Source organism: Geotrypetes seraphini, chromosome 3 (genome assembly GCF_902459505.1).
Source record: "Geotrypetes seraphini chromosome 3, aGeoSer1.1, whole genome shotgun sequence".
Lineage (NCBI taxonomy): Eukaryota > Metazoa > Chordata > Amphibia > Gymnophiona > Dermophiidae > Geotrypetes > Geotrypetes seraphini.
The window spans coordinates 380,082,595-380,342,812 of NC_047086.1; the positions used below are offsets into that span (position 1 = coordinate 380,082,595).

The 260,218-nt window shown below is 43.4% G+C and overlaps 2 protein-coding genes across 6 annotated transcripts; one reads left to right on the top strand and one right to left on the bottom strand.

Annotated features, from left to right (window-relative positions):
- Positions 1–18,038: 18,038 nt before the first annotated feature.
- LOC117357335 (lutropin-choriogonadotropic hormone receptor-like) lies at positions 18,039–92,824 on the top strand. Of its 2 annotated transcripts, XM_033937751.1 has the most exons (11): positions 18,039–18,457; positions 29,073–29,144; positions 36,519–36,590; positions 44,718–44,792; positions 56,383–56,457; positions 61,306–61,380; positions 61,478–61,555; positions 65,815–65,883; positions 70,413–70,487; positions 85,608–85,793; positions 90,342–92,824. In XM_033937751.1, the coding sequence occupies exons 1-11, from the start codon at positions 18,270–18,272 to the stop codon at positions 91,513–91,515; spliced, it is 2,139 nt and encodes a 712-aa protein (XP_033793642.1). In that variant the 5' UTR covers positions 18,039–18,269; the 3' UTR covers positions 91,516–92,824. The 2 variants fall into 2 exon arrangements, with proteins under 2 accessions (XP_033793642.1, XP_033793643.1); XM_033937752.1 differs by lacking the exon at positions 56,383–56,457.
- GTF2A1L (general transcription factor IIA subunit 1 like) lies at positions 56,386–231,446 on the bottom strand. Of its 4 annotated transcripts, none has more exons than XM_033937756.1 (10): positions 231,234–231,258; positions 228,642–228,743; positions 225,345–225,531; positions 213,483–213,600; positions 199,466–199,521; positions 190,027–190,117; positions 162,472–163,040; positions 152,853–153,095; positions 134,443–134,532; positions 56,386–56,479 (listed from the first exon to the last, which is right to left on the bottom strand). In XM_033937756.1, the coding sequence occupies exons 3-10, from the start codon at positions 225,525–225,527 to the stop codon at positions 56,447–56,449; spliced, it is 1,383 nt and encodes a 460-aa protein (XP_033793647.1). In that variant the 5' UTR covers positions 225,528–225,531; positions 228,642–228,743; positions 231,234–231,258; the 3' UTR covers positions 56,386–56,446. The 4 variants fall into 4 exon arrangements, with proteins under 4 accessions (XP_033793647.1, XP_033793646.1, XP_033793644.1 ...); XM_033937755.1 differs by lacking the exon at positions 56,386–56,479 and adding an exon at positions 102,252–102,411; XM_033937753.1 differs by lacking the exon at positions 56,386–56,479 and adding an exon at positions 104,860–106,218 and having other exon boundaries at positions 231,234–231,256.
- Between the last annotated feature and the right edge of the window lie 28,772 nt (positions 231,447–260,218).

Here is a 260,218-nt window from a genome sequence, read left to right on the forward strand (position 1 = left end):
AATCACGCTGAGAGGCACCTAGTTTGGAGGCGCCCATTAAATAGGGCAGCTCTAGGCACAGGTATAAGTTAGGCGCCCTTGCGAGCGCTTAAGCACGCTTAAGAGCAGTAATTCGGTAAGAGGGCGCCTAATACGTAGCCACGCCCACGCCTAACATGCATAGCGCCTATTTTTTTGAAGGCCATCTAAATTTTTAGAGGTGCCTTGTTACAGAATCGCCTAAGTTTCATTCAGTGCTGATTAAAAAGTTTAATTGAGCTTGTTATTCAATTTAAATCTAGTTGGGCGCCTCTGAAATAGGTGCCTAACTTTAAGTGCTGGTTGCAGAATGTGGGCCTTAATCCCCCCATTACCCCAGGTACATTAGATAGATTGAGCCCACTTGAACAGACAGGGAAAATGCTTGAGTCCCTGAATAAATGCAGGCCATATACTGGTAGGACATTACTTCTAAAACCAGGATCTATGCAGGGCCCAGGACAACCATAGCCTTTTCAAGAGACTTATCCTCCCCCACATTCTTCATTGCTTTCAGATGGCTGGGGAAGGGTAGAGTAAATCTGGATGTCGGGACACTAGGAAAGACTAAAGGCAGTCCTCGGGTTAAGAACGAGTTATGTTTTTAAACTTGTTCTAAAACGGGGAGTCAAGACATTTTTTTAGATATATTAGTGATAGGAAGAAGTGCAAAAGGGACATTGTGAGACTCAAAGGTGAAGGGGAGAAATAGGAAGAAGCTGATATAGAAAAGGCCGAATTGCTTAACAAATATTTCTGTTCTGTGTTCACGACTGAAGCACCGGAAGCGGGACCACAGAAGACAAACACAAATAGGGATGGGGGATTGGTAGACCCTGATTGATTTTCAGAGGGTTATGTTCATGAGGTGCTAACTAAAATAAAGGTAGACAAAGCAATGGGCCGGATGGTGTACATCCGAGGGTGCTGAAGGAACTTAGGGAAGTTCTGGTGGCTCCGCTGACTGACCTTTTCAATGAGTCTCTAGAGTTGGGAGTGGTACCGGAGGACTGGAGAAGGATGGATGTGGTCCCTCTCCACAAAAGTGGAAGTAAGGAAGAAGTAGGGAATTACAGGCCAGTAAGTCTGACTTCTATGGTAATCAAATTAATGGTAACGCTTTTAAAACAGAGAATGGTGAAGTTTCTGGAATCCTGTAGATTACAGGACGGGAGGAAACCTGGATTCACTAGAGGTAGGTCTTGTCAGACAAATCTGATCAATTTCTTTGACTGGATGACTAGAGAACTAGAGAGAGGATGTGCGCTAGATGTGGTGCATTTAGATTTTAGCAAAGCCTTTGACAGTGTTCCACACAGATGTCTAATAAATAAACTGAGTGCCCTCAGGATGGGTCCCAAAGTGATGGGCTGGGTCAAGAACTGGTTGAGTGGAAAGGGACAGAAGGTAGTGATCAATAGAGGTCACTCTGAGGAAAGGGATGTTACCAGTGGTGTTCCTCAAAGTTCTGTTCTTGGGCCTGTTCTTTTTAACATTGTTATAAACGATATTGCTGCAGGGCTGTTGGGTAAGATTTGCCTCTTTGTGGATGATACCAAAATTTGCAATAGAGTATCCACCCAGGATGGTGTGAATAACATGAAGAAAGACCTGGTGAAGCTTGATGAATGATCTGAAATTTGGCAACTAAAATTTAATGTTAAGAAATGCAAGGTCATGCATTTGGGCTGCAGTTTAAGGGGTGAAGAACTTATGTGCACGGCAGAAGAGTGGGACATGGGTGTGATTGTATGTGATGATCTTAAGGTGGCCAAACAGGTTGAAAAGGTGACAGTGAAAGCTAGAAGGATGCTGTCAGCCCAGGCCATCCTTACAGATGCTAGGTTGCCTAGGGAGAGGTATGGCCAGTAGGAAAAAGGAGGTATTGATGCCCCTGTATAAGACTCTAGTGAGACCTCATTTAGAATATTATGAACGATTCTGGAGGCCGCACCTTGAAAAAAATATAAAAAGGATGGAGTCGGTCCAGAGGAAGGCTACTAAAATGGTATGTGGTCTTCATCATAAGGCGTATGGGGACAGACTTAAAGATCTCAATCTGTATACTTTGGAGGAAAGGCGGGAGAGGTGAGATATGATAGAGATGTTTAAATCAAAAACTTCAAAAATATATATATTACTCACCAGAGATGAGCTAAACACCCCAGATAAACATTTCATCAAAAAGTGGAGAAAAAGATGTTTAAATGCCTATGTGGCTTAAATGGGCATGAGTCAAGTCTCTTTCATTTGAAAGGAAGCTCTGAATTGAGAAGGCATAGGATGAACTTAATAGGCTCAGGAGTAATCTAAGGAAATATTTTTTACAAAAAGGGTGGTAGATGTGTGGAACAGTCTCCCGGTAGAGGTGGTGGAGACAGAGACTGTCTGATTTCAAGAAAGCCTGGGATAGTAATGTGGAATCTCTTAGAGAGAGGAAGAGATAATGGTTACTGCGGATGGGCAGACTGGATGGGCCATTTGGCCTTTATCTGCTATCATGTTTCTATGTTTCTAAAAGCGAGGGAACTGTATGGAGTGTAATCCCGGCCTCTGTAAGCTTGAGGAATAGCTCTCTACGTGATGTAAATGTGCATGAGTCGAGTCTCTCTCATTTGAAAGAAAGCTCTGGAATGAGAAGGCGTAAGATGAAGTTAAGAGGTGAAAGGCTCTGGAGTAATCTAAGGAAATACTTTTTTACAGAAAGAGTGGTAGATGCGTGGAACAGTCTCCCGGTAGAGGTGGTGGAGACAGAAACTGTCTGATTTCAAGTCTGTGATAGTTACGTGGGATCTCTTAGAGAAAGGAAGAGATAATTGTTACTGCGGATGGGCAGACTGGATGGACCATTTGGCCTTTATGTGCCATCATGTTTCTATGTTTTTATAATCATAAAGCTCTATGACCTCACAATGCAGTTGTAAAAGCCTTAGCCAATAGGGAGAGGAGGAGATAATGGATGCTGTGGATGGGGCGACTGGATGGGCCATTTGGCCTTTATCTGCCGTCATGTTTCTGTGTTCTTATGTCAGATTTGTATGTAACTCAGAACTTGTAGATTTTCAGATTCTTGCTGCTTACCTCTGCTCCCAGCTGACTGTCCCTAACCTCTAAGGTACAGTATGCACAACTGCATACTGTTCTTAATGTGGCCATGCATCATTGATGAATCTGTTGCAGGAGAAGTGTAGGAGTCTATGCCACTGGAAATATTGCTCAGTGAAATCAAATGAAGTCGCAACTGTGTTCTTAAGTATGAGTCGTACTTAAGAGGGGCGTCTGTAACTCAGGGACTGCTTGTACTTGTTAACAGAGCTTGCTTCAGTTAAGAAGCAAGATCCTGTTGTAGCAGATACTTAGGAAAAGACCACATACCACATAATAATGTATATGGGGAAATATGGGAGCAGGAAGGGATGAAAGCTTATGCAAATTAGGCATGTGCCCGGGGCCTAAGTTTAGGAGGATCCCTGTCAGATCCCTGCAATATGAAATATGGGTATTGAGTTTTAGAGTGATGATGTTAGTGCTGGTTTCTGAACCGTTGATGTTTTTAACTATTGTGAGTGTTTTATTGTGAGCCGCTCTTACCGGCGTGTTCCGTGATCCCTGATCTGTAGGTTCGTGGCCAGCAAAAGTGCGCATGCGCGCTAGAAGACACCAGGACTCCTCCTCCCGAGCACCAGCCACGCTGACCGGCTTCAGCCCCGCGGGCCTCTCATGGAGTCCATCTTCCTGCCCAGCATGGATGGTGGCGGCGGCAGCGATGCCCGGGAGCGGGCCAGTACCAGGACAACTTGAGGCAGCTGTAGGATTGAGGCACGCACGGCAGCTGTTGGTGGCAGCAGTGGCAGCGATGCCGGGAGCGGGCCAGTACCAGGCGATTGAGGCGCGCACGTCGGCTTTCGGCATGTGCAGGCTGCGGCGTCTTGAGGCGGCTGTCGGCGTGTGCAGTCAGTTGAGCTGTGAGAGGCATTTGCATTTAATGGAGGTGACAGACATGCAAATTTACCCCATGCATATTCATTAGGGCTATCCTGAAAACCTGACTGGCTGGTGGTTCTCCAGGACAGGGTTGGGGACCACTGAGTTAGGGCATATACTTGCAGAGTGGACAGGAATAACTACTGTGTTTCCCCAAAAATAAGACAGTGTCATATTAATTTTGGGTCCAAAAAATGCACTAGGGCTTATTTTTGGGGATGTCTTATTTTTTTTCATGTACAGCAATCATTCCCCCCCATGTGCAGCATCATTCCTATCACCCATCCACTCGTGAAGCAGAACCCCACCGACCCTCCCACCGTGAGACTGACATACTTCCGTTCTGAGGCCTTCTAAAGCAGCAGGGGTGGGAGTTGCTTAATCGACAAGTCTGATTTTTTTTTTTTTAGCAAATCAGGCAGCACTAGTGTCAGGGATGGAGTCAATGAGTGTCAGGAACATTCGGGGGGGGCTTCGGGGGTCGATCTTAACTAGGGCTTATTTTTGGGGTAGGGCTTAAATTAGGAACATCTTTAAAAAATCATGCTAGGGCTTATTTTCGGGATAGGTCTTATTTTCAGGGAAACAGGGTAGATAGAATGGAGAAATGAATTGATCTTTTTCCACCATCATCTGCTATATTATTCAGCATCTCGATTCCCCTTTCCTGTGCAAATGAATTCTGTGGATCCAATCAGATATCCAGACCCTTTAGATTCTGTCTCCTAGTTGATCAAGTGCCCAACAGGAGTCAGGAGAGATACAATGCAAAGATGACAAGCATCTGTGCACTTTAAAACAATTACGATAGAAATTACGGTTGAGAAGCATAAAGTACAGTTAAAATCATTTTCAGTGAAGCTGAATTGCTGGTTTGATGACCCATCAAGAGAGATTAGGTCATTCTGATTTCAAATCTGAAGAATCCAAGCATCATAGCATTGTGCCATTATGAAACATTTTCTGTGATTACCGTGAAAGAATAACACCTAGGGTTCTGCACAAAGTAAAATTGAATAAATACAGTGTGACAGGACAAGATGTTAATTTTTAAAGCACATGGACATCTTTAAATAGCACATAAAAGTCCATCTGCCCAAAACATCCAAATTGTTTTATGCTGCAGTATATCCAAATAGCAAGGAGACTCTTGTGGGCGTGTTTTGTGGGGGACTAGGGAGAACTCCAAATTAGGACATCCAGCAGCGATAATCAAATGAGAAGAAACTCCCATGCCTGCACAAAAAAGTGCTCTGAATGAGCAGCAGTTAACCACTGGAGGGGTTATGGCATGTCCTTTCCCCAGTGGTTGCAAAGTGAACCCACTTCTACTAACAATAATAATAATCATTTCTATCATAGGCAGCAGAACACTTTTTTGTTTTGGGGGTCCAAAAGCTCCACCCCAGAACCCAGATCTCACACAAACTTCACCCCTGACCCCACCCCATAATAATAGTACTAACTGTAATACCATTTTTCCATTCATTTTTCATACATACACACAATATAATCTTATTAACAACACACAATGGTTAACCACAAAATTAAACTATGCAAAGCACACTGTGTGCTTCTCAACATTCATTCCTACCAGAACACCTGGCCTTGGTCACACATGCAGAATATAGATAACCCCTATGCAAATACAGGACCACAAACTAAAAATACGAATACAAACAAACGAAAACCTAAAATACCAGACTCTACATGCAGTACAACACCAAAGAAATTAATTTCTTCCTGAAAGGTGCAAAATATAGAAAGCAGATATAAATTCTCAAAACTGGCACATTTCAATCACTAAGGGCTCCTTTTACTAAGGTGCGCTAGGGCTTTAACGCACGGAATAGCGCGCGCTACATTGCCGCGCACACTAGACCTTAATGCCAGCATTGAGCTGGCATTGGTTCTAGAAGCATAGCGTGCGGTGTAGCGCACGGTAATTTCCTGCGTGCGCTAAACACACTAGTGACCTTAGTAAAAGGAGCCCTAAATTGAAAATAAAGTCATATTCCCTACCTTTGTTGTCTGTGGATTTTATTTTTCTAACCATCTTTTCCCAGTCTCTGGTTATACTTCCTTCTGTCTGTGTTCTTAACTGTGTTTCCAGGGCTGTTTTTCTCTCCTTCTTTACTTTCTGCCCTACATCCATCTTTGTCATTCACTTTTAACATTCAATTTTCTTCCATTTTTCTGCTTTCTTCTCAAAATCTATCTACTTTTCCATGTCATCCTTCCCTTCCCTTCCCATCTACCCATATGTACCATCTCCACTATCTTTCTTCTCCCCTATTCCCATCTATCCATAAGAATAGCATTTCTTCTATTTCTCTTCCCTGCCACACCCATTACTGTGCACCATCTCTTCCTTCTCTCTACCCTTCCCCTCCGTCCATGTGTACCATCTCTTCCCTCTCTCTCCCCCCCTCCCTCCCTTGGTCTAACATCTCTGTCTTCCCCCTGCCCCCTCCTATAGTCTAAATCCAAAAACATATAACTGACCATGTAAATATAGACAAGCCTTTGAAGGGTGATCAAGAAATATTTTATAAAATTACTCAGAGATATTAAACTCTGAAAGGAAGGCTACAAGACCTCCCTTGGGTAAAGAGTTTACCTTCCAGTCATTGTTATTCTATGAAAATGTTTTTTGATCACAACCTGGAAAGGTTAAAAAGTTCAACTGTTTCAAAAGTTCAAAATAAGGTTTGTTCTTGTTGTTAATATCATGCAAACATCATTGCATACTTGATGAAAAAGTCCACTTAGCTGTTAAACAGGAGTGAGGGGGACCCTACGTAGCCCCGTTTCGTTCCCTCCTATAGCCTGGCATTTTTCTCCTCTCTTTCCCACGGCCTGGCATCTCTCTCTTCTCTCATGCTCTGGCATCTCTCTCTCCTTTCCTCCCCCTTCCCATGGCCTAACATCTCTCTCCTTTTCTTTCCCCCTTCTCGCAGTCTGGCATATTTCTCCCCCTTCCATTCCCTGATCTGGAATCTCACTCCTTCCCCTTCCAGTGATCCTTCCTTCCATTACCCTTCTCTGGAATCTGACATCTCTCTCTTCCTTGAGTCATCTCTCCTCTCTCCCATTGTAACATTTCTCCCTCCCTAATTTCAGTCCCCTGCAGTCCATCTCCCATCCCTTCCTCTTTTCTAGTCCCATCCCAATCCAATATTTCTCCCTCTCTTATCCCCTAGCTTCTAACCTGTACAGCATCTTTTATCTCTCCCTACCAGCCCCATGCCCATTTTTCCTTCTATGAACCCTCTCCAACACCATGCTGCATCTCTTCCTCCTTCCCTCCACTACCACTGTTCAACATAGAAAGCAAAGAATCAAAGATAACCATTGATGTATTATTTATTAATTTATTTTATTAGGATTTATTTATTGCCTTTTTGAAGGTGTACATCAAGAAAAAGTCAAACATAAGCAACAGACAATTACAGCAGAAAAAATATTCAAATTACAATACAAAAATTGTACATGCCTCTAAATTTGATCTTATCGCACCTCCATGATTTACATTTTAGTTGCCGATTGACCTTAGAATCGAATTTAAGGTATTATGTACAATGTTCAGGCTGCTGCAGAATAATTGCCCAACTGTGTTGCGCTCAGGTCTACAATTCTATCAACTATCATGTACGTTACGTTCTATGGACGGGATGAGCTTGATAGTGTCACCCTTAAGCTTTGCAAAGTTATCTGTAACCCGCAAAACAATATTTTCTGCGAAGGGTCCAGTTTGCTGGAATGTTCTTCCAATAAACCTAGGACAGGCCCCTACATTGATTCAGTTTAGGAAGGGTTTGAAAACAGCATTATTTCCACGTCGAATTGTGAGGTGATATATTTGTCTGTGGTAGAGCTTATTGAATATCTTTCTGTGAAGGTTACATGATCTGCTTTTCCTTTCATGTATTTTTTATGTTTTAATTTAAGTGTTTTTGTGTGGTTTTTGATATGAGAGGTTGTGTTTTGTGATGGTCTGTCAATGTATGCTTTGTATTTATATTTTTTGACTATGTATGTAAAGGTGAGCTGGTTAATATAATGTATCTAGATTTTCTGAAAGCTTTTAACAAAGTTCCTCGAGAGGCTCCTGAGAAAATTAAAGAGTCATGGGATAGTTGGCAAAGTTCAATTGTGGATTAGGAATTGATTATCAGATAGAAAAAAGAGGGTATGATTAAATGGTCATTTTTCTCAATGAAGGAGAGTAAACAGTAGAGTGCCGCAGGGATCTGTACTGGGACCGGTACTATTAAACTTATTTATAAACGATCTGGAAATTGGAACGACGAGTGAGGTGATTAAATTTGAAGATGACACTAAACTGTTCAAAGTTCTTAAAACGCATGCAGATTGTGAAACATTGCAGGCAGACCTTAGGAAATTGGAAGACTGGCATCCAAGTGGCAGATGAAATTTAATGTGGACAAATGCAAACTGATACATATTGGGAAGAATAACCCACATCACAGTTACCGGATGCTAGAGTCCACCTTGGGGGTTAGTGGCCAAGAAAGGGATCTGGGTGTCATTGTAGACAATACAATGAAACCTCCTGCTTAATGTGCGGCGGCAGCCAAAAAATCAAACAAGATGTTAGGAATTATTAAAAAATGGATGGTTAACAAGACTAAAGATATTATTTTTTTTTTTTTGTAAACTCATTTTTATTGAGCAAAAAGTCTACAGCACAACAAACAGTACAGAAATCAGTACAAAAATTGTTGCCAGGAATGAAAGTAAGAAGAATGTCAAAGAATATAGGCAGTACAATTAGTACAAATATGTCGAGTGACGGGAGCTGTTTAAATCATAACCTAAAATTCGTAGCATAGCATTCCTGGCTCTAGAAAACCTGCACAATACTAAAGAGAATTCAGAGAGGCCAACAGTGGCACAATGTGCTAACAAGAGAAAAGGCGAAGGCACTATACACCAAAATGCTCAAAGGTTATATGATAAGTAAGGGTTCAAAGCACCCCAAATTGCGGTGAAAAGAACCCGTATCGACATTCCCCAGACATCCCAACATTCTACACCACACCCACCCGCAGTCAAAACCACATATACACAAATCCCCAACAACCCCTCACTCACACATACACTCACACAGCATACACCCAGGCAGTCAGAGAGAAGAATGGAGGCAATGCACAAAGCGAGGAAAAAGAGTAAGAGAATGGGAGGATAAGAAGAACAATAATCCTACGAATAAGAAGGATATTAAAATAAGAAGAATAAGAGGAAAAATAAAAGGTGGAACGTAGGTATTTGAGCAGGCAGAGCACAAGCGGGGCAGAAGCAAAGCCAGCCAGCCAGGGATGAAGGAAAAGATGCAAGAAGATCAGCACCATCAAGACGAACGCTCCTGGCAAGATGTCAGAAAACTATCCCATAGAGCACAATAGACCTTCCAGTGATCCTGAGTACGAGAGGAATAGGTTTGAAGCTCATAAAGACCCAGGACCTTCATGCGAGCCAGCCAGAGCGGGTAAGTAGGGGCCTCAATAGACGCCCAATGTTGCAGAATAAGCTGCTTCCCCAGCATAATCGCATGAAGGACAAATTTCTGAGAAGAGGTGCTGAGCTGCTGTTGAGACAAGTCCTGTACATCACCCAACAGCAATGCAGACGGGTTCCAAAGCAAGGTACAACAAAGAGTTGTGTCAAGACTAGCATGAACGGAGTCCCAGAAGGAGAGAGTAGGGCAGAGAAAGAAAGAATGTAGGTAGGTTCCCGAAGAGAGATGGCATTTAACACAAAGATCACCTGGCCAAAGCTTCATGACAAAACCTTTGGATATAGAAATATAGGCACGATGTAATATCTTAAATTGGGTCTCTCTTAACGGTACATTTTTGAGAAAAAGGTATATATTCTGAAAGAAGGTCTGTAAATCCTGAAGAGGAACCAACAAGCCCAAATCCCGGGACCATTCATCCGCTACGGGTTGAAGGCAATGCTCCCCTTGAAAATCCCGACCCTCTTTATACCAAGTAGCAATCCTGTTCTTATGAGGAGGTGTAAGTAAGGCCCTCTCGTCGATAGCACCGCAAGACCAAGAGTTCGAAGGGACAGCAGAAAGAGATGAATAATAATGCTTAATTTGAATATAAAGGTAAGCCTGTGTGGTGGGGAGCCCCCAGTGGGTGCACATAAGGGAAAAAGAAGGAAATCGGCCGCCCCCCAAATGCAACAAATCAAGTATGGTGGATTCTCGTTCAAGGCGGTCCCTCAAGCCTGGCAGACCCCGAAGTCCGGTTACAAACCCCGGATTACCCATTAAGGACAAAAAAGGAGATGGATGAGGCACCCTATGCTGTAGACGTCTCCACCAAATCCACGCTTTGCGAAAGGCGAGGAGAAATTCCAAGGTAGGGTAGTGTAAAGAGACTGACGAACCCGGACTCCCATGGACAAACGATATAAAAGATATAGGGGAGCAGCAAGAAGCTAAAAGGCCCGGCGGGGAATATCTACGATGTGAAGTCAAATGTTCATGAATCCACCGGAATAGGGACGCAACATTATAAAGACGGATGTCCGGTAGGCCAAGTCCCCCCTGCTCCTTGCTCCGAGTTAGTTTGGGGAAACCTATACGAGCCCGCCTGTCCTGCCAGATAAACCTACGAATAATGAAGTTATAGTGACGTTCATCCTCTCGACTAATCCAAAAGGGTACGGTTTGAAGAGCGTATAGAAGTTTAGGAAAGAGAACCATCTTGACCAGTGCCACCCGGCCCATCAGATGACAGAGGGACTTGATCCGTCCAATAGCTGCCGAGATATTAGATTCATAGAGTTTGCCCGGGTTCCTATATAAAAGGATCCCCAAATATTTCAATTTCCCGGGCGCAATGCCAATCCCTAGGCGTTCGAACCATTTGTCACCCAGAGAGTCATTGAGAAGGAGAGCTTCAGTTTTATCATAGTTAATTTTTAATCCAGTAAAGGAACCAAAGGAATTAATAATATGCATCAGATGAGGAAGATGAACATAAAGTAACATATCATCTGCGAACATACTAATACGGAACTCAGACCCCCCCACACTCAGGCCCTGCAGAGTCGTATCCTGACGGATGCGGATAGCTAGGGGTTCGAGAGAAAGAAGGAAAAGCAGAGGCGATAAGAGGCAACCCTGCCGGGTGCCACGGCCGAGAGGGAAAGGATCAAAAATTCCTCCGTTAATCAATAGCTGCGATTTAGGTGAAGAATATAGAGCAGATACCCAATGCACAAAATCTCCAGATATGCCATATTTTGCAAGCACCCAGAAAAGATGACGCCAAGATACCATATCAAATGCCTTCTCCACGTCAAGGCTGGTGATCAAGGCCCTGTCCGAAGCTTGGTAAGGCAATTGTAGTACTGCAAGGACTTTTAGCAGGTTCATTGAAGCGTGCCTTCCAGGAACAAATCCTACCTGGTCCTCATGGATCAGTTCCGGGAGCAGTACATTTAAACGCGATGCCAAAATCCCAGCCAGGAGCTTGACGTCCTGATTCAGAAGCGAAATCGGCCGATAGGAGCCCAACTGGTCCATGGGTCTCCCCGGTTTCGGCAAAATGATCACATGGGCGTTGTTATGTGTGTTTCCCGGAGGTGTTTCCGAACGCAGGCCCGTAAAATAGTCCTGAAGGGCGCATAAAGCGGCAGGTGGCAAGAGCTTATAAAATTCTGGTCCAAAACCGTCCGGGCCCGGAGTTTTGGCTAGTTTAAGACGTCGAATGGCCGTTTGCAATTTCTCTCCACTGATCGGCCGATTAAGGAGAAGATTTTGAGATTCAGATATGCTAGGCATACACAAATCAGAAAAGAATGTATCCCGGGCCTGATCATCAGGGGGCTGCTTCGCATAAAGCTGTTGGTAAAACTGGAGAAATTGGCTCGTGATCTCTCGCTGCTGGGTATGCAATTTGCCCGCCCGATCTTTTATTTGCGTGATAACATGACGAGTACGAGGGGGTCGGATCAGGTTTGCGAGTAACCTACCAGTTTTATTACCCCATGCATGCAATTTGTATTTGTAAAAGTAAATACTGCGAGAAGCCCTCTGAGAAAGAATGATGTTTAACCACTTGAAATCGGTCCCTCAGCTCCCGTGTGAGACTCGAGATATGAGAACGCCGCAGATCTTGCAACTCGGCAGTCAATTTCAATAAGTCCCCATCTCGCTTTTTCTTAACAGCCGCAGAGTAAGCAAGCACGTGGCCCCTCATAACGGCCTTAGCGGCCTCCCAATATAAAACCGAACTGACATCCCCCACACCATTAGTGGCAAGGAAGTCCTCCCATCTGCGCTCCAAATAGGATTTGAAATTGGGATCAGAATACAGATGGGGAGACATCCGCCAAATCCTGCCAGGAGAGGCCGAAGAAAACTGAAAAGTAGTTCCCAAAAGTGCATGATCCGATACCAGTGGAGCGGCCATAACAGCCCGAGACAACTTCGGAAACAGTCCAGCAGAGATGAGTATATAATCAATTCTAGTATATACATTGTGAGGGTGGGAGAAAAAAGAAAAATCGCTATCATCCGGATTCAGGGTCCGCCAAGCATCCAACAGTCCCAATTCCCAAAGAAGGAAGGGAATGCCCCTGTCATAGTGGCCCTTAGTAGCAGATTTAGCAGGCTTGCGATCCACAAGGGGCTCCGCCACCACATTAAAATCACCCCCGAGAATCATTTGATGAGAGGAATAGGGTGCCAAGAGTCCCACCAAGGAGGAGAAAAAGTCATGAGAGTAAATGTTTGGGGCATAGATAGTACCCAAAACTAAAGGACAGCCCCACAATTCTCCAATCAGAAATAAATATCTGCCCTCGGGGTCTTTAAGCTCCTTGTGAATAGTAAAGGGGATTTTTTTTATGAATCAAGATTGCCACCCCTCTCTTCCTGGTAGAGTAAGCAGAGAAACCCACCTGTCAAGTTTCAAGTTCAAGTTTAAGTTTCAAGTTTATTAGTTGGCTTGTTCAATCGCTTAATCGGATTTCTAAGCGATGTACAGTAAAATATACTTTCATAGGGAAACAAAAACATTACATACACTTAATTAATTATAATATAAACAAAAGGAAAGAGGGGATGAAATACATTTTTTATAGTAAAGAAAGAACATACAGGGGAAATACAAAAGGAAGTTGGAAAAACAAGAAAAAGCAAAATAATTCACTAAAATAGCACTATAAAATAAAATTTAATTAATTTGCAAATGCATCTTTAAACAGAAAGGTTTTAACTCGCTTTTAAATTTCCCAAACACCTTCTCCTCCCGTAAAAACATGGGAAGCGCATTCCAAATCTGGGGTGCTGTACATGAGAAGATAAACTGTCTTCTTGTACTAATAATTTTTAGCGAAGGAATTGATAAAAGGTTCCGTTCACTAGATCGTAAGATTCTTTTAACTGAATAGGGGATGAGTAGCCTAAATAAAAATGCTGGAGTCTTATTTTCTAATGTTTTAAAAATAATTGTACATAATTTATGAGTAATTTATGAGTAATCCCACCCAGTCCCTCCGAAGTTTGAGATGTTCAGTTGGGGACAGGTGAGTTTCCTGAAGGAGTGCTATGTCACAGCGCTCTTTTTTCAAATAAGTCAAAATTTTTGTACGTTTCACCGGGGAATGGAACCCATCCACATTCAGAGAGTTAACAGAAAGACTAGCCATAGGAAAGAAAAGCAAGATCAGACAGCAGAGAAAAGAAGCCCAAAAACCACCAAGTACCGGGTGGGAGGCGTCCCAGCCAATTCCCCCCAACCCAGTCCCGGCGAGAAGTAGGTATCCACCCAATAGCCACAGCAACCAAACCAGAATCAAGTCCTCGCATTTCTGCCACCCATAAAGAACACAGCCATCCAATCCACACCCATACAGACACAAACTCACATCCCACCCCAGTCCCCCATAGTTCCCCCTCCCTCCCCCCCCCCACCCCCACCCCAGACTATGTAGTCTACCCCTGCACAACATTACAGCATAGAAAACACCAGCTCCGGGCCGCCTCAAAGCAACCAATGATCAGCACAAAACAAAAAACCCTTCATAGAATCAAAGAAACACTGCATACAGTTTAAACCTGGAGCTTGCACGGCGTATAAGCCACCGCGAACAGTTTATAAAAGAAATGCAGTTAGGGAGACAACAATGCCCAGTACAAAAAGCAAGGCCCAATGGTGAGTCTGAACGTAGACATCAACATAAACCAGAGCAATAAAAACTCAAGAGGGCTAACAGCAAGATAAATGAACAGAAAAGAAAAGGTGCGCCCCTCAGAGAAAGCACCCTCTAAACATCAGTCACAGTTAACAGGCATGGGTCGTTGCACCTGCATCCGCAGAGGTGTAGCAAATAGAGGCACGCAGAGGTGGAGTAAGGTGCCTCTAGAAAGTAAAGTAAAAGAAAAAATAACATGGGCATCCCCATTACTCCTCGGGCCCCGACCCAAGGCTACAAGAGACCCCTGTCAGGGTCACAAAAGAATACCAAAAACTTGCAAAGGCCTCCTATAATCCTGAACTGTATATATATTCCAAAGTCAATAGTCCTGATAACACAATCAGTCAGCTACCCTGGAAGGTTCCATGCCAGAAGGGAGCTTTTGAATAAATTGCTCCATTGCCTGCGGAGTTTCCAGGAAGGTAACCTTGTTGTTATGAAAAACACGTGCGCGTGCAGGATACTGAAGAGTGACTCTAATATTGCGCTTGTAAAGCTCATTACAATAGGGAGCCATAGCCCTGCGCTGGTATGAGACTTGAGGCGAAAAGTCCTGAAACATGAGAATCTTCTGTCCCTCAAATTGCACTGCTGCCCCTCTTCGGTACAAAGAGAGGATTCTTTCCTTAGCTGCAAAATTAAGAAATCGCGCAATGACAGGGCGCGGGCGTTGGTCATCTTCCTTGCGTGTGCCCACTCGGTGAGCTCTCTCAAGCAGCACTGGGGTCAAAGGTGGTTGCATATCGAAGACAGTGGGCAGCCATGCTTCCAATCGGGTACGGAGGTCCACATCACGTACCGAAGCAGGAATTCCAATAAAACGCAGATTGTTTCTGCGGCCGCGGTTTTCCTGATCCTCCGCTCGATCTTTCAAAGCGGTGATGGAAGTTTCCAGCGAGCGCAGCCTCTCTTCAAAGTTGTCGGTACGCACCTCCTGCTGTGCGATACGCTCTTCCGCTCGCTGCAGTCGATTAGATTGAGAGTCCAGGCTTTCCCTCATTTCTTCCATGAAGGATTGAATTTTTGTAAGTTTGTCATCCATCACAAGCGTAAGGGATCGAGTGAGCTCCTACACAGCGGCCTCCTGCAAGGTGAACATGGGCACCTCGTGTTTCTCCGCCATCTTGGGTGCCGGCAAGGTAAGTTTGGCCTTAACTCCTCGCTGAGATTTAATTGGCATACCCCAAAGAAACGCCGCTGGAAAGATATTGCCGCCTGTGCCAGAATGTAGAAGGAGCTCCGGTGCCGAGCTGCAGGGCTTTATAGCAGGAAGTCGGGTGGTTAGCAAAGATTTAGGACGAAGCAGCCCGGAGCTGTGGAGAGGCACGTCCGATCAGGTCTCCAGCATCACGTGACCCCCCAAGACTAAAGATATTATAATGCCTCGGTATTGCTCCATGGTGTGACCTCACCTCGAGTATTGCGTTCAATTCTGGTCTCCTTATCTCAAGAAAGATATAGTGGCACTAGAAAAGGTTCAAAGAAGAGTGACCAAGATGATAAAGGGGATGGAACTCCTCTCATATGAGGAAAGACTAAAAAGGTTAGGGCTCTTCAGCTTGGAAAAGAGAAGGCTGAGGGGAGATATGATTGAAGTCTACAAAATCCTGAATGGAGTAGAACGGGTACAAGTGGATTAATTTTTCACACTGTCAGAAATTACAAAAACTAGGGGACACTCGATGAAACTGCAGGGAAATACTTTTAAAACCAATAGGAGGAAATATTTTTTCACTCAGAGAATAGTTAAGCTCTGAATGTGTTGCCAGAGCTTGTGGTAAAAGCGGACAGCGTAGCTAGTTTTAAGAAAGGTTTGGACAAATTCCTGGAGGAAAAGTCCATAGTCTGTTATTAAGACATGTGGGAAGCCTCTGTTTGCCCTGGATCGGTAGCATGGAATGTTGCTACTCTTTGGGTTTTGGCCAGGTACTAGTGTCCTGGATTGGCCACCATGAGAACGGGCTACTGGGCTTGATAGACCATTGATCTGACACAGTAAGGCTATTCTTATGTTCTTAAGTTTGGAACCCGCTTAGCGGGATATAAATATTTTAAATAAATAAATAAATATAATCCCAATATATTCTTTTGGTCAATCAATGATCTGAAACAATGTCAAAGCATAGCATTACAATTCTGCAAAATAAAATAACACCGGAAAGAGGGAATCTCGTTATCTGCCCCAATTCTCTTGAATAATTTACCACTGGAAATGGTCCCTTCATTAAAAATCCTAGGGGTTACTATTGAGAGAAAAAAATAGCATTTCATGATAATATTAGTACTGTTGTTAAATCATGCTTTTTTAAATTCCAGATGATTCGCTCAATTTCTAAATTTTTAGATCCCAAATCATTAAGCATCCTGGTCCACTCATTAGTCATAGCGAAATTAGACTACTGCAACAGCCTACTCACTGGAATCACTCAAAAAGAAATCAGACGCTTTCAAATAATTCAAAATGCCATCATTGAACTCATAACGAAAGCTAAAAAATTTGATTGTGCAACCCCTCTTTTACGTAAAGCTCATTACAAAATTTCACTAATAACATTTAAAACATTACAGACCAAATCCCCCCAATTTATTGATAAATATCTAATTCCTTACGAGCCATCCCACCTTCTCGGATCTCCAGACCGCAAACTACTTACTGTTCCCACACTGCGAATAATTGGCACAAAATGTCAAGACATCTTTTCTGTGGTTGCCCCTCAGCTGTGGAACACTCTCCCCACGTTTGTGAGGGAAGAAAATAACCTAGATCGCTTCAAAGGCATTAAGAGTCATCTGTTCAAAGATGCTTTTAATACCTAATCCTTTTTCATTCCTTCTATCCAAAGAAACAATAAGCAATGTCTACATTCCTTTTGTTCATTCCTTAATTGTTTTCTATCCTATTTTCAATTGTATTTCCTCCCCAGCTACCTTTCGTTTCTTGTTAGTCTTCTAGGTCAATCTTTATAATATTAAGTGCGCCATTAAGTTAAATTTGTTTTATCTCCTTTTTTTAAATATTTGCATTGTTTGTGGCGTTTTTTTATTTTTCTCCCTTTGCATTTTCATTGTAAACTCGCTTAGAAATATGATAAGCGACTGTATCAACTTTTAACAAAAACTTGGAACTTGAAAAACACTCTTTTCAGCTAGAGTGGCAAAATAACTCTCAGAATTTAGGAAGCTGGTTGGGCAGAGAATTTTTCAGCACTCCCTGGTGCAGTTAGCATGCCGCCCTTGCTCTGCAATATTTTGAAAACCCATAATTGTTTTTGCAGACAGTCACAGCCAATGCCATAAGTGCAGGTTTAATATAAACAGGTAGATATCTTGATGCACTTTCCCAGTTTAAAATCTTTTGCTGTTATATCACTGAATGTAACTCAATATTTCTAGCCCTCTTCGCTGTCACTTCTCTTCATAGTGGCTTGCAGCAGTGGTTCCCAATCCTGTCCTGGAGGACCCCCTAGGCCAGTCGGGGGTTTCAGGATAGCCCTAATGAATATGCATGAGAGAGATCTACATATAATGGAGGTGCCAGGCATGCAAATTTGCTGCATGCATATTCATTAAGGCTATCGTGAAAACCCTAATGAATATGCATGAGAGAGATTGACATATAATGGAGGTGCCAGGCATGCAAATCTGCTGCATGCATATTCATTAGGGCTACCCTGAAAACCCAACAGGCCTGGGGTGTCCTCCAGGACAGGGTTGGGAACCACTGGCTTACAATATGCCTCCTTCCAAAATGATGGACAAGCATAAAAAAACCTCTCCTCAACATGCATTATAATACAGAAAAATCATAACTCTGAGTTCCAACAGTGGAAGTCAATTGAAAGTATGTAAGCCCTTGCACAGAGTTAAAGGCAGGAGGAGCTCTTCCCAGGATTTCTACTCAACGCTGAGAACCAGTGTCACAGTGATCACTCTGCATGTGTGTGCTGCACCAACCATACCACCTCACAGCTAGCTAAGATAAGTACTGATCACTGGCACTAGCCTTCACCGTCGGCCCCACCATGGTGACTTTGAGCATCTTCTACCTGCTCCTTCACCTTGCCTGCACGATTCCTGGCGGGGGTCTTGTGCAAATGGACATAGTTGACCCCTGCAAGACTCTCTGTCACTGCACTGACTGGTCTCTGAGCTGCTCACGGCAGACAGCAGCATCTCAGCCACCTGGCAATACCACAGCGGGCGTCAGACTGTAAGTATAAAGCTGGTAGGTTACGGAGTCTCCTTCCCTTTAGGGAGTAATTTTGTGTGTTTTGTTTTTAAGAAAGCACCTCATCGTTTCCGTGCTCTAGTGATTGCTTTGCAAGGCTGACTCTCAGTAAATCAGTCTTAATTGATTAATTGGTCCCACGGTGGAAACATTTCAGCTCTTGTCCTATTGCTCTGGTGGCTACTGTTTCTGCCATTCCGATTTAAAGTTGTGGTTGAGAATGTTCTCTTGATTTCATGACAGTAGCAATCACTGCTTCTGCACATTTCAGAAACTAAGCACCAACTTTCTTTCTCCTCAGTAGGTCAGAGGGAAAATGCTGCTAGTTTCTTGTTATGTGGATTGAGTCAGGAGTAGTCCCCAAGTATGCTTCAAGATAGACGGGGTTATGGCTTAATTTCACACAGTTCATAACAGTTCAAACTGTGCCTGTTTCACCCATTTCTTTGAAAGTCCTTGTTGCAATGAAATCAGCTGGTGAAAAATCTCCACTTTGCTCCTGTACAATATTATACTTTTACTATGCAATACGCTGATGAAAATAACAATCCCTTTAATGCAAAGGTTTGTTTAGAGAATCCAGATTCCTGGGTTTTACAGTATGAAAAATGCTTATTGGCAAGAGTTAAATGTAATTTCAAATACAGCCTCTGAAATTACAGTCAAAGATTTTATGCTAAATGCAAGATGTTTTAATGTGTTAAAGTTAATTTCTTATAATCTGCCCGCAAGCCTGCAGTCTCTCAAAACAGTGCACATTCAGGTACAGTGGGTATTTAATTCAATATACCTATAAATGGTCCCATTTCAAATTACACTCCACAGAAAAGCAAACTAATGAAGGTCTATCTAAGTGTCTCAGAATACCACTAAAGGGATCATAATGGCTTTGACCCTTAATTTATGTGGTAATGGTTATCTTTCATTGGCACCCCCTCCCCCCACACACTCCTTACTACTCTATCATAAATAGCTTTATGTTACTCTTAAATAATTGATCTTATTTTTTATCAAAACTTTTCAGACTAATAAGTTAATTTGTTTTTTGTTTAAAACTTTTTTGTACTTTTTAAAGTTTTTTTAAATTTGTTTTTTGTGCCTTTTGTTTTCCTTAAAACTTTAAAAAGTACAAAAAAAGTTTTAAACAAAAACCAAATTAATTTATTAGTCTGAAAAGTTTTGATAAAAAATAAGATCAATTATTTAAGAGTAACATAAAACTATTTATGATAGAGTAGTAAGGAGTGGGGGGGAAGGGGGGTGTCAATGAAAGATAACCATTACCACATAAACTAAGGGTCAAAGCCATTATGATCCCTTTAGTGGTATTCTGAGACACTTAGATAGACTTTCGTTAGTTTGCTTTTCTGTGGAGCTTATTGATTTGGCAGATTAATTTTTCACTTAGTGTATTGATTGTTCAACCCATTTAAAATTAAACATGTCCAACTAGCTTAGCAAATGGGTTTTGTTCACCTACCTGTCCCATCACGAAAAGGTAGCCCTGGAATTTCAGTTTTGTTTGTAATCTGCTTTTGTTAAAAAGAATCATATTTTTGCTTGCTTGTAAAGATGTCAAGCGAGTTTAACCATGCAGAACATAAATTGCCATCTGAAATATCGCTGGGAGCTACTGCACTGATCATAAAAACAAACAGAAGATTGCTTTATTAAAGCCTGATTTTAAAATAGCATTCCATTAGAAAGCTAGAAATAGAATTGTTAAATCTCTTTTGTGGCCAAGCATGGTTTTATGAAGTATAATGGGTTAACGCTTGTCCACACTGAACCTATAAATGAGAACTCTATGCCTCAGTGGTTTTGGCACAGTCACACAGAGGCTTTCAGGTCTTGACTAGAAGTTCAGACCCGACCTAACTTAACTGTCTGATCCGTGGCCGAGTCTTTCCCGGTCATGCAAATGACTGCGATCGGAGGCCCGCCCCACAGTGACTGCACGGATCACAGCATAGCGATCCCAACACATGCGCAGACCATCTTCTTTGCCTGTAGATGGTCTGCGCTTGTGTTTGCTGTCCGTCAACAAAACTTTGCTTTTATTTTTTTGACTTTTTTTTATTTTTTTTTAACTTTTTTACTCACGAGCCCTTAGTCTTAACCCACGGGTTTAAAGCGGGGCTGCACTGCGGCGTGTTCTGGAACACAACAGAAGACGCCGTAGTGCAGCCCCGCTGTAAACCTGCGGGTTAAAACCATAGGCTCACACTGCGGGGAAGGGCGGCAGGGCAGAAGTCGGGGTAGCAAATGCAGGAGAATTCAGGGCAGCAAAAGCAGGAGAAGACGGGGCAGCAGAACAGGAGAAGTCAGGGCGGCAAAAGCAGGAGAAGTTGGGGAGGCAAAAGCAGGAGAATTCAGGGCAGCAAAAGCAGGAGAAGTCGGGGTGGCAAAAGCAGGAGAATTCAGGGCAGCAAAAGCAGGAGAAGTTGGGGTGGCAAAAGCAGGAGAAGTCGGGGCGGCAAAAGCAGGAGAAGTCGGGGCGGCAAAAGCAGGAGAATTCAGGGCAGCAAAAGCAGGAGAAGACGGGGCAGCAGAACAGGAGAAGTCGGGGCTGCAAAAGCAGGAGAAGTCGGGGCGGCAAAAGCAGGAGAAGTCGGGGCGGCAAAAGCAGGAGAATTCAGGGCAGCAAAAGCAGGAGAAGTTGGGGCGGCAAAAGCAGGAGAAGTTGGGGTGGCAAAAGCAGGAGAATTCAGGGCAGCAAAAGCAGGAGAAGTCGGGGCAGCAGAACAGGAGAAGTCGGGGCAGCAAAAGCAGGAGAAGTCGGGGCAGCAGAACAGGAGAAGTCGGGGCTGCAAAAGCAGGAGAAGTCGAGGCGGCAAAAGCAGGAGAAGTCGGGGCGGCAAAAGCAGGAGAATTCAGGGCAGCAAAAGCAGGAGAAGTCGGGGCGGCAAAAGCAGGAGAAGTTGGGGCGGCAAAAGCAGGAGAAGTTGGGGTGGCAAAAGCAGGAGAATTCAGGGCAGCAAAAGCAGGAGAAGTCGGGGCAGCAGAACAGGAGAAGTCGGGGCAGCAAAAGCAGGAGAAGTCAGGGCAGCAGAGCAGGAGAAGTGCAGTGTTTTTTCAGGGCGGCAGGGCTGGGATTTCAGGGCGGCAGAGAGCAGGAAAGGACGTGAGCGACTGGTCCCCAGGAGTCACTTCTTTTTTGAGTGGCCAGCCCAGTGAACCGAGGCCCTTCCTACTTTGTATGCTATTTCCCCTCATTTGCATGTGTGGATCAGAACGGGTGCGGGAGGAAGGTTTAGTGAATCGGGTCAGGGTCACAAAGTGGTCGGGACACGATCGGTGGACTTAGTGAATCTAGCCCTTAGAAGGTAATATCACGATCTCAGCTCATTTTCCAACCCATAAATGGTCCTGCATAGGAATTTCCTAGTTTGCTTACTCACAAATCACAGAGTAAGTTAGCATGAGGCATTACTAGATAGAAGGATGATGTTTAATATCTTGCCAAAACTGTAGAAAGTTATCCAGTTCGGTTTCATGAAGTTTCAAGTTTATTGGGATTTGTTGTCTACGCAATATCATATATTTCAATGCGTATAACAATTGTTTTTAAAATAGCAATTAACAAATTGGGGAGGACAAAACAAGATAATATAGACAAATTTTGGCATTCTATTACAAACTGGTACAAAAGGCAAAGGGGGTGAACTACAATTTTTAAGAAAAGAAAAAGAAACATTTAAGGAAAAACACATATGGTGGGGTCATATAAAAACAAGTATCCCAAGTGGTAGTAAATTATAAATGGAAACAAACTAGCCTACCACTATAACCATGAAGTGCATCACACTCTTCTACCACGGTCTCAGAACTGGAGCCTACGCATGGTATTTATATCACAAACTCGAGTGATCAGCGTAGCAATTTAGCTCCCTGCTCCAATCATTGACCGCTTAGGTTTTAAAACATATAAACTTTAATACTTTAATCTTAAAATATTTCCTGTAGAAAACTTTTTTTATATATATACTTTTAGTTCATTTTATTTTAATTCATTTTATAGAAAACCTCACTATCAGTGCAAATTTGCCCACATTGCATGCACTATTAAGGATTTGAAAAAATGACAAGCTACTTATCTTTAAACAGCGCTTGTCTCTGGATATCTTCTTTTCAGCAGTGCTCAAATAGTTGCACAAGCCAGTATTGCACAAGCCGACGCGGCCAGCGTTTCGCGGACTCACTGTTTGTCCGCTGCTTCAGGGCTAGCACTGCGGCATTCAATTAGCATTCAGTTCCAACGTCAAATTAACTCATTCTCATACCAATCATACGGAAGATCACTGAAAACGCATTTATTTGACAGATTTGTTTAAACATCCTTAAATGATTTCCTCTGCGCCTTCCGGCATGCTCCTACCTCCTGTTATATATAATTACGGTACACGCCTCTTTGTTTCCTCCTACTTCATATTCATGATGTAACTTCACTGCATTCATGCAGCCTCTCTTGTTGCAAACCGTCTTGAACTGAAAGGTATGACGGGATATAAATAAAGCTATTATTCTTCTTATTATTACTGTGACAACTGCAGAGATCAAGTCATTTCTGAGCAAGCCCATGGTAGTTCCAGACTGGCCATCTCACACCCAGTCCACAGAAATGGGTATAAAATGACAACCGAGGCCGCTGGTCATGTGAACAATCAGGACAGGAGGGAATATTATATTAAAGATTAGATGGTCAGCAGGGAGCTCATGAGTAGAGAATGACACGGTGACAAAATTCATCACCGTTCCCGTCCTCGCGGATAACCGCGGGAAATAATCCCATGTCATTTTCTAGTGTCCATTTCAACCTCAGTCCTTCTACACCATCAGTGGTTGTGGCCATTCATACTCTGATTCTTATGGGAGCCAAGGATAATGAAGCCATTGTGACATCACTGATGTGATTGGCTCTTAGGCACTGGTGGAATGAGGCATTATGACATCACAATATCTGCTCTGGATACCAGAGACTGTCATTCTGTAGTGTCTGTTTCAACCTCAGTCCTTCTACACCAGCATTCTTCAAAGCAAAGCTTTCAGGTCAGTGGTTGTGGCCATTCATACTCTGATTCTTCCCTCAAGTTTCAAGTTTATTAGGATTTTATATACCGCCTATCAAGATTATCTAAGCGGTTTTTTACAATCAGGTACTCAAGTATTTTCCCTCTCTGTCCCGGTGGGCTCACAATCTATCTAACGTACCTGGGGCTATGGAGGATTAAGTGACTTGCCCTGGGTCACAAGGAGCAGCGCTGGATTTGAACCCACAACCCCAGGGTGCTGAGGCTGTAGATCCAACCACTGTGCCACACACTCTCTCCTTAAAGAATGACATGAAGATGGTTTCCCACGGTTATCCACGGGGACGGGAACGGTGATAAATTTTGTCACCGTGTCATTCTCTACTCATGAGCCAAAACAGAAGCAAACAAAATATGATCTCTCTGCTGGATTTTGTTAAATAACACCAAGGGCTCCTTTTACGAAGGCGCGTTAGGGCCTTAACGGGCGGAATAGCGCGCGCTAAATTGCCACACGTGCCAGCCGCTGCCGCCTCCTTTTGAGCAGGCGGTAGATTTTCGGCTAGCTCGCGCTATAGTGCGCGCTAATCCGGGGCGTGTGCTAAAACGCTTAGCGCACCTCAGGGCTCCTTTTTTACGAAGGTGCGCTAAGTGTTTTAGCGCACGCACCAGGTAAGCGCGCAGCCGAAAATCTACCGCCTGCTCAAAAGGAGGCGGCAGCGGCTAGCGCGCACGGCAATTTAGCGTGCGCTATTCCACACGTTAAGGCCCTAATGCGCCTTCGTAAAAGGAGCCCTAAATGAATTATGGGGCTACGGATGTGATTCAGATTATTTAATTTCTACATATTCAACTGTGATTCGATGTAGGGAAGACTCACTTTAAGCAGTTTTTGAAGATAGCTTTAGATTGCATAGGTTGGTCACTAGTAGATTATAAACAAATAAAAATCTGCCCCTAAAATTGATAGGCTATGATATTTTTAATTAATTTAATGTGTCTAAAGTTTATCCAGAGCTGGCCACCACTGCTACTATTGTAGGGCTAGTGGGGGGGGGGGGGTTTCCCTAGTAAAGGGGATTTTCCCCCCACTCTGAATTAAAAATGTTTCTGCAATCAGTTGCTAATGATTAATTTTGGCATCCTTGTTGCTCTATGTTATTATTACTTATATTTTATGGACTCATTTTATCAAGGTACGCTACGGGGGTTAGCGCGTCGGACATTTCAGCACGCGCTAACCCCCGCGACAAGCCAAAATACTAACGCCTTATCAATGGAGGCATTAATGGCTAGCACGGCAGGTGGTTTAATACGCGGTATTCCGCACGTTAAACCCGCACCTTGATAAAAGGAACTCTATATTTTTGGACATTGGCTGATATTATGTGGCAATAGGTGATCTTATCTGTGTAGAGAGCAAAGCAATTTTATTGTTGATTTCAGTTATTGCAGAGTCTGAATTTGAAATTTTATATATCTCTATTTTAATTCCATTAACAATTTTACTACCGCTATTTTAAAACAAATATCTTGTATCATGACTCAGATAGAACAATGGACTATCAGTTTCAAATTGAAACTTAATACAGAAAAGACCAAACTCTTTCTGGCCAGTCCTAATGATAAAACAGCCAATTCAATGCTTCATCTTAATGGTCATGACTACCCGATTTCTAAATGGCACTATCATATGATACTGTATTATTTGGTACAGCAATGAGAGCTAAGAGCCAAATATCTTCTAAAAATAACAAACTTTTGCTTATTATGGCAGGGGTTGCCATACAACAAATTACGACAAATTGGAAAAACTGGGATAGGTTGAGCTATAATTTTTGGTGGAGTTCGTTGTGCCACATCTTTAAAATGGAACGAGTAATTGCCATACAGTGGGGGCATTTTAACAAGTTTAAGGATGTTTGGGAGCCATTAACAAAATATTGTACAGAATGAATATTGGTTTGGGTTTTTTTCCTCCCCTTTATTTATACATGTCCAGGGGGGGGGGAGGAGGGAGGGGGAGGCATATGTTATGTTTCCTGTCTGAAATTCAATTCATGGTAGAAGGTGGGGAATATTTGACGTATATTAGTTCTTGATGGAATATTAAGTGTTCTTAAAGTGTAAAGTGATTATATCTTAAGTTGCACTTATTGAAAGTTGTAAAAATGAATAAAAAATATTTAAAAAAAAAAAAATCTTGGGAGTCACATTAGACCACCATTTAACAATGATGGAACATACTGATTTGGTTATTAAAAAATGCTTTATTGCACTATGAAAGTTAAAGACCATAAAAAAATATTTTGAACCTTTATCATTTAGATTACTGGTGCAGGCATTAATTTTATTTATTCTGGATTATTATAATATTATTTACTTAGGGGACCCTAAGAAATTATTAAGGAAATTGAGGATAATCCAGAATACGGCTGTCCGATTGATTTTTGGTTTGAAGAAGAATGACCACATTAGTCCTAACTATCGTTTGCTGCACTGGCTGCCGTTGGGGGCACAAATATTATTTAAATATTCTTGTATCTGCTTTAAGCTGATCTTGGGGCTGTCTCCGACTTACCTTCTCTCACCCTTTGTGCTGTATAGTCCGACGAGGGAAACTAGAAGTTTACACTTATTCGCATACCCCAAAACTAATGGTTGTAGATACAAGACTTTTTTGGACAGGACCTAGCATTTCAAGCAGGCAAACAGCAGTCTTGGTTAGGTAAATGCATTTGTCAAGCTATGTCGTCTTACTGCTTTTTTCCGGAAAGCAATTAATACGACGCTGTTCGATAAATTCATCTCCTAACACAGGTCATTACTAAAAACTGTATTTTAAATCAATGTTTGTATTTTGTATCCTTTTATAAAATACTTTGCATTTCTATACCATTTCTGTATTTCGCTGATTGTCCAGCTTTCTTTAGTGTAAACCGCCTAGAAATCTTTTTGGTTATGGTGGTATAGAAGAATAAAGTTAAGTTATGTTATGTTACTCCAATACTGACAGATGCAGTGAAGTGCAGTCAGATCTTTACTTGCATATGTCAGAGTCTTAACACGCTGTTACATTACATTAGAGATTTCTATTTCGCCTTTACCTTGCGGTTCAAGGCGGATTACATAAGAATTGTTATGATAATAAGAAGTACATATTGTTACGATATTAAGAAGTACTTAAGGAATAGTTTGAACATTTTCTAGTTTGCTAAGGAGTAGTTGGTAATTGCAGGAGGTTTTTCAGATTGGTTGTGGGTTTTTTGTTTGGTTGTGTTATATTGGTTTTATGTATTTTTTTGAAGAGTAGGGTTTTTGGGGGGGTTTTTTTTTGAAGGTTTTGTAGTCTGCAGTCGAAGTCAGCAGATTGGTGAGTTGTCGGTCCAGTTTCGCTGCTCTGGTGGCCAGTAGGTTGTCATATATTTTTCTTCGTTTGACATTTTTGGTTGGCGGGTGTGTGAATATTGTGTGGGTTCTCCTGTGTCTGGTTGAGGTGGATTGGGTTAGACGATTGTTCCAGTAGGTAAGGCTGTCTCCGTTTATAGTTTTGAATAGTAGGCAGTGGAATTTGAAATGAATTCTGGCTTATATTGGGAGCCAGTGTGAGTCGTGGGAGCCTCTGTGATGTGGTCGTATTTTTTCACTTGCTAGATAGCATGCATCCAGGAAAAATGGGGAGTGTCCCCTGAAGAAAGCATATGCCGAAACTTGGATCCTTGTTAGGACAGTATATACAGTATTTTAAAGAATATTCATTGATTTTGAGGAAGGACATCGCTCTTGCCTTTTTCCTGGTTCTATTACTATCGTAAGGCAAGATCTTCTCTCTGCTTGTTTGGATAAATGTCACATCAGAACATAGATGTAAAGTTTATAGATAAAGTTAGCCACTACTTCAGAAATCGACAAGAAAGGATTTTATTGTAGACCCAGTTCTCCTTCCCCCATGGAATCATCATTCATGGCCTGACACCTATACTGGGATCAACAGATAAGATGGATCACCCAATTGTTACATATAATGTAAATTTAAAACAGAGGAGAAAAGACCTCAAAAAACCCCTGGAATATGAATCAAACAGACCATAGCCAATTGGGGTTGGTTTTCATCACTGGTCAAAAAACCCCTGTATAGATTTTTAATTTTTTAATTTTAATGTGATATTAATTTTAATTTTATCAAATATGTGCAATGTTTAAACTTTTTCTAAAAATTGTTATCAAAATCTCTCTTGTTAATAATTGAGCATGAAAAAACCAGCAGCTCTAAATAAGATTCAATATTGGAAAAACACCATTATCTTTGAATGTCAAGCACTTATCTTAGTGACACGACGGAGGTCCCATCCGTTTCGCTCCAACGGAGCTTCTTCGGGGGTAACAATAGAGCTTGTATGTTGCCGGTACAAAACAATTTTTCAAACTGCTCATATGTTCCGTAATGTAGATCGAAAATGCAGCTACATTACGTTGGAGCGAAACGGATGGGACCTCCGTCAGGTCACTAAGATAAGTGACGTCTGACGTCAGAGAAAGGGCGGGACCGCTGGAAGACGAAGCAGCGCAGACGCAGGGCTCACAGAAGGGCCGGGACCGCCAAGAGGAAGCAGCAGGACACCGGTAGGAGCTTCTACATGATGAGGGGGGGTCAGGAGGCTGTGGGGGTGCGAGCGGTCCTTCAGGGTGGGGGTGCGGGTGCGAGTGCGTGCGAGCGGTCCTTCGGGGTGGGGGTGCGAGCGGTCCTGCGGGGGGGGTTAATCGGATGTCGGGGGGGGGCATCAGGCTTTCAGGGTGGGGACAGGACTTCAAGGGGGAGAGGAGAGTCGGGGTGGCCAGAGGAGAGTCGGGGCGGGCGAAAGGAGAGTCGGGCGGTGACGGGAGAGTCAGGGCAGCATGCGCGGTATACGGGTGTGCGCGGTATATAAAAATTATTTTACGTATATGTCGGTTTCCCGCGCACTATACCCGTGTGCGCGTTTTACACGGGTGAGCATTATATACGTGCAAATACGGTAATTTAATTTTGAGGTGTCACGGCTTGGGGTGAAGATTCAGAGTATGAGGAGCCTTTCTGAGGTGAGAGATCAGGGAATCAGGAGTGTGGGGAACCCAGGAGGGCTATTAACTATTCCTCCATGTACTGGTCCCTGCAAACTTTAGTTGCCAAGTGGGTGTTTACGTTAGGTAATTAATTTGGGGCAATATTACTGTTTCTGTAACTATTATTAAGGGCTCTTTTTATTAAGGCGCGCTAGCGTTTTTAGCGCACGCACAAAATTACCGTGCGTTACACCGCACGGTACGCTTCTAGAATAACGCCAGCTCAATGCTGGCGTTAAGGTCTAGCGCGTGTGGCAATTTAGCGTGTGCTATTCCGCGCATTAAGGCCCTAACGTAAAGAAGCCCTTAATGTATGTGTGTTTTATTTTTAAAACCTAAAAGTACTGGATGCATAAGTGTCTTTGAATATAGATCGCTACAGTGAGGGAGAAAACCAAACTTGCATATCCTCTTATACAAATATAGGACATAGTATAATAATGACTTACCATCTTCTTTTCTAGAATATTTAACCACCCTCCTATAAAAGTTCTGCCATCATATGCTTTCAAAGGACTCACTGATGTCTCAGAAATGTAAGTTGGCGAAAGATTTCATTGATTTTCAGTAATTTATCACCAAAATGAGGTTATTGAAGTAAATGTTTAATTTTAATGCTGGGAGGAGATGCTTAGCTGTAGGTACTATTCTGGGACCTTTTCTTTAACAAAAAGCAGATTTTAACAATTTATGACTGTGGACAGATTAACATAGAAACATAGAGTATGACGGCAGAAAAGGGCCAATGGCCCAACAATTTTGCCCACTCAAGATCCCACAAAGATAAACCTGATTTAAAGGAATGTATTACATTGGGTTTCTTGTAAAATAAAGGATTAAGTGTAACCAGAAGTTATAGTTAAAGTAACCACAACTACTCTTCAAATATTTCTCATAATTTCGAAGTGGGGTCTCAGTTACATTTTAATCCCTATTTTCCATGGAACACAGAGATAGGATAAGCACCCCACCCTATAGGGGGCAGCAGCGACAGAATGGCAGAGGCCGTTGCCCGGGTGAGGGAAGGGAAAAAAGGGGAGGGGAAGGAGGAAACAGGGTCAGAGAATAGACAGGGTCAGAGGGCCAATTAGGGACAGGAGCACAGGCATGGGGGGCGGGGCGAGTGAGGGTGAGGCGACCCAAACTGAGGCAGAAGTTTCAGTTCGGCCTTCGGAGTAATGTACCTATCGATCGGCTCCGAGGTCCCTTCTCTTAATCACATAGTGTTTAACGTCCTGCTGCGTCTTGGCTGTAGCCCAGGGGTATCCAACCCGCAGCCCGAGGGCCACATGCAGCCCCGTGAAGTATTTTGTGCGGCCCCAGCCAGTGTTTTCCTCTGCTGCCCTTAGGTTTTTACCGTCTTGCCGGCTCACTCCTCTGTCTTGCTGCATCGTTTGTGCGGCCCCAGAAACATTTTTTGGGGCAAATGCGGCCCAGGGAAACCAAAAGGTTGGACACCCCTGCTGTAACCTTTGAATACCCCTTCAAGTGGCTAGTTAGCTCATGCCGGGGATACCCGGATCAGTTTAGAGTTAGGGGGTGCATGATAGGCATACTCGGATCAGTATAGAGTCCTCTCTTGGCAACTTGTCGTCTCCCTGCTGGCGATTGTTGGAAATTAGTCATTCTCATCAGGGATTGTTAGCTGCAAACTTCGTCTTGCTGAAATGCATAGGCAGTCTCATTACTTTCTCGGGTGATACAGGTCCCAAACAGTTTTCGCATCAAGCTCATCTTTTGTCTTGTTGGGGGGGGTGGGGCATATGCCACATTAGTTTGGTGTACAGCTGTGGTATCTAGGTCGGGAATGCTGTACTTAGGTCAGTGTACTTGCTCATTCCGAAGTAGACTGATTTCTGCATCATCACAAAACTGGGATCAGGAGGTTATAATTATTTCGTTTGACTTTCCCTTTCCAGAGTAGCCGGATTGCGGCCTCAAGCTGAAATTAGGACCCCTTTGTCTTTGTTCGCAACATTCTGATGAGTCACATGAGGGTCTTGAGCTAGGACCATTTTCTTCAGTTTGCCAGTTGCTGGGGACATCAATACAGACTCGATGGCAATTGCCAGGCAGGTGTGCTATACTTATTGATTACCTTTCTCGTTCCTGAAGGTAACTTGATTTTCCTGGATCAGGTTCGTTGTCTTGAACTACGACCATTTTCTTTGGTTTGCCAGTTGCTAGGGACATCAATCCAGAATCTGTGGCAGCGACATGGCCACTATAGCATCATTCACCACCTTTGATTAGTGACTGGTCGAGTCCTGGGTGCCAAATGGCAGATTTCATTCTAGGCAATTGTAGTCACCTGATCTTGAACCTGGCCATGGGGAGAGGCCCACATGACTGGGCGGCATTCAGGTTTTACCACAACTTTCACCAATTCTTCCCAGGTACAGTGTGATATACAGCGTGTGGTCCAACTAGGTAGACAGACGGTTGCCTGTGCTTTACCGGGGGGGGGGGGTGTGGCACAGCAGGTGCCTCCTTGCCTGGGCATAGGAGGCCTTGACCAGGTAGGGGTCTTGGAGGATAGGGGTTTAGGCGACTGGGGGGGCACTCATATGGGGGTGGTGTGGATATACTTCTAAGTACTTGTCTTCAAGGGCCACACTTGAGAGGTCAGGGAGGGCCGCAGCCGTATGCCCTGTGGGGAACCCGAGCTAAGCAAGATTTCGCTATCTCAGGTTGTGGCGGGAAAAATCATAGTGGGGTCATAGGCACATCATACTGATAAGAAAGAACACTACGTTACATTTGTTGATAGCAAAAGAAGTGGCAACAGAAGCAAGCGAGGTAAGCACTCAGAGGCTTTCTTGTCTCCCTGCTTGGACGGTGGGGAGGCTGTGTGGCATGACTTCAACAACCAACAGGTGAATGGCCCTTCCTTGAATGGGATGGGGAGAAGGCGGGGCAGCTTGAAGGCTCTCCCACAAGAACGACGGCAGCCCACAATACACAGATGAGTTGATGGTTATAAGAACTGAGATGCAGCAATTATGATGTGCTATGGTATATAAACTGTTCATGGTGAATGAATTTGATGATATGCATTAGTATCTAAAATCGTTCATGGTTAACGTTTTGGTACGTTGGTATTTGCTGTTTGTAGATGCTTGTATTAGGGCATTTACGGCACTAGAGCCAATGATAAACGTCACCACGTAATTTCTTCCTGCGGTTCAAAATGATAACAGCGGTGGAGTGGTGGGACTGAGGCTTTTGCATTTAATTAACCATTACCTTATAAGAAGATTTGGTATCTAGTCCTATTTCTTACCATTAATTCTTTTAAAACCTAGAGTTGTAAACTGACATGGAACTAGTCCCTAGATTCACTAAACTCACCGATCCGATCTGTTGGCAATCTGTGGCCGGGCGACCGATTCACTAAAGAGTCCCCATGCAAATTATCTGATCGGATGCATGCCCCAACATTTTCTGACAGTTCCTTCTTTAAAAATTATAAATACACGGCGAAATTCAATCTTTTCCGTCACAGCACCTCAAACCTGGAATTTACTTCCAATCAATATTCGAGAAGAATTAGATTTGGTTAGATTTAAAAGTAAGCTCAAATGCTTTCTTTTTAAAGATGCATTTGACAGCTGAGATAACCAGAAAGTATGACCTGACTAAAGTTTTTTATAGATCTCATTATATTTACTACTCTTGCCTCCCTTCGTTTTTCCTTCCTAATGTTGTTTACCATATATGTTTTCTTTAACCTTCTCAAAATTGTATTTCTTCCCCTTCTCCTTTCCCTTTGTTTCCCATGATTGTATTAAGTTTTTTTAATTGAATTGTCAGTCTCCCTCTATTAACTTATGTTTATTATTATACTAGGTACATCGCTTAGAATGTTAAATAAGTGATTAATCAAATATTGAATAAACTTGGAAAACTTGGGCATTTTTTTACTTGGATGGTTTTGTGGTTGAAAATGGGGTATAAAGTTGGATATTTTTGATGGCCTGGATATTTTGGTGACCAAGACGTCCAAGCAGATGATTTTTAAAAAATTAATTTTGGACATCTAACATTTCAGGTATTGAAAATGGGCATTTTTAGGCTTCTGACTTTGAATGTTTTGCAGGAAAATTCAGTCATACTTAGATGTCTATTCAAAAATGGTCCTCTATAAAGGGATTAGGTTCTTACCTTGATAATATCTTTTTCAGTAGTTAGGTATGGTATGCTGAACCATGGAATGCTTGATCCATTTTTGAGAGCATACTGCAGAAAGAAGTCACACAGTTTTTGAACACCTCCTCCTTCTCTCCGGTATCTTCTGCCCCATTCAGTTCATACCAAAGCATGCAAGAGCTCTAGAGTAAAAGACAGGAGAAGGAGGGACACAGGGAATGGCCCAAAACTAAGATTCTGATCTGCTCATATAACGGTATAACAGTCAATAATGAAAACTGTAATTTATAAATGACTGAACATTGAACAGTAAAACACATCCAATAAAAGCAACATCTTGAATATTAGTGGAGCTCCTTTATCTCTTGAGATTCTATTTACAAAATGACTCTGAACCCATAGTCCAACTGGCAGAGAAGTCTTAGCTATGAAGAGGACCATTAAACTTAAGGCAGAAACAGGCGAATCAAGGACCCAAGAAGGAGGGCCTCAGCACCCTGAGATTATGAGTTCAAGCCCCATGCTGCTCCTTGTGACCCTGGGCAAGTCACTCAATCCTCCATTGTCCCAGGTATGTTAGATAGAGTGTGAGCCTACTGGGCAGAGAAGGACAAATGACTGAATACCTGAATGTAAACCGCTTATACAATTATAGGCGGCATATAAATAACTAAAATAAATATCTACTGGAAAAGATATTATCAAGGTAAGAACCTAGAGGGTTGGTATGCTGAATCATAGGGATGTACCTAAGCAGTCCCCAAAGTCCCGAGTGGGATAGATAAGCCTGCTCTCAATACCGAGGATCCAAACAAGGAATCCTCCTGTGCTGCCACATCTACCCTATAGAATTTAGTGAGCATGTGAAGGGAAGACCATGTAGCAGATCTGCATATTTCCTCCAGAGGTCTTGCCCGTGATTCCACCCAAGAGGAAGCTACTCCTCTTGTCGAATACGCTTTCAGTGACACTGGTGGTTGTTTGCCACAGGCAATGTATGTAGAAGAGAGTGCTGCCCAAATCCACCTGGAAATGTTAGCCTTGGAAGCTGGTCTGCCTTACCTCAACTCTTTGGTGAGTACAAAGAGATGGTCCAATAGCCAAAACTCATTAGTAATTTCCATGTAACACAAAAGAACTCTGCGGACGTCCAGAACCTTTAATGCCTTGTCCTTCCTCTTGGAACCTGTAGGCTAGATTCTTCAGGCTAGCGGGGTCATCAAAAACAAGAGGGCCTTCAGAAAAACTGAAAGGAGACAGATTAAAGACGAATGCTAGGGAGTTCTTCTTCACTCAGAGGGTGGTGGACACCTGGAATGCGCTTCCAGGAGAGGTGATAGGACAGAGAACAATATTGAGTTTCAAAAAGGGATTGAATGACTTCCTGGAGAAAGGGATTACAGGGTATAGATAGAGGGTTACTATACAGCGTACTACAGGATTAGGGTATAAAGATTTTAGGCGGTGGAGAACTTACAGGTCATGGACCTGGGGGGCTGCTGCAGGAGCGGATTGCTGGGCATGATGACCCTGCAGAGGCAATGCTTATGTTCTTGGCTGATGTGAAATGCTAAAACAGCCTTTGGCAAAAAGGCAGAATAAGTAGGGGTTCAGGGACTGTGCAACAGTGAAGGCAAGGTGAGGATGTATTGTGCTAGGGTATATTGTACTGCAGGTAAATTGTGTGGGTACGCTGTGCGTGCTTGTATTATGCTTAATTGCTGCATTCAGCTGCGCTCAACGATACGACGCATATATGTTGTGCGTACTGTGATAACGTGGCGCGCGTTGAAGTGCTCGTATTGCAAGACAATGCTCACTAATCAATTTTATCAAACGTTTTGCTCGTCTTGCAAACCGTGTTACTCGCAATCCAAGGTTTTACTGTATAGTCAGATCTTAGGACTCTGTGTTTTGTTGAATCAGTGAAGTGGCCAATTGTTGGGGAAGGATGACACTAGTAGACGACCTTCCTCCTACTCAGTGTAGTGTAGTGTAGTGTGTCTGTCATGGAGTGTAGTGTAGTGTAGTGTAGTGTGTCTGTCATGGAGTGTAGTGTAGTGTAGTGTAGTGTGTCTGTGATGGGGTGTAGTGTAGTGTAGTGTAGTGTGTCTGTCATGGAGTGTAGTGTAGTGTAGTGTAGTGTGTCTGTCATGGAGTGTAGTGTAGTGTAGTGTAGTGTGTCTGTCATGGAGTGTAGTGTAGTGTAGTGTAGTGTGTCTGTCATGGAGTGTAGTGTAGTGTAGTGTAGTGTGTCTGTCATGGAGTGTAGTGTAGTGTAGTATGTCTGTCATGGAGTGTAGTGTAGTGTAGTGTGTCTGTCATGGAGTGTAGTGTAGTGTAGTGTGTCTGTCATGGAGTATAGTGTAGTGTAGTGTGTCTGTCATGGAGTGTAGTGTAGTGTAGTGTGTCTGTCATGGAGTGTAGTGTAGTGTAGTGTGTCTGTCATGGAGTATAGTGTAGTGTAGTGTGTCTGTCATGGAGTGTAGTGTAGTGTAGTGTGTCTGTCATGGAGTATAGTGTAGTGTAGTGTGTCTGTCATGGAGTGTAGTGTAGTGTAGTGTGTCTGTCGTGGAGTGTAGTGTAGTGTAGTGTGTCTGTCGTGGAGGGTGTTGGTTAATCAAAAGGAAGGATGGTGATGTCTTCTTCATAGCTATAAGAGGTTAAGCCTAATTTGTCTAGGCAGGTGCCTAGGGATGCAATGTAGAGACTGAAGAGTGTTGGGGATAATACCAGCCTTAGTTCTTTAATTTACATCCTTTGTTTTCTAATTAGAGATCCTCTATCTCAGGCTTTTTTGAATTCCATCACCATTTTCCTCTCCACCACCTCCCTCGGGAGGACATTCCAGGCATCTACCACCCTCTCCGTGAAGAAGAATTTCCTGGGATCTACCTTATCATTTTGTAACCCGTTCTGAGCTCTTCTGAGGAGGACGGGATATGAACCCAAACAAATGTGCACAGTTGAGCCTACTAGAAAAAGGTTTGTGGCACTAGTGTCTGTGATACAAAAGCACCAATGAACCCCAATTTTGTACCCTCAAAGAGCAGAAAAATAAGCACAGACACTCATAATGTATAAGCCTCCCAAGAGCAGAATCCCTGCTTCTTCCATGTTTGATCAGCTCAACGAGTACAGAGTTCTCAGTCGACGTGCTGTTTTTTACCGCAATGTTACGGTCCAAAGGATGTGTAGGAATTAGGCATCGCTTTGTCTTATACTGCAACAGAGAAGCAGATCTGTTTATCAACAAGAGAATCTCTCTCTCTCTTTTTTTTTTTTTTCTAAATCTTTATTAGTTTTCAATTATTAACAGGGTAATACAGTGAATTTAAACATAAACAAATCAAACAAAAGCACTTTAAATATCTTCTTTCAAGCTGTTGCAAACATCTCTCTTTTTTGACCAGTATCTCCCAAATATCAGCTTTCACAGAAGTTAGTATGTGACTTTTGTTAGCTATTCAGAACCCAAATTTATTTGGGTGAATAGCATCCTATAGTTTCCCCTTCTTTTACCAATATAGTTATATACCTGAACAAATGCTGGCATTTGGGAGATAGGAACAAGTAATAATCACATTATTATCAAATGTTTAATTAAATGTTAAACGTGTAAATCTCCTGTAAATGAGTTTTAGTCGGTTAGCAGGGCTTATTGAAGCTTGCTCTTACGGTACATCCCCGATTTCACTGTTCTTTAAGAGAATTAATAGAATGTCATTTCTGTAAACAATTCTTTCAATCTTTTCTTATAGAACCATACATAGTTATTCTCTGGAGAGAATTGAGGCTAATGCATTCGACAGCGTACCCGCCTTGACTTCAGTGTAAGTATAGAGTAAAACAACGATTGTTTCCATTACAGTAGTTTATACTTGAAGTATAAGTTAAAAAAAAAAAACAACAAGCTTACTCAGAATCACCAACGATGACACTCTAAATAATGCTGCATAACGCTCCACTGAAACTAGAATCAGAACTAAGAGCATAAGAATTGTCGCTGCTGGGTCAGACCACCGGTCCATCGTGCCCAGCAGTCCGCTCACGCGGCGGCCCTTAGGTCAAAGACCAGTGCCCTGAGTCTAGCCTTACCTGCGTACGTTCTGGTTCAGCAGGACCTTGTGTAACTTTGTCTTCAATCCTAGAGATTATATGCGACAAGAACCTTTCCTGGAAGGTACAAATTCAAACATTAACCAAGACAATATTCACAACACTGAGAAAACTGAGACAAATCTGGCATTGCCTCGCCAAAGAAAACCTTCAGATCTTGGTTCAATCATTGGTACTATCCCAACTAGATTATTGCAATGTCCTTTCTGTAGGATGTAAAGAAACTATACAGGGAAAAAAAAACTACAAATCATTCAAAATGTAGCAGCCAGACTTATTTTCTCAGGAACCAAATATGACGAAGTGACACCCCTGTACCTCGAACTACACTGGTTCCCCTTAGAGGCAAGGAGGGGCATAATCAAAAGGAACATCTAAATCCGTTTTCGTCTAAGTCGCAAGTCGTCCAAAGTAAAAAACAGCCTATGACACATTTTCGAAAAATACGTCCAAAAATCTTTTTGTTTCGAAAATCGTCTAACTATACATCCTGCCGATCTGATCGTCCAAGTCACTAAATTGTCCATCTTTATACCATATTTTCATCCAACTTTTCATACAAGTCAAAAACACCTAGAACAAGCCCTGTTGGATGTGGGAGGGGTCTGCAAAGTGATGGACTGAACACCCAGACATGGCACCTAAATAGTGGTCTACCTTACATGGCACTGCTGTGAACTTCACAAAAAGGGTACCATGTCTTCTCACTACAGCTCCCTTATAGGTCATGGTGAGCCCCCCCCCAAAACCACCTCCAAAATCCCCTATACCCACTTATCTATCGCCCTAATAGCCCTTATAGCTACAGGAGCCACTTATATGCCAGTAGAAAAGGGTTTGGGGGGTATATAGGGGAGTGCGCATGTTTCATTATCAATGCAGTGATTACAGGGGCTTATGGGCATGGGTCCTCCTATCCATGGGACCCTAACCCACCCCCAAGATGGCTTAAGCCGCCTCTTGCTGGACGACTAGGCTTTCCTATGCCAAGCTGCCAGGTGATGATGGTTTGGAGGCTGAATTTTAAAGGTGTGATTACAATTTTTATGAGGTTGGGGGGGTCGGTGATCACTGAGGTAGTGTGTTGGTGGTCTGTATTATGTGTTTGCAGTGCTTATCTGGTGACTTTAGGTGGGTTTTTGTGACTTAGACCATGTTTTAAATGGTCTAAGTCACAACGTCCAAGTTCCGTCGATCCTGGGCTGTATAACTTTCGGTTATACATGCTGTACAACTAAGTCTAAGCCAGTCCACGTCCCACCCAACTCCCACCCTCGACACTCCTCCTGAAATGCCCCATTTAGCTTTGGTCGTTCAGTGGCACTATGAAGGCCTAGGTCGTTTAGAAATACGTCCAAAACCCATTTTTATTATCGGCACTTGGACGTATTTTGACAATGTTCGTCCAAGTGCCGACTTAGGCCGGTTTTTGGGCGTTTTTCTCTTTCGATTATGAGCCCCAAGGTGTATTTTTAAACTATGCATACAGATCTTTTTAATTTTCCATGGGGAATTTTATTAAAATACTACCCAAAGACAAATATAACCTGATCAGCAACCATAAGAGAATAAGATTCCCAAACCCTAGAGGAATCAAATACAAAACTATTCACTCTACAACTTTCCCATACCGGACAGCAATATGGTGGAATCCTTTACTAGCACAATTAAGGAACACACCCTTCTACCAAAACTTTCGTAAAGGCATAAAAATCTATCTATTTGGAAAATACCTTACCCCTCCCCACCATACAATAGGCTATGACCATCAGCAACCAAACAAGAAACAAACCACCTCTCCTATCTTGATAGATGATCAAGCTCCCTACATACTGGAAAAGAGACACCCATACCAGAACCCAAAATATCAAGACTGCAACTCCAGAAATAGCCAATCTTCTCTTGACCTGCATTAGCACAAGATTTTTTACAAAGAGTCGCTATGTGCGGCTGTGTAGACAATCCTGCTGGAAGATAAATCTCGAGCTAATGCAGAACGAAATTTGTTTGCACAACGACAGATTAAATAATTTTCTCCTGAGGAAGCTGTTCTCAAGTGAAACGGGAAAGCTCCATTGAGTGGTTTAGATCAGAACTGGAATGTTTGTGGAGGTCTGATCTTCTGTCAGATAGCAAACCCTGATGCTTATATAAGGGGTTTGCTTCTATTCATCATTGGAACTGCCCAGTTAAAGCTAAATGTAACATTTACTTTCTACTTATGTATTGATTGTGAGGACATTATAGAGTAAAAAAAAGTGATGCGATCTCCAGAATTGTACACAATACTCTAAATGAAGTCTCACCAGAGTCTTATACAGGGGCATCAATACTGCCTTTTTCCTATTGGCCATGCCTCTCCCTATGCACCCTAGCATTCTTCTAGTTTTGCCATCACCTTTTCAACCTGTTTGACCACTTTTAGATCATCACATATTATAACACCCAAGTCCCACTCCTCTTTCATGCACAAAGGGTCCAGAGAAGAGTGACTAAGATGGTTAAGGGGCTGGAGGAGTTGCCGTACAGCAAAAGATTAGAGAAATTGGGCCTCTTCTCCCTCAAACAGAGGAGATTGAGAGGGGACATGATCGAAACATTCAAGGTACTGAAGGGAATAGACTTAGTAAATAAGGACAGGTTGTTCACCCTCTTCAAGGTAGGGAGAACGAGAGGGCACTCTCTAAAGTTGAAAGGGGATAGATTCCGTATGAATGTAAGGAAGTTCTTCTTCATCCAGAGAGTGGTGGAAAACTGGAACGCTCTTCCAGAGGCTGTTGTAGGGGAAAACACCCTCCAGGGATTCAAGACAAAGTTGAACAAGTTCGTGCTCAACTGGAAAGTACGCAGGTGAGGCTGGGCTCATTTAGAGCACTGGACTTTGAACTAGGAGCCGCTGCGTGAGCGGTTTGCTGGGCACGATGGACCACTGGTCTGACCTCGCAGTGGCAATTCTTATGCTCTTATGTAATATAATGCCCCTAACTGTAGGACTCTTTTCTGAGAAATATCTCAAAAGGAAATCACAGTTAACAACTCTCACATTGTTTTATCTGTTTGAATATCTGGATGTTCAATCTTCCTAGTCAAAACAGTATCACTTTCTAGATGGTCCCTATTCAAGTCCTACACTGTCTTCGTGTGATTTTCCAGGTCTTCTACATGATTTAGCCTGAGACTTAAATTCTATAATTATTTTCTCAAAAAAATAAGTTCTAATATAGAAACTCCCAAATCCATACAGTAATTTTAGCTGGCAGGGTCCTTTTACTAAAAAATGTTAAGATTTTACACTTGTACTTGAACAGAAAATATTAACACATAATGGTGACAGTGCTCTATAGGTCACCTAAGGTTAGGTGCCAGGATGATGCGCATAAAGCACAAATTCTATATTGGCAATTGTTCACGTAAACGCCATTATAAAATATTAGCATAAGTCTGCAATTACGTGCTTAACTTTAGGTGTGTGTAGGGTTACCAGATGTCCGGATGGCTTTTCAAAACCCAGCACTTGGTCTGGGTTTTGAAAAGCAGATTGCATTGGGAGGGGGATCCACGCATGCGCGTCCATATGATGTCATCGCATCCGCAGATGCGCAGATGCCCTCCCTCCCGACGAGCGGGCTAAGGGGTTGGGGTTAGGGGCGGGGCAAATCTATGGGTCCGGATTTTACGTACGTAAAATCTGGTAACCCTAGGTGTGCGTACTTACACTAGCTCAATGGATGTAAATCCTCAGGCCTAACTACTGTCAGGTGCATAACTTATAGTATTCTGTAAACTGTGCGCATAAATGCTAGGCACACTCCTTACCCGCCCACACCCTTCCCAAGTCCATATCCTTATGCAATTGTGTACTTCTGATTTTGTAAACTAAGGGCTAGATTCACTAAAGTCGGCAATGGTCACGAAACCTGTTTTCACAGCTTTAGCGACAATCACTTTTACTGACTCAACGCACAAAACGGCTCACTGCGTGTTTTTACCCTCGATCACCCATTTTCCTATCCAGCCATACAAATTAGCTAAAACCCCATGCAAAGTAGCCAAGGGATTCATGCACTAACATCGTTTGGCTATGGAAAAAAAAAACCCAAAACCAGGGGTTTTAGCTATCAGAAAAAAACAACAGGTCTGCCTGGTTTTACACATGCAAAATATCTCATAAAGAAAAAATGAAAAAAGTCCCCCACCCCCCCAAACAGGCACCACGACCCATCACAATGGCAGCAAAAATGTCAGGAGGGATGCCTACTTCCTCCTGCCTGGCCCAATACCCATGCGCAATGTCCCCACCTGGTCCTGGACCCCCCGCACCACTGATCCCCCCCCAACCATCCCTTACCCTTCCTCCCGAAGGAAAAAAAGGCAGGAGGGATGCCCACTCCCTCCTGCCACCGGATGATCTCCCAAACCCCACCCCCAAGGAGGGGCCTTAGGCGTCTGAGCCAATCAGAGTCTTAGGCTCATCCCTGTGCATCACATGGTGCACCGGGGAGGGGAAGGCCCATCATTTTCCACATGCGGGCCTTGAAGTTGGAGGGACCGTGCTTCTCTCCAGCTTTCAATGTCTACCAGAGTTGAAGTGAGGTTTGGAGGAGCATCCAGTGGCAGGAGAGAGTGGCATCGCTCTGTCCTTTTTGGGGGGGAGGAAAGGGGGAGGGGAGGGGATGGTTAGGGGGGTTCAGTGGCGTAAGGGAGGTCCAGGACTGGGTGGGGGCATAGCGTGGGGGTATTTGGCCAGGCAGGAGGAAGTAAGCAACCCTCCTGCCATTTTTTGCTGCCGTGGGGGGTTGTGGTGCCCGTGAGAGGGGGTCATTGGGAGGGCCATCAGCATGGAGGGCCTTTATTCTTTTTTTTTTTTTTTTTTAATGGGGCAGATTGCGAGTGTGTATCACACGCACAACAACTATGCCACTAAAAAAAAGAGAAGCCCTAACAGCAGTGACAGGAGGCTGCTTCCCCTGTCACTGCTGTTAGGACTCTGTGCCTGTGTCAATCGCTCAATGAGCGATTGATCTGTCGTGTTTGCATGCAATTGATTTGCACCTCTGTGCAAATGATTTGCATGCAAATTTGGTAGCACATCGATTGCTACTCCACCATCGGCCAACAGCGATCCAGTCAATAATACCAACAGACTTTAGTGCTTCTAGCCCCAAGGTCAGATACACATGTAACTGCACAATTGTGCCAAGTAACCCCAATAAAAGACAATTATTAGGTGTTAATGCCAATTAATTTAACAATTAAGTTATACATGTAACTGGTACTATTCTATAACCTGCACATGCAACTTTACATGCTATATGTCAAATTGTGCACGCAAGTTTATGGACTTAGGAAGAGTAAGTACAAGGGCTGTATGATAACTACTGGGGTGTGCTCAGTGTGTACCCTTCAGTTGCCTCACAGAAAAATTCTTTATACATTATGATTATTTGCAGTTAGTATGGATGCACTTACCGCATTCCACCCATAACCTGCCCGATTTCCACGGCCCAGTATAGCATGCAATTAATGTATGGATTGGTGTACACTAATAGTCATACCAGCAATGGCAAGAGTTACCACACTCCTGGGCTAACAGCTGTGACCAACCCAGCACCAGTGCTGGCTTGCTCCCAAGAGAATGCAGCATCAGGGACTTACATTGCCTTACCAGAAGAGCTGACCAGGTCAGTAGCCATAGTCAGGAGTTAGCTGGCTACTCCCTAGGCAGTGAAGCTGAACAAGTCAGGGACTGGTTACCTAGCCACACACAAAGTGCAGCTCAGGAAAGGTTTCCTGCTTTAAAAAAAGAAGCCTGTTACTTTAAGACAGTCCCTAAAAAAAGCAGTATGGAGAAAGCCAGGCTCTACAGCTTAGAGAGCCAGATCCCCTCCCCCACTCCAGGTGCAGCAGGCGTGGCTATCCCAAGCATAAAATGCAGAGCTTGGAACAGCAGTGGGAGGAGCAGGTGAAACAGCCACAGGAGAAGCAGTGGAAACAGCAAGAGAAGTTACTGGTGGAAGCTGGGGCCAAGGGAGCAGAGCAGTGCCATGCTGAGCCATGGATGGGCCAAGAAGTGGAAATGCTTGAGGAGGGCCTGGCTGTACCCCAAACTTCCAGGGAGCCACCAGGTTGGAAAGCTATGGACACCACCTGTGGGCCAGAGGAGGCCAGGCTGTTTCCTGAATTTATGGAGATGGGTCCCTGAGAGGTTTAAACCTTTGAATTGTATGGATTGTGGTTTTTTCCCCCTTTGCCTGTTTGTTTAAGCTGGGCTGGGAAGCAGAAGCTTCTATAGGAGGAAGCAAGAAACTGGTTTTTGGGGAGCTTTGTTTTTCTTCTTTTCCCCTATCAGTGTGTGGAGTTTTTCTTTCACTGCATTTCTTTTTTGGCTGTGAGGTGATTTTTTTTTTTTCCTACTGTGCTTAGGTTGGCAGTAACCTCAGCCAGATGTGGACTATTGGGAATGTGGATCTGAGGAGAAGTTTCAAGAGCCATAAAGGCAGACCAAGAAGATTGGCATTTATTTTGGGTTTTCTTGAATGCTAACGTGTAAAGTTTCTCTCGTTTGTGTAAGCCAGACCACACTCACCACCTCAGCAAGGAAAAAAGGGACAACTTCCTTGTTTGAAGTACTTACCAGCATAAAGCCATCACAGGGCCTGATTAAACCTCGGAGACCACCTGTAGCGCAAGCAATTGCAAACAACTACAACTCAGTGGTGAAGTTTACCATCTCTCCCTGTTTGGCCTTGTATGTTTCTCTGTAGAGTATACTGCATTGCTAGCCTTTAAAATATATTATTATTATTATTTTCATGAAAACTGTAATTTGGATTTCCTTTGTGTCTTACAATTGTCAGCCTGGCCATTTTGATTTAAGCCCAGTGAAAGGGCTAAATATAGACTATTTTTTCTTCTCACTGACTGTTTGGTGTGGTGGTGATTTTTGGCTACAGCCAGCATACCTTGTGGTCCTAGGCATGCGCCCAGGCCAGAGCTTACTCCTAACAGTTACCCTAGTTCCAGGGGAACCCGCCAGGGTCTGGGTCTAGCGCCCTCTGCTGTCCTGACCAGAGGCCTGGTGGGCGACACAGCACATAGTAATTTGCATGTGAACTGCTTAACGTATATTAGCAAAAGAGCCACTTTGTCTTTCTTCATACTCCTGATAAAAGGGAGCTTAGACTCCAGAGAAACTTTGGGCTTTTCCAAGGGAGAGGCTTGCTGTTGCCTTCAGCACAAATATAGCTCTAAAGCACACGCAGCCTCAACAGGGAAATGCTCATCATTCCAGAACTGCTAGCCAGCTGTAAAGACCCTATCTCATGATCTTTCAGATCCGATGTATCGGTATTCCACCTATGGGGGGGGGGGGGGAACTTGCAGCTATCTCATCAGATGCTATGGCTTCTACTGGAATACTTCCAAAGACAGTAATCAGTATTGATCCAGGAGAAATTGCCAGTTCTAGACATAGTCCTTTCTAAGTCTGGGAGGGCAGCATTAGTGGGACCCAGAGTTGTCTCCATCCACAAGGACATCTCTAAACTAAGCCATACCTCAAGGAAAATGCAAATGCACCCATGGCTCTAATCAGTGGCTGAAAGAAGTGCAGGGGAAAAGGTCTTCCATTTTCCAATTCAGCTAGTACAAGCAGAGAAATAAATTAAATGGTAAATGTTCATATGCAAGGAAAGCAAGGATCAATCAAAAAGAGTCCTCAGGAGCTGCCATTTGGAATCTCCACATTCTGTTATTTTTAAGAGGATAAATGAAATGAATTTGCAGATTATTTTAAATTTAACATTACAGTTAGATTCCTACAATTTTTATTCTCTTCACAGAATCATCCGGAACACATATAATCTGATGTACCTTGTACGTGGGACATTTGCAAATCTTCCAAAGTTACAAAGCTTGTAAGTTTCAAGTTTATTAAAATCTTATTATACTGCCAAATCAGACTTCAAGATGGTGTACATACCATATTAAAAATACATGTATTTTAAAAATACAGGGTATAACAAAGGAATATCATACAGAGACTTAAAAATACAAGACTGACAGACAAACTGGTAAAGAAGGGAGGCGGTAGAACTACATTATTTATAGAGAAAGAACAAGTGGAACGAACAAAAGGGAGCAGACATCACATGAATCGATCAGGTTCAAAGAGAAAGAGAGCGTCTTTAACAGGACGGTTAAATGTTAAAAGAGTCCTTGAATAGATAGAGGGGCATAATAAAAAAAAATTTAAAAAGCGTCTAAGTCCCCTTTTGGCCTAAGGCCTTAAACGTTTAAAGTAGAAGCAGGGAAAATGTCCATTATAAAAAAAAACATCCAAAAGGAGGTTGTTGGTTTTTTTTAATATAATGGCCTGCATCTACGTTCAGCTGTTTAAACGCTCAGACCACCACTATGTCTACACTTATACCATATCATCAACCTAAAAAAAGCCTAAGCAGCAAACGCCCAAAACAAGGGCGTTTAGGCGAAGGAGGTTACAGAATCCACCCTCCCCCCCCCCTACAACGATCCGGGCAGGAGGGAGCCCAAGCCCACCTGCCCGGTGACTCCCCAACCCCCGACTACAATCGGGGCAAGAGGGAGGCCAAACCCTCTTGCCCCGGTGACTCCCCAACCCCCGACTACGATCGGGGCAAGAGGGAGCCCAAGCCCTCTTGCCCCGGCGAATCCCCAACCCCTCTTTCTCCCCCCCCTGCCGATTATGATGGGGCCAGGAGGCCAAGCCCTCCTGGCCATGCGACCCCCCCCTACAAGATCGAGCAGGAGGGAGCCCAACCCCTCCTGCCCAAGCGAACCCCCCTACTTTCCACCCCCACTAAAATATGGGCAGGAGGGATCACAGGCCCTCCTGCCCTCGACGTACCCCCCTCCCATGATCGCACCCCCATGAACCTCTGATCAGCACCCCCACCTACCCACGAGACCCCTTCCGCTGACCCCTCAATCCTCCCCACCCCCATTCCCCCCGTACCTTTAAATTGTTGTCCGTCCGTCTGGCAGGCCAGCCATTCCTTGAATGGCTGGCTTTAGGGCCTGATGGGCCCAGGCGGCTCAAACCTCCCACCCACAGTTGGGGCCTGAGGTGCCTGGGCCAACTGGAATAGACCCAGTGGCCTTAGGCCCCTCCTGTGAGCGGGGTTTGAGCCTCAGGCCCCACCTGTAGGTGGAGTTTGAGCCACCTGGGCCAATCAGGCCCTAAGGCCAGCCATTCAAGGGATGGCTGGCCTACTGGATGGACGGGCTTGGCACCCATCCGTCCGGCCAACGATTTTAAGGTATGGGGGGATTGGGGGTGAGGAGGCTCGAGGGGTTGGCGGGTTGGTCTCAAAGGTCGGCAGGGGCGGCCGATCAGGGATTTTGGGGGGCGATCGTGGTAGGGGGTGCATCGAAGGCAGGAGGGTCTGGGATTCCTCCTGCCTGTATTTTAGTGGGGGTGGGGGGTTCACCTGGGCAGGAGGGGTTGGGCTCCCTCCTGCCCGATCTTGTAGGGGGGGGGCCGCATGGCCAGGAGGGCTTGACCTCCCTCCTGGCCCCATCGTAATTGGCGGGGGGGGGGTTTTGGGGAGTCACCGGGACAAGAGGGCTTGGGCTCCCTCTTGCCCCAATCGTAGTCGGGGGTTGGGGAGTCGCCGGGGCAGGAGGGCTTGGGCTCCCTCTTGCCCCAATCATAGTCATGGGGGAGGGCTGATCGCTGCAGGAGAGATGGCTCATCTCTCCTGCCACGATGGTGATCGCCCACCCCCCTCTGAACCGCAACAGTTCAGAGTGAGGATCACCGGCAGAGGAGGGTGGGCGATCACCATCACGGCAGGAGAGATGAGCCATCTTTCCTGCAGCGATAGTTTCAGTAGGTGGTAGGCAGGTTGCTGGGGCTGCTGAGCTACAGTGATCAGCTCAACGGCCCCTTTTTCGGCACTTATACTTGTTTTGACTTGGTCTAAGTCAAAACATATAAGTGCCGACTAGGCAACCTGCCTAAACTTTTGGTTATACCTGCTGTACGCCTAGGTGTAGGTCGGCCCACCTCCCGCCGTTTCCCCTCCTCTAAAAACGCCTCTGCGTTTAGAGGCAGGGGAAAGGCCTAAGCTGGTTTTAGACACGTCTAAAACCAGCTTTGATTATGTGTACTTGGACAATCAGGCTTTTTGATCGTCCAAGTACCCATTTAGGCCACTTTTTAGACGTGGTTTTTTTTTTTATTATGAGCCCCATAGGGTTTGAGTTTAGACTTGAAGTCTGAAATAGTCATGTCTTCTCTTAAATACTTTGGAGCGGCGTTCCACAAAGTGGGAGCAGTAATTTTAAAAAAATGTATGGTCACCTTTTTTTTTTTTTTTTTTAACTTTTCTAGAGTTGCAAACTTCAGATTTATTATTATAATTAAACCAAGATATTGCTATAAGATGGACATTCAATACCACATAGGCTCTATCTTTAGAGGCGATGGCCTGTTTGATAGCCTTGAAAGCTCATGTACATTATCTCTGGACAATAGATGTTTCAAATTTCTTGTAATTCATTTATTTACATATGAAAGCTTGCACAATGCATGAACATTTTAGTTCCATTAACATCTATTACACAGCTGACTAAAACTATAACGAGAAAATATATATAAATAGATGTTAATTTGGGGAAGGCACTACCTATTTATAACTTATCTCTGTGTAATATTAAAGAACAGATACTTCTTTAATATTATACAGAGATAAGTTATAAGTAGGTAGTGCCTTCCCAAATTAACATCTATTTATATATATTTTCTCATTATAGTTTTAGCAAGGGCTGTTGATTATTCTTGTTTAAAGATCCCTATATTGTAACTAAATGTATTGCATTGCCTATATACACTTCTCCCTCCGTATTTGCGGTTTCAATTATTCACGGTTTTCAGCTTCCTGGCTCCTCCCCCCAAATTACATCAGCTTGCATAAAGAAATCGCTGATTCCAAGCTGCTGGTTGTAGCTCATTCTGCCCTGGGAGTTAGTGCTATTATGGTATGGAAAGGTTATGAGTGTGTTTTGCCCAAGCTTGTGTTTCGTGTTTTGTAGTGTGGGGATTGTGTGTTGGTTTTACTGAGGTGATATCAAAACTTTAATCTGATGTTAGATTGTCATAATATCAGACAGAGATTTAGGGTTTGGTTCATAGACAACGTGGAAGACAAAGGCGCGCGCCGACAACTGAGCGCAAGACGGAGACATGCGCTGAAGAAAATTACTGTTTTTAGGGGCTCAGACGGGGGGTTTTGTTGGGGAGCACCCCCAGTTTACTTAATACAAATCGCGCCGGCGTTGTGGGGGGTTTGGGGGGTTGTAACCCCCCACATTTTACTGTAAACTTTACTTTTTCCCTAAAAACAGGGGAAAAGTGAAGTTTTCAGTAAAATGTGGGGGGTTACAACCCCCCAAACCCCCCACAACGCGGTGCGGTCTGTATTAAGTAAAGTGGGGGGTTCCCCCCATGCCCCCCCTGTCGGAGCCCTAAAAAAACAGTAATTTTCTTTGGCGCGCGCCTCCGCGCTGCGCTCAATTGTCTGCTCTCGCCTTTGTCCCGGCGCGCTTTTGACCTGACACCTTAGGGTTTAAATTATGAGCCACTGACTCTTGAGGGATCATTGAATACAGCTGAATTGTTTCCATAGATGTTTTGGTTGGGGGCAAGAGAGAGGTGTAAGAAAGAAGAGAGGCAGACTGGCTCCAGGTTTCTATGGAGGCATAGACAGAATTTATGAATACTTGCTTTCAATCTGCTTTAATTCAATTGATTATGAGACCTATATATACATATAGGGTTACCATACGTCTGGATTTCCACGGACATGTCCTCCGGTACTGTTAAATATGTATATTTGATTCTGCTTCATATAAGTCCTATTACTAGGTTTCAATTCACTGTTTTCAAATTCCTCATTGATTATATTTATGCTTGTATTTGGTAATTTTATTACTCAACAAAATTATAAGTTTTATGTTAAATTGTATCTTAGGTAAATCTCTTCATAAGGCAGATTAGATACTTACCTTAAGAACATAAGATTTGCCGCTGCTGGGTCAGACCAGTGGTCCATCATGCCCAGCAGGCAGCTCACACGGCGGCCCTTAGGTCAAAGACCAGTGCCTTACTTGAGTCTAGCCTTACCTATGTATGTTCTGTTCCAGTAGGAACTTATCCAACCTTTTCTTGAATCCCCGAAGGGTGTTTTTCCCTATAACAGCCTCTGGAAGAGCATTCCAGATTTCTACCACTCTTGGATGAAGAAGAACTTCCTTACGTTTGTACAGAGTTAATTCCCTTTTAACTTTAGCAAGTGCCCTCTCATTCTCTTCACCTTGGAGAGGGTGAACAATCTCTTTCTCTACGAAGTCAATTCCCTTCAATAATCTTGAATGTTTCGACCATGTCCCCTCTCAGTCTCCTCTTTTCAAGGGAGATGAGGCCCAGTTTCTCTAGCCTCTCATTGTACGGCAACTCCTCCAATCCCTTAACCATTTTTGTCGCTCTTCTCTGGACCCTTTCGAGTAGTACTATGTCCTTTTTCATGTACAGCGACCAGTGTTGGATGCAGTATTCCAGGTGGGGGTGTACCATGGCCTGGTACAACGGCATGATAACCTTTTCAGATCTGTTTGCAATCCCCTTCTTAATCATTCCTAGCATTCTGTTTGCCCTTGATAACCTTCTTTCTAGTACATAGGCACATCATTCTTGAACACGTGGGTTGTGTACCTCTGCTCACGAGATCTGGTATAGAGAACCCCAATTACATTTTTTTTTTTTTTGCTCTGCTTTCTCTAACTCTGGGTTGTCCTCCCATTCCTCAGTTTGAATCAAAGCAGATGGTCAGCCCCAGAGAAAAAGCATAACAGGGAATAGTACAAGTACTCCTCCATAATTCAATCTATTCTATCACTGCCTATAAGTTATCTTCCTTCCACCAGGTTTCAGAGCTTCCTATTATATCTATCTTTTCATTTAGTATAATATATTCTAACTCTCCCATCTTGTTTCTTAGACTTCTGCCATTTGCATAAAGACATTTCAAACAATGTTTGTTATTCCTATTTACAATTTGCTCAGCAGTTGACAGTGAAAATGTATAATCCTTAAAAACCTGTCTGCTCTGTATTTGAAGATATCTGGTCTACTGTGGTTTCTATTGAAACCTGGCTATTGTTCTGAACTACGGTACTTACATGTCGGCCTTCCCCCTAATTTCTAGTTGATCCGCTTGTTAAACATGTTAAATTCATCAAACATTTTTTTAAAAGAATCAGTATCATTCCCTCCCACCACTTCCCCCAAAGAGGTAACAGACCCTTCCCTCTCATCCCACCCCAGACCTACACTTACCTCTCATGCTCCAGTTTCCATAGTAGGTTAATGGCCGGGCAGAAGCGATCCCCAGATGCTCCTGTCCCATTGCCAGTCTGAGTTTAAAAGGGCAGCTTTGCTGCTAAGGGGTTTGGACTTGGGTTGACAAAGGGGAAGGAATGTTTGGGGATGTCTCCTGCCCTCTCCCAATAACCCATCAGAGAAATCCTCAGTTCTGGGAGAGGGGATTTGAGGAGTGTTTGGGGCCTCTTTGGGAGAATGTATGAGAGGACTCGTACTGATTGTGATTATGAGGAGGGGATTCAAGTATTTTTTTTCCACACGAGACTATGGTAACTGCATTATCAGATAATGTGGATACATTTATTGCTCTGTCCGCCAATGCATTTCCCATGCGGAGTCTGTTTCTGTAGTAACTGGAGCGCAGTTGCTGGATACATCCCAAACAATTACCACACAGGCTTTGTACTTACCACAGGTCAAATTATGTACTTAAGTGCAAAAACGTAGCACACTTTAGTAAACAGACACAGAAACATTGATTTAAAAAGACATCATCAGTTCAGCATATCACAAATGGAAGTCTGTTCTAAAATACAGGCGAGATGGAAACATCCAACATGAACAGAATGCCCAGATTATGAATGGAGAAAACAAGGGGCATAAGTGTCTGTGTGGCAGCATCAGACCATCCATACCATCCAGGCAAAACAGAGGGATAACCTAATGGTTAAAGCAGAAGGTTAAGACTCAGAGGTTCAAACCCAACTATTGTTGACTGTTTTGTTTTGCCTTTTTTTAAAAATTTATTTAAGACCTCCAGGAACAGAAAATTACCTCCTGTGTGTAAAGGTACACCACTTCACTAGCCTTTAGACTTGGCAGATATCTTATATTCAAATTCAGGAGGTATTTTTCTGTTCGGGGGGAGGGGGAGGGCTCACAAAAAGCTGAAGTGGGATTTCAGCCCTTGGAGGGCTCACAATTAAAAGTTAAAGAATAAAAAATGGGGGGATGAAATGGGATTTGAACCCAGATCCCTTGATTTTTAGTGTATTACTCTAACCCAGTGATTCCCAACCCTGTCCTGGAGGAACACCAGGCCAATCGGGTTTTCAGGCTAGCCCTAATGAATATGCATGAGAGAGATTTGCATATGATGGAAGTGATAGGCATGCAAATTTGCTTCATGCATATTCATTAGGGCTAGCCTGAAAACCCAATTGGTCTGGTGTTCCTCCAGGACAGGGTTGGGAACCACTGCTCTAACCATTAGGCTACTCCTTGGATTTGCTTGCTACTCTGTTAATGTCTGTGGTATCTGAAGTTGTCATAGAGCTCTGTCTTCCTTGCTGGTTTCATATTCAGGGAAGGGGAGGACAAGAGAAGATAAGAGAAGAAAGAAGATAGCAACCACAATGGGGGGGGGGGATTAAGATTCATGCCTTAATCCCTCTAGTGGGCAGCTGCTTAATCTGAGTATTTTTCTGAAACTTGCACTTTTTAGACACGGATGTTCCTTCCCCTTGTGACTGAAGCTAGATGTCCATATTTTGGTCCCTCCTTAGTCCCAGACCACACACCTCCTTGCCACATGGACATACTGCTGTTAGATGTCCACATCCTGGCTTTATATAATTGGGATTTGAATGTCCATGTAATATGAATATCTAAATGCCAGTTTTCAAACATTCAAAACAAAACAATAAAAAATGGCTAAAATAAACACTTCTCTGTGGGTAATTCATATACATTTTTTTTATTGCTGGGTGTTCTTGTCCTCTTTCTGGGTGTTGAGGGTTGGAAAATCATAATCCCACCGCTGTACCTATAACCTTTTCTTGGCAGAATGTACAGGGGTTTGCCAAGGCCTTCTGCAGCTCACAGACCCTGACCTTCCTTGGTGGTTCTCTAGCCAGGTAGTAGCCAGGCTTAGGCCCTCTTACTAAGCCGCAGTAGAGGAATTCTTTAAGCATTGGCACAGCATGGGAGTATGTAGCACTCCACGGCTTAGTAAAAGGGGGAGTTAGTTTCCTAGTTCTGACTATCTCGGGCTGTGTTGTTAGGGGGTATTATTTATTAAATTACAGTATTTTTATCCTGTTATAACAAACTATCTAATAAACAAACTTATTGGCTCCCCGTTGTATTTATTTTAAAAAGGGATCCATGTCATTAAACTCCAAAGGATGTTTTCCTAATGAGACTCATCTCATATCTTTGAGTTTGTTGTTCCCTCTTCCAGTGCAGGATTTAGTTTCCTATTTGGAGAAGAAATGAAAACACATGGAGTCATAAAAAGCCTAATTTGGAGACTCTTCTCCTTTGCTAATTTACGCAGTTCAAAGCTTAAAGCCTTTTCAGAACCTGGGAGTGAGGGATCTGTTTTGAAATCTCAGATGAAGCACAGTACTTCCTGCTTTCTGAACAACGCATCAAAGAAAAAGTACTGCTCAAAGGGAGTTGCAAGCCTGCCAGACAGACAGACAGCTTCAAAGCCTCAATTACCCATTCAGTGATCTGAACCTTTCTTATTTTGGATTACACAGTTTGGTCTGAGGTGAGACAAGGTCCTTCAGATTGGATTTTTCAGGCTTTATGTTCCTAGGCCCAGATTCAGTAAAGATAGCGATTCTTGGTCGATTTTAAAACAGCGATTGATTCACTATCTTTTTTGCATGCAAACTCCCAACTCCCCAAATCCTTGAACAGTGCCACCAGATAATTTAAGTGCCACCACTTTAAATGCGCCTGTCTAACTTTCAAAATCCTTCACGGCATCCTCCCTCCCTTCATCCCACTCTCCTGGAACTCCTTAAATCTTAATACCACCAGACCCACTCACAAACTAAAATTATCCTTTCCTTCATTAAAAGGCATTTCCCATGCAGGAAAACTAGGGACCTCCCTCCCCTTCAGATTCTCTGAGTTCTGGAACAACCTTACCTCTCCCCTCCAGATCCTGAGCTCTCTCCAACTCTTCCGCAAACATCTGAAAACCTGGCTGTTTTCAAAAATGTAATACTTACCCCATCATTGGCATCCTAAGCCCCCCAAATATCCTTCTCACTCTACCCTTTAACCTTCATTGGAGTTCCTTTCTCTCTCAACTCTTGTAAACCGTGCCGAGCTCTACGATTGTGGAAATGATGCGGTATATAAACCTAAGGTTTAATTTAGATATGTTCAAAAGTCCCCTCACCGCCATACTCTCTCCAACACACATCCGAACCCTGGCCATAAATCAGCTTAAGGTGGGCAGGGGTCAAGTACCACTGGTAAAACAGCTTGCATCCATTTCCCACTAGATTACTAGCAACGGATACTTTCAATAAAGACTGGAAAATCCTCCCCCATTCTCACAGAAATGATATAATTTAAATGTTTTTTATTTCATTTTGCTGGTATGGGTCCTTATATATGTTTTTTAATGCAACATTATCAAATTATTTATATGGCTTTACATGTGCTTATCGAGTTGATACAGTTTATCAGTTTTAGGTTGTTGCTTTTATGATTTTTATGCAATACTATATTTTTAGGTTGCTTCTTTTATATACAAATCTTAGCAATATTTTATTTTTATTCACTTATTTATGTAATTTCTCATTTTTAAATTGGTTTATAGACTCCTGAGGCAGGCCATCTGGCCAAAACACGTACATGTCAAGAGTCTTGACTACAATAAAAAATACTGAGAACCACCAGTCACCTTCTCTGTTTTCTTTGTGTCTCTACTTTGACAAGGTAGAATCTCCTGTTAGTGTGCATTAACATTAGTGTCACCATGTTTACATCTGTTACTATCAGTTATCATTTCTCTGTTGAATTTCACTAGGTATCAGCTAATGCTATTATCATTTAAGAACATAAGAATAGCCTTACTGGGTCAGACCAATGGTCCATCAAGCCCAGTAGGCCGTTCTCACGGTGGCCAATCCAGGTCACTAGTTACCTGGCCAAAACCCAAGGAGTAGCAATATTCCATGCTACCGATCCAAGGCAAGCAGTGGCTTCTCCCATGTCTTTCTCAATAACAGACAATGGACTTTTCCTCCAAGAACTTGTCCAAACCTTTCTTAAAACCAGCTACGCTGTCCACTCTTACCACATCCTCTGGCAACACGTTCCAGAGCTTAACTATTCTCTGAGCGAAAAAATATTTCCTCCTGTTGGTTTTAAAAGTATTTCCCTGTAACTTCATCGAGTGTCCCCTAGTCTTTGTAATTTTTTGACAGAGTGAAAAATCGATCCACTTGTACCCGTTCTACCCCACTCAGGATTTTGTAGACTTCAATCCTATCTCCCCTCAGCCGTCTCTTTTCCAAGCTGAAGAGCCCTAACCATTTTAGACTTTCCTCTTACGAGAGGAGTTCTAACCCCTTTACCATCTTGGTTGATCTTTTTTGAACCTTTTCTAGTGCCACATAGCGCCAGAACCTACCTCCCACATTTTCCTATCATTGGTACCTACATGTACCAGGACAGCTGGCTCTGCCCCAGCACTATCTAAAATCCTATCTATGAGGTCCGCCACCTTCGCACCAGACAGGCAAGTGAACAGGCGATCCTCATGCCCACCGGCCACCCAGCTATCCACATGCCTAATAATCAAATCACCAACTACAACCACTATCCTAACTTTTCCCTCCTGGACAGAAGCCCCTGGAGACACATCCTTGGTAAGAGAGGATATTGCATCCCCTGGTGGGCGGGTCCTAGCTACAGGATTATTTCCTACTTCACCAGGGTGATGCTCTCTTTCTAGGGGGCTAACAGACTGGAGATGGAACTTCTCTACAACATTTCTGTAGGTCTTCTCTATGTACTTCTCTGTCTCCCTGAGCTCCTTCAAGTCTGCTACTCTAGCCTCAAGAAAGAAAAATGGGGAGACTCGATGATCCACAGTGAAAACAATCCACCGATGAAAACAAAAACTGTGCATACAGATGTTCTGGAGATAATTTAACAAAAACAGTGGATACAGATGTTCTGGAGATAAATTATCTCCAGAACATCTGTATCCACAGTTTTTGTTTTCACTCTAGCCTCAAGGCAACGTACATGTTCTCTGAGAGCTAGGAGCTCTTTGCAGCGTGCACATACATGTGACACTCAATGCAAAAGACTGGATAGCAAACCTCTTGCTGCTGGACTACTGTCTGCATCTTGTTATTGAGCTAATTAATTAACTTTATTAAGCTACTAGGAATATATTAGACTAGTATAGAGAGCCTTAGGATTTTATTAAATGTTTGTTCTTTTAAGATCTAAAAGATATTTTGCTGAGCATTCTTCTCTTGTGGCTTCTTCTGGCACTTTCAAAACAAGAAATCTACATATTGAAATGAAGACAATCTCCTTTCAGAAGACACTTGTTTGAAGTAAATTCTCAAAGGACTGAAAAGTCCAAAATCTTCAGCAGCAAACATGTAGACAGGTACTGTATTTCATATGTGCTATAGCAGTAATTTCAAACTCATGGCCCAAGGGCCACATGTGGTCCGCCAGGTACTATTTTGAGGCCCTTGGTATGTTTATCATAATCACAAAAGTAAAATAAAAGTTTCTTGATCATATGTCTCTTTAGCTATAAATGATAATAATAATATTATCATAATAATAATATATAATCATATAATAAGATTTATAAACTATAAAGAGTTTTACCTCATGCAAAATTGTCATTTCTTTAATAAGACATTAACTATTTTTTCTGAGGCCTACCAAGTACTTACAAATCCAAAATGTGGCCCTGCAAAGGGTTTGAGTTGGAGGCCACTGTGCTTTAGGGAAAGCTTTCCACATAGAAATGAAGTGGTCTTGCTTTTCTTTTCTGGCATTTTCCAGTATAGATTAGGGAATTAGACCTATGCATGAATTTTTTTAAAATGAGAGATAACATTGCCCACCAGAACCTAAACAAAACTTTAGTGGAAGAGGCATCACATTTATGATAGCAAAGAGAATCAAGATGACTGGGAGATTTTTTTTTCCTATTACAACTTTTATCTATATTTACAGTGGTCAAAAGAGACTTGTCTTACATCCACCTGCTCTGCAGTTGAGATCTTTAAGTTGTATGATCCAGATGTAGCTTGATTTAACTAATTAGTAATTCGCTTTACTTTTTTTTCTTTCCACAGAACAATCCACAACTCAAAAAATCTGGTGCATATTGAGCAGGGAGCTTTTGAAAATCTTCCAAAGTTAACATTCTTGTAAGCACTGTGTTCTTTTTTCCTATAGATAAGAGAACATGGAGCAGTTTTAGCATGTTTACACAGCGCAAATATCTTCCCATTAGAGGGTGAGAGTAGCATAAAAAATAAAACAATAAAGCCTGTTCATGATAAAAGGGTCAATACAACAAAGCAGTTTTGACCTTGAAAGGTTAAATGGCAGCCAAAACCTTGGATTTCCCCATATATCTACCGTCATGAAAAGACATTGGAGGCCATTTTAGAACCCTTGGGTTCCATTTATACCTGTAAATGTCAGATTTACATACACAAACTGGACTATCTCTATAAGCAGAGGTTTTAGAAATGTGCTACTTGCATGTATATGCAGCAGCATACTGAGATTTACAGATGTATTCTAGATATGGTTTGGTCAGGTCTTAAAAGTTATAATTAAAAATTTGATATAAAATTTAATTTAAACAACTACACATGTATTTCATATTTATGAACAGCAATACATATATACCTTAGAAATTTCTCCATCAGCAGTTATATTCATATAAAATTAAGTATAATCCCCTGATAATTTCTAGTGTTGGCCTGAAGGGTGGAGGCATGGCTGAAAAAAAAATCTACTTGCCTCTCTGGCATTGATAACCACTTCCTTTTGGCCAAAATTTAAAGAGCTCAACTCCTTAATCAGCTTCCTGTGGATGATTAGGTTTACAAAATTTAGCATTTACCATGTATATGTGCATATCTACTCATATGTACCAAACAGAGACCCATCAAATGCGCACCGGACATTGGCGCGCCGACAATCACGCCCTGACATTTGTATGCAGGACAAATGTGCACTGCTGCTCTGACCACTATCAGGCCTTCCTGTTTGCACTCTGAGGGGGGGAGAACCCCCCCCACACACACACACACTTCATGTACAACTCCTCACACTCCTGTTGAGGGGGTCTGTGGGAGAACACCCCACAGTACACTTAAAATTCACACTCTCCTCCCTAAGCCCAGCTAATCGTGCTCTCATTTGGGGGATGCCGACGCGGTCTTAATTTTAACATTGCCGCACCCCCCCCCACCCAACTACACTTACAATTGCGCCCTGAAAATCCCACTCCCTTCATGCACACATATGTCGGTGTGTGCATTTGATGGAGCGGAATTGTCGGGGTGTAATTGTCCTGCATGCTACTGACGGTGTACTGTGCAAACATAGGTCCCCTTTTACAAAGCTACGGTAGCGATTCTCCTGCAGCAAATGCACCAAAGCCTGTAGGAATTTAATGGCCTTTGGACCATTTGGCACAGGAGAATCACTACTGTGGCTTTGTAAAAGGGGCCCATATATAGCACAACCTACAAGTACAAAACTCTTAGCGGATACTTCTGTTTTTTTTAACTTGTTTTATATCATGACATCTCTATTTTCTATGCTAACACGTTTATGTGCTTCTTTTCATGGCAATTTCCACTCTATAAACTTGCTTGCCCAATTAGGCAAAAAAAGTAGCCCCCTAGAGTTTTTGCCATTTTTCTCAGCTTTGAATTTCAACAAGAAATTTTATATACTTAGGGCCGGATTCTCAAAACCTACTGTGCCCTTAATGGTGATTGCTACCCTGGTTCCAGCCGGTTTAGCGTGCCAATATTTTACCAGCCAATTATCAGAACAGCTCACCGTGGTCTTAAAAACATAAGAATTGCCGCTGCTGGGTCAGACCAGTGGTCCATCATGCCCAGCAGTCCACTCACGTGGCGGCCCTCTGGTCAAAGACCAGCGCCCTAACTGAGACTAGCCCTACCAGCGTTCGTTCTTGTTCAGCAGGAACTTGTCTAACTTTGTCTTGAATCCCTGGAGGGTGTTTTCCAAGCTTCCTAGCAGTCTCCAGTCATTAATATTAAAATGATAGTAAAATAGGCTCATAAATATTTAAACAAGCACTCCGGGTGATTCTCAATCATCGCCGGGAGATTCTGTAACCTCGTTGTGCTACATATGGGGCAAAATTTTCTGGCAGGGTCTGAGCTGTCGTGGCCTTACTTTCTAGTCAGTGCCTGAGTGCTGATTGGCTCAAGCACTGACAGGAAGGTAAGACTTGACAGCTCAGACCCCGCCCCCTCCCCCCACACATATTTAAAAAATTAAAAAGATCCCTGACACTCCCTCACTTTAAATATAGTTTATAGTTTATTAAAATTTGATTAAATGCATGAATATAAAATTTCAAAGCGTTGTACAATAACATCTAAAATTGGAATAGACAACGAAAAATAAACATATGCCATACAGGACAAACTAACTTAAGGGGGAAGAGGGTAAAAAGAAAAGGATAAAAGGGAAAATTTACATTTCTTAAAAAAATAAAACAAAAGGATAAGATGGCAGGAGATATGCTCACTCCCTCCTGCTGTTGGGGTGCTGGGATGGGGGGGTTCGGGTCTGGGGGGGTGTCATGGGGGGCTGCTCAGAAGAGCTTACAAATTAATTTGGATATACATCTTAGGGTTTGGAAGATTCTGGTAGAAGGAATAATACATTGGTATCTGATAGTGAGTGGGAGTTAAGAGTTGAAAGCAGTTTCAAAAAAGTGGGGTTTTAGCTTAGGTTTAAATACTGCCAAGTTTCCAAGCTTATTTAAAAATTTGTTAAACTGCCTACACAAAGGGCTCCTTTTACTAAGCAGCACTAGTGATTTTAGTGCGTTCTTAGCACGCGCTGCAATGCCATGCGCGCCAGACGTTAACCCCTCCATTGAGCTGGCGTTAGTTTTTGGTGCATAGCGCGGAGTGAGCACGCAAGGCAATGTAGCACGCGCTAAAATCGCTAGCGCACCTTAGTGAAAGGAGCCCAAAGTTTCTAAGCAGCGTAAAATGGGGTTTAGACAAAAACACTTTTCTTAAAACTTAAATAACATTCAGACAAACAGATGGTTACAATAGATAAAGGCAGAACTACAATATAGTAGAGAAAAGTAACAAATAAAGTAAAGAACAGAAGGTAAGGGATTTAAAAAAAAGGAGAGAACCCATGTTAAAAAAATGAAAAAAAAAATCCATAGGGTGTTCTTAATAGGACAATTTTTTTTGATAATTTTGATTTAAAATGAGCCAAAGATGTTTCATCCCTTATATGCAGAGGCGCTGCGTTCCATAGGGCGGGTGAAGTAACAGAAAATATAGTTGTCCGCATTGTGTTAACATGGTTTAAAGAAGGAATACATAAGAGATGTTGTGATGCTGAACGGAGTGATCTGGAAGGGGTGTAAGGGATATGATAACCGTTTATGAACTCCAGACAATTAGAAGCACGGGTTTTGGAGGTTAGAAGGAGAATTTTATATGTGATTCTGTGATTGACAGGTAACCAGTGAGCTTTCATGAGTAATTACATTACATTACAGATTTCTATTCCGCCATTACCTTTCGGTTCAAAGCGGATTACAAAAAGAGTTATGGAAGAAGGGTTACAACGTTAGATCAGAGAAGGTTTCCAAGAGAGGGAAAAGTAGGATCTGGGGTTAGGGAGGGGATGGTAAGAGGGGGGTTAAGCTTTATCATGGTATTATGCTTTATTAAGGGATTTCTTGAAGAGTATAGTTTTTATTTCCTTTCTGAACATCTTGTAGTCTGGGGTTGTTGTCAATAGGTTGGAGACTTGGTTGTCTATCTTCGCTGCCTGAGTGGCCAGTAGTCCGTTGTATAGTTTTTTCCGTTTTACTTCTTTGATTGGGGGGTTAGTGAATGGGGTGTGTGTTTTTCTATGCCTGGTAGAGGTGGTTTGGATGAGGCGGTCGTTTAGGTAGGTTGGGCTGTCTCCATTTATAGTTTTAAATAGTATACAGTAGAATTTAAATTGTATTCTTTCCTGGATTGGAAGCCAATGAGAATTGATGAATGCCTCAGTAATGTGATCATATTTTTTCAATGAATAGACGAGTCTCAGAGCTGTATTCTGAATTGTCTGTAGTTGTTTAATCATTATTGCAGGGCAGGGCAGGTAGAGGATGTTGCAATAGTCTAGGATACTTAGGATTAGAGATTGTACTAGGTGCTGAAATTGTGTTTTTTTGAAGAATTTTCGGGCTTGTCTAAGGTTTCTCATAACTGCGAAAGATTTCTGTATTGTTTTGATAATTTGTGGTTGCATGTAATGAGGTCACATGATCGTATTTTTTTTGAATTATTAATCATTCTGATTGATGTGTTTTGAATTATCTGTAATCATTTTATTTCCTTTTGATTTATGCCTTTATAAAGTGTGTTGCAATAATCAAGACAGGCAGCCGGCACAGCAAGAAAGAAGGGACGGAGTCTGGAGTTGGCAGTGGAGGAGAAGGGTACAGATAAGAGGAACTTACCCGATGAACGGAGTTCACAGGGGGTGGGGGGAAGCATGGGGGAGATAAGGGAGGAGAGATATTGAGGGGCTACAGAGTGAATGCACTTGTAAGTCAGTAAGAGGAGTTTGAACTGTATTCGTAAACAGATGGGTAGCTATGAAGCAAACAAGGAGACTGCCTACATCTCTTTAAGAAGCTGGAGGTGAGACTTGGTGTAGTTCCCTGTGCTTTACTCTTCAGTTGAAAGATTGTGAAAGCTGGGGTGTGGAGTTTTAGAATTGTTCCACAAATCAGCACAAAAGGAAGATTCTAATATTGTAGAGAACGCAGAGGGGAGATCCACAGGTAGCAGGAACTAATCATAGTTTAGAGTTCAGTAAAGTCTGTCATGTTTAATTGTATTAATCATATGTTGCATATCTTTACATATTAATGCATTCTTGTTGCTGTCAGATATTTAATCTTATGTAGCTTCAGTTTTTACAGCATTCATCATGTGACAGAGTAATTTTTCTTTCATTTATTACAGGTCCATTTGCAACACTGGCATAAAAGACGTTACATTCATAACGAGAATATTTTCACTTGAACTGAAATTCACTCTGTAAGTAGCAGATTAATCTCTTCCTGGTCCATGACAGTTTCCTGGAGCATGCACAGTCCTTAATGTTAATGCTTGCTTTACTTCTTTCTCTCCTTAGGGAATTATGCGATAATTTACATATAACTACTTTACCAGCAAATGCTTTCCAAGGAATGAGCAAGGAAGCTTTGACACTGTAAGTAGAATCCCTCAAGCAATCAAGAACTGGTACCTCTACCCTTAGTGAACTGAACTTTTATTTTCTGTATCATCCAGCGGCAGCTTAATTAACAAGCTGATACTATCATCCAATATTTAAAAGCATTTATCCAAATTGCAACACCTACTACCTGGATAAGTACCACTAACCAAGGCTACCAATTGATTTTCAGTGACCATATCTGGATAATGCAGATGAAAATCATTGCAGACCACCCTGGCATTTTTCAGAAAGCACTGGAGTATGTTTGTTACCGGTCTGTAGCTTGCAGCTAGGTCTAGGTCTGCTCCTTTAGGGATAGGTGTAAGTTGGATTTCCCCAAATTCCTCTGAGAACTATCCTTGCTCTAGAGTAGAGTTAATCATCATGACTAACCAATTTAGCACTTATTCTGGCATTACTTGGTATGGGTGGGTTGGGCATTTTGGCATTTTTTTTTTCTGATAGTCTATTCACCAGAGGTCTTACTTCTGTTGTTGTGACCATATTGAATGCTTTCCACTGGTATATCGAATAAATTACTTTCAGGAATAGTATCTTCTAGTTGGTTGTCTATCTTATTAGTAAAGTATGATGCTAGTGAGTTGGGTGTCGGGGAGCTACGTTTGAGGCAATCATTGCTGTACAGTCTGTCACCTTTGTTAGAATTTTAAACTTCCCTAAGTCTGGTTTCTCTACCCCAATCATATCTGAGTAGTATTTTCATTTATTTTGTTTTATTTGTCTGTTATATGTATTTTGTTGCCTCCATCTGTCTAAGCATTTGATCTCCCAATTTCCTTCAAGCTCTTTCTAGCTTTTAGCATTCTCTTTTCAGGCTTCTCAATTCTGCTAAATACCACGGCTTCTTCTCACTTATGGATACTTTCCTTGCTACTAGTGGAGTTATTAATTCTGATGTGATCTCTATAGATTCTATCCATTTTTTTATGGTTTTGGTCCGGGTTTGTCATTTGTAAAGAGGGTCCCAGTTTTTCCAAGAACATTAGGGCATCAATTTTCTCTCTATATTTAATTGATTTTACCTTTTGATCTTGGATTGGTATGTGATGTTTTGCAATTTAAAATGAATCTACATATGTAGTGATCTGACGATTTTAGTTGAGCCCATTCAATACAGGACAATAGTTTGGGATCATTTACTATGACCATGTCTAGTGAATGGCCTCTTTCGTGAGTAGGTCTGGATGCAAGAAATGAACATCAAGGACTAAAAAACCTCTCTCACAAATTACCCCAGAGTATAAGCATCCCTCCCAGGGAGAGCTGAGGCATGGGACTTCAAACTCCTGGTATGCTTGTCCACACTTGAAGCAATCCAGAGAAAGGTGACAAAAATGGTAGGAGGTTTGCACCACCAAGGAGTGGTGTGGCAACTATGCCTTTTCAAATCTAGGAGCCTTCTGAACTCTACATGGAGTCTGCTTACATAGAGATAGGAGTCTCCCAATGCCTCCATCTATGCATCATTCAGAACACTGTGAACTGGAACAGTCACCACATCCCTGGATGAAGCATCATAATTGAGAATGGTCATCAACTCAGCCCTGGGCTTGCCCTGTATCACAAATTTGAATGGGATGGTCTATTCCATTTTCCTCAATAAACCTACAAAATAGAGGTTCTCTGGTGGGGATTTCTGTTTCTCCTGTGGTGCAGAGGTGTCTGAAGGGGCCTCTCTTCTAAGAAGACTTCAAGCACCTCCTCAGACATCCAAGAACAGTCTGACTCATATTCAGTGAAAACTCATCATGGGAAGTTCACACCTGCCTCAGTCTACTGAAATGTCCAGGCCCAGAGTAGGGTGCTGAAGTGCAGAGCCCATCCCGGACTATGTGCAGCTTCTGCCCCTAATTGGCTGGTGATGATAACTGTGTTGGACCATGCTGGCTCCAATGCAGAGAGAGATATCAGTATCGGTGACCACTCAACAAGCAGAGTAGGCAACCAAAGTGGATTGGAGCAAGTCCAGAGTTGGCACAAAAACTCTCAATGCCTTGATGTCTTGCTGTCTCAGGATGTGCCCCAGCTCCCCCTGTAAAGTTATACAAGTGCAGCTAGTTTCAATAATTAAAGATCACTTTTAATTTTTCAAGCAAGATCTTCAGAAGTGCCTCTCATGGGTTCTTAATCATTCTCCATAAGATAATATATACTCAAATCATGATCTGATTTACTAACTTCAACTGATATATATATATATATATATATCAGTTTTTTATTGTTATGTGATTTCACTTGAAAAACTATGAAAGATTTGTAAATGGCTTAGCTTATGTAGCTTTTTAAGTCAGGTGGGAACATGATTCTCTGACATATTTCGCTTTGCAGCTTTATCAAGGAAGTCCCCTAAAAAGAAATATTCAGCAAATATTCAGAAATAGTCAGCAAATATTCTCACCAAAAATTTAACCCAACCAAAATGTTGAATAATCTAAAAAACATTTACGGCTAAATTCATAATGATCACCCGCCCAACCCTCACTGACTTCATCATTAATTCTCCTTCGGATTTCTTCTATGCCATGAGCCGAAGTTTTCCAATGCTGGACCAAATGAGATTGTGCAACTTCATTCAAAATTTGAGATTTATGCTCATTCAACCTAATATGTACCAGTCTGTTTTCTTAGGCTTCCGCAGCTGGCATCATGATTGTTGCTGTTGTCCAGTGGGTAGGTAGAACCAACATTTCAGCTATCATGCTGTGGCTTTCTTCAGGGCACCCTGATGCCTATGACCAAGGAGAAGCAGTCTATGGCAAAAAAATTGAGCCATGCTGTTGTGGAGGGCTTGAGCGGTGGTGAGGAATATAATCTAATCTAAAGTATGAGTAAGGAAGGCTTTGAGGAAATGGGCAAGACAATTGGAGATGGTGGGCTGGGTGAGGCCTGCATTAACTGCTAGCACTGACTGGAAAGTGCTGGTGGTCATAAAGGTGAGGGAGACAGAGACCCTCCAGGTGTACTGGCACTGGATTGTTCTTGCAGGTCTTGGCCTGGAGGAAGGTTGTAGGAGGTCACAAGGTGCTGTATGGCAGCCCTATCAAACTGGTACCTAGTAAGGCATTCCTGGTCAGTGAGGTCCAGGAAGCAGGCCGGGGCCTAAGCAATCTTTGATATAGATATGTACTCTGGGGCCTTCCCTCCAAACTCTCATCCACCTCCAGCCAGGTGTCAACCACATAAGCATTCAGTGTATCTGTGCCTGTCATAGAGGTGTCCCACCACCACAGTCAACCCAGTGACCCCAGTAGCACCACAGTGAACTCCTCCACCTACTGCACACCCCATGAAACCCAGCACCAGCACACAGTCATGATACATACATCAGCTGCCACATACAATCACTCTTCCTCTACCAGCAAACAGTTCTGACACAGGCACTGCAGCAGCACAGTGACAAACTGGGTCTAGACAAACAGTACAGAACAGACTGGACAAACAGAGCAAAAAGCAAGTAGGGAGATATGAGAGGTGTGGGGATTTGAGGACAGTGAAGGTCTAGTGGGAGAAAGAAGCCTGGCTGATACAGAGGAAGGGCTGGGCATACCTGGGAGGGGGCTAATAGTTATGGGCAAGGACTTGAGGAGGTGAAACACAGAAGAGGCAAGGCAGGAACTGTGACGATGAAAAGGTTCAGACCTGGGCTAACAAACAAAGGTAACAAAGCACTTAGCAACTCTCCACTATTGCAAATTACCATTTCCAACTCTACAACTCAGCACATTCACAAATGGGTCCAATGAACGGTTAGGCCTTGCTCTGGACAATTTTAAAACAGGTCTAATTACTGATGTTTTTCTTTCTGTCTCTGGGAAGACATTTTACTCTCTGTTATCACCAAAAAACATCGATCAGACTGTTCATGTCATGCCCACGAACTGCTCCTTCCGGGTAGGGTTACCATATGGCTCCTGAAAAAGGACAGATTGAGACATCCAGGTTTTACTTCCATTGAAAACAATGGAAGTAAAAGCCAGATATCTCAATCCGTCCTTTATCTGGGAACATTTTGTTTTTGATGAATAATGGATTTGGATAGATTCTTTTTTTGTTGGATTATATACTTTAGATGTTTTTCTGTGAGGAATACGTATATTTGTCACTTCTGCCATTTTGGGGATTTTTTATTATTGTATTACTGTGTTTTGATTTTAACCCGTCTTGAACACTGTTTACAGAAAGAAAGGCAATAAATTAAAACAAAGAAATACATATGCATTTGTTTTTCACAGGAAACTACAGAGAAATGGATTTCAAGATATACAAAGTCACGCATTCAATGGGACGACATTGCATGAACTGTAAGTACTGTTTTATTTCCTTTAATTTTTTATGTGTGTATTAAATTCTAAAATTATTTTTGGTCTTGAATCTAAAAAAGTCTTCATTTTTTCCATTAAAAGAAACATTTATCTCATTATTCTATATTTCTTTGCAATCTCCCATGATATATGAGGGACTGCTGAAAAGTTAGAAGAGTATGATGTGGAGCCTGAAACTTTCAAGTTATTCCATACTTTTCATTTCATATCACTGAAAATAAACGTGTCAAGAAAAGTGTGGAATAACTTGTCAGTTTCATGGCTCCACATCATTCTCTTCTTGGTTGGGCTGAGAACATTTCAGTGGCCCGTGTAGCTCAGGAGGATTGCGAAGACATGCAGCGTGACATAAACACGCTTGAGAAATGGGCTGCGACATGGCAAATGAGGTTTAACATGCATAAGTGTAAGATGATGCATGTGGGTAACAAAAATATTATAAACGAATACAGGATGTCTGGTGCGGTACTTGGAGAGACCCCACCCCCAGGAAAGAGGCCTGGGAGTACTGGTCAACAAGTCGATGAAGCCGTCCGCGCAATGTGCGGCGGCTGCAAAAAGGGCAAACAGAATGTTAGGAATGATTAAAAAGGGGATCACGAGTAGATCGGAGAAGGTTATCATGCTGCTGTACCAGGACCCCACCTGGAATACTGTGTCCAGCACTGGTCGCCGTACATGAAGGATACGGTACTACTCAAGAGGGTCCAGAGAAGAGCGACTAAAATGGTTAAGGGGCTGGAAGAGTTGCCATATGGTGAGAGAATAGAGAAACTGGGCCTCTTCTCCCTTGAAAAGAGGAGGCTGAGAGGGGACATGATCGAAACATTTAAGATAATGAAGGGAATACACTTAGTAGATAGAGACAGGTTGTTCACCCTCTCCAAGCTAGAGAGAACGAGAGGGCACTCTCTAAAGTTAAAAGAGGATAGATTCCGTACAAACATAAGGAAGTTCTTCTTTACTCAGAGAGTGGTGGAAAACTGGAATGCTCTTCCGGAGGCTGTTATAGGGGAAGAGCTGTAGTTTGTTTAGTCTCTCCTCGTACGAGAGACCTTTGAGCCCCAAGATCCTCCTGGTGGCCTCGATTCTAACCACCGACTCGATTCTAAGCACATCTTTACGGTAATGTGGCCTCCAGAATTGTACACAGTATTCCAGATGAGGTCTCACCATGGTTCTGTACAATGGCATTATGACTTCAGGCTTCTTGCTGACAAAGCTTCTACTGATACATCCCATCATCTGCCTTGCTTTAGATGAAGCCTTCTCCACTTGATTGGCAGTCTTCATGTTTGCACTGATGATCACTCCCAGGTCTCGCTCCGCCGAAGTACTAGTTAAAGTTTCTCCATTCAAGGTGTAATTTCTGCACGGATTACCGCTCCTGAGGTGCATAACCTTACATTTCCCAGCGTTGAAGCCCAGCTGCCAGGTCGAGGACCATCTTTCTAATGTAAGCAGGTCCTGTGCCATACTATCCTGTAAATTACATTCACTTACTATATTGCATAGTTTAGCGTCGTCGGCGAACAATGTTATTTTACCCCGAAGCCCTGTGTCAGATCCCCTATAAATATGTTGAATAGAAGTGGGCCCAGGACTGAACCCTGCGGTACTCCGCTGGTCACCTCCGATGTTTTAGAGAGGGTACCGTTAACCATTACCCTTTGAAGTCTTCCACTTAGCCAATCATTGACCCAAGTAGTTAGTGTTTCTCCTAACCCCATTGATTTCATTTTGCTCAACAGCCTGCGGTGAGGGACGCTATCAAATGCTTTACTGAAATCCAGGTACACGATGTCCATAGACTCTCCCAAGTCTAGTTTCCTTGTCACCCAGTCAAAGAAGCTGATGAGATTGGATTGGCAGGACCTACCCTTGGTGAATCCATGTTGATTGGGATCCCGTAGATTCCCCTCATACAGGATCGTGTCCAATTTGCGATTAATTAAAGTTTCCATGAGTTTACACACTATTGATGTGAGACTCACCAGTCTGTAATTCGCAGCCTCTGCCCTGCAACCCTTTTTGTGCAGAGGAATGACGTTGGCTGTTTTCCAGTCCAAGGGTACTCTCCCTGTGCTTAGGGAGAGATTGAAGAGTGCGGCTAGCGGTATCGCCAGGACCTCGCACAACTCTTTGAGCACTCTTGGGTGCAGATTGTCTGGTCCCATGGCTTTATATACCTTTAGTCCTGACAGTTCGCTGTAAACTTCACCTGGTGTGAACTCAAAATTCCGAAACGGGTCGTCCGCACTTGACTTAGCCTCTAACTGAGGACCGTGTCCTGGTGCTTCGCAAGTGAAGACCGAGCAGAAGTATTTGTTCAGTAGTTCTGCTTTATCTGAATCTGCTTCCACGTAATTCTCATCCGGTTTGCTAAGGCGTACTATCCCGTGCTAAGGCGTACTATCCCTTGATATAAACAGCCCCTTTAAATCTTATAAAAGATAGCTGTTAAAAAAAAAAAAAAAAAAAAAAAAAGCTTACCACGGGCTAGTGAGATAAATGCTCTAATGCTCGTTCAGTTCCTATGAGTGTTGGAGCATTTACCTTGCTGGTCCGCAGTACGAAGCTCTTTTGCAGTTTAGTAAAACCCAGCATAAATAATCAAATAAAGTTCTAACCTTAATCAGAAAAAAATTCCAAACTTGAACAGCTAAATATTGAAAACTGGAAGCTAAAATTAGAAACATGATGGCAAATAAAGGCCAAATGGCACATCTACTCTGCCCATCCGCAGTAACCATTATCTCTTTCTCTCTCTGAGAGATCCCACGTGTCTATCCCAGGCCCTCTTGAATTGTCTCCACCATCTCTTCCGGGAGACTGTTCCATGCATCTACCACCCTTTCTGTACAAAAAGTATTTCCTTAGATTACGCTGGAGCCTAATCACCTTTTAACTTCATCCTATGCCCTCTCATTGCAGAGTTTCCTTTCAAATGAGACTCGACTCATGCGCATTTACATTACATAGGTATTTAAACATCTCTATCATATCTCCCCTCTCCCACCTTTCCTCTAAAGTATACAGATTGAGATCTTTAAGTCTGTCCCCATTCGCCTTATCACGAAGACCACATACCATTTTAGTAGCCTTCCTTTGGACCGACTCCATCCTTTTTATATCTTTTTGATGGTGCGGCCTCCAGAATTGTACACAATATTCTAAATTAGAAAAGGTACAAGAGCATAAAAATTAAAAGGGATGGGGTTTCTTCTCTATAAGGAAAGGCTAAGTGGCTAGGCTTGGAGAAGAGACAGCACAGGAGAGATATGAAAGAGGTCTATAAAATACTTAGTGGAGTGGAAAGGGTAGATATGAATCATTTGTTTTCTCTTTCCAAAAATACAAGGACTAGGAGGCATATGAGAAAGCTACTAATTAGCAGATTTAAAACACGGGAGCGGTATATCAAAATTTTAATAAACATAAACTATGAACTTTTTTCCTCCATAATCCATCATCCTATATATGTTACTGGCCATTGATCATATGCACGTTTATACCGAATCAATTATCCTATGTATATACACATGTAATACTAGATTTACTATTGCAGCTAAATACTCTATACACTATTTTTAACATGCCTCCTAAGGAGGTTGGCCATTTCAACTAAATATAATTCATTTACATGCATCGCTGAAAGTTCTAGTTTCCTCTCTGTCAAGTTCATCATTTCACTTGAAGTAGTTTGAGAAAAGGATAGGCTGTATCCCTTTCTTGATATTTCCAGTTTTCTTTTCTAGCTTTAATTCTTTCGGTACAGCATTCCACCACGCCGGGGCCATTACTGAGAACATTCTTGCCCTGGTGCTTTTGTATTTGATGTTTTTGAAGGAAGGTATGAGCGCAGAGTGTGTTATACTTGGTTCCAGATCTGCAGGGAGAGTGGGAACAGGCTGCGACTTTAGTAGGAATGTTATATTAGTATATAAATTGTTTTATGATATATTAATGATTTATATTAGATATGTATGAATATATAGATGTCAGGCCAATTGTAATATGCATTAGGTCCAGCATGAACTGAAATTATCCCCTCTTCTATGAAACCGTGCTAGCGGTTTTTAGCGCAGGGAGCCACGCTGGATGGCCCGCGCTGCTCCCGATGCTCATAGAGTTCCTATGAGCGTCGGGAGCAGTGCGGGCCATTCAGTGCGGTTCTTTGCACTAAAAAATGCTAGCGCGGTTTTGTAGAAGAGGGGATATAATATATTTCATTACAAATAAGTTACTGAATTTTGAATATCTAATGTAGGCTTTCTATTTTTATTTTAAAAAATTTTAAGACTCAAGATAAAAGGAAAACTGTTATAATGTCAACATATGTATAATAAAGAAAGGTTTTTATTATAACCATAAAGGCTCAAATCCTTGTTACTAAAATCCACTTCAGAGGTCTGCATACATATTTCTAAGAAAAATAATTGGGAAATTGAAAGAAAAGGAAAAGAAAACATGAAAATCTGGTCAATAAACCATATTGAATTTCACAGGTCTCTAAACAATAATATGCACCTGAAAAGAATTCATGATGATGCATTGAAGGGAGCTACAGGACCACACCATTTGTAAGTACAAAGGTGATCTATAAGCGTTTTCTATACTGTATTTTCAATGTCAATCACTTAATATTAGTGGTTAAAGCAGGATGTTCCTCTAAATCTGTTCACATAAATGTGGCATAAAATAGACTTTCTAACAATGTATGGTGCCATTTATAATGCTATACAGTATATAGACTACTCATACTCTGGGGATTCGCTGCCCACTTATCCCACCACCATCTTACCTGCTATAGCCATCGAGGAGCCACCAGCCTAATATGCAAACGTTTGCAGGTCCGTTCATGGGTTTTTGCCCACCATCAATCAGAGCTAATCACACAGAGGATATGCACACTGCACAGTGTTAAAACTGCAGTACAAGGGGCTAATAACTCCAAAAGAACACGGGCTAAGCCAGAGCTCAGCCGCTTTCCAACCATGCTTCTTGTTGACATCACCGGAAGTCCAAAGTATGTATTTCTATATAGTTCATATTTCTCACATACACATACAGCCCAGTTCCTTATGTTTATTGAAGTTGTCTGTTTTATATATTTATATGAAAAACTCAATGAAAATATATTTAAACAAAAAAAAGAAACTTTGGTTGGATTTCTTGCATGATATAGTTTTTATTTGTGTCGTACCATCTCTTTGGAATTCTGTGTCCCATGATCTTACATGCATGATGTCTTATAAGAAGTACAAAAGTGGCCTTAAGACATGGGTTTTTAAGCAATCTTTTTATTCTTCAACATAAAGTTGAAAAATGCAGTTTGCTCAGTGCCCATTATTGGGGGGGGGGAAAAAGCCCTAAACCTTGCTATGAAGATTGTTTTAGAATTTATGACAAATAACTTTCATTGTCTGATTAAGTGGAAATCATTCTATGTAGATTATATTGTTGTCTTATTCACTTCCCTTCATCTTGGTCTGTCTTGTCTCTGTTTAGGTGGGATGGCATTTTAGAAAGGATGTTCAACTCAGAATATGTACTTCTTAAAATCACAGCTTTATTAGTCTTTCTTTAAAAACGTTTTTTACAAAATTTTTATTTATATATAAATTAGTAAAGTGCTCAGTCCATAAAACCAATAGTGCATAGATGACATACACAGTGGTTAATCTGGGGCCATCATGAACTTTACCGACCCTTTACCAACCTCCTACCAGATAGTAAAAAAAGCATAAAGAACAACTTATCTGGAGTCTCCTCTCAGGTTGGGTTTCAGTCAAAACCACTGGATAATTTGTGAAAGTGAACTTGTGCAAAAAGTGCTAAGGTGCTGTAAACATGACTCCTTTGGGTATCTACTACCTCCCGACTCGAGTTTCGTAATTATCTTCGTCAGGAGGGGTACATTAAAAGTCTGAAGCAGCTCCTGACGAAGATAATTACCAAACTCGAGTCGGGGGGTAGTAGATACCCAAAGGAGTCATGTTTACAGCACCTTAGCACTTTTTGCACGAGTTCACTTTCACAAATTATCCAGTGGTTTTGACTGAAACCCAACCTGAGAGGAGACTCCAGATAAGTTGTTCTTTATGCTTTTTTTACTATCTGGTAGGAGGTTGGTAAAGGGGCGGTAAAGTTCATGATGGCCCCAGATTAACCACTGTGTATGTCATCTATGCACTATTGGTTTTATGGACTGAGCACTTTACTAATTTATATATAAATAAAAATTTTGTAAAAAAATTTTTTAAAGAAAGACTAATAAAGCTGTGATTTTAAGAAGTATTTGAATTTATATCCAGCAATATAAGCAATAACTCCCTACTTTTGAGACAACTCAGAATATGGACATCCAAGTCAGTATGGGGCTCATTTTCAAAACAGAAAGATATCCAGAAAATGGCACAAAGTGGCAATTGGATGTTTTTCTTGCCAAAAACGCCCCAAGTTACCATTTTCAAAAACAACTTTCTAGATGTTTTGCTAGGCTTTTTGCATGCAATGTATCTAAATCGCAAGAGGGTATGTTGGAGATATGTCATGGGCAGGCTTAGCACATGGAAGTTTTGAAGTGATAATTGAACTTTTTTACAAGTCCAGGGCACAAGTTGGACGTTTGGGGCTAGACCTGTTTTAAAAACAAATAAGGGCCAAAAAAGGTGCCCAAACTGACCATCCACATTCTCCAATGGTCACTGACCCCCCCTCCCATCCCCTCCCCCAAATCTGAATGAAACCGTATATATCTGCCTCTATGACAGCTGCAGGCAGCATGGCCAGTCCTAGTACAACAGCAATGTTATAATGCCCTTGTATTGCTCTATGGTATGGCTGTATCTTGAATGTTTTGCGCAATTCTGATCAACGTATCTCAAAAAAGATATAGCGGAATTAGGAAAGGTACAGAAAAGGGCGATGAAAATGATAAAAGGGATGGGATGACTTCCCTATGATGAAAAGCTAAAGTGGCTAGGGTTTTTCAGCTTGGAGAAGAAATGGCTCAGGGGTGATAAGATAGAGGTCTATAAAATGCTGAGTTGAGTTGAAAGGGTAGATGTGAATCACTTGTTTATTCTTTCCAAAAACACTAGGGGACAAATGATGAAGCAACTAAGTAGTAGATTTAAAACAAACCAGAAATAATATTTCTTCACACAACTTCTAATTAAACTCTGGAATTTGTTGCTGGAAAATGTAGTGAAATCAGTTAGCTTAACAGGGTTTAAAAAAGGTTTAGATAATTTCCTAAAAGAGAAGTCCATAGGCCATTATTAAGACAACTTGAGGAATCCACTGCTTATTCCTAACATAAGCAGCATAAATTTTGTTTTACTACTTGGGATCTTGCTATGTACTTGGGACCTGGGTTGGTCACTATTGGAACGAAAAGATGTCACAAACAAGAAGAAAGCAGCACTGCTGTAGTTCCAAAAGGGGAGTTACAGTTAACTGGAGGAAAAAGCCTCAGATAGGAGCCCTTCCACCACCACAATGGTGGTCCAAGGTGGTTGGACGTAACACCTCACTGGCAAAAAACCTCTAGACCGGCTCGTTTTTTGGCATAATCATCTTCATCTCGTTTAAATTTTTAAATTTTATTTTTCTGTAAATTCGAATTTACAGAAAAATAAAATTAAAAAATTTAAACGAGATGAAGATGATTATGCCAAAAAACGAGTTTATCCCTGGCTAACTAATCCCTCTAAACAGCAAAAAAGAGGAGATTTTGATTCCTCTGATCCTTCAGAAGGGGGTTCTTTATCCAATTCTGAGGAGGATTTTTTAGATCAAGACAGCACAGGAGGGGCAGGTCAAAACCGAACACGAGGGAGACAAAGAGGACGGGGCACAAAACAACCAACGTCACGACCACAACGAAACAAATCAAAGAAAGCTCAGAACAAGTAGTGTTCAATCTCTCTTCATAAAGTTTGAGTCCCATCGAAATATCGGTTTTGTCTAGGGGACTTACATTTGTCCCAGTTCAACCTTTAAAAGAATTTCAATTACGGGTGGACATTGAAAAGTTCTTTAGGAAACTACATTTAAAAGAATTTTTCACTCAACACTCCTTTACTAACACTGAGAGCTCTATTGTTAGTTTGAAATCTACATGGACTCCTCCTACACCTCCTAGTGCACATTTACAGCTCTATAAAGAATTAGTAATTAATAACATCAAAAAAGTTACCAAAACTAAGAGATACCAACCATACAATCTCTCTCGGGAAGAATATATGGCTTTAAAACAACTTAGGTCAAATCGTACAATTAGGATTTGCAGGGCAGATAAGGGTGGAGCAGTGGTAGTTCTGGACATGGCAAAATATAAAACTGAGGTCTCTAGGTTATTGAGTGTATCCACAGACTATAAGGAGTTGACAACTGATCCAGTGTCCGATCTAGCCTCTGAAATACAGCAATTGACATCTTCAGCTGTAGAGGAAGGCTTTCTGACTTTGAAAGAACATGCCTATTTAAATAATCAAAATCCCAGAACTCCTGTTTTTTATATCTTGCCAAAGATTCATAAAAGTTTGATTGACCCTCCAGGTCGTCCCATTGTATCCAGCAGAGGTTCCATTCTGGAACCCTTATCTTCCTTTGTTGATTTATTTCTCCGTCCCATTGTATCACAAGGCTTCTTCTCAATTTTTGACTAAACTCTCTGACATTAATAACCCTGAAGACATTACATTTTTTGTCACGTTAGACGTGAAATCTCTTTATACTGTAATCCCTCAGGATGAGGCTCTCATTGTTGTTGAGGAATTTCTCCTCAACAACGTAAGTAATGATAGGATTCCTGTCCAGTTTATAATAAAACTATTATCTTTAGCCATGAAGAGAAATTATTTTAGATTCATGGATAGGTTTTTTCAGCAGATATCGGGGGTAGCCATGGGGGCAACCATGGCTCCCTCGGTAGCAAACCTTTTCATGCAAAAATTTGAAAACACCTGGATTATTAATAATCCTTTCTCAGATAAAATTGCTATATGGCTACGTTTTATTGATGACGTTTTTGTGGCCTGGAAAGGTTCTAAAAGTGATTTGGATGAATTTTTTGAATGGCTGAACTCCAGACATTGTAATATCGAATTTAGCATGACTTACCACTTCAGTCACATTTCTTTTCTTGATGTTTTTGTTATCAAAGAAACAGGTTCCATTAAAACCACAGTATATAGAAAAGACACTGATAGGAATACTTTTTTGGATTTTTCAAGTAACCATCCGAATCCTCTGAAGCGAAGTTTACCCACTTCTCAGTTTTTTCGTTATCGTCGGTTATGTTCCGACATGGAAGATTACAAAATAAAATGCAAACAACTATACTTTCGGTTAAAAAGCAGAGGATATCCTACTGGTGTTCTGAAAAAAGCATACAAAAGGGCGAAGTTCATCAATAGAGACCTTCTTTTCCTACCACGTGAATCTGAATCTAGTGATAATATTGTCACATGCATTTTAGAATATTCTCCCAACATCAACATCATTTCCAAGATACTCAGACGTCACTGGACTATAATGGATTTTCATCCCTCATTGAGAGACATTCATTTCAGAATAGCGTACTCACGCCAGAAAAACTTTAAAGAACTTTTAAGTCCATCTGACATAAGAGATCCTTGTCTACCCGCCACACTCTCAACTGGTCATTTTAAATGTGGTAAATGTTCCATTTGCACCATTACTAAAGAACTGTCCAACGCCTTCATTCATCCATCCACCAATCAGAGTTTTTATCTGAAACATAGAACGTCCTGTACATCCACTTTTGTGGTTTATGTGTTCATGTGTTCTTGCCCTTTAATCTATGTGGGTCAGACATAGACACTCGCCCTTTTAAAACTCGAGCCATTGAACATAAGAGTTGTCTGAAGAACAATAGACTACAGGCACCTATGGTCACACATTGTTTGGAATTTAATCATCAGTTTACAGACTTAAAATGTTGTGTGATTGACCATATTCAGGAGGACGTTCCGGACAGACAGCAGCGTTTACTAAGAGCGGAACAACAATGGATCCATAGACTGAAGAGTGAAGACCCGGATGGATTAAATTCGAGACTGGAATGGAGTGCGTTCTACTGATTATTCTCTACTTTCATGTATATACTCATTTTTATTTTTCTGTATCCCCTGACATAAAACTTTAAATTATTTAAATATGCAAGTTTAACACAAAGATTTTCTTCATTTACATACATACAAATTCAAATCAAAGAAAGAAAAAATTTCTTTATCATAATATAATTTGTTCTGTAAGTTCTGGTTTTCTAACAGTAATAACCTTTTGTCTACTGTCACTTCCGGGTTCACTACCCGGTAGTGCTATATAAATCCCAGCTCTGTCATGGCACGGCCATCTTATGATCCTGAGATGCTGTTGTGTCCTATCTTAAGGTATGTCATTAAGGCTTCTTTTAGTTTCTTTGGAAGCTGTGCATTTTTACCAGTTTACTGATTGAATTTTTGTTCTGATTCTGGTTCTTAGTTTTGATCGGATTTCTTTACACCCTGAGGCAGCAGACGAGTGAAACGCTGGCCATCGTCGGTGTACCGATCTACTAATCTAGATAAGTGGATTGTTATCCTCTATCTTTTGCACCGCCGCCCTGCTTTAAGTTCTTCACTACGGGGAGCCGGTCTGGAGGTTTTTTGCCAGTGAGGTGTTACGTCCAACCACCTTGGACCACCATTGTGGTGGTGGAAGGGCTCCTATCTGAGGCTTTTTCCTCCAGTTAACTGTAACTCCCCTTTTGGAACTACAGCAGTGCTGCTTTCTTCTTGTTTGTGACATCTTTTCATTTCAGTGAAAGTGTTTGTTTATAATAGTATTGAGTTTCACTATTCCGAGTTTTTTCTTGCTTGGTCACTATTGGAAACAGGATACTGGACTTGATGGACCATCAGTCTGTCCCAGTATGGAAATTCTTACTGGCACCCTTTATGTGTTCACAACAGACACCCCCCCCCCCCACTAAGGTGCCCAAAGCTCTGATAGTATATCTGTGTGGCCAGTTTAGTATAGATTGTGGCCCCACCTGTGTCCAAATAGCCCAAAAAGATAGACGTAATAAAACCAAAATGTCTAGATAGATATCTTGTGGTTTTGAAAATGGACATTTTCTACACCCGATTTTTGGACGTTTTTCTCAAAACATCCAAAGTAAAACTTAATAATAATAATAATTTTATTCTTATATACCGCCACACCCCATACATCTAGGCAGTTCACATCAAGAACTGTGCAATTAGTGAAAAAAATACAATTAACATAAAAATGTTAAAATCAAATTAAAATATACATATTAAAATATCAATTTACAAATTTACCAAACAGGTCAGTTTTCAACAACTTCCTAAAAGACACATAAGAATAAGCCTGAGAAATAATGGTATATAACCAAAAATTCATTTTGCCTGTCTGAAATACAAATAGTTTATCAAGAAATCTCTTATATCGACAAGATTTTTATGGTTGGATAAACATACAGATGATTTCCTCGAGTGATCCTGTTTGGTTTGTATTATTCAAAATGTGAAGACAGGTAAGTAGGAGCCAGACCAAATAAGGACTTGAAACAAATGCAACCAAACTTAAACAGTATTCTTGCCTCAAAAGGCAACCAATGTAACTGTTGATAAAACAGAGTAACATGGTTGTATTTTTTTCAGGCCAAAAATCAAAAGAACTGCTGTATTCTGAATAAGTTTTAATCTTTTAGGGAGTTTTTTTTTAAATGAGATCCCAAATATATAATATTGCAATAATCAGGAACAGACAGGATGGAAGATTGTACTAATAACCTAAAAGATGCACTGTCAAAATATTTTTTTATTGTTCAAAGCTTCCATAAAACTGAAAAAAAAATTTTAGTCAATGAATCCGTATGGTCAACCAAAGTTAGCTGGTGATCCAAAATAACTCCTAAAATTTTAATGGAGGTGGATATTAAAAAAGGTTGACCATTCAGGTGAAGTACCTTTTCATTGCTGTTATCAGGACTAGCCAGGAAAAATTTAGTTTTTTCAGGGTTAAGTTTAAGTTTGGCCCTGATTGTCCATTGCTCAATGTGAACCAGTATAGATGAAATTTGATTTTTTTATTTCCGCTGAAAAAGATATAAGTGGAAGCACTATAGTAATATCATCTGTATAGATGAAGAACTTAACTTTCAAACGATGCAATAGTTTTCCTAGTGGAGCTAAATAGATGTTAAACAAGGTGGGGAATAGTGGAGAACCTTCTGGTACCCCATACGAATTGCTCCATAAAGATGAATAATTTTCCTCGCTAAACACTTGATAACATCTATTTTGTAAAAAAAAAACCTCAAACCAGTTCCAAACTTTACCCGAGATTCCAATTGAATCCAAGCAGTCCGCTTAGGCGTCAAATGGCCATCTATATCACCTAGGGACCTCAATTTCTCATGTTTTTTAGAACAGTAACTGCAGACATACAGCCTGTTCTAAAGTACTTGAGAAATTGACATCCATGTGCTGGTGATGTCCAAAATGAACATCTATTTTATAAACTGAAACTTCCAAATTTTGAACTGGGCAAATATGAAGGTCTTTTGTAGCAGCTTAGGAACCTCCATATTATAAGTTGGCTACACAGACATCCTTGCAGAGCAGAGTGGAAGCAGTGGACTAAGAACCAGGTGGCATATGTTCAAATCCTACTTGAGCTGTTTGTGATTTTCATTGAACTGTGACTCCTCCAGGGACAGAGAAAAATATATATTGTACCTGAATGTATATTGCTTCAATAGCCATTTGACTTGCATGTTTCTTATACAATCAGGTACAATAGGCATTTTCTTGACCCAAGAGGGGTTATAATCTAAAAAAAAAAATATCACAAACAGCTGAAGTGGAATTTGAACCTGGATCCATTGGCTCTCAGTCCACTGCACTATCCATTAGATCAGTGGTTCCCAACCCTGTCCTGGAGGACCACCAGACCAGTCAGGCTTTCAGGATAGCCCTAATAAATATGCATGAGAGAGATCTGCATATAATGGAGGTGCCAGGCATGCAAATCTGCTGCATGCATATTCATTAGGGCTACCCTGAAAACTCGACTAGCCTGGTGGTCCTCCAGGACAGGGTTGAGAATCACTGCATTAGGCTACTGAACTCTGCATGGAGGTCTATTAAGAAGTTAATTTTTAACAAAATTTTAGTAGCGTAAATGTATATAGTTCCTGAAACTGTCATAGAGCCGGGTTTCCCTTACTGGATTCACATTCGAGGAGAGGGCAGCATAGCTACTACTGAGGAATTAAAGCAGGGGTAGGGAACTCCGGTCCTCGAGAGCCATATTCCAGTTGGGTTTTCAGGATTTCCTCAATGAATATGCATGAGATCTATTTGCATGCACTGCATATTCATTGGGGAAATCCTGGAAACCCGACTGGAATACGGCTCTCGAGGACCAGAATTCCCTACCCCTGGATTAAAGAGATGACTTGGCATAATCTCTCCAGTCAGTGGTGTAGCAAGGGTGAGAGGTGCACGGGGCGGGTGAGAGGTGCATGGGGCGGAGGCAACCCTCCCCCGCCCTCTTCTCTGCTTCCACCCCATATGCTTTTTCCCTCCTACCATATGCGCACCCCTTCCATTCCCCTCTCTTTTACCTTCACGGCGCGAACAGCAACCCCAACCTGCTGCTCATGCAAATGTTGGCTCTTCCTCTGTTGTCACTTCCTAGGCACGGGACCAGAAGTGACGTCAGAGGAAGAGCCAACACTGGTGCAAGCAGTAATATCATTTATAAAAATGTTATAAAGAACAGGCCCAAGAACAGAATCTTGAGGCAAACCACTTGTAACATCCTTTCCTCAGAGTGATCTCCATTGATTACTACCCTCTGTCATCTTCCACTCAACCAGTTCTTGACCCAGCCCAGTACTTTGGGACCCATCCCGAGGGCACTTAGTTTATTTAATAGATTTCTATATGGAACATTGTCAAAGGTTTTGCTAAAATCTAAATATAATACAACTAGCGCACATCCTCTATCCAATTCTCTGGTAACCCAGTCAAAGAAATTGATCAGATTTGTCTGACAAGACCTACTTCTAGTGAATCCATGTTGCCTCCGGTCCTGTAATCCACAGGAATCCAGAAACTTCACCATTCTCTGTTTTAAAGGTGTTTCCATTAATTTGCTTACCTACTTCTTCCTTACTTCCACTGTTGTGGAGAGAGACCACATCCGCCCTTCTCCAGTCCTCTGGTACCACTCCCGACTCTAGAGACTCATTGAAAAGGTCAGTCAGCGGAGCCACCAGAACTTCCCTAAGTTCCTTCAGCACCCTCAGATGTACACCATCTGGTCCCATCGCTTTGTCTATTTTTATTTTAGCTAGCACCCCACGAACACAACCCTCTGAAAATCGATCAGGGTCTATTACTCCTCCATCCCTATTCCCGTTTGTCTTCTGCGGTCACGCTCCCAGCACTTCAGCTGTGAATACAGAACAGAAATATTTGTTAAGCAATTCAGCCTTTTCTTTATCAGTTTCTACATATTTCGCCCCTTCACCTTTGAGCCTCACAATGCCACTTTTGCACTTCTTCCTATCACTACTACATCTAAAAAAATGTAGTTTCCCCATTTTACCGTGTCAGCTATTTTTTCTTCCATTTTTTCTTCTTTGCTTTCCTGACTAAACAACCAGCCTCTCAACTTTTCCAGATATTTTTGCCTGTCTTCCTCTTTCTGTGATCTTTTGTAGTTTATGAAAGCTAACCTCTTATTCCTTCCTTCTCAGCTACTACTTTTGAGAACCAAAGCAGCCTTCTTTTCCTCTTACTTTTACTTACTTGCCTCACAAAAAAATGTTTGTTGCTCTTACAGTTACTCCTTTCAGTTTTGCCCATTGCATTTCCACTCCTTCCAGATGTTCCCATCCAGACAATTCCTTGATATAATCCCCCATCCAAACAAAGTTCATTATTTTAAAGTCTAGAGCCTTTGCTTTTGAATAAGCCCTAAACCGTACCATGCAGTGATCACTGGATGCCAGATGATTACCCACTGTAACATCAGAAACACTTTCCTAGTTTGTAAGCACTAAGTCCAGTATGACCCCCTTCCCACATGGATTCCATTACCAACTGCTGGAACAGTTCTCCTTGTAGAGAATCCAGGATCTCCCTACTTCTAGAAAACCCCACAATAGGGATACCCCAATTAACATCCGACATGTTAAAATCGCCAATTAGTAAAACTTCCCCTTTATTTAGATATTCTAAATGTCTACTATTAAATCTCTGTCCACAAAGAATTTCTTTCTACTGATTTCCTATATTTTGCTGTGCAAAAACCCTTATCAGTTTTAAAAATTCAAATATCCAAAAAATCAATTTCCCTCCTGTGGTAGGTCGTGGTAAACTGCAAACAGTGACTAGCGAAACATGTCGGATTAATGAACTCCTGACTGGGCGCTTCAAGTCTTAAAAGCTAAGGGGCTCATAATTGAAATTTAAATATGCAAAAAAAAACCCACCTAAACTGGCACCTAAACTGGATGACCTTAAAGACAGGTTGACCAAGTGCTGATAATCGAAATGGGCTTTAGACATATCTAAAGGCATCTTAGGCCTTTTGACTGCCGCTGTGTGTCCAAAGCAAAAAGATGCATTTTTGGAGGAGTGGTTACGACGGGAGGTGGGCGGGATGTGTGCCGATCAAACTTAGTCATCCTGCAGTGATAATCAAAAGCTTGACGAGACTGCCTAGATGGATTTTACATTGGTGACTTAGGTGATCTAAAAACAGGTATAAGTGCCTAGAAGGTATCCAAAGTGACCAGCTAACTACTGTACAAAATACAGACCCCCCCAAAAAAAAAAAATCAGAATAAAAACATACATACCTGCCTCCAGAACATCAGCATCTGGCATAGCAAAACCTAGTAGAACTGCACAGAGGTCATTTAAGTAGTCTAGGGGGTGGGCTAGTGAACCATAGAGAGGAGGTCCCAGGCCCATAAGCCACTCTAACCACTGCATTTATGGTGGAATATGTGCACCCACCAAAACCCTACAGTACTGCCAGATAGGTGCCACCTGCAGACATAAGGGTGGTACACAGATGGGCATAAGTTGTGTGTGGGGGGGCTTACCATGAACTGCAAGGGAGTTGTGGTGAGATGTTTACATGGCATCCTTTTGTGAAGTTCACAGCAGTGCCCTGTAAGATGCTCTACTACTCTGTTGCCATGTCTGGATGGCCAGTCCATCACTTTGCTGGCCCCTACCACATCCAATATTCTGATCCACTCCCTTATTTCTAAAATTGATTATTGTAATTCTCTATATAAAGGGTTAAGTCAAAAGGATATTAGACATCTCCAATTGATCCAGAATATAGCTGTTAAATTACAAATTGAAAAAAATATGATTACGTTTCTCCCTTGCTCAAGAAGGTGCATTGGTTTCCCATCGCTCATCGAATTACGTACAAAATGCTCTTCTTACTTTCAAATCTCTACTATTAATAGACTCTTGATTCCATATGAGCCTTCTAGAACTCTAAGATCTGCTTTGCAACATACTCTTCATGTTCCCTCATTAAAAATTATTGGGACATGCCTCATTTTCATTTTTTCTGTCAGCTCCTACTATTTGGAATTCCCTTCCATTACACATTAGAGCAGAACAAAATTTAGATAAATTAATAAGGGCAATTTAAAATGTTTTCTTTTTAAAGATGCTTATGAGTAATTCACCATTTGGATATTTTATTATTTTTAACTTACCCACCTCCTCTCCTTGATGTTATTTCCTTTTTTGTTCTCTTTTCTTTAATTAATGGAGTTCTCCCCCAAGTTTCCAAGTTTATTGGTTTTTAATATCCCGACCATCAAACAATTGTCTGGCCGGTTTACAATAAAATTATAAAAAAAAGCGTTAAATGTAGCAGTATGTGCAAAAAGATGTCTTAAGTTAAACATAAATGACAAAGACTTGACGAACTGGAGTGTGAGGGCAGTAAATGTGGAAGGGGAAAAAGTTACATTGTATAGATGAAAAGGAGAGAGTGGGGGGGGAGGATTGAACAAAAGGGAGGGGAACATTAAGATAATGGAAGTTTGCTGGCCAAAGGAAGAGAGAGAAGATGCTTTTAGGTTTGATTAAAAGCATCTCGAAATAAGAAAGTCTTTAGATTGATCTTGAATTTGACTAGTTGTTGTTCCTCTTGTTTTATATCCCATCTTATGTTATGTTAGTAGATTTGTACTAAGTCATGTTTGTTTTAATATTAATTCCCCCATTTATTTTAATGTATAACGCTTTGAATTCTATGTTTAGCATTTAATCAAAATTTTAATAAACTATGAAAAGATCTTTTTCTAGGCATTTGGGACTTGGGTTAATTTTTGGTCAAGAATGCGGCATAATGATAGGCGACTTGGCAGTTTGGAGAATCAAACGGTAATTTTTTGAGAATGGACTTTGGATGCTGCTGACTTTGGGCGACTAGCGTTCTAGGCCCATAAAGGACAGACTTTTTTCTATTATTATTATTATGCCCCTCCACCTGTTTGTTTATTACAAATATAAATGTTATAAGAATAAGAAAGTGGTAATGATAGAAGGAACCATAAACCAATCACTGCCACAAGTGAAAATTGAATCTAAAATAAAAAAAAAAAAGAGACCAGTGATGATTGGATACTTAAAGCTCTAGGGCTATGAGAGTAATCGAGCCCTGAGTGATATCGCTGAGGTCCTGGGGAATTGTGATTTGAAAGCTTTTACAGTGGAATGAGTATCTGACACAATATGTCATTGATCACATTGCCATTAGTCGTGCCATTTTCACCAAAACCCCACTACCTTGCAGGAAAAACCCATAGGCACCAGAACCAGATGTGATGACATCGTTCCTCCCTCTCCCATGAAAGATGCACAAAGGTTACTAGTGCATTACATAACAGTGCATATTTGATCCTGTTTACCCATCACCCGTATACTGTGTCTAAAGCTCCCTGTTCTCTTCCCACATTGCTTAATAACTTTTGTTCACATTAGCCTCTCCACCCTCATGATGTCCTACAAATGCCAAGGATGTATATTTCATAAACAAGCCTTTCTTAGGCTGTTTCTTATCTGGCCACAGGGCAATCAAACTGTAAGCAATTTAATCAACATAACATTTCATTCTCAGGGACAACCAAGCTGTAAGCATAACATTTATTCCATAGCAAAGCTCTGCCCTTATGGCTTATTTCACAGTGTATATTTTATAATCTTCATATATATTTTCTGAGGGGCCCTGATCCTCACATACCGAGTCTTTTACTAAGATGCGGTAGACAGTTTAGTGCGTGCTAAATGCACGTGTTAGCATGCACTAATTTGGCTAGTGTGCCTTAGCAAAAGGACCCCATAGGTCCTATTGGGCTCATCAGATACATGCTAGAAATATCTGCACAAATAGGTGTAAGTAGGCACAAACACTTCCTGTCTAAATTTTCAAAAGAAAAATCTTTCCCTGTGAAAACGGGTGCAAAGTCCGTGTTAGGCACACAGTCCAAAACTGTCCCCTGAATAGAATAATGGTGAATTCTCTCATAGATATCTAGGATCCATCAGTTTAGATGGCATTGTGTTTTAAATTTACATTAGGTTATGAACATAAGAATTGCCACTGCTGGGTCAGACCAGTGGTCCATCGTGCCCAGCAGTCCGCTCATGTGGCGGCCCTTAGGTCAAAGACCAGTGCCCTAACTGAGACTAGCCTTACCTACGTACATTCTGGTTCAACAGGAACTCTGGAGGGTGTTTTTCCCTTTAACACCCTACGGAAGAGCGTTCCAGTTTTCTGCCACTCTCTGAGTGAAGAACTTCCTTATATTTGTACGGAATCTATCCCCTTTTAGCTTTAGAGAGTGCCCTCTCATTCTCTCTACCTTGGAGAGGGTGAATAACCTGTCTTTATCTACCAAGTCTATTCCCTTCATTATCTTGAATGTTTCGATCATGTCCCCTCTCAGCCTCCTCTTTTCAAGGGAGAAGAGGTCCAGTTTCTCTAATCTTTCACTGTACAGCAACTCCTCCAGCCCCTAGATATTAATATTATATTTTAGACATCATACTAAATTAAAGTTCACGTTTTCCTGGATGTGGCAAAATCTTCCTAGAAATATTATAGACAGTTTTTTGTTGATGAGGCCTAGTGTCCTCGTCCTGGGAGGTTTATTCTTCTTGAAGTTTCCTTGCAAATCTGTCATATCAATTGCAAGTGTGTATTTTGTTTTTCCAGCCCTCTCAGCTGACTTTATTCCCGAGTAATAAAATAGTTTCAGCTGGACAGGAACCAGTGTCTGCTGCAGTGGAGTTATAGCTGATGGATTAGCTCTCAATTGCAGATAATATTGGCAGGTTCTAGCTTTTTCTTTTCATGAAATATTTTTGTTCCTAAGTTCTCATTTGATCGCTTGCTCTCCTTAAAATTGTGAACTTGTAAATGGCAACCTAATTTATTTCTTTAATTTTGTTTTTCCTTGACCTGGTTAATTCTAAGTTTAGGGATAATTCTGTATGGTTTTTCTGTACAAGTTTCTTATGCTTGAATTGCAATCTAATAATTTTAATAAATATAAAAATTGTTAAAAATGACTAAGGGTAAAAAAAATTGTTCCTAATTTCTAGGGATGTCTCTTCAACAGCACTGGAATTTCTACCAAGTCATGGACTGGAAGCTATTGAAGTACTAGTTGCTCATTCATCCTATTCTCTGAAGAAACTACCACCACTGGACAAATTTGTTAAACTACGGGACGCTAGTTTAACTTACCCCAGCCATTGCTGTGCTTTTGCAAATGTACAAAAAAAAGAGTAAGTGCTATTTTTATTTTATATTGGTTTAGAAATTTCATATTTTCAACTGAATTTGATCTAGTTCAGATGGAGGGACATTTTCAATAGGACGTCTGAATTTGGACATTTTGGGAAAAATGTCCAAAATTCCAGTAGAGAAAATGACCATTTTCAAAATCTTTTATTTCCAAAAATGACCATTTCTAGCTGTGATCACCCTTAGTGCATCTATCTTGACCATTTTTTTTTTGTTTTTTTTGGGGGGGAAATGCACACAAACAAGCCATTGGGATGTACAAGCAGCCAGCATTCTTAGCAAACTGACCATAGATATCTGAGCATAGCAGAGGGGCAGCCTAGGGGGTACTGCATTGAACATCATATTAAGATGTCCCAGGTATACATCTCTATTTTGTAGTCAAACCAGGTATACATCTCACCATAACCTGCTTATATTATATGGTGAGCCCTTTAAAACCAACCCCAAATTTACTTTACCCACCTGTACACCACCACGATAGCCCTTATGCCTGCAGGTGCTTTCTTTATGCAGTTACGGTGGGTTTTGGAGGGCTCTCCATACAATATAAACAAGTCTGTCCAATACTGGCCTTAGTTCTTTAATTTATACCATTTGTTTTCTAAGCACAAGACAGTAGAATCATCCACAGGATCCAAGACCCCCAAGGGATCCACCAATTCAGCACAAATCCCCTGATTTCCCGCTCTGGGAGGTGCTGTATCTACAAATAATGGATCAGTAAGGGAAACATCCAGGTCCTCCAGATCAGGATCAGGCAGTGCAAAAGCTGGAGCAGGCTGAGGCGAGGAAGTGCCCAAAGGCACCACACCACTAAGATGCCATGGATGCAGTTTGAGACTGTTCAGGGGGAGAACACTAGGTCTGAAACTCTGACCACAAAAATTTCATGAACTTAGAGAAAATGTCCAGTTCCCTGGGGCAAAAAAGTCACCCTTAGATAACTTGCAGTTGCATTTCTTGGGCTGCTGAGTATCCACAGGCTGGCTGACACAACTATCAGATGCACCGAGCCCCAAAAATAATGATAGCCACCCCACCTGACTAACTGATCATTTCAGCACTTGTTACAGCGGGGGAGAAATTAAGTTGGGCACCACAGCTTTCCCAGCTGTGCTACATGGCACAAGGACACTCTAAAAGCACTAAATTTGTGCACTTTTGGCATGATTTTACATGAGGAGAGCCTAAGGCCTCCATCACAGCAGTTTTCCTGGCCAAAATCAAAGTTTTGAGAAAGCAAGAAAGTGAAGAAAAAAAAGATCACTAAGAATCCAAGATGGCCGCTGGCACAAAATTTGCACCAAAATCACGTTATTTTTTAACACTTCAAAAACTTCAAAACTGGTGATTTTAGGATTTTTGAGGGGAAACACAGGGGAACAAATCAGAAACCTCCAAAACAACACTTTCTCAATCTCCCCCGATGTCTCTCACAGGATGTCAGCCTTTATTCACTGTGACCTGTTTTAAGGATCAGTGCTGGAACCTGCTTACAACTCTCTCACAGTAACTGGATGCTTAAAATCACTGCCACAATGCTGGGAATGCTTCACAAAGCTGATCACGGGCTGCCAGTTAGACTCCAATGTCTGACTACACCTACAGCCCTGCAAACGCACGATGGGCAGAGGCACGACGACGCAGTTTGCACATAAGAAGTGCCTCTGCTGAGTCAGACCAGAAGTCCATCATGCCCAACAGGTCCAGGACCTGTGTAGTAGTCCTCTATCTATACCCCTCTATCCCCTTTTCCTTCAGAAAATTATCTGTCCTATCACGCCATCTGGAAGCTCATTCCAGGTTCCTAAGGGCACCTAACAACCTGCGCTCAACCCCTGATTAACAGGTGAGACCACCTCAGGGACAGCCCTAAGTTCTAGAGGAAACTATGCAGGCTGGCTAACAGGTACCTAGTGGGACTGACCTGTCAGCTACAAACTAGCCTGTGAAAGTTCAAGCAGGCAGAGCTTCAAAAACACTCCAAGCACTGAAATACCTGAAAAGGGGACAAAATTTCATTGAATTAAAAACAATAAAATGGGGAGAGCAGAACCCACACCTGTGCAGCCATGTGTGCAGAAGGAAAGAACTGTAGATGGAGCTAAACAGCTCAATGAAGTACTATAGAGGCAGAGTGAAAAATCCAGAGTGCATTCCTTCTGCACCATATAGCTAAAGGAAAATAACCCATCTAGAATGTCTCACCTATTGCACTGGAAAGACCATTAGGAATTATCAAATGAATGGAAAACAAAGATAAAAATGTTACAATGCCTTGTACCATGCTCACCTTGAATACTGTGTGCAATTCTGGTCGCTGTATCTCAAAAATTAGAAACGGTACAAAGATAGGTGATGAAAATGATAGGAGGGATAGGACGACATCCCTATGAGGAAAGACTAAAGTAGCTAGGGCTTTTCAGCTTGGAGAAGAGACGGCTCAGGGGTGATACGATAGAGCTCTTTAAAATGCTGCGTGGCATGGAAAGGGAAGCATAACATAATAAACAATTTCTGTACTGCCATAACCAGTAAGTTCTATGCGGTTAACAAAGTTAATAATAAATAAAAATTGTGTTGTAACTAATCACTGAATAGAAAACAAGTGTGTCTTCAATTGCTTTCTAAAAAGTTGATATGATATATAACTCTGAAGCAAAAGCTTTAAGTCCCTATCCCAAAGGGCTTCCTGAAAAGAAAGAAGACGTTGGTGATATTTTTAAAAGTGACAACCTTTTACTGAAGGAAAATTAAAAAGGCTGTGAGAACTCCGTGGACTGCAAAGAAAACCAAATTTAAATTTTGGCACGGAATTCAATTGGGAGCCAATGTAATTGTCGGTAAAAAGGAGCAACATAGCCAAATTTTTTCAGTCCTAAAATCAGACGAAGCACAGCATTCTGAAGAATTCGTAATCTATACAGGTTTTTTGTATCCCTGTTAAATGGATTATGTTGCAATAATCTAACTGGTTTAACACCAATGACTGAACCAGTAATCTGGACGATGAAGTTTCAAAGTAAGATCTTATGCTACATAACTTCTACAATGTGTAAAACCCCTTTAGAAACATAGAAACATAGAAGATGACGGCAGAAAAGGGCTACAGCCCATCAAGTCTGCCCACTCTGCTTACCCACCCCCTGTCTATGCCCTAATGACCCAATTTCCTTATCTTGACCCTCGTAGGGATCCCACATGGGTATCCCATTTATTCTTAAAGTCTGGCACGCTGTCTGCCTCGATCACCTGCACTGGAAGCTTGTTCCAATGATCAACCACTCTCTCTGTGAAGAAATACTTTCTGGTGTCACCATGAAATTTTCCGCCCCTGAGTTTGAGCGGGTGCCCTCTTGTGGCCGAGGGTCCCTTGAGAAAGAAAATATCATCTTCCACTTCGACACGTCCCGTGAGGTACTTAAATGTTTCGATCATGTCTCCCCTCTCCCTACGTTCCTCAAGAGTGTAGAGCTGCAATTTGTTCAGTCTCTCTTCGTACGAGAGACCCTTGAGCCCCGAGATCATCCTGGTGGCCGTCCATTGAACCGATTCAATTCTGCGCACATCTTTACTGTAATGTGGCCTCCAGAATTGCACACAGTACTCCAGATGAGGTCTCACCATGGCCCTATACAACGGCATTATGACTTCAGGCTTTCGGCTGACGAAACTTCTATTGATACAACCCAATATTTGCCTTGCCTTAGATGAAGCCTTCTCCACTTGATTGGCAGTTTTCATGTCTGCACTGATGATTACTCCTAAATCTCGTTCTGCTGAAGTCCTAGTTAAAGTTTCTCCGTTCAAGAAGTACGTCCTGCATGGATTTCCGCTTCCGAGGTGCATGACCTTACATTTCTTAGCATTGAAGCCTAGCTGCCAGGTTGAGGACCAACTTTCCAATGTAAGCAGGTCCTGCGCCATATAATTCTGTAAACTGCATTCACTTACTATATTACATAGTTTGGCGTCATCGGCGAATAGTGTTATTTTACCTTGAAGCCCTCGAGTCAGATCCCCTATGAATATGTTTTTCCGCACAGGTAGTTGTGAATTGCTTGTTTACTCTGTCCAAAAATACTAGAACTAGGGGGCATGTGATGAAGCTACTAGGTAGTAGAATTAAAACAAACCAGAGAAAATATTTATTCACACAATGTGTAATTAAACTCTGAAATTCATTGCTGGAAAATATTGTAAAATCAGTTAGCTGGGTTTAAAAAAGAATTGGAGGTGGTTTAATTCTGACCTCCAAACAAACAGTCCAGAATTAAACTAAGTACAGAAAATAGCTATATGTGTAGACTGTAGTGGTGACTTCATTTTAGATATAGACAGATAGACAGCTATAAAATATTTATTTTTTTCAATACCACATATCCAAATAATATTAGGTGTTAAGTGGAGAAGAAATTTTTAAAATAAAATAAATACTAATTATTTAAATACCATGACTAGAATTTTTTTTTTAAATGCCATCACTGCCAGTTTTAAAAGTTGATCAGATTTTTTTTTTTTTTCAGTGACAAGAATTTTTCATGGTCCAAGCATATTTCAAGTTACTCTTCAATCTGTGATGACAATGATTTCCTTATGGACTACGAGAACATCTGTCAAAATTTCAAATGCCATCCAGAACCAGATGACTTTAATCCATGTGAAGACATCATGGGCTATGACTTTCTTCGTGTAATGATTTGGTTTATTAGTATTCTTGCTATTGCAGGAAATGCCACTGTGCTATTTGTTTTGTTAACTAGTCATTATAAACTCACTGTTCCACGTTTTCTCATGTGCAATCTTTCCTTTGCAGATTTTTGCATGGGACTTTATTTGCTGCTTATTGCTTCAGTAGATGCCAAAACTAAGAGTCAGTATTATAATCATGCAATAGACTGGCAAACAGGTAGTGGCTGTAGTGTTGCTGGGTTTCTCACTATCTTTTCAAGTGAACTTTCAGTTTATACACTAACTGTGATTACACTAGAAAGATGGTACACTATCACCTATGCAATGCAGTTGGATCGAAAGCTTCTTTTAAGACATGCTTTGTCAATTATGCTCATGGGCTGGTTATTCTCTCTCTTAATAGCACTGCTGCCGCTTATAGGTGTTAGCAGTTATATAAAGGTCAGTATTTGTCTGCCCATGGACATAGAAACATCTGTGTCACAAACTTATATACTGTTTATTTTAGTACTAAATGTTGTGGCATTTGTCGCCATTTGTGCCTGTTACATTAAAATATATGCAACCATTAAAAATCCAGAGTTCACACCTGCAAGCAAAGATACTACTATAGCCAAAAAAATGGCAGTATTGATCTTTACAGACTTCACCTGTATGGCTCCCATATCATTTTTTGCCATATCAGCTGCATTCAAAATTCCTCTCATCTCTGTAAGAAACTGCAAAATCTTACTTGTTCTATTTTATCCAGTAAACTCTTGTGCCAATCCATTTCTGTATGCAATTTTCACAAAAGCATTTCGAAGAGATTTCTTTCTATTGATGAGCAAGTTTGGATACTGTAAGACTCAGGCAGAGTTTTACAGAGTAAACAACCTCTCTCACTGTACTTCTAATTGTAAATCTGAAAGCTCATCCACCGTTCAAAATAAATCTTCTCGAGCAGAGCTTAATCTGACAACTATTGATTGTCAGTATTCAGCTGTAAAGGACAAAACTGGTCACTAAAACAGCTGGTTGTAATGTTTAATTCTAACACTGTATGAAGGAAACAGCACCTTAACTACTTAACCCAGGGATTTAATATTAAAATAAAATATTTGAGAAATGTGCTGAAACAAAAGTTCCAGAGATATAAACAGAACCTTTATGTGCTGTCAGAAAGAAACTGTGATGTTGCACATACTACTTTATGAGCAGGAGAGGTTTACAAATTAAAGGTTTCATTTCACCATTTATGGACAAAGTGGTCTCTGTAACATGTCTTGTTGCATTTTAGTCATGTGGAGTAAAATCTTCATTCACAATTAGTGAACGTTAAACTTTTTAATAGGCAACAAATGTGTGATGTACTTTGTTTTCAGCTTACTTGTGTCTATTTTTCTATTTTTTTGTACTAGTGATGTGCTTTATTTGTGGCTATGGATAAAGTCTAATTAAAAACTGTAAAAATTCAAAAAGAAGTAATATTATACATGTAGTGTGTATAGACATATTACCATGTTACACATCTAGCAAAGCGACCCATGTTTTCAAATTCAAGAATAAATTTGTAATAGATATTTAATTGACAATTAATATATTACAAATGAAAACTAGGTAAATAATAAAACCCAAAATACTCAAACTACTCATTATGGTGGCAATTGTATAAAGAGGAGCCTAGTTGTTGACCTGGTACAGCACCTAGATTCCATTAAAGAATACTAACTAGACCAGACATGGGCAACTCCGGTCCTTGAGGGCCAGAATCCAATCGGGTTTTCAGGATTTCCCCAATGAATATGCATTGAAAGCAGTGCATGCAAATAGATATCATGCATATTTATTGGGGAAATCCTGAAAACCTGATTGGATTCTGGCTCTCGAGGACCAGAGTTGCCCATGTCTGAATTAAACTAAGCCTGTATTGGTGCACCTAAACACAGGCATATCCATATATACCAGGTTAATGACAGGCATAAATGGTGGCCTATGTGTGGCAAGCAATATGCGTAATGAAGTAGTATATATGTTGAACACACATGTGGAAGACATATCAATGTCCCACCTATGCTCTGCCCATAAGTATGCTCCACTTGCATTTATGTTATAGCAAGTACTTGAGCCCTTACAGAATTGCACCTAAGCCACTTATTAATGCAAATGCAAATTAACCCTGCATTTATGCACAGAATGTGTGTGTAAGTGCGGGCAGTTATAGGATTGCCCTTTATAAGGATAATTTTCTAACAGGCTGCCAAACTTGTGCAGCAAGTATGCACTCAAGTTATACTTGATGATGTATTTAAAATGAATAAAGAATTAAAAAAAAAAATGTGCATACTTCACTTTGAAAAATTATTCCATGGAAAGTATACATAAATTTTCCAATTTGTTGTACATGCATCTTTTCTAACAGGTGTTGTCAATACTAATCCCTCTCCAAATAATGCTTCTGCTCATTTCAAGTAAACCTATGTACATATATAGGTTATATATGCATTGGTTTACTTTACATACATATTAGAGTAATCTAGGGGTAGGGAATGAAAGCCGCAAGCCAGTTGGGTTTTCAGGATTTCCCCAATGAATATGCATACAAATGCATGAGTGAGTTGCCGTCGGTGTCTCATTGGGAACAGGTTGGTCATTCAGTGGAGGATTTCAGATTTGTGATTTTGTTGCAAGTGGAATTACAATATGGAAGGGATGTGTCTGTGATATTACATAGAAAAGAGCAAAGATTGATTTACCAATGGGCTACGATAGAACCTGGGAGCCTGAACAAAGAGGTGGAATGGTATCAGCTGTGAGCAATTACCTATTGGGTTTATATCTGGAATGGAAGGTTAGTGTTGAGTGAGGTCATTCAGTCTTCGCCGTGTGGTGAAGCAGGACAGAGGGATCCTGGTTTGGTATGCTCACTTGTGGTCGTGTGATATAAATTATGATGCTAATGGAAGTAAGGAGAAATTAGGTTCTTACCTGCTAATTTACTTTCTTTTAGCTTCTCCAGACCAGTAGAGGTTAACTTTACGATTGGGTATATATCTAATCATGACCAGCAGGTGGAGACTGAAAACAAAACTTTGGGACAGTATATCCTAGCCCCTCCTCTCTATTTCCCTCAGTCTGCCGAATAGCCAAGCAGAACCAAGAACTGGAAAACAACAGAGAGAAAAAACAATACTCCGAAAGGAGTAACAAATAACATACCCAAAAATGCTGTTGGAAAATGCAGAGGAGAAATTCCCGAAGGAAGAAGGTCCCCACAGCTCGCCAGCTAAGCCAGCCGAGCCACAGCCGCTGTTCTTCAATTCTCCCCGGCCCTAGAAAAATACTAGAACCCGCAGCAAAAACCAAAAAACTGCCCGCGCAACAGCCCCAACAACAACAACAACAGACAGGGTGGGGACCTCTACTGGTCTGGAGAAGCTAAAAGAAAGTAAATTAGCAGGTAAGAACCTAATTTCTCCTTCTTTAGCACTCTCCAGACCAGTAGAGGTTAACTTTACGATTGGGACGTACCAAAGCAGTCCCTCTCACGGGCGGGACCCCCGAAGGGCCGATACCAGAACACGCTCACCGAACACCGCGTCCCGACGCGCCTGAACATCTACCCGATAATGCCGAACAAATGAATGCAAGGAGGACCAAACCGCAGCCTTACAAATATCCACCGGAGGCACGAGCGACGACTCAGCCCAAGAAGCCGCCTGACCCCTAGTGGAATGAGCCTTGAGAAACTCCGGAACCGGCTTCTTACTCAGAAGATAAGCGGAAGCAATCATCTCCTTGATCCAACGCGCAATAGTAGCCTTAGAAGCGCCAGCCCCCCGACGAGGACCCGCCAGAAGCACAAAGAGATGATCGGAGCTCCGAAAATCCCGGGTCCGCTGCACATAAGCATGGAGGACCCGACCGACATCCAACTTGCGCAGCTGTCGTTGCTCAGAAGAACCCTCCCGACTACCCAAGACCGGGAGGACCACCGATTGATTGACATGAAAAGGAGAAACTACCTTCGGCAGAAAGGAAGGAACAGGCCGCAAAACAACCCGCTCCTTTGAAAACTCCAGGAAGGGAGCCCTACAAGAGAAAGCCTGTAGCTCAGACACCCGTCTAGCGGAAGTAATGGCCACCAAAAAGACCGACTTCAGCGTAAGGTCCTTCAACGAACAGCCATCCAACGGCTCGAAAGGAGGGCGCACTAGAACAGAGAGAACCAGATTGAGATCCCAAGAGGGAATCGAGGGCCTTATGGGAGGCCTGATCAACTTGGCCGCCCTAAGAAAGCGAATCACATCAGGAATGGCTGACAAACGCTGACCTGTCACCAGCCCCCGAAAAGCCGACAGGGCCGCCAGATGAACCCGAAGAGAAGACCAGGCCAGGCCCCTATCCAGGCCATCCTGCAAAAACTCTAGAATGTTAGGCAGAGAAGCGCGAAAGGAGACCACTCCCCGCGCTCGGCACCATTCCTCAAAAAGACGCCAAACCCGTACATAAGCCCGAGAGGTAGAAAGCCTCCGGGACCCCAAAAGTGTAGAGATCACCTTGTCGGAATATCCCTTCTTACTCAGGCGGCCCCTTTCAAGAGCCAAGCCGTAAGACAAAAGGGAGACGGGTCGAACATGGGAATGGGACCCTGCGTCAGAAGATCGCACTCGAGAGGCAGAGGAAGAGGATCCGCCACCAGATGCCTCACCAGATCCGCATACCACGGACGACGAGGCCAATCCGGAGCCACCAAGACCACCAGCCCCGGATGGCGAACAATGCGAAGCAGTACTCTGCCTACTAATGGCCACGGAGGGAACACATACAACAGCCCCTCCGTTGGCCACGGTTGGACCAGAGCATCCAGACCCTCGGCCAGACCGTCCCTGCGACGACTGAAGAAGCGGGGTACTTTGGCGTTGCCACTTGTAGCCATCAGATCCATCAGGGGCTGCCCCCAAGCACGCACTAGCAACTGAAACGCCTCGGCGCCGAGACACCACTCTCCCGGATCCAAGAAGTGACGACTGAGGAAGTCCGCCTGAACGTTTTCTACCCCGGCAATGTGAGAGGCCGAGAGGTCCAGAAGATGCGACTCCGCCCAAACCATGAGCCGAGCCGCCTCCAGCGCCACCAGAGTGCTCTTGGTGCCCCCCTGACGATTGACATAAGCCACCGCCGTGGCATTGTCCGACAGGACTCTGACCGACCTGCCCAACAAAAGGGAGTGGAAAGCCAACAGCGCTAGCCGGACCGCCCTGGTCTCCAACACGTTGATCGACCAGGAGGCCTCCTCCGTGGACCAGGTTCCCTGAGCTGAGTGACCCAGACACTGGGCCCCCCAACCCAGGAGACTCGCATCCGTAAGGAGCACCGTCCACTGCGGAAGATCCAGACCCACCCCCTGAACTAGGTGAGGGGTCCGGAGCCACCAACGCAGACTGCAGCGCGCCAAGCCTCGCAGGGGAACCGGAACATCCATCCCGTGCCTCTGGGGAGACCACCTCCGGAGCAGAGCATACTGGAGAGGACGCATGTGGGCCCGCGCCCACCTCACCACGTCCAGGGACGCCGCCATCGACCCCAGGACCTGGAGGAAATCTCGCGCCCGAGGACACCGGGACGCCAAAAGAAGGCGAATCTGAGACTGCAATTTGCTCACCCGGGCCTCTGGGAGGAAGACCCTCCCCAAGGAGGTGTCGAACAGCACCCCGAGGTACTCCAGACGCTGAGCCGGAACCAACCGACTCTTGGAAAGGTTGACCACCCAGCCCAGCGACCGGAGAAACTCCACCACCCGAGCCGTAACCCGGGAGCTTTCCTGCAACGACTTGGCCCGAATTAACCAGTCGTCCAGGTAGGGGTGTACCAGGATGCCCTCCGACCGCAAGGCTGCCGCGACGACCACCATCACCTTGGTGAACGTCCGGGGAGCCGTGGCCAGCCCAAAGGGAAGCGCACAGAACTGATAGTGCCGACCCAAGATCGCAAAGCGCAGGAAACGCTGATGAGAGGCCCGAATAGGAACATGCAAGTAGGCCTCCGTCAGATCGAGAGAAGTGAGAAACTCCCCCGGCTGAACCGCCAGAATGACCGACCGCAGCGTTTCCATACGGAAAGAGGGAACCTTGAGAGCCCTGTTGACCCCTTTCAAATCGAGGATGGGCCGAAAAGTCCCCTCCTTCTTGGGCACCACAAAGTAAATGGAGTACCTGCCCGTGCCCCACTCCGGGGGGGGCACTGGAACTACTGCCCTGAGATCTAGCAAGCGCTGAAGGGTCTGGCGAAACGCCAGCGTCTTCCCAGGAGTCTGACACGGAGAAGCGAGGAAAAAATCCGGCAGAGAGCGGGCGAACTCCAGGGCATAACCGTCCCGCACCACCTCCAGGACCCACTGATCGGACGTGATCTCGGCCCATTTGGGAAAAAAGTCGCGCAGCCGGGCCCCCACCGGAACCAAGGGGGGCGCCGGCAAGGCGTCATTGTGCAGGACGGGAAGCGGGGGAACCGGCGGAGGGATTCCCTGCCCCCCGACGGGCCCCCCGAAAGGGCTGCATGCGCTGGAAGAACCTACCCCGGGAAAACCCCGGAGACTGGAAAGAAGCAGCCCCACGCCCAGGGCGATACTTGCGAAATTCCCGCAAACGCCCCCGGGCCGCACCACCCCGAGACACCGGGCGGGCACGGTCCTCCGGCAAACGGGGAACTTTCGAGTCCGACAGAGTCTGAATCAACTTATCCAAGTCCTCTCCAAATAAAAACGACCCCCGAAAGGGAAATTTAGTAAGCTTAGCTTTGGACGCAGCATCCGCCGCCCAAGCGCGCAGCCACAACACACGCCTTGCGGCCACGCCAAAAGCCATGGACTTAGCCGAGATCCGCACCAAGTCATACAGAGCATCCGAGAGGAATGAGGCAGCCATCTCAATCTTCGCTACCTCCTGATCCACCAGAGACCAGTCGTCAGACTCTCGATCCAAGACCCGCTCCGCCCACCGAAACACGGCGCGAGCGACCAGTCCCCCACAAATAGCCGCCTGGACCCCAAAGGCAGAGACTTGGAAATTTTGCTTAAGGATGGTCTCCAATTTGCGCTCCTCAGAGTCCCGCAAGGCAGAACCGCCCTCAACAGGCACGGTATGCCGCTTGGAAATAGCCGAGACCACCGCATCCACGACTGGCGAAGCTAACGTAGCCCGATCCCCTTCAGGAATGGGATACAGGCGAGCCATGCTGCGCGCCAGCCGAAACGGCGTCTCCGGCGTTTTCCACTGCTCAAGAATAATATCCCGAATATCCTGATGCATAGGAAAAGAGCGGGAAACGGAACGGATCCCTCGTAACAGAGGGTCCCCCACACGCGGAGTCTCCGGCGGCGCGTCCTCAAAACGCAAAGCCGAAGAAACCTGTTGAATAAGGTCAGGCAGCTCATCTCTCTGAAAAAGGCGCACCACGGACGCCTCGTCACTGGAGAACGGGAAACCCGACAACCCGCCGCCAGCTTCCGTCCCCTCCAGAGGGTCCTGGAATTCCTCAGAAGGGTCCAGGTCCTCCTCCAGACCGACACGTTCCTCCGACCACAAATCCTCGTCCCACGACACCCGCGGACGCTTGGACAAGAGAGGCGGCGGAGGGGACGTCACGTCAGACGAGAGAGGCAAAGCCGCAGGGAGCGCGGAGGAAACCCCACCCCCCGAGACCCCCTGGGCGCAACCGGGACCCCCAGCCGCCTGAAAATAGGCTTTGCATAATGAAAAGAAAAAATCAGGGGAAAAACCCCCCGAGGGTCCCAAGGGACTCCCTGCCACAGCAGGGGACCCAGCAGAAACCTGCCCCTGCTTAGCCAAAACAGGGGGAAGGTCACCTGAGGTGGAAGACAAAATGGAGGGGCCAGACAGAGAAGATGGCGTCTTTCCCGCCAAAACAGCTCCCTCCATAGCCTGCAGCGGCTGAGAGACCTGAAAAGTCTCAGCCGCTAAAACAGGCAAGCCGGCATCAGCTGTCAAAATATCAGCTGAGAGGGAATCCTCTAAAACCCGACCGTCGGCGGCTCGGGGAATCCCTCCGTGGGCGGACGGAGAAGACCGGGCTTCACCACCGTTCCCTGCCGACTCGCGAGGCACCATCGGCGGGGAGCTCTGGGCGCCTGCAGCCGCTGCCGACGGAGCTCCTCCACCGCACCGGCCTGAACACCGCTTGCACAGGCCGGCCGCGAGTGCCTCGCGTCTGGAGCACAATGAGCACTTTTTCCCTTTAGAAGTGCTCATTGCTCCATACGCGACCTAGCTGTAAAAAAGTGCCGGTTAGTTGAAAAAATACAGTAAAATACAGTTTTCTTAAAGGGATACAACCCTCCAGACCAGCACTACCTCAGGATTTTTTTTTTTTTTTTTTACAGAACAGACTCCACAGGCTCTCGAAGCAATATGCCTTGCTTGATTTAGGGGGCAAGGCTTACTGCTGAGGCTCCTCTAAAAAAATATGGGGAGGTGGAGGAAGTGGGGGGAGGGACCCCGCTCGTGACCCGCCGGGTTTGACACCCCCGAGGTCGGACGAACCCCCAAACAGAGTCCGTCCAAGCTCCGTCCGGCTAAAAACAGGGACAATAAACCTCTAAACAAATTCCAACAGCCCTACCAAGGGAGATGGGTACAGATCACTCAACACCTGCTGGAGACTGAAAGAAGACTGAGGGAAATAGAGAGGAGGGGCTAGGATATACTGTCCCAAAGTTTTGTTTTCAGTCTCCACCTGCTGGTCATGATTAGATATATACCCAATCGTAAAGTTAACCTCTACTGGTCTGGAGAGTGCTAAAGAATAAAGATAATTTTTTGATATTTATATTATTGATGTTTTATGAGTGTGATCAGAGGGTCTTTTGTATTCAATGTTGTTTATGTTTATAATGTTAGACTTGTAGGGAAGCCTGGACTTGTTGCAGCTCCTGAAGATGCTGAAGGCGAAACACAGTTTTGTGTCGGGCTGGCCTTTCAGCTGGTAGCTCAAATTGAATAGATACAGAAAGAAATGATATCCTGCTTCATGAAGATTTTTGATTAGCAACATGCCAAAATGGTGGTTTGGAACATATAGATTTGAGCTTATGTTGATGAAAACTAATTGATGGATCACATGAAGGGGTGTAATTGATAGACTAGTTGGGGTTTGGGTTTCCCAACTTTGTCTAAACTTTGAAATAATTGTTATATATTGTCTTAGGAAGTGTTTTGATTAGGACTGTGGTATTTAAAAAAATAAATATTATTTATAAATTATTACATGTTAGTTTATTGTGTGTGTTATAGCTCTCCAGATTGAATGTCAATGAATATGCATGAGATCCATTTGCATACAATGGAGGCAGTGCATGCAAATAGATCTCATGCAATATTCATTGGGGAAATCCTGAAAAACCAACCAGATTGCAGCCTTCGTTCCCCACCCCTGGGGTAGTTCATAAGACTATGGTAAAAATTCAACCTTATCAGAACATGCCTCCACAACTCTGGATGACACTTTGTCCTATTGTTGGGAAAATTATTGTGGGATTTCGCAGGGTTCCCCTTTATCCCCTACTTTGTTTAACATTTATCTTGTTTCTTTGGGAAATTTGTTGCAAAGTTTAAAGCTTAAGTTTTACATTTATGCAGACGACATTACTCTAGTCATCCTGCTAACCTGTCTGTCACTCGAATTTATAAATTCTCTAGTAACCATTTTAAATCAGATTGAGCTTTGGATGACTGCTTTTTAAACTGAAACTAAATACAGAAAAACTAAATTATTTCTAGCAACTCCCAATGATAAGATCAAAGAAACAATGATACATGTGAATGGTCTGGACTATAATATTGAACAATCCATAAAAATACTGGGAGTAACTTTGGATAAACATCTTACCTTGGAAAAACATACTGATTTATTTTTTAAGAAATGTATCTCGGTGCTCTGGAACTCCGCACCATTAAGAAGTATTTTGACGAAGTCTCTTTTCGTTTGTTGGTGCAGTCTTCTATCTTAAGTATTCTTGATTACTGTAATATTGTATATTTAGGGGCTTATAAGAAATTACTCAAAAAATTGAGAGTGGTTCAGAATACTGCTGTTCGCCTCATTTTTGGCTTTAAAAAATGGGAGCATATTACTCCTTTTTATCAAAAACTGCACTGGTTGCTGGTGGAATCCAGAGTCTTGTTCAAGTTCTCATGCATTTGTTATAAAGCAGTTTTTCGTATGTCACCAGGCTTTCTTGTTCCTTACCTTTCTTTGAGTCACGCTAATAAGAGTACACGTAGAGTGCATTTGTTTACATATCCCTCCATTACAAGAAGTTCCTTGAGAGAACTTTCTCATTTCAGGCCGCTAAATTGAATACTTGGCTGTGAAAAATTATGTTAGAGGCTACGTCTTATTTCGATTTTAGAAAATTGTTAAAGATACAACTATTTGATAGGTTGGTATCTTAATGCATTCTGTCTTAATTTTTAACATGTTCTTCCTTATCTTAATTTGATGTATTTTATCTGTATGGCATGTTTTAACTGATGGTATTTTACTTGCATTGTATGTATTACCTTTTTGTTGTGAACCGCTTAGAACCTTTTAAGTATGGCGGTATATGAAAAATAAATTATTATTATTATGAATATGTTCTACCTCATATAGATATAGTTCAAATTTGAAGTAGTTTGGGACAAATTTAGAGGTTATTCATGGTCCCACAATATCATAACAATGAGGGTTACAAACTGTTACTTAATATTGGTTGGATACTAAATAGCTATTTTTTCATGCTGTTGTTATTGCAAACAGTTTTATTGCTATTTGAATAACAACTTAGTACTAGAACTGCTGCAAATCAGAAAGTTAGTTTAGTAATAAATAGGCACTTGAAAACCAAGTTGTCACATTTTAGGATAAAAACTAAGTACAGGCACACCACTGATTTTCCGACACCCTGTTCTAAACCTTTGTCAGATTAATGGTTTTGTCAAACCAATGGTAGTCACCTTAAGAACATGCACCTAACCCTATGCACCTCTCCTCTGTTCCATCTCCCCCTCACCTCGTACCTTTTTAAATCTTTGCCTGTGGTGAGCAGCATCTGCAACCTGCAGCTCATACCTACCTCAGCTGTCCCTCTAATATATCTTCCTGGTTGTGGGACCAGGAAGTCATGTCAGAGGGAGAGCCAACAAACAAACGAAGGTGACTGATCAATGTTCAATATCCTTTATTGTTAGAAATAACTCGACACGATCGTGTTTCGATCCCAAAGGGTCTGCCTCAGGAGTCTAAAAACATGGACACATATAATAATTACATATACATTAATATTAAAAGAATGCTCATACACATCTATAAAAACAATAAAACAGAAACATAAAACAATTAATAAATCATATGTCTATTCTTTCCTATCAGTGGTAAATCATGGAGAATTTCTTGAAACATGAAGTGGCCATACATATCCATATGACCAACACAAAGTAAATAACTAATAAAGCAATAAAACTTGGAAATCCATGTATGTACATACAAAATGATAATTACACCATGAAAGCTGAATGTAAATTCATCAACTCATATATGTTATAAAATTAAATATGATTTGTTCTTATGTGTCATAAAACCTATATGAACTGTTTGTTATCATAAATGTATAATGTTAAAACTGATTCAAAAACAAACAAACCGCATAAGGGCACTGATGAACTGTCCAGTTCATAACTTCCAACCAATGGGGATGTTTTTTGAATGATGATGTACTTACACATTGATAAAAAGGCTGCTTTGAAAGAGGTAGCTCATCAGGCCATGTTCAAGGTCTTGGAAATATGGCCACATGCAAGAATACCACATCAGTGAACAGACTCAGGGATTCACATATTGATGAAACTTTATGATGAATTTGAGAAGCTAAAAAAGAACCGTCACAAATACAATGAACGTCTTGTCTATCTTTTTGATGTTGCTACCAATGATGCATTAGTCACAATGAAAATTGAAGACAATTTCTAATCATGTAGCATGGCTGGTATTGACAATGTACTTGCAAAGAATGAGCATAGAAAGAAAGTATAAGAAAAAAGATTTAGTAAGTTTGCAGCCAAAGCAGAGGCTCAAAATATCATTGTCAGTAGTTCTACACAGCCAACTGCTACTTCTCTCTCTCCGACTAGTGGATTATCTGATTCCAAGAATATTGCTGAAGTTGATCGACATTGTTCAAATTCAGATGCTGATTGTGAAGTCAGCAGAACCCATTGTTCCAGTTCTCAGTCAGAAAATGGCCAAAAGGTGAACATTTGCTAGACAGCTCACTCCCGATGTTCACGGGACCTTCAGCCACTCTGAAGGATGAATTCCTTGACAAAACAACAAATTCCATTACTTCTGCATTGGGATGGACAACAACTCCTGGACATTAATGGAAGTAAAGAAATGGTCAAGAGATTTGCAGTACTTGTCACTAGCAACGTAGAAAAGATATTACTCAGAGTTCCAAGGAACTGGCAAACAACAAGCTGAAGCCTGTCTCACAGTACTGGATGAGTGGAGTCTTTGAAGACAAGTATGGGGACTGGTGTTCAATACCATATTTTTCTGAGGAGAGGAGGACATTTCTCTGAGTAAGTATATATTTTGCTCTCAGCTTTGATAATTTTGGGGATAAAAGCTAAATTGAAGATTCCTTTATATAGGTGTTAGGAAACAACAAGGCAAACCACTGAATCCAACATGGAACAGAAGAAAAGGTAGAAAATCTGGAGATAAGTTTAAATTTATTCAGAGTGCTTCCAGTAACAATGCCCAATGCATTTTGCTAAACAAGGCTGCTTCAGGGGCGAGTAACTATGACAATAAAACATAACAAAAATGCCAATTTAATAACAATATATAAAAACGTAACTGAAAAACAAATCCACATATATTAACAGACAAAGAAAAATGGCTTACCTTGCAGGTATCAAACAGCTTCTACTAGTAATAAAAACTAGCTGGTGTAAATGCACAGCTCACTCTAATACAAGTTTACTGACTTACTTTACCACTTTCTCACTTAAAAAGGAATATAAGCAGGTTACAATGTTAAAAATCTAAAGAGTAATTAAGAAAAGAAATGCAATAATAAGATAGCCCCTTCCTAAAGCCACCCAAAGGGAAAAAACAGCCATTAAAACTTTATCAATTAAAAACAATTCATAAGGTAGTGTAGGAGTAAGAGTGAACACCAGGGATATGGGCTTGGTTAAAGTAGGCCCATCTTGAGCAAAGATGTCATCTGAGCCTAAAGCAATATATGAACAATGCCAACTGGAACTGCCTCAATCTCAACAGGTTTTGAACCTGAAAACACAAACCAGAAAAGGTATGTGAAGGATGATTTATTGGAGGTGAAGAGATAATTTCTTCACCAAACTTAACAGACAAGAATGCATCAGAGACAAGCATAGATGTTCTCAGTGGAGAGAATTATCGTTCTAGGATATTAAGAAGTGTTGCACCTGAAAGTAACAGTAGAATAAGGGATTTGAATCACCTGGTTTACTTCTAAGCCAATCAGAACAAGCCTCCAGTAGTGGCTCTGGCCTGCTATTGTTGGGATGAAATCCTCATTAATATCTAAAATTGGTAGCATCCTTGGTTCAGTTGTGAGTAGAAGTGGTGGAACAACATTGTGTAGTCCTGTAGCAATGTCTCCCATGGATAAATGTGAATATATGCCTGTTAGCATGTCCCTTTTCATACAGAAGTAGTGATTAGCTACTTTGTTTTTCTTTTTCCTAAAATTCTGCTGAGATGTCTTTTCTTGTGTCCCCCTCACCCCCCACATTCACACACAGTTTGTGGTCTAAAAGTTCCTTTGTTATGATCTCTTATAAAGAGTAAATGCCAGTTTGCAGCAGTATTTTTTACCCAAGTATATACTGTCAGAGATTCAGTTTGCCATATTACCACGCCCACCCCCTCCCAATATGTGTACTTTTGCAGTTAGTAAATTCTAAATATGCTAAGTCTATTTTCTCTACTTTAACTGCATGGACAGAATACTGGAAACACTGCCAACAGTTAGTTCAGAGGCTTTGCAATTACTACTCGGTAACTGCAAAAACTTTAAAGGTCCCTAAGTTTGAAAACTAGGATAATAAATAAATCCTTCCTTCCCAAACTATTATCCCAACTTCTAAGCCACCACTTCTCCCTATATATTTCAGCGTTTGATAACAAATCAATCTGAAAATTGAACTAATCCAAATTGTTCCTGCATCATTATTAGAGCAATAAATTCCCAGACCCTCTCTGTTAATCTGTCCCATGAATTAAAACAGATTTTGTAGTCTACAGTAATGATTTGATGTCAATTTATTGGGATCCCTTTAACAATTCAAAACAATTATACATTTGATTAACTCACACATCTATGTCTCAAACCAGATCAGATTATAAATAATATGATTAACCTGTAAGATTCCACATCTCATATCAATTTTAAATCCAAAAAATGTACGTAAATTGTGCTTCTCAGTAGATGTTGCTAATCAATTAATATCTAGAAACATGGATCAAAGTAATGTACCAAAAGTAAAAACATTACAGCTACAAATAGGTATTATATATTACATGTGAGAGGAGGATGAAAGCTGAAAATTACAACATGACAAATCTTCAAGAAACTAAAATCACAATTCAGCACTCTAATCTTATTTCTTCTCCATGCTAAAGTCATAACATTCAGGAAAAATATTTTCTGTTATACAATCTAAACAAGTTAGAACAATCTAAGGCCCCTTTTACAAAGCCAAAGTAGCCATGCTACTGCAGTAAATGCACCAAAGCCTAAAGGAATTGAAGGGGCTTTGGGCGTTTGCCACAGCAGCATTGGTTCTGCGACTTTGTAAAGGAGGATATAGGTTCTGGATTCTTATATGGTGCCGATAATTGGCGGCCACCGAACACGTGTCAATCACGTGATAGCACTATATTGAGAATTGTGCCTTCTAAGAAAGATAAGCACCGGAAATATAGGCCTATATTTCCAATACCTATCTTGCCATGAATGACACCTAATGCCACTTTTGGTGTTAGCCACACCCATTGTGGGATTAGGTGCCATAAGCACCTAACTAGGTGCAAGTCCAGCGCCTTTTTTTTAGGTGCTGTTAGGCACTTTAACGTTGCAGTTTGGGGCTGTTTTAAACAGAGTTTCTTAATTAACTTAAGTGCTAACACCTAAGTTTAGGCGCCATTTCTAGAATTTCCCCCTAGTGCTAAAAAGCACTGCATAGTATATCAACAAAAATTTACTGGAAATCTCAAAATTGCATGAAAATATTGTTGCACACATAGATCTAATGAAATTCTTGAAGTCTTTTCTCAATTACAAAATTAACACTTTTGAATATTTTGATTCATTTTAGTACTAGGAAGAAAAAGAAACAAAGGCAAAACAAAATAATAAACAAACATTTTGAATTATTTTTATCAAACAGCAAATACTTCTGCTTAGCACATTTTATTTATTCAACTACTGTCATTCAAACTGAGGAAATTATAGTTTTAGAGAAAAAAATGCAGAGTACCTCATAAAGAAACAAGTATATATATTTAGCTGATTTACCATTCAGCTTCCCCAATGGCTTTTGAGAATACATAGTCTTTTCCACCGAAGCTCATGACACCATCTTTCAAGTAGAATTTCCATTTGTTTTTACTTCGATGGATCTGGTAGAAAATTGAAATCCATTCCACAGAACACAGGAATATATTAAAATTCATTAGCAATGAATTAAATAGTTACTTTTCAAATTCAGGCATAGGGTCTAATTTACTAAGGAGAGTCCCTTTGTGTCAACAGGGGAAAACCTCAATAAAACTGTTTCTTAAATTACACTATGTAAACATATTTTTTATTCCTGGGCAGTAAGTATAATGGCCTAATTGCTCATGCCTAAAAAGTAAATAAAATGTCTGTTATTTCCGTAAAACTTTGCTTTTGTGATCAGGTTGTTTACAATTTATCTGTTTAAAATGTGAAAACGCCAAATTTTCATGTTTTCATTCTTATACACTTATTATAAGAGGGAATTATAATAGCAAAACAAGGGTGATACTGAAAATACTGCTTTGATTAATCACCCATCAGCAATCTTTTTGTATATAAAATGACCACACAAAATAATAATAATAACTTTATTCTTATATACCGCCAACAATCTTGCAAGTCTTCTAGGCGGTTTATAATAAAGAGAGACTGTACATACAGCGAATTACAGAGTATAGCAGTGTACATCTGATAATGGGAACATTAATGATAATAACAACAGTTCGTATGCTGCAGGGCCTTGAAGTGCCATGCGGCTTACAAAGAATTAGAAAAATTCCATAAATTGAATGGGGTATTCATAGTTTGTGATTGGGGGTTAACAGTTTACAAATTCAGTTTTGGGAATGATATTGCGAAGGGGGCTATTGTCCTGGTTCATTACCTAGGTGTTTCGAGAACAGGTACGTTTTTAGGTGTTTTCTAAATTCTCCAGTCATTTGTGTGAGTAATTAGTTTTTCTAAGTCTTTGCCCCATAAGGCTGCTTGATATGATAGAAGTTGTTGGTGGTATCTCTTATATTTGCATCCTCTAGCCGGTGGGGAGACGAACTTCAGGTGTGTACTTCTCTCATGTCTGTTGGATGGGAATGAGAAGAGGTCTGTTATGTATTTAGGGGCTAGACCATATAATACCTTGAAGCAGAGACATCCCAGCTTGAACTTCGTGCGTGCCTCCATTGGCAGCCAGTGCAGGAGTTGGTAGGAAGGGGTTATGTGATCGGACTTCTTCAGCCCGAAGATCAGCCTGACTGCTGCGTTTTGTATCAGTTGCAGTCTTTGCATTTGCTTCTGGGAGATTGTCAGATGGGTAATGTTGCAATAATCAAGGTGGCTTAGTATAAGGGATTGTACTAGAATTCTGAATGCTGGAGCGTGGAAGTATGCTCTAATGGACCTAAGTTTCCAGAGAGTGAAAAATCCTTTTTTGATTAGGGAGTCCACATGGTCTTTCATGGTTAGCCCTTGGTCTAGTATTACCCCGAGAATCTTCATCGTTGGTTGAATGGGGTAATTAAGATTGTTAATGAGTAATGATTTTGTCGTATTATGTGCATGTGGCGAGGCTATAAAGAATTTAGTTTTATCTGCATTGAGCTTCAGTTTGAATTCTGTGGTCCATTGTTCCATCAGGTTTAGTGCTTCTGTTGCTATGGGGGTGATTTTGGAGGGTGACGCATTAAACGGGATAATGATTGTGAAGTCATCTGCATAACTGAATACTTTTATAACTCGCTTGGTCAGTTGCGTACCTAGTGAAGATATATAGACGTTGAAGAGTAGTGGGGATAGTGGGGACCCTTGTGGAACGCCTGATGGGTTTCTCCATGTTTTAGAGAGGTTGTGGTTGAAGCGCACTTGATAGGTGCGGGTCGTAAGGAATCCTCGGAACCAGTTAAGCACCTCACCTCCGATGCCGATTGCGTCTAAACATTGTAGCAGTTTTTTGTGATCCACCAAGTCGAAGGCTGAGCTCATGTCGAATTGCATGATTAAGGCATTATAGCCCTTGCTGAATAAGTTGCGTATGTATTCTAGGGTCGCTACAATTACCGTCTCAGTGCTGAACAGAGGTCTGAAGCCAGACTGGGTTTCATGTAGCAGCGAGAACTGATCAAGGTAGTCCATCAATTGGGTGTGTACTAAACCTTCCATTAATTTTGCGAAAAATGGGATGGATGCTACCGGTCTATAGTTAGTTTCTGATGTTAGGGATTGTTTACGATTTTTTGGGATAGGGGTGATTATTATGTGACCGTTTTTCGATAGGAATTTTCCGTTTTTGAAGTTATTGGACATATGACTCCATAGTGTTAGTTTAAAGTCTAATGGGGCTGCTTTCACAATGTTGGGGGGACAAGGATCCAGGATACAGCTTGATTTGGTATATTTGTTGTAAAGCTTTGTGAAGTTATTCCATTCTGTTTCCTGAAAGGAGTTCCAAAACATGTCCACTGGTATTTTATTTTCATGTATGTTGGCTATTTGATGTTCATCTGTGTTGTTTGTTGGGCAGTTGTTCCTTAGGTTCACAATTTTTGAGTCGAAGTGTTGTGCTAGTTCGTCTGCTGATGGAAGTTTTATGTCGTGCATGGATTGACTGTGGCGTGTGGTGTCGAATAAATTTTTAACCAGGTTGAACAATTCATGAGTGTTGACTCCTTTTGAACTCGTGTTGTATGTATGTATTTTGGATGAGTAGAATTTTTTTCTTTTTTCTTTTATTAGTTGTTTGTAGTCCTTTATATTTGATTTCCAATTGTTCCTGTCAGATATTTCTCCTGTTTTGTTCCAGATCCTTTCTAGTCATCGAATTGATTGTTTCATTTTTAATAGTTCAGAATCGAACCAGTTGTTATATTTATTTGAGCGGTTTATTCTGTTTCGTTTGGGAGCTATTTTGTCTAAGATGGATGTGCTTGTTTTCGTCCACTGTTCCCAGAACTCATCCTCTTCGTTTATCTCCTCTCGCGATTCGTAATGAGCCCAGTATTCTTCTGGGTTGATGTGGCCCCTTGTGAGGTGTTCTTTTTTTATCATTGGGTGAGTTTTTTCTTTTGGTTGGTTCCAGATTAAGCTAAAGTAGTAGGTGAAATGATCAGACCAGATGTCGTGGTTCCAGATTCCGTCGGATATGGAAATAGTGGGATTTAGGATTTCTTTTGAGGACATAGCTACCAGATCTAGCTGGTGGCCTTTTTCATGGGTTTGTGTGGGTGAAGGGAGGATGAAGTTAAGTGAGGATAGGAAGTTTTTGAAATCTTTTGTGTCGGGATTGTCCTCGTTCTCTAAATATAGGTTTACGTCTCCTGCTATAATATTGTAAGACGGAGTGATTGAATTGTGTAGAATGAATTCATAGAAGTCCTCTCTGGCCTTTGACCAGCATTTTGGCGGAACATAAAATAGAATACAGGAGAGGTACTCTTCTAGATCCGTATTACTAATTTTGCATGCTAGTGTTTCTAATTGGTTGGTTATCTTGGAATCTACTAATTCAAGTACAAGTTCTTCCTTGAGGATGACTGCTAGTCCTCCCCCTCTTCTGTCTTCACAGTTTAACATGTGAATTTTGTAGTTATCAGGTATTAGGTCATTTAGTATTGGATCCTCTTCAGACAGTAGCCATGTTTCCGTTAGAAAGAGGCAGGCTAGCTTCTTGCTGATGATCCAATCTTTGATTAAGAAAGCTTTGTTCCTCACTGATCTGGTATTGAGGTAGGCGCAGGGAATAGAGGTAGTTGTGATGGGTATGGTGGGTGTAGTGATTTTGATGGGTTTTATTTCCCTTGACCTTTTTTTGAGGGTACGGTGAGGTCTACTGTTACTTGTGATTATTTCAATGTGATTTACTCTTTCTTCCTGTTGGTTAATTAGGAGCCTAGTGGGTGTGTCAGGGTCATGTACGGGGTGAAGCTTTGGATTAAGTGATATAACGTTTCTAACGTTATTGCTTAATAAATAAATCAATAGGATTAGTAAGAGCTTCATGTTTGCTAGTTTTCTGGTTTTTGTAATTCCTTCCAGTATTGATTGTTATGTTGGTTTTCTGTCGTTACCAATAATACTTTTGTAAGACTGTGGGGGGGTTCGAGTTGGGGTAGTAGTCAGCGATATGTTCTCCTGTGCCGGGAGGGGGAGGAACGGGGGTCCCACGCTCCTTACCTTGTGCTGAGGGGGCTGGCAGAGAGGTAGGTTTTAAGTGGTTGTTTCTGACTTGGTGGTCAGCAGGTGTTCCGGTGGAGTGGTCTTTGGGGCGCAGGTTTTCCACGCGGGTGCTCCACGAAGGCGCTGGTGTTGGTGCGGGAGCTGGGCCATTTTGTAAATGTAGTGTCCTCCGGCTGGATCCGGGGGGGCGGAGCGGGGCTCCCACGCCGGTCCCGATCTGGCTGGCCTCTGCTGGTGCGGGCGCTGGGCCCTTTTGTAAATGTAGTGTCCTCCGGCTGGATCGGGGGGGCGGAGCAGGGCTCCCACGCCGGTCCCGATCTGGCTGGCCTCTGCTGGTGCGGGCACTGGGCCTTTTTGTAAATGTAGTGTCCTCCGGCTGGATCGGGGGGGGGGGCGGAGCAGGGCTCCCACGACGGTCCCGATCTGGCTGGCCTCTGCTGGTGCGGGCGCTGGGCCATTTTGTAAATGTAGTGTCCTCCGGCTGGATCGGGGGGGGCGGAGCAGGGCTCCCACGCCGGTCCCGATCTGGCTGGCCTCTGCTGGTGCGGGCGCTGGGCCATTTTGTAAATGTAATGTCCTCCGGCTGGATCGGGGGGGGGGGGGGGCGGAGCAGGGCTCCCACGCCGGTCCCGATCTGGCTGGCCTCTACTGGTGCGGGCGCTGGGCCCTTTTGTAAATGTAGTGTCCTCCGGCTGGATCGGGGGGGGGGGGCGGAGCAGGGCTCCCACGCCGGTCCTGATCTGGCTGGCCTCTGCTGGTGCGGGCACTGGGCCTTTTTGTAAATGTAGTATCCTCCGGCTGGATCGGGGGGGGCGGAGCAGGGCTCCCACGCCGGTCCCGATCTGGCTGGCCTCTGCTGGTGCGGGCGCTGGGCCCTTTTGTAAATGTAGTGTCCTCCGGCTGGATCGGGGGGGGAGGAGCAGGGCTCCCACGCCGGTCCTGTTTTGGCTGGCCTCTGCTGGTGCGGGCGCTGGGTCCTTTTGTAAATGTAGTGTCCTCCGGCTGGATCGGGGGGGGGGCGGAGCAGGGCTCCCACACCGGTCCCGATCTGGCTGGCTTGGAAGTAGGATAATATACAAGCAGGAGAAACAGGTGGCTTTTAACTACAGTAAAAGTCGGCTCCTCTGTGTCGGGAGGGGGGCGGAGCAGGGCTCCCACGCTCCTCTCTCAATGCAGGGTGAGCCAGAGAAGAAGGCAGGCTCTCCGGTGGTGAAAGTCCTCAAAAAGTTGGCTCCTCTGTGTCGGGAGGGGGGCGGAGCAGGGCTCCCACGCTCCTCTCTCGATGCAGGGTGAGCCAGAGAAGAAGGCAGGCTCTCCGGTGGTGAAAGTCCTCAAAAAGTCGGCTCCTCTGTGTCGGGAGGGGGGCGGAGCAGGGCTCCCACGCTCCTCTCTCGATGCAGGGTGAGCTAGAGAAGAAGGCAGGCTTAATACGTGCTTAATAGTGAAAGCTCAGATCCACAACTATATCCCAGTGAAATATCACAGAGAAGCTGTGTAAAGAGACCATCATTGCTTCTTCACAGTCTCACCCACTATTATTATATAAGTTCTAACAACATCCACAGCTCCTAAAAAAGGAACAAAAACTACTTATCTTAGTACAACATGACCTTAACTGATTACAGCCCATAGACATATACTGTGGTAAAGTTCAATAGGCCTCACTGCCATGCTGTTCCCACCAGAGGAAAATTCTGAGCAGAAGAGACTTTTTGTACCCCTCCTGATGGAGCCAACTGGTGAAACCTGGGTTGGGGGGATGGTGAACATGCATTTTGTGCAGCAGTGGTGATTAAGAATGTACCCGGAATAGCTGTAAAGACTACAGTACCACCTTACTAAGATAAGTAGTTTTTGTTCCTTTTTTAGGAGCTGTGGATGTCGTTAGAACTTATGTTATATAGTAATGGTGGGTGAGACTGTGAACAAGCAATGATGGTCTCTTTACACAGCTTCTCTGACATATTTCACTGGGATATAGTTGTGGATCTGAGCGTTCACTATTAAGCACGTATCATATTTTGTGTGGTCATTTTTTTTATATACAAAGAGATTTATAGATTGCTGATGGGTGACTAATCAAAGCAGTTCATTCTTATACAGTCATAAAAAGTAACATATGCATCACAATTTACATGTATTTATATTGAAGTTATAAAAAGATGTCCACAGAAGATTTAGAAGTGAATTTTTTTTTAAAAGATGTGTTATTATATTTTAAATCACTTTCATGAATCAGCTCCCAGATGTAGTCTCCCATCATGTTCTCATTTATATTGTCCTTGGTAATAGCATGTGAAGTTCAATATATCTTGCTCCTCTAAGTATACTCCCATGTTCTCTTTGAATGTCTCAAGATGAACATCAAGGATGAACTCAGAGACATCCTGCTGCCCATTTTACTGTAATTCTTCACCAGATTCTCAACCAACTATATGTAGTTTTTGGCCTTTTATTGCCCAGGAAGTCCCAAACTACTGCAACAAAGCTGTTCCAAGCCATTTTCTCTTTTCTAGTTAGCTTTTGGGGAAATTCCTTCCACTTTATCTGTGGTCTGACGAAGACACCAGCTTTGACCTTTGCCTCAGACAGATTAGGGAAGATGTCTTGAAGGTACTTTAAGACTGCTGACTCATTATCTAGAGCTCTGACAAATTGTTTAAGCTCAATTTGATATACAGTGGCGGCACTAGCACCTTCTGGAGGTTCACCAGTGGTTCCCATTTGACATTGTTTCTCCCCCACAGAGAATGCGGTCCACTGTGGCCAGTCCCGCATTTGGTAGTGTGTCTTTGTGTCCCTTGTGTCCCAAAGGCAGAGGTAGCAGGGACCACCTTGGAGACCCATTAGGAATGCTACTATTTTGAAGTCTCCTACTTCAAGGCACCTAATAAGGTCTTGATGCTGTTGTAATCCTCTTTGAGGTGCACTGAGTGAGCCATTAGAAGAGATGGGCACTTGTTCCCTAGGGTGGTCCAAAAAAATCAAGTTCATGGGACATGAACTCACAACTCTGGTCAATGTTAACTGTGCCAAATAAACCTTTTAGTGAACATTTAAAGGTCGCTCAACAATTTTAAATACATAAAATGCAAGTACAGAATTTATTTTTCCATCTAAACCTGAATTGTGAGCAAATGCACATGGAAAGAAACTAAAATATATGACATGCAAAAAGCTATTTCAGCTAAGAATCGTGGATCATAGCTTGTACCCTGTCAAGTCCAATAGTGCTATATAGATGCTGGAGGATTCTCAACCATGATGAAGGACTACTGAAACATAGACATGTTGGGAGGGGCGCTCCATGAAATGATTCAAATAATTTAAGTTGTTTGAACTCCTATCTTGATTAAATAAAATATACTGTATATATAAAAAAATACAAAAGTATAAAAGAATAAGAAAAGCATTAAAAAAAGGGAAGATCTGATGACAATAGCGGCTAGTGTGAAAGGTGCATGAAAACCCATGATGGAGCCAGCTGAGGATCTATGAAACTATAACTTACAAGTTAATTATTAGATACTAGTCGTTAAGCCCATTACATTAACAGGTGCTAGAATATATGTGTCTCTGTCCCCCTCCATTTCCCTGTGCAGCACTGTCTCTGCTTTCTTCCTCACTAAGTCCTCTCCAGCTGTAACATTACTGCCTCGCTTTTTCTCCCTGCAAGCATTTCTGCTCTCTTTTTCAACCCCAGTCTCTTTGCTCTTTTTCTCTTCTTGCAGGGGTCTCTGCTCTCTTTTCTTTATATGTTTCTGATTACTGCAAACCTCTACGCTCTCCTGTTTTCTCTGTATGCTCCTGATCCTGTGTTTCCCTGTAGTTGTCTCTTCCTTTTTTTAAATTCCTTCTTCAGTCTCAGTTCTTCTTTCTCTAAAGATTCCCTTCCTCAGTCTCTACAACTGCAGCTCTCTTGCCCTATAAGCCCCTGCTGCAAGTGGCTGTGCATGTCGATCCTGCTCCCCTTTCACTGACTCTTGTGACTGCATCATTTCTGTTCTGCCGGCTGGATTTCTATGGCAACCCTGCTCGCTAATGCCTCGAACTCGCGCTTGGTTTTCACTTATAGTGATCGTGGTCTCCTTGCTCTGCCTTTTCGTTGTCAGCCGGGAGCCTGGACCCTGAGACGAGAAGCAAGAGGAATCGTCAAAGCTGCTCTCAATTTGTGCTCCCTTCGACGACGGCCCTGCTGCTGCTGTGTGCAAGTGCAGGCAGGTGCTGGGAAGTGCTTAGGTGAGGGTGACAGGCCCCCGCTCCGGCAGAAGCTGCAAACGCTTACCCACACGGGTCCACGATTCACTTTTCGCTTGTTGGAGTAGTGTGTTTGACCTTTGTAAGGGCGGGAGTAGTGTGTTGGGCCTTGATTAACTCAGGGCGGGTGTAGTGTGTGGGGCCGCGATTTAGTTCAGCTGCCAGGGCTGTTTGGATTCGCGATTCACTTTGGGTTCAACTGCCGCGAGTGTGGGGCCGTTCTAAGCGCACATGCGCACTCTTGCTGGCCACGGACATATGTATCACGGAACATGCGGTAAGAGTGCGCATGCGCGCTTAGCTTTTATTATAGTAGATGAGGGGAGAATGATTGTAATGGTTATGTTGTGAGGCTGAAAACCCTTTATTTAGTAGCCAAGTGTTGGTGATCTGAGAGACTATCTCAATTATAGACATCAAAAAGAATTGTCTTAAAAAATTTTCAAAACTGTAAAAGTCCACGTAAAGTTCCGACCTCTAAAGGTAAACCATTACAGAGATACATGCCTTGGATTGAAAAAACACAGTGAGCATGTTAATAAGGAGTGTGACAAATTTTAAAGATATGGAGAGGCATAATCGAAAGGAACATCTAAGTCCGTTTTCATCCAAGTCGCAAGTCGTCCAACATAAAAAATAGCTTAGGGCACCATTTTCGAAAAATACATCCAAATTTTTTTTCGTTTCGAAAGTCAACTATACGTCCTGCTGATCTGATCATCCAAGCCACTAAATCGTCCATCTTTATACCACATTTTCATCCAAGTCAAACACGCCTAGAACAAGCCCTGTTGGACAGGGTCTGCAAAGTAATGGACTGAACACCTAGACATGGCACCTAAATAGTGGGGTACCTTACAGGGCACTGCTGTGAACTTCACAAAAAGGGTGCCATGTCTTCATCTCACTACAGCTCCCTTATAGGGCATGGTGAGCCCCCCCAAACCACCTCCAGAATCCCCTAGACCCACTTATCTACCACCCTAATAGCCCTTATGACAGCAGGAGTCACTTATATGCTAGTAAAAAGGGGTTTTGGGGTGTATAGGGGGAGTGAACATGTTTCAATATCAATGCAGTGATTACAGGGGCTTATGAGCATGGGTTCACCTCTCTATGGGTCCCTAACCCACCCCAAGACAGTTTAAGACGCCTCTGTGCAGCACGACTAGGATTTCCTATGCCAGGCTGCCAGGTGATGATGTTCTGGAGGCACAATTTTCAAGTTGTGATTAATAATTTTAGGGAGTGGGGGGGCCCGGTGATCACTGGGGTAGTGTGTAGGGGGTCTGTATTATGTGTTTGCAGTGCTTATTTGGTCACTTTAGGTGGATTTTTGTGACTTAGACCATGTTCTAAATGTTCTAAGTCAACAGTCCAAGTTCCATCGATCCTGTGCTGTATAACTTTTGGTTATACATGCAGTACGACTAAGTCTAAAGGTTGTGTCAAATGCAGCAGAAATGTCTAAAAATATCATTAAAAAATTATTTCCCAAGGTCAAACCCAGCTCTTGCATGATCTAAGATTGACAAAAGAAGTAACTCTTGAGTGTTTTGGATGAAAATCAGATTGGTATTCAACCAAACGTATGTCATCATCCAAATGTAGATCTTTACAAGTGGTTCAGAACACAGCAACACATTTAATCTTTGGTGGCAGTAAATTTGAGCATAAAAGAACACAGATATACTGAAAATCCAATTACAGTAATAGATCACACACATCCATTTGTGGATGGTGAGAGGGGCTTGTATCTGAGGCTTTTTCCATCTTTGACACATTGTGTTTTTGGCCTGTGTATATGCAATTAATATCTTGCTGCACAGTAAATTTGAGCATGACACCTTTACTACGAAAATTGCATTGGCTATCTTTTAAATCTCCAGTTGTGTTTAAGGTGTTGGTATTGATTTTTCAAGCAATTCACTGAGGCATAGCGTGGTATCTTTCACATGCTGTGACATTACATCAGCTCCATCGATCCTTAAGATCAGAGAACATGATGTGTTTATCTTTTGATGAGTTACAGCACGCGAGGTATGCTAGTACCAGAGCAATGGCTATTTCGGTGGCAGGGATGAAGATTTGGAATAATCTGGTTGGATAACTGAGAATGAATAATAACCTTAAAAAAATTATTTAAAACATCTTTTTTTATATAGAAGCTTTTTCAGTGGTTAAGATGCAGTGACTGAAGGAATGAAGTGATTAATTGAAATGTTATTTGTATATTATTTTGTGTTATTGTGTTTTATTCTGGTTTTTGGTATTTTTATCTTATGATTACGTTTGCTTTATTTTTGTAATCTGCTTAGGTTTAAGCAGAATATAAGGTTTTTAAAATAAATAAATACTCTTATCCCCAAAAATCTTGCAATTGTAATAAAACAGCATTTTCTAAAATTTTTGCAAGAAAGCCTAATGAAGAGATTGGATGATAATCTGTTATCAAATTCATCTGTTGCTCAGCTTTCAAGACAGAACGAACCTCAACTCTCTTCAATCATATATTCACAATAAGCAACAATGACAGTAATAATTCTGTTTTCAAAGTTAGCTATACACCAGTTGAACATGGATCTAAAGAACTGGACAATAGATTTAAGCTGCTTTTCAAAAACAGTCTGAAACTCCATCCATTGGTCCACTACAGGTAAAGAAACTAGAGACAGTAGTACATTTTGAAATTCATTCAGAATGCTCTCTGTTTTAGCAGCGAATGAACACATCCGTAAATGCCTGGCTTGAAAAGGTGCTCTCAGCCCTTAATGATTGTACTAAAGATAGCCTTATAACTATCTTAAATAATTCTGCAGAAGAGAATATTGCCTCTCTGATTTTCTTATCAAAATATTCTTTATGCTTTACAGTAATATATTTATATTTTTCTAATTGATCCTTATATTCTTTCATTGTAATCGCATCAGGGTATTTTCACCAAACATACTTTTTTTGCTATAGCTCCTGTTTCAAAATTTTTAATTGATTAGAAAATCAAGGTACAGAATTATTGCGCTTTGCTCTGACTTTCTTTTGGGGTGATAAAATGTCTAGACTGTCACAAAGCAGTACACCAAGTTTCGGCCGCATCATTAATTTTCATATTGTTCAGATTTATTTATTTATTTTAAAAATTTCTATCCTGCTTATATACTAAGCAGGTTACAATATCAACATAAATATTAAATTTTGGCAGCCATAGTTCCTTAAATTTTTTGAGGTCCATCTACCTCTCATTAATAAATCAGAAAGTTTACTTGCATCTGATCCCCAGCAATACAGCAATTTATTTTAACTTGATCAAACAATGGTCAGACGATGGAAACCACCACCTTTACAAGATTTAAATTAGCAAATTTAGCATCCAGAGAACAGAGATCTAAGGTGTGTCCTGCCTTGTGTGTTGGACCAGAAATAACTTGCAACCAACCTAGCCCATCTAATACAGTAAAAAAAGTTACAACACCAAGATCATAACCTGCTCTGTTTACATGAATATTAAAGTCACCTAACAAGACAATGTTACTTGAATTCACCTTATTAGACAGTAACATCTATAAATATAGAAAAATCAGCTTGCAGACTCCTGGGAGGACAGTAAGTTAACAGAACATTAAGGCCCAGATTCTGTATAGGACGCTCAGTCTCAGAAGCTGACAGGCATTCTATATAGAATCGGGCCTAAGGCCGCCTAAAGTAAACCCGATTCTCTAACTGACATCCATGTTAGACACCAGTTAGAGAATCAGGTTATTGTAGATGTAGCCGCTAAGCTTATTGTGGCAAGGGATCTCCCTGCCACGATAAAGTTAGCGGCCACCAGTTCCCTCACCCCCCCCCCCCCGAACAAACACGGCAGGAGGGATGCCCAATCCCTCCTACCCGGAAACCCCCCCTCCCCCCCGAACAAAACCGGCAGGAGGGTACCCAATCCCTCCTTCTCAGAACCCCCCTGAACAAAACCAGCAGAAGGGTACCCAATCCCTCCTGCCGGAAACCCACGCCGCCACCCCCCCAGAACGAAACCGGCAGGAGGGTACCCAATCTCTCCTGCCGGAAACCCCTGGAAACCCTCCCCCGAACAAAACCAGCAGGAGGGTGCCCAATTCCCCCTGGGTGCCTAATCCCCCCCTCCCCAGAACATTGTACTGCAGCAATAGAAGCCAGAAACTGATGCAAAGAACACAGTGCTGGAATGAGAATTTGCAGCTAGAAACATGTGATGGAACAATAAGTGGAAGAAACCATACATTTGTGTGGAACTGAAAAGAATAGTACCACGTAGAATAAAATGCAGAGAGTAGGTTTTGAACTCCTGTAAAGGGAGTGTGTAGCAAGTATTGCCAAGAGTGCAGGTTGCAAAATATAAAAGAAAAAAGTGGAAAGCGACTTGGTAGAAGATGAGGTTACAATGAGTTACAAATCCAGTAATGCAAGATGCGGATGATAACAGTGTGAGAGAACTGAGATAGAGTTTGACTTTAGTCTGTTGGATCTCAGCTTACCATAGTCACCACCAGGCCATTTGGAATTGCAGGTGGAGGAGAGTTTATATACTCCCAGTTGTAGCCAGGAAGGAACTTTGCTTTCTGCGAGTCAGAGAGAAGAATGAATAGTCAGGAACAAACCGACATTAATAGATAAACATAACTCCTCAGTGGGTTAGGAACTTGCAACCGATAATAGAGCTGAAGTGGGAGTTGAACCAGAATCAGTGCACTGCATGTGATCACCAAGCGATGGTTCAAACGTGCTCTCTTGTTTCTTGAAGTATGGTCTCCTTTAGCACCTGATATTCCCAGGTGGTCTCTCTCATCGAAAGACTAATCAAGCTTGACACTGCTTAGCTTCTGAGATCAGATGTAATTGGGCGCACTCAGGATGGTGTGGCCATAGGCTTCTTTTTTAAGTTTAAAAAAGAAAATACATTATGAAGTAACTGGCCTAGAATCAGAAGTAGCTGCACTGGAGCTAAACCCAAACTTCAAGGGTGATGAGGCAGCCTGCCGAAGGCCCAAAGCACTATGCCACTGAACGCATGACTCTGTAGCAATACAACAGGTAGGAAACAGGAACGCTTTAAAGGGAGAGTGATACATACCAGGATTTGATCTCGCAACCTCTGGGTGCAGAGGCAGCAGCTCAACAAGTAAGCCACAGCCCTTCCTGAGCTTATTCATAGTCCAGTGTACTAGCCAGTAGGGAAATCTTCCAAATCTAGAACTGGGAGGAAGGGTTCAAGAACAGGCCTAAAATTTTAAAGGTAGACCAAAATAAAGGAAGAGAAATCCAGAAAAGAAAATCATCCTAAATATAGAAACACAGAAACATGATGGCAGATAAAGGCCAAATGGCCCATCCAGTCTGCCCATCCACAGTAACCATTATCTCTTTCTCTCTCTAAGAGATCTCACGTGCTTATCTCATGCTTTCTTGAATTCAGACATGGTCTCTGTCTGCACCACCTCTTCCAGGAAACTGTTTCATGCATCTACCACCCTTTCTGTAAAAAATCATTTTCTTAGATTACTCCTGAGCCTCTCACCTCTTAACTTCATCCTATGCCCTCTCATTACAGAGCTGCTTTTCAAAATGAAAGATTCGACTTATGCGTATTTACGTCATGTAGGTATTTAAACGTCTCTATCATATCTCCCCTCTCCTACCTTTCCTCCAAAGTATACATATTGAGATCTTTAAGTCTATCTCCAGGACGCCTTACGATGAAGACCATGCACCATTTTAGTAGCCTTCCTCTGGACCAACTCTATCCTTTTTAAATCTTTTTGAAGGTGTGGTCTCCAGAATTGTAAACAATATTTTAAATGAGGTTCCACCAGAGTCTTATATAGGGGTATCAATGCCTCCTTTTTCCAACAGGCCATACCTCTCCCTATGCACCCTAGCATCCTTCTAGCTTTCAGTCACCTTTCCAACCTGTTAGAACACCTTAAGATTTTCACACAATCACACCCAAGTCCTGCTCTTTTGTCATGCACATAAGTTCTTCACCCCCTAAACTGTACCGTTCCTGGAGTGGCCTCCTCCTCTCGTATAGGAAGGAGAGTATGGTAGCCTCCTCGGAAGGAGAGTGTGATGCAGTGGTTAAGGCTACAGCCTCAGCACCCTGAGGTTGCTACGAAGTTTTTGCCAAGATTGTTAGTGTGTGATTTTCTTAGATTCAAACAGACTCATGCTTATTATCAATTTATATTGCGGTTCAATACAAACCCTATCAACTCAGGACCCCTGAATGTGTGTTTTCTGAAACACGGACTGTGGGTGTTATGAGCTCTCTCCAAGTTTTCCGCAAACATCTGAAAACCTGGCTTTTCTCAAAAAATGTTAGTCTCCCTCCAACTTAGGAATCAAGGAAACTCATATCTTGGCATCCCAAGTCCTCTAAATTTTCTTCACACTTCTACCTCTAACCCTCTGTTGTAGTTCCTTCCTATTTCTCCTACTGTAAACCGCATCAAGCTCTACGAACGTGGAGATGATGCGGTATACAAACCTAAGGATTAGATTAGATTAGATTATTGTAGACAATACGATGAAACATTTTGTTCAATGCACAGCGGCCAAAAAAGCAAACATGATGCTAGGAATTATTAAAAAAGGGATCGTTAACAAGACTAAGAATGTCATAATGCCTCTGTATCGCTTCATGGTGTGACCTCACCTGGAGTATTGCGTTCAATTCTGGTCTCATCTCATCTCAAAAAAGATATAGCGGCACTAGAAAAGGTTCAAAGAAGAGCTACCAAGATGATAAAGGGGATAGAACTCCTCTCGTATGAGGAAAGACTAAAAATGTTAGGGCTCTTCAGCTTGGAAAAGAGATAGCTGAGAGGAGATATGATTGAAGTCTTCAAAATCCTGAGGGGAGCAGAACGGGTACAAGTGGATTGATTTTTCACTCTGTCAAAAATTACAAAGAATAGGGGGACATTCGAAGTTACAGGAAAATACTTTTAAAACCAACAGGAGGAAATAAAAATTATTTCACCCATAGAATAGTTAAGCTCTGGAATGCATTGCCAGAGGATGTGGTAAGAGCAAATAGTTTATTTAGTTATATCCCCCCTTTAACAAGGTGGGTTACAATACCATATTCACAATAAGCATTACAAACAGCCATAAGACACACATGTATAAATTTCATCAACATATCATACAAATTACCAAGTAAAAATGCTCATCACCCATGCTTCATTTTGCATTTCTTTGGGTTTTTGCTAGGTACTAGTGACCTGGATTGGCCACCATGAGAACAGGCTACTGGGCTTGATGGACCATTGGTCTGATCCGGTAAGGCTATTCTTATGTTTTTATATATTGGGAAGAAGAAAAACAGTGGGCAATTTGTTGTTTCTTTTTTTTGTTTGTTTGTTTTTTTTTAGCTCTGGACTCAGCAGGAGAGGACAATACAGAGGTGGGGTAAAAAAAGGCTGAAAAGCCGTCGACGCTGTCGGCAGAGACAAAGGCTTTAAAATAGCTGAAAGGCCCATTCCAAACTTATGTTGGTATAAAGAAAATATGAAAAATGACAGATTAATAAGTAAAATAACAGTAAGACATGAAGAAAACTGAAGCTGGAAGGCAACTTGAGGGAACGAAATTCAGATACATCTTCACTTTGTGGAAAATGAAAAACTGACGACCTCGCGAACCGGCACTCACCCATGTGTGGAGCGGGCAGTCTCGAAGTTTCACTAAAAGCTTAAAGTGACAGTACACTCTACCACTGTTCGTACTGAGCTCTGTGAATGATGTCACTCACATGTGAGAACATGCTGTCTGCTTGTCTATGGATAGACAGGTTCAAATCACACATACTCGTCTGGCTGTTTGTCTCCAAATGGCTCCAGTCCATTGCACTCTCCTTTGGGTTTAATTAGCAGCTTTTTTTTTACCATGAGGAGGGAGTTAGGCGTGCAGGACAAATTGGAATGGGGCCACAGGAGATGGATAGGACACCGGCACCACCGGCTATACCCTACATAGGCACCGAGGAGGCCTAATCCTCTTGCGCCATTAAGTTTGTGTAGCCAAAAGAGAAGCTTAGCTGGGCCTGATGTCAGACCCAACTGCTTTCAGGCCACGCTGTAGAGTAGATGACACCAGGAGCAAGAGAGAGACCATCCATTCACCTGCTGGAGATACTGAATACTGGATTACCAGTGAGAATACCATCCTATATGTGACAGAGCTCAGCTTGGTGCTCTGTATCTCTGCCTGCTGGTAGATGGACACAACTCACTCGTCTCTGGATTCATCCGCTGATGATGACGAGGGAAGTATGGATTTCTCTCATTATCTGCACCACTGATATTATAAACTGGATCAACAACATCTCTCTTGCTCTATGACTTGCTGCTCTCTTCTGAAGATAGCTGTTCTCTTTCTGGGGGAGTGGGTACAAGGAGCTCAGCACAATGTGACACTGGGGCGATGGATGAGGGAATATCCAGATATGTAATTGCAGATGCATGCTTGCCAGTTTGACGTTTGGAAGGGTCCACTATGCAGAAGTAGCAGTTGCTTAAGTGGTCAGTGGGTTCCCTCCAAATTCATGGGATAGCAAACTTCATGGTTCTCTCTTCCCCTCTATACCATCCTGTAGAAGAACCAAATGAAATTGTGGTAATTAAAACAATCAATTTATTTCACCTATGACTAATGTATACAAGATTCTTGCAATATATTTCATATATTTTCAAATAACATTGAAAAATTTAAATATTTTAAAAAATTAACCAAACATTCTAAGAAATTTTATAGCAGAAAATTCTGCCATCCTAGTGAGAAACAAAATTGTCTTACCTTCCAGATGTTTTTTGGCAGTGCTCGCATGTGAAGTGAGGTGCCCAAGGTTTGTCTTGATCCCCAACAGGCATGCCAAAATATGGCTTGTAGGCATCGCACATCTAAGCAGATGCTTCTATGGAGTACCTTTTCCCTCTCGTCTTGATAAACATGCCACATACATAGCAAAATGCATTTGCTGGATGTTTGCAGCCTCTGGATGCCATCTAAAACAATGCAGATATGTTATCACTTAGGCAATTGGAACTGAACTCAGCTGTTGGGCTTAAGATCTCTATAGTTACACTCGTATTTATATTGATGGAAAGTTCTAGAAAATTCTTGAAGTTATTCTAAGAGGCCCTTTTACTAAGGCCTAAAATTAACACAACAGGCACCTACCACCAATTTTAGCCCATGGCAATTCAGACATTATCATGGGTCAAAACAGTGCAACCTGGGTGTCTGCTGAGACAGGTTTCTGCCCACAAGCGCTGTGATAACTGTGCGTTTGAAAAGCCCTTACTGCCTGCCTTTTTGCAGTTGGCAAAGGCTCCTGCGCTAATCCGGTGGTAAGAATTGCCGGTATACCTTTACCACAGTGCACCAGTGCATTGTGGGTATGCACAACCACAACATGCCCCTTCTTTCACCCATCTCCGCCCATAGCCATGGTAAGCCTTACCGCCTGAACCACCGAATGGTAAATCTTTTTTTTTTTTTTAATATCATGTTTATTGAGGTCAACCAGAGTATGTCTGTTGATATGTTTGGTATGCAAATCTTTTTTTTTTTACCACAGCAACAAGTACAGCACGACTGCTGTGCCTTAGTAAAAGGACCCCTAAGTTTACTCAGCTTGGAATCAATCTGGAATGCTCAGTAAAAAAGAAAATTTTCAAAATATCAATGTCTTGGTCACAAAAGCAAATTTTAGGGGAATGATAGCCATTTTCTATACTTTTGTGGCATAGGCAATTAAGAAAAAACAATTACTTCCCAGGAACAAAAAAAAATTGTTGCATGGTGTTATTAAGAGGAAAATAATAAAAGCGCTGCATATACCTTTCAGCACTATAGAAATGATAAATAGTACAAAACAATACAATTTTTATTTGTATATTGCCAATACCTCTTCAAAGTTCACAGCGGTTCACATACAATTAAATATTTAATATTAGGCGCTTGGAATTTCCCTATCTGTCCAAAAGGCTCACAAACTAGCTAAAGCACCTGAATAAACATTTACTTACATACTAAAGATATAACTAAAGAAAAAAGAAACCAAAATTCATAAACAACCCCAGAAGGGGTAAAATTAAAAAACATCTCATACATCTTTAGCACAAACTCTGTGCCAACAGACACAAGAGAAGCTCACATTCCAACTTCGCTTCCCCCCCCCAGTGAGAGGTTGTAAACTGAAAAAACACCATGAACATCTTCTCTCGCACCAAGCAGCATCATGGGGTAAAGACCTAGAACAATTGCTTTCGCCCACTACTTATGAGGAATTTAGGAAACGTCTGAAAACACACCTGTTCCTAAAGTATCTGGACAACTGATCCTCTCTTCTCTCTCCCCTCTATAGCGATTAACTTGTTCTATGGATCACTCTCTCCTCAAAAATGGTATTTCCTGTCCTATTAACCCTCTTTCTTCCTCCCCTCTTAAAGTCAATCAATTTGTACCTTTGCTTAATCTTTGTAAACCGCATAGAACTTCACTGTATTGCGGTATATAAGCTATTATTATTATTATTATTATTACCACTTTCTGTTGCCTTTCTCTGAACTGCCTCAAGTCTTTCTATATCTCTGTAGAGATACAGCCTCCCAAACTAAACACTGTACTGCAAGTAGGGCCTCACCAACAATTTCTATGGGTATCAACACCTCCTTCTGCTGTTTACACCACTCTCTATGCAGCCTAGAATTCGTCACATTGTTACATTAAGATTTTATCTGCCATTTGGATGCCCAGTCTTCCAATTTCCTAGTTCTTCCTTCAATTTTTCAGTCTACATGTGTTTTGACATCTTTGAATAGTTTTGAGTCATCTGTAAATTTAATCACCTCACTTGTCATTCCAATTTCTAGAACAGCACCATCCTTGTGGCACTCTACTATTTACCCTCCTCCATTGAGAAAAATGGCCATTTACCAAACTTATCCTCTGTTTTCTGTCTAATAACCAATTCCTAATCCACAACAGAACACTGCGTCCTATCTCATGATTTTTTAATTTTCTCAGAAGTCTCTCATGAGGAACTTTATCAAAAGCGCTCTGAAAATCTAGATATACTACGTACATTAACTTTATCCAAGTCTTTATTCAAGCTTTCAAAGAAATGAAGCAAACTGGTGAGGCAACACTTCACTTGGCTGAACCCATGCTAACTCTGTCCCATTAAATCATATTTATGTATGTTTTCCTTTATTTTATTCTTTATAATAGCTTCTACTATTTTGCCTGGCATTGAAGTCAGGCTTACCAGTCTCAAATTTCCCAGATCAAACTGCAGACCTTTTTAAAATCTGTGTTAACACTGGTGATTCTCCAATCCTCAGGTTCTAAAGATGATTTTAGCAAAGTTATAGATTAGAAAATGACACAGGGACAAATTTTTCCCCATCCCATCGAGTTATTTTCCTGCCTCTTCCCCATTCCTGCAAGCTCTGTCCTCATCTGCACAAGCCTCAAACATTTTAAAATCATAAGTGTTAGAAGCTTGTGCAATTAAGGCAGAGCTTACAGGAATAGGACAGGGACAAAATTTCCCCATCCCCGTGTAGTTTTGTCACTGTCCCATTCCTGTCAGCAGATCAGCAATTTCATGTTTGTGTTCTCTCAGTTCCCTGGGGTGTACAAGATCCAGTTCAGGTGATTTATCACTAACTTGCCTCAGTATATCTTCCAGGTTCACCAAGATTTCTTTCAGTTTCTTTACATTGCCACTCTTGAAAACCATTTCTGCTATAGGTAGATCTCTTAAATTTTCTTCCATATAGATCAAAGTAAATAATTCATTCAATCTCTCAGTTATGCCCTTATTCTCACAGAGTGCCCTTTTTACTCCTTGATGATACAATGATCCCACAGATTCCTTCACAGGCTTTCTACTTTTGATAAACCTGAAAAAGTTGTTACTATGAATTTTTACCACTGTGGCAAGTTTCTCTTCATATTCTCTCTTAGCCTTCTTTATCAATGTTTTGCATCTAATTTACCAGTGCTTATATTTCTTATTTTCTTCATTTGGATCCTTTTTCCATTCTTTGAAGGATGTTCTTTTGGCTCCAATAACATTTTTCAGGTCACCTTTTAACCATGCTGGTTGTCATTTGTTCTTCTTTCTAACTTTGTTAATATGTAGAATACATCTAGTCTGGGCTTCCATGACAGTATTTTTAAACATTCATGCCTGACAGGGTTTTTACTCATTCAGCCAAAGCAGCTTCCACTAATGTCTTTCTTCCTCACATCTGATATGATAGCTTAGGGATCTGTTAAGCTATGATCTTCTCAGGTATTTTCGCCTTCACATGGCTAGGATCACTAAGCTTTCATGGTAGGAACCCCCATGACTGAAAGGAAGTGGCTGTGGCTCAATGGGTAAAAGCCCTGTGCTCATCTTCCAGAGGTCATGGATTCAAATCCCAGCATATATTTTAATTGTGACATTCTACCTTGCAGGTGCACCTTGATGAACTCACAATGAGGTCAGCATTGTGCAGCTGCACACCTCCATTTGCAATGAAGTAGAAGCCATGCTAAGGTCTGTATCTGGTTTTTTTTCAGTTTTTAAGCTTTTGTAAATGAAGTTATGTATGCAATCTATATTTTTTTTCATGTGCTTTCTTTGTTTACAGTAATGAACTGATTGGAGCACTGTTTAGTCAGAAAAAAGGGTAGCTTTTTAGCAATAAACTTAAAGCTGTGTTTTTTTCATATGCTCTGCTTCAGAGTTAATGGATGTTTTCCTTTAATTAGCAAATAACATTGCTGTTTGTCCACAAAAATAGAAGGTTTTGCATGCATAGATCTCTTTGGTGTGCCCTGCTTATGTGGTGCCTTATTAAATGTATTTTGAGCTTAATAAAGCAAAAATAAAAACCCAGAAAGCTATTTAGCAGATCGCATTAAGGATGTCCAAACTGTGCCTAAGTTCCGTCCAGAGAACTCACATCTATCTGAAGCCCAAACTACGCTCAAAAGTAGACCTCCTTTACAATGCCTATAGGACCTAGTTTTACAATTGCTATATAACTTAAGAACATAAGAATAGCCTTACTGGGTCAGACCAATAGTTCATCAAGCCTAGCAGCCAATCCAGGTCACTAGTACCTGCCAAAACCCAAGGAGTAGCAATATTCCATGCTACCGATACAGGGCAAAAAGTGGCTCCCCCCATGTCTTTCTCATTAACAGACTATGGACTTTTCCTCCAGCTAAAAGTCACAGGCAGCTTCAGTTTAGACTCAATTCCCTCCCTCGCACCCCAACTCTTGCCCATCCCTGGCCTTATCTCTGATTTATAGGCCTTTGATCCAATTAGAAGGCTAAAAAAGTAATCAGGCCATCTTTATTAGCAAGTATGGGAAGATTAGGTACTTACCTCGCTAATCTTATTCTATACAAACTTACTCATGAGTTTACATAGAAGGCATCTACATTTTTCACACACACACACGTCCAGTCCCCACCCTGAAAGCCTGATGCCCCCCCCCCGAAGGACCGCTCGCACCCCCACCCCGAAGGACCACTCGCATGCACTCCCACCCGCACCCCCACCCTGAAGGACCGCTCGCACCCCCACAGCTTCCCGACCCCCCCCCCATCATGTACAAGCTTATACCGGGGAAGAATCAGAATATGAATGGGCACAGCCACTGGGCCATAAGCCTTGCATTGAAGAATGCTAGTGTAGAAGGATTGAGGTTGCGATAAGACACTAAAGAATGGCATGGGATGTTTTCTTGTGGATCCCCACACACCCCAGGTTCAACTATGCCTGCATGCTTACTCCCCACCCCTCCCCCCCACCCCAAGTTTTCTCTTTTTCTCAATATCTGGCACGTTTCACTGATCTCCCCCCTCCCCCAAGTTTTCTCTCTCTCTCTTTCTCACTGCTGGGTCCTCTGCTTTACCTGCCTTGGCTTGGTCCCCAGTCCCCACCAACCTTCTCATCCTTCTTCTTCCTGCACAGAAGGAAAAATTATGTTCTTACCTGTTAATTTTCATTCCTTTAGACGCAGCAGATGAATCCAGAGACCAATGGGATAGCACACATCTACCAGCAGGCGGAGATAGAGAAACTGATTAATAGGTGGTCCTATTGGCTGGCACTCCTCCTGTGTCTCCAGTATAGCTCCTTGCCCAAGCATCCATAACCATCAATAGGCATAGCATGTAAAAAACTTCTTTCCCATAACAAATTCCAAAAGGCAATAATACAGAATACAACCATCAATAATAACAAACTTCGAAAGTTGGAAAAGAAAAAAAAACGACAGACAATATCCAGAAAGGGTGGGGCTCTGGATTCATCTGCTGCGTCTAAAGGAAAGAAAATTAACATATAAGAACATAATTTTTCATTCCTTAGCAACAGCAGCAGATGAATCCAGAGACCAATGGGATGTAGCAAAGCAATCCTCAATCTGGGTGGGAAGCAAACGCCGCCTCCGCAATAACCGAAGCACTAAACGCATCTACCGCATGCGCCCCCACATCCAACCAGTAATGCTGAGAGAAAGCACTCTCGGAAGACCAAGTAGCCACGAGACAAAACTCCTCCAAGGAAAAAACCTCTGGACCGAGTCCAAGAAGTAGCCATCGTTCGGGCAAAATAGTCATGAAGTTCCATCGCCAACCGCTTTCCTGCCATCAAGCAAGCGTAAAGAATGTTCTCCTGGACCCATTGAGCGATGGAGGCTTTGGATGCCACCATACGTTTGAGGCGTCCCGTGAAGAATACAAAAAAGGTGATCTAAACAACTAAAAGTCGTTAGAAACCTAGCTCGCAAAGAACGCTACGCACTTTCAAAAAAAATGCAGTGAATAAAAGCACGTCTCCCCATTTCTCCTCCCAGGAAGAAGGAAGGAAAAGTGAGAGTGTCATAAAAGAAAGGATGACACCGAAATTGTGGTACCATCTGAACTGACACCCCAGATTTTGTAAATCTGAAATAGGAATCCCTGCCAAACAAGGCCTGCAACTCAGAAAACCACCGAGCTGAAGCCATGGCCACAAGAAACCTGGTGTTCAACGGCACAGCCCTTTAGAGTCTCAAAAGACAAGGATGAAATGAAGCCTTCGGTAAACTGCGAAGAAGTACCTTAAGACTGTACTCTGGACAGGGCTTTCTAAGAGGTGTACGAATATACTGTACTCCATTTAGGAACTGAACTACATGAAGCTGAGAAGTAATCGAAGAGCAATATACCTTGTAACAAGCTAAGAATGGCACTTGAAGCTGAAGGAATGAACGCTAAGCCCTTGGCAATACACTTGTGCCAAAAAAGAAGTCTGGAAGGGTGCAAAAGTTGAGAAGTATCCAAGAAAGGAAAAACCTCCAAAAGGAAGCAGAAGCCACAGGTGAAGACATCTGTATCGCCTGGATAAGAGAAGAAACAACCTGCTTCGCATAACCCTTACACGTCAGCCATGACTTTTCAAAAGCTAGGTCGCAATACCAAAGTAGTACGAATATCCATGTTGATCAGATCCTAGATGAGCAAATCCAGAGATACCAGGAAACTCAACAGTCCAGCTGCCGAAAGACTCATCAGATCCGCATAGCAAGGATGGTGCAGCCAATCCAGAGATTCTACAAAAACTGTGCCCTGAAAGCGAGCTTGAGATGGCAAATCCAAGCCATCATCAGCCAGGGGAAAACACTGAAAAAAGAGAAACCAGAGGCGAGAAAAAAGCCACGCTGCTACCCCCTCTGACTCTCACTCCCTGTGCCCGCCGAAGAAGCTAGGAAGCTTAGAATTTTGAGACGAAGCCATGAGGTCTAGTTCCAGGAGATCTCACGTCCATAAAAAGAGCTGGAATGCCTGAGCCAAAATTCTCAATATCCAGGATGTAGAAGGTTTCACTAGTACTAACATTTACACTTTCTAGAGCATACACAGCGCTGTACACTGTAACATACAATAAATGGGCCATGCACAGATTTCGTGGAGAGAAAGTCTATCCAAACTCTTTTCCTGACCCATAAAATGATCTGCCAACAGAAGAGGAAGATGAGGGACCACCCATTGAAGTAGAACCACAACTTTACCTGCCAACTGAGCACATCACCTACTGCCCAGGCTGTAGAGAAATATCTCCATCATAATACTGACTGAAAAGACCTTCAGCGTCATCCTGGAAGAATGGTCTGAAGCTCCAGAAACTGTAGCCTGACCATGCTCCAGAGTAGAAGAATGAACAAGTACTGAGTCGCCTCTTAAGACCAGACTCCTAGAGCTGAGGATGGAAGGCACCGAGCCCCCCAACCCGACAGCCCGGGATTATTGGTGGCCATGAGCTAGTCCAGCAAAGACCGAGGCATGCCTTTGAAAAGAGAAATCTCGCTGAGCCACCAAATCATACAGAGCGATGCTTGAGGAGCCTACCAAATAATTGGAGCCTGAGATACCGGGAACCACCGGAACAAAAGCGACTCCTGTAGTGATATAATGGGAAAGCAAGCCGAAGTTCTCAGTGGAGTCAGCAACATGGATCCTAGAACCTGTACAGAATCCCATACTCTTGGTCATAGTAACCAAAGAAGAATGCAAACCTGAGACTGTGACCCATCGCTCTAGTCTCTGGGAAGAAACACATTTCTCTCCTATATGAATAAAAACATCTCCCCGATATACCTATAAATAGTACAGGAGAAAAGATCGCTGTGCCAATTCGAAGAATCACGTCCAAAGAACTAAGGAAAAGAAACCATCCTTTTCGTGTCAGTCAAATGGCCCGACTGGAAGACGTCCGAATCAAGCAGTCAGTCAAGAAGAAATTAGGTGAATCGCCTGGTAGCGCCAAAATGGTACCACTGCCCACATTTTCTAAAATGTTCATGAAGCCTTGGGTAGGCGAAATGGCATGTGCCAAAACCGAAAGTGCTGCTCCAAGAGAGGCAAGCAAACCTAGTGCAGAATGGGAGTCCATAGTGAAAATGTAAATATTCTCCCAGTTTTTCTGCAGAAATGTGTAGCCCTGAGAAACTAATTCAGCAGAATGGGATCCAGCCTGCCCAATGCCCCCGTCTTGGGCACCATGCAGTAAGTGGAAAAACGTCCCTTAGTTCCTGAAGAACTACAAGAACTGTCCTGAGGACCAGTAACACTTAAAAGGGAAACACAAAACATAGAAACTCCAAGAACTAACCAGAAACCTGAGGAGGATGCAAAGTTGCAAGCATCCTGAAAAAAGTTCACAGCCCCCTGACCTGACATTATCGCATCTTCTCCCTCATGAGAAAGCCTGAAGAATCATTGGAAGAAGTCTAGATCCCTCAGAATGAAGTGCAGAAGGTCAGGGAACGGCAGGATGAGAACTGATGGATCTGTAAGAAGAAAGAAATTCTCCTAGGAAAAATCAAGTTTTGCAATGTAAAGAGGAATACACTGGAACCATGAAAACAGTACTAACTCCATGCAACGTGAGCAAAATACGTATGTCCTTTAAAGTGAATATGTACTAGACGCAATCAAGATGCTGCCTCTACCGCCCCGTGGAAAACAACAGCATCCTAACAGGTATCAGACAAAGCTCACATCGCTAATGAGAGTTTCAGGGATGAAGCTAACTGCCACACAGCGCGCGCTCCTCCTCGCGTTTGATAGAATAGGTAACTGGCTCCTGGTTAAAAGGAGCTGTACAGCCCTTCCTGTCTGGTCAGGGGGTCCGTCTAGCATGTGCCATGAGAAGATGGCGACAGGAGAAACCAGCGTGATAAGCATGGAAATGTGAAGTCCAGGACCCCTCAGAAATAGAGAAAGAGAGTCCTGGCCGCAGAAAGATGCGAAGTGTCATTATGCTCATAGAGACAGCCTGAACTTGGAAACCATTAGTACTACCTTTAGGTATATATATCCTATGCCACTACTAGACACATGCAGCGCAGCACAGAGGCCCAAATAAGAAGGACAGTTACCAACAGACAAAGGCTCAATCTGCAGGGACCCTAAGAGAGACAATGAGATACCCGTGTGAAATACAGGGCACTATCATACTGCTGATCTCACTGTGCTGTGAGTTGCTGTATGTCAGCTCAGTCCGGAGACAAACCGAGACTGGGTGACCTAGCACAGGTCAGAGTCTCTCTGGTAATCCCCTCGAGTGCTAACCCCAGAGTCCGATTAAACTAGTAGCTTCCTTCAAGGTAATACAGCAGGAACACAGACATAGACATATAAAATCTGCCCAAGCTTGTCCCAAAGTTGATGAAACACGTACAACTTGTCTGAACCGGAAAGGAGAGAAGCCGCGGCATACCCCGACCAAAGTCAGCTGTAAATAAACTACCGGAACGCTGCAGCTCTTCCTCCATCGCCGGAGACCCAAGTGCACGCCTGATTCTCGCTGACACGTGGCCCCCGCATCAACGCTCCTAGAAACATAGTTGGATTCAAGCCCCGCAAAATTTACCCTGCTGCGGCATGCATAGAAAGAAAGACTCGGGGAATAACCAGAAGAACGGTGGGGTGCTTCCCACAGCGCCGGAAAAAACATGTCCCATCTCATGCACGCTGCTATAAACCGGCACCTGCACAATCAGCTGCACATGGCCGTGACAAACACCGATGAAAGAGAACTTTGGAATAAACAGGACTTCTACTGCTGCACTGAAACTCAACGAGGAGTACAAGTGCAAGCATGAAATCGCACCGCTACTGTCGTGCTGTAACCAACAAGGAAACCAAGCGCGTGCATGCAAAGGGCGGGAAAGTCCCGGCTCCCTCAACGGATTCTAGTCATAAAACTTAGCCTCAATAAAATATCCATTCCTTAAATGTATATTGACCGAACCCACAGTACTAAGACTCCCAAATAGAACCTGAAGTTCAAACAGACATACTCACAAGCTTGCTGTTAGGGCCGGTTGAAGCCAGTTAGAGCTGGATGAGCAGCACTAACAGAGCAGAATGCAGCAACTGTGGTCTTCTTTTTTTTTTTTTTTAACAGAGAAGGGAAAGAAGAAAAAAATCAAGACCTAGTCAGACCCTCTAGCAATGGAGAGAGGGTGAGGCAGGGACCCAGGTGTAACCCCTAAAGCCGGCACCGTTCAGCCAGACACCCCTGTCTCACTGAAGAGAAAATCTCAACAGGAGAAATAGCATTGCCAGCTTACTGAAGAGAAACCTCAACAGGAGAAACAAAATGGCAGTCTCACTGAAGAGAAACCTCAACAGGAGAAAATAAAGTTCCAGTCACAGCCAGAATTCAGGAGCTAGTTGAATAACGACCATTTCCTGCTGGGAGATAGAGAATACTGGAGACACTGGAGGAGTGCCAGCCAGTAGGACCACCTGTTAATCAGTTTCTCTATCTCCGCCTGCTGGTAGATGTGTGCTATCCCATTGGTCTCTGGATTCATCTGCTGCTGTTGCTAAGGAAACCTTATTGCCTCCCTCCTCTTTCATCTAGGACCAACCTTATCACCTCCCTCCTCTCTAGGTTTTGTGGAATGTGACCTGTACATGCAATGAGACTATTCTTTCTCTCCTTTTCTGGCCTCACAGGCTGAAGCTTCCTCTCCTAGACACACAAGCCAACCTTGCCCTCTCTCTTCTGGCTGTATGGGCCAATCTTGTTACCGCCTTTCTTTAACAGCCAATTTCTGTGCACTAAAAATATATATTGTAAGGTAGAGAATTCTTGCAACTTCTGTCCTGCACAATATACACATATAGTCCATAAATAAATAACATATCTCTCATCAGTTTACAATATAAACTAAACTAAAGCCACTAGTTGAATATTCAAGTAGCACTGCAAAGTATTCTCAGAGAGCTGATCACAAGTAATCCACAAATGCTGGGAAAATTCATTCTGTAGAAGCCACCATTCTGCTTTAAACATAAAAAATTATGTACTGTACCTTATCATACTGGCAAACTATTACATTGTCTGTATCAAACAGATCAGGCACTTCCTGCTCACTGACATCATCTCCTGAATTTAAAGGATCCTAAAATTTAACAAAAACAGAAATTGTCATATAATTTTTACAATTACCAAAAAAATCTATTGACTGTTCTTTATAAAATGCACATCTGACCAAATGTTTTGATTGCCTTACAGTTACTCCCTGTCATGTACTTGCAGTATAAACCATCTTCCTAGTACCATAAATGTTCAAAGCAGTTTAACAAAATGCATTTTGCAAAACTAACCACACAGAACCAAGGAAACATACAAAAGTTTAAAAAATACCTTCAAACCAAAATCTCATCACTTCCCATTGCCTATATTCACTCAACAACCTATGTAATCCCCACAAAACTGCCACCACTGCATCCCCTCATCCTTCCAGATCCTCCAAAAATTGAAAGGAAGCACAAAGTAACACAAAGAATACAAGTTCATTGTACAAATCTCATTGAATATTCCCCTAAATCACAACCTTATCCCTTCATTCATCCAGATAAGGCATTCTAAACCAAACATGCTTCATCATAGGATTCTTACTAAACTAAACCTTAGTTTTATAGACCAGGTCATCAACCAAATGGAGCTTGACTTGGTTTACAGTAGGTGGTAACATAATACTTTAAGAAAACAGATCTATAGCGGTGCAAAATGGAAATTATAAAAACTTTATTAAAATTTGGGAACCATTAACGTCCTTTTGTCATGATTGATGCCATTTTTCTAATATTTCTATATTTAATATGTAAGATAAGGGTGGGGAGGGGGGAGGGGGGAGGGTTTCTATTATATGAAAAATAAAATTACTAGAGGGATTTAAGGATGGGAGAGGGAGGGCTATATTTCCAATTATAAGATACAATGATAAGATGTACAAGTGTTTAAATATATATTATTGAGTTGCAATCTTTGTACACTTGATGAAAGTTTTAAAATGAATAAAGAATTAAAAAAAAAAAAAAAGAAAACAGAGAACAGAAAATCTAAATTAACAAAAGGGGCTAGTTTTCAAAATGTTTAGCAAACAGGAACGTCTTCAGAGCTTTCCAGAAGTGAAAGAAGAATCCCAAACCTTTAAGTGCAAGCGGTAAGTTATTCCATAGCTCTGTCAATTTGAAAACAAAAGAATAACTGAATCTCCTGGTAGATCTATTATTACCCCTAATGGAAGGAAATAAAAGTATTAATTTTTGAGACATTCCACTCTAAAGGAACCAAAGTAGTGAAAATGCCAAATAGGATCTTGAAAGCAATGCAGATGCATTTAAAATGAATTCTAAGATGCTTAGGAAGCCAATGTAATTTCTTAAACTTTCAGAAATAGTCGGGAAAAGTATAAAAAAGAAACCAATCCCAATTATTAAGAAAATCTTAATATAATCAAATTTGATGACAGTCTTTCAACACAGTTGTTACAAAAGCATATAAACAATATCATTCTAACACAGTAAATCTAATCCATACATACTTTATTCAAGCCACAAAACCTTTCCTCTAGAACAATGTTCTTCAAACACCGGTCCGTGGACCGGTGCTGGTCCGCAGAAATTTCCTGCCGTTCCACAGGGTCGGCACGTGCATTGGGCCCCAGACAATGCTCTTCATCTGCCGGTCCACAGTGCGATCGATGCAGCGTTGTATCCGGGACGGCTCCCTCTTCCTCAGTGCTGCAGTGCACAAAGCCGTGGGCAGAAGCTCCTACGCGCGTCCTATACCTCAACCGAAAGCCTTCTCTCTTGGCGTCGCAACGTCAGAGGGAAAGTTTCCAGATGAGGCGTGAGGAGCCACTTTGGGTACTGCAACACTGAGGAAGAGGGAGTCGGCCTAAAGATAACACCGGGGGGCAGGCCAGAAGGCAAGGCACAGCATGGAAGGAGGGAGACAACGGTAGGGGGAATGATTTTATTTTTTAATTTAGTGATTGATTTACATCTGCTGTCTGATCAGGAAGAAATGCATTTGTTTCTTTTCCTCTGGGGTTGTACTGCATGCAGAGTCTTGCACCTTAGGGTTTGTTTGTATATATTAGTACTTTTAGTTTTTGGTCCCGTATTTGCATAGGGGTTATCTGTGTTCTGGTAGGAATGAATATTGAGAAGCATACAGTGTGCTTTGTGTAGTTTAATTTTGTGGTTAACCATTATGTGTTGTTAATACAAATATATTGTGTGTGTATATATGAAAACTGAATGGAAAAAATGGTGTTACAATTAGTATTATTATGGGGGCGGGGTCTGAGGTGGCTATTGGGGGGGGGGTCTGGCCCACGACTTAGCCCAGTATTCTTCAACTGCCAGTACACAGACCGGTGCCGGTCCACAAAATAATTATTTTATTTCTGCTGGTCCATAGGTGTCAAAAGGTTGAAGAACACTGCTCTAGAAAAGGCTCATCAGCCCTGCCTATATAACCACAGACTCACTTTATGCTAATATGTATACGGTGCTGAGAAAAGGTTTGGAAATCCAAGTGTAATGAGAAGTACAATTTCAAACCATGATATGGTTGTATAACAAAAACCCATATTTTCTTATAATTAGCGTGCAAATTAAATTGGATTTGGATTGCATTTATTAATTTGATATACCACCTTATACTTAAGTTTTAAGGTGGTATACAAATAATAATCAATTAAATAAAGCAGGAATACAACTTATTACGTTTACGAAACAAACAACAACCAGAAATTACACAAAATCTCAATGATATGTATTTTGGAAAATCCAGGTTTTCATAATCTTATGAAAACCAAGATAACTGGTTAAACTACTAATTTCACTTGCCAATGGACTCCACAAGGATGATCCATGTTAAGTAAAAGCTTTTTCTTGTGGAAGTTAATTTAATCATCTGAAGTAAACAGAACTGTAGTAAACAACATTGGAAAAAGCAAAGTACATTGATGATTTTATCTAATATATCTAAAAGATACCTACATGAATCTAAAAAGGGTCTTAAAGACCAAAAACGATTTTAAAATTGCTTGGAGTTAGTGCCACACTGATGAAGCTGACTTGGCCATCATGTATACAATGTGAGTGTAAAACTTCTGCCTGTGTGCCTCTGGAAGACAGACACAGTCTTCTGCCATGTTGAATAGAAAGCACAGTTACTTACCGTAACAGGTGTTATCCAGGGACAGCAGGCAGATATTCTCACGTATGGGTGACGTCATCCACGTCTCGTTGAGAGTGAAGGCAGGATGGACACATGTTGGCAGAGTTTTACAAGAGCATCTTGGCGTTGCTGAGGAAGGAATGCTCTTAGTTGAACAGTATCTAGAAGAGCCCCAATGAATTTCAGAGTCTGAGAGGGCTGCAGCTGATATTTTGGAAAATTTTTCTGAAATCCCAAATTTTGCAAAAACAGAATAGTCTGTTGTGTTGCTAGAGTAACCCCTTGAGACGTAGGATCTTTGATGAGCCAATCGTCGAGATATGGAAATACCTGGAGTCCATGACTTCGTAAAGCTGCTGCTACTACTACCAGGCACTTGGTAAAAACTCTGGGAGATGATGCAAGGCTGAAAGGCTGAACCTTGTATTGGTAATGTTGATTTCCCACCCGAAATCTGAGAGAGGCTGAGTGAATGGGAATGCGAGTGTAAGCCTCCTTGAGATCCAGAGAGCATAACCAATCGTTGTGATCCAGAAGGGGATACAAAGACATCACAGACAGCATCCAAAATTTTTCTTTGCTGAGAAATTTGTTAAGAGCTCTTCTGTCGTGAACTCAAGTTCTTCACCCCCTAAACTGCACCATTCCCTTGGGTTTTTGCAGCCAGAATGCATTTCTTATCATTAAATTTTAGCTGCCAAATTTCAGACCATTCTTCAAACTTCACCAGTTCTTTCTTCATGTTATTCACACCATCCTGGGTGTCTACTCTATTGCAGATTTTGGTGTCATCTGCAAAGAGGCAAATCTTACCCAACAGCCCTGCAGCAATATCTCTGTACAAATGAAGCTGAATGAGTCCAAAAGAAAACTACTCTGGCTTGGCCCAAAATTAGATCAGTTACCCATGCTCATTCCACTACCTTCTGGTCCCACACTGCAGATCGAATTCTCAAGCAAAGTTTTGGGCATCATTATTGATTCTACACTTTCCTTTAATGATCATCTCAACTCTCTGGGAAAAAAATGTTTTTTAGTCTTCACATGTTGAGGAAAGTGAGTTCCTGCTTCCGCCAACATTTTGCTGTCCTTGTATAATCAATCATTCTTTCCAGACTGGACTATTGTAATTCCATCTATCTAAGTCTAACCAAGCAAAATCTTCAAAGACTTCAGCGGATCCAGAACACTGCGGCTAGGTTGATCTTTCCAAAAAGCAAATTTGATCATGTTTCCCCGCTTCCGGTGATTTCTAGGATTCACTTTAAATGTACCTGCCTAATTTTCAAGATTCTACATGGCATTCTTCCTCCCCTAATCCCACTATCCTGGAATTCTTCGAGTCCTGACCAGTGTTCCCTCTAAGCGGGCGGGTGTTGTGAGCAAACTTTTTTCACCGTGAGCCAAAAATATCGGGCGCCAGCAAGTTATGAGCCAACTCGCCCGATTCTCCTCTCGCCGCCCTGCCATCTGCCGTACGCCTCTTCCGATCGTGCGCTGTGACGAGAAACGTGTGCGCTGCGATGTAATATTTTGTGCGCCAGCGCACGCCAGCGCAGCTTAGCGGGAACACTGGTTCAAATGGTTTTATTTATTTCCCCAAATTTATTTTTGTTATACGCATTGAAAATATTTGATATTGCGTTTAAATCAAAATCTCAATAAACTTGAAACGAGTGCCCGTGAGATTGTGGGAGGGTTAAATACTCAAAACTTAGAAGTTTTTGCTACGCCAGCTTTCTGGTATCTTTACATACAGTGGCGTACCTAGCATATGTAACATCCGGGGCCCATCATTTTTTGGCACCCCCCCCCCATCTGTAAGAAAAACATGATTTTTAGTAACAAACCACACGTCACACATGAGTACCTAGGAAAAGGCAGCATCTTACATATTGCAGTGAGCAGTACATCAATACACCCATTGTAAAACTAAACAAGCCAGACCAGCACAGATCAATCCTACACCGTCAATCCTAACAGAAAACCATGTCTTTCGAACACACAGAACACAGAAAACACCTTCGCCTAGTAAGGAATATGTAATCACAAACTAACCCCTCCCTCTTTTACAAAACTGTAGTGTGGATTTTAGCTACGGAGGTAACAGCTCTGATGCTCATAAAATTCTGAGCATCAGAGCTGCTACCACCAAGGCTGGTGCTAAAAACGCTTCACAGTTTTGTAAAAGGGGGGATAAAATAAAAATACATAGACAAAGGTTAAATTGAACCAGCTGGACTCTGCATACAATGCTTCACAGAAACAGTGACACATGTCTCCTAAAGCAATAAATAAATAGAAATTTTTTTCTACCTTTGTCTTCTGTGGTTTCTCCTTTCCTCATCTTCTTGTAACTCTCTTCCTTCCATCCACTGTCTGCCGTCTCTCTTCCCCTATATGGCATCTTCTCTCCTTCTATGCCCCTTCCAGAAACTGTATGCCTCCCCCTTCCATCTCTCCTTTCACCCCATTGGTCTGGCATCTCTCTCCTCGCCTTCCCTCTCCCACACCTCTCCTCATAGTCTGGTATCTCCCCTTCCCTGATTCTCTGGCATCTCTCTCCTTTCCTTTTCTTCCATCTTTCGCTCCCCCTCCATGCTCTCACATCTCCCCCTTCCTTTTCCCTTAGACTGGCATACCTTCCTCCTACGCTCCAAGCCCTGGCATCTCCTTTAATTCCCTCCCTCATCTTCCTTCTCCCTCCAGCTGGGTACCGCAACACTCTTCCCTGCAGCTCTGCACTTCCCCACAATTGCCATGCTTCGGTTCCTCTTCTTCCTTCCTTCCTCCCCCCCCCCCCCGCGGGACCCTGCGGCACCATCAACTCTTACTCCCTCTAATGTCGGCCCTGCAGCTCCAGACTTCCTCGCACCTTCTCCCCTCCCCCTTTGGATCGCTATTATTTTAAATGTTATAGCCGCGGAGCTGTATCCATCAGTGGAGATGTCTAACCTCGGCCTGCCCCGGAACTCTTACTGCAGCAGACGCCCGTCTAGGCAGGAACAGGAAGTCACTGTTGCAGTAAGAGTTCCGGGGCAGGCCGAGGTTAGACATCTGACCTGATGGATACAGCTCCGCGGCTATAACATTTAAAATAATAGCGATCCAAAGGGGGAGGGGAGAAGGTGCGAGGAAGTCTGGAGCTGCAGGGCCGACATTAGAGGGAGTAAGAGTTGATGGTGCCGCAGGGTCCCGCGGGGGGGGGGGGGGAGGAAGGAAGGAAGAAGAGGAACCGAAGCATGGCAATTGTGGGGAAGTGCAATCCCCCCAATGCGTCCCCTTACCTTACCGACGCGTGTGTGCGCTGTGAAGAGAAACTTTGCGCTGCGATGTAATATTTTGTGCGCGAGCGCTGGCCAGCGCAGCTTAGCGGGAACACTGGTCCTGACACTACCAGATCTGCCCACAAACTTAAACTATCTTTCCCCTCATTAAAAGGCGTCATGTATGCAGGTAAATTAGGGAAATCTCTTTTCTTCAAATTCACTGAGCTTTGGAATAACCTCCCTGCCCCGCTTTGGAACCTAGGCTCATTCCAATTATTCCAAAAGGATCTGAAAACCTGGCTTTTCTCCAAAACGTAAAGCTATCTATTTAAAATGTAAAGCTAGCTATCCTCTTCATAACCTCTAATTTCTTATTATGTCCTTCCCTCATTTATTGAATTACCTGTAAACCGTGCCGAGCTCTATCTTTATGGAGATGATGCGGTATACAAACTTAAGGTTTAGTTTAGTTTAATATCGTTTATAAAAATGTTAAAAATAGGCCCAAGAACAGAACCATGAGGCACCCCACTGGTAACATCCCTTTCCTCAGAGCGATCTTCATTGATCACTACTCTCAATCAGTTCTTGACCCAGCCAGTCACCTGGGACAAAACAATAGTCTTATTTTCCATTTCTCCTGAAAGCTTCTGGTTCTCTTTAAGAACATGAATGGTCTTCTTAAGCTCTTCTTCTAGTTGACTCATCTCTCTCAACCTTTGGTAATACTGGCAGTTGAAGGTCTCCCTTTCGTTAATTCCTCTGAGGCTTTCTTCAAATCATTTTCCCTAGACTGGATTGCCTGTAAATCCTGCTCTGTTCTCCAAAGCCTTTGATTCAGCCCCTCAACTTCTTTTTCCAAAATGGCTTTCAATACCAATGCTTTGTCATACTCAGACTGAAGGACCTTGCAGTCACATCTAACTTGTAGCAACTCCTTGCATAGTTTACCTTTCAATTGATAAAACTGTTGATTTAAGAGTTATGAGCTGGCATTGTGCCTCCAGCAATTGCTGAAATACCACATTATTTCTTTCTGTGAGGTTGCTAACTTCCTCCTCCAGTTCCTTCACTACTTTGCTCTTAGATACTTCCATCTCAGTCATCTGTATCTTAACTGTTTTGTTGGCTTCTGTAGCTCCTTCCAGAACTTTGTGCAGTTCCTCAACAGCCCTGGTCCACTCTGTGTTCCAAGCTTAAAAGTCCTCATCTGCATTCTTGTATAGGTTGGAAAGATTGATGTAAGCATTCAGTTTGTCCTGGAACCTTGCTTCCACTTGTGATTGCTATTCTTTTGTCTACTTTAACTGAGTAAGCAGGTTATCTGCCTGCTTCTCCAAACCATCATTCAATAGTGTCAGTCTGCTTATTTGCTCCTTCTTTCGAGATATCTCCTCTTCCTCGTCTCCCAGATTACATTTTAATTCCCAAATTTCCTTTTCTTTTCCTCTGGTCAGAAATAAAACTTCCTCTTTTAGATTTCAGTTCAACGTCAAGCCAGGTGTTCTGCCTATGCAACCATTCTTTCTCCTGTTGTGTCTTCACAACTATTTTTCTCCCCTCCTCCTCTTGTATATTATTTTGTAGCTTGACATTCAGCTCTTCCAGCATCTTTGTCTTGGCTTCCATTGCTTCAGTTCTGCACTGCTTCATTTAGCTGCTTCTGCAGCCTGGTATACTGTCAGCCTAGCACTGTCGCTGCCAACTCCTGCTGCAGCTGCTCCATTTTGACATCTGCAATTTCTGCTTTGGCTCAATAGTACTCACTCTGGACTGTCACCAGGCTGACTTAGTCCATCAACTCTTAATGCTGTGCAGCTCTTTCTCCAAGTCTGCTTTGTTTTCTTGGCTACCTCCTCAGTCAGCCTTTTCTTTACCTCCTTGCAGTGGTTAATTAGGAAACTCTTTTCCAGTTGCTCCTGCAAGTCCTGCACCTTGTAGGTCATATCTTCCTTACAGTGCGGTTTCTCCACCAGCAGTTCCAGTCTCCTGCACTGTTCATGTCTCTGGCTAACTTCAACCAGGGCATTCTCCTGTTGCTCCTCTGCAACCTGGGTGAACTCTCTTGCCTTTTTTCATTCACAATGAGCTCTGCCACCCGCATCTGCAGGGCTGCATTTGAGGATTCCACATAGGCTACCTGCCCCTGCAATTGGGTAGTCTTCTCTGCCTCCTGCTTCTTGAAGATCCATAATTCCATGGCTTCCTGTGTTTTAGCTATCAGCTGAGCTTGTAGCCAGACATTCTGGTTCTGACACCAGTCTCTCTTTTTCTCGAGCTGCTCCTCTTGGTCTAGGGTTATCCAGAGTTTGGCATTCTCTGCCTCTGCAATATGCTTTTACTTTCTCCTTTTGATTTCTCAACTGGTCTTCCATTACCAGTTGCTCTTGGAGGACTTTATTCTCCCCCTTTAACTGAAGCACACACTCAGCCACTGACCTCTGGTTTTCTAGTATATCTTCAATAAAGAGGTTAGCTGTCTCTAGCTCCATAGCTAGATCCCAAGGTGGGCTTTGAACCTCTACTTGGTGATTCTCCAGGGTTTATTTCTTCGCCTGGCATAAATAACAAGGCAGACAACCGATTCAATTCTTCAGTCACCTCCAAACCACCAGAGTTGTTGTTCTCCCACCTCTTGGGCTGTTCTCCCACCTCTATCTGGGGGCCATCCCAGCTCCCCTTTTCCCTTCTTGGACTTTACAGCACTCTTGAGTTCACAAACTGCTTCTATCTGTAGGCTAGCCTCTTGGTTCCCAGGCACTTAATCTCTTACGATGGGGGGGGGGGGGGAGGGGGAAAGCAAAAGAATACAGCCAACATCCGTTAAGTCCTCGGACCACCAAAGGGTCAAACATCCTGTGCTCAAACTCCTGATAAATCAGGAATGCAAGTGAGCTCCTAAGGGAATGGACCCTGAACTCCAAAAGTAACAAAAAGTAGATTACCTACACAAGGACCAATGGTTGCCCTGCGAGCTGCAGACAACTGCAGTGACAGTCTACGTCCTCTCTCAGGCAGAGCCATCCCAGAAACCTGGGATTCTCTGGGCAACGAAGCCTCCAGGAAAAAAAAAGAGGAAAAAAATTGTCAAAGTAGATCAGAAAAATACCTTCTCAGAAGAAAAAAAACTAAAGGAGGCAGTGCAGTTCACTGGGAAGGAATTGGAGCTGAAAGATGTGAGACATCCTTCTGCAATAGTTCAAGGTTAGGGAGTATTTACCTATCGTCCGGAATTCTTTGCCTTTTGTACTACAATGTACAATTGAGAAGATACAGCGCTATTCAAATACTTCTGACAAGCAGAAATTCAAACATCTGGATACATATTATATACTTGTCTGAGACAGAAAGCAGGCTAAATGGAAATCTGACAGGGTGGGCTGTCAAAACTCTTGTACCCTTCTACCAGAAAGATTATCGAAGTAAGAAGCCAATATTCACTTCAGGTGCAAAGGGTACAGGAGTCTTGATAAGTGAGATGTACCATTGTTAGAGTGGGATAGATAAGCCTGCTGTCAATACTGCGGACCCAAAAGCAGTGTCCATATGTGCTGCCATATTCACACTGTAAAATTTCCTAAAAGTATGAAAGTTGGACAATGTAGCCGCCCTACAAATCTCTGCAGGTGTTATCACCTGGGCCTCCATCCATGAAGCCACCAAACCTCTAGTAGAGTAAGCTTTCAAAGATATTGGCGGCTGTTTACCACAACCAATATATGCAGAGGCAATCACCATTTGAATTCATCTGGAGACAGAAGCCTTAGAGGCTGTCTTTTCCCTCTTTGACAGTGTTTGTTGTTAAAATAAAAAGATGATATGAAAGACAAAAATCATTAGTCACTTCTAAGTAACAGAGAACTGTCCTAACATCCAGCAATTCCAACATCTTATCTTTTTTCTTCGAACTTGTGGCCTGGAGTGCAGGAAGCTGGACTTCCTGATTAACATGGAAAGCTACCACTACCTTCGGGAGAGGCATGGGCCAGTAGGAAAAAGGATGCCCCTGTATAAGACTCTGGTGAGACCTCATTTAGAATATTGTGTACAATTCTGGAAGCCACACCTTCAAAAAGATATAAAAATTGATCCAGAGGAAGACCACTAAACTAGTGTGTGGTTTTCGTCATAAGGTGTATGGGGACAGACTTAAATATCTCAATCTGTATACTTTGGAGGAAAGGTGGGAGAAGGGAGATATGACAGATGTTTAAATTCAAAAATACAAAAATTAGAAATATTACTCGCCAGAGATGGGCTGTGCTCCGCCGATAAACATTTCATACAAAAAAGGTGGAGAAAAAAGCCTCATAATTTTCCACACACATCAGCAGTCAACTATCAATAATGATTTAATGTTTGAATCTGCTTATTTTCATATCATTGGCAAAAAAACTCCACCACCACAGAAATGTAATTATCACAAGGATGCTACACCAATCACTGTGCACAGGAAAAACAAAAACAGAAAGTTTTACTTAGCCTGGGGACCATGGTCTGGAATCGCCATATTGAAGATATCTGGCCAGACTCTGATGAAAACAGCACGGCAATTACAAGATGAACTATCCAGCAGCCATGCCCCAATTCCAACAAGTGCCTTGTTTTGCCTCATAAAGGCTTCCTCAGGGAAAATAAACTGAAAATTCTGCTCCTCTTCCGTGCACGCCGGCACAAGATATGCCCCTTGCTTAAAAAGAACAGCAAGACCCAACTTCTGGTAGAGATATTTAAATACCTATGTGGATAAATGAGCATGAGTCAAGTCTCTTTCATTTGAAAGGAAGCTCTGAAATGAGAAGGTATAGGATGAACTCAATAAGCTCAGGAGTAATCTAAGGAAATACTTTTTACAGAAAGGGTGGTGGAACAGTCTCCCGGTAGAGGTGGTGGAGACAGAGACTGTCTGATTTCAAGAAAGCTTGGGATAGTCACGTGGAATCTCTTAGAGAGAGGACGAGATAATGGTTACTGCGGATGGTCAGACTGGATGGGCCATTTGGCCTTTATCTGCTATCATGTTTCTATGTTTCTAAAAGCGAGGGAACTGTATGGAGTGTAATCCCGGCCTCTGTAAGCTTGAGGAATAGCTCTCTGCATGATAGAGATGTTTAAAGACCTACGTGATGTAAATATGCATGGGTCGAGTCTCTTTCATTTGAAAGAAAGCTCTGGAATGAGAAGGCGTAAGATGAAGTTAAGAGAGAGCGGTAGATGCATGGAACAGTCTCCCGGTAGAGGTGGTGGAGACAGAGACTGTCTGATTTCAAGAAAGCCTGTGATAGTTACGTGGGATCTCTTAGAGAAAGGAAGAGATAATTGTTACTGCGGATGGGCAGACTGGATGGGCCATTTGGCCTTTATCTGCCATCATGTTTCTATGTTTTTAAAAGCAAGGGAACTGTATGGCGTGTAACCCCGGCCTCTGTAAGCTTGAGGAATAGCTCTTTGCATGAGAGCACCTGCAAGTCTGAGACTCTTTGAGCTAAAGTGATGGTCACTAGGAAAGCAACAGTCATATCCATCAGAGAAGTCTCCTGTAAAGGCTTGTATGGGGCTTTAGTGAGACTATGCAAAACCATATTAAGGTTCGAGGCCATCCCCTTTCAAGAATCTGGCTACATCTGGATGAGAAGCTAAAGAAACTCTATCCACTCGATCCATAATCCATAACCTTGCAACCTGCACTTTGAGGGAACCAGCTGCCAGACCATTCTCGAGCCCAGCTTGCAGGAATGTTAGGCCAAGAGCCATTGGGGCTCTGAATGGTTTCACCTTTCCCTGCTCACACCAGCACTGGAACATTTTCCAAGTCTTGGCATAGGCTGCCACCATCGCTGATTTCTTAGCGCATAGGAGAGTCACTATGACCACTTCTGAGTAGCCCATTTTCTTCAAGGCTTTGCAATCAAGAGAAAATGCCATAAGCCAAAGCATTCTGGGTCCTCTTAGGCAACTGCACCCTTTGAGAGAAGATATGGATGAAGTGGCAGTTTGAGACACTTATCTCTTTGTAACTGAATTAGATCAGCATACCAGGGCCCACATGGCTAATTTGGGCAACCAGGATTACTAAATCATGGGTGGTTTGCAATACTGCAAATGACCCAGCCTATCATGAGCCATGGGGGAAATACGTACAATAGACCCTTTTCTGGCCACAGTTGTACTACAGTGTCCATTCCAACACTTCTAGGCTCACTGCTTTAGCTGAAGAAACTTTTGACACTTTCCTGTTGCTGGCCAACGCCATCAAATCAAATGCTGGGTGCCCCCATCAATACACAATGCTGTTGAAGACCTTTTGGAACATTGATTACTTTCCCAGGTCCAGGGTCTGTTGACTGAGATAGTTTGCCTAAATATTGTCCACTCCCGCTACATGTGTTGCTGACAGCACCTGCAGGCAGACCTCTGCCCAATGAAACAGCACTTGGGCCTCTAGTTTCAATAGAACATTCTTGGTGCCTCCTTGTCTGTTGACATATGTCACCACCGTTGCATTATCTGAGAAGACCCTGAACGCTTTGCCTTCCAGGATGCACTCCAATGTCTGTAGTGCCAAACAGATGGCCCACAGCTCCAGTCTGTTTATAGACCATTTCCTCTGGGATGGTGTCCTTTGCAACGGCTTCCCCAGTCATGAAGGCTGGCATCTGTTATTAGAATCGCCAAGGAGAATATGTGGAGAGGTAGGCATTTGGCCATTGACTTCAGCTGTAGCCACCAATTCAAACTGCATCACACTTCTTCCGTCCAGGACAAAGACATTTGGAGAGAGTCCTTCTGCGGAGACCAGCGGGACAACAATATGTCCTGTAGCAGGTGTAGATGAGCCTTTATCCAAGGGATGATCTCTATGGTTGCTATCATCGAACCCAACACCTGGCTGGTTAGCTTCAGTTTGAATGGGCTTTAAAGGTAGGTTGTTTGTTTTTTTTTAGTCTGGAAGGTAGGTGGGATGCGTCAGTTAGCTGGAAGAGGAGGCGGGAGGGATTCCTCCTGTCCTGGCCCACTGCTGGACCACTAGGGCTTAACGGCAGGCCCGGGACAGAACTGCAAGGAATCACAGGAAGGGGGACTGGGAGCAGAGCCTAGCTGGGCAGGGGAGGGAGGAGGGCTGGATGCAAACCCTGGCAGGGCACTTGAATATAACCCTCACGCACGGGGTTTACATTCAAGTCAACCTTTTTTCCTCCACTTTTTGGGGGGGAAAATGGTCACCTCGGTTTACATTTGGATAGGTTTATATTCAAGTATATACGGTAACTGGCACAGTGTATATTTGGCAAGGGGGCCTACACTGGGGCACAGCATAAAGCAGAACATAGATGGTGCTCCCACTTGAACATGTAACTTACAGAATACTATAATTTACACACAACCCTGTTACATTTAAGCCCTCCCACCAACGCTCTATTGCTGGTCTAACTATGGGTGCCTAAATGTTAGGCATGCCGATACTAGATTATGCCTATATTCTATAATGAAACCTACACATCCTGGTTCCATTATAGAACAGGCTCCTACTGCACAGCCTCAGGGTGCCTATATAGAATTAACTCATTAGTGACTGTCTTGCACTTAAGAGCCTCCAAATATCTCACTGTATATATCAACTAAGTTTTAGCACAAAGCACGGCACACATGAAGAAAATGGTAACTGACCACACCTTTTCTACTTACAATGTATATAATGCTTGCTTTACAAAATGAAAGATTAGGTTCTTACCTGGATAATCTTCTGTTAATATACAGGAGTCTGTACGTTAGGTGATCAATTCATGCTCATGAACTATTGCAGAAGGATGTCAATCACATCTTTAAGCTCCTCCTTCTTCACCAGTGGAGAACAGTGCCCTCTTCAATTTGTACCAAAGCAATCGATCTCCATTGTAACCAAAGAAAAGAGCAGGCAAGGCAAAGGGAACTTCCCAGAGATATCATACATTTCTGTTCTGCTCTACAGCTCATTAAAAAAGGATCATTTAGCATGAACATGCAACATAGAGGTATCAAGGAACCAACCTGCTGTGTGCAACTAGTACTAATGTATAAAGAGCTCCAAAGCTCAACAAACTAGGGGTGCAGCCATGAAGTCAGGCCCGTCCACCCAGCAGCTTCAGGCTGCCAGCAGCGGATCCTACATGCTGCCGGCAGCTGACTCAGAAACCTTCCCTCTTTCTCTCTCTCCCATCCCTCCCACTCCAACCTGTTCAGCAGACTTTCCCTCCCTTCCCACCCCCTTTCCATGTACCTTTTCTTCATATTGCCAGCAGCAGTTCCTACACACTGCAAGCAGCTGACCCAGAAGCCTTCCTTCTGATGCAAAATGCAAATATGTCAGTGAGAAGGCTTCCAGGTCAGCTGCTAGCAGTGTGTAGGAACTGCTGCCGGCAACGTGAAGAGAAGGTACATGAGCTGGGGGATGGGAAGGGAGGAAGAGAGAGGCTGCTGCACGGGATGGGGGAAAGGAGAGAAAGAGAGAGGCTGCTGCACAGGCTGGGGGGTGGGAAGGGAGAGAAAGACAGTGATGTTTGTTAATTTTGGGCTCAAGACAGCCCAAAACTGGCTATGCCACTGCAACAAACTCATTACTTTATTAGCAATTTATTCATATATGTTCATCCAACTGTCAGAAGAACTCCAGTTCTAGAACTATAGGACTGTCCAAAGTAGAAAGCAGGTGAATTGCAAAACTCACTTTTATTTATTTTTTTTTTATATAATTCTTTATTCATTTTTGATCTTACAACAAATACATATATATTAAACATTTGTCAATTAAAACACCATTGGAAACTCACTTTTATTTTGATTTCAATGTAATTTTGAATCTTCCCCTTCCCCAGCAACTTCTGTATCAATTTTGTAAATATCTTTGTCCTGTCCCTATACTGCCCTTTTTAATTTTTTTATTTTTTAAAGCTCCAATTTTAGCATTGTAAACCATCCAGATATATGTTTGATGGTCGGTATAACAAACTGTAAATAAACTTGGAAACTTGGCGAGCTCTACAAACTCCTGTGTATATTAACAGAAAGATTATCCAGGTAAGAACCTAATCTTTCATTCTGTTATATAAAAAAGGAGACTCTACGTTAGGTGATGTACCAAAACAGTGTCAGACATCTAGGGTGGGAAAGATGAGCCTCCCACAAAACCGAGGACCCAAAAGCAGTGACCTCCTGAGCCACCACATCCACTCTGTAGAATCTTGTAAAGATACGGAGAATAGACCAAGTAGCTGCTCTATAGATTTCTTTGGGAGGAACTACCCAGGACTCCATCAATGAAGTACCACACTTCTGGTCGAATAAGCTTTGAAAGAAATAGGTGGCTGTTTGCCAAAGCCAATGTACGTCAACAAAATTGCCATGTGAATCCATCTGACGATAGAAGTTTTGGAAGCTGGAATTGTTTCTATATCTCTTGTGATATTTGCTTGTAAGTTCTGGCGTTGTTGCCGCCTGACTGTATGTGCTGCTTCACTGTTAATAAACATATGTTAAAAAAAAAAAAAAAGAAGTCTTGGAAGCTGGTCAGCCTCATCTTGAGTGACTGGTCAGAACAAACAGATGGCTGGAATGACGAAATCCCAGCCTCTGTAATCCTGAGGAAGGGCTCTCTGCAGGAAATGGCCTGCAATTCTGAGATCCTTCTCGCCGAGACTATCACCACCAGAAATACCATCTTTACCGTGTCCCTCTGATTTTATATAATTGCTGTCTTATTTCAAAAAAGGCTGGCAAAGTGTGATTAAAAATCATTTTATTAGATATCAAAAATACTTAAGACATCTGTCATGCAAAGTATAAAAATAGTTAAATTCTTCTACTATATTTCTGAAATACTAAAGTAAATACAAGAAATATGTACAAAACCTAACTTTATATGTTACTAGCTGATGCCCCGGCGTTGCACGGGTATTTAATTATAGCAATAACACTGTAAATGGATTCAAATAAAGATACTTTATAGTGGTGAATGAAATTATTGTTTTACAGCTTAATAAAAAGTACAATATTCAAATTATAATGTGAAATATTTGACAAAATGAATACAATACAACTAACGCAAAACGTGATTATAAACAACATTTTTAGTTTCACCTCCAGGAGCAAGAACATATAAATTGTTGGGTGAACCCACCCTTGAGCAAGCAACATAGAGTTGTGGGCCGCGAGACCCCCAGAACATATCAGCCCAGGTAGTGAGGGACCTGCATACAAAGTTTCGTTCAAATCGGTCAAGCCGTTTTTGAATTACAGTGAGAATGGCAGCTTTTTACATTTTTTCCATTGACATGAATGGGTGAAATCTGATTTTCTGTTTGTAGCTCCGCCCACGTGTGCAGGTGGGCCGCGAGACCCCCAGAACATATCACCCCAGGTAGTGAGGGATCTGCATACCAAGTTTCGTTCAAATCGGTCAAACAGTTTTTGATTTACTGTGAGAATGGCAGCTGTTTACATTTTTTCCATTGACATGAATGAGTGAAATCTAATTTTCTGTTTGTAGCTCCGCCCATGTGTGCAGTTGGGCCGCGAGACCCCCAGAACATATCACCCCAGGTAGTGAGGGATCTGCATACCAATTTGCGTTCAAATCGGACAGCTTTTTACATTTTTTCCATTGACTTGAATGGGTGAAATATGATTTTCTGTTTGTAGCTCCGCCCACGTGTGCAAGTGGGCCGCGAGATCCCCAGAACATATCACCCCAGGTAGTGAGGGATCTGCATACCAAGTTTCGTTCAAATCGGTCCCACAGCTTTTTACATTTTTTCCATTGACTTGAATGGGTGAAATCAGATTTTCTGTTTGTAGCTCCGCCCACGTGTGCAGGTGGGCCGCGAGACCCCCAGAACATATCACCCCAGGTAGTGAGGGATCTGCATACCAAGTTTCGTTCAAATCGGTCAAGCCGTTTTTGCGTGATCGCGGCACATACACACACACATACATACCTCCGATTTTATATATATAGATTCTGAGAAAATTTCCTGAAGAGATTATAAAACAGCTACAGATCTCGAGCTAAATTAATACTTGTCCCAGAATAAACCAAGCCTTAGCCTTAGGTGACTAATTCCAGATGCAGATAGAGACTTAAAAAAAAAAAATTGCTTAAAATCCAAGATGGCTACCACCAGTAAAATTGCATCAAAAATGACCTATGGGGGTTTCCTGAAGTTCCCACAAACCCTTAAAAATGCCTTTTTCTGCCACCCCTACCCCGATTTTCCCCATAGGAAATAATGGGCTGTATTCACTGTGCTATGCTGGTGTCTGCCTGTGTCAGCTTTGTATCAGTCTGACTACACGGAGAGAACTTTCTGCATCAAATACTTGTTGGAATCAATCCTCAGCTGAAGATCTTCAGGCTGCCAGTCGGACAAACATCAACTGAAGATTCCACTCTCACAGATCCTCATGGCATGACGGGGGAGATTAATACACAACTGGCCCCCTGAAACCCATCAGGATTCACACAAGGGCCCCACAGCCTGCACTCAAGCCTCTAATAAATTAGAAGGCAAGTCATCTCCCAGGGGAATGGACCCTGCGCCTCAGCAGGTACATCTGGGGGTTGTCCTGTAAGATGCATCTCGCCCTTGAGGAGATTGCATGCTCTCCCAGGCAGAGTATCCCCAAACATGAAATCTTCTTGGCACAAAAGCCTCAGAAAGAAGGAGAAACATACCCGAATATAATAAAAACTGAACAGAGCAGGATCAGAACACACCTTCTCAGTTTGCTTGCAGAAGGAAAGACTGAAGAGGGCACTATACTCCACTGGTGAAGGAAGGGGATCTGAAAGATGTGATTGACATCCTTCTGCAACAGTTTGCAAGCATAGATTGATCACCTAACATACAGACTTGTGCTTATGTAACTGAAATACTATTTTATGTAAATGAACCTCTGTGAGCTTAAACTGTTATGTAATGGCAAACACATAATCTGTTACCTCCTCAATGACATCTATCTGATGGTCCTCGTCATCACTACTATTGCTACTTGAATCTTCATCTGAATCACTGTCTTCTTCTAGAGCTTTCAAATCTTCAGTATCTATAATGCCAAGAAATTCATTCTCTTCCACATCTCTTACAGTTACTATTTCTTCATCAGAAGAAGTGTTTCCAGTCCCATCTATTTGGATTATCTCTACATCATTTTGAACACCTTTTGATATGTTTGCATTAGACTCCTAGGGGGTAAAAAAAAAGTTTGAGAACATACTAAATAGCAGATTGAAAAGTCTTCAAATTATTATTTTCAATTTAAATTATTTTTATTTATTTTAGTATTTATATAATACTTATACTCATAGCCTAAGTGGTTTACATTCAGGTACTCAAGTATTTCTCCTTCTCTGTCCCAGTGGGCTTACAATCTAACATACCTGGTGCAATGGAGTGTTAAGTGACTTGCCCTAGGTCACAACATAACATAACTTTATTTTTCTATACCGCCTTAATCAAAAGAATTCTAGGCGGTTTCCACAGAAGAGAAAAACTGGACAATCAGTGACATACAGCTTATTATTTAAAAAATACATTAAAAATTTAAATTAATACAGTAAAATTATTGTGTTAAGAATAAAAGCACAAATTAAGAGATAAATTTATCAAATAATACTGTCTTAATTTCTTTTCTGAAACCACCATAGGACAGTATGGCTCCGCTGATATAATTATCCAACCAAGACTGTTGTTTGCTTGTTTGAAATGCAAGCATCCTGTCTAAATAAGCCTTAAGTTTACAGCCTAAAATCTTTGGGTATAGGTTACAATTCCTGGTTATCCTCACGGGGTTATATAGCATGAAATGAGATAGCAGGTCGGTAGGTGCCAATCCCCAAACTAACTTAAAACAGAGGCATGAAAACTTAAACATTACTCGTGCCTCCACTGGCAACCAGTGCAATCATCGGTAAGAAGGACTGGTATGATCGCTTTTCTTTAGTCCAAATATCAGGTGAATGGAGGAGTGTGTGGCGCAAATGGAGGAGTGTGTGGCGCAGTGGTTGGATCTACAGCCTCAGCACCCTGGGGTTGTGGGTTCAAACCCCGCGCTGCTCCTTGTGACCCTGGGCAAGTCACTTAATCCTCCATAGCTCCAGGTACGTTTAGATAGATTGTGAGCCCACCGGGACAGAGAGGGAAAATGCTTGAGTACCTGATTGTAAAAACCGCTTAGATAACCTTGATAGGCGGTATATAAAATCCTAATAATAATAATAATAACAGCCATATTCTGCACTATTCTTAGTTTTCTCACAACTTTCTTTGGTGCGCCCAAATAAACAATATTACAGTAGTCCAATACAGATAATACCAATGCCTGCACCAACAGTCTAAAGGATAAAAGGTCAAAATAATTTTTAATGGTCTTTAATTTCCATAGTGTAAAAAAGCACTTTTTTACCACCAAATATGTATGTTCTACCAAAGTTAAATGGGAGTCTAAAGTGACTCCTAGTATTTTTATAGATTTTAAAATTGGGTAATCATGGCCATTAAGTCATTTGGACTTGCTAAAAAAAATTTTGTCTTTTCTGTATTCAATTTAAATTTAAAATTTGTTGTCCATCGTTCTAATTCAGACATGATATGAGAAATTTGTTCTAAATTTTCTTTTGTTATGTTATTCAAAAGAATTAGAATGGAAATATCATCTGCATATATATAAAAGATTAAATTCAACTTCTGCAGTAGGTGTCCTAGAGATGAAATGTATATATTAAATAGCGTGGGCGATAACGGGGAGCCTTGATATATACCTCTGAAGGATTGCTCAAAGGATGGGAGTATTTTCCATCACACACTACTCGATAAGATCTTTTTTTCAAGAAACCCTGAAACCAATTTCAGCCTCTTCCCGAGAGCCCCATTGCATCCAAGCAATGTAGCATTATTTCATGGTCGACCAAGTCGAAAGCACTGCTAAGATCCAATTGCAAAATTAAAGCACTAGTGCCTGTGCTAAAAAAAAACATAAAGGCGACTTAAAATTGAAGCTAAAATTGTTTCGGAGCAGCGCTGGGCTTGAACCTGCACCTCAGCTCCAACCACTAGGCCATACCTCTACTTTATTAGTATAAATATCTATTAAACCTACTAATTAATAAAACTAAGACAATTCACTTCTCTAAAATAGAATTGTTTTAAATATCCTGAGAGAGATTATTTTACAATATGTTTTTATACATGAACTCCAGACAACATGCTCAGAAATTCAACACCCTTTCCTGGTTCTAATTCTTTGGGGTGGGGAGATAGTCTTTTAAGACAATCCCCCAATGTAGTTTCATGGTTGACCAGGGTAACAGCAATATGAGCAGTAATCTTCTCTTCTGCCACTAATCGTCACCCACACTTGGCTAGCCCTAAATACCATCTTAAATATAAAAGTCTTGCGTTGCAGCTCATGTCAAAAAACAGCAAGCAAATTTGCTGCCTTGTAGCAAGAGTTCTTCAGATAGCAAGGTAAAACAGACACACAAATTGTGGCCATCATCAAACAGCACTGAGCACTCAACTCAGAATAATGCATAACATGCATCTTTCTAAATGAGCAGAACTACCCTTGCAGTGTCTACCTCATAAATCCTCCAAGTCTAATGCAAAGCTTAGGTGTCAAGTTAGACAGCATGTGTTTCTGATTTAGCCTGAAGTCTCCAGAGAATTTCTATAATACGAAAAGAAACAACTTTTGTTTTTTTTCATAGACAAGCAGGATAAATCGGCTACACTAATGGGAAATCTCATAACTGGTAGGATGCTGTTTTATCTACTTACCCCTCTTCTATAAAGCCGCACTAGCGGCTGCCGCGCGGTAACAGCCCCGAAGCCCATAGAGATTTAAAGGGCTTCAGGGCAGTTGCCGCACGGCTTTGTAGAAGATGGGGTTAGTTTATGGATTCTCCGGGCAACCTGGACAGGGATATTGTTAAGGGAGTTGACTATCAATTTAAGACTTTGTGAAATGTTTGTCCAAAAAGCAGTTTCTCTGAGATGGAAAGGGAAATTTTCAAAAATATTTCAATGCATAAGAGAGGATTTTATACACAGAAAAAAAGTTGAAAACTGCCTATTACAAACTGTAGGCAAGTACATTATTTAGTTAGTTTTCTATTTTGTTCCCCCACGGGAGCTCAGAACGGTTTACATGAATTTGTTCTCACAATCTATCTAATACACCTGGGGGACCAAGTGTAGTAGTAATCTGATGAGGTACTAGTCGGACCAGGGTACTGACTCAAGAGCCATAGTGCTGCATGTGAGGGTCGGCGGATTGGTCTATTTGTGTGAAAACTAGGTCCAGAGTATGGCCTGTATTGTGGGTGGTTGCCTAGGTACAATATTGTTGTTATGAAGTCAGCTGGTGTCCCAATTACATTGGGGTACTTTATAAAGTTGAAGTCGCCAAGAATGGTGATTTATGGGGGGGAGGTCGTGCAGTTTTTAACCTCGGAGGAAGGAAAGGTGAGTAGTGGAGTCCCTCAGGGATTGGTGCTGGGGCCGATCCTTTTCAATGTTTGTGAATGACATTGCTGAAGGGTTAGAAGGAGAAGTTTGCCTTTTTGCGGATGATATCAAGATTTGTAACAGAGTAGACACCAAAGAGGGAGTGGAAAATATGAAAAAGGATCTGCAAAAGTTAGAGGAACGGTCTAGTGCCTGGCAACTAAAATTTAATGCAGAGTAATGCATTTGGGGATTAATAATTGAAAGGAACCATATATACTGGGAGGTGAGAAGCTGATATGCACAGATGGGGAGAGGGACCTTGGGGTGATAGTGTCTGAAGATCTAAAGGCGAAAAAACAGTGTGACAAGGCGGTGGCTGCTGCCAGAAGGATGCTGGGCTGTATAAAGAGAGGTGTAGCCAGTAGAAGGAAGAAGGTGTTGATGCCCCTGTACAGGTCACTGGTGAGGCCCCACTTGGAGTATTGTGTTCAGTTTTGGATACCATATCTGGCGAAGGACGTAAGAAGACTTGAAGCGATCCAGAGGAGGGTGACAAAAATGATAAGAGGCTTGCGCCAGAAGACGTATGAGGAGAGACTGAAAGCCCTGAATATGTATACCCTAGAGGAAAGGGGGGACAGGGGAGATACGATTCAGACATTCAAATACTTGAAGGGTATTAACGTAGAACAAAATCTTTTCCAAAGGAAGGAAAATGGTAAAACCAGAGGACATAATTTTAGGTTGAGGGGTAGTAGATTCAAGAGCAATGTTAGAAAATTCTATTTTACGGAGAGGGTAGTGGATGCCTGGAATGCGCTCCCGAGAGAGGTGGTGGAGAGGAAAATGGTGACGGAGTTCAAAGAAGCGTGGGATGAACACAGAAGATTTAGTATCAGAAAATAATAGTAAATATTGATCTAAGGCCATTACTGGGCAGACTTGCACAGTCTGTGTCTGTATATGGCCGTTTGGGGGAGGATGGGCTGGAGAGGGCTTCAATAGCTGGGAGGGTATAAATGAGCTGGAATAGATTTTGACAGTTGGAACCCAAGCACAGTACCGGGTAGAACTTAGGATTCTTGACCAGAAATAGCTAAGAAAAAAAAATTAAAAAAAATTTAAATTGAATCAGGTTGGGCAGACTGGATGGACCATTTGGGTTTTTATCTGCCGTCATCTATTATGTTACTATGTTTTTATTATTGTACACCGCTCAGAAGTCCGATTGAGCGGTATAGGAAATTTTAAATAAACTTGGAAACTTGGTTATGTGATGATGCAGGGCTGAGTGGTGGCTCACAGCCTCAACCCCATCCCAATCTGCTGTAATTTCTACAAAAATTTGGATGGGGCCAGAAGCAAACAGCGCATTTAACTAGCCTAATCAGCACATGTGTAGACAGCACCTTTTGTAAGCATCTCCACCAACAGGACAGCAAGTTATGCCCATAAAAACGCCGAGGCCAGTGAAGGCAAAGAGAGAAAAAGTACCTAAAATGGCGTCCCCTGAGCCTGCATCACCCCTGATGTTCACTCTGCATGAGGAAGCCATTTGGGGATTGACAAAACACCTCTTGGCAGTGCTCGATGACATAAGTTAGTGGGTTCTAGCAAGATAGGGGTGGGGGCAATGGGGCTCGAGGATTAATTTTTATGAGGGGTGGGACAATAGGGGGTGAGAGTGGTGTGAATGTGCGGGGGCGGGATTGATTAGGCTGGGTTATTTGTGGTTTGTGTAAGTGTGAAGGGTGGCTGGGGGTTGGGGGAACTAATTGGCTTGCTTCACCTTCCTATTCTCATCATCGGGTGGGGCTTGGCTGGGAGACCTCCTCAATGAGTTCTCTGCAGGGTAGTTTTCTTTGGAGATTCCTCATGCGGTATATGAAGTATGGCTGATCTTAAGCTTCTGATACTAAATATAGATGGATTACACTCTCCAGTAAAGCACACTAAACTTTTGAGCTTCCTAAAAAGAGAGAGAGTGATGTAGCATTCCTACAAGAGATTTATTTATCTGCCCAAGAACACAGAAAACTACAGTGGGACTGGGTTGGAGAGGTAGCCTTTTCTTCCTATAATAGCAGACAGAGGGGGGTGGCAATTAGAGAGTTGTGCGGGGACAGAAATCAAATCCATCCCCAGTAGAATCAAACCCGTCCCCGCCCATTCCTGTTGGAATCAAATCCATCCCCGCCCATCCCTATATAAACTTCAGAAGTAGTTATTTCATTTATTACTGAATTAAAGGCTCTGGTAGAGACCCATTTACAAATAAGCGTCGAAGAATACGAAGATTGGTCTCCTTCCATAGCAGCACTGAAGAGCTGTTTTTGTTGAAGGCGGCAGCTTTTCAAGGTGCACTTTTTTAAAATGGAATACAAGAGTCTATATGGTGTTCCGGCCCGAGACAATGTATGCACCATGAATGTGGATCTGTCACAGAAATTGTCCGTTGGCACCTGCCACACTTCTTGAACCCCATTAACGGTCGGGACATCAATAATGACAGAAGTTGCCATTCAACATATCACCAGAAACTGGAAAAATTACACCAGACTTAATTTCACCTTCTGGTGGAATTCATTGTGCCATATATACAAAATGGAAAGAGCAATTGCCATACAAAAAGGGAATTATAATAATTTTAAAAAGATTTGGGGGCCACTGATAACATATTGTAATGATTAGACACCTTTTTACACTAAAAGTATAATTATAATATTGGGAAAGGGGGATGTTTTAATCAATATTTTTGAATATAACACATGTATGATATGCTTGATTTACAATATTTGTGGAAAGGAAGGGTGGGGGAGGGGCTTAATTTATGTATTTAAGACAATAATAGAAAATAATTTCAAGTGATGTGTATGATTCAATTGATGTATTATTGTACACCTGATGCAAGATGAAAAATGAATAAAGAATTGGAAAGAAAAAAAAAAAAAGAGAATATGCTGTCTGTTTGTCCTGGGATAATACTAGAGACGGAAATAATGAACGCCGACCTAGACGTAGTGGCGATATCCGAAACTTGGTTCACGGACTCACACGGGTGGGATATGGTTATACCGGGTTACAACTTACTCCGTCGAGACAGGGAGGGCAAGTTAGGAGGAGGGGTAGCTCTATACACTAGAGAAGACATCAAAACTACCATAATCACAGATGTTAAGTATACCGGGGAATCCCTCTGGGTGAACCTGGCTAGAGGAAATGAAAAATGCCTGTATCTTGGTGTGATTTACAGACCTCCGAGACAACAGGTAGAAAAGGATATGGAATTAATCGAGGACATTGAAAACATCACCTTGCGTGGGGACACAGTACTGTTAGGGGATTTTAATATGCCCGATACAGATTGGAATGCACTTACCGCACAAACTAGCGGCAGTAGAAGGTTGTTAACCTCCATAAAGGGTGCACAGCTCAAACAATTGGTATTGGAGCCCACTAGGGACCAGGCGTTACTAGACCTGGTACTCACCAACGGAGACAGCGTATCAGAAGTTTCGGTAGGTGATACACTAGCCTCCAGCGACCATAACATGGTTTGGTTCAACCTTCGGAAGGGTTTCTCCAGATCGACCACAACAACAAAGGTCCTAAATTTTCGTGGCACTGACTTCAAACGCATGGGAGACTTCGTCCATCGGGCACTGCAAGACCATGCCGAAACCAATAATGTAGAGGCCATGTGGGCAAACCTGAAATCTACCCTACATGAAGCAATAAATCGCTATATAAAAACAACAAGCAAACGACGGAGGAATAACAGACCCCAGTGGTTCACTACAGAAATCTCGGACCTCGTTAAGAAAAAGAAAAAAGCATTTGTTTCCTACAAACATTCAGGAAGAGGAGCAGCAAAAGAAGACTATCTGGCCAAGTCCAAAGCTGTCAAAACGGCAGTCAGAGAGGCCAAGCTTCAGATAGAAGAGAATCTAGCAAAGGACATTAAGAAAAGGGATAAATCCTTTTTCAGGTACATCAATGATAGGAAAAGAAACACAAATGGGATAGTACGCCTTAGGAAAGCAGACGGGACTTATGCAGAATCAGATTCCGATAAAGCCGAACTACTAAACGAATACTTCTGCTCAGTCTTTACCTGCGAGGCGCCAGGGTCCGGTCCACAGTTGCAAGCAAGGCATAGCTCAGATGACCCGTTCTGGAATTTCGAGTTTACACCCAGCAGCGTCTACTGCGAACTATCAAGACTCAAAGTGAACAAAGCCATGGGACCGGACAATCTACACCCCAGGGTGCTTAGAGAGCTGTGTGATGTCCTGGCAGAGCCATTGTCTGTGATCTTCAATCTTTCCTTGAAGGCGGGAAAAGTCCCCTTGGACTGGAAAACAGCCAATGTAATCCCACTCCACAAAAAGGGCTGCAGGACAGAGGCTGAGAATTACAGACCGGTGAGTCTCACATCCATAGTGAGTAAACTCATGGAAACACTAATTAAGCATAAATTAGATACAATCCTAGACGAGAAGAATCTACGGGATCCCCGCCAACATGGATTTACCAGAGGCAGGTCCTGCCAATCCAATCTGATTAGTTTCTTTGACTGGATAACAAGGAAACTGGATGTGGGTGAGTCCCTGGACGTCGTTTACTTGGACTTTAGTAAAGCTTTTGATAGCGTTCCGCACCGCAGACTATTGAACAAGATGAAATCAATGGGACTGGGAGAGACGTTAACTACATGGGTCGGTGATTGGCTAAACAGTAGACTTCAGAGAGTGGTGGTAAATGGTGCCCCTTCAAAAACGTCGGAGGTGATCAGTGGAGTGCCTCAGGGCTCGGTCTTGGGCCCGATCCTCTTCAACATATTTGTGGGAGATCTGACTCAGGGGCTTCAGGGTAAAATCACATTATTCGCCGATGACGCCAAACTATGCAACATAGTAAGTGAGAACACTTTACCAGACAGTATGACGCAGGACCTACTTCTATTGGAACATTGGTCCTCGACTTGGCAGCTAAACTTCAATGCTAGAAAATGTAAGGTCATGCACCTCGGCAGCAGGAATCCATGCAAAACTTACACACTAAATGGTGAAACCTTAGTTAGGACCAAGGCGGAACGTGATTTGGGGGTGATCATTAGCGAAGACATGAAGACTGCCAATCAAGTGGAGAAGGCTTCATCAAAGGCAAGACAAATGATGGGATGCATCCGAAGAAGTTTTATCAGCCGGAAGCCCGAAGTTATAATGCCATTGTACAGATCCATGGTGAGGCCTCATCTGGAGTATTGTGTACAATTCTGGAGGCCACATTACCAAAAGGATGTGCTGAGAGTTGAGTCGGTTCAAAGAATGGCCACCAAAATGGTCTCGGGACTCAAAGACCTCCCGTATGAAGAAAGGCTGAATAAATTGCAGCTATATTCACTTGAAGAACGTAGAGAGAGAGGAGACATGATAGAGACGTTTAAATATATCACCGGCCGTATTGAGGTGGAGGATGATATCTTCTTTTTTAAAGGCCCCTCTGCCACAAGAGGCCATCCGCTGAAAATCAGGGGTGGGAAATTTCATGGCGACACCAGGAAGTTCTTCTTCACCGAAAGGGTGGTCGATCGTTGGAATGAACTTCCACCTCAGGTGATTCAGGCCAGCAGCGTGAAGGATTTTAAAAGGAAATGGGATACACATGTGGGATCTCTAGGGGGGTAAATTCAAGGGGGTAGGGTTGTTGGAGTGGGCAGACTTGATGGGCTGTGGCCCTTTTCTGCCGTCATCTTCTATGTTTCTATGTTTCTATGTTTCTAGTTATCATAAGTTGGCAAATAGCAAGCATGGGTATGCCTCAATGCAGCAAGTGTTATCTTACAGTATTCTTTAAGTTGTGTACACAAATGTGCATGCCAACTCGTATATACACTCCCTTGCATTTACAAACAAGGTATTTGTGCACATATCTTATAGAATATCACTGTGCACACAGCTAGCACTGATGCACAAATGTTTACATTTGTGCATGTAAGTGCTAGTATTTTATAAATATATGCAAGCAAATGGTGCTCAACACTAGGTGTACTGTTATAGAATTATAGGATATATGTAACCAGGATAAACAGATCAAAACACATCCTACCGCCTCTGAAGTAGTTGCAGAGTTCCGATCCTTTCCCTGGATATTCCCATTTGAGTTTGGACTATCATCCAGTGAAAACAGCTGAACAATGTTATCGGGGATTTGTTGCTGCAATGAATTCCCAACTTCATCAGATAGTGGAACTTGATTAGTACCTAGTTCATTTTTAGCAGTTTGTGGTGGAACTAACAGCATAGTATGGATGGTCTTATACTGGTATTCTTCTAGAACACTTCTTTGATGATTATGTATCATGCTCACTCCAATTTGCTGCTGGACATTAGAAGACTGTTGCTTAAAGGATTCATTAGTAAACTCATTCATGTTTCTCCTTTCCATTGTCCCTTGTTGGTGTAAGACTTCTGCCAAGCTAGAACTTGAGGCTAATGATTCCTGCTGCTGTACATTTTGTTCAATAACTTGAGACAATGCTTTCACTTGCGTGATAGAGGTCTGTGCTGAAGACTGGCCAAATGGTTGAAATATCTGAGGAATTGTTTGCTGCAGAATTCTTGGACCTCCCGGAGCTTGTGTTACCATCACAGGCACATTTACCTTATACAAGTGTCCTACAAAGAAAAATAACAGTTGAATGTGAGTTTTTATATTTATTTATATGTATATATAGATAGATAGTGGAACTTTGGTTTATGAGCATAATTCGTTCCCAAAGCATGCTCGTAAACCAAATTACTCATATATCAAAGCGCAGATGCTCAAGGTCCAGTTTCGCAAGCAGCATGATCTTTGGGCACCGGCACCTCCTGTGGGTTGGTGCTGCATGCTGGTGCCAGATGGGGGTAAGGCTTCAATTTGGGCGGGTGGGCGCTTGCGAGGAGGGCGGCGTTTGTGGGCGGAGGGGCGAAGCCGGTTCATGGGCGGGGGGACTCGCAAATCGAGTCAACACTCAGTTTGTGAGTCACGATTTGCGAAAATGCTTTGCTCGTCTTGCAAAACACTTGCAACCGCGTTACTCGCAAACCGAGGTTTGACTATAGATAGATAGAAAGAACTTTCAACACAATATCCTATATATAAAGTTAGTGGAATAAAATGCATGTCTATACTTAGTCTTGCTGGGAAAGATATTAACTAGTACATAGTGTAGCAGGGGAATTGTTCTGTTTTAGGTATTAGTATGAATGTGAAAAACCAGAATCTAAGCAAACAGCCAGGATGTAGTAACTACACAAGCTCAAACCATAGACACTAGGTGAGCAGCCAAATGTTCAATAGCAGATTAACTTAGCTTGGGTGTGGCAATTTGTAGCTTTAAAAAATTAGTAATTATAGTTAACAAATTAACTGCATTCTTGGTCCTACTTACAACTGTCCGTCAGTCAAATAATTTTTCCTATTCTATTTCTCTTCAAGCTAGCTATTTTTCATATATTATGAAATAACAAAAATAAAACCCACCCCTTTCCCCTCTAATCAAATATCTTATCTTGGGAAAAGTTAATCATTCATTACAAAAATCTGTTAATGGTCCCCAGATCTTCTGAAATTTACCAAAATATCCTTTTTGCGTTGCTATTGTACGTTCCATTTTGTATATATGGCAAACAGAATTCCACCAAAAGTATGTAATATTGTATTGGGAGGGATGGGAGGGGAGGATTTTTCTATTTAATAAGAATAATTTAAATATTAGGTTTATTGCATAATATTCAAAATATTATAGAATATTAATTTGTAATGAAATGTTATACTTAATGTATTATATGAAAGTTAATCAAGTGTGTATTTTTAAGTTCATATGAGTTTATCTGCTACACTTGTTGTAACATGCAAAAATGAATAAAGAATTTACAAAACAAGCTAGCTATTTTTATACAAGTTTACACAAAATTTTGATGAGACATTTAGAGACAAGAGACATCTCATAGGAAACCCTGACTGATAATTAATGTGGCATTTTATTTGTAAATAAGCCAGTTGAGCAAATTGAGAAGTCTCAGACTGAAGTGACATCTTCAAATCTCACCGACTATCTGAGAAGAACTGAAGAAGATGAGATCTGAAGGACATCTATACCACATGAGGGCAATTAGTAGAGTAGACCTCTGAGTCAGTATGCAGCCTGCCAATTAACAGTGTACAGCAACAAGCACCCTCAAGTTGAACAAAGATGGGTGGAATACCTGGAACTGCAGAATAAAGAAAGAAGACTGAAGATAAGAACCAGTTAGATAGCAGGCATAGGGTACCAGATGTCCGGATTTCCACAGACATGTCCTCTTTTTGAGGACTGTGTTAGGAGACCAGGTAGTTTTTTAAAAATTTTACAACTTTTGTCCAGGGAAACTGGTCATCTAGTAACCCTATCCGAAGTCCTCCTCCCCCCCCCCCCCCCCCGACTCCGCACCTATCCAGAGACCTCCTCTCCCCTTCCCCACACCTATCCTGAGTTCTCCTCTCCTACCCTCGGTGCTGCTGTAACATTTGGCTGTTGGCAGCATGAGTGAAGCAAACATGCTCTCTTCGGCCACCCAGAAGCTTTCTCTTTACTACTGCTTCCTGTTCCCACATAAGTGGGAAGCAGTAGCAGAGACAAAGCTTCCAGGTAGCTTCACACACGCTGCCAACGGACAAAGAATTACAGCAGCACTGGGTGAGCAAGCACCGGATCCCACATAGGGGGGGGGATAGCATGGGGAGGGTAAGAGATATGCTGAACTGTGGGGATGGGGAGGAAGGGGAAAGAAAATGCCAGACCTCCAGGGGAAGAAAGGAAAGGGGCAGATAGAAACGGCAGATTACAGGAAGGGGGAATGAGAGAGATAAAACAACTGGATGTGGAAGGGTAAGGGGAGAAGAAGAGAAAGATACCAGCGCAGGGAAAGGAAGGTGGAGGGAGAGATTCCAGACTAAGGCAGGGGGAGGGGAAGGGAAAGACAGAGAGATGCCAGACCACAAAGGAGGGAGGAGAGAAAGGAAGGAAGAGAGATGCCAGACTGTGGGAAGGAGAGGATAAAGAACCAGACCGTAGGAGGAAGAAAAGGGGGAAGACTGATGTCCTTGTCAATCCCATTGTAGCTTTAGATTATGTTCGGCCCCCCTTTTGTTGTTTTTATTTACTCAAACTTTTGTACAAAAATGTATTTGTATGTAAACCGCTTAGGATATAGGCGGTATATCAAATACAATAAATTTGAAACTTGAGAAGGCGGAGATAGTACACAGGGATGGAGGGGAAGAGGAGAGAGGGGGCAGGAGGACATGGTGCACAGGGATGGGAAGGGTGGAGAAGAGAAGAGAGATGTTGTTTATGGATAGATGGGAATAGGGGAGAAGAAAGAGGGAGGAGATGGCATACTTGGATGGTGGAGAAGGGCAGAGAGAGGGAGGAGAGAGTATGCATGGATAGATGGGAAGGGAAAACATGGAAAAGTAGAAAGATCCGAGGAGGAAGCAGAAAAATGGAAGAAAGTTGAATGACAAAAGTTAAGGCCAAAGACATATGTAGGTCAGAAAGTAAAAGGAGAGAAAAACAGCAAATTGATAAGAAGGCCCTAGAATCAGACAGAAGGAAGTGCAACTGAAGCAGGCCATTCAGGCAGAGTTCCCTGAATGGAAAAATTTAAGTAATCAGTATAGTTTGGAATTCTTATGCTTTCAGGTAGACTTCCTGGGACACCAGGCCACACAGTGGTATAAATTGTTAGCTGGATTTATAAATAAGAAACCAAAAACTAGTCTTAGGGACATTTGGAGTATTGAGATTAAGCACCAAATTCCTGCATCTCAATGGCCATGAATCTGGACTTGGAGGGTGAGATGTATATTGTCAGCATCTATGAGACAAACTTGGTTTTTTCTGTAACATAGAGCATTATGGACCCCTGTTCGGTTACAAAAGTTAGATAACTCTTAAGTCTAATAAATGTTGCCATTGTCATCTCGAAGCAGGGACTTTAGATCATTTATCGTTCTACTGTCCATTTATTTTGGCTTTTTGGAAATCAATATGGGGCCAAATAAATTGCTTGTTAGAAAATCCAGTGGCATTATCCTACGATACTGTGCTTTTTGGCATGTCAATGAGAGCTTTTAACCAAGTACCCGGAGCATCTGGTTTACAGATGAAAAGATATTTAACACCAATTAACACAGAATGATCGCCTGCACGTAGCCTTCAACAACAATGACGTGTGAGGTTAATACGAAATGCCTACTACGGACCCGCCCAACCTTCAGCCAATCAGTCACAGTCTCTGTCAAATCTCAAAACTCAGATTCACAGATTTGTTCTTCATCAATCCTGGTGTTAAGATTAACGGCGCATACTAACAAACATCCTCTTGACGCAGAAGCTGTTGCCAGCAATCTGTCACGTGTCAAGAGACTACTTTATCTTCCAACAGGACAATGCTCCACCACATCCAGCAAAGGACACTGTAGAACTGCTATATTGAGAGACCTGAGACTTCATTAGTCCAGACCTCTGGCCTTTCAAATTCACCAGACCTAAACCCAGTTGACTACTAGAACTGGGAGCTGATACAGACAGCAATATCTGACATCGAAGACGTTAAAAAGAGCCTCATCTCTATTTGGGCAGAGCTGAAGCAGAGCGTCGTTGACAAGTCCATAGATCAGTGGTGGCCAAGGCTGAGGGCATGCCTTCATGCAAAGGAAGCACACTTCGAACATCTGCTTAATTGAAACATTACTTTCTGACTTTACATTTTTCTACCAGATATTCCATGAAACTCTTTGATCTGTTTTTATTCAGTTCACAATTCATTTTAAGGGCATGATGCACTAAATTTCATATGAATTGGCTGAGTTCTGTGGAACATATGACAAAAAAACATTTTGGTTGGGGTTTTTTGGTTCACAGGGTAGAATTTACCCCCAAAGTGTGATCACAGCATGAATCAATATAGATATAAAATATTTTCCATTTTATTCATCAGTTCCTTTCAAATGCCTATTATAATTTGTTTTTATTTATGTATTATATATATTTTTTTAAGAGAGCTGCTGCACAGATCTGAAAATACTGTCCACTAAGACGACAGGATTCTTTTCCTGGATGATAACAACTAAGGATAAATTAATAATAATAATAATAATTTTATTCTTATATACCGCCAAAGCTGTAGTAGTTCGAGGCGGTTTACAACAAAGAAGAGCTGGACAATCAGCGAATATAGGTACAATGTAAAGTCATCAAAATAAAGGTGAACAGGATACAGAGGTAAGGCATAAGAGAATTTACCTGCTAATTTTCTTTCCTTGAGTCCTATCAGACCATCCATTCTTTCCTTGAGTCCTATCAGACCATCCAGCTGCTTGAGTTATGTTCTCCTGCCAGCAGGTGGAGACTGATAAGTACTGAACTATGTCATCATCAGTTATGATATATATTGACTGACTAAGGGACTGCACACATTACTTAAAGCAATAGGTAGAACTGAAAAGTAAGGAATCCCATCAGAACCAAGTCGACTCCACAACAGACAACAAAATAACTATACACAATTTGCTCTATAAGTACCATTAAAGCAGAATTATTAAAAAAACAAAATCAAAACAACTTAAAGAGTATTGCCTCCGTTTCCATAATTCATTACATTACATTACATTTGTGTTTTCTATTCCGCCTGTGCCTTGCGGTTCTAAGCGGATTACAGTTAAAAGAGATCAGGACATTACCGAGAGAATTACATTACAACGATTTAAGTAAATTACATGTTGTGGTATAGAAATACAAGTATAAGATATCTGGATTTATCGATAGAATAGCTTGACAGGGTTCAAGTAGTTACAAGGTTCAGTGGGGAAAACAATATAGGCAACTGAAGAAAGATACCTAACTTTGAAGGAATCAGTTGAGTGGATACCTAAGGGAGATGCTTATTTAGGAGAAGGTTAAATGGATACCTAAGGGAGATGCTTATTTAGGAGTTTGGATATTTTTGGTAAATGAGGTTCAAGGGGATGACTAGTGTGTTATTTGCTGGGGAGAGTGCATGTGTGATTGGGGAGGGGAATATTAAGTAAGGACGTGTTTTTTGAAAAAAAATGTTTTGATTTCTTTCCGAAACACTTTGATGTCTGTTGTTTTGATCATCAGTTTGGTGATGGTGGGGTCAATTTTCGCTGCCTGAGTTGCTAGAAGGCTGTCGTAAAGTTTCTTACGTCGGGTACCATTATGAGGGGGGAAGGTGAAAAGATTCTGAGTTCTTCTTGATCTGGGTAGTCGGTAGCGGCAAAGACGGTTGTTCAGGTAATTGGGGGCCATACCATGGGTTACTTTGAAAAGTAAGCAGTAGAGTTTGAATTGAGTTCTTGCTTTTATCGGAAGCCAGTGAGAGTCTACATAGCCGGGTGTGACGTGGTCGAATTTGCTGAGCGAGTAGATGAGTCTGATAGCTGTGTTCTGAACGGTCTGTAGTTGTTTTATCATAGTATTTGGGCAAGGTAGGTAGAGGCTGTTGCAGTAATCTAAGGAGCTGAGTATGAGGGATTGTACAATGATCTTGAAGTGTTCTTTGGAAAATAATTTTCTTATTTTTCTTAGGTTTCGCATGGTGAAGAATGCTTTTTTTATGGTTTTGTGTATTTGTGTTTGCATTGTGCAGCATCTGTCTAGGTGTGTTCCCAGAATTTTGAGAGTATTCTGTATTGGATATTTGATTGTGTTTACATCTAGTTCTGTTAGGGATGGTTTTTGTTCCTTCTCTAGTAGTAGGAATTTGGTTTTCTCCGCATTCAGTTTTAACTTGTGGTTCGTCATCCATTTTTCTACAGTTTCCAATGTTGTTTTCAGGCGTCCGTTGGAGGTGGGGTCTTGAATGTTGAAGGGGAGGAGGATGGTTATATCATCCGCGTAGCTGAAGGATGTAATGTTTAGGGCATCTAGGGCCGTGCCTAGGGATGCTATGAAGAGGTTGAAAAGTATGGGCGATAGAGGGGATCCTTGTGGAACTCCGCAGGGATTTGACCATGAGTCGGATAGAAGATCATTTGACTTGACTCTGTATGATCTTGTTTTGAGGAATCCTTGGAACCAGTTGAGAACATTACCTGATATTCCTATGGCATCTAGTATCTGGAGTAGTATGGAATGGTCAACTAAGTCGAATGCTGCTGAAAGATCGAGTTGGATGATTAGTAACTTATTTCCTTTGCTGAGGTGCTGACGGGCTATGTCTAGTAGGGAAACCAGAAGTGTTTCAGTACTGTGATTGGTTCTGAATCCGGATTGAGTAGGGTGTAGGATGTGGTGGTCTTCTAGGTAATTGGCGAGATATTGTGCTACTAGACCCTCTATGAGTTTGACGTATAGAGGTATAGAAGCGATTGGTCTATAATTTGTTGGGCTGTCTATTGGGCCTTTGGGGTCTTTTAGTATGGGAGTAATTATGATTTCGCCAAGTTCCGGGGGGAACTGACCTTCCCTTAGGGTGGTTTGCAGCCATAGCGTGAGACCAGATGTGAATTTAGTGGACGCTGTAGCTAGTAGATAAGGAGGACAATTGTTCAAATCACATGAAGATTTGCTGTATTTTTTGTACAGCCGGTCTAGGTCTGACCATTGTGTCGTTGGGAAGTTGGTCCAGATCCTATCTGCTGAAGTGGCTTCGTCTTTTGTGGGTTTTGTTAGTATCTCTTCTAAGATGTTTCGAGAGTTGTTGAATGTGGATCTGATTGTGATGATTTTGTGTTTGAAATGGTCCGCTAGTTGGGAGGCTGGTGGAGTTTGGTTTCCTAGGGTGGCGAGGTGGGGTTTGGTATCAGTGAGATTTCTGACAAGGTTGAAAAGTTTTTTTGTGTCCGGTTTATCGGTGCCAATGAGTTTGGAGTAGTAGTCTGTTCTTTTTTCCTTCAGTTTGATTTTGTATTGTTTGATTTGGTGTCTCCATTCTGTTTTGGTGTGGTCTTGTTTCTGTTTTTTCCATGTCCTTTCTAATTGTCTGCATTGTCTTTTTAGGTGTAGGAGTTCGGCGTCAAACCATTTGTCTGATGGTCTGCATATTTTATTTTTTGTTTTTAGTGGTGCTAGTTTGTTTAAAGCGGATTCACTTGTGGAGCGCCAGGTGTTTATGAATCCTTTGGGATTGTTTAGGTCTATTTCTGGGTCTACTGTGTCCCAGAATGTGGTAGGTTCGATTTTCTTTCTGGACTTGAAGCTTGTTGTGTGTGGCATGGGTTTGTTGTTATTCTGCACCCAGTTAATTGTGGCGTGGGTTTGTTGTTATTCTGCACCCAGTTAATTGTGAAGGTGTACTTGTAATGGTCAGACCATAAGGTGGGATGCCATGAGCCGTTGGTGATGTGGATGTTTTGTGTGTTAAGGTTGGGGGAAGTGTAAGCGGCTATATCAAGTTGATGGCCCTTTTCATGCGTGGGTTCGGGATTGAGTATCTGGTAAGATAGGGTGTTGAGGTATGAAAGAATGTCCGCTACTTGTTTGGAGGTGTGGTCTTCTAAGTGGAGATTGATGTCTCCTGGGATCAGGTTATTCATCGATAGAAGGCAGCACCAACATGCTACAAGTGTTCAACTTATCTGAAATCTCTTCCTTCTCCTCAGCTGGCAAGAAATGCATGTGTGAAGAGGCTCTTTTGTCATTGCTTGTGAAATGGAAGAATACTGTGAGCATTTGTTAGTGATTTAAAACATGTCTTGATAGAATGTCTGACTGTTGGAGTCCTTCCAATTCAAATCCACTGTCACAAGTAGGTTTATGGTGGTCTGTGTTAATGTGAGAACTGGGCATTGCTTGGCAAAAATGTAAAAATTGTGGACTAGGAAGAGCTGATTTACATTATCAAAAACTAAGTGGATGATCCATAACAACAATGGAGTCTCACACAAGAATGGTTGACAAACTCATTAAGGATAATCAGAGGATCACATAAAGCATTACACTGCAATCCTGAAAACTTTGAAAGAATGATTAAGAAGAGCTCAGAAGCACAAGAAGGAAATTTTGTTGCAACATGACAGTGCTAGACCTCACACACAAAAAGTCACAACAGAGGCAATTGGGAAGATGTCTTACAGTCTTATCCCATCCACCATACTGCCTAGACTTAAGTCATGCGATTTCTATCTTTTTCCAAAACTGATCATTATCTTTGGGGGCATCTGTTTGATTCACACGAAGAGGTGAAGGACTGCAAGCAACTGGTTGAGGACACAAGCTGTGCAGTTCTTTCACAATGGCTTTTAAAAACTTGTACATCGTTGGCAGAAATGTGGGGTGAATGGTGGCTATGTAGAAAAGAAAACATAAAAAAGAGCAAGTTTAAGCATTATGTTTTTTGGGAGGGAGAGTCATTATAATATCTTCATTTAAACAAACGTTAGAGGTGAAGGCATTACTTTTAATTTTACTTTTATATCAACCCCATTGCCAAAATTAACCTGTAGGTCAACAGAGAAGGTGGGTTCTGGCCTAGACTGGTGGGATTCAAAGAAAGAAAATTAACAGGCGAGATGTTATTTATCCTTCCCAAATCAGTCCAGATGCTTAGGACATACCAAAGCAGAAAATTAAGTTGGGAGGGAGGATGCCAGCCTCTTAACCAAAATTTTGGCTCTCTAGCTTGAACATTTAATTGATAATGCTGACCAAAAGAATTCAACAACACCCAAATAGTCACCTTACAAATATGAATTAGAAGTACCAAAGAGTGTTCAGTCCAGGAGGCCGATTATCCTCTGGTAGAAAGAGTTTCAAACATTTTTCAATGCTGGACAACCTTTCAGAATATGCATGGAAGATGGAAGATATATGTTTTTTCTTTAAAGCTACAATAGCTCATTGAATTAGATACAGCTACACCTTTGTGCAGTCTCCCAAAAAAGTACAAACAGTCTGACTTTCTATATTCAAGTGCCATATTCAGATAAAATGAAAAGGATAGGAAATGACATATTTGCTGGTATCAAAAAACACCAATAAACAGATGGACCGATTAAAGTGAAAGACAAAGCCACTTTAGGCAGAACAGGTCAAAAAACCACTTTTTCTCAACTAAAGACCAAGAAAGACTCTTGACAAGATAAAGCTTGAAGCTCCTACATTTCTATGTGCCAAACAGATGGCTATCAGAAACACTATTTTAAGAGTTACATCTTTCACTGACGCTAAGCTAAGCATGTCCAGGCAATATAAGATGCCACCATTGCTGCTTTCAATCCCAGCGCAACAACTTTGAATTGACTTTTGAGGACAAAGTCTATCCTGCGGTCCTATATGTCTCTGAGGACAACTCCTCCTTTTTTAAAAATATTTATTTATTTATTAAGTTTTAAAAATATAAAGCAAGCATCAACACTTGTTTAAGCAAAACAAAAGGAAACAAAATACAAGGTAATATAATATTAATGAAACAAAAACATTCATAACTTCTTCTTAGACCCCAACTTAGAATACAGTATGGTGGCCCAAAGCAAATAAGGACTTATAAATCCAACAAGCAATCATTATAACAAAATAGGCATTAACGGGTATTCTCCTCTAAAGACTTATTGACCAAATCTAACCCTTGTTGATCTTCTTTAAGTCCAGAAACGACCGTAAATGGTCTGGAACAAAGAAAGTGTACTTCAATCCGAGATATTTATTGAGGCATTTACATGGATATGCTAGTTGGAAATTTGCCCCCAAATCCTTTACTTCTTACCTCATATTTAGGAAAAGTTTCCTCCTCTCTTGGGTTTCTTTGTTGACATCCGGATAAATCCAAACCCGTTGACCCATGAAAGGATTCTGTGCATTCCTGAAGCACAATTTCATTATAGCATTTAAATCTTGTTGAAACACAAATGAGACAAGCAGAGTTGCCCTCTCCTCAACATGCACCAACGATGATTCCAAAATATCTGAAATATTGTCTAAGTCCATTTGAGCCTGAGTATAAGGCTCCGTTACATTTACTTCAACACCTTTTTTTTGGAAGAAGTTGGTAAGTAGTAAATCTTATTTAATGGCGGGAACATTTCAGGTGTGAAGTTTAAATTCTGTGTAAGAAAATTTCTAAACATTTCAACCGGTGATATATCCAATGTTTTGGGGAAATTCAGTAGTCTTAGATTTAGTCTCCTATTATAATTTTCCAGTTGTTCTATCTTTTTATGTATCATTAATTTGTCTTTTATTAAAGTTTCATTGACAGCTTTTAAAGATGTAATATCCTCATTAACTTGGAGAAACTTCTGATCCGTATCTTTTTTAATATCATCTACTGTTTTAACTAGAGAGTTAACTGTGCCTACCAAGTTAGTAGTTTCTTCAGTAGACTTCCGAATTGTCCCTTCCATTTTCTGGAGCAGTCTCCAGACATCCACAAGGGAGACCTCCGAGGGAGTTGAAGCAGGATCTTCAACTCCTAGTTGTTTCCTTTCCACTGCGGTATCGAGTCCGGCTGCGCTTCCCTTATGAAGGAGAACTCCTGCAACCACCTGGGTATCAGGGCTTCCTTCAAGCTCAGGCGTCTCCGTCTCAGGACACGAAGGAGTAGAGAGGTAGGGAGGGGAGAGAGAAACTTCCGGCTCCGGCGTGCCAACCAAGTCCCGAGAATGCGACGCCATGGCCCTCCGCACTCCAATTTCAGAAGGAGATCTAGCTGGGAAGTCAATGAGCATCTGGCACATTGGCATGGATGTTTCCGAAGGTAAGGGACCCATTCGGACGGTGCCTTTGCGCTTAATATGAGGCATATTTGCGAAGAAATTCAAAAATCTCAGAACTCGACCTCAACCAGCATAACACACCGCCGCCATCTTGGGTCACCACCCTACTCAACTCCTCAACTGGGGAGTGAAGTCTGCTTTGTAACCTGTGTCACCAGCGAATCCACTTTAGACGTAGCAAACCACTGCTGGAACTCAGCTTCCATCAGGTAGAACTTAGCCATGGACTTAGCCACTCCTAAGAGTTCCTCGAGAATGTCCCAGTGATCTGTTAACATCTTAGTGATCTCTGTTCCTTAGTGTTGCTCATGAGCGATCATTGCGTCATGGATGCCTGAGGCAGCTCCAACTTTAATCCCTTGAATGCCTCCACAATTAAACATTGAAGGCCAGAGGGTGTGAACAACTTTCAGACCCTCGGGTCAGTTCCAGAGCTGCCACTTGATTATGGTCCCTGAGAAAATGGCTATCTTCTTATATTAGTTTACCGGGATCAAATCTCTAAATGTACTATAATCATATAAAGAAACCGGTATGGAGTATTTTCAAATCGTTTCAATGAATTATGAGTATGCCTCAGCCCCACCACTCCACCGCTGTGCTAGCTCTTAACTGCAGCGAGATTTATGTGGCACTTCATCATTGGCCGCTCATAGTCATTTTAAATCTGCTAGTCTTGTTTTTTAATTCTTTTTTTGTATCTTTTTATGTGTAACTATAAAACCATCTTAGCTGTAAGAATCAAATGTACTTAATTGTACTTAGCTTTAAGTAGCATAGCTAAATCCAGCCAACGCCGGGCAGTTTAACCCAACATGTTTCGCACCATACAGGCACTGTGTCAAGGGTCTCCCGAGGTGCAGCGTGTCTTCCGACTCCTTCAGTGTCTAGAGTAGACACTGAATTCTACTCTAGACACTGAATGAGTTGGATGACACGCTGCACCTTGGGAGACCCTTGACACAGTGCCTGTATGGTCACGCCCATCTTCAAGAAGGGTTCAAGGGGGGACCCGGGAAACTACAGGCCGGTGAGCTTGACCTCGGTCCCGGGAAAGATGACGGAAGCACTGATTAAGGACAGTATCTGTGAATACATAGAAAACAATGGACAGCTAAAGTCGAGCCAGCACGGCTTCTGCAAGGGTAGGTCATGCCTCACAAACTTATTGTACTTCTTTGAGGGGGTAAACAGCCAGGTGGATAAAGGGGGATCCATTGACATCATTTACCTTGACTTTCAAAAAGCCTTCGACAAGGTACCGCACGAAAGACTGCTTAAAAAGCTGTGGAAACACAGGGTGAAAGGGGAGGTCCACCAATGGATCAAAAACTGGCTGGCAGACAGGAAACAGACTCAGGGCCATTACTCAGACTGGCATTGGGTCACGAGCGGAGTTCCGCAGGGGTCGGTGCTGGGACCGCTCCTGTTCAATATATTTATTAATGACCTGGAGGTGGGAACAAATTGCGAAATAATTAAATTTGCGGATGACACCAAACTCTACCGCAGGGTTGAAACCATGGAAGACTGCGAAGATCTGCAAAGGGACCTAACAATGCTAGAAGAATGGGCCAAGAAATGGCAAATGAACTTTAATGTAGGGAAATGCAAGGTCATACATGTAGGGAAAAAGAACCCGATGTTCAGCTACAAAATGGGGGGATCACTGCTAGGGGTAAGTAACCTTGAAAGAGACCTGGGAGTGATGGTAGACACATCTTTGAAGGCGTCGGCACACTGCGCCTCAAAAACAGCCTCAAAAACAGCAAACAAAATGTTGGGTATCATTAAGAAGGGTATCACGACCAGGACAAAGGAGGTCATCCTGCCACTGTATCGTGCAATGGTGCGACCGCATCTGGAGTACTGTGTCCAGTACTGGTCGCCGTACCTCAAGAAGGACATGGCGGTACTTGAGGGAGTCCAGAGAAGAGCAACTAAACTGATAAGGGGTATGGAAAACCTCTCAAATACTGACAGACTGAAAAAGCTGGGGCTGTTCTCCCTGGAAAAGCGGAGACTTAGAGGAGACATGGTAGAAACCTTCAAGATCCTGAAGGGTATAGAAAAGGTAGACAGGGACAGATTTTTCAGATTATGGGGAACCACAAGTACAAGGGGGCACTCGGAGAAATTAAAAGGGGACAGGTTTAGAACAAATGCCAGAAAGTTCTTTTTCACTCAGAGGGTGGTGGATACATGGTACGCGCTTCCGGAGGCTGTGATAGGCCGGAGCACTTTACAAGGCTTCAAAGAAGGTTTGGATAGGTTCCTAGAGGATAAAGGAATTGAGGGGTACAGATAGGAGTAGCAGTAGGTTGTAGGGATAGTCTGGGTCCATTGCTCAGGCAATGGGCCTGATGGGCCACCGCGGGAGCGGACCGCTGGGCGAGATGGACCTCTGGTCTGCCTCAGCGGAGGCAACTTCTTATGTTCTTATTTGCCCTCTTTCAAATGGTATAGAAGTTAAAAAAAGGGACAGGTGTTAATGAAGTCATTAGGTTCAATCTAGCCATTTATTTCTGCATGAATTTAAACAACTAAAAAAAAAGATAAATATAGCTCATCCAGTCATACAAGAAATGGCTCTACAGCAGGGGTGCCCACACTTTTTGGGCTTGCTAGCTACTTTTAAAATGACCAAGTCAAAATGATCTACCAACAATAAAATTTTTTAAAAAACCACAAAGCACACTGTATGCAAAGAAAATGTTAATTATCTTTTATATTCCACGGGTTTTCAAAGAGGTCAAGTCAGACGATTCTATGCAATGTCACCTCAGGAACAACTATACAAAAATAGACAAATATACCCCCTCCCTTTTTACTAAATCGCAATAGCGGTTTTTAGAGCAGGGAGATGCACTGAATGCCCTGTGCTGCTCTCGATGCTCATAGGCTCCCTGCGCTAAAAACCGCTATTGCAGATATAAATTCTCTAAACAGACACATTTTGATCACTAAACTGAAAATAAAATCATTTTTCCTACCTTTTTGTCTGGTGATTTCATGAGTCTCTGTTTGCACTTCCTTCTTCTGACTATAAATCCAATTTTTTTTCTTTCTGCCCCTCTCCTTTTCTTTCTGTCTCTCTTTCTTTCTCTCTCCCCCTGCCCCCCCAAGCCATCGCACCAATTTCTCCACTTCCCCGATTCTTTCCCTACCCCCTAAGCCACCATGACGATTTCTCCCTGCTTCCACGAGCCAGGCCAGGAATGTACAAGCGCCGGACTCACAAGACTTCACCTCTGATGTCAATTCTAACGACTGAGAGGAAGTTCTAGGCCAGCCAGGCAGCGATTGGCTGGCCCAGAACTTCCTCTCTGACGTCAGAATTGACGTTGGAAGTGAAGTCTGGTGCGTCCGGCACTTCTACGCGCCTGGCCTGGCTCAGGGAGGCAGGAAGAAAAAGATTGCCAAGGCAACGCGATCGACTCATTGCCTCTGCGATCTACTGGTCGATCGCGCTCGACCATTTGGGCACCCCTGCTGTTATGGTATCCTGTCCTGACCTGAGGAAAGGTGTTTAGTCCCCAAAAAACTGCCTTATTTATATTTCCTATTTATAAACTTTAATCAATAAATACAATACTACTTGATTCTACGTAAAGCAACAAAACTATTTTTTCTACCTTTTGTCATTTTTGCTTTAATCATCTTGTCTTCACTCTTCTTTCTAGCCAGCATCTGTCCGCTCTGTCTTCCATACAGCATCAGCCCCTTCCATCCACTGTCTGCCCTCTCCCCGTTCCATATGGCATCTTCCCTCTTTTTATGCTCCTTCAATAAACTGTTTATCCTGTGCCCCTTCTCTTCTCCTTTGTACATGATTGATTTCAGCTCTGCCACCTCTCCATTTTTCTCTCTCTGTCACTACCCCGTCCCCTATGCTCTGGCATCTCTCTCTTCTCCTTTCTTTCCTTCGCACCCCACAGTCTGGTATCTTCCCTTCCCTAATTCTCTAGCATCTCACTCCTTTCCTTTTCTTCCATCTCTCCCTCCCCCTCCATGCTCTGACATCTCCTCCTTCCTTTCCCCCTTCCTTTTCCCTTGGTCTGGCATACTTTCCTCCTTCCCTCCATGCCCTGGCATCTCTTCCTCCCTCCCTTCCCTCCAATCCCTGGCACCTCGTTTCATTCCCTCCCTCATCTTCTTTCTCCCTCCAGTTGGGTGCAGCAAGTTTCTCCCCCTCTGCTCCCTTTCCTCCTTCTGTCACCCATGACCTGGCGTCATGAACTTCTTCAGGCAGAAGCATTCACAATTTGCTGCTGTTGCCAGCTTCAGGCCTTCTTCTCTGTCGGGTCCTGCCTTCATGGAAACAGAAGTAGGCAGGACCCGGCAGCGAGGAAGGCCTGAAGCTGGCAACAGCAGTGAATTGTAAATGCTGATGCTAGCCGAAGAAGTTTATGATGCCAGGTCGAACACCCGGGGCAGACTGCTACTCTCCCCCTCCCCCCCACGACCCTCCTATCTCTCCCTCCCTCCCATCACGAGACTCTAAACAGCACTGCTCTACTCTAAGCGAAATCTGAGAAAAATAAGAAAATTCTTTAATAAAGACCAATTCAGGATCATTGTCCAATCCCTCGTGCTAAGTATGGTAGACTACTGCAACAGCCTTTACCTACCTTGCACAATCAACACAATAAAAAAACTACAGACCGTCCAGAACACAGCCCTCAGACTCATATACTCACTCAGCAAATACGACCACATTACCAAAGCATACTTAGAATCTCACTGGCTACCAATAAAAGCAAGAACACAATTCAAACTCTACTGTCTCCTATTCAAAGTAACCCACGGCGCGGCACCCAGCTACCTAAACAACCGTTTTCACTACTATCTCTTATCCAGAAGAAGGAGAACACAGAACATTTTCACCTACCCTCCTCTCAATGGTACTCGACGTAAGAAACTTTATGACAACCTACTAGGGACACAGGCAGCTAATATTGACTCCGACATCTCAAAATTATTGATCGAAATTACAGACATAAAAGAGTTCCGAAAAGAAATAAAAACACTACTGTTCAAAAAATATCTCCCATCAATCTAAACCGCCATCTAATGAGTTCCCAATCAATTCCTTTGGGAATAGAATCTCTTTATCCAACCCAAACTAAACACCCCTACTGTCCATATCATCAACATTAATTAACCAATATCATGCAATCATCAAAACAATAAATACACCTCCGCCTATAGACATATGATGCTACTCTCCACCCGAAGAAACTTGACTCAGCTCATGTAACATCTTTTGTAATCTAGAATATGGAGAAATTAGGTTCTTACCTGCTAATTTACTTTCTTTTAGCTTCTCCAGACCAGTAGAGGTTAACTTTACGAATGGGTATATATCTAATCATGACCAGCAGGTGGAGACTGAAAACAAAACTTTGGGACAGTATATCCTAGCCCCTCCTCTCTATTTCCCTCAGTCTGCCGAATAGCCAAGCAGAACCAAGAACTGGAAAACAACAGAGAGAAAAAACAATACTCCGAAAGGAGTAACAAATAACATACCCAAAATGCTGTTGGAAAATGCAGAGGAGAAATTCCCGAAGGAAGAATGTCCCCACAGCTCGCCAGCTAAGCCAGCCGAGCCACAGCCGCTGTTCTTCAATTCTCCCCGGCCCTAGAAAAATACTAGAACCCGCAGCAAAAACCAAAAACTGCCCGCGCAACAGCCCCAACAACAACAACAACAGACAGGGTGGGGACCTCTACTGGTCTGGAGAAGCTAAAAGAAAGTAAATTAGCAGGTAAGAACCTAATTTCTCCTTCTTTAGCACTCTCCAGACCAGTAGAGGTTAACTTTACGAATGGGACGTACCAAAGCAGTCCCTCTCACGGGCGGGACCCCCGAAGGGCCGATACCAGTACACGCTCACCGAACACCGCATCCCGACGCGCCTGCACATCAACCCGATAATGACGAACAAAGGAATGCAAGGAGGACCAAACCGCAGCCTTACAAATATCCACTGGAGGCACGAGCGACGACTCAGCCCAAGAAGCCGCCTGACCCCGAGTGGAATGAGCCTTGAGAAACTCCGGAACAGGCTGCTGTTTCAGAAGATAAGCGGAAGCAATCGTCTCCTTGATCCAGCGCGCAATAGTAGCCTTAGAAGCGCCAGCTCCCCGACGAGGACCCGCCAGGAGGACAAAGAGATGATCGGACTTCCGGAATTCCTGGGTCTGCTGCACATAAGAGCGAAGGACCCGACCGACATCCAACTTGCGCAGCTGCCGTTGCTCAGAAGAGCCCTCCCGACCACCCAAGACCGGGAGAACCACCGATTGATTGACATGAAAAGGAGAAACAACCTTCGGCAGAAAGGAAGGAACAGGCCGCAAGACGACCCGCTCCCTAGAAAACTCCAAGAAGGGAGCCCTACAAGAGAAAGCCTGCAGCTCAGAAACACGCCTAGCAGAAGTAATGGCCCCCAAAAAGACCGCCTTCAAAGTAAGGTCCTTCAAAGAACAGTCGTCCAAGGGCTCGAAAGGCGGACGCACCAAAACAGAGAGAACCAGAATAAGATCCCAAGAGGGAACCGAGGGCCGTAGGGGAGGCCTAAGCAACTTGGCCGCCCGCAAAAACCGAATCACATCAGGAAGAGCCGATAAACGCTGACCTGACACCAACCCTCGAAAAGCCGACAGGGCCGCAAGATGAACCCGGAGAGAAGACCAAGCCAGGCCTCTATCCAGGCCATCCTGCAAGAACTCCAGAATGTTAGGCAGAGAAGCGCGAAAAGAGGTCACTCCCCGCGCCCGACACCATTCCTCAAAGAGACGCCAAACCCGCACATAAGCCCGAGAGGTAGAAAGCCTCCGGGACCCCAACAGTGTAGAGATCACCTTGTCTGAATATCCCTTCTTGCTAAGGCGCCCCCTTTCAAGAGCCACGCCGTAAGACAGAAGGGAGACGGGTCGAACATGGGAATGGGACCCTGCATCAGAAGGTCGTCCGAGAGAGGCAGAGGAAGAGGATCCGCTACCAGGTGCCTCACCAGATCCGCATACCACGGACGGCGAGGCCAATCCGGCGCCACCAGCACCACCAAACCCGGATGGTGAACAATGCGAAGAAGCACTCTGCCCACCAGCGGCCAAGGAGGGAACACATACAACAGCCCCTCCGTTGGCCACTGCTGGACCAGAGCATCCAGACCCTCGGCCAGACTGTCCCTGCGACGACTGAAGAAGCGGGGCACTTTGGCGTTGCCACCCGTGGCCATCAGGTCCATCAGGGGCTGCCCCCAAGCCTGCACTATCAACTGAAACGCCTCGGCGCCGAGACACCACTCTCCTGGATCTAGGAAGTGACGACTGAGGAAGTCTGCCTGAACATTTTCTACTCCGGCTATATGAGAGGCCGAGAGGTCCAGCAGATGGGATTCTGCCCAAACCATGAGCAGAGCCGCCTCCTGCGCCACCTGAGTGCTCTTGGTGCCCCCCTGACGATTGACATAAGCCACCGCCGTGGCATTGTCCGACAGCACTCTGACCGACTTGCCCAGCAACAGGGAGTGGAAAGCCAACAGCGCCAGACGGACCGCTCTGGTCTCCAACACGTTGATCGACCAGGCGGCCTCCTCCGCGGATCAGGTGCCCTGAGCTGAGGACCCAAACACTGAGCCCCCCAACCCAGGAGACTCGCATCCGTCAGGAGCACCGTCCACTGCGGGAGATCCAGACCCACCCCCTGAACTAGGTGAGGGGTCTGGAGCCACCAACGCAGACTGCAGCGCGCCAAGCCTCGCAGGGGAACCGGAACATCCATCCCGTGCCTCTGGGGAGACCACCTCCGGAGCAGAGCATACTGGAGAGGACGCATGTGGGCCCGCGCCCACCTCACCACGTCCAGGGACGCCGCCATCGACCCCAAGACCTGGAGGAAATCTCGCGCCCGAGGACACCGGGACGCCAAAAGCAGGCGAATCTGAGATTGCAATTTGCTCACCCGGCCCTCTGGGAGGAAGACCTTCCCCAAGGAGGTGTCGAACAGCACCCCTAGGTACTCCAGACGCTGAGCCGGGACCAACCGACTCTTGGAAAGGTTGACCACCCAGCCCAGCGACCGGAGAAACTCCACCACCCGAGCAGTAACCCGGGAGCTTTCCTGCAACGACTTTGCCCGAATTAACCAATCGTCCAGGTAGGGGTGTACCAGGATGCCCTCCGACCGCAAGGCTGCCGCGACGACCACCATCACCTTGGTGAACGTCCGAGGAGCCGTGGCCAGCCCAAAAGGAAGCGCACAGAACTGAAAGTGCCGACCCAAGATCGCAAAGCGCAGGAAACGCTGATGAGAGGCCCGAATGGGAACATGCAAGTAGGCCTCCGTCAGATCGAGAGAAGTGAGAAACTCCCCCGGCTGAACCGCCAGAATGACCGACCGCAGAGTTTCCATACGGAAAGAGGGAATCTTGAGAGCCCTGTTGACCCCTTTTAAATCGAGGATGGGCCGAAAGGTCCCCTCCTTCTTGGGCACCACAAAGTAAATGGAGTACCTGCCCGTGCCCCACTCCGGAGGGGGCACCGGAACAACTGCCCTGAGATCTAGCAAGCGCTGAAGGGTCTGGCGAAAAGCCTGCGTCTTCCCCGGAGTCTGACACGGAGAAGCGAGGAAAAAATCCGGCAGAGAGCGGGCGTACTCCAGGGCATAACCGTCCCGCACCACCTCCAGGACCCACTGATCGGACGTGATCTCGGCCCATTTGGGGAAAAATTCGCACAGCCGGGCCCCCACCGGAACCAAAGGGGGCGCCGGCAAGGCGTCATTGTGCAGGACGGGAAGCGGGGGAACCGGCGGAGGGATTCCCTGCCCCCCGACGGGCCCCCCGAAAGGGCTGCATGCGCTGGAAGAACCGACCCCGGGAAAATCCCGGAGACTGGAAAGAAGCAGCCCCACGCCCAGGGCGATACTTGCGAAAATCCCGCAAACGCCCCCGGGCCGCACCCCCCCGAGACGCCGGGCGGGCACGGTCCTCCGGCAGACGGGGAACTTTCGAGTCCGACAGAGTCTGAATCAACTTATCCAAGTCCTCTCCAAACAAAAACGACCCCCGAAAGGGAAATTTAGTAAGCTTAGCTTTGGACGCAGCATCCGCCGCCCAAGCGCGCAGCCACAACACACGCCTTGCGGCCACGCCAAAAGCCATAGACTTAGCCGAGATCCGCACCAAGTCATATAGAGCATCTGAGAGGAATGAGGCCGCCATCTCAATCTTCGCAACCTCCTGATCCACCAGAGACCAGTCGTCAGACTCTCGATCCAAGACCCGCTCCGCCCACCGAAACACGGCGCGAGCGACCAGTCCCCCACAAATAGCCGCCTGGACCCCAAAGGCAGAGACCTGAAAATTTTGCTTAAGGATGCTCTCCAATTTGCGCTCCTCAGGGTCCCGCAAGGCAGAACCGCCCTCAACAGGCACGGTATGCCGCTTGGAAATTGCCGAGACCACCGCATCCACGACTGGCGAAGCTAACGTAGCCCGATCCCCTTCAGGAATGGGATACAGGCGAGCCATGCTGCGCGCCAGCCGAAACGGCGTCTCCGGCGTTTTCCACTGCTCCAGAACAATATCCCGAATATCCTGATGCATAGGAAAAGAGCGGGAAACGGAACGGATCCCCCGTAACAGGGGGTCCCCCACACGCGGAGTCTCCGGCGGCGCGTCCTCAAAACGCAAAACCGAAGAAACCTGTTGAATAAGGTCAGGCAGCTCATCTTTCTGAAAAAGGCGCACCACGGACGCCTCGTCACTGGAGAACGGGAAATCCGACAACCCGCCGCCAGCTTCCGTCCCCTCCAGAGAGTCCTGGAACTCCTCAGAAGGGTCCAGGTCCTCCTCCAAACCGACCCGTTCCTCCGACCACAAATTCTCGTCCCACGACACCCGCGGACGCTTGGACAAGGGAGGCGGCGGAGGGGACGTCACGCCAGACGAAAGAGGCAAAGCCGCAGGGAGCGCGGAGGAAAACCCACCCCCCGAAACCCCCTGGGCGCAACCGGGACCCCCAGCCGCCTGAAAATAGGCTCTGCATAAAGAAAAGAAAAATTCAGGAGAAAAACCCCCCGAGGGTCCCAAGGGACTCCCTGCCACAGCAGGGGACCCAGCAGAACCTTGCCCCTGCATAGTCAAAACAGGGGGAAGGTCACCTGAGGTGGAAGACAAAATGGAGGGGCCAGACAGAGAAGATGGCGGTTTTCCCGCCAAAAAAGCTCCCTCCATAGCCTGAAGCGGCTGAGAAACCAGAATAGTCTCAGCCGCTAGAGCAGGCAAGCCGGCATCAGCTGTCAAAAAATCAGCTGAGAGGGAATCCTTCGGGGAATCCCTCCGTGGGCGGTTGTGGAAGACCGGGCTTCCCCACTGCTCCAAGCCGACTCGCGAGGCACCATCGGCGGGGAGCTCTGGGCGCCTGCAGCCGCTGCCGACGGAGCTCCACCACCTCACCGACCCAAACCGCCGAGTTCAGGCCGGCCGCGAGTGCCTCGCGGCTGGACTAAATTTGTGTCCTACTCCCCCGGAGAAGGGCACAATTGCTCCAGACGCGACCTAGCTAGAAAAAAGTGCCGGTTACATGAAAAAATACAGTAAAATACAGTTTTCTTAAAGGGAAACAACCCTTCAGACCAGCACTACCTCAGGATTTTATTTTTTTTTTTTTTTCAGAACAGACTCCACAGGCTCTCAAAGCAATATGCCTTGCTTGATTTAGGGGGCAAGGGATACTGCTGAGGCTCCTCTAAAAAAATGTGGGGAGGTGGAGGAAGTGGGGGGAGGGACCCCGCTCGTGACCCGCCGGGTTTGACACCCCCGAGGTCGGACGAACCCCCAAACAGAGTCCGCCCAAGCTCCGTCCGGCTAAAAACAGGGACAATAAACCCCCTAAACAAATTCCAACAGCCCTACCAAGGGAGATGGGTACAGATCACTCAACACCTGCTGGAGACTGAAAGAAGACTGAGGGAAATAGAGAGGAGGGGCTAGGATATACTGTCCCAAAGTTTTGTTTTCAGTCTCCACCTGCTGGTCATGATTAGATATATACCCATTCGTAAAGTTAACCTCTACTGGTCTGGAGAGTGCTAAAGAAATTGTAATTCTTTATTCTCCACCAGTTGTAAATTGACTCAGTTGCTATGTAACATCTCCTGTGATATTGAATGTACTGTAATTCTTCACTATTACCTGTAATTAACTCTTCTCCTGTAATGTAATTCTACTGGAAATGCCCAGATATCTTCTTTATTGTAATCCGTTGTTATGTTACATCTGCTGCGATATTGAATGTATTGTAACTCTTCACTGTTACTTGTAATCCACTCTTCTCCTGTAATGTAATTCTACTGGAAATGCCCAGATATCATCTTTATTGTAATCCGCCTAGAACCGCAAGGCACAGGCGGAATAGAAATCCCTAATGTAATGTAATGTAAGCAGGCTGCTTCAAGGCTTTCTCCTGCCGTGATTCCCTCTGGCACGTCACTGATGAGGGAAGGAGGGAGAGATAGGAGGGTCAGATCAGGTTGGGGGTCGCCCGGGATGATGATGAGGCTGCTGCTGCTGCCAACGAATCCAGCAAGGGTGAGGTCCCAAAGCACAGCACTGGCAGGCCCTTCTGACTATTTCGGGCCCTAGGCCTGTGCCTACTGGGCCTATCCTTTAATCTGGCCCTGCTTCCCCCCCCATATGCCCTGACATCTCTCTCTTCCACTCCATGGTATGGTATCTCCTTTCCCTCCCTCCCATGGTCTTTGCATCTCTTTCCTCCTTTTCCTGATCTTCCTTCTCCCTCCTTCCCTCTCCCCAATTGGGTGCAGCAGTATTTCTCTTCCCCCTCCCCCCACTGGGTACAGCAGTATCAACAGCATTTCTCTTCCCCCCCAATTGGGTACAGCAGAAGCAGCATTTCTCTTCCCCCTCCCCCCTAATTGGGTGCAGCAGCATTACTCCTCCCATTCCCCCCCCCATCTCACACACCCGGCAGATTCGCTACAGACAAAGGCAAGTTGCAAGTTTCCCTTGGTCGCTGACCTATCTCCCAAAGGGCAGCGACAGAGGGAAGTTTACAACTTGCTGCTCTTGCTTACTTCGGGCCTTTCTCGTTGCCGGGTCCTGCCTTCACGGAAACAGAAAGTAGGCAGGACCCGGCAGCGAGAAAGGCCCGAAGTAAGCAAGAGCAAGTAAGCTTCCCTCCGTGGCTGGCCTATCTCCCGCATGCTCCGGGGCTCTAATGGTCCGTGCTGGCTTCTCTTCTCTAAACCCCCCCCCCCCCCCGACGTAACTTCCGGTTTCGGAGGGAAGCTGGGTTCGAGTCGCTTGCTGGGGGGCTTTTTTGTTTAAAGTCCGGCGGGTTTTTCGGCAGCTCTTCAGTGGCGGCAGCAGGATTTGGCAGATGACAGCCGGGCGGGCATCTAAATTGCTGGGCGTTGCGCCCGGCTGAAAAGCGCTGGGGAGAATACTGGGGAGCCCGAGCCCCCTGTCAGCTCCGGGCCCCTGAATACAGGACTGGTAATACTGCCCTGATGGCCCTGGAATCCCATATGAAACTTGAGGGTTAAGTAGCTGCCCTGATCAGCCCATGATTTCACAGCCTGCTCTCTGCTGGGGAGCTGTTTATAGCAGAAAAACATTTTTGGTTTTCTTTTCTCTGTACTGTGTATTTTATTGAAAACACTCCCCACCTACTACTGCATTTGAGCAGATAGCTAGCTCCTGTAAGCATTTCAAAATAAGCTGAAGATTTTGCCACTTTCTAGAGAGCGATTTATGACCAGCACTGGCTTGTTTTTTTACTTGAACTTCTTTTTTTTTTTAATTCTTTATTCATTTTAAATCATAAACAAGTGTACAATAATATATCCATTAAATTTCAATGTAACACTTGAAAATCTTAAATCATATCATCAAGAACAAAAGTATATATCCCCACCCCCCACCCTACTGAAATGAAAATTCATGAATCATTTTCAAACATACAATATGTGTACAGAAATATAATCATTATAATTTCAATACAACACTTCTGATGCTGCTCAATTTAAATGGATAAAAGCAGAACACAGATCCCAGTATTGAAAGTTCAAGAAACAAATAGTAATGACCAAGTTATTGTATCACTAGAATCCTAGTGGTCACCTGGCACCATAGCTCTCCAGCGATGAGTTGCTGTAGGAAACAAAGAGTTCTGGGATTTTTTTTTTCTGTAAGACGTTCAGCTTGGATGGGATAACTTATAGGGGGTATGAGGCTTTGTATTATCATTGGAGATCAGTTTATCACATTAAGAAGTAGGTGCTTAATTCCTGGAAGCTACTCAGAGGGGAGGGGGAGGGGGCATGAAATAGCCCAATCCAGACAATCTGCTGATCCTTCACTGCAGGTGATATGCATGCACCATCAAGAGTTTTTGCTGTACCTCATGTCATTTTGCTCCTAAATGAATCCTTTATTTCTGATATCTGTATAATACATGTCAGAGATCCAGTCTCCTGTTCCAAGTTGGGCTACTTATTCCAAGCTGCTGACTGCATATTGTCAATACATTCATGGGAAATCAGGTCGGCTACGTATGGCATGCTGCAGGCAGGAAAAGAAGAAGAGCCTCTTTGTTTGAACTGCCTCCAACCCCTGCTGTTATCTGGACTCAAACAAAGGGGGGCGGAGTGCATTTTTGGATACAGAAAGCATGAACTTGGGAGAGAGGATGGAAGAAGGGAGGGAAAGAGATAGGTGGGGGAGGGAATGCGTTTTTGGGCACAGAAGGCTTGAACTTGGGAGAGAGGAAAGGAGGGAAAGAGATGCTGAGGTGGTGGAGGGAATAGAAAGTGAGAAGTGGGTGTGTCAATGAGAGGGAAAGAGAGATGGTCATGTACACGGGGAATGGAAGAAAAAGGAATATTTTTCCTCATAGGGAGGGAGTGAGGTACAGATAGGGAAGAGAAAGATCAGAGGGAGAAATGTGAAAAGGGAACAGTGGGACACATTGAAAGGGATTCAAGAGGGAGGAATGTTGGGCATAGTGGTGAAAGGAATGGAGGGAGAGATGTGGCATGGTGCTGGAGAGGGGTGTAGAACAGAAGGAGAAATGTTGGGCATAGGGCTGGTGGGCAAGGGCAAAGATGAGAAAGGGATAAATGCTGGACCATGGTAGGAGGAACCAATGGACAGCAACAGAAGAATTTACAGAAGATGGGAAAGCAGAAAAAAGAAACTGGGACAACAAAGGTAAAAAATGGAATTTATTGACTAAAATATGTTAGCTTTGAGAAATGTATATAGCAGATGTATTTGTATTGTGTTAAAAAAAAAAGAAATGCATTTCTGGTTTTATTTCTAGTGTTGAAGTACTTGCTGACCCTTGCTGTGACTGGTGGGGATCCCCAAGCAACACCAGCAGAAGACCTCCTCTAAAGACTCCCCTCCACCAAGCACAGCAGTTGCTGGCAGCATCCATGAGCCACTGAGGTGCCAGCATCTGTGACTCAGGAATGCTACTGCTGCCTGCTAAGCTTGGCAAAAGGTACCCCCTGGCCAACTGCAGAGGAAGTCCTCAGCTGAAAGCTTGGGAGTCCTCATCAGCTGAGTATTTCTATTTTATATTTACATTAGAGGCTCTTGTAGAAACCCATTTACAAAGTATGTATTCTTCCCAATTAATATTTCCAAATTAATAAAGTGTCTTTGCTTATTTGTAAATGGGTCTCTACAAGAGCCTTTAATTCAGTAGCATAATTAAATAAAATAACTAGTTCTGAAGTTTATAGGGATGGGCGGGGATGGAGGGGATTCCTCGGGGGGACGGGCAGGGACAGAGGGATTCCTCATGGCGACGGGTGGGATTTTGGCGGGGATGGGTGGGATTCCTGTCCTCGCGCAACTCTCTAATTCATATGAGACATGTGACTTTGGGCTACAGACCACAACCCTGAGAGTCTGTATATTCTCGTAGACAGAGATGCCCCAGGGTGAACAGGATCCTCTGCAGCACTGAAAGCCTCCCAACCAGATCATAAAAACATGAAAATAATAAAAATTAAGAAGAACAGACAGGCTCCCTTCTCCTCATTTTTTAAAATTAAGACTGAGGGGGGTGGAGCTCATCCCAGATTGATGGAAGAAGGAGCATGAAAACAAAATAATGGGCTCTCTACAACCCTTATGGTTAATAAAGGTTTAATTCACTGTTCAAGACAACCAGTCCTGTTGCACAAGAAATGTAAAACATCTTATGATCTAGAGCAGTATGTTGCAAACTTTTTGAAGCCAAGGCACACTAAACTCAGGGCTGCAGCTGGAGGGCTTCTGGACATGCATGCCTGAGCTTGCTAACCCTGGGAGGAGAGGTGCTGAGAGGAGGAGAGACACCAGCTGACTGCCTACAGGACGTGCCTCTCACTACGAGAGGCACGTCCTATAGGTAGTTAGCTGGTGCCTCTCCTCCTCGCTGGCGTCTTGCAGCACACATAAGAACATAAAAACATAAGAACTGCCATCTCCAGATCAGACCTTCAGTTCATCAAGTCCGGCGATCCGCACACGCGGAGGCCCAGCCAGGTGTACACCTGGCGTAATTTTAGTCACTCATATCCCTCTATGCCTCTTGTAAGGAGATGTGCATCTAGTTTGCTTTTAATTTTAGTTTGCTCCTAGAACGGAGAGCATTCCAGGTGTCCACCACTTGTTGCGTGAAGCAGAACTTCCTGATATTTGTCCTGGACTTGTCCTACAGCACACAGTTTGCGATACACTAATCTAGAAAGTTGTAAGCATAAACAGTGCTGTAGCACACATGCAAGTTATATGTATTACTATTTTAGCCACACACTTGCAGGACTCTCCAAATAGCTACATATGGCCAATGGTGTATTCTCACCAGATGCTGTTTGCAGTGTCACTCCAGCTGGCACATGGATAGGATAATTGATACCAGGAGGAAGAGTAAACGTGTTGGAGCCTGAAGTACCCTAAACATAAGAAAAAGTTACAAAAAGAAAATGATTTAACATTGTGCATACATTTATCATGGGCCCCAACTCCATGTCCCCAGGTGAAGAAAACAGACAAAAATCTGATGAAACACAGTTAAGAACATAAGAATAGCCTTACTGGTTCAGACCAATGGTTCATCAAGCCCAGTAGCCCATTCTCACAGTGGCCAAAACCCAAGGAGTAGCAATATTCCATGCTACCAATCCAGGGCATGCAGTGGCTTCCCACATGTCTTTCTCAATAACAGACTATGGACTTTTCCTCCAAATACTTGTCCAAACCTTTCTTAAAACCAGCTATGCTATCCGTTCTTATCACAACCTCTGGTACTTACATGTAGCAGACATTCTGAGAAAAGCAGGACAGGAAAGCCTGGGAGAGAAAGTTTTTCCAGTTTTCACCAGCAGTTTTAATAAAGCCTCATTGTATATCCATTCCTTTTATCACCTGCCATTGTCATGAAAGATTCCTTCACTCCTTTGAAAGCTTCTTAGAATACAATTCTTTGGGGGGGGGGGACGGAGGGTTGTGAGAATTCCTATTCTGCTGTCCTCTAAGAGTATCTGCTACAGTTAAGTAATTGTGTTTTCTCTGAGCAGGATAGATGAAAACTAATATATGGGATTCCTTATTTACAGGCTGCCTTCAACAAGAGGAAAAGGGAACCAGAGGTGCAGCTATGGACCATGGGATGATTTTCCAAGGGCTGCTGAGCTGGGATGTTGTGCATCTATCAAAGAAAGGAAGAAGTATATTCAGCAGCAGACTGGCTATCCTCCTGAGGAGGGCTTTAAACTAGAATCGCTGGGGCAGGGTGATCAAAGCCCCCAGGTAAGTATAAGCCCTAGGTAAGTGAATCATTAAATATCTCTACACAAAAGGGAAAAGAGGGCAGTGTCTGTAAAGCTGTATATACCAGTGCTTGAAGTATGGGAAACAAGGCTCTGGATCTAGAGGCTATGATGGGAGAGGCTGACCTGGATTTAGTGTCTATCATAGCAATGTGGTTCATGGAGAACCATGACTGGGATATAGTTTTACCAGGCTATAATCAGTTCAAGAAAGACAAGGTAGGAAGAAACGGAGGAGGAATGGCATTATATGTTAAACATTATATTAATGAAAACAAAAACAAAAACTGTGGATACAGATGTTCTGGAGATAATTTATTAAACACTGACATATAAAACCATGAAAATTCAATTTAAAAAGTACAATGATAAAAAATACAGTGATAAAAATCCAACCGGATCCTACACGGTCCGTGTTTCGGCGAACACGCCTTCCTCAGGGGTCCAATGGTTTGCAAACTCACATATAAAGAATTGGACTGAAAACAGTCTATTGTCTTTAAACCTGTGAGCAAAGAACACCACAGACAAGCTGAAATAGCAAAAAATGCTAAACATTATATTAATTCCTAAAGGATAATGGTCTGGTAAAGGCCACTACCTGTAAATCCACTCAAATGATATCTTTCTTCAGACCCTCAGAAATGCCACCATCCACTCCAATAAACTTCATAATGGTTGGATTTAAACATTAAATCCTCACCGGGTCATTAATATTTATAGATATTTCAAATGATGTGTTTTCAATTCACTTCACATATATTTTGAAAATAAAGCTAATACTTAGCTAAAGTGGTTCATTCAAGGGATCAACCACCAACATGTTTCACCCTGAACGGGTTTCATCAGGGCTCAAATCCCTCTATCCACAATTGGTTTCCCACATTATATTAAAGCACACAATTGCAGGATTTGAAAGGTAAGGAAAGGTATTATGGGTCAATCAAGAAAGAGGGAATGGAAAATGTATCTACATTGATGTGATATACAGGACTCCTTCACAAACAGAAGTGGACAGATTTAATAGTAGACATTAAAAATATGGCTATAAAAGGGGAAGTATTATTAATAGGTGATTTTAATATGGCAGATGTTGCCTGGGGTATCCCTATTGTAGGGTCTTCTAGAAGTAGGGACATCCTAGATTCTCTACATGGAGAACCATTCCAACAGCTGTTAATGGAACCCACGCGGGATGGGGCCCTACTGGATTTAGAACTTACAAACGGAGAAAGTGTTTCTGAAGTTACAGTGGATAATCATCTGGCATCCAGTGATCACCACATAGTGTGGTTTAATAGGTAGAGAGGTCTCATGCAAAAGTAAAGGTTCTAGACACACAAAAAAAAAAACCAAACAAACTAACTTTGTTCAGATGGAATTGTTGTCTGGATGGGAACATATAGAAGAAGTAGGAAAGCAGTGGGCAATTTGTACTCCTTTTTATACTGGTTTAAGCACACTTTTTATGAGATTGCTATTTTTTCAGTGGAGGATTTCTTTTGTGGTGTTTTCCTAACAATGGTAAAGGCCCATCCTCACCTCTCCAGTACAACAAACAATGAACTGCAAATTTATTTTTAAAATGTTTTTAGAAAGTAAATAGCCATTGCTGCAGAGAACAGCAGCATGGTCCTACCATGCTGGATGTTGGGGAGTCCCTGGACATCGTGTATCTGGACTTTAGCAAAGCATTCGATAGCGTACCACACCGCAGGTTGCTGAACAAGATGAGTTCTATAGGATTAGGTGACACATTGACGAAATGGGTTAGGAACTGGCTTGGTGGTAGGCTTCAAAGGGTAGTGGTGAACGGCACCCCCTCAGAAATGACGGAGGTGATCAGTGGAGTGCCACAGGGTTCGGTCTTGGGACCGACCCTATTCAACATCTTTATAAGAGACTTGGCAGAAGGGCTTCGAGGTAAAATAGCCTTATTCGCCGATGACGCCAAACTAAGTAATGTAGTGGGAAAATGCACAACGGACGAAGATTCAATGCCCGACAACATGATGCACGACCTACTCCTACTGGAGCGCTGGTCTAGGACCTGGCAACTCAGCTTCAATGCCAAAAAATGCAAAGTCATGCACCTAGGCAACCATAATCCATACAAGACTTATACTCTTAATGGTGAGATCCTAACAAGAACGGTAGCAAAACGGGACTTGGGGGTGATCGTCAGTGAGGACATGAAGGCTGCCAGTCAGGTAGAGCAGACCTCATCCAAGGCAAGACAGATCCTAGGTTGCATACGCAGGGGTTTCGTCAGCCGTAAGCCGGAAGTCATTATGCCATTGTATAGATCCATGGTGAGGCCCCACCTGGAATACTGTGTGCAATTCTGGAGACCACATTATCGCAAAGATGTGCTGAGATTGGAGTCAGTTCAGAGAATGGCCACCCGGATGGTCTCGGGACTCAAAGATCTCCCGTACGAAGAAAGGTTAGACAAACTGCAGCTATACTCGCTTGAGGAGCGCAGAGAGAGGGGGGACATGATCGAGACGTTCAAGTATCTCACGGGCCGCATCGTAGCGGAAGAAGATATCTTCTTTTTCAAGGGACCCACGGCAACAAGAGGGCATCCGTGGAAAATCAGAGGCGGGAAACTACGAGGTGACACCAGGAAATTCTTTTTCACTGAAAGGGTGGTTGATCGCTGGAATAATCTTCCACTACAGGTGATTGAGGCCAGCAGCGTGCCTGATTTTAAGGCCAAATGGGATCGACACGTGGGCTCTATTCACTAGGCAAAGGTAGGGGAGGGTCATTAGGGTGGGCAGACTAGATGGGCCGTGGCCCTTATCTGCCGTCTATTTCTATGTTTCTATGTTTATGTTTACCCTGGTAAGACCAGAGAAAATCAGAAGGAAGAGCAATACAAGGGCATTAGAACATTTTCATTTTTGTTTTCCATTCCATTCCTTTCCTGATAACCCCTAACATTCTATTTGCTTTCTTAACCGCCACCACACATTGAGCTGAGGGTTTCAACGTATCTTCAACAATGACACCTAGAACCTTTTCCTGGATCTACTCCTATATAGCTATAGGTCAGGTTCTGCTTTCCCACATGCATCACTTTGCACTTGCTCACATTAAATGTCATCTGCTATTTTGATGCCCAGTCTTCCAGTCTCACAAGGTCCTCTTGCAATTTTTCACAATCCTCTTACGGTTTAACAACTTTTTGTCTTCAGCAAAAACAGATTATGTACTTATCCTGGTAAGCTCTTTTCCAGTAGATAGGTGAGACATTCTAGACCAGTGGTTCCTAACCCTATCCTGGAGGACAACCAGCCAGTCAGGTTTTCAGGATAGCCCTAAATGAATATGCCTGCGACCTCTATGATATGCAAATCTATCTTATGCATATTCATTAGGGCTATCCCAAAAACCTGACTGGCTGGTGGTCCTTCAGGACAAGGTTGGAAATCACTGTTCTAGATGACAGGATTATTTCCCCACACTTGCATGGACTGCAGAAGAAATTCACTCTGGAATTTTCACTGTGCCTCAATGTACTTTACAGCTCAGTATAGCATCCTCTGGCAGTCAGTACCCAAGTACAGAAAGGCACCCACAGATGTGAAGTAGAGGCACCTTTAACAACAGGCCAAACTAGAGTGCTCCTCAGAAAAAAATAAACAGTACCATTAACTGCCAACACAGGCTTCAAAGGAGCTCAGAAACTACTCCCAAACAAATTGAACATATGTACAAATTCTTCACAACCCCAAAGGGCTGACCAGTCTCCAAGAATCAGCTTGGAGAAGACTGAAGAGACTGAAAAGCTGAAAACAGATGCAAGAAGGACAGGGTGGGGAGTCTAGAATATCTCAACTATCTTCTAGAAAAGAGTTTACTAGGGTAAGTACATAATCTCTTTTTCCATGCAATAAGTGAGACATTCTAGATGACAGGGACGTACAAAACCAGCCCCCCCAAAAAAATAGTTAGGGTGGGCTTGCTGTGCCGACCCTTAAGACCAAGGACCTTAAGGCCAAGTTCTGCCTGGCAGCCACATTCACTCTGTAGAATTTGGCAAATGTGTGACGCAAAGACCATGTTGCTGCCCTGCAAATCTCTGCAGGAGGAACAGCTCTCGCTTTGGCCAATGATAAAGCCACACTCTTGGTAGAATGCGCCCGGACAGAAACAATACACTGTTTCCCCACCAGAATCTAAGCCAGGGGTGCCCAATAGGTCGATTGCGATCGACCGGTAGATCGCCAAGGCAAAGTGAGTTGATCGTGGAGCCCTTCCTGGGCTCCGTGATAGACTCACTTTGCCTTGGCAATCTACCGGGCCGATCAGCCTTCCTCTTCCCGACGTCAATTCTGCCGTCGGAGAGGAAGTTCGGGCCAGCCAATCGCTGCTTGGCTGGGCCGGAACTTCCTCTCCGATGGCAGAATTGACGTCAGGGAGAGGAATGCTGGTGGGCCACGACACAAGGAAGCAGGGAGAGCTTGGGGGGGCGGCGGCTTTGGGGCCTGTTTCTCGATGGTGGTAGTGAATGCTGGTCGGCCACGACACAAGGAAGCAGGGAGAGCTTGGGGGGGGGTGGCGGCTTTGGGGCCTGTTTCCCGATGGTGGTAGCAGTGACTTGGGGGAGGGCAGGGAGAAAGAAAGAAAGGGGGGGCAGGCAGGGAGACAGAAGGAGAGAAGGGAAATGGGAAAAAAGAAAGGGGGCATGAAGAGAGAAAAAAGAAAGTGAGGCAGGGAGAAAGAAAGGGCAGGGAGAGAGGAAGAAAAAGTTGGGGGAGGGAATGAGGTCTGGTGGAGAGGAAGCATACAGGCTGAAAGAAGGGAAGAAAGATTGGATGCACAGTCAGAAGAAGAAAGTGCAACCAGAGACTCATGAAATCACCGACAACAAAGGTAGGAAAAATGATTTTATTTTCAATTTAGTGATCAAAATGTGTCTGAATTTATATCTGCTGTCTATATTTTGCACTATGGCCCCCCTTTCACTAAACCACAATAGCGGTTTTTAGTGCAGGGAGCCTATGAGCGTTGAGAGCAGAGCTGGCATTCAGCGCAGCTCCCTGCGCTAAAAACTGCTATTGTGGTTTAGTAAAAAGGGAGGGGGGTATATTTGTCTATTTTTGTACGATTGTTACTGAGGTGACAGTGCATAGAGTCATCTGCCTTGACCTCTTTGAAAAAACCCCAGAATAGGAATGATAATTAACATTTTCTCAGCGTACAGTGTGCTTTATGGTTTTTTTTTTAATTTTATTGTTGATAGATCATTTTGACTTGGTCATTTTAAAAGTAGCTCGCAAGCCCAAAAAGTGTGGGCACCCCTTATCTAAGTGGACGAAATGGCCCTATGCATCCATCTGCTTACTGCTTATTCCTACAAACATTTTTGAATTCAGATGAAAACTTATCTTTTCTCAAAATATTTGGTTAAATAATTTATTCTGTTCTTAATGATATTGTTCTTTGTTTATAGTCTTTTGTAAAACATGTTGAACTTATGGTTACGCAGTTAATAAGCACGATGTTAAGTTATGTTATCTGGAGATCATGGCCTTAGAAGGAGCACCTTGCTTACTGGAATGTGTCAGCACAAACAGATGGTCAGAGGCAAAAATCATTAGTAACTTCCAAATACCGCAGGAGCACCCTGCACACATCCAGTTTCTTCAACAGGTGATCCAGAGTTCTGGAACCAGTCAGCTGAAAAGCAGACAAACACACTTCCTGATTGACATAAAAAGCTGAGACTACCTTCGGTAAAAAGAAAGGAACTGTCATCAAAGAACACCCCCCCCCCTCCGAAATATGGAGAAAAGGGTCTCTGCAAGATGCTGCCTGTAGCTCGGAAACCCTGCGGGCAAAAGTGACTGCAACAAGAAACACAGTTTTGATTGTCAAATCCAGGAGGGAAGCATCCTGAACAGGCTCAACAGGCCCGACAGCACCAAGTTAAAATCCCAAGCCGGGAAAGGATTCTTTAAGGGCAGCCCGACTCGAAGGGCTCCCTTCAAAAATCAAGCCATATCCGGACGCAACACTAACGAGAATCTACTGTCTCTGGATCTAAAACAGGACAGTCCGGCCACCTGAACCCGCAGAGAAGCCACAGTGAGGCCTTTATCCAAACCAGCTTGAAGAAAAGGGAGAATCCGCACGACCAAAGCCAAGTAAGGATCCACCTGGTCTTAGAACACCAATGCTGGAAGGACTTCCACGCCTTAGCATAGGCCAACACTATGGACAACTTCTTAGACCTGAGGAGAGTGTCCACTACCAGATCCGAATATCCTTTATGTTCTAGGGCAGCGAGCTCAAGTGCAAAGTGATTCAGATCTTCCATAGCTACCAGCCCTCGACAGAGAAGGTCCGGATAGACACTCGGGCGCAGACTGTGCCCCACACGCAGCTGCATCAGATCTGCAAACCACGATCTTCGAGGCCAGTCAGGAGCCACCAGGATGACGCAACCAGGATGAGCCACAATCCTCCGAAGTACCCATCTGATCATGGACCAGTGAGGAAAGATGTACAGAAGAACTCCCTGAGGCCATGGTTGTGCCAAAGCATCGAGCCTCTAGCTTCCTGGCTCGGATCTATAACTGAAGAAACGCTGTGCCTTTTTGTTTCTTGTGACTATGAGGTCAAAGAAGGTTGCCCCCAGCACCACATAAAGGCTTGGAATGCCTCCAATGACAGGGCCCACATGCCCAGATCGAGTGTCCAATGACTGAGGAAGTCTGCCTGAATGTTGTTCACTCCAGCCACATGCATTGCCGTCAGTGCCAGTAGATGACGTTCCACCCAAAATAAAAGAAGGCAGGCTATCTAAGCAAAGGGAGAGCTCTTGGTCCCTCCCTGGCAATTGACAAAGGCCACTGCCGTCGCATTGTCAGAGAAGACCTAGATAGCCTATTCCTCCAGGGTTTGCTGCAAAGCTCTCAGGGCTAGCCAAATAGCCCTGAACTCCAAACAGTTGATTGACCACGCTCTCTGAGACGGAGTCCAACAGCCCTGCAGAGAACAACGATCGCAGTGAGCTCCCCAGCCCCAAAGGCTGGCTTTCATCATTACCACAATCCGATAGCAGTTGGGCAAATTCCAGCTTGTAGCCTGATCAAATAATTTCTCACTGGTCTGCTGTAATGCACGTCCTGGCCCATCCCTGTTGCTGCAGTGGCAGCGTGGGGGTGGGAATGGAGCGTGTACGGTGGCAGGATCAGCTTCGGGGAGTGGGGCAGGGAGAAATTGGCAGCGGTGCCTTCAGCGGGGGGGGGGGAGGAAGGCAGGGAGAAAGGAAGAAAAAGTTGAGGGGGGAATGGAGTGTGTCAGGTGGCAGAGTCGGCTTTGGGAGTGGAACGGGGAGGCAGGGAGAGAAGAAGAAAAAGTTGAACTCATGGAGGGACAGAGAGATGTTGTTTGGGGAATGGAATGAGGTCTGGAGGAGAGGAAGCATGTAGGAGGCAGAAAGAAAGAAAGAAATATTGGATGCAGTCAAAAGGAACAACAACCAGAGACTCATGAAATCAACAGACAACAAAGGTAGGAAAAATGATTTTATTTCCAATTTAGTGATCAAAATGTGTCAGTTTTGAGAATCTATATCTGCTGTCTATATTTTGCACCATATTTGTCTATTTTTCAATAGTTGTTGCTGATGTGACATTGCATATTTTAAAGTCATCTGCCTTGACCTCTTTGAAAACCCCCCGAATATAAATGATAATTAACATTTTCTCTGCGTACAGTGTGCTTTGTGTTTTTTTAATTTTGTGGTTACCATTATGTATTATAAGATTATATTATGTGTATATGAAAAATGGATGGACGAAATTGCATTACAATTAGTACTATTATTATGGGGGTGAAGTCAGAGGCAGAGTTTGGGCGGTTCTGAGGCAGAGTTTGGGCGGGGGTACTCGGATGGTATTTGTTAGGCTTAGGGGGTACTTGGCTTGAAAAGGTTGCAAAACACTGCTCTAGATCATTGATAAATATGTTAAAAAGCAGTGGTCCCAGCAGCTATTTAGCTGTGAAAAATCTTAGTAGTGAAAACCAGCTATATCAAGTCCATAGGTGTTCAGGAGGAAAAGCCTCAGAGCCCTGTTAGGGAGGAAGCCCTCTTCTAACTGGAAAGGGCAAATAAACTCAGAGTCATAAAAACCTCCGTTTGATCACAAGGACAAGTGAAATAGGCACATAAACAGTTAGTAGAACAGTTAAATGCTTCATTAATCATTTAAGAAAGTCACTGTGCCAAACATTAGAGAAGTAGCAATAAACTTATCTTGAAATGTGTGGAAAGGCAGCCAGGCTCCTATCCCCAATGACGATGGCTAAGCGTTTTGCCTCACAGCTACGTCAGGGACTAAGGAAAGCAGAGCTTTTCAATTGGCATAGACACTGATTCTAATACTATAAGAGGTATATGATGTTGCCTAATACATACTTAGGAACAAGTAAACATTACTGATAAATACATACCAGTTCTCCTGCTGTATAACTTTGAAGACTTCTACCAGGAGGTATGATTAAAGGTGCTATAAAAATACAAATGAAATCAGTTCTTTCAAGGCACAATGATATAAAGCAGTGGTTCCCAACCCTGTCCTGGAGGAACACCAGGCCAATTGGGTTTTCAGGCTAGCCCTGATGAATATGCATGAAGCAAATTTGCATGCCTATCACTTCCATGATATGCAAATCTCTCTCATGCATATTCATTAGGGCTAGCCTGAAAACCCGATTGGCCTGGTGTTCCTCCAGGATTGGGTTGGGAATCACTGATATAAAGTATGTGGCTGACTCAGATTACATGTTGGATAACATGGAAAGGCAATGGAACATTATATGAAACTCTCTAAAGACAAATAATTTTAAGAAAGAACAAAATTTTAGTATTAGGATGTTCAGGTTAAACCAAGTTACTTACCTATAGATGGTGTCAAGACAGTTCTCAAAAATGAATGACGCCATCCAACACAGATTGTGCACAAAAATACAGCTTCCCCTAGCATTGCAACTCTAATGATGTTTTAACTATGATTGTACGCAAAACATTTTCCATGCTAAACACAGCTCTTTCCGTTATATATTTAGAATATGGAATACAACTCCAAAGAAAAGGTGAAAGAGTTACTATGGACTTCTATCCTGCTGTCCACAGAGAATGACAGATTAGGTTCTTACCTCATTAACCTGGATTTGTTAGGATACACAGGAGTCCACACTGTAGCTGTTGATTCCCATTTCCCATGAACTGCACAAGGATATCACTTTACGCAGGGCTGTGGAGTCGGCAGATAAATCCTTCGACTCCAACTCCTCAGTTTCTGGTACCCAGACTCAGACTTCAGTACCCAAAATTGTCTCCGACTCCACAGCCCTGCCTTTAAGAAATTGAAAACACCTCCCCCTTCTGCAGTGGAGCACATCACCCTCCTCAGCTGGTACCAACGCAATCGAAAAAAGAGAAGGCGAGGCATGAAGAACTTCCCTATCAAGAAATACATTCAGCTCTGCTCTGAAACAAAGAAAATAGAGCAATGATTAATAAATATTTAACATAAGAACATAAGAATTGCTGCTATTGGGTCAGACCAGTGGTCCATTGTAACCAGAAGTCCGCTCACATGGTGGCCCTTAGGTCAAAGACCAGTGCCCTAACTGAGACTAGCCTTACCTGCGTACATTCTGGTTCAGCAGGAACTTGTCTAACTTTGTCTTGAATCCCTGAACGGTGTTTTCCCCTATAACAGAGTACAACAAATCACTCACATAAGTAACTCAGATCCAACCTCCTAAGGGTAACAAGCAGGGCCTATAGGACCCTCCCAGGTGAAAATTGAAAGGGACCCCCCACCCCCATACATGAAACACATCTTTTCTTAATCTTACGTACAATAGCAGAGGTCCCGAGATAGACACTGGCAATGTCCAAGGCAGAAATCAAGCAAATCAAAAACAATTCTGCACAGGGAAGGTCATACGCACTCCTGTGAATCCTAACAGAACCCAGATTATTGAGGTAAGAACCTAATCTGTCATTCTGTTGTGCATACACAGGAGCCAATTAAGGCTATTCTTATAGTTAAGCTATAAACGCATTGCCTCGTGACAAAGCAGTACCACACGGCTAGGGAGGGACAGATGAGTATGTCCGCAGAACCAAGGGCACAAAGGCGGCATCCTCTCGAGCCAACACATCCATTCTGTAGAACTTCATAAAGCTCTAATGAGTAGCCCACATAGCAGCTCTGCAGATCTCATCAGGCGAAAAGGCCTGAGATTCTGCCCAGGAGGTCGCTATACCAATTGTGGAATGTGCTGCCAGGAAAAGAAAAACACAGCTGTGTTGACGAGGACTCCCAGGTACTCCAAACACTGAGTCGGCAGAAGAGGACTTTTCTGGAAGTTGACTATCCAGCCCAGGTCCTGTACATAAGAACAAAAGAATAGCCTTACTTGGTCAGACCAATGGTCCATCAAGCCCAGTAGCCCGTTCTCATGGTGACCAATCCAGGTCCCTAGTACCTGGCCAAAACCCAAAGAGTTTGGCCATGCTACCGATCCAGGGCAAGCAATGGCTTGTCCCATGTCTCTCTCAATAACAGCAAAAAACTTCTGATTTGACTGATTGCAGAAATTGAAACTAAAGTTGTTGACGACTCTCAGGCTAAGGGGGTGAAACATGTGTTCAGAAAAGATGTAGATTTCTGCAACACCTGGACTGCTGTTTGGGATTTAACACCTAGCGTATGGAATCCAGAAGGGACTTAACAAGAGAGTCATTGCACTGTCGCTCGGACTCTCACCTCCTTCTCTGGCTGTGTAGTCCAGGAATAGATCTGGAGAGTCTGGTAAAAACTCAATTCTGTGCCCCGACCTGATAATGTCCAGCACGCAGCGATCGGACAAGATTTGTTCTCATTTGTCCCTGAAAGTCGTCCTCTAATATGAGGAAGATTGACTGTCCTCCTGGCGTCATTACTGCTTCTTGGAGGCCGAGCCACCACAGGAATCCTCGGACTGCTGACACCAACAACTGCCAATATGTCTGGACCCCTGATAGGGTCCCCGAGAGGACTAGCTGGAGGAATAGCAGGTCAACGGCTTCTATTATCTGGGAGGGATTTGCATGGGCCATCCGCCACACTGGCCATGAAGTCGTCTAGCTCTTTGTTAAGCTAGCTCTGCCCCTTGAAGGGTAATCTGCTGAGAACGGTCTTGGAGGCCGAGTCGCCTGCCCACTATCTGATCCAGAGCATCCGGCAAGCTAAGACGGAGTAAGCTGAAACCTTACCCAGGACTCTAATGATGTCATAAAGAGTACCAGCCACATAATCCACACACCCTCCTTAACATGTGGGGACAGGAATCCCCAAGCTCTAAAGGATTAGTCTGCAGTCTGGTTTGGCAGGCATATGCTACAAAGGAGGCAACCGCTGCAGCTTTGATACCCAAAGTCAGCGCCTCAAACTGTCCTTTCAAGACCACAAATACTCTACGATCTTGTGTTTCCTTCAGTATCACTCCATCTTAGAAACATGACGGCAGATAACGGCCAAATGGCCCATCTAGTCTGCCCCCCCGTAGTAACCATTATCTCTTTCTCTCTCTGAGAGATCCCAAGCGAGAGGTGCACTTGATCATTTGCACCACTATGGAGTCCACCTTCAGTTGGACAAACAGCTGTTGGAAGTCCAGAACCATAGGTTAGAGCCGAGACATAACTTTAGCCACTTTAAGAGAGCCTTTAGGATTGTTCCACTGGTCAGTGACCAAAGAAGTAAGATCTGGATAAGCAGGAAAAAAAATTTGCCTGTGCATTAGTGCTGCACATGATAAGCACTGCGTGGTGGAATGCTGCTGGGCAACAAGCTTCATTATAGCCAGAGCATCAGAAATAACATGGGAAACTGAAGCTAACCTGAAATGGCAATGCACAGAGGGATCATCACTGATCTGTCACCAGATCTGCCCCCTGGCTACTGGGATCCCACATCATCCACTGTTGCATAAGAGTCCTGTGAAAACAAAGGCATGAAAGAGACTTCCAATCATCCCAATCTGCTTTGAATGGTCACTCAACCCTGCACACAACGATTGAGTGCTGGGAGAAGTTCCTCATTTACCCCACGGAACCTCCACCACCTCTTAGTGTGTTGCTTATTTCAATTTATAGCAGCTTTGTTTTAAAGTTACTCATATTTGTTACTTTATATTGTATTTTACTTTATATTGCATTTCTAGTAAGTGTAGAGAAGTTACTTAGCTTTCAGCTTTCAGTTTAAAAATCAATCCCCTGAACGCCAAAGCGTTTCGATATCCTTTGTCAAGGTGACATGGGGAGCTGAAAACCAAAACACAAACAATCAAAAAAGCTGTTCGGAGGCTTAACCGGTGTGAACTCCGTTGGATGTTTGTGCTAGATTCTATGTCACCTAAAGGGTTAAATGAAACATCCGATTGGTTAGCTCAGGCTGAATTTTAGGCATTTTTGCCTTCAGTGTGTATGTTCCTTTAAGTTAGTCCTTAGGTCAGGTGGGTGTTCCCCGGATGAGTCATATGTGGGGGTGGTATTTAAAGTCCAGAGTCACTCTGCCTCGGCTTGCGTTTGCAGCCGGTTGGTGGTATACAGTGCATGTTAAATGTAAGTAGATTTGGCTATTGCTTGGGGGGTTAAATTGTAGACCTTATCCCTTAAGCTTTTTTGATTGTTTGTGTTTTGGTTTTCAGCTCCCCATGTCGCCTTGACAAAGGATATCGAAACGCGTTGGCGTTCAGGGGATTGATTTTTAAACTGAAAGCTGAAAGCTAAGTAACTTCTCTACACTTACTAGAAATGCAATATAAAGTAAAATACAATATAGAGTAACAAATATGAGTAACTTTAAAACAAAGCTGCTATAAATTGAAATAAGCAACACACTAAGAGGTGGTGGAGGTTCCGTGGGGTAAATGAGGAACTTCTCCCAGCACTCAATCGTTGTGTGCAGGGTTGTCTGATACCCCTTCCGGTCCTCTTATGTTAAACTCTTTTGGTTTTGTGAGACTCTGAGATTTTCAATATCGTTTTTCTTCAAGTATATTATAAGAGTGAATTCTGAGTGGATATGGCTTTAATGCAAGGAAACCCAGTAGTTTTTTCTTTTTCGGAGGAAAAGAGGACAGAATTATTGAATCGACCCACCCTTATTGAAGGGGGGGCACCAACCACGGGTTTGTCCACGTGGTTTGAACTGGAAGTTCATCAAAAGAAACTGGTGAGGGCAGAATTACATGCTAACACCTTGGCACAGTATGTATCAACTGCGATGATTCCTCGTGGACTGAGAATTCAAAAAGGACCGACCCTATTTGCTAATGAAGTCCAGTTTCAGGAGAAATGGTGTGCCATTCTGAATAAATGCAGTTTTGATTTAATGCTGTTGATTATTGAACAGATTACATGTTTGGAAGTGGAATTGAAGCAAACGATTGAGGAAACTAAAGCCTTAATTCGTACAGCTTGTGCAAGTGAGACTGAATTTGTCGCTCTGGAGAGTGACCAGAATAATAAGATTGAATTGTATAAAGAATCTATCAAGCAATCTAAAATCAAGAAATACAGGAGGGACGAACGGGATTATGCCATGAATCAGGTTTATCTTTGGCGATTTAGAAATAATGTCCCTCAAAAGCAACCATTTGAGGATGACCATTTGTCCACGGATTCCAGCTCTTCCTCCAGTAGTCATGGTGGAGGTCCCTCAGGACAGAGGGGACAACGTGGCCAAGGGGGTTTTCCACTGCGAGGACCCAGAGGCAGACAAAAGGGTCGAGGACCAAGACGGGTGGCATTTCAGGTACATCAACAGGCTTACGCCCAGGGCCCCCAGACGAGGTCCCAGTTCCAGACCAATCAGCTGTAATCAATTTAATGCAGAAGAAATTGACCCCTATTCAGGAAGAGGTTTTAAACTTGGGTATGGGGTTTGTGCCCACGGCACGATATGATGCCTTTAATACCCGGGTTTCCATCTATAGTCTACTTCGGAAGTTGCATTTAAAACTGTTTTTTCAAGATCATGCTCCGGTGAGTGATGGGACGCTGATTTCGACTAGATCTAACTGGTGCCCGGCGTCTCCACTACATCCAAATTTGATAACCTTCCGGGATTTAGTATTATCGGAAGTTGAGCAGATGGAAATGCAGCACTCCTCTATGTCACCTCAGTTCAATATACCTTACCCTGAATGGTGTGCTTTACAACAATTGCGCGATGACACATCCATCATATTTTCGCGAGCTGATAAGGGAGGGGCCATTGTGCTTTGGTCCAAAGAACAGTATTTGAAAGAGGCACATCGCCAATTAGATGACCCTTTGTTCTATCAGTTATTGTCGGAGGATCCAGTCAGTGAACTCAAATGTTTAATTTCTAAACTGGTCTCCAAAGCTTACAAGCAGAAAATGATTACTTCGAGGGAAGCTTCCTTTCTTAATCCCAGTTTCTATGTGACGCCGGTTATCTATTTCCTGCCGAAAATACATAAGAATTCTTCCAACCCCCCTGGACGTCCTATTGTATCCATGCGGGATTCTCCCCTTGAGCCATTGTCTAAATTTTTGGATATCTTTTTGAAGAAGCAGGTTCCTTTTATAAAATCCTACATCAAGGACACAAACCACATGCTTAGAATAATAGAGGATATGGATGCATATGAGTGTCACTGGATCTTGGTGACATTGGACGTGACATCATTGTACACCATGATCCCCATGGACAGAGCTTTGGCTATAATACATCGCATTTGCAGTGAGCAGACGATAAGACCTAATCTATCGGTGGACTTATTGATGGAAATGGCCAACTTGGTGTTAACCAGAAGCTATTTCTGGTTCCATAATCATTTCTATGTACAGATGCATTGTATTGCCATGGGGGCTTCTTTAGCCCCCTCTTTAGCGGCCTTGTTCATGGCTGATGTGGAGGAACGTTTGATTTACCCTCTTCCTTCTTTCAGAAATGTCAAACTTTGGAAGAGGTTCCTTGATGATATCCTGCTGGTTTGGACTTCAACAGAAAAGGAATTATTGTCCTTTATTGATAAACTGAATGCTTTAGACAATGATATTAAATTTACAGCTACTATAAACCATAGGGAGATCCCGTTTTTGGACATGTTAATTATGAAGGGGACCACGCATCTTCAAACTTCACTATATAGGAAAAAGACGGACCGTAATAGTTTGTTACGGTTCCACAGCTTTCATCCTGAGAGTCTTAAAAGAAGTTTACCAATTAGCCAATTTTTGAGGTTAAGAAGGATTTGCTACTCTCTTGATGAGTTCCGCAGCCAGGCTAAACATATGAAAGCTAGATTTTACCATCGGGGTTATCCCCGGTCTACTGTAAAGCAGGCGTATAAAAGAGCTAAATACGCCCAGAGAGAATGGCTGCTGCAGGATGTGGTCAGAGAGGAGCAGTCCCAAAACATGGTGGCCTTTGTACAGGAGTTCTCCACCCTTGCCCACCGGGTTGCTGATATAATTAAAAAACATTGGCACATTCCCAGATTGGTCATCCCCAGCCTTGGGGACTCCCCTTTGTGCTCCTATCGCACGAGAAGGAATTTGGGGGAGTTATTAAATCATTATAAATTTCAGGACAACATTCCCAGGGTTAGGGGCAATCACCGTCCTTGTGGGTCATGTCAGTGGTGTGAGTTAACCTCTATATGGGTTATCAGGTCTGAGCACTTCACAAATTATTTATAGAATTTATTGTTTACAACCACAATAAGTTTGGATTTTAAATGATTTATAGCTGTGAAAAATTGAAATATAGTTCCTGTTAGCCACAGATTACTAAGTAATTTATCTCTCTATTAAGTAGTCAAAGTGGTGTGAGTTCACCATAACGGGGGAGGATTGGATCCATCCAAGCACGGGGGTTACCTATAAGACCAAACACAACACCACTTGTATGTCGGATAACGTGGTGTATGTGATACAGTGCCCCTGCCCATTGTTGTATGTGGGTAGAACTACCCGACCTATACGGGTCCGTTTAACAGAACACAAATCTAGGGTCCATACCCACACTGAGTCTTCCCCCTTGGTCCGTCATTGGATCAGGCATGGACACACTTTAAAAGATTTGAAATGGAGGGTGTTAGATCGTGTTACAGTTGGGTGGGAGGGAGGTAACACTGTTCGGAGGCTTAACCGGTGTGAACTCCGTTGGATGTTTGTGCTAGATTCTATGTCACCTAAAGGGTTAAATGAAACATCCGATTGGTTAGCTCAGGCTGAATTTTAGGCATTTTTGCCTTCAGTGTGTATGTTCCTTTAAGTTAGTCCTTAGGTCAGGTGGGTGTTCCCCGGATGAGTCATATGTGGGGGTGGTATTTAAAGTCCAGAGTCACTCTGCCTCGGCTTGCGTTTGCAGCCGGTTGGTGGTATACAGTGCATGTTAAATGTTAAATGTAAGTAGATTTGGCTATTGCTTGGGGGGTTAAATTGTAGACCTTATCCCTTAAGCTTTTTTGATTGTTTGTGTTTTGGTTTTCAGCTCCCCATGTCGCCTTGACAAAGGATATCGAAACGCGTTGGCGTTCAGGGGATTGATTTTTAAACTGAAAGCTGAAAGCTAAGTAACTTCTCTACACTTACTAGAAATGCAATATAAAGTAAAATACAATATAGAGTAACAAATATGAGTAACTTTAAAACAAAGCTGCTATAAATTGAAATAAGCAACACACTAAGAGGTGGTGGAGGTTCCGTGGGGTAAATGAGGAACTTCTCCCAGCACTCAATCGTTGTGTGCAGGGTTGTCTGATACCCCTTCCGGTCCTCTTATGTTAAACTCTTTTGGTTTTGTGAGACTCTGAGATTTTCAATATCGTTTTTCTTCAAGTATATTATAAGAGTGAATTCTGAGTGGATATGGCTTGAATGGTCACTGACACTAGGAGCCAGCATGATATGAGCGGGGATACCTGTTTGTGAGAAGGATCCCCCTTAGACATAGCAAGCGCACCTGTAGGCGGCACAGCACTTCATGGTCCAGTTATATAGGCTTTCCATAAAAAGACTGACAAAATCTGAGCAGCCATGCATCGGGGGTTCTGAGGCTCACTGCATAACTCCAGACCGGAGGAGATACAGTGGTGCCTCACACAACGAACTTAATCCGTTCCAGGAGCAAGTTTGTTATGTGAAACGTTCGTTGTGTGAAACGCGTTTTCCCATAAGAATACCTGTAAAACAAAATAATTCGTTCTGCAGCCCTGTTGTCCCATAAGAATACCTGTAAAACAAAATAATTCGTTCTGCAGCCCTACATTTCCCTCCCTCCACCTCACCTCACATGCAGAGCCTGCCAGCCTTCTCCCTCACCCAGCCGCACGATCTCAAAAAGCTGTGCACGCGCAGCTGCTGGAGTTGATCAATGTTCTCTCTCCTGCAACTTCCGGTTTCCGGTTGCGTCAGAGGAGAAGATTGAACAACAGAGCATGCGCGCATGTGCTGCTCTTTGAAAGTGTGTGGCTGGCCGAAAAAGAAAGCCGGAAAACTCGGTTTTTAAGGTAAGGTGGAGGGAGATGATGGAACACTGCATTCAGACAGGAGGGTGCTGCTGTTCCCGGCTCACATTAGAAAGCGGCGAGAGTAGTTCCGCCCCCCCCCGGGCCCCTCGGGCGACTTCGTTGTGTGAAACGAAGTTCGTTATAGGGAGCAAGACAAAAAGTTCGTTATGCGCAGCGTTCGCTGTACGAGGCGTCCGTTATGCGAGGCACCACTGTACATCTTCTGCCACCTCACACTTGTGTTTTGCCCCATCACTGCTCATTTCTTCTGAGCAGGATCTTTTCCCCTTAGACCGATTATTCTGGGACTTCAGAGGTTCCAAGGCCTTACAGGACTGACTGGGAGCAGAGTCCGAAGCTTCCACCATTTCCTCGTGTCCCACGCCACATGGAACACGGCCACTCTTCAACTGGAAACTCTATACAACCGACGCAATATCCGGGACTAGAAATGTTTGGGGAATCCATCAGAGGCAGTCACTTCTCAAAACAAGTAGTTCTGAAGCAGAAAAGAGAGTTTAAAATCAACTGCTAAAAATCAAAGATGGCCGCCATAAAAAAACATATATACCAAAAATGAACTGTTGGGAGTTAGAGAACGACATGGCGACTGTTATCCACCGAAACGGACAAAAAAAAAACAAACACCTGGTCGCCGCGAGTACGGGGACAAGGCCATTCACTGCCCCGTGGAGCGGTGAATGGCCTTGTCCCCGCAGTTAATTAAGGGAGCGCGCGCAAAATACTTAAAATCCCATCGCGTGGTCCGATCATCTCCCTCCCTCCCTTGCCTTTATCTTCGCTGGTGATTTTTCTCTAACAAGCAGCAAGAGCATTTCCTGAAGTTGGGTGTGGTTGTCTGTTTGTCTGAAACTTCTCCTCTAATGCAACCGGAAACAGGAAGTTGCATCAGATCAGAAGAGAAGTTTCAGGCAGCCAGCCAGCCAGCCCGCACACGACTTCAGGAAATGTTCCAGCTGCTTGCTAAGAGAAAAGTCGCCAGTGAAGGTAAGGGCAAGGGAGGGAGGAAGATGCACAGACCGCGATGGGTGAGAGGGAGGGAGGTGGATGCTGCTGGAGACAGAGGACCCAGCTGAAATGAACCTTTTTAAAAAAAGATATATATTATTTCCCATAGAGCTTGGGGGGAAAAAAGGACACCAAAGCAAAACTGGCTGAGGAATAGGAAAGAGAAAGGGGAGAAGGTCAGACAGGTGAGCCAGATGCTGGAAGTGGGGGAAGAAAGAGGGAAAGAAGCTAGATGGGGTTGGAGAGGAGAGAGACATATTGGTGTGGAAGAGGAAGAGAGGGGAAATCTGGACACAGAAAGGTTAACAGAAAAAGAGGGGAAATTATGTGCATGGGGGCATAGGGACAGAAACATAAAGGGGAAATATACGGGAATGGTATATGGACACGGGGGGGGCAATGCCGGACACAGGAGGGATTATACAGATACAGAGGGGAGATATTAGAAATGGGGAAAATAGGAACACAGAAGGGAGATGGTTTGTGCAGATGGGATCAGATGGTTTGCGGGGATGGGATGGGGACAAGCTCACAGAGATGGGGCGGAGAAGGGGACAAATTTTTTCCCCGTGTCATTCTCTATTGGGAGTCAAATGTAAGAATAAAAAAATAGCAATTTTAGGGTTTTAGAGGAGGGGGACCCAAGCACTAACCCCAGAAACCACTAAAACTCCAAATTTCAGACCCTTCCTGATGCTCCCCATAGGGAATAATGGGAGTATTCTCTGTGACTTGAGGTGCCTGTTTGTCTAAATCAGCCTGGCTACAGGGAAAGGATTTCTGTCTCAGAAATTGCTCTCAGCTGGATGGACCACAGCCACCAACTCCCACCCCCAGGATTCCTCACGCAGTGATTGGGAGAAAAATTATGCAGCCGGCTCCTCGATACCCCTAGGGTTCTTACTCAGAGGCCTCACACCCTCTAATAAAATCAGGTGAGCTGCTCCCAGAGGGATGGACTCCAAGCTCCTAAAGGGATCCAAAGCAGATTGGCTCCGCAGGTACTCTGTGAGATTGGCCTTGGAGAATAAGTCTTCCCAGGTGGGAATGCGTCCCTTCCCCAATGGAGTATGCCCAAGCATGGGACCTCTGAGCACTGAAGCCATGAAGAATTTCAAAATCTGACAGAAAAACACCCACAAAAAATAAAGAAAAAACCCCCAGCAAAGCAAAACACACCTTCTGAGTTCCCTTACAGAAGGAATAACTGAGGAGGGTGTGGTACTCCACAGCAGAAGGGGAGAAATTTTCAAGTTCTTAAAGGGTATTTCCTTCTGCAGTTTGTGGGGAAATGGGAATCAACAGCTACAGTATAGATTTCTGTGTATCCGCAACAGAACAACTGTTAAAGCTAAGTAATTTATTTTCTAAGGAAAAGGAAAATATGAAATCACAAATGGGACTCTTGATTTTTAACAGAAAGAAGAAAAACAGATAAGTGCCTAGCAAAATGCCTTTTTCAATTTATTTTATGAAGGCAACCTGAAGAAGCCAAGAGAATTACATGAATAATTGAATCTATATAGCCCAACATTCTCAACAGGATCAATGCTGATATCTTCTGACCATCGTATAATTCCAGCACTATGTTCACTAAGGTAGTAACCCTTCCAGTAGGAAGAGGGCATGCACAACAGAGCTCCAATGAAGTCCAACTAAGGTGGGGGTAAGTGGAATTTTAATTAATTGTTGATGAATGTTATTTAATCCAGCATCTACATGGTCTTACTCATTCATTACTGAATTTTTTCCTTAAATGAGTTCTTGGCCAGTCAATCATCTAGATTAGAAATACATATGCTGGAGTAGAACGGGTACAAGTGGATCGATTTTTCATTCCATCAAAAATTACAAAGACTAGGGGACACTTGATGAAGTTACAGAGAAATACTTTTTAAAATCAATAGGAGGAAATTTTTTTTCACTCAGAGAACATGTTGCCAGAGGTTGTGGTAAGAGTGGATAGCATAGATGGTTTTAAGAAAGGTTTGGACAATTTCCTGGAGAAAAAGTCCATAGTCTGTTATTGAGAAAGACATGGGGGAAGCCACTGCTTGCCATGGATCGGTAGCATGGAATATTTCTACTCCTTGGGTTTTGGCCAGGTACTGGTGACCTGGATTGACCACCGTGAGAACAGGCTACTGGATTTGACGGACCTTTAGTCTGACCCAGTAAGGCTATTCTTATGTTCTTAACTTGCCCTCAATATGAAAGAGAACTGTTGAAATTCTGACATCATTGGAACTTCTTAGACGCAGGGCTGGGGTGAGATCCTGACACCTGTGGGTATCTGGAATTGTTGCTGTAGCATTGCCTGACCGCTGGGAATATCTTTGGCCTGAGGAGCCTGTGGATTTCTGGTGAAATCTGCAACTCCCTCCAGGGGTATGTAGAGGTTTGCTATACTAGAGAAACTTAGGATGGAGATCCGCCACACTAGCCATGAGGCCATCCAGCCTGTTGCCAAAAAGCATCTGGCCTTCAAAAAGTAGTCTGTTCAGTGTCATCTTAGAGATCAAATCTCTAGCCCAGTGACGAATCCAAAGCGTCCTGCAAGCCGACACTGCATAAGCCGAGACCTTACCTAGAACTCTTATGAGATCATACAAGGCATCCGCCATATACAGCTGGGGTCAGGAATTCTCCTCCACTGGGAGCATCTGGTGTAATCTTGTGTGACAGGCACATGCCACAAATGAGGCCACTGCAGCTGCCTTGATGCCCGAAGAAGCCATTTCAAAAACCTTCTTTAAGATAATGTCTACTCTGTGATCCTGGGAATCTTTAAGCATCACTCCCCCACCACTATGGAAATGAAAATGAAAATTGTTGGGGGCTCTGTCTCTCTCAGAAAGGTAAGATGAGCAGATAAAGAAAACTGTGTGGATTTCTGCAAGTCCCAGTTCGCGGGCATGGATTGAACACCTTGAGTACTAATTCCAGAGGGGATGTAACAGAAAACGACATTTAGCAGCACTATTGTACATTTTAGCACTGTAAATTAATTTGATAGTATTTTGGATCATCTGTAATCTATGAAGTTGGTATTTTGGAAAACTGTAAAGAAGAGAACTGCAATAAATCGATCATGAAATACCAAGAGTATGAATTAGTGTACAAAGGAAATTAATATCAAATAGGGAGCTGGCAGCTTATATTTGTCCAAGTGTATACAAAGGTTTTTATACAACAGATGAGATATGAGAAAGAAAAGAAAGACAATTATCAAAAATGATTGGTCTGTTGTTTCTCTAAGGCTGCAAAGGTAGCATCTGGGTTTTTTCCAAGCCTAGCCATCTTGTTTGCCTGAAACTTCAGGGGAAGCCATGGGAAGCTTCCAAGACTGTGTAAGAGCAGTATGAGAGGGGTGGTGAGGATGGAGACTTGCATCACCTAAATCAGGACCCAGCAGGGTCAAATCTATAAGCCTCACCTGTGTGAAGCAGAGAAAAGGTCTATTCCATGGATTTGGAAACTTGGGAACCAGCAGTTAAGGTTAACAAAGCTATGAGGCAAAAGCCTGCACTGCTGGCTGCATCAGCAAGAACAACTTCTGCTGGAGATAGAGAAAATACAGGAACTTTCCTATGAGCACCAGCAGGTTATACCAGTTATGTCACTGGAAAAGATCAGCTTCTCTACCTCCTTCTGCTGGCAAGAAGGAACAACACACCACTTTTAAGGATGGTACAGCCTAGATCAGAGGTTTTCAACCCAGTCCTCAGGGTACACCCAGCTAGCCAGAGTTTTCAGGATATCCTAAAGAGTGACTGGATGGATGCGCCCCGAGGACTGGGTTGAAAACCCTTGGCCTAGTTGCTAAGGAAAGTAAAAATAAGCCACACCAAAAAGTAATCATTTCAGAGTACTATGAACAAGATTATATTACAACCTGCTGTCTGGAGCGTTTGGTGTAAATTCGGTGGTAACTGAAGAACAAATTGAGCTGAACTGTTTTCTCTGAAGAAGCCTTCTGTTGCTTTTGACTGCATTATTTTGGATTCCCAAAGCTGAAAAACAGCAAGCGTCCAAACATCATATTCTTGTATCACACCTACTTGGCACAGTAGTTCAATTTAAATTCACGATGAGAAAATGACTAAGAAGATAATTTCAAAGGGTCACCTACAGTTAGACACCAGGATGATCTGCACCAATCACAAATTCTACATTGGCAACAACACCCTAATTGCTATTATAGAATACTAGCATAAGTCCACAATTATGCGCCTAACTTTAGGGACGAGCACTTCCTCCAGTTTGCTAGTTAGGCATGTTAAAATAGCATTCTAGAACCCATGTGTATAAGTGCAAGGCACACTCCTGAGCTGCCCATGATAGAATGCTAAGGACAATTAGGTGTAACGGCAAATTAATTCCAATTAGTGTTGATTAACAAGCGAGACACTTTCTATAACTTGTGCACACAACTTTGCGTACTAAGAGGAGAAATTCTGCATAGGACACCAGTCTCAGCAGTCACCTAACAAGCAGCTGGGACTTGCACACCAGCATCCTATACAGAATCGGCACCGATTAGAGAATCGCACCCGATCACTTGCCATAAGCTGACTGCGGCAAAGGAATCTTCCTGCCGCGATCAGCTGAACAGCTGCGGTAGAGGACCCCCTCCCCACAAAGTCCCCTGACAGGAGGTATGCTCACTCCCTCCTGCCAAAACTGCCAACAGCCCCCCTCAAGAAATCCCACAGCAAGAGGGGTGCCCACTCTCTCCTGCCCCCGAACCCTCCTCCTGAAGTACCCCAGCAGGAGGGATGCCCACTCCCTCCTGCCGCCATCACCCCTGGAACTTTCCAAACCCCCCAACCTGTGACACCTCCCACTTCAGACAGCCCCAGCACCCTGCCAAACCTGTAGACCACCCTGGAACACCTAAGGCCTCCTCCCATCCCTCCAAACCTTTTCTGAAGACATTCCAGCCGGAGGAATGCATACACCTTCTGGTTGGCAAGCCCACCGCTCCACAATGGCGGGCATTTCCCTTCTCATTTCATTCTGGGATGCACCGGGGAGGAGCCTAAGGTCCTGATTGGCTCAGGGGCCTTAGGTATCTAACCAATCGGCATCTTAGGCCACTCTCACTGCATCCCAGGATGTACTGGGAAGGAGGCCTAAGGCTCCGATTGGCCCAGGTGCCTAAGGCTCTCCCCTAAGGACCTTCCTCGGTGCAGCCCAGAATGTAGCAGAAGAAGAAGGCCCGCCATGTTGGAGCAGCGGGCCTGCCAGCTGGAGAGTGTATGCATTCCTCTGGCTGGACTGTCTTCAGGAAAAGTACGGGAAGCGGGTGTATGTGTGTGTGTGGGGGGGTCTACAAGTTAGCAAGGGTGGGTGTCACAGGAGGGAGTGGGTATCCCTTCTACTGGGGTACTTTGGGGGGCATCCCTCATGCCCCGCTGCTGCAAGGGCTTCGGATGGAGGGAGTGGGTAACCCTCCTGTAGGCCAATACCACCGGGGGGGGGGGGGAAGGGGGGTGTCATGGCCACTGAGATGGTCGTAGCAGGGGTATTCCCTGGTCACAATCAGCTCAGTGGCCATGTCTATCTGAAATGTAGGCCAGCATTTTGACAGCCTACATTTCAGGCATCTGTTACGGCCCTAGGGAGACACCTAGAGCCGCTTAAGTTCGCCCAAGACCACTTCCAGGTGAAACTACGCCCAGCCTTGGGCAAGCTTAAGTGTCCCAATGCGTCTCTCTTAACCATGACAACGCTTACAGTGTAGGTGCCTGCCTCTGGGTTGCTGGGTTTTTGTTTTTTTGTTTTTAAAGAAAACGTGCATCCCATTAGGCTGGTTAGACAGCGGTAGGACGCCTACCACCGCCACCTACAATCGTGACACTGTTTAAAGAATCTGCCCTTAAGTGCAAAATTATGTGCGCAAGTTTATAGCAATGAAATCATAAGTTAATCTTCTCAGATCAGTGTTGTACATTTTTGTTTCTACTAACTTAGAATGATTAGTCAATTGGAAACTTATTTCATTTTTGCTAATTTAATTAAAGTGGTCAACATGACCATTGCAAGCTGGCTCAGTTACTGAAATAGCACAGTTACTTACCGTAATAGTTGTTATCCAGGGACAGCAGGCAGATATTCTCAACATGTGGGTGACGTCATCCATGAAGCCCCGTAGCGGACAGCCTCGTAAACAGACTTGCTTGTAGAACTTTCAAAGAGTTCGCGAGTGCTGCACCACGCATGTGCGAGTGCCTTCCTGCCTAACGTTAGGTCGTGCATCTCCTGTGAGGTACCTCAGTTCAGATAGCTAGCTAAGAAATCAACCAGGGGAGGTGGGTGGGTTGTGAGAATATCTGCCTGCTGTCCCTGGATAACAACTGTTACGGTAAGTAACTGTGCTTCATCCCAGGACAAGCAGGCAGCATTTTCTCAACATGTGAGTGACCTCCAAGATAACCAGAATGGGATAGTGGGAGAGTTGGCAATTTAGGAGAATAAATGTTATAAAACTGACTGGCTAAAATGGCCGTCCCGTCTGGAGAAAGAATCCAGACAATAATGAGAGGTGAATGTATGAACCGAGGACCAAGTGGCAGCGTTGCAGATTTCCTCAATAGGAGTTGATCTGAGGAAAGCTACAGACGCCACCATAGCTCTAACTTTATGGCCCGTGACTCGACCCTGAAGAGGGAGACCAGCCCCAGCATAGCAGCCATCCAGTTGGAGATGGTATGCTTGGAAACAGGATGCCCCCAACTTATTTGTATCGAAGGAGATGAAAAGTTGAGGAGCAGTTCTGTGAGGTTGAGTGCGTTGCATGTAGAAAGCTAAAGCACGTTTACAGTCCAGAGTATGAAGCGCTATTTCTCCAGGATGAGAATGAGGTTTTGGAAAAAACACTGGAAGGACAATGGATTGATTGAGATGAAATTCCAAAACCACTTTAGGTAAGAATTTTGGATGAGTACGGAGGACCACCTTGTCATGATGGAAAACTGTGAAAGATGTATCTGTCACTAGAGCTTAGAGTTCACTGACTCGTCTAGCAGAGGTGAGTGCAATGAAAAAAACCACTTTCCAAGTGATGTATTTAAGATGAGCCAAATCTATTGGTTCGAATGGAGGCGGATTAACATTGAAAAGTCCTTTCATAAATCTGGAAACCACAGGATGAGCAGAGAGAGGTTTCCTTTCAATAGGCTGATGAAAAGCAGCAATGGCACTTATTGAGTCCAGAGTGAGATAAGTGCAGCAGATAATCCAAAACTGAAGACAAGGAGGTAGATTGTAGCTCCTTGTGATGGGTAGTACACCAAGTAGAAAATCTAGTCCATTTCTGGGTGTAACATTGTCTAGTGGATGGCTTCCTGGAAGCCTCTAGAATGTCCTGTACAGATTGAGAGAACTGTAGAGTGGCTGTTAGGTTGAGGCACCAAGCTGTTGGGTGTTAAGACTGCAGGTTGGATGAAGTAGAGACCCTTGACTCTGTGTAAGCAGAGAGGGAAATACTGGTAGAAGTACAGGCTCCCTGCTGCTGAGTTGAAGTAGAAGGGAGATCCAAGGTTGTCTGGGCCCGGACAGAATTCACCCAAGAATACTAAAAGAACTTAGAGACGAAATAGCGGAGTTACTGCAGCAGATTTGCAACCTATCCCTGAAAACAGGGGTAATATCGGAAGACTGGAGGATAGCGAATGTTACACCTATCTTCAAGAAGGGATCCAGAGGCGACCCGGGGAATTATAGACCGGTCAGCTTAACTTCAGTTCCGGGGAAGATGGCCGAATCATTAATCAAGGACAGTATCAGTGAGCACATAAAAAAAAATAAGCTGATGAGAACAAGCCAGCATGATTTCTGTACTGGAAGATCTTGCCAAACAAACCTGCTGCACTTCTTCAAGGGAATAAGTGAACATTTGGACAAAGGTGACCCTATAGACATAATATACCTGGACTTCCAGAAAGCCTTCGACAAGGTACCTCATGAGCGCCTTCTAAGGAAACTGTGGAACCACAGGGTGGAAGGGGACATACACAGATGGATCAGAAACTGGCTGGCAGGAAACAGAGGGTAGGAGTAAAGGGACACTATTCTGACTGGAAAGGGGTCACAAGTGGCATCCCACAAGGGTCAGTGCTGGGACCACTGCTATTCAATATATTTATTAATGACTTGGAAACAGGGACAAAGTGTGAAGTTATAAAATTTGCAGATGACACAAAAAAACTCTCCAGTAGAGGAATGTAAAGAACTCCAAAGGGACCTGAACAAACTGAGTGAGTGGACAAATAAATGGCAGATGAGCTTCAATGTGGAGAAATGTAAAGTTATGCACATAGGGAAAAGGAACCCGATGTATAACTACACAATGGAGGGGATGACATTGGGAAAAGGCAACCTAGAAAAGGACTTGGGAGTTTTGGTGGATAAAACAATGAAACCGGCAGCACAATGCGCAGCAGCCTCAAAAAAGGTGAACAGAATGTTGGGCATTTTCAAAAAAGGTATCACTACCAGAACCAAGGAAGTTATCCTCCCGCTGTACAGGGCAATGGTGCAACTGCATCTGGAGTACTGCGTCCAGTACTGATCGCTGTACCTAAAGAAAGATATGGCGATACTCAAGAGGGTCCAGAGAAGAGCAACAAAAATGAAAACCTCTCATATGCTGAGAGGCTGGAGAAGCTGGGGCTCTTTTCCCTGGAAAAGCGGAGACTTAGAGGGGATATGATAGAAACTTATAAGATCATGAAGGGTATAGTGAAGGTAGAGAAAGACAGATTCTTCAGACTGGCGGGGGCAACAAAAACTAGAGGGCACTCAAAAAATTGAAGGGAGATAGGTTCAGAACAAATGCTAGGAAGTTCTTCTTCACCCAGAGGGTGGTGGACACCTGGAATGCAATTCCAGAGGAGGTGGTTGAGCAGAGTACGATTTTGGGTTTCAAAAAGGGATTGGACGAGTTCCTGAAGGGAAAGGGGATCCAGGGGTACAATTAGAGGGTTATTATACAGTACAAAATGCTCTTGAGTAATAGATCACTACAGATCATTGACCTGGAGGGCCGCCACGGGAGTGGACTACTGTTATGATGGACCTATGGTCTGACTCGGCAGAGGCAATGCTTATGTGCTTAAGCTATCAGAATCATAGTGGCATGCTCCTTCTTGAGTTTGACAAGTCTTGAGAATCAGAGGGAATGGAGGGAACGCACAGAGAAACTGATTAGTCCATACCAGAATGAAAGCATCTGCCTCGAGGCGATGAGGAGAGTCTATCCTGGAGCAGAACTGGGGCAGTTTGTTGTTGTGTGGAGACGCAAAGCGATCTATCTGAGGAGTTCCCCATTGAGCAAAAATGTGATGGAGAGGCAAGGAATTGAGTGTCCATTCACGAGGTTGTAGAAGACGACTCAATTTATCCGCCAGACAGTCTTGCCGGCCTTGGATGTAGATAGCTCACAGGAAGATGTTGTGAAGGATTGCCCAATTCCAGAGCTTTAGAGCTTCCTGACAAAGAGGAAGAGATCCTGTTCCTCTCTGCTTGTTGACATAATACATGGCAACTTGGTTGTCTGTTCGAATGAGGACTACCTGGTCGTGAAGAAGGTGCTGAAAAGCTTTGAGAGCATTGAAGATCGCTCCGAGTTCCAACAGATTGATGTGACACTGACAATCCGTGCTGGACCAATGGCCTTGAGTACAGAGACCCCCAAGCGTAGGTTGAGGAATCTGTTGTGAGAACCTTTTGATGAATCTTTAATGTAAACCACTTGCATCCCATGTACTGACTAAACGTATCTTTATTGTAAACCGTTTCTATCCCATCTACTGTCAAATGTATCTTTATTGTAAACCGCTTCGAACTTCATGGTATAGCAGTATATAAGAAATAAATTATTATTATTATTATGAGAGGGTGTTTGAAACAGTAAACCTCTGGAAAGATTGGAAGAGAGCATCCACCAGTGGAGAGACTACCTCAACAAAGGAGTCACTGTAATGTGTTGAGAGTGGGTCGGAAGCTTGCTGCCACTGAAATGCCAGGGTCCACTGAGGAATTCTGAGGCGAAGTCTGGCAAAATGAGTCACATGAACTGTGGAGGCCATGTGACTGAGAAGAACCATCATTTGTCTTGCTGAGATTGATGTGAGGAAAGACACTCACTTACAAAGGTTAATGAGAGTATCCTGACGTGATTGAGGTAAAAATGCCCCAAGTTGAACAGTGTCCAGTATTGCTCCAATAAACTGTAGAGTTTGGGAGGGACATAACTGGGACTTTGGAAAATTGATTTTGAACCCAAGACTTTGGAGAAACACTATAGTCCGTTGAGTCACTACAATAACCTCCGGTTGAGACGATGCTTTGATGAGCCAGTCGTCCAGATATGGAAAGACTTGAAGACCCTGTGTCCCCAGGGCTGCAGCCACCACCACCAGGCACTTCGTGAAGACTCTGGGTTGATGAGGCAAGGCTGAAAGGAAGGACCCGGTACTGAAGATGTAGATTCCCCTCCCAAAATCTAAGGAATCTGCGAGAGGCTGGATGAATTGGAATACAAGTATAAGCCTCTTTGAGATCTAGGGAGCATAACTAATCGCCTTGATCCATCAGGGGATACAGTGTTAGAAGAGAGAGCATCCGAAACTTTTCTATAACAAGAAATTTGTTGAGAGCTCTGAGGTACAGGATAGGTTGCAAATCCCCCATCTTCTTTGGGACTAGAAAATAATGGGAATAACAGCCCGTGTCCCGTTGGGTCAAGGGGACCTCCTCGACAGCTCGGAGGCGAAGAAGAACCTGAGCCTCCTAAAGAAGAAGGGGAAGTTGCGACATGTTGGAAGGAAACTCTCTTGGAGGGAGATCTGGTGGAATTTGAAGAAATTGAAGCGAGTAACCCTCTCGGATGATGGTGAGAACCCAGAGGTCCGAAGTAATCTGCTCCCACTGTTCATAAATGTGATGAAGCCAATCTCCTATGGGGAGGAGAGAAGTCTGATGGATGAAGGTGGACGTTATGCTCAGACTTAGATTGTCAAAAAGACTGGGCAGGCTTAGCTGCAGCAGGAGTCTGGGTTTTTTCCGACGCTGCTGCTGTGGTTGTTTCTGAGGCAGAGGCCTGGAGAAAGCCAAAGTAGATTTCTGTGGATATCGACGTGGAGGTAGCCTATAAGGCTTGGAAGCTGGATGTTTAGCCTTAGGGCGAATCAAAGAGGCAAATGACCACTCATACTCTGAAAGACGCTTAGTGGCAGCCTTTATGGAGTCTTCAAAGAACTCATTACCTTGACACGGTAAATTGGCTAGACGATCCTGTAAATTAGGATCCATGTCCACAATGCATAGCCAAGCCAGACGTCACATTGCCACAGCAAAAGCAGTGAGACGAGATGACATTTCAAACGCATCATAAGTGGATTGAAGCATGAAGAGACGTATTTGGAAGAGGGTCTGCTGAAGTTGTTGAAACGCAGGCAACCGATGTTCAGCCAGATCAGGAAAGAAGTAGGGCATGGTCTTAATGCATTACTTTAGGTAGGATGTGAACATGAAATTTTAATTCAAGATCCTGTTTGCCATCATGGAATTTTGATATAGACGGCGTCCAAATTTATCCATCGTGCGTCCCTCTCTGTCTGAAGGAACAGCAACATAAACCTTGGTGAAATTAGATTTTTTAAGAGATGTTTCTACCACTAAGGATTGGTGAGACAACTACGGCTTCTCAAACCCTTTCCAAGGAACCGTGCAGTAACGAGATTCCATTTTAGAGGTGATAGCCGGGATTGAATAAGGAGTCTCGAGATTCCTGAGAAAAGTTTGTTTCAAAACAGGATTCATAGGAAGTCTCATGGTGTCCTTTGGCGGATGTGGCAATTCCATCTCAGCCAAATACTCAGGAGTACATTTCCCCCTCCGCATTCGCAAATTCCGTATCTACAGATTCGGTTATTTGCAATTTTTGACCAAAAAATAAATTTTAATTTTTCAACCTTTTATTTAGCCCTGTAAGCCCCCCCCCCCCAAGCCTTACCTGGTGGTCTAGCGGTTTTTCAGGCAGAAGTGATCGTCCCACGCTCCTCCTCCGTGCAGATCGCTCACAGGAAATGGCTCGAGAGACTACGGGAGCTCGCATGGGGCAGGAGCGTGGGAAGATCGCTTCTGCCTGAAAACCTGCTAGACCACCAGGTAAGGCTTAAGGGGGGGGGGGCTTACAGGGCTAAAATTAGCCATGGGAAGCCGGGGATAAGGGCCAAATACTATTCGCGGTTTTTCCATGTTTGCGTGCCGGCTCTGCCCCTAACCCCCGCGAATACGGAGGAGGAAGTGTATACTTAGACTCAGATTGAAGATCAATCTGAAGAGCCTTACTCATGTCAAAAATGAATCTTGAAAAGATGTGGATTTTGAAGTCAAAAATTCCTCAGGAAGAGAAGTGGAGCGAGACTGAGGCTCCGCTGAATAAGAAGGAGAAGCCTTCCTGGAGTATTGAGAAGGAAGGTCTCTATCCAAAGTAAGAGTCACAGAAGAAGCTCCGCTGTATGATATATGCAGAGTCAGAGAGTACTTACGTTTGAGAAGTCTCGATGGAGAAGTCCCAGAAGTATGAGGAATTGACAGCCTCGATTCGTGCCTCGTAGAGACAGGCGAAGGAGGATCTCTCTTAGATGGTCTCGAGGAAGGAATCCGGGACCTGGATGTGTCTCGAGGCAGAGAAGTACGAGACGTTGAAAGCTTCGAAGTTTGAGACCTATACCTAAGCTTGGAAGGGGTCTCGATGGGCCTCGACGAATGAGGCATAGGAGACTCTGTACTCTTCCGAGGAGACTCTTTACTCTTCTTCAAAGCCAGGTGCCTCGAGGACGAGGAGTGCTTCGAGTGAGACCTCAATCGAGGCTTCTCCACCATGTCTCGAACAGGTTGAGTAGCTGGAGACCCGGACCTGGAAGGACGAGGTGAGGAGTCACTGGAGCACAAAGACCGGGACCGAAGAGGTTTTGCTCTTGGTGCCTCGACAGTATGCTCAGGCTGGCTCGCAGAAAGCAGGGCCGAGGCAGGGGTAAGCTTGGCCAAAACAGTGCTAAGCTGCGTGGTCAATATGGCTTGCAGCATGTCCTCAAAGACAGGCACCGAGACCAATGACTCTAGTCTGGAAGGTGCAGCAGAGCGCTCCATAGAGGGCGACCTTGAAGATGAGTATTCCCTATGTTTGGAGGCACATTTAGGAGGAGGTCTCGTAAAGGCTGGCAAGACTACACTCGTTGCCTGGATTGCCTGAGACTTAGCTGGAGGCTTCTTAGGTAGCGTACCTGCGGAGGGAAGAAGAGACTTGCCTGAGGACGAGACCTTTAGAGGCACAGCAGACGAGGCTTTCGAGGACGAGGGTGACTTGCTCGAGGTCGAGGACTTGGGGGTCGAGGCCTTTTCTGCAGAGAGCTCCATAGGACCAAAGAGCTCCAGGATCTTGGCACGACGCTTCCGGAAAGCTCAGTTTTGAAGGGTAGCACAGCGTGGGCAGTACTCAGGACAATGTTCAGGCCCCAAGCACTTAATACACCAAAGATGGGGGTCGGTAAGAGAAATCACCCGATTACACTGGCTACACTTCTTAAACCCGGTAAGAGGCCGGGACATAGAAGAAAATATGGCCACAACCAAATGAGGGCTGGCGGCAGGGACTGAGCCCAAGCCCCGATGGACGAGAACTGCCGGAAGAAAAATAAAAAGGTTTTTTTTGGGGGTTTTTTTAAAGAGACACGCTGCACAGCGACTATAAGAAAGAAACAAATAAAGAAAAAAGAAAGCCGCGGTACGAGAAGGCAACTCAAAAATCGGCAGAGCTGAGAAACAGGTGCTTCTAGGCTCCACGGAAAACTGAGAACTGAAGTATCTCACAGGAGATGCATGACCTACGTTTGGCGGGAAGGCACTCACACATGCGCGGTGCAGCACTCGAACTCTTTGAAAGTTCTACAAGCAAATCTTCTTGCGAGGCTGTCTGCTACGGGGCTCTGTGGATGATGTCACCCACATGTTGAGAATATGCTGCCTGCTTGTCCTGGAATAATCATTATATCAAATAACAACCAAAAATGGTTTTAAAAGACTGCTACTTGATCAAAATATGGCACCTAGGTTCATTCCTGGTAAGAAAAAGTTTGAATGTTATATCTACACTTGAGGAGCAATTCTACTTTCAATTACTGAATATATGTCATTTATGCTATGGTGTTTGAATCAAAAGCCATTATATTTGAGAATTCCTCTATTTATCAAGCAAATTTAGTTCAATGTGTTCCTTCTCAGGCAATGCACTCAACAATTTTTGCTTCAATTGCCATCACTAAGTAGTATTCGTTTGTCATCAATAAGAAACAGAGGATTGTTATAAAACATAGAAAATGACAGCAGATAAAGACCATATGGATTATCCACTCCACCCATCCTACCATCTACCATCCTTTTCTCTTGCTTAAAATCCTATGTGCTTGTCCCATGTTTTCTCATATTCAGAAAAGAGAAACAGGCCTTTTCCTATGATAAGAGAAAAAGGGCTCTAAGAAAATATGTAGTATATTAATTAATAACCTGAAGGAGAAAATATCAGTTATAAGCCACCACTGCAGTTCAAAGAGCCAACTGAATAAACATGTTATGACTTGGCCTATCATTCAAGCTCTATTAATGTACAATCACACACCCTCCCAAAAGAGCAAAGTTACTCACCTGTAGCAGGAGTTCTCCGAGAAGAATACATTCACACATAAGGGCGAAATCATCTGATGAAGCCTGGTATGGGAAAATCCAGCTTTAGGAGACCTACCATAGATGCACCAAGCGGAACCAGCCAGTCTATTAGAATGCTATCTCAATCACCCAAACCCTCTTCATTAGGGCTGATTTCTTTCCCAGGGACCTCCCCAACTGCCCTATCCCTGCTCCTGAAAAGGAACGTCCACCTGGGACTCTTGTTTTGGTAGTGGCCCTCCTCCCCACATGAATAACATCTCAATCCAGGACACACACTAGTCCTAGGTTTGGGGTCAGGGCCTTCCCACTTCATCCTCCCAGGTTCCCAGGTTTTAGAGCTCATTCTGCCTCCCCAAGAACTCTCTTCTTTAACCACTGGAGTTTTGGGTTTGCTCTTCCCTTCTACAGGGTTGACAGAGGGTCTCCTTGCTAAAGGTTCCTCCTTTTCCTTTCAACCCTCATCTGCTTCCAGATAGCGATCTGCTAAGAGTACTGCTTCATCCAGTGACCCCAGTTTTTGCCTGATCACCCAGGTCTTTATTAATGGGTGAAGGATGTGCAAAAACTGTTCCAGGACTATTAACTGGGTTACTTCTAGTCCTGTATTAACTGGGTTACTTCTAGTCCTGTTTGTCTCTCTGAAGGCGAGATCCCCCAGACGCTGAGCCACTGTTCTTGGCCTTTCCCCTTTCTGAATGGTTTGGCCTCTAAACTTCCTTCGATACTTCTCTTTGGTGAGGCCTAATCTGTCCTGTATAGCTGCCTGCATAGTCCAGGGCTTTTGTACTGTCCAAAGCCCTATAAGATGCTTGAGCCTCCCTGGACAAATATGGGGCAAGGCGAATAGTTCACGGTTCTAAGGGCTAACCTGTAATAGTGGCTACCTGCTCAAAAGTCACAAGAAAAGCCTCTGGATCGTCTTCAGATCCCAACATTGTGAGGACTAGCCCCTTTTGCCACTCTACTCTTTGAGCTCCAACCCCATCAGTTGCAAGTCCCCTTCTGAGCTCCTTGGTACCTCTTTTTGTTGTAATCCAGCTGCAAAGTTCCTGAGCACCCGGGCTTGTATTTCCACTAATTGCAAAAGTGGTTGTTGCTGCAGGGCCTGTTGTTCCAGGGCTTTGATGAGCTGTCTATCCGCCACCTCCTGCTGGGCATTCAGCTGCTCCAACATCCACTTCATTAGTCCCTCCGAGGCCATGGTCCTGGGGAACAAACAAAAAGAAAAGAAACCCAAGTGCAAATCTCTTAAGCAAACTCGCACTTCTGTCCGAAATTGCACCCTCCCCCTCGAGCACACTCTCCCCAAGCTTAGGTACCCTTTATCTTTGGATGCTAGGTAAGAGCGCCTTCCCCAAGGGGCTACAATCCACAGTTTAGTCTGGTGGTTTCTCGATCCCACTTCTGAAACCAAATGTCATGTCTCTGGCCCTGCCTCCCGAGGATGTAGGCCATGTATTCGTTCACCTACTACCCAAGGGTGTAGGCCAAGTATCCTTCCACCGCCTACCGAGGATGTAGGCCGAGTGTCCTTTCACTGCCTACCGAGGATGTAGGCCGAGTATCCTTTCACCGCCTACCCGAGGGTGTAGGTCAAGGTCCTAGTTATCCTGAGCACATATGCTCAGTGCAGGTTGCAGGTTTACCGAAGGTTAGGCACTAGGTCAGCATGCCTCCCTTTGAAGGTTGCCCAGAGTTCTTGTTTCCAAAAGCTTAAAATATGCTCCTTTCTGCTGGGAGCCCATTAATCCCCCTCAAAATGACCCATTACAGTTGAAGGAGTCCAAGCTAAAGCTCCTCTCCCTATCAGGAGTCCAGTTTAAGGCTTCAGGAGTCTCTTTTTTTTTTTTAATAAATTACCACTTTTCTGTGCAATTCACTTCTTATGCAAATTAGGATGCAAATCAGTTATTCAAGTTCAATGGCAATGTCATCCAGTCTTTACTACTGGGCAACACAATACTTCGGGGAAACAGGAGTAGCTGGTTCCTAACACCACCCACCTAGTCTTCCACTGTGACTAGAACTACCCCATTAGGAACTAGGTTGACCCGGCTACTCCCTGTTTCCCCCCTTTCCTCCCTGTTACCTATTGCCTACCTTTTAGGGAAATCTTGGGAGGGGTAGACTTGGGGGTAGTCCTCCCTCGAGGAAGTACTCCCTCAAATGATGGGACTTACATTCCATCACAGCACCCAAGAAAGGAAGTTAAAGCTAACAAACTTCCAGCAGTCACAGTGCTGTACCTACCTCTGTTACGTGAAGGAGGAGTTGCAATATGGGGGAGAGAAGTCAGTAACCCTTTCCTTTCCTGTTTGCTACACTAGGAAAGAGGAGGGGATAAAAGACGGCATGGTTAGGCCATATGGTCTTTTTCTGCCTTCATTATTTTTTCTATGCAATCCCTAGTGGCAGTCTTGCAGTACTACTGCTAAGGGTCAAGTGGCAACATTTTGATCTCATTACAAGACTGGAGCAACAGGGGTGCCAGATTATTTCTCTACTTATTGAAGGGGGCCAGTTTAGGTACACAAGAATATGAACAGACCCTCAGTTCCAAGGCCTGATATTGTTTGGTCTAAATAACTATGTGGACAGTACCCCCCCCCCCAGCTCTTAATTCTATGTCAGAAGAGATCAAGGAAAAGAAATCTAACACAAAAGCATAGTTAATATTAAAGGCCTTGAGGAGCATTTTGACCTCTTACTAAATTGGTAAGATGATGGCCAAAAGTCTCCCCAAATTACAAGTGACTGGCCATTTTATTGGTATAATGACATCATCAATTAATTCATTATTAAACATACCTAGTTGGTATATCTTCCAATTACAATCCATTTACAAATTGCATACTTCAGCAATATTCTATTGGTTCTATTCAAGTTAATCATACTTCATTAGTTCTTTTCCTTAGCAACAAGCAATGACTTAACTCATCACATGCTATTGGTTTCATCTGTCAGCAATAGAAGGAAGTGAACAACATGTTCATTGAGGACATGCTGACCTTGTTGACATCTATTGCAGAAAAAAGAAAAGAAAAAAACCAAGCCTCGGACTACTGTAGAAAGGACAACAAAAAGAGGCTCTGGAGATGTCACAACCAATTTATGGATACAAGTCTTTTATTTCAAGTGGAAAAAATTAAAATTTTAAAAACAGGGACTTTTGTTTTGTTTTTAAAATTTTAATTTTTTCCACTTGAAATAAGACTTGTATCCATAAGTTGGTTGTGACATCTCCAGAGCCTCTTTTTGTTGTCTTGACATCTACTGCAAACATCTATTTTACAAAAACTCTCTCATTTGCTAGACAATACTTCTGTAGGTATCACATGATTTCCCCTAACTCTACAAGTGACAAATATGTTAGTGTGACCCTTAGCTTATTTTCAGGGAACAGTTATGTTATGGCTTCAGCATCCTGTTCCAGACATGAAACCAAAATATATTTATCTTTCTGGTTCAGTGGTAAACAATATATACTGTACGTGCAGTGGTCTCAAACTCGCGGCCCGCAAGGTACTATTTTGAGGCCCTCGGTATGTTTATCATAATCACAAAGTAAAATAAAAGTTTCTTGATCATATATCTCTTTAGCTATAAATTACAATATTATTATTATTAAGACTTAGCCAAAAGGAAAGATTTATAAACTATAAAGAGTTTTACCTCATGCAAAATTGTCATTTATTTAATAAGACATTAACTATTTTTTCTGAGGCCCTCCAAGTACCTACAAATCCAAAATGTGGCCCTTCAAAGGGTTTGAGTTTGAGACCACTGCTCTATGTGCTATCCAAATTATGGTATGTCACAAGCCCCTGAAGCACGTCTATTATTCAGCTACATCTTTTTGTATGTTGGTGTTTTTTAAGGTCTAATGTATACTGGTTATCCCCCCCTTATATTCTGCTTAATACAATTAGCGCACTCAATACATTTACATTACTGCAGCTAGAACAAGCTATCAGCAATTTAAAAAAATTGCTGCAGATATTATTAACCAGCAATACTAGTAAATTTTGTGTAGCAAAATGCATCTATCAAAAGTTCAGATAATATCCCACTTAATTGGTAACCAGTATAATGGATTTAAGCAAAGTGAAACTCGATTCCAAGTTTTGCTGACCATAATTTCTGCAGCAGTCCTTTGAATTAGCTGCAACTTTCTAAAGTTTTCATGTTAATCTCACATATTCTGCATTGCTATTATCTAAGTGGGACAGAACCACCACTTGCATTATCTGTCAAGTTTAATTGGGAATCTGTTTAAATTGTTTTTAAAGGTGAAATTTTAAAAATACCCATTTACCTGCTTCAAGTCTTTCAGCACCTGCTCATCTACGCCTTCTTCTACAAAAAGATCACTCACAGCATCAATTACATCTTCAATGATAGATCTGTAAAGCTTAGGCTGTAGAAAAATACACTGTTTTAAAGTCTGCTGAAATATCTAAATGATATAACTGTAAATGGACAATGAAGTCAAATTTTTTTTAAAAAATCATTCTTTAGTGAGCGAGGCCTACTAACACTGAATAAAAATAGTAATCAGCCATTCTCTTAGGCTTCCGTGGCTGGCATCATGATTGTAGCAGGCTTCTGGGTCTTGCCGCGTCTGTGTAGAAAGAATTGACGTTTCAAGCATCATGCTGTGGCTCAGGGTATGCTGTGAGGTCTTTTTATATATTGGGTTCATGGACCTGATTGAGAACTGGGAAGACTGCTGGTCAGAATTTGAATTTTGGCAGGAAAGTTCATTGGAAATCCAAGTTTGAATGTTGAGTATTGGTGGGAGCATTCAGGACCCAAGAAGTTTTCAGAAAGAAAATGACACCTTCCAGGACACTTTTCTTGTTAATGGCCATAGCAGAAGGGCCACCTCCCAAGCCCTAAAATTTATGGACAAACTGACCCAGAAAACCAGCAACGACCACCAACCACTAGAGGACAATACTGCATCAGAACAAAAAATGGTAGTGCTCCATTATGTCCAAGAAGTAACAGAGCGCATAGGAAAACTACACTTCTCCCTCCAAATTCACAATGGATATGGGCAAAACTAGGCCACAAATACGAAAAAAACACAAATAATTTTTTCTGTTCTTGAAAGGAGAGGCAATACCAAAGGAAGTGTTTGAAAAAAAAAAGCTAATTTCTCTCTCTGCACTGGTGAATAAAGTGCTGGAAAAAAGCTAATTTCTCTGTCTGCACGGGTGAATCAAGTGATGGACAAAAACGAATTTCTCTCTCTGCACGGATGAATCAAGTGCTGGAAAAAAGCAAGTCATTCTCCAAAAAATGCTTATGCAAATGAGGTTGGCAGAGAGTAGCAAAGACTCTTTAAATCTGCATGTGCCCATCACTGGTTTCAGTGATGGGCACATGCGCAGAATAAACAAAAAAAACCAACCCCACAACAGTGGGATGCCCAATGTCTCCCACTGCCAAACACCACCCCACACAACTCCTTTCGGCAGTGGGAGCAATATCCAATCTCTCCCACCTGCCCGCTCACAGCGGGAGAGATGCCCAATCTTTCCCACCCAACCGACACACATCTCCATCTCTCCTCAGCGGCAGGAGAGTTGCCCACGCTCTCTCACTGCCACTCAACCACCACCACTCTTACCTTATTTTCAGATGGCTGGCCAGAGGGATGACCCGCCTCTTCAAAATAGCATGCCTTCCCCTCCCTGATGCAATCTGGGACGCACCGGGGAAAGGCCTGAGGCTCTGATTGGCCCAAATTGTTTAAGGTCCCTCTTATGGGTGGGGCCTTATGTGTCTGGGCCAATCAGAGCCTCGGGCCCCTCCTTGGTGCATCCCAGGATTCACTGCCTGCCATTTTGCAGAGGTGGGCCAGCTGGCAGGAGGGAGTATCATTTACTATATTACCATACAGGTAGTGAAGGTTTTAGTGCATATCATCACTGAAAGTGATTTTAGCATGCAAAAAGTCAACACAAGATCAGAATATAAGGCTAAGGCTAAGACTAGTACAGATTTTTTTTTTTTTTTTTTTTACATTGGCTGCAGAACAGGAAGAAGGAAAGAGCAGAGAGGAATTCACAGTTTAATGTCAGACTGCTTAACCCTTTCAGGACCATAAGGATCGTAGGCCAATTTTTGTGGTTTTGACGACATTTTTATGGTAAAAAGGGCTTGCAGATGCCAAAAAATTGATTTTTTTTTGTGAAATATCATTATTTTTATTTAAAAAAATCACACTTCTGGCTTATGGACAGTGTGGCAAGTGAATCTTCTCGTCAATCTGGCAACGATGCTAATGAATGAATGTCGGAACCAGTTTGTTTACATAAAGGCAGTATCATATGGAATCCGTACATATCAAATTTAGAACTGTAGACTATCCCAATCAAAATTTATAGGATTTTAAAGTTATGGGACAAATATGTCCCTTGGTCCTGAAAGGGTTAAATCCCTTCCTTTAAAATGGACTTCTTAGTGAGGCCTTAGGAAGTGCATGGAAGAAAGTTAGACACTTTTTTCAACTCCCACTCACAGTAAGATACCGATGTCCATCCTATCATTCTCTCTACAAGGAACTCCCCATCCCCACTCTGTCCCATTTGTTCTATCTATCCTAATTAGATTGTAAGCTCTTCTGAGAAGAGACAGTCTATTACATTCAGCGTATGTATATACAGGGTTACCACAGGGCTCCAGAAAAAGGAGCACGGATTGAGACATCCGGGTTTTACTTCCACCGAAAGCAATGGAAATAAAATCCGGATGCTTCAATCCGTCCTCCTTTTTCTGGATAACCCTAAGCGTAGGCCTTTCAGCGCTACAGAAATGATAAATAGTAGTGGACGTCGGAGGAGGAAATAAATCCATATCAATCGGTTCTCCCAGTAAGAAGGCAAAACCGTTTCCTTACCACGGGGTTTGAGTTGGCCGTGTGAGCCATGCTTTGCTGATCCACTCGAGAAATCCAGAACGGAGAAAACCGCCAAGCGCAGACGTCCTCGCGGCCGCCGCCACCCGCCCCTGCAGAGCCAGAGCGGCTAAGACACGCGCCAGCGGAAATATCGCGAGACCTTGTCCGAGCTTTCGGGCTGTTGTGGTGAATGGCGCGACGGAAGGCTATCCGGGTTGTGTTGTATAACTTTTTTTTTTAATTGTTTACTACCATAAAACAATAAACATATTGAACAATAACAAAAAAAAAAATTCCGCCGCTTTGAACGTTTTTTGTTGGTTTTTTTTTTTTAAAAATATATATATATAAAAAGGATACGAGAGGATATGGCATCGTGGAGGTGGAAAGTGTGACTAAGACGTGGGAGAGCTGGCGTGAGCGCGCAATTAACACGAAGGACGTTCGGGACTCCGGGATGCTGAAGAATGTTTTAAGCAGGCAAGAGGGATCAGCGATTGCTTAGTTAATCTGTGTTCTGCCTAGGATTCAGTGGGTGCTAAATACTTGGGATTGCCGAACAATGCAAAATTACTTCTCTGTGGGATGCAATGAAGGAACTTGCTAAAGTGTCGAGAATTGGTGCTGGGAGTGCTTGAGCACCCCAATATTGAGTAAAGGGGAGTAATTTCTGGTAGGTTCAGCACCCAGTCATTATATACAGTTGGCTCCTGTGCTCAGCATCCAGAGTGTGACTCCGATGGAATCAACTCGTTTTGACACAAGGCAAGGGGTGGATGTGTGCAGACTGGCATACAGCATACAAGTAGACTCTCAGTTAACTGGCACCCGTGGGAATTGGCAGATGCCGGATATATATAGTTTCTGGTTGCTTGAGAGTTACTATAAAAATAGACCTAACTAATACTATACCCCATACTATGCCATAACTTAAACTTCCAAACAAACTACCAGACATGTGGTAGGCCAGGGGTGTCCAATGTCGGTCCTCGAGGGCCGCAATCCAGTCGGGTTTTCAGGATTTCCCCAATGAATATGCATGAGATCTATGTGCATGCACTGCTTTCAATGCATATTCATTGGGGAAATCCTGAAAACCCGACTGGATTGCGGCCCTCGAGGACCGACATTGGACACCCCTGTGGTAGGCAAAACGTGAGCGTACTCAGGTGTGGCTTACCAAATTTACATACAAATGTCCTCCAGGAATTGATTTTATTTTTATTTAAAGTCTTACTGTATTTCTTTGTTTTTATTTTCTGGTTGATTGAGTTCCGGTTAACAGTCTACTTCTCTGATGCAAAATAGCAAGCATGGAGTTGAAGTTGGAACTGGAGCGATCATTCTCTTTTATCCCCCTGAGGCTAACCTTGTACAGGTTGCATGCTCTGGCTGCTTTTTCCACCCTGTTCAAAATGTTAGCAAGATCAGCGGGGAGACGCTCTTGGCAATGGGAAAAAGAATCCCAATGGATGCTTCAGTTGAGATCTAGAGCAATGGATTACAGACATTCACAGCAAATTTTTTAAAAATGATAAAACATACATATATTTTTGTAAAAAGCTCAAATTTATTACTTTAGCAGAAATTTTCTATAAAGAAAGACAGAATAAAGTGTCACATCACATCCTTTGGGAAATCTTGTAAGTGGTATAATGTAACTCACACACAACTCAAAAGGAGAGAGCAATCTGCACGTAACAATATTCTGGCACAAGTGTCAAACCTTAAAAAAGGAAGTCATATTGAGCATTGGAAAATAATAATTAACTAATAAAAATAGTACACATTTAGGGCTCCATTTACTAAGTTGTGATAGTGGTTTTAGCATGCGCTTAGTGTGCGCAGAATTGCCACGCGCACTAGACGCTAACTCCATCATTGAGCTGGCGTTAGTTTTCCTGCGTAGCGCAGGAGTTTATGCATGCTAAAAATGCTAGTGCACCTTAATAAAAGAGAGGGTTAATTTTTCCTACCACCAAATTTCCCCATCCTGCCCCACCTGGCTACTTTTTCATGCCACCCGGCTGGAAAAAAATTCTGGGGCGAACACTGCTGCTAGGTACTCCTCCAAACATATCAAAAGTCACTTTGTGGCTCTGGGAGAGAAATAATGGGCAGACTGGATAGACTGTTTAGGTCTTTATCTGCCATCATTTACTATGTTAAGATGAAGCAGGTACACAAAATGGTATTCTAGTTGATCCTCCCTACTGAGGGTAAAGGCCAAGACAGAGATCCTCCCTGTTGAGGGTAAAGGTCAAGGCAGAAATGAATGTAACATAGTAGATGACGGCAGATAAAGACCCAAATGGTCCATCCAGTCTGCCCAACCTGATTCAATTTAAATTTTTTAATTTTTTTCTTCTTAGCTTTACCCAGTACTGTGCTTGGATTCCAACTGCCGAAATCTCTGTTAAGACTTACCCCAGCCCATCTACACCCTCCCAGCCATTGAAGCCCTCCCCAGCCCATCCTCCACCAAATGGCCATATACAAACACAGACCGTGCAAGTCTGCCCAGTACTGGCCTTAGTTCAATATTTAATCTTATTTTCTGATTCTAGATCCTTTGTGTTCATCCCACGCTTCTTTGAACTCAGTCACAGTTTTACTCTCCACCACCTCTCTCGGGAGCGCATTCCAGGCATCCACCACCCTCTCCGTAAAGTAGAATTTCCTAACATTGCCTTTGAATCTACCACCCCTCAACCTCAAATTATGTTCTCTGGTTTTACCATTTTCCTTTCTCTGAAAAATATTTTGTTCTACGTTAATACCCTTCAAGTATTTGAACGTCTGAATCATATCTCCCCTGTCTCTCCTTTCCTCTAGGGCAGTGGTTCCCAACCCTGTCCTGGAGGAACACCAGGCCAATTGGGTTTTCAGGCTAGCCCTAATGAATATGCATGAAGCAAATTTGCATGCCTATCACTTCCATCATATGCAAATCTCTCTCATGCATATTCATTAGGGCTAGCCTGAAAACCCGATTGGCCTGGTGTTCCTCCAGGACAGGGTTGGGAATCACTGCTCTAGGGTATACATATTCAGGGATTCAGTCTCTCCTCATACGTCTTCTGGCGCAAGCCTCCTATCATTTTCGTCGCCCTCCTCTGGACCGCCTCAAGTCTTCTTAATTCCTTCGCCAGATACGGTCTCCAAAATTGAACACAATACTCCAAGTGGGGCCTTACCAATGACCTGTACAGGGGCATCAACACCTTCTTCCTTCTACTGACTACGCCTCTCTTTATACAGCCCAGCATCCTTCTGGCAGCAGCCACTGCCTTGTCACACTGATTTTTCACCTTTAGATCTTCGAACACTATCACCCCAAGGTCCCTCTCCCCATCCGTGCATATCAGCTTCTCTCCTCCCAGCATATACGGTTCCTTCCTATTATTAATCCCCAAATCCATTACTCTGCATTTCTTTGCATTGAATTTTAGTTGCCAGGCATTAGACCATTCCTCTAACTTTTGCAAATCCTTTTTCATATTTTCCACTCCCTCTTCGGTGTCTACTCTGTTACAAATCTTGGTATCATCTGCAAAAAGGCACACTTTTCCTTCTAACCCTTCAGCAATGTCACTCACAAACATATTGAACAGGATTGGCCCCAGCACTGATCCCTGAGGGACTCCACTACTCACCTTTCCTTCCTTCGAGCGACTTCCATTAACCACCACCCTCTGGCGTCTGTCCAACAGCCAGTTTCTGACCCAGTTAACCACTTTGGATCCTAACTTCAGCCCTTCAAGTTTGTTCAACAGCCTCCTATGACGAACTGTATCAAAGGCTTTGCTGAAATCCAAGTAAATTACATCTAGCATATGTCCTCGATCCAGCTCTCTGGTCACCCAATCAAAAAATTCAATCAGGTTCGTTTGGCAAGATTTACCTTTTGTAAAGCCATGTTGCCTCGGATCCTGTAACCCATTAGATTCAAGGAAGTACACTATCCTTTCTTTCAGCAAAACTTCCATTATTTTTCCAACAACTGAAGTGAGGCTCACCGGCCTGTAGTTTCCTGCTTCATCCCTGTGACCACTTTTATGAATAGGGACCACATCCGCTCTCCTCCAATCCCCAGGAATCACTCCCATCTCCAGAGATTTGTTGAACAAGTCTTTAATAGGACTCGCCAGAACCTCTCTGAGCTCCCTTAGTATCCTGGGATGGATCCCGTCTGGTCCCATCGCTTTGTCCACCTTCAGTTTTTCAAGTTGCTCATAAGCACCCTCCTCCGTGAACGGCGCAGAATCTACTCCATTTTCTCATGTAACTTTGCTAGACAATCTCGGTCCTTCTCCAGGATTTTCTTTTGTGAACACAGAACAGAAGTATTTAGCACATTCGCTTTCTCCTCATCACTTTCCACATATTGGTTCCCAGCATCTTTTAGCCTAGCAATTCCATTTTTCATCTTCCTCCTTTCACTAATATATCTGAAAAAAATGTTGTCTCCCTTTTTTACATTTTTAGCCATTTGTTCTTCCGCTTGTGCTTTCACCAGATGAATCTCTCTCTTGGCTTCTTTCAGTTTCACCCTGTAGTCCTTTCTGCTCTCCTCTTCTTGGTTTTTTTTATATTTCATGAACGCCAACTCTTTCGCCTTTATTTTCTCAGCCACTAGGTTGGAGAACCATATCGGCTTCCTTTTTCTCTTGTTTTTATTGATTTTCTTCACATAAAGGTCCATAGCCATTTTTATCGCTCCTTTCAGCTTAGACCACTGTCTTTCCACTTCTCTTATGTCCTCCCATCCTAACAGCTCTTTCTTCAGGTACTCTCCCATAGCATTAAAGTCCGTACGTTTGAAATCTAGGACTTTAAGTATCGTGCGGCCACTCTCCACTTTAGCCGATATATCAAACCAAACCGTTTGATGATCGCTACTTCCCAGGTGAGCACCCACTTGAACATTAGAGATACTCTCTCCATTTGTGAGGACCAGATCCAATATCGCTTTTCCCTTTTGGGTTTCGTCACCATTTGTCTGAGCAGAGCCTCTTGAAAGGCATCCACACTCCCTACTTCTTTCCGATTCTGCAGGCGGAACATTTCAGTCCGCATCTGGCAGGTTGAAATCTCTCAACAGCAGAACCTCCTCTTTCCTTCCAAACTTTTCAATATCCACAATCAGATCCTTATCAATTTGCTGCGATTGAGTCGGAGGTCTGTAGACTTCACCCACATAGATAGAAGTTCCATCTTCTCTTTTCAGAGCAATCCATATCGCTTCTTCCTCTCCCCAGGTCCCTTGCATTTCGGTCGCTTGGATATTGATCTTTACATAGAGAGCTACTCCTCCATCTTTTTGACCATCTCTGTCCTTCCTAAAAAGATTATATCCTGGTATGTTTGCATCCCATCCATGTGATTCACTGAACCATGTCTCTGTGATAGCAACAATATCTAGATCTGCCTCTAACATCAGGGCTTGCAGATCATGAACTTTGTGTGGATGGTGTCAGAGCATTTCAGCTTCCTTGACCATGGGATGATTTTCCAAGGGCTGCTGAGCAGGGATGGTATGCATCTATCAAAGAAGGGAAGAAGTGTCTTCATCAGCAGACTGGTTGGTTTCACCTTTAGTTTTGCAATTGCAATGATTGTTTACTGTATTTTGTTCCTATTGCAGAGCAGAGCAAAATTAACATTATCAGGGAGTTCCTTGTTATCATTTCCTCTTATAGGGAGTTATCACTTACTTTGGTACAGACGGAAGAGAGAGGGCACTGCCCAGGGAGACAAAGACGCAGAGCTGAGGAAAATGATTGATGCTTTCTACAATCCAGCTCGCAAGTTGGGGTACACAACCCATCCGTAAGGAATTGTATGGTGTTCTACAGGAAAGAGGATTATGGTGGTAAAAGCTTATTCCTTCCTTATTTAACACTTTACTTGTTAATTACTTCCCCCCCTCTTTTATCAAGCCATGCTGCTGAGCAGCGCAAGCTAAATGCCAAGCCACCCAAAGGATTAGAATAGCCGGCTTGGCATTTAACTTGCACTGCTCAGCAGCATGGCTTGATAAAAGGGGGGGGGGTTAGTAGGTAATAAGACTCTTTTTCAAAGCACTTAGACACACAAAGTACCATAGGTTACTATGGTACTTTGTGAGTTTAAATGCTTTGAAAATGAGTCGCATAGTAGAACTATAATATTGAAAGGTAATATTTGAAGGAACTGTTAAAAGCATAGCAAGTGGACATAAAGCTAGAAGATGAAAAATGGAGAACTTGTAAAGCATTATGCTAGGATGTTTTTTGCAGCTTGCAAGAAAGGTGCAAAAAAGCCATGTTTCAGAGCAGAGAACAGCTCTAATTGACAAAAGCAATTTTTTCTTTATCACTTTGCTAGAGGCTTGCAAAATGCCAGGAGAATCTGCTAAAAGGCCAGTCCTGGCCAAGTGGGCAATTGAGCCATTAAACATTTTAAGAAAAATCTATTGGAGAACAAAATGTTTCATGAGGAGCTGATCAAAATGATAAAAGACGGGATGAAAAAATGTGGTATTGAAGTTTATAGTGCCCTGAATACTCATTTAAGAAATCATGATGATGAAATAAGTTAGAATATTGAAAAGACAAGTGAAGATAGATGAAAACATAGGATTTAGAATAGTAAGGAATTGGAAAAGTTACAAAGGTAAATATATTAGTTTCAATTTTTGCTTAAATTATTTTCTAGTGCAATTGGTGTATCATTCTGGACAAGCAAATAATTTCCCCATGGCCTTGAGCCTTGCAGAAGGAATCCATCCACTCCAGATATTTTCTGTATCCCTCCTACTTCACAGAGCTCTCTACTGCTACCTACAGATTTTTCCTTGTGCATGCGAGCCTGAAGGAGTGTTTCGGTTCTGCTGTGCCTTTTTTCTTTAGTTTTTCAGCTATTTTTCTTCAGTTTTCAGAGCTTCCTGATTCCAGAGTTCAGCTCTGCCTGCGTGAAGAAGAAGCAGGCTGCAATCTGCAGCTGACAGGCCAATCCCTTGTGGTACCTGTTAGCCAGCCTGCAGAAGTATTTTTGGAGCTTGGGGCCATCCCCGGTTAGTGTTGCTCACCTACTGCTTGGCAGGGATTTGAGTACAGGCTGTCAGGCATCCGTAGGAGGCTCAGCGGTGTCTCACAGGGTTCTGGCTGCATTTTTACCTCCCCTTCCGTTTTTGTGTATCTGTCGGTCTGCGGAGGTGGGGGCTCAGTCAGACACTGTGTCCGACTGGCAGTCCAATATGCAGCTTTGTAAGGACATTCTTCATGAGGCAGTGATTTCTTCTTCCTTTCTAAGTACTATTGAAGGCTGAGGCAGACTGCAGCACATTGCTGGCACAAGTCACAGTGAGTTCATTCAGTGTGTGTGGGGGGGGGGGTCTGAAAATCTAAAATTTGGTGGTTTCTGATTGTTCCCATAAGTTCCCTTACCCTAAGGTTTCTGCTTTTCCCCTTAAGTTCCCTCACCTCTAAAATCCTATATTTGCCAGTTTTTTTAATTTTATTTTGCCATTTTTGGTACCAAAATCCTGCCGACGGCCATATTGGATTTTTGCCATCTGTTTTTTTCAAGTCTCCTACAGCTTCAAAACTCCTCATTTTGCCTCAAAACTGGTAGGAGTGGAGTTTGTTGGCTATTTTTCCCCTAATTCATGCCAGGACTGTTTTTGCACCACATACCATGCCACACAGGAAGGAGAGGCAGGAGCATCCAGCTCAGCCTCCCTTTTGCACTCTCAGGCTAAGAAAAGGGTGGCTAGCCCTGTGGTTCAGGCCTTTTTCTTTTCTGGACCCCGAAACAGCAGCCATTCTGCGCAGAAGGGCACAGATGACACAGAGCCCAAGAGAGAATCAAGTTAATCATCTTCTGGTAACTCCTCGCTGCCTGGTATGGCCTTTTCCCCTGACTTCATCAATTTGATGTGGAAAGCCTTTCTGGAAAGACTTCCTGCAAAAGTGAAAGCTGGCAGTGCTTCAGGCACCATAAGTGGGAGGCAAGGACTCCTAGGGTGCATTTGCCTCGCAGTCTACTGCTGACCAGGGCTTGGGTGATCTTTCTGATGGGGATACAGATGATGACAGGCCTCACTGCTCCCTTATTGTCTCAAGACACACCCTGGATGCAGGGTCGCAGTCTGGTATTTTGAATCCCATGTTGGCTCTGGATCCTGGGGATGATCTCCTGGTTTTGCACTTTCTAAAGCTCTCAGCTCTGCTGGATCTCATTTCTGAGTCCCTGCGAGAGCTAAATTTAGAATCCCAGCTGGTCCCCTCTACTTTCTCCTCCCTTATGAGTGGAGTGAGGGTTCAGTCTTCTAAGTTTTCCTAGCATCCTGACATTAATGTCTTAGTCAAGGAGCAGTGGGATTCTCCAGAGGGGTTTATCAAGGTGACAAGAGCCATGTCTCAACTGTATCCTGTGGCACAGGAGTTTCATTAGCTGTTTACTCAGTCTAAAGTGGATTCTTTGGTTGCACAAGTTATTAAACACACCTCTCTTCCAAGCAAGAGTGGTTGTAGTGCTAAAGGATATGCAGGATTGCTGAGTGAATGTAGTTCTCAAGAGACTTTTCGAGGCATCCTATGAGATACAGGCTAAGAACTCTGGAGGACGAGGGTGAAAAGCCCATGCCTCAGCTCCTCTTATCTGGTGTGGCTTATGTGGCGGATGCTCTTTATGATGATATTTGTGTCATGAGTAAAGCTTCAGCTTATTCAGTCTCTGCCCGCAGAATGCTTTGGATCAGCCAATGGGCTGGAGATTCCATCTCCAAAGCGATGCTCAGCAGACTCCATTTTAAGGGGCAATTGTTATTTGGAAAGGGTCTAGATAAGCGATCTCAAATTCAAACCCTTTGCAGGGCCACATTTTGGATTTGTAGGGACTTGGAGGGCCTCAGAAAAAATAGTTAATGTCTTATTAAAGAAATGACAATTTTGCATGAGGTAAACTCTTTATAGTTTATAAATATTTCCTTTTGGCTAAGTCTTAATAATATTGTAATTTATAGCTAGAGACATATGATCAAGAAACTGTTTTATTTTACTTTTGTGATTATGATAAACATACCGAGGGCCTCAAAATAGTACCTGGCAAGCCGCATGTGGCCCCCAGGCCACGAGTTTGAGACCACTGGTCTAGATGATCTTATGACATGTATAGTAGATCGCTGACAGCAAACCCAGAACCTTAAGAGGCTCAGGGCACTCTAATTTTTGTGGTGCCAGGCGGTCTCGGTAGTATTTCAGTTCTACATCCCAGAGATTATTCCAGAGTTACAGGCAGAGGTTTTCTGGATCCAGACACACCCAGACTTCAGCACCCCAAAATGTTAAAGATAGGAACCCTAGTAATAGAAAAGTAGAGAATGTAATTGCAATAGTGCCTGAAGTGAGAATAAAGTAGAGGATTATATACCCATACAATGTTTTTATTTTAATGCACGATCAATTTGTAATAAGGCATTATTAGTTCGGGATGTAATTGCAGATGCTCAAGTAGGTTTTAAATTTATAGTTGAGACATAGATTGCAGATCAAAGTTCTCCAGTAGTGCTAGAAGTTTAGGCTAGATTCACTAACCTGCCCATGCTCATGCGCACACCCTAACAGTGGTGACAGGAGAAGCAGCCTCCTGTCACTACTGTCAGGGCTCTGCCCTAATCTCTCCTGCCTGCCCTGCTCTGCCCTGATCTCTTGCCTTCTCGCCGGACTCTCCTCCTCTCTGCCGCCGTTCCCCTCAGTGCAAGCCCGTGGTTTTAAAGCGGGCCTGCACTCCGGGGAACGGCAGCAGAGCAGGAGAGTCCATCGAGCAGGCAGAAGAGATCGGGGCAGAGCAGAGCAGGCAGGAGAACCTATACAAGTCCCACCCACCGGCCCAACACACAGGCCCTGCCCGACATCCCCCCCAATCAAGCATGGCCGGCCCACCGGCCCCATCACCTCACCCACGACCGGCCCACCCCAGGTGGCCCGTCCCGTCCCGGCCCACCCCCCTCCCCTTACCTTTAGAAACAGTGGGAGCAGGAGGGATGCCCAGTCCCTCCTGCTCCTCAGGCCTCCCGAGTCCTGTGGTCTTCAGGAGCAGGAGGAAGGGCAAAAGTCCTCCTGCTGCGATACTGACCTTAGACCACGCCCTGATGCATCATCATATGCACAGGGAGGGGCCTAAAGCCCTGACTGGCTGAGGCGCCTCGGGCTCCTCCCTTGGAAAAGGCCTGGGGCGCCTCAGCCAATCAGAGACTTCCTTAGGGAGGAGTCTAATTTAGTCCCTCATTGGCCAAAAACACCCCCCGGTCCACCGCTGCTGACCGCCACAACTAAAGAGGAGGAAGGTCTAGGCGCCAGCCCACAAATCTTCCCAACGTCAATTTTGACGTCGGAGAGGAAGTTCTGGGCCAGCCAATCGCCACTTCAAACCTCCCCCCCCCCCCAGACCGCCGCCGCTGCCAATCGCCGCAACTAAAGAGAAGGAAGGTCCAGTTGCCGGCTCACAAACCTTTTTCCCAACATCAATTCTGACGTCAGAGAGGAAGTTCTGGGCCAGCCAATCGCTGCCTGGCTGGCCCGGAACTTCCTTTCCGACGTCAGAATTGACATTGGGAAGGTTTGTGGGCTGGCACCAGGACCTTCCTTCTCTTTAGTTGCGGCAGGTGGCAGCGGCGGCGGACTGGGGGGGTGTTTGAAGCAGCAGTAGGCAGCAGCAGCGGGGGCTGGTCCGGGGGGGGGTCAGGCTTCGGCGCTGGAGGAAGGGAGGGGGTAGGTAGGCTAGCTTTAGTGTGGCAAGGAGGGAGGTAGGCTGGCTAGCTTTGGGGGAGGGGGTGTAACAAAGGCTGGAAGGCAGTGAGGGGGACATAGGAAGGAGCACTGGGGGCACTAAGGACATGGGAAGGAGGCACTAGGGGCACTAAGGACATAGGAAGGGGCACTAAGGACATGGGAAGGAGGCACTGGGGGCACTAAGGACATGGGAAGGAGAAACTGGGGGCACTAAGGACATAGGAAGGAGACACTGGGGGCACTAAGGACATAGGAAGGAAGAAGGGAGGGAATAGAAAGGGGCAATTGTTGGGCCTGAGTGCAGAATGAAATGAAAAAAAGGATGCACAGTCAGAAGGAAACACAACCAGAGACTCATGAAATCACCAGACAGTAAAGGTAGGAAAAATTATTTTATTTTCAATTTAGTGATCAAAATGTGTCCGTTTTGAGAATTTATATCTGCTGTCTATATTTTGCACTATGGCCTCCTTTCACTAAACCGCAGTAGCGGTTTTTAGCGCAGGGAGCTTCTGAGCATCGAGAGCAATGCAGGGCATTCAGCACAGCTCCCTGCGCTAAAAACTACTATTGTGGTTTAGTAAAAAGTGTCTATTTTTGTATGGTTGTTACTGAAGTGACATTGCATAAAGTCATCTGCCTTGACCTCTTTGAAAACCCACGGAATATAAATGATAATTAACATTTTTTCTGCGTGCAATGTGCGTTGTGTTTTTTTAAAGTTTTATTGTTGGTAGATCATTTTGACTTGGCCATGAAGGGGGAGGGAGGGAAGCTACTGAAAGACATCTAAGTAATCCTTGCAGGCTTGACTTTGCAGGGAATTATTTTTGTAAAATCATGTTTTGTTATGTGACTGGCATTATTTAGACTTTAATTTCTATGAATGAATAGAATGAAAATGATATAAAATTGCTTGCTTGTTTTTATGTGCGTGCACTGAAGGGAAGTGGAGAGTGGGCTGAGGACACTGAAGGGAAATGGGGAAGAGAGAGTGGGGAGAAGACGCTGATTTATAAATTGAAAATTGTACAGAATATTGTTTCTTTTTATACTTTAATATAATAAGTTCAGTATAAAACTATTCGAGGCTTGTGTGGATGGGATCAGATGGTTTGCAGGGACGGAGACAAATTTTTTTCCCCGTGTCATTCTCTAGGCTCTGCCACGAATCGATTTTGACTACATGAGGGCGAGCGGGGTGTCAGTCAGGTTGACATAACCGTCGTAGCGCAAGCGGGTGCAGGGTATGGCTCTCAAAATAAATTTTAATCATTGTACTGCTGATCTTTGGCTCTTTTGACTAATGAATTTGCCTACCTCTGGTCTAACACATCAAATGAACGTGTAAGTTTAGTCTTGAGTGCCATCTGCTGGTCAATAGGAATAAGAACAACTTTAAATTTGTTTATGATCTAGAACAGTGTTTTTCAACCTTTTTTGGGCAAAGGCACACTTGTTTCATGAAAAAAATCACGAGGCACACCACCATTAGAAAATGTTAAAAAATTTAACTCTGTGCCTATATTGACTATATATAAAGTAATTCTCTTGAATAGGAATCAAATAAACACAAAGAAAGTATTTTATAATTACTTTATTATGAAATATTAAGTAAACAGAATAGTGAAAAATTATAAAATACTTTATTCAGTGCGAAACCTGGGCCTGTTTGGCTGAACACAAAGCTGATATTCTGGCTGGAATCGAAGAAAGACACACACGTAGGTCTTCGTCAACAGCCGTTCTCTTCACCGCCCCGTCACCTTCACCGCCATCCCTTTCACCACCCTGTCACCGCCACTGCCATCCCATTCACCGCCCCGTCACCGTCCCCGCTGCATCCATATAAGCCTTAGTCTGTAATATTTAGCTTATTCCTTTCTTATAATTCAAAGTTCCTGCTGCTGAACTAGAGAAAGAGATGTTCAGCTGGCAGGGCTTTGTTTATAAATTTTTATCAACACAACTAATATACTATTTTATCCTAAAGCAAAAAATAAATAAATAAATATAATTTTTTTTTCTACCTTTGTTGTCTGGTTTCTGCTTTCCACATCTTCTCATTCAATTCCTTCCATCCACTGTGTGTCTTCTCTCTACGTCTTCCATTTGCTGTTACTGTGCCTCTCCCTTCACCCCCCCCCCCCCAATTGGTCTAGCACCCATCTTCTTCCCTCCGCTCCCCCATAGTCTGGCATCTGTCTTCTTCCCACTCTGTCTTCCACATTTCCCTTCGGGGTCTGTTCCTCTCCACCCTCCTTCAATGTCTGTCCTAGTCCTTTCCACCACCACCCTTCCCTCCCTCCTTTACCATCTGTTCCTTTCTACTACCCTTCAGCTCCTCTCACGTGGCTTATCTATCTACCTTCCTCCCTCTTATTTTCATGGCACGTTACAATGTAATTTGTGCAAGCCACTGGAGCCTGCGAGCTCGGTCCCTGTCCCATCCCCACAAACCATCTCGCTTCTGTGCTCCTATTTTCTCCATTTCTAATATCTCCCCTATGTATCTGTCATTGCCCCCCCCCCTGTGTCCATATACCATCCCCATGGCATGTCCCCTTTATGTCTCTGTCCCTATGCCCCATGCACATAATTTCCCCTCTTTCTGTTACCTTCCTGTGTCCAGATTTCCCCTATCTTCCTCTTCCATACCAGTGTGTCTCTTCTTTTCAACCCCATCTAGCTTTTTTCCCTCTTTCTTCCCCCCCCCCCTGCTTCTAGCATCTGGCTCACCTGCCTGTCCTTCCCTTTCTTTCCTGCTGTGGGTTTTTCTTTCCGTCTTCATCCCCTTGGCCCAGAATCCTTTTCCCTTTCACTCCCTCCATCCAATTTGAGCCGGGAACACGAGCGATCGCACGGTCCCCGCAGCCACCACTCGCCTGCCCAATCGATCCTACTGTTTAGCCAGCTCTCTCCCTTCGCCTCACCTTAGTTTGTAGGTTTTGTTTTTCGGCGACATGCACGTTTTCCCAAAGAGCCGCGCACGCGCGGCTGCTCAGTGTTCAATCTTCTGCTCTGCTGCAACTTCCTGTTTCCGGTTGCGTCAGAGCAGAAGATCGAAACTGAACAGCAGCGGGGACCGGCGGAGTCTCATGGGAGCGCATGCGGGACCCGGCCTGAGACCTAATCAGTGTCTGCACCGTACGGCACACCAGGCAACATCTTGCGGCACACTAGTGTGCCGCGGAACAGCGGTTGAAAAACACTGATCTAGAATTGGTTCTTGAGAAAAGTTCATGAATGCTAATTTCATTTCAGTGTAATTAAGTTTGTCTTCCTAAACTTATTAAAGTGTGAATTGGGGTTTTAAGAGAAAATAAGAGAATGAAGTGTTTATATTTGACTTGGAGTAGTTTGTATGCCTATACTCGAGTCTAGAGTAACTCAGAAAGAAGTTTCATGATTTTCATGTCTACATCTCCCCACTCATTTTCCTCTGTTTTGCTGCCTTCTCACCTCCCACTCCTTTGGGCCCTCTCCAGCTATGTAGTTGCAATGTTAGACAAGATTGAAGCACTTACATAGAAATAGACGGCAGATAAGGGCCCACGGCCCATCTAGTCTGCCCACCTTAATGTCCCTCCCCTACCTTTGCCCTGTGAATAGATCCCATGTGCCGATCCCATTTGGCCTTAAAATCAGGCACGCTGCTGGCATCAATCACCTGTAGTGGAAGACTATTCCAGCGATCAACCACTCTTTCAGTGAAAAAGAATTTCCTGGTGTCACCTCGTAGTTTCCTGCCCCTGATTTTCAACGGATGCCCTCTTGTTGTCGTGGGACCCTTGAAAAAGAAGATATCTTCCTCCGCCTCGATGCGGCCCGTAGGATACTTGAACGTCTCGATCATGTCCCCCCTCTCTCTGCGCTCCTCGAGCGAATATAGCTGTAATTTGTCAAGCCGTTTTTCGTATGGTAGATCCTTGAATCCCGAGACCATCCGGGTGGCCATTCTTTGCACCGACTCCAGTCTCAGCACATCCTTGCGATAATGCGGCCTCCAGAATTGCACACAGTATTCCAGGTGGGGCCTCACCATGGATCTATACAATGGCATAATGACTTCCGCCTTACGACTGACGAAACCCCTTCGTATGCAGCCCATGATTTGTCTTGCCTTGGACGAAGCCTGCTCCACTTGATTGGCAGACTTCATGTCCTCACTGACGATTACCCCCAAGTCTCGTTCTGCTACCGTTTTTGCTAGGATCTCGCCATTAAGGGTATAAGACTTGCATGGATTCTGGCTGCCCAGGTGCATAACTTTGCATTTTTTGGCATTGAAGTTGAGTTGCCATGTCCTAGACCATCGCTCCAGTAGGAGTAGGTCGTGCATCATGTTGTCGGGCACTGAATCTTCGTCTGTTGTGCATTTGCCCACTACATTACTCAGTTTGACGTCATCGGCGAATAATGTTATTTTACCTCGAAGCCCTTCTGCCAAGTCTCTTATAAAGATGTTGAATAGGATTGGGCCCAAAACTTGAGCCCTGTGGTACTCCACTAATCACCTCCGTCATTTCGGAGGGGGTGCCGTTCACCACCACCCTTTGGAGCCTACCTCCAAGCCAGCTCCCAACCCATTTCGTCAATGTGTTACCTAATCCTATAGAACTCATCTTGCTTAGTAACCTGCGGTGTGGTACGCTATCGAATGCTTTGCTAAAGTCCAGGTACACGATGTCCAGGGACTCCCCAATATCCAGCTTCCCCGTTACCCAGTCAAAGAAGCTGATCAGGTTGGATTGGCAGGATCTCCCCTTAGTAAATCCATGTTGTCGGGGATCCCGTAGATTCTCCTCATCCAGGATCTTATCTAATTGGTGTTTGATTAGAGTTTCCATTAGTTTGCTCACTATCGATGTTAGACTCACTGGTCTGTAGTTTGCTGTCTCCATCTTTGAGCCTTTCTTGTGGAGTGAAATAACGTTAGCCGTCCTCCAGTCCAACGGGACGCTGCCTGTACTAAGGGAGAGGTTGAAGAGCGCGGACAGTGGCTCCGCCAAGACATCACTCAGCTCCCTAAGCACCCTGGGGTGCAGGTTGTCCGGCCCCATTGCTTTGTTAACCTTGAGCTTTGACAGCTCACCGTAGACACTGCTGGGCGTAAACTCAAAGTTACTAAACGGGTCAACTGAGCCAACCCTTGTCTGTAGCTGAGGGCCGAGCCCTGGCGCTTCTCGGGTGAAGACTGAGCAGAAGTATTCATTTAATAGTTGGGCTTTTTCCGAATCCTTTTCCACATAGTCTCCGTCTGGTTTCCTAAGACGTACAATCCCGCCTGAGTTTTTTCTTCTATCACTGATATACCTGAAGAAGGTATATCAGTTCTTCCAGGTTTCTGCTCCCACGTCCTCCTGTGGCTGTTGGGCTACTGCACTTAGGGTAAACCAATAGAAGGAAGCATAAGTGCTCCATTCTCTTCTTTATGGATACTCTCTCTTAAATTCAACATATTGGCATAGGTACCTGTGGTCTAATATGGTGCTCAGCAGTCAAATTAGACAATTGTTGAATTAAAATGTTTGTACTGGAATTAGAAAAGGTACAGAGACGGGCGATGAAAATGATAAAAGGGATGGGACAACTTCCCTTTGAGGAAAGGCTAAAACAGCTAGGGCTCTTCAGCTTGGAGAAGAGACAGCTCAGGGGTGATACAATAGAGGTCTCTAAAATACTGAGTGGAGTGGAAAGGGTAGACATAAATCGTTGTTTACTCTTTTCAAAAATACTAGGACTAGGGGGTATGTGATTTTAAAACAAATTGGAGAAAATATTTCTTCACACAACATGTAGTTAAATTCTGGGATTCATTGCCGGAGAATGAGTTGAAATCAGCTTAGCAGGGTTTAAAAAAGATTTGGCTAATTTCCTAAAAGAGAAGCCCATAGTCCATTATTGAGATGGCCTGGGGAAATCCTTTGCTTATTCCTAAGATAAGCACCATAAAATCTACTACTTGGGATCTAGCTAGGTACTTGGGACCTGGGTTGGCCACTCTTGGAAACAGGATGCTAGGCTTGATGAACTTTCGGTCTGTCCCAGTATGACAATTCTTATGTTAATTTTATTTATATGGCCATGCATTAATGTTTACAGTGCACAGCCACATATTCCAGAGATAGAAAATTGCCTCTTTTAGGGCTGTGCTAAACATGGGCATAGTGTACAGGAAAGGCCTATATAAGGACATGTTAAGCCCATTTACTAGTGCAGCTTAGCAAAAGGACCCCATAATAAATTGTTTTATACTTGGTTTACAAGAAAAGGTTGTTGGTATTAATTAATTTCTAATGCACCAATGTTGATTTAGTTGTGAGCTGGAGTATTGCTTATAGTGCAGTGTCTAGTGGTCCTGACGCATAGGGACTTGTATCTGAACCAACAAGTTGCTTGCAGAAAACTGTCAATCATGTTTTTAACTTCACCTCTTTCCTAAAGAGCTACTCCTGTCCCCTCAGTTTTTCTGCAAGCAAGTTGCTCAGAGGTGTTTCCAATCTCTGCGTGTTTTGGTTGGGGTTTTTTTTTTCCAGGTATTTTTTTTCTCAGTATTTGTTTGGAGACTCAGTGCCCAGAGGCAGTGGCGTACCAAGGGGGGGGGCGGGAGAGGCGGTCCGCCCCGGGTGCCAATCCTGAAGGGGTGCTCCCGGCTTTGCCGTTCAGTCCCCCCACACTCCCGAAGGACCGCTCGCCCCACTGACCTTCCTGCACCACCTGTGAAGCAGCAAGCAGCAGGATCGCGAGGTCAGCTATCCCTGAGCTGCTTGGGCGCTGCTTCCTGCGCCGCGGTCCCGCCCCTCCTCTGACGTCAGAGGAGGGGCGGGAACGCGGCGCAGGAAGCAGCGCAGGGATAGCTGACGTCGCGATCCTGCTGCGGCTGCTTCATAGGTGGTGCAGGAAGGTCAGTGGAGCGAGCGATCCTTCGGGGGGGGTGGGGACTGAACGGCAAAGCCGGGAGCATAGGTAGTGCTGCTTCATAGGTGGTGCGGGGAGGCCAGGGGGGTGAGCGGTCTTTCAGGGTGGGGCGGGTGGGCAGGCAGGCAGACATTCAAGGGGGAGGGGGGTGACAGGCAGGCAGGCCTTCAAGAGGGGGGACAGGCCTTCGGGAGGGTGTGCAGACCTTCAAGGGGGAGGGACAGGCCTTCAAGGGGGGGCAGGCAGGCCTTCAAGGGGGGACAGGTCTACAAGGGGGTGGGCAGGCCTACAAGGGGGTGGGACAGGCCTTCAGGGGGGGTGCAGGCCTTCAGGGGGGTGCAGGACTTCAGGGGGGGTGCAGGCCTTCAAGGGGGGGACAGGCAGGCAGGCCTTCAAGGGGGGGACAGGCCTACAAGGGGGGGACAGGCAGGCAGGTCTTCAAGGTGGGGGGACAGGCCTTCAAGGGGGGGGGACAGGCCTACAAGGGGGTGGGACAGGCCTTCAAGGGGGGTGCAGGCCTTCAAGGGGGAACAGGCAGACCTTTAAGGGGGGACATGCCTTTGGGGGGGACCCTGGTTTAGAAGTACACGGAGGGAAGGGGGTGTTCAAAGAGACGTGCATATGCCAAACTTTGGGGGGGGATGAAGAAATAATGGGTCTGAAAATAGAGGAGAGGGAGAGAAATGATGGACCATGAGATTTAGGGAGGGAAGGAACTGAAAGGGAGAGAAATTGGACACAAGGGATGGTGTGGAGGAGGGATAGAGATACTGGATAGGAGGGTAATTGGGAAAAGAAAGGGAGAGATGGTGGACTCTGGGGTTGTGGGGAAGGAGGGAGAGATGCCGGATGAAAGGGTAGTTAAGAAAAGGTGGATCTGTGGAGGGAGATGAAAAAAAGGAAAGATACCAGACTTCCTGGGGAGGGAAGGGAAATGGAAAGGGAGGACAGAGTTGGCAGATGGATGGTTAGCAAGCAGAAAGAAGAAAGAAGGAGACCCTGGCAAGCAAGTTATCAGAAGAAAACCAGAGCCTTGGACCAACAAGATTTGAAATATAACCAGACAACAAAAGGTAGAAAAATTAATTTTATTTTCTGTTTTGTGATTATAATATGTCAGATTTGAAATGTGTATCCTGACAGAGCTGGTGTTGGACTGCAAACGTGAGCTAGGATTTAACAGAGAGAGGAAAAGTCCTTTTTGTTTCTTTATTTTATTTACACCACAGCGCCAGTGTGGTTAGGAGAAGCCAAAGGGGGTGAAAAAGCTATAAAACCCACCAGGAGTTTTGAAAAAAATCACCCAATTGGGCAGGAAAATCGAATTGAAAAACCAATTCAATAGGCTGAATCGAATGGAAATTTTTTTTCCTGAATCTGGCAGCATTAGTTTGCGCTACTGTCTTAGACTTTAGGACCTGGGATTGGGGAGAGATGGCATCCTCAGTACTTTATAATGCAAGTGAAACGAGGATTTGGTCAGACTTTTGAAGGGTCTGCAGAAAAAAAATATTGTATAGGCCGGGGACATGAAACAGCAGGAAATGGGAACTTTTCTTCTTTCTATTTTTGTGAATGGAAAGGCTGAGGATGTCAGAGAGTTCAGTTAAAATATGTGCTTTATAAGAAAATATAATAATGTGTTTTATAAAGTTTATAGCATAGCTGGCCTACCCAGTGAGGTGTTTCTAGTGGTGGTGGTGGCAGCGTGTCAATGTGTTGAGAGGAAGAGGTGGTCTGGGAAATTCTGCTGAGCAAACTCCGGGCCCATTTCCACCCCCCAGTTAGTCCACTCCACTCAACTGGTTCACACACTGAGTGGGTCTTTGGGTGTTGTGTTGGGATCTCTTCCATTGGTTTATCAGTATCTCCTTCTGGTCCAAGGAAGGAAACTTTGTTATCCTTAGCATTGACCTACAGAATATGTTTGTAACAGCGCTGCTTGTGTGGCATTAGGCTATGTAGTGATCGAAAGAAAAAAACAGACCTTTGCACATTTTTGCACTATATGGTGGGTATATGAGGAGATTCACATTTCCTGCACAGCTAAGTCCATGTGAAGTTACCTTGTGCTGTATTTGACATCTAGCAAGGTCTCTGTTTGAAAGGAAAGATCTAAACTTAAAAATGAAGTGGCCAGAAGTTATGGTAAAAGCAGATAGTGTAGCTGGTTTTAAGAAAGATTTGGACAAATTCCTGGAGGAAAAGTCCATAATCTGTTATTAAGACATGGGGGAAGTGTCTGCTTGCCCTGGATCGGTAGCATGGAATGTTGCTACTCTTTGGGTTTTGACCAGGTATTAGTATCCTGGATTGGCTACCATGAGAATGGGCTACTGGGCATGATGGACCATTGGTCTGACCCAGTTAGGCTATTCTTATGTTATGTTCTCATCTGTAGGGGCCTTTGTTTTCACTTCTTATTTTAATGTATTTTTTTTCTGGGAACTTATCAGTGTTTTTTATAATGGGAACAAAAATGGAAGAGAATTAATGTGTGTGGGATGAGGGGGTAACTAATTTCTTCAGCTAAATAATTCAATCCACTTCAAACAGACATAGGAGAACTCACGCACCATTCACACACCCTCCAACCAAAAACGTCAAAAGAAAAAAACTGTTCGACAACCTCCTAGCCATTCGAGCTGCAACACGACCCCCAACCCTACAACCAATTGACATCGACCACATACTGCAAATTCTTCAAAAAGAAATAAAAACCCTTCTATTCAAAAAACACATAAAACCGAACTAACACAATCAGAACTGTCCCAAGCATCACCTGCAACTACTCCATATGTACTTCTGATGTCATGACAATTCAGACATAATTTATGTTATGTTATGTTTGGAATATAAGAAAATTTTCACTGACTGTTTCTATTCTGACCATTTATTCCGTTTCATGGTCATTACAAAAAATATTTTTTTACATTGGGGGGGGGGGGGGGGTCAAAAAATGATGGGCCCCGGGTGCCACATACCCTAGGTACGCCACTGCCCAGAGGTTTCCACTTGTTGGTACCTCTGCCTGGGAGAAGACTCAAGACGCGCACCATGGAAGACTGCTGCTAGTAGGATCAGCCCCTCAGGGACATTTATCTAGCCAGCCTGCTAGTACTTTTTGTAGTTCAGTGACTGTTCCTTCATAGCTTCTTGCATCCCTAATTTAGTCAGGAGCTTGAGCGCAGGCTGTTTGGGCTCTTTCTTGGCTCAGCTGAGATTAATAGTGGGCCTCCCTCCTTCATGATGAGGTTCTTCAGGGGTTGAGGCTCAATCCAACTGGCAGCCCAGGTTTGTCCAGCAAATCTGGGAGGCAAATATCTTCTTCATTTGTTCCAGCTGAGTTCCTATGCTGAAGCAGGTAGGCACCACATGGCACAGTAAGTAAGGCTATTATAGCCCATGGAGAAAATCGGAGGGGAGAGAGGGGATCTTCAAAAGTTGATTTTGAAGGTTTCTGCCCAGAGCCTAATTCCCCCTTTTCTAAAACCCCTTTCCCTGTAATTTTTGTCCATCAGGGAGGTCTCCAATGGCCATTTTTGACACGACTTTCCTGGACACAGTGGCACAGTAAGGTGCGGTCTTCCTCAGGGTGCTGGCATCCCTCCTGCTCTCCGTCCCCCTTCCCACTCCTCCCCCCTGCTGCGCACCCCTTCCCTCCCCCATTCCTTTTTAACTTTGGCGCGAGCAGCCATGGGCTAGCTGTTCATGTTGGCTTCAGCGCTCTCTCTGACATAACTTCCGGGACCCGCACCTAGGAAGTGACATCAGAGAGAGCGCTGTGACTGCTCGCGCTGAAGATAAAAAGGTATAGGGGAAGGAAGCGTCCTTTGGAAAGTGCAGCCTGCTGGGGAGTGGAAGATCTTATAATTGCCACTGATTGCCTTACTGCTGGCTCTCCTGTGCTACCGGAGTGCCTCACATACCAACAGGCTCACGAGCGGACATCGGGTCCCGAGGCCAGGCCACGAGGAGTTAGAAGAACAATAGTATATGAAGATAAATTCTATGATATTCTATATTATATGGGGAAACGTAAAGATAAAACTAGGGTTTCTACCCAGTGATATCTGGTCCTCTAGATAAACATTTGACTCTACTTGATATGTCGAAACCCATAGACAGATATGTCAATATCAGGTGCTTCATTAAGCTCACCAGATCAAACCCCTTCCCTGCCTCCAGATCTTTCGCAGTGTTTGGTGCCAAAGAATGGATTACAAGCAGCTTCTTCAGAAGCCTCTGCACCTCAAAGGACTTCAGATATTGTATATTCAAAAATGCCACAAATATTTGCTGAATCTGTATGTCAGTTTGAGAGTTTGGATGAAAATCCCACAGAGGTTACCCTGAAAGATTTGTGGATTTTAAATTCAAGGATGGATGTTATGCTGAAAAGTACAATGAGAAAACAACAAACAGACTGCAGACAATATACAAGATGCAGGCGTTGTTTATTAGTAAATGCAATAACATATACAACCTTATAGCCAACCAAGGGACCCGACACGGTCCGTGTTTCGGATGACACGCCTTCCTCAGGGGTCCCCTCCGATTACCATTGTGTAAGACTTGCTTGACCCCATTTGATCGTGATTGGCGTGTGTTTGTTATCTTTTACGCAGTTTGCTTTATACCTTAACCACCATGGACCCCTGAGGAAGGCGTGTCATCCGAAACACGGACCGTGTCGGGTCCCTTGGTTGGCTATAAGGTTGTATATGTTACTGCATTTACTAATAAACAACGCCTGCATCTTGTACATTGTCTGCAGTCTGTTTGTTGTTTTCTGGTTGCTGTTGTTTACTGCAGACTACGTTGGATTTTCTTTCTCCCTTTTGTGAAAAGTACAATGAATCAGATGCAGCCTTTTTCTAAGGAAGTAGTTGAAAAGTTAGTGAATGTTGATTCTAACATTGGGAATCTAGATAAACGTTTAATAATGGTAGAAAAACAGGCAGTAAATTTGCAATCGTTTTCAGCAGCATCTAGTAAAGATTCACTGAATATTCATTATAAGATGGAGATGATGGAAAATCAAGTAAGGGGGTAGGAATTTGCGTTTTGTTAATTTTCCCTCTACACATCTTTTATCTCCTGAGATACTTCTCAGAAAGTATCTCAGGGAAATATTGGGGATGACAAATGTGGAAACAATTATGTTTTCAAATTATTATTACATTCCCCAAAAGAAAAAAATTACCTTTAGAGGATCAGCTAACTACCACAGACTTAGACTTAACCAAATTTTTGGAGGATTCACAAGACTCAATTCAGACACGAGCTACTCTCTTAGTTACCTGTGCCTAGAAGTTCTTTTCGGTGTGTAGAAGCTCATCTGCAGGCTCTCAGCCGTGCACTTGGTGGGAGTAGAAAACGTGCAGGCCAACTTTCTCAGTTGGCAGAATAATCTTTGTCTCACCAGGGCTGTTGATGCCATAGTTCAACAGTGGGGAGCCTCCACAGATAGATTTGATGGTCTCGGCCGTAAAAAAGACGATGCACTTCTACAGCCATATACATGAGCCGGGAAGCAAGGGGTTGGATGAGTTGGTCTAGCCGTGGCCAGAGAAAAAACTCGTACGTTTCCCCCATGGCCCATGCTCAGAGGTTGGCCCCACAAACTGTGGTATGAAAACCTAGTCCATCTCCAGAGGGCCAAAGGCCTCAGGCTGCCAGTTCAGAAGGACCTTCTCACTCAGAGTCCAGTCTCTATTGAGAGTCCAGAACACTTTGGGCTTACGGCATGGCTCTTGAGTGTCTTACCCTGATGAGCACTTTGCTCAGGCTAAGAGGCCATCCACGGTAGCAGCCTATGCTAAAGCCAGGAAGTCCTTTCAGTGCTGGTGTGCTGTGGAGAAGGTAGAGCCCTTATGAACATCAGTTTTAGTAGTCTTGCAGGAGGGACTTAAGAAGGGCCTGTCAGTCAGTTCACTGAAAGTGCAGATCGCAGGCTTTTCCTGTTTCCAAATGCAGGGGGAGAGAGGCTCCCTAGACTCTCTAGACTCTCACTCATATGTCACCCGGTTCATTAAAGGGGCCCTCCGGTTTGCCCCCATTTTCCTTCCTGGAATCTTAACACCGTATTGCAGGGGCTCGACTGATCACCATATGAGCCCTTGCAGAATGCTATGGGGCTCATAGTCAAAAAACAAATACATTTAAAAACCTGCCCAAATCGGCACTTGGACGACCTAAAAGACAGGTCCAATTGCCGATAGTCGAAATGGAATTTAGACATATCTAAAAATAGCTTAGGCCTTTTCAGTGCCGCTGTACGCCCAGAGCTGAAAGGGGCGTTCTAGGAGGAGTGGCAAGGGAGGAATTTGGGTGGGACATGGGCTGATTTAGATTTAGTCGTACTGCAACCATAAGTTTAATGAGACTGCCTAGACGTAACCTATACGTAGTGACTTAGGCAATCTAAAAACAGGTCTAAATGCCCAGAAGGTATCCAGTGACCAGATAACCACTGCAGACACAAAGTACAGACCCCCACACACTGCCATAAAAATCAGAATAAAAGTGTACATACCTGCCTCCAGATCATCAGCGCCTGGTATAGGAAAGCCTAGTAGATCCTGCACAGAGGTGGCTTAAGTAGTCTGGGGTGGGCTAGTGAACCATAGAGAGGAGGACCCAGGCCCATAAGCCACTCTCTAACCACTGCATTCATGGTGAAACATGTGCCCTCACCAAAACCCTATTGTACTGTTATATAGGTGGTACCTGCAGCCATAAGAGCTAATGGGGTGGTAGACAGGTGGGTCTAGTAGGTTTTAAGGGGCTCACCATGACTTATAAGGGAGTTGTGGTGAGATGTTTATGTGGCACCCTTTTTGTGAGGTTTACAGCAATGCCCTGTAAGGTGCCCCACTACTCTGCTGCCATGTCTGGGTGGCCAGTCCATCACTTTGCTGACCCCTCCCACATCCAAAAGGTCTTGTTCTAGGTATTTTTTGACTTGGATGAATATTTGGACGAGAATGGGGTATAAAGATAGATGACTTAGCGGTCTGGACAATCAAACAGCTGGATGTACAAGTAGACGATTTTCAGGAAAAAAATGGTTTGGATGTATTTTTTTGAGAATAGACTTTAGACAAGTCTGACTTTGGGTGACTAGCTACTTAGGCCCAAAATGGACTTAGACATATTTTTTTTATTATGCCCCTCCATGCTTCTGGATACTATCATCAAGACAGTATTCTTGGTGGCGATTACGTCATCAAGATGAGTTTCTGAGTTACAAGCTTTCCTCTAGGGAGCCTTTCTTCAGGATTATGGAAGCGGGCATCTCCTTATGCACAGTTCTATCCTTCTTACCAAAGGTTGTCTTGGCCTTCCATGTTAATCAAGAAATCCATCTGCCCACTTTCTCTCCTACGGGGTCGAAGAAAAAGGACAAGGTATTGCATTTGCTGGATGTCAAGCATGCTCTTCTCCAGTACCTCAAAGTTACCAATGAGATTCATGTATCGGATCATCTCTTTGTCCTGACCAGTCATGCAAACAAAGGGAGGCTGGCGTCTAAAGCCTTGATCTCCAGATGGATCAAGATAGCTCTTTCCTCCATGTATGTGGGCTGCGGTAAGCCACCGCTCACATTGAAGGCTCACTCCACCAAAGGGGTTGCTACTTCATGGGCAGAGACTAGGGCTGTCTCGCCGTGGAGATCTGTAGAGCGGCTATATGGTCTACCCTCCATACCTTTACCAGGTTCTACAGGGTAGATGTAGTATCAAGGAAAGATGTAGCTTTCGGGTCCTCCTTCCTGAAGGCAAGCTCCAAGGCTCCGCCCTAAATTCTGGAGAGTGCTTTGGTACGTCTCTCAATAATCTTCTGTCTTGTAGATGGGTCTAATGGTCCTAAAGCCCCACACTATGTGTGTGCTTCACATGCCTTCTGCCTTGGAATCAGTCTAGTGCTGAAGAAATCTCTGCCTTTCAGGAGAGCTGAAAAAAAAAAAAGACCACTCCAGACAGTGTACAGTCTGCTTCAAGTCTCTGCTAGATAGCAGGATACACAGTACTCATAGCTACAAGCTCTTTATAAGTTTAGTGCTAATTGCACATGTTTTTGTATCTGTTTTTATAACAGCTGTTTAAATGTTTATAATGTTTGTTACAGAGCAGAACAATTGTACTGTCAGGGATGCCTCCCTGTTTCCCTCTTTCCAGTTATGTCTTTCATTACAGTGTTTCTTGATTGTTTTTGTGCAAAGTGAGGGAGCAGGAGCAGCTTGTTTTGAAGTAGGTGGAGTTGAAAACATGATTGACCACTTTCTCCAAGCATCTTGCTGGTTCAGATACAAAATCCTATGGTTCAGGACCACTAGACACATCTACAAGAAAGAAGATTATCGAGGTAAGAACCTAATCTTTCTTTTCACTGCTTCCTATGGAATAAGTTTATGATAGTTTAAATTATTTTTTTGTGCAAGAATAGGCAAGCTAACATTAACAAATCATTCTTGTCTACTCTATCAAATAATATCCTATGAAAACTGAAACCCTGGCCTCTATTAAAACACTTGCTAAAGTTTTCCATGCAAGGAAACTTTGAACTTTGCAATTCTGCCTGTCTCCACTAAGATTAATGGTGGTAGTCCTTAGAAAACTGCTTTGGCCTATCCTAAGGACTGCATTAACCTCAATAACATTTGTATTATCTCCAATGGGTCCTTTTACAAAGCAGTGCTGCCAAGCAGTGCACACTAACCCCCTCTTCTATGAAACCGCACTAGTGGTTTTTTAGCACAGAGAGCCGCACTGAATGGTCCGCACTGCTCCCGACGCTCATTGAGTTCCTATGAGCGTCGGGAGCAGCATTGGCCATTCAGCGCTGCTCCCCGCGCTAAAAACCGCTAGTGCGGTTTCGTAGAAGAGGGGGTAAATGCTGAGCCACCTGTTCTGTTCCTTTGGGAGGCTTAGCATTTAGCATGCACTGCTTGGCAGCGCAACTTTGTAAAACCCCACCTAAGACTTTTTTAGCCCTAATTTTATATCACATCTTAATTTTTTTTTTTTTTTTAGCTCTACCTTACATTCACATTTGTACTACATACCCTTCGTTCATGGTTAAAGAAGCATTCGGGTCAATTTAGAGGCATCTTATGAATCTATATTCAGAATGCCACAATGATAATGCATATAATTTAATTTTAATTCATGTTATAAAAGTGTTTTTTCAACATTTTAGAAGAGATTAATCTGCTCTTTTTAATATGTGAAACCATTGAACCCCAAACTTTAATAACTAAGTACCTAAATAAGGCAGTCCACTTCCTGCACTCTCTTTTAAAAGTGATTCACCTGTATGAATTTCATTGCCTATGTTCTTTTATCTTAAGATTGTTTTACTCCCCTAATGCAGACCAGGAGTGGGCGAAACGTAGACATGTTGAGCAATTTTAATAAAATGCACTTTTAATTTTCCAACCTTTTGATCTGCTTTCTTCTGCTGCATTTCCACAGCCTAAGCCAGCAGTTCTTTCTCCAGTGGTGCTCGTACCCCAAGGGTGTGAGAAGAGGTCAAACAAGATACAGAGAAGGCTCTCAAAGTTCTAGGCAAGTCATTGAAACCTTCTAATTGGATAGTTACTGGTACTATAACTGTTATTTTAGCAACATGTTAACAGCAATTAACAGCTATCAGTAGTCACTAGTGAACACATGATTTAGGAAGGGGATGTGATCAGTTAAAGGGGTTCAGGAACCAAAAAAGGTTAAGAACCCCAGGCCTAAGAAAATGTGTGTTATAATTAATTGTTACATGGTTTTGATGGGGGGTTTTCTTGTGTTACAGAAAGCTAACGAAACCAGTTACTTTCTTCTGTAGTATCAGTTTGAAACATACAGGCACAGAGTAGTGTTGAAACATATAGGGGTCCTTTTACTAAGGTGCACTAGCCGATTTAGCACACACTAAATGCTTACGCGTCCATAGAATATAATGGGTGCATTAGCATTTAGTGCGCATTAAATTGGCTAGTGCACCTTAGTAAAAACCCCCATAATGGGGCTGTTTTAAAGTTTGGGGATTTGATACTTCATAAAATAATTATTCAAAGTTTCAATGACTCGTACATAGAACACAAAAACTTGATATATCTAATCACCCTAGTGGGTACACGTTTATAAAGATGCGCCTTGAAAGACTAAATGTTAGAGTCCTGGTATGTAGCCTTGGTCTTCTTTCCTAGTCCTCAAGAGCAGCCCATAGATCAAGTTTTCAGAATATTCCTAACAGGGGGAAAAAATACAGTGGAACCTTGGTTTACGAGCATAATTCATTCCAGAAGCATGCTCATAAACCAAAATACTCGTATATCAAAGCGAGTTTCCATTATTTCCTACGGGGAAACTCGCTTTGATACGTACCCCCCCCCCCCCCCCCCCGAGGCCAGCGGCGCTGCTCCCCCCGCGTGAACCAGCACCCCCCGCCCAAACAACTTGAACTTACCCATCTGGCACCGGCACGCAGCCCACAGGACGTGCCGGTGCCGCTTGAAGATCTTCCTGCCTATGCCGGGCCTTGAGCATGGATCTGCGCATGCTCAAGGCCTTCTATTTCTCCCTCTCGCCGAGATTCAGTAAAGCTTTTGATAGCGTCCCACACCACAGGTTATTGAACAAGCTGAAGTTGCTGGGATTAGGGGAAACACTAACTGCATGGGTTAAGGATTGGCTAAGCGGTAGGCTGCAGAGGGTGGTGGTAAACGGTACCCCCTCCAAAACGTCAGAAGTGACCAGTGGAGTGCCACAGGGCTCGGTCTTGGGCCCGATCCTCTTCAACATATTCATAGGAGATCTGACCCAAGGGCTCAGGGGGAAAATGTCATTGTTCGCCGATGACGCCAAACTGTGCAACATAGTATATTTATAATATATTATTTTCAGTGGACTTGAACTGGGAACATCAGAGTAAATCTTGAAAAAAATGTGACATGCTAACAAGTTAACCTTCGTTCTAATTCACTGTGCTAGACAACGAGCCGTACAAGAATAGCAATTCTGGTTTTATTATACTGTTCCATATTATCTACAATACCCTTGACACTAATGCCCCTGAACAAATAATCCACTTGTTCTCCAATTCATCCTTCACATCATCCAGAATCAGAAACACATACCAACTGCTCCTCCTATCATCCAAGGGAGTGAAGTACAAACATATTCAATACCTTATTCACCTATACGGCCATAAGAACCTGTAACAACCTCTCCATAGTCAAGTTACCTCACCTTCAGGAAAAGGCTGAAAACATTCTTGTTTGATAAA

Coding starts and splice junctions, on each gene's coding strand:
- LOC117357335 (XM_033937751.1), top strand. CDS start 18,270: ATGGTGACTTTGAGCATCTTCTACCTGCTCCTTCACCTTGCCTGCACG. Junction 36,591..44,717: donor GTACCCGCCTTGACTTCAGT/GTAAGTATAGAG, acceptor TTCTCTTCACAG/AATCATCCGGAACACATATA. Junction 56,458..61,305: donor CTTCCAAAGTTAACATTCTT/GTAAGCACTGTG, acceptor CATTTATTACAG/GTCCATTTGCAACACTGGCA.
- GTF2A1L (XM_033937753.1), bottom strand. CDS start 225,527: ATGGCCTCGGAGGGACTAATGAAGTGGATGTTGGAGCAGCTGAATGCC. Junction 153,096..162,471: donor CTGCAACTACTTCAGAGGCG/GTAGGATGTGTT, acceptor TTTACCCCCTAG/GAGTCTAATGCAAACATATC. Junction 134,533..152,852: donor AGATAGATGTCATTGAGGAG/GTAACAGATTAT, acceptor GTTAAATTTTAG/GATCCTTTAAATTCAGGAGA.